We start from the raw sequence: 277,313 nt of genomic DNA, 5'->3' as shown, positions 1-277,313 counted from the left end.
TCTCACCACGCATGCTGCGATGGACTGTTTTCCTGGCTGCCTACCACTACCGGCTCATCCATCGCCCGGGGAAATCGATGGGCCATGCCGACGCCCTCAGCCGTTGCCCTCTTCCAGCATTTGTGGAAGACCCGGCTCCAGCTTCATCGCTCCTTCTGATTGAGGATCTTCCGGCAGCGCCTGTATCGGCTGCCACTGTGGCCTCCGCATCTGCCCAGGATCGCACCATCAGCCGGGTGCTCAACTGGGTGTGGAGGGGGTGGCCACAAGGGCCTTTTGCATCGGAGTTCCAGCCCTTCGCAACCAGACAACATGAACTCTCAGCTCATCGCGGCTGCCTGCTGTGGGGAGACCGCGTCGTGATTCCCCAGGGACTCCGTCAGCGCATCCTGGAGGCTCTGCACGTTGGCCACCCGGGAATTGTCAAAATGAAGGCGTTGGCTCGGTGTTACGTCTGGTGGCCTAATATGGACGATGCCATCACTGCCTGGGTGTCCGCCTGTCAAGCGTGCCAGGAGTCGAGACCTGCACCACCGGCAGCTAAGGGACACACCTGGGAGACGCCAAAGACACCCTGGTCGAGGGTGCACATCGATCTGGCTGGCCCCTTTCACGGCCGGACCTTTATGGTAGTGGTGGACGCCTATTCCAAATGGCTGGAGGTCGCCCTGATGCCCTCCACCACTACCGAAGCTGTCATCTGGGTGCTGCGAGGCCTGTTTGCAACGCATGGATGTCCTGATGTCCTGGTCTCTGACAACGGACCGCAGTTCACGTCAGGCACGTTTGAGCGGTATCTTTTGGGACTGGGCATCCGCCATGCCCTAACGGCACCCTTTCATCCATCCAGCAACGGGCAAGCGGAAAGAATGGTGCGCTCGACAAAAGAGGCACTGGCGCGCCTGGACCGGGGAGACTGGCATGAGCGGGTCGCCGAATACTTGTTCGTGCAACACATCACCCCTCATGCGGCCACAGGGAGGAGTCCTGCTGAACTGCTTATGGGCCGCCGCCTCAGGTCACCGCTCGACCGGCTACACCCAGACTTTGCCGTGGCTGAACCCCCAGGCTGTGCCAACGCACCACGGTCATTTGTCCCAGGAAACCAGGTCTTTGCCCGGAACTATGTGGGGGACATCCCTTGGGTGCCAGCCACAGTAGTGGGAGTCACTGGTCCTCGCTCGTACCAGGTGGCACTCGAAGATGGACGCTTGTGGCGACGGCACATAGACCAGCTTAGGCGCAGGGTTGGGGACTTGGACACTACCGAGGTGCCCCCAACTGCGCTTGCGGCTCCAGAAGAGACACGTACAGATGGTGAGGCCCCACCTACACCTCCCTCGCAAACTGCCAGCGTGGAGCCGAACCAAGCCGTTTCAGAACAGACTCAGACCACTCCACTTGCGGAGGCTCCACCCACAGCAGCGGATCCAGGGGAGTTGGTTCCAACGCCACCTAGGGTCGCACCACAGCCTCAGCGAGAACTGTGTGGCCCTCCGGACTTGGCTACCAGTCCCCGGCGGTCTGGCAGAGTTTCCAAGCGCCCAACTTATTTAAAGGACTATGTTGTTGGACAGGTATCACTGTTGGTCTAAGTATGGGAAATGTAACCGATATGCTTTTGTGCTTAATTGAACCATTACGCGTAGTGCTGTATATAAGGAAACCATTACGATTGTAACTAACGCCTTATCTCGGTGGGGAGGGGTGTTATGTAGTGTAGTTTCACCCTGGGCCAACAGGGGGATACTGTATATAGTTTTCACTCAGGTCTGTAGATAGTTTTCACTCAGGTCCGCGGCAGTTATTTTAGGCGGGAACTCTGGGCTGTTGTGGTTACAATGTTGACAGCCGGCTGCCTATAAATACAGGCCGGCTGAGCTGTTCGCAGTTAGTTCTATTCCAGCTTACCATAATAAAGAGCTACTTGAAGAAATCGCTGTGCCGGCTGCTATGTCAACCCACGACTTAACAGGGATGACAGAGGATGAGATGGTTGGACAGTGTTCTCGAAGCGACCAGTATGAGTTTGACCAAACTGCAGGAGGCAGTGGAAGACAGGAGTGCCTGGCGTGCTCTGGTCCATGGGGTCACGAATAGTCAGACACAACTAAACGACTAAACAACAACAGCCAGCTTTTAAAAATACAGTTCTTGATTTTCAATGCACACAGAGTCCTATGTACTGCTCAGGACCATCAGGGACATTGGCAAGGGAGGAGGGTAAGACCAACAGGCCCTCTTTTCTGTGAGGATTCAGACTCAGTGGTCTGAGGGAAGAATGGTGTGGAGCAGGAGCTGACGACCTCCTGGCCTTGCCACCAGCTCTGTTCCTGGTCTGAGGGGAAGAGTGCGTTGAGGGAGAGACCTCTCAATGTCAAGGACAAGGCAGCTGGAACCACCGTTGTCCTTGGATGCTCCTTTAAGAACTGGCGCTTGAACTTGTTCTCTCCTCCTCCCTCCCCTTGCCTTTTTCCTTGTGTGCCATGCCCTTTTGGATTGTGAGCCTGAAGGCAGGGGCAACTTTAGAACTTGTTTTTCCAAGGCAATCTGAGAGACTTTTGGGCAGGAGGACAGGGCATAAATGCCTCACCTCTGATGCAGAATATAATTTGAATCCAATGGCAAACGTGTAGTGCAGTGGTTAGAGCGTGGAAACAAAGTCCCGGGAGACCAGGCCCAGCTCACAGAATGACCCTGAGGACACGCACTGCCTATCAGCCAAACCCCACAGGGTTGTTGTGGGGATTAGAAAGAGGTGGGATATCGATGCCGTAAGTGAACCCATAAAAATAAAATATCTGTATGTTCTTATCAGCCCTCAGCTAGATTCTTCTTGCTATGGCTCTCAACCCTCCCATTCCAGTTGGCACATCTCTTTTGCCTGCCCAGTCCATTCAGCTACCATCTGCAACACATTTCCTACTGACGATATACAGTGGTACCTCAGGTTACATACGCTTCAGATTACATACGCTTCAGGTTACACACTCCACTAATCCAGAAATAGTGCTTCAGGTTAAGAACTTTGCTTCAGGATAAGAACAGAAATCGGGCTCCGGCGGCTCAGTGGCAGCAGGAGGCCCCATTAGCTATAGTGGTGCTTCAGGTTAAGAACAGTTTCAGGTTAAGAACGGACCTCTGGAATGAATTAAGTACTTAACCCGGGGTACCACTGTATTGGAAATTGTGCTGCCTCTATAAGGGCAGCGATCGAAATGGAAGTGCACAGCTGCAGACATTATTATTATTATTATTATTATTATTATTATTATTATTATTACCCCACCCATCTGAATTGGTTTCCCCAGCCACTCTGGGTGGCTCCCAACAGAATATTAAAAACACAATAAAACATCAAACATTAAAACTTCCCTGTACAGGGCTGCCTTCAGATGTCTCCTGAAAGTCAGATAGTTGTCTATTTCCTTGGCATCTGATGGGAGGGCATTCCATAGGACAGGCACCACCACCGAGAAGGCCTTCTGCCTGGTTCCCTGTAACTTTGTTTCTTGCAGTGAGGGAACCGCCAGAAGGCCCTCGGCGCTGGACCTCAGTATCCAGGCTGGATTATGGGGGTGGAGATGCTCCTTCAGGTCTACTGGGCAGAGGCCATTTAGGGCTTTAAAGGTCAGCACCGGAAATGTACTGGGAGCCAATGTAGGTCTTTCAGGACCGGTGTTATATGCTCTTGGCGGTTGCTCCCAGTCACCAGTCTAGCTGCTGCTAGACAGCACCCATAACTGGTTTCTTTCTCATTCCAGCTCAGGTCAGTGACAAGGTCACCTCACTCACACCCAGATCTCAGGAGATACGGTGAAGAAATGTTCCCCCTTCTTCTTCCCCATCTATAGGAACAACATAACTGGATGGGGCAGGCCTGACGGAAGAACAAAGACTCGAAGACAGATTCTTTGCAAAAAGGCTTTGATGTTGCACTACTGTTGGCAGAAGGCAATATGCAGAGTTAATCCTAAATTCAGCTGCAACAAAGGCAGGCACTCTAACTGCCACACCTTTAGATGTTACACTGTCACACACACACACACCCCTTGCTACCAAATATATAGGACAGGTGGGATCATCTTAGGGCACTGAGTGTTTCTGCAATCTCTCGCTATGCCTAGTAGGGGGAAACCTCTGTTCCCTTCTCTTTTGGCTCCTCCTGAACCCAGGGGCAGGGGGAGTGTCTCTGCCTCCTGAGAGGTTGCCACGACCAGTGAGAAACCTCCCTTTGGATAGAGCTATGTCGAGTATCTGATGGTGCGGGGGGGGGAGCATATCCATGGGGACAGATGAGATGAAAGAGCAGGTAAATGGAGCCCCTACACCCTCCCCTAGCAGACTACCACTGGATTTGACCCTCTTCTGGGTCCTTGGCCAGTCCTTTATTGGTAACATCCAGACTCAGCCAGCCTGTCACATCAACGTGCAAGACCTGGGCCTAGCGATAGGGCTGTGGCAACTTTGCAGTGTGGAAAGTCATTGATTGGTCCCAATTATTTCTTGACCAGAGTCTGCAGGGGTTTACCCAACTGGAAGAATCATTTCTATATACAGTCATACTGTCAGGGAACTGCCATTGACTCAGAGGCAAGAGGAAAGCAGCACTTCCTCAGCGGAGGAAGGAAGCCCTGCCTCTAGTGGGGAAGAGCTGCAGGGCTCGGAGGATGCAAGGCAGTGCCAGGACACCTTGCCTGAGCAAAGCAGGGAGGAGGGAGGTCCCCCTTTACCCAAGCCTTCCTTGCGCAGTAGGCTTTCACGCAGAGAGGGGAGGCGTCGGCTGGGGGTCAAGAGACTACTCTGCTGGGGAAAGTTTAAGGACCGCCCACTCTCAGATTCTGCTAGTGAGTGAGCAAGACATGGAATAGAGGCGTTCTGCATTGTAAAGGTTTTGCACCAATAATAAAGCTTTTGAAAAGACCAGTGAGGGATCTTGCCTGATCGCTCTCGAGCAACCACCCGCTAGCCCTAACACATACCTTGGATCCCAAACGCCTTGGTACTCGGAACGTTTTGGCTCCCGAACGCCGCAAACCCAGAAGTGAGTGTTCCGGTTTGTGAACATCCTTTGGAAGCCAAATGTCCGACTGGGCTTCCTGCAGCCAATCAGAAGCCACGCTTTTGTTTCTGAACGTTTTGGAAGTCGAACAGACTTCCGGATCGGTTTCCGTTCGTCTTCCAAGGTACGACTGTACTTGATTGTCATTTTTATAGTAGCACTTCCTCCCACATGACAGTAGTATGTGGGGTCCAGGGCACAGGGGGAGTGAGGCACATATTTTCTGTTCCTAGGTTTCTGACACCCTGTTTTCTCTCTTTCCACTTCTGACACCCTCTTTTCTCTCTCCCACTAGCCTTGGACAGGGCATTGCAAATGGCCCTGGGTAGCAGCAGCTGCATTCTCTGTAAGAGAGAAATGCATGGTGTTAAATTCCCCATGCTGTGATCTTAAAAAAAGAAAAGCCAAGTGATTGAGCTACATAGAAAGCAACATAAAGTGACAGGTGTTGTTGTTGTTGTTGTTGTTTTTAAAGGAAGGAGAGGAAGAGGGCATGGCAGCTGAATGATCTGGCAGAAGTTTTAATTCCCAAGACTAGCAATTGCTAAAGACAAAACACAATTTAAGGATTTGTTTTCACTTTAATCCAAAGATGGAAGAAAAAGCATGCAGTGGAAAAAGCCAGGTGTCTTGCTTGCCTTGTTGTAGAAAGAGGTCTCCGTGCTTTCAAATAAGAACTGCAGACTGCCCAAGGGCGCAGCTCCTGGCCGGCTGGCAGATTATCTCCTTATTTTCAGTAGTTTTATTTCCCTGCCACACACCCCACTTTTTTTAAAGAGTGTGGTTTGTTTGGAAATATAGTTTTTAAAAAAGCCCTGTGCAATGATATATAAGGGACAGGCCCCAACATGTCCAGGGAAGCTCTTACCAGCTATCTCTTTCCACAGTGAGGACTTTGAGCAGGAGCTAAAATGACAGGCGAATCCTCAGTAAAATAAGCAGCAATATCGATACGCCTCCAATAATCATAACTGTGGTTAAAAAAGTATTGAAAACAGGAGATTAAAACCTTTCCCCTGTTCATAGCTAAGTCCAAATAGGAACAAGATATTCTCTATCACTGGCAACAGAAACTAGCTGTTTACCAGAGCAGATCTCGAATGCAGGAGCTTTTCAAAGTTCCCTTTTCACAGCTATCGCTAAATATGAGCAATATATTCTCCTGCTATGACTGGCAGTGGAAACCAGCTGGTCACAGGACTAGAGTGGAATGTGCAACTTTTTTCTTGAGAGCTGAACATGAGGAGATCCTTCTATCACTCTGGCAAAGTGACCACGAAGCAGAAGTCTTTCGAGCATGCAGCCTCTCGCATGGGCGCCACACTTCTCCAGGCCTTGCCACATTCCTCGGGTCTCTTGAGGTTGGCTTGAGAGAAGGAGGCTGCATTTGCATCATACCGATTCCTCACATTCCATGTGAGCAAAGTCTCGGATACATGTCCTCTAAAATCTTTACAAACTGGCACAGATCCCAGAAGCTTCCATTAAAATAAACCTTTTGAATCATTGAGTCTTTTCTTTGTATTGTAACTGTACTGTGTTTTCACGTTATAATTGAATTGAAACATGTCAGGACAAGCTCATGTAAGATAGGGAAGGATGAATCAGTGGTTTTTTCCTGGCTCACGCCAGTTTCACATGTGTTCAGTCAGATGTCTGTTTCATCCACTTTCCTGCATATTAAACAACAGCAACAATACACATGAAAAATTGCATATAGGGAGTGTGTCAGGGGAGGAAGAGAGCAAGGATCAGGTTAGCTGGTATCCCACAGGGATGCGGGTGGCGCTGTGGATTAAACCACAGAGCCTAGGGCTTGCCGATCAGAAGCTCAGTGGTTCGAATTCCCGTGACGGTCCCAGCTCCTGTCAACCTTCCTAACAAGGTATTTATGACTAAATGACTATGTTGTTGTTGTTTAGTTGTTTAGTCATGTCTGACTTTGTGACCCCCTGGACCAGAGCATGCCAGGCACTCCTGTCTTCCACTGCCTCCCGCAGTTTGGTCAAACTCATGCTGGTAGCTTCGCGAACACTGTCCAACCATCTCGTCCTCTGTTGTCCCCTTCTCCTTGTGCCCTCCATCTTCCCCAACATCAGGGTCTTGTCCAGGGAGTCTTCTCTTCTCATGAGGTGGCCAAAGTATTGGAGCCTCAGCTTCAGGATCTGTCCTTCCAGTGAGCACTCAGGGCTGATTTCCTTAAGAATGGATAGGTTTGATGTTTTTGCAGTCCATGGGACTCTCAAGAGTCTCCTCCAGCACCATAATTCAAAAGCATCAATTCTTTGGCGATCAGCCTTCTTCATGATTCAGCTCTCACTTCCATACATCACTACTGGGAAAACCATAGCTTTAACTATACGGACCTTTGTTGGCAAGGTGATGCTGCAAATGACTATAGACATCTTTAATTAAAATTTGGATTTAGAACAACCATTTGGCGAAGACGGAGTTTAAAAAGGAAGTTGAATTCCGGCTTTTGGGGAATGGATACTGCAGCGCAGATTCGTGAATGGAGTTAAAGACTCTTTGATAATCCATCAGACCTTGTTACAAGTTAACCTGCATTAGGCAAAAGAGTAACAGATCCACTTTTTTTCTTTACTTTTTTTGGATACAAAGAATTTGACCTTATGAACTATTCTCCTATGAACAAAAGGCAGTTGATAGAAGAAGAGCATCAGCACAGGAAGATATAGAAAAATTAACAAATCCAGAGAAAGCAGAGAAAGCAGACTTTTCAGAACTTATGGCCCTGCACTTTGCAGAATTTAGAAAAAGTATGGAGGAATCTATGAATAAGCAATTTCTGGAAGTGAGGGCAGATATAGAGAACAGTAAAGGTAAAGGTAAAGGTAAAGGTAAAGGGACCCCTGACCATCAGGTCCAGTCGTGACCAAATCTGGGGTTGCGGCGCTCATTTCGCTTTATTGGCTGAGGGAGCCAGCATACAGCTTCCGGGTCATGTGGCCAGCATGACTAAGCCGCTTCTGGCGAACCAGAGCAGCGCACGGAAACACCGTTTGTCTTCCCGCCAGAGTGGTGCCTATTTATCTACTTGCACTTTGACGTGCTTTCTAACTGCTAGGTTGGCAGGAGCAGGGACCGAGCAACGGGAGCTCACCCCATCGCAGGGATTAGAACCGCCGACCTTCTGATCGGCAAGTCCTAGGCTCTGTGGTTTAACCCACAGCACCACCCACGTCCCTATAGAGAACAGAAAGAGGTATTATCACAGAAGTTTGACAAACTTGATGAAAAAGTTAATGCTCTGGAAGTGAAAGTTGCAAAACTGGAAAAATCAGCAGGAGAGGTTGAAGGTTTAAAGGGGGATCATGGAGCACTGGTGGGGGCAATAGGGGGCCTTAATGAAAGACAAAATGACCTGGAGGATCAGAATTTGCTTCTCCAATTAAAATTAAATGCAAATACAGTAAGATTAAGGGGAGTACCTGAAAATGAAAAACAACAAGGCCTTGCTAGCTACGTGGGAAAGATATTGGGGGAATGGCTGGGAAAGGCTCAAAAAGGATTAGAGGAATTTATAGAGAATGTTTATATATTCAGAACAAGAACGTCTAGAGAGAAAAGACAGCCAGCAGACAACCTTTGTAACTAAGAAAGTGAAAGATGCAATTTTACAAAAAAGTTATGAAGTGGGTCTGTTGCTGGAGGGACGGAAAAATTGAGATTTATAAAGAAATATCCTTTAAATTGAGAATTAGGAGAAAGAAATATGGAAATTTAACAACAACTTTGAGAGGAGCTGGAATAAACTACAAATGGGAATTTCCAGAAGGGGTTAGTTTACTTAAAGGAATTGCAAAAGTGTTAAGGTATACTGGGAAATGATATACAACGAAGTAAAAAATATATATGTTTAAAATAACATTTGTTAAGCAGCCAGAAGACTTCCTGTTGGGTATCTTAGGACAAGATCTGCTGAAAGAGAAAAGGACATTATTCATGTATGCTATGGCAGCGGCAAGAATATTGATAGCACAGAACTGGAAGACTAGAGAAATTCCAACAAAAGAACAATGGCAAGAAAAACTAATGAACTATGTGGAGTTGGCAAAGCTGACAGACAGACTTCAGGAAAAGGACAATAGGGATTTTGAAAAAGAGTGGGAACCCTTTATATTATATTTGCAGAAACAAAGAAAGAATATTGACTCGATGGCAGGATTTAAATAAACATTCACAATTTTATGGATAGGGAACAAATAACGTAATAAAAGGAAATATATGAGGCTTGTAGAAAATAGCAGAATATAATAATGAGGATAATAAATCAGAAATGGAAGTTGAGGGAAGTCCAAAGGGAGGGAGGGCGAGACGTTATGTAAACTGTATGTTATATTTGTAATGAGAGAAGGAGGAGGAGGAGGAGGAGGAGGAGGAGGAGGAGGTCGGTGGTTCAAATCCCTTGTAAATAAGTCACAGAAAGTGACTCTCACTTCTGTCACCTCCTTTTGGGCTAGACTGTTTTCTGCACTCCCTTGAAAAGCTCTGCTGGATGGCATAATGAGGATGCAATGGAGCCTTCACCAGGTAGGCTGGATGACGAGCCCTCGCCCCATTGTGTAAATAATGTATATAAAGCAGACATCCTGGGGGAACTTCCATTCCTCCTCACCACTATGAGCTGAATAAAGAGCATGAAATCCACTCTCGACTCCGAGTATACAGTGGTACCTCGGGTTAAGTACTTAATTCATTCCAGAGGTCCGTTCTTAACCTGAAACTGTTCTTAACCTGGAGCACCGCTTTAGCTAATGGGGCCTCCTGCTGCCGCCGCACCGCCAGAGTGTGATTTCTGTTCTCACCCTGAAGCAAAGTTCTTAACCCAAGGTAATATTTCTGGGTTAGTGGAGTCTGTAACCTGAAGTGTATGTAACCTGAAGCGTATGTAACCCAAGGTACCACCGTATTTCACTAATCCCACCTTCGTCGCCAGTGAAATATACTCGGAGTCGAGAGTGGATTTCATGCTCTTTATTCAGCTCATAGTGGTGAGGAGGAATGGAAGTTCCCACAGGATGTCTGCTTTATATACATTATTTACACAATGGGCCCCACGTGATTGGCTAATTCTGGGATTCACCTGTAGGCCAATCAGGATTCACTTCCACCGGGAGCTGGATTGGGTGGCTCCTGTGGACCAATCAGACTGCTGCATTTTGGATCCTATTCCACTCAGTACATAACAGGGCCTCCCGCTGCCACCACTACGCAATTTCTGTCCTCATCCTGAAGCAAAGTTCTTAACCCGAGGTACTATTTCTGGGTTAGCAGAGTCTGTAACCTGAAGCTTAAGTATCCAACTTGTTTCCTCGCCTAAGCTCTGGAGTATACCAGGGAGCCTAACAGCCTCCATGAAGCAGAAGAGGGTGGTTTCTATCAAGTAGACAGTCTCACCAATGTTCCTTCTCCCATTAGCCAAGCGCATTGGGAAATAAGATCCTGATTTCAATGCGATTGCCATCTTCCAGCCCACTCCCATGCACCTTCACTTTGCAGAAAGTCCCATGCGCTTGTCGTCTTTTAATCGCCAGCCCTTCTTTCTTGACCACGCTATGAGAGAGTTTCTGTGGACTAATACTTCACAGCACTTTAATTTTAGTAAGCTCGGGGGAAAGGTTATTGGCACATCTATGTGCGGCTGAGTCTGCTGTGGGTTGTATGTTAAGGAAATGTCGTAGTCAGAAAAACAAAGAATGGTGCTTTACATTCTTGGAGGCTGACATAAACTCTGGGAGGCCGCTGCTCTCTGGTGAGTCAGTGGTCACAGAACAATCGTACGAGCCGTGATACCCAATCGTAAGATCCCTCTTGCCCAGTCACATGGGACGTCAGCATCATCCCAGCCATGCTAATTCATATATCATTATTCCTTAAGGACGCTGCAACCCATTTGCTTCTTAAACTGGGACCCTGGGTGGATGGGTGGGTTAAGAGAGCAGAAAAGGTCTGAGTCAATTCTCACCTAGCCATTTCCACTCTGTAGGAATGATTGTTTTTTCAAATCCCAATGTCTGCCAGCTAGCCCACATTTTATCATAAGTACAGGTTCCACTGGCTTCAAGGCAGGCAGCTTCACTGTATACTTTCTGGTGCCTGCAAAAGCATTTTTGTTAAGACAAGCCTACCCAGGTGTTTGGAAAACTGACACATCTTTTAATCTGCTTTTTAGCCTATTGTTCTTTGAACTCTCCAGAAGTCTTACATTAAGGTTGTTAGTTTCTCATACTGATGATTTTATTGTTGTAGCTTTTGATGTAAACCACTTGGAGGGCTTTAAAAATAAAAATAAAAATGAGGTGTGTAATTTTATGAAACAGAGCCAATGATAGGCGGAGCTTGAGACAAAAGTATCCTGTATTAACTAATGCAGTAGAAAGACTGCTCTGCTTCACTTTTCATCGCCCTGAACAAACTACAGTCCCCAGTATTCTAATAATAATAATAATAATAATAATAATAATAATAATAATAATAATAATAATTTTTTATTTATACCCCACCCTCCCCGGCCAGAGGCGGGCTCAGGGCAGCTAATGCCAGTAAAATTACAGTAAAACCATAATAGGGGAAAAACCAATTTAAAATACATGTTAAAATGCAATTTAAAATGCAGCCTCATTTTAAAAGTAGCCCATAGATCAAAACCATAAGGGAAAGGAAACATAAGGGTCAGACTGAGTCCAAACCAAAGGCCAGGAGAAAAGCTCTGTCTTGCAGGCCCTGTGGAAAGATGTCAAATCCTGCAGGGCCCTGGTCTCTTGTAACAGAGCGTTCCACCAAGTCGGGGCCAGTACTGAAAAGGCCCTGGCCCTAGTTGAGACCAATCTAACCACCTTGCGACCTGGGACCTCCAAAATGTTGTCATTTGTGGACCTTAAGGTCCTCCACGGGGCATACCAGGGGAGGCGGTCCCATAGGTACGTGGGTCCTAGGCCACACAGGGCTTTAAAGGTCAAAACCAGCACCTTAAACCTGTACACCACTGAGAGCCAGTGCAGCTGGCAAAGCACTGGATGAATGTGATCCTGCGGCAAGGACCCTGTAAGGAGCCTCACCGCGGCATTCTGCACCCGCTGGAGTTTCTGGGTCAGCTTCAAGGGCAGCCCTGTGTAGACCAATTACAATAATCAAGCCTGGAGGTGACCATCACACGGATCACTGTGGCCAGATCAGGGTGGGAAAGGTAAGGGACCAACTGCTTAATATGGCAGAGGTGGGAAAATGCCACCTTTGCTGTGGCTGCAACCTGCGCCTCCATGGAAAGGGAGGTGTCAAAGGTTACACCAAAACTCTTGAGGAAGGTGCTGGCACTAGCTGAGCCCCTGCAAGAGAAGGGAGTTGGCCCTCCAACCCTATGTTCCTAGTCTAAGGCAGTCCCCCTGCTCAAATCTGGGGATGTTAGGGGCTGAACCTGGAACCTTTGGCCCATAAAGTGTGTGCTCTGCCATGAGCTGTGGTCTTTGCCAGAAGAATACATCATAATTTCAGTTTCTCACCCACAGAAACCATTCAAAGTCATAACGGCCAATCAGTTGTCTGCCAAAAAAGATAAGCACGGAAACTAAGATGCCTTGTGTGCATTATGTCACCAGGCTTTTCCTGGTTAGATTAAAGTTGTTTATTTCTCAGGTGTTGTGATGGCCTGGGATTCAGACTCAGAGGCTGAACCTGAGGAATCCCAGCCTGCACAGGATTCCCCACCTCCAGAACCAGCTGAGCCAGGGCTGGGGCCTGAGCCTGAAGGGTCCTCAGCTGTGCTGGATCCTCAGATGCAGGCACCAACTGAGTCTGCTCTGGCTTCTGAGGTGATGGAGGACCCATTGCCTGCAGATGCTCCACTCTCAGCCCCGTCAGAGGAAGCTGAGGTTGTCTCTGGGTCCGGTAACCCTCCAGCCTCTCCTAAGCTGCAGAGGCTCAGGCCAGAGAGGCAGAGGGAACTAAGTTCCCGCAGGAGGAGTGTTCGCCTCCAGGCCAGGAGAGGCGAGTCACCTGTGGACCGGGGCCGCCCTATGCCCCGGGGCAGATAAAAGCCAGCCAGCCCCAGTCCCAGGTTGCGGGAGCAACATTGTTGGTAGCCTGTTCCTGCCTGAACCCTGTCCTGCTCTTCTGCCAGAGTTCCTGACCTCGCCCGACTCCCTGCCTTGGACCCAGCTTCAGCTTTGATGGACAGTCTCCATACTGCTCCCTCAACCTCAGACTGGACTTGGACCTCGCCTCATGGAAACCCATGGGACCAGCACAGGTGTGAGTGGGGAAGTCATATTCCGACATTCTTGATGCATCCTTTTTTCATGTGCTCTTCCTAACAGGAAAGCTGCTCAAAGAACCTCCCTGGTTACTTCTTCCCACCCCTCCCTGAACAGATGAATTCTGAGTTGTCATTTGCAACTAGGGTCACCAGTCAGTGCCCTTCCTCCTTGTTCTGACATGTTGAATCTGTGCTGCTTAAGGTCCTACTCTCTTCCACCTACAGCGTGTAACATGAACAGCAACAGAGCAAGGAAAGTTCTGCTAATTTCCCTGAAACTTATATTGATAAAGGTAAGGTAAAGGTAAAGGTAAAGGACCCCAGATGGTGAAGTTCAGTCAAAGGCGACTATGGGGTTGCAGCGCTCATCTCGCTTTCAGGCTGAGGGAGCCAGAGTTTGTCCACAGACAGCTTTCCGGGACATGTGGCCAGCAGGACTAAACCACTTCTGGTGCAACGGAACACTGTGATGGAAACCAGAGCGCATGGAAACGCCATTTACCTTCCCGCCGGAGCAGTACCTATTTATCTACTTGTACTGGTGTGCTTTCGATCTGCTAGGTTGGCAGAAGCTGGGACAGAACAATGGGAGCTCACCCAGTCACGGGGATTTGAACCACCGACCTTCTGATCGGCAAGTCCTAGGCTCTGTGGTTTAGACCACAGTGCCACCTGCGTTTTACCTTGTCTTGATACCCACTAGGGCACTGCAGTCTGTGAAGAGCTCATCTGCAAGTTGCGGAGTTCTCAGACGCATGCTCTGCAGCACCTTGCACCAGGGCTTTGGGTGTGACTGCTCCTGTTCTGTGGAGTAGGATTCCTATCAAGATAAAAGAGTCACCCATTGTCTGCACTTTCAGGAAACCAGTGCTATGTGTGTCAACTTTACATTGTTTTGAAATTTATCTGCTGTTATCTTCTTTGTTGTTTTTAACTGCTGTTCAGCTGTTTTTATTGTATCTTGTGGATCACCTTGAAATCTGTGTGTGGAAGGTGATTTATTAATTAATTTGTTACTATTATTATTATTATTATTATTATTATTATTATTATTATTATTATTATTTCCTGGTAACCTTCTGGATAGGATCTGTGAGGTGGGTACATTATGAGGGAATTTCTGTAAGTTGTGCTGGGAGGCTACCACTTGGCCCCATGACATTTTTGCTATGAGGAACCTGCAGAATTATTATTTATTCTTTTTTTCAAATTGCACTTTCTTGTTGTTATGTGTGATGTATGGAAGTGAGAGCTGGACCATAAAGAAGGCTGATCACCGAAGAATTGATGCTTTTGAATTATGGTCTGGAGGAGACTCTTGAGAGTCCCATGGACTGCAAGAAGATCCAACCTCTCCATTCTTAAGGAAATCAGCCCTGAGTGCTCACTGGAAGGACAGATCCTCAAGCTGAGGCTCCAATACTTTGGCCACCTCATGAGAAAAGAAGACTCTGTGGAAAAGACCCTGATGTTGGGAAAGATGGAGGGCACAAGGAGAAGGGGATGACAGAGGACAAGATGGTTGGACAGTGTTCTCGAAGCTACCAACATGAGTCTGACCAAATTGCGGGAGGCAGTGGAAGACAGGAGTGCCTGGCATGCTCTGGTCCATGGGGTCACGAAGAGTCGGACACGACTAAACGACTAAACAACAACTATACACACACACACACACACACACACACACACACACACACTCTTAAGCGACTTAACAACTAAACAAAATACAAAATCAGTTAAAAACCAGGTAAAAGAAAAGGAAGAAAACAATGTATGGCACATTTCCTAAAGTGCTCATCCAACAATACAACGAATAGGACCAGAATCTTCCCCATCCCACTAAAAGATGAGCTCTACAGTAGAGGCTGAAATCACACACAAGTATGATCTCAAAGATTCAAAAGCCTGGGTACATAAAATGGTCTCAGAGCCTCTGCAGTTGTCCTTTTGTGCTCATGATGCTGTTTCAGGGAAGTCATATGCAGTCCCGTTTTCAATACTATAAACACCTGGAAAAGTTTGCTACTGGTCAGACTGCTTCATTTCCAATACAATAGCAGGTTTTTTTTAAAACCCACTTGTAATATTAAGGACAATGTTTAAAATTGGAAACAATTAAGGATAAGGAAATTATAGATATGTACCATATAAGAAAATACAAAAAAGCCAGGGGAGCTAAATCAAGAGATCTGAGTAATCCCAAAATATGGATTTAATAAGGTGTGAAAATGTTTGATTTTCTAATTTCTATTTTTATTTTAACTGTATTTGTTTGTTATGGTTTATGCGATGATAATGTTTAAATGTGCAAAGTAATTTTTTTTATAAAAACAAAACAAAAAAGTTATCTTCTGTGCCATGAAAATAAATAAAAACAGAATTAAAAATAAAAAAATAAAAATAAAAGCCAGTTTAAAGGAAAGCTGAAAAATAAAAAGAAGGTGTGTCTTCCTGCAAACATATGACTTATGGACTCATTTAGCTCCTAGTTACCTTGCACAGCCTTTCCAGACAGAGAACATATCATGAACCTGTTTCCTTATGTAGAGGCAAATATTTGCCATGAGTTCCTATTTCCTGATTAAGCTGTTCTTCTGTCCTGTTTAGGTGGCAAATGCACAGGGTTCTCACATGGAGACAAAAGGCAGTGCCGTTACGAAGGGACTTTTTTGTGTGACATATTGAATTAAGGCGACCTTGATAAACATGTTTGCTTTGCTGGGTGTCACCACTACAAAACCCAGTTGCTGGAGTTTTTCAAACATGAACTCACGATGTGTATCACCTAAGGCTGGAGGTCAGTGGAATGACAACATTGGGAAGAATATTTCATTATGTATCGGGTGTGGGGATCCTTTAGCCCTCTGTGTGTTGCTACAGCTTCAGCCAACCCTGGCCACTGGTCATATTTGAGAGGTCAGATGGAATTTGTAGTTTAGCAAACATCTGGAGGGCCAAAGGTTCTTCACACCTGCTGTATATTATTTGAACATCTCCAGGACTTGTCAGATTTCTATAGGTGGAGGTAATTTGGAAATAGCTACTGTCTGGCCAAGGGAGACGGGTGGCACTGTGGGTTAAACCACAGAGCTTAGGACTTGCTGATCAGAAGGTCGGCGGTTTGAATCCCCGCGACGGGGTGAGCTCCCGTTGCTCGGTCCCTGCTCCTGCCAACCTAGCAGTTCGAAAGGACGTCAAAGTGCATGTAGATAAATAGGTACCGCTCTGGCGGGAAGGTAAACGGTGTTTCCGTGCGCTGCTCTGGTTCGCCAGAAGTGGCTTAGTCATGCTGGCCACATGACCTGGAAGCTGTACACCAGCTCCTTCGGCCAATAAAGTGAGATGAACGCTGCAACCCCAGAGTCGTCCGCGACTGGACCTAATGGTCAGGGGTCCCTTTACTCTTTACCTTTACCTTACTGTCTGGCCACAACTCCATGCCTTGGCCATAATGCCAGGAGTTGACTTGCCACATGACAATCTTTGGAGTAGGGCTGGTGCCAGGGACAAGATTAGAAGAGCAATGCCCCTGTGTCTCTGGACGCATAGAAACAACAGAGCATGTGCTTCTGCAGTGACTGTATTACAGAGACATTTGTACTAGCTTCATCTTACCATCACTGCATAAGTACCCAGGGTGCACAGGACAATTCTATAGCTTCTTGCTGCTTTCAGATACCAACCCTGCTACAACATATGACCTTCCCAGATTCTGCACAGCAGAAATTTGTCGGGCGATGACGTGTGCCACAAACTAGATTTAATGAGCACTCATATCAGAGTGCTCTGTAGACTGATAGCTATAGTCAGTGCTGGATTTATGTATAAGCTAAACAAGCTATAGCTTAGGGCCCCACTCTCTTGGGGCCCCCCAAAAAATGTAAAGAAGAAAAACAACACTGGATGTACATTTCCAAAATAAAAGATAAAAAACAAATAAAATAAAACCTACATCCAGCAACCATGTTTTGTGTTGCGTAGGCTCCTATGATGTAAGTCATGGGCCCTGCCTGCTAGCCTGCTCCCTCAAATATTCCTGGTTTGCTCCTTTCTATATATAGGGTGCCTTCATTCTGCATGGACTGGTTGCACGGCAACATGTGCAAATGGCTTGAGATACCTATGAGGTCCATAAATTACCATATAACATATATTCAACACAAGAAACAGTGACAATTTGTTGTTGACGAAGGACAGCTGGACATAGAAAGGGCCCCATTACCTTCAGGAGCTTCGGGCCTCATCAAACCTAAATCTGGCCCTGGCCATAGTCTTATATATACTAACCTCTTACGTTCTGCCACTCCTGTCTAATGTTCCTAACCCTTCCCAGGCATTGCCAAACTTGGCCCTCCAGATGTTTTGGGACTACAATTCCCATCATCCCTGACCACTGGTCCTGTTAGCTAGGGATGATGGGAGTTGTAGTCCCAAAACATCTGGAGGGCCAAGTTTGGCCATGCCTGTTTAGACTTTCCTTGATTCCTTTCGATTTTTATAGACTTTTGATTCTTCTTAGCTTTTCAAATCGTTATTCAGATTTTAAATGACTGTATGCTGGTCTAAGATTTTATTTTATTTGAATAAGAAGAAGGCAGCTGTCAGGGGTTCACTGCTGACCCCCCAAAACCTGGTTCTGCTTCACCCCCCATACTGCTGTTCACTGTTCACATGCCCCTCTGAAACATGAAAGTAGCAGGGGCAGAATCAGGGTTGCGTGAGTGGTTTCTCCGCATTGGGCGCCAAGCCTAGGGGACTTGCAGGGCGCCACAGCTTTGAAGTAGTAAACTGAACAGAACAAGAGTTGAGAGGCTGGGGGTGGGGGCAAATTTTTACCTCCTACAGAGCACCACGGAGGGACGCAGGTGGTTCTGTGGGTTAAACCACAGAGCCTAGGACTTGCCGACCAGAGGGTCGGCAGTTCAAATCCCTGCGATGGGGTGAGCTCCTGTTGCTCAGTCCCTGCTCCTGCCAACCTAACAGTTTGAAAGCACGTCAAAGTGCAAGTAGATAAATAGGTACCACTCCGGTGGGAAGGTAAATGGCGCTTCCGTGCGCTGCTCTGGTTTGCCAGAAGCGGCTTAGTCATGCTGGCCACATGACCCAGAAGCTGTACGCTGGCTCCCTCGGCCAATAAAGCGAGATGAGCGCCGTAATCCCAGAGTCAGCTACGACTGGACCTAATGGTCAGGGGTCCCTTTACCTTTACCTTACAGAGCACCACAGGCATTTGAAAGACCAAAGTATTTCAAGCAAAGACAAGAGGAAAGGGTTGGAGAGTGGTGCTCCCCTCTTTCAACACACCCTCCCTCTGGGTAGTTGCATGGATTGGGGCCCCAAGTGGGATGTTGTGCAAATTATCATCAGTCACATGGACCTATTCAGAGAGCCCCCCCCCCCAATTGATGATATCTTACTCAAGGCCTTCCCCCAACTCTGGAGCCATCACTGTTTGTGGGGAATAATTTTAATGTTAGTAGCACAGCCTACTTCCACCTGTCCTCCCTATTCAGTTTCCTAGCCTTTGGTCATTTTTCCTATGTATGACTCTTGGTTGTGTTCCATTGTTGTGGCACCACCTGCCATCAGCAACAGTGACTATTCTCCCCAGATCCAGTGAAAGGGTTTTGTTATGTACTGAGTTGAATAGGATCCAAAACGCTGCAGTTTGATTGGTCCTAGAACAATAGGATTCAGAATGCAGCAGTCTGATTGGTCCTAAAACAATAGGATCCAGAATGCAGCAGTCTGATTGGTCCACAGGAGCCCCCCAATCCAGTTCGAGGTGGAAGTGAATCTGCAACCTGATTGGCCTACAGGAGAATCCCGGAATTAGCCAATCACGTGGGGCCCATTGTGAATATAATGTATATAAAGCAGACATATATTTCAGGTTTTCTGCCATTGATAGTGATACTTCACTTTCATTCTAGATGCTACACAGTTTGCTAACAGTTCTTGTGGTTGATTAGAATTAGAGTTTTTGGGAACATGCCATGACACAGATTCTAAGGGCAACATTTTGTTTTGATTTGGGTTGAGCTGGAAAAGGTGTGTGTGTGTTTAAGTGTTTAATTTGGTAGATCTTAAGATGAAGCAAATCTCTTCACATTCATCTCTATAATTAGGAAAAATTGTGTGTGTGTATCTATATATCTATATATTGATTGATTGATTGATTGATTGATCTATATTTCCAGGCAGTGCTTTTTTTCTAATATATATATATATATAGGGGTACTCTCATTTTCCTACTCATATTGAAATACTGCCCCTCAATGAGGCCAAATGCAGATTAACAAAATGCTTAGGGGTATGCATAGCCCTGTCCCCCCCCCCCCCAGATAAAAGCACTGTTTCAAGGACTTTTTAAAACTGGAGCTCACTGTCATTGCCATTCTAAGACAACAAGGGAGAAGTTCACGGTGAGCTCCAGCACCTCTTTTTCTAGAAAAATAGCACTGTATATATCTTTACTTACCTCTACCACACAACACGTATAACATTTTGCTCCATACTGTGACTAGAAAGTTTGAGCCAGCCAATTACTTCTCAAGTAGTAATTGCTGTTTAGTCATTTAGTTGTGTCCAACTCTTCGTGACCCCATGGACCAGAGCATGCCAGGCACTCCTGTTTTTCACCGCCTGCCGCAGCTTGGTCAAACTCATGCTGGTAGCTTCTATGACACTGTCCAACCATCTCATCCTCTGTCGTCCCCTTTTCCTTGTGCCCTCCATCTTTCCCAACATCAGGGTCATTTCCAGGGAGTCTTCTCTTCTCATGAGGTAGCTTGGATAACACTGTCCAACCATCTCGTCCTCTGTCGTCCAAGCCACTCCAGTATCCCTGCCAAGGAAACTCCATGGACAAAGACAACAAGCAGTAATTGTTGTTGTTGTTGTTTAGTCGTGTCCGACTCTTCATGACAACATGGACCAGAGCATGCCAGGCACTCCTGTCTTCCACTGCCTCCCGCAGTTTGGTCAAACTCATGTTGGTCACTTCGAGAACACCGTCCAACCATCTCATCCTCCTGTTGTCCCCTTCTCCTTTTGCCCTCCATCTTTCCCAATATCAGGGTCTTTTCCAGGGAGTCTTCTCTTCTCATGAGGTGGCCAAAGTATTGGAGTCTCAGCTTCAGGATCTGTCCTTCCAGTGAGCACTCAGGGCTGATTTCCTTCAGAATGGATAGGTTTGATCTTCTTGCAGTCCATGGGACTCTCAAGAGTCTCTTCCAGCACCAGAATTCAAAAGCATCAATTCTTCGGCGATCAGCCTTCTTTATTGTCCAGCTCTCACTTCCATACATCACTACTGGGAAAACCATAGCTTTAACTATATGGACCTTTGTTGGCAAGGTGATGTTTCTGCTTTTTAAGATGCTGTCTAGGTTTGTCATTGCTTTTCTCCCAAGAAGCAGGCGTCTTTTAATTTCGTGGCTGCTGTCAGCATCTGCAGTGATCATGGAGCCCAAGAAAGTAAAATCTCTCACTGCCTACATTAATTAATTAATTAGTAATTACCAGGAGCTGGGATGCGGGTGGCGCTGTGGGTTAAAACCACAGAGCCTAGGACTTGCCAATCAGAAGGTTGGTGGTTCAAATCCCCGCGACGGGGTGAGCTCCCATTGCTCAGTCCCTGCTCCTGCCCACCTAGCAGTTCGAAAGCATGTCAAAGTGCAAGTAGATAAATAGGTACCGCTCCAGCGGGAAGGTAAATGGCGTTTCTGTGCGCTGCTCTGGTTCACCAGAAGCAGCTTAGTCATGCTGGCCACATGACCCAGAAGCTGTACACCGGCTCCCTCGGCCAGTAAAGCGAGATGAGCGCCGCAACCCCAGAGTTGGCCACGACTGGACCTAATGGTCAGGGGTCCCTTTACCTTTACCTAATTACCAGGATGCAAAAAAAACCCCCCCAACCCACTTCATTTAAAACAGTAATTGTCCTTGGCTTTGCATAGTGTCTTCTTCCCTCCTCCCTGTTCTAAAATACAAAGATATCATCCACCGATGAAAGTCCCTTTTATGGTAAAAAATATAGCCGGTGCATCTGACACAGATGTTCAGTTTGAAGCCTAATTGGTGTTAGATGCTATCTGGAAGGCCAAATTATTTCCTCTTTAATCTCTTGCAAACAAATGGGCTAGAACGTAATGCACTTTGCATCCTGGACATTCCACCACACCCACATAGGCATGGAGGGAAAGAAAGCTGGCCAGCTGGCCTGCTAGTCTCATTGCTGCTGTCTATCATGCTTCCTTTTCTCCTGCAGCTGTTTGGTTATTCCCAGTATATGACATCTAAGCATGATTGATTTTTATTTTTATTTTTAAAGGAAATCTGTAGCATGTGTCAAAATGAAAAGAATTTCCAAAATCCACAGTTAAATTACAGTTCATTGCTGTTTTCTATACTGGCTTTTGGGTTGACGTGTTACTGCCCAGTCACAACTGCACTAAAATCCTGAATTTCTCAATTACATTCTCTGAGAAACAACTGCTTTTTCACCAAAGAGTTCAAAATGAACTCGGGAACCGTTCTCAGTTTTCAAAATAAAGAGAGAGAAAAAGCTGGAGGGCATGTCCATCTTGGGACATGCTTAAGTAAATGCAGGAATTCACCTATACCAGTCTTCCTCAACCTTAGCCCTCCAGATGTTTTGAGACTACAATTCCCATCATCCCTGACCACTGGTCCTGCTAGCTGGGGATCATGGGAGTTGTAGGCCAAAAACATCTGGAGGACCAAGTTTGAGGAAGCCTGACCTAAACATACATTTTAGGTTAGTGACCTCTCTCTGCCCTGTGTTTGGTCTGATATCTGTTAAGGTCTTCTGTCATATTTTTGAATAGTTTTCTTACATTTGTGTTAGAACTGTAAGACATGTTATACAGTGGTACCTCGGGTTAAGTACTTAATTCGTTCCAGAGGTCCGTTCTTAACCTGAAACTGTTCTTAACCTGAAGCACCACTTTAGCTAATGGGGCCTCCTGCTGCTGCCGCGCCGCCGGAGCACAATTTCTGTTCTCATCCTGAAGCAAAGTTCTTAACCAGAAGCACTATTTCTGGGTTAGCGGAGTCTGTAACCTGAAGCATATGTAACCTGAAGCGTATGTAACCCGAGGTACCACTGTATAACTAAGGCTGGGATTTTGATTTTCTCATCAAAAATGCGAAGAAGTAAAATTGCTTTTGAAGTGGGTTTGGGGTATGAAGCATCGATTACAATGGAATGGCTATTGTCAACGGGAAATACTGTCAGGAATGCAGCCCAATAGAGCAACCCTCTTTGCAGATTTTTTAAAGACAGCTTTATTCCTTTGGAATGGAATGTATCATTTCCTCAACACTTGCATGCCTTATCAGACTATTACATTGTGAACCAAGGCTATATATTATTTAGTCTGTTGTTATTCCTCATTTCAAAGAAGAGAAGCACCACATCATTCTTGATCCATTTATGGGTATACACAAAGCTGTTCTGGATTTGGCTGTTGTAACGGACATAGCCAGCAGGATAGACTTCAGTAAGGTGTGTGATGCTGCTGTTGATGCTTCCATCATTTTAGCTTTCTACGGATGTAGGGAGATCTCAGTTGGAGGCAGGAGATGAAATGAAGAACTTAAAGAGAGCTGAGTCTATCTTACCCTTTTTTTTTCCTGTTCAGGTACTTGGGGTAGCACCAGAGGGTTAAGGGGTGTGTGTTGCTGTGGTCCATAAAACTTCTATCTTACTCACCAGGAGTCCTCTCCATTTGGGGACTGGTCCTGAGAGCCTGCAAATGGCGTCAGGCCGAAGAGACAGACTGGGGATATTGCTTGTCCTCTGACCACCCCATAGCTGTCAACTTTTCCCTTTATAAAAGGGAAATTCCCTTATTCCGAATAGGATTCCTCGCAAGAAAAGGGAAAAGTTGACAGCTATGGACCACCCTGTTGCCAGAGGCCTCCTTGACTGAGCTGGCAAATGCCATCTCTGGTATGATGCCTGCCGGCATTTGCTCCCAAAGGAGTTTTAGGCAAAGCCTAATCCCCTGTATCTGCACTGTACACTTCGGAGACAGGCTGGCATTTTAAGGGATGAGTTTGATGCACAGATTTCCATACCACTAGGCACAGCCTGCCGGATACCTGAAGGAGAGTCTCCACCCCCATTGTCCATCCCGGACCCTGAGGTCCACCTCCGAGAGCCTTCTGGAAGTTCTCCCACTGCGAGAAGTGAGGTTACAGGGAACCAGGCAGAGGGCCTTCACTGGTAGCGGCACCCGCCCTGTGGAACGCCCTCCCATCAGATGTCAAGGAAATAAATAACTATCTGACTTTTAGAAGACATCTGAAGGCAACTTAGGGAAGTTTTTAATGTTTGATGTTTTGTTGTGTTTTAATATTCTGTTGGGAGCCACCCAGAGTGGCTAGGGAGACCCAGCAGATGGGTGGGGTATAAAGAAGAAGAAGAAGATTCCATACCCTCCAACATTCCTCTGATGAAATTAGTGGCATTCTGTTCTGCATCAGTATCACTGCTAGTTAGTTGTATTTATTCATTTGGGGTTTTCTTTCCCCTCAGGCTTCCCTAAATGCAATACATAAATCCAAAGTTTTTTGTACTTAGAATTATGCAGTTTTTTGTATTTCCTGGAATAACTTTTGTACTTGACCAGGAGGGAGTGCTCAAGCACTGATACCGATGTAAAATAGAATGTCCCTATTTTCACCTGAGCAATGTTGGAGGGTTCTGAGTCTCCTTCCTTAGAGGTTCTTAAGCAGAGCTTGAGTGGCCATCTGACATGGATGCTTTAGCTGCAGTTCTTGCACGGCAGGGGGTTGGACTAGATGACCCCAGGAATCCCTTCCAATTCTATGATTATGAATGAATGAATGAATGAAATCTTTGTTGCTGAAAGCTATAAGCTGTCACAACTGGCCACAATGCACAGAATACAAATTATTGGTTTTAAACTGAACAGCAACAACAGCAAAACAGACATACAAAAATGCAAAATTGCACCTGCATAAGTTAAGAACTCCACACCTCACACTCCCCATTTTACTTGTCTTGGTGCCCAGCTCTCAACTTACTTGCAGCCAAGGCAAATTTTGAAACCTGTGCAGTAAGAAATATGTTATTTACAGAAGTTTAATGAAGTTGTGGTCTAATTTCAATTCCATATAACGTTGTCAGAGTCTTTATTCCTTCATTAGGATCCCTGGGGGCTGGGGCTGTCGCTGCCTGGTCACGCAATATATATGTTATCTATAGAATAATTACAATTCTAAAATTATATGTGCCTGATTACATTTCTGCTGCTGAAACCATCTGAAAAGTGCGTAAGACCTTTAAAAGCTCAGTTTTGAAAAGTTAGTGTTTCAAGTGGGATCTTAACATAACTCAACCAAAATGATAAGCTCATTCTTGCACATGGTCATCTTAAAAAAAAAAAAGATGGTACTTTACATGCTCTTAAAAATCTAGATACATGCCAGATCTCTCTTAATCAGCTCAGACTGATGAAATTCTAAGTGTCCTTTCCATACCTCAGCTGTGCCAGTTAAAACATTGCTGATGTTTGGGGTGGGGTTAGAAATCTGATGAATGTATAATTCAGGCACCCCTTCCTCATTCTTCGTCCACTCTGCTTATGACTTCTTATTCTTAACTGAAAACAAAGTATCTGATTTCACAATGAAGAGGAAATTAAATAACAGGGTGCTTTTAAAAAATGTGCTTAAAACCTGGACTTAAGAAACAGCTGGTGGTTTTAATGCAGGGGTTTTGATTCATAGAATCATAGAATCATAGAATCATAGAGTTGGAAGAGACCACAAGGGCCATCGAGTCCAACCCCCTGCCAAGCAGGAAACACCATCAGAGCACTCCTGACATATGGTTGCCAAGCCTCTGCTTAAAGACCTCCAAAGAAGGAGACTCCACCACACTCCTTGGCAGCAAATTCCACTGTCGAACAGCTCTTACTGTCATTCATAAAGAGCCAGCCCTGTTTTGAAACAATCAAGAATATGTCAAAAAACCAGACCCTCCAAGTGTCCCTATTTTCCAGGGACAGCCTCACATTTACAGAAGCCGTCCCAGTTTCTGATTTGATCTGAGAATGTCCTGCTTTTCCTTAGGACGTCCCTATTTTCACCAGAGAAATGTTGGAGGGTATGAAGTTATTCGACCCCCCCCCCAAGCCAAGGAGATATGTAACTATACAAACTTTAGAAGACGTCTTGAAGGCAGCCCTGCATAGGGAAGGTTTTTTTTTGGGGGGGTCTTTTAGTTTTTTACTTTTTATATATGTTGGAAGCTGCCTAGGTTGGCTGTGGTAACCCAGTCAGGTGGGCAGGGAATAATAATACAGTGGTACCTCGGGTTACATACGCTTCAGGTTACATACGCTTCAGGTTACAGACTCCGCTAACCCAGAAATATTACCTCGGCTTAAGAACTTTGCTTCAGGATGAGAACAGAAATCGTGCTCTGGCGGCGCGGCAGCAGCGGGAGGCCCCCATTAGGTAAAGTGGTGCTTCAGGTTAAGAACAGTTTCAGGTTAAGTACAGACCTCCGGAACGAATTAAGTACTTAACCCGAGGTACCACTGTAATAATAATAATAATAATAATAATAATAATAATAATAATAATAATAATAATAATATCAGTGCTTTTTTCTGGGAGGGATGCAGGGGTACGCATACCTCTAAACATTTTGTGAATCTACATTTGGCCTCATTGAGGGGCACTATTTCAATATGAGTAGGAAAATGAGAGTACCCATATATATATATATATATATATATATATATATATATATATATGAAAAAAAAAATTTACTAATTTTTTAATTATTTTTTAAATAAAATAATATGTCCTTATTTTTGTCATACACTCCTTAGATTTAACATGACCCGGAAGCTGTACGCCGGCTCCCTCGGCCAATAAAGCGAGATGAGCGCCGCAACCCCAAAGTCAGCCACGACTGGACCTAATGGTCAGGGGTCCCTTTACCTTTACCTTAGATTTAAAGCACATAACTTCCCCCAAAGAATTCTGGGAAGTGTAGTTTACCCCTCAGTGCTGGTCTCGCGAGGTGCTGGGAAGTGCCTGACCTCACCAACTTCCCATGCTGTTCCTAAACCAGACTTCTCTGGGGTTTTTAGCCCCAGAGTCTGTTCCGAACACTCAGGTAATCCTGGGCTGTACATTACATTGCAGGTTCAGGTTCCTATATGCCTGTGCATTTTGTCCCTGACAACTGCCTTGCACACAGGAAAACACAATGGCAAGGACAATGCTAGGTCTTACCCTGGTTTTGAGGGCTCTGCTTCTTTCTGGCAGCATTCCTGCATGCAGCTTTCCCAGGTGCAACTCAAAAAGTACAGGGCACAATAACCCTTTCCCTGGTCATGATGCCAAATGTTAAAATTGGTCCTAACATGTTGAACAATTAAGTCCTGCCACTCAAAGCAGGCTGGGTTCTAAGCCTAGGTGAGCTTTATTTTATGGTGACAGGAAGCCCTGTTAAGCAGTCATTGTTCTGCTGGAATAAAGTGTTTTCATAGCGCCACTGTGATCCGGCAGGGTGACTCAAACCCAAGCCACAAGGGTGGGGAAAGCCTTTCAGTCCAACGACCCTGAAAATCATCACAGGTAACCTCCAAGTGAGGCCAAAGCAGAAAGGTAGAAACAGATTTAGTATATGTACCTTATCTATCTATTGTATAATTAGCAGACAAATGCTTCCTATAAAGACCCCCAGCGGCGTAGCGTGGGTTGTCAGCACCCGGGGGCAAGGCAAGTAATTTGCGCCCCCTAACCTGCTGCCGCTGCCAACTTCTTCTTGCTGCTGCCTGGTCTGGTCTGGTGTGGTTCTCTCCCGCGCTCAGCGCTGCGCTGGGCGGCCGCTGCACTGTCCCTCCTCCAGATAGTCCCTCGCTCTCTCTCCGCACCACACGCCTGGCACCCACCCCCTCCACAGTGGGCGGCGACCCAGCGGCTCGGATCAGATTCGCACAGCCAGCACTGCAGTGAGAGTGAGTGAGTGAGCCAGGTAGGGGCAGAGAGCTGTGAGTGCGAGCGCGCACCCCCCCCCCCCGATGTTGCGCCCGGTGCGGACGGGCCCCCCCCTGCACCCCCCACGCTACGCCACTGAATACCCTGAGTCTGCTCCATGCAGTGGGCAGCGGGCTAGACTTAGAATCATAGAACTGTAGAGTCAAAAGGGACTCCGAAGATCATCTTGTCCAATTGCTGCAAGGCAGGAATCTCAAATGAAGCATCCATGACAGACAGCCATCCAAGATCTGCTTAAAAACCTCCAAGGAAGAAAAAACCACAACCTCCCCAGGGAGTAGAATGCAGTTTCAGTTCCATACAGTTGTAGATACAGTGGTACCTCGGGTTAAGTACTTAATTTGTTCCACAGGTCTGTTCTTAACCTGAAACTGTTCTTAACCTGAAGTACCACTTAGGCTAATGGGGCCTCCTTCTGCCGCCGCGCCGCCAGAGCACGATTTCTATTCTCATCCTGAGGCAAAGTTCTTAACCCAAGGTACTATCTCTGGGTTAACGGAGTCTGTAACCTGAAGCGTCTCTAACCTGAAGGGTATGTAACCTGAAGCGTATGTAACCCAAGGTATCACTGTACAGTCATACCTCGGGTTGAAGTCGCTTTAGGTTGAGCGCTTTCAGGTTGCGCTCCGTGGCTACCTGGAAGTAACGGAACGCGCTACTTTCGGGTTTCTCCACTCGCGCATGAGCAGACGGTCAAAATGATGTCACACGCATGCACGGAAGCGATGAATCGCGACCCGCGCACGCACAGACACGGGTTGCGTTCGCTTCAGGATGCGAACAGGACTCAAGAACGGATCCCGTTCATATCCAGAGGTACCACTGTACAGTTTCCTTACAGCAAATAGACAATGTTCTGGCCAAGGGTGAAGATCAACAGCAAACTTACCTTAAACAAATATTCGATATTTGAGAATCAAGGTAACACTGTACTGCATACACCAGCAGGACTTGCCACCAGGTAGGACAATTAACTTTTTTTTTTTACTAAGACCCCTAGATCCTTTTCGCTTGTACTACTGACAAGCCAGGTGTCTCCACATCTTATATTGGTGTAGCTGGATATTCCTAACTAAATACAGAGCCCCACACTTGCCCCTATTGAAATTCAGGTCTTAGTTTGGGCCCAGTTCTCCAATTAAGGTTTCCTTGAATCCTGAGTCTGTCTTCTGCTGCATTAGCTACCCCTCCCAGTTTGCCATCATCTGCAAATCAGATGAGCATCCCCTCAGTTCCTTCATCCAAGTCATTTATAAAGATGTTGAACAACAACAGCGGACCTGCGACAGAACCTTGCGGCTCTCCCACTTGGACCAAGGCTATTCACCACTGGCTTAATCTCTCAGGGTTTCGGGATGATAAAATAGGATGACCTTATGTTACCCTGAGCTCCCTAGAGAAAACGTGGACTAGAAATGTGATTAAAGTTTGGTTGCTGTCAGAAAATGTTGGTGGGATGAGAAGATCTTATTAAACTGGGTCAGTCCAAGCTGCTTCATATATCTGTGTTTATGGAGAAGACGATCTAAATCAGAGGTTCAGTTTTTTTAAAACAATCCCTTTGCCAAACTACGTCATAAAGGAGCATGTTCACCTCACAGTCTTTAGATCATATTGAAAAATATGATTATGAACCCTGAGTCCACCCACAACGGGCTGTTCTAGGCCTGGCTGCTACATTGTCGAGTGAACTCGTTGGTTTAGTTCTAAACCACAAAAATGCAGGCAGACTTGTAGCTGCACCCTTGGCTGGTCCAAAAGGGCATGTCCCACCTTAAAAAAAATGATAAGACTGCATCTCCTATTGTATTCAGAATAAATGGAACAAAAACAACCACCTGGAGCATAGCTACATTATCCGCAAATTATTTATGGCTTGCCTGTCTAGGTAGATAAAAGGCCTGCAATTCCTTGGGGGCAAAGAAAAAGTGAAGAAGGTGTTAGTAGGTGCAGAATTTTAGCTCCCTGAGAAGCCTAGTTTTCGTTCTTTTAAAAAACCATCCCCAGCTCTTATATCTGAAGTCTGAGAATAAAGGTTCCTGGGCCTGGGGCCTGATCCTATTCCCGAAGTCCGATCTCATCACATACCTGCACAGACACAACTATGGGAAAGTTCTGTCCAGAGCAAGGATGGCTAAGACTTCATGTCATCTATCACTATTTTCTTGAGGCTTTTCATAATGATTGCTTATACTCTACCACTGCGTTTCAATTTATAGATTAGGATCTCTTATCTCTTTAGCTTGGGAGTGTGGATGCAATAGAATCAAATAAGTGCACCTGTGATTTTATGGGTATGCTTCACTGCAATAGTTACTTTGCATTAAAATAATCTTGATATATTATAACTGAATTTTTTAAAAGGAACAATTGTGTGAGTGTTCCTAGGCAAAGGAAAAGTCAAGCACATGTTGAGAGCAGCATGCAATTGTCTCCATCCAAAATATCTCGCCTCTCAGGGAAACGTGTTAGGGGGTCATCTGTGGAATGGACACACATAAGGATTCCCATTTAAATGTCACAGAATCGTAAAACCATCTTGTGATATTGTCTCGATTGTAGCCAACTTAAAAGAAACTGTTTGGAAAAACCTTGTGGGTTTTCATCAGAGAGCAAAACATCTGCGGTACCTTCCTTCTAAGAAATCCTATAACAGAAAGAGGTTTTGAAATTACTCATCCTTTTTGATGTAGATACAGTGGGGGGTGGGGGGAGGGACGTCTGTGGTTCAGCCTTCTAGGAAATCTTATTGCTGGGGGGTGGGGGTGGGGAGATTTCAGGTCTCTCCCTGGCCTTCTATGTGTGCTTTATTAGTCCGTTGAACGGTAACAGAGTAAGGCGCTAGAAAGACATGCAACTTCACTTTGTCCACTGAATAACAGTACTCGGCATTGAATGTGTTGGCCTAGTGTGGGGCTCCGAGGTGAGCTTGGCTGTCTGGCTGGTGTACCGGCCACCTAGCGCACCAGCAGCCACCCTGTCAGGCCTGTTGGAGGCGGTGGCAGGCTGGGCCTTGGAGTTCCCCAACCTATTGGTACTGGGGGACTTCAACATCCATGCTGATGCCACTCCCTCCTCACAGGCTCTGGACCTGGTGTCTTCCATGGCGACACTAGGGCTCTCCCAGTTTGTTTCGGGCCCCACACATCAAGCAGGCCACACGCTGGATTTGATCTTTGGCGCCGGTATAGATGTGATCATGTCTCCCTCGATGAAGGTGCCATGGTCTGATCACTACGCTCTGAAAGCCAGGATTGACTTTCCACCCCCACCCTGCTTAGGTGGCAAGCCGATTTGGGCTCGCCCGCAGAGGCTGATGGACCCTGATAGATTCCGTCAAGCCTTGCGGGACCTTGCTCCTCCTGGCGACTCATTGATTGAGCTTGTTGAGGGCTGGAATACCCAGCTCCTGGCAGCCATCGATGAGATCGCACCTAAGCGCCCTCTGCGACCCCGCAGAAACCGGGCTCCCTGATTTACCGAGGAGCTTCGGAAAATGAAGCGGGACCTCAGACGGCTAGAGCGCGTATGGCGGGGTGCCCGTGACGGAGCCTCAAGAACATCTTATAGGGTTTTTATGAAAACCTATGAGATGGCAGTGAAGGCCGCTAAGAAGTCTTACTTCTCGGCCTCCATTGCATCCGCTAGCTCTCGCCCGGCGCAATTATTTAGTATAATCCGGTCATTAACGTCCCTTGAAGGACAGCCAAATTTAAATAACAATCTGACACACAGCTGTGAGGCATTTGCGAGCTTTTTTGCGGAGAAGGTCCTGTTGCTCCGCCATGACCTCCTTGCCAATTTGGATACAATAAAGGAACTGGAGGCCCCTCGACTGTCCTCGGGTCCAGTATTGGACCACTTTGACCGGATATCTCCAGCCGATGTGGACAGATTCCTCCAAGCTGGAAAGCCCACCACCTGTCCTCTTGACCCGTGCCCGTCATGGCTGATTAGAGCGTGTCCAGACGAGGTGCGGGCCCCCCTGGGGGATATCATCAATTTGTCCCTTGGCACCGGGATATTCCCAGGGGAACTGAAGGAGGCGGTGGTGCGTCCGCTCTTAAAGAAAACATCGTTAGATCCCTTAGATCTATCCAATTACCGCCCGGTCTCGAATCTTCCATTCCTGGGTAAGGTGATTGAGAGAGCGGTTGCTGAACAGCTTGGTAGGTTTCTGGATGAAACATCTGCTTTGGATCCATTCCAGTCCGGCTTCCGTGCTGGTCATGGGACCAAGACGGCTCTGGTTGCCCTAACAGATGATCTCCGCAGGCAGCTGGATCGAGGCGGGTCGGGGCTGCTGATTCTTCTAGATCTGTCAGCAGCCTTTGACATGGTCGATCACGAACTTCTGGACCACCGCCTTGCCGACGTGGGGATCCAGGGCACAGTCCTTCAATGGCTGCGCTCGTTTCTCTCTGATCGGGGACAGAGGGTGGCGCTTGGGGGGAATTGTCATCGCGTCACTCCTTGGTGTGTGGAGTGCCTCAGGGTGCGATTCTCTCCCCGATGCTTTTTAACATCTTTATGCGCCCCCTCGCCCAGCTTGTCCGGAGTTTTGGGCTGGGTTGCCATCAGTATGCTGATGACACCCAACTCTATCTGTTGATGGATGGCCATCCTAACTCGGCCCCAGACACACTGACCAGATGTCTGGAAGCTGTGGCTGGATGGTTACGTGGGAGCCGGTTGAAGTTAAATCCTTCGAAGACAGAGGTCCTCTGGCTGGGGCGGGACGATATGGGATCGAGGGGGCAACTCCCATCTCTTGCGGAGGTGCAATTAGTGCCAGCACCGTCCGTTAAGAGTTTGGGTGTAATCTTCGATACCTCCCTTTCTATGGAGGCGCAGATTACAGCTATAACAAAGGCGGCATTTTTCCATCTCCGCCAAGCTAAGCAGTTGCCCCCTTATCTCTCTCGCCCTGACCTAGCCACTGTGATCCATGCGACGGTCACCTCCAGACTGGATTATTGTAACTCGCTCTACGTGGGGCTGCCCTTGAGACTGACCCAGAAACTCCAGCGGGTGCAGAATGCCGCAGCGAGACTCCTTACGGGGTCTTCGCTGCGGGATCACATTCACCCGGTGCTATACCAGCTGCACTGGCTCCCGGTGGAGTACAGGATCAGGTTTAAGGTGCTGGTTTTAACCTTTAAAGCCCTATACGGCCTAGGACCCTCGTACCTACGGGACCGCCTCTCCTGGTATGCCCCACAGAGAAACCTACGGTCTACAAATAATAACACCCTCAAGGTCCCAGGCCTCAGAGAGGTTAGGCTGGCCTCAACTAGAGCCAGGGCCTTCTCGGCTGCAGCTCCAACCTGGTGGAATGCTCTGTCACAAGAGACTAGGGCCCTGCGGGATCTGACATCTTTCCGCAGGGCCTGCAAGACAGAGTTGTTCCGCCAAGCTTTTGGTCAGGGCGCAGCCTGACTCCCTCCTCTGGCAACCTGCACAGAATTTTGTTTAATCGGTTGCCATCAATTTGATTTTAACTAATTTTTATAATGAAATATTTTTAGAATGTGCTATTATTTGATTGTTATTCGATTGTTGTTAGCCGCCCTGAGCCCGGCTCAGCTGGGGAGGGCGGGATATAAATAAAATTTATTATTATTATTATTATTATTATTATTATTATTATTATTATTACTGTAGACCTCTAAATCAAATTCTCTCTCTCTCTCTCTCTCTCTCACACACACACACACACACCAAGTTGAATTTCATCTTTTACATGGAATCTGCCTTGGCTGCGCTGAATGCCAGACATAAAACCTTTTCCATCTGTATTCAATAAAGTTGTGGCCTGTTTTGACCCCAAATCAGTCTCATTGGTCTCTTCTTATTTGGGTTGGGGTATGGGCGTATAGTTAAAGCTATGGTTTTCCCAGTAGTGATGTATGGAAGTGAGAGCTGGACCATAAAGAAGGCTGATCGCCGAAGAATTGATGCTTTAGAATTCTGGTGCTGGAGGAGACTCTTGAGAGTCCCATGGACTGCAAGAAGATCAAACCTATCCATTCTGAAGGAAATCAGCCCTGAGTGCTCACTGGAAGGACAGATCCTGAAGCTGAGGCTCCAAGACTTTGGCTACCTCATGAGAAGAGAAGACTCCCTGGAAAAGACCCTGATGTTGGGAAAGATGGAGGGCACAAGGAGAAGGGGACGACAGAGGACAAGATGGCTGGACAGTGTTCTTGAAGCTACCAGCATGAGTTTGACCAAACTAGGGGAGGCAGTGGAAGACAGGAGTGCCTGGCGTGCTCTGGTCCATGGGGGTCACAAAGAGTTGGACACAACTAAATGACTAAACAACAAATGGGAAGCCCGATGCCTGGTCCTGCAAGCCTGCTCACCCTTTTCATGTGGCGGCATTGCAGGATGGGAAAGGCTTCAGTGGGCCCCCGACGTGGGAATTCAAACTGGCTGTGCCCTTCCTGATTGGCTGAGGGGGCATAAGCCCCTCCACCTATTAGGAACCATATCCTAGCCTGCACCCTGCTTTGGCGAATGGGGCTGCAGGCTGGGACTTGGGCTGTGCCAGGGGGTGGAGCCGATGGAGCTGACGGTGGGCTTCCCTCAAATCTGCCCCTTGCAGCCTGTGATGGCCTGGGATTTGGACTCGGATGCTGAACCCGAGGAATCCCAGCCTGCACAGGAGTCCCCGCCTCCAGAACCAGCTGAGCTGGGGCTGGGGCATGAGCCTGAAGGGTCCTCACCTGTGCTGGATCCTCAGGTGCAGGCACCAGCTGAGTCTGCTCTGGCTCCCGAGGTGATGGAGGACCCATTGCCTGCAGGTGCTGCACTCTCAGCCCCGTCAGAGGAAGCTGAGGTTGCCGCTGGGTTTGGTAGCCCTCCAGCCTCTCCTGAGCTGCAGAGGCTCAGGGCAGCGAGGCAGAAGGAACTAAGTTCCCACAGGAGGAGTGCTCACCTCCAGGCCAGGAGAGGCGAGGCACCTGTGGACCAGAGCCGCCCTATGCCTGGGGGCAGATAAAAGCCAGCCAGCCCCAGTTCCAGGTTGTGGGAGCAACATTGTTGGTAGCCTGTTCTTGCCTGCACCCTGTCCTGCTCTTCTGCCAGAGTTCCTGACCTCACCCAACTCCCTGCTTTTGACCCGGCTTCAGCTTTGACGGACAGCCTCCATACCGCACCCTTGACCTTGGACTGGACTCGGACCTCGTTGCACGGTTAACCCTCAGGACCAGCACACAGCCAGTGCCTGGGGCTCAGCCTGTTTTTTCCTTTGCCTGGTTCCCCCCCTGCTGATCTGGCTTACTTCCTCCTGCATTTGCTCTTGGTTAGAGTGAAAAAGAGGCTGGGTAGGAAAGATTCTGATTCTTCTTGCAGCCTTTGACCTTAAGCTACCTATGAGTCACCATCTCAACGCAATTTACAGAACGAGGTCCGAAGGGTTCTATATCTAAAGTTTGAGAGTTATCTCCAAGGGTAAGCAAACGATTTTATAGAAATATTGCTAATTTAATAGAAATGTTGCATGTGATAAAAGCAAAATATTTGGCTTAGCTAATTTTTTTGGACGTTGTCAATTACTTGTAAACTTTTAGGTTTGCTTAAGAATGGAACTTCCATTCTGCTGTCTCATATCTTTCCACCTTTCTAGAAGCTTTCCCTGTCTAGTTTATAGTATGGATTTTGTATTTGTCAGTTTTATGTTTTATTAACCAGTTTCTCTGATTTGGTTATGCTGAGCCACTCCATTCTTCCTGTTTTGTGTGTGTTTAAGTGAAGATTTCCTGATTTGTGTTAGAAGTCATAGCTATTTAATAATGATGATGCAAAACGGATACATCCACCCACATACAGCATCTTGTGGTTAGAATTACTCTATTTGCACTGAACGTTTGCATCCTGAAATCCCCTTTTTATCTTTATCTCTGTCACCAGAACTGTAACAGCTTGGCACACAGAATGGGGCATAAATGTGTTCATTACACTGTGTGTGTTTCATAACCCAAGTTGCTGTTCCAAAAAAGTAAAGGAATGTGCCAATTAGCCCATTGCAAATTCTCTTTATTAACCTTGAAGAAATTTATATATTTAAATAAACTGATATCCTGACCTTCTCCCGATGGAGCTTGGGGCGGTAAACACATCTATAAAAATACAATTAAAAAGAAAAGAAAAACTTATTTAAAAACTGTAAAAGCATCTAAAATCAAACCACTTAAAACAGGCACCCCCAAACTCGGCCCTCCAGATGTTTTTGGACTACAACTCCCATCATCCCTAGCTAACAGGACGAATGGTCAGGGATGATGGGAATTGCAGTCCCAAAACATCTGGAGGTGAGAGTTTGGGGATGCCTGACCTAAAGTCCTGCTGGCCTGTAAGCAAGAAGAGCGCCGCACCCCATAGTCACCTTTGTTTTGTTTTTTTAATGCTTTATTAATTATATGAAAGAAAGTCTACAAAGAAAAAACCAAAGGATAATGCAAATTACAAAAAAAAATATTGATTTCTTACAACACAACTTCTGTGATGACTTTCAGTCACACCATCGAGGGCCCCAGGTTTTTCTTTTATGTAGCACACTTTTCGTTATCACTCCAAACTTGTCTCAGATTTTTATTTTTATAATGTTTTCTATGTCTCTACAGGGGTCGTTCTAAGCCTGCCAGAGAATTCACATTTTTACAATGCTCTTTGAGATTTTTTCTGTAAATGTTCCACTCTTTAATAAACATTCCCACCCACTCCCTATATTCATGCATTTGGCATTAGAGTGAAAGGGGGCTTGAGGGTGTGCAGCTGCATAGAGATGATGATGGTGATATTTCCATGCCTAGGACATGGATGGCACTGCCGTCTAAACCACAGAGCCTCTTGGGCTTTCCAATCAGAAGGTCAGCAGTTCAAATCCCCACAACGGGGTGAGCTCCCATTGCTGTGCCAGCTCCTGCCAACCTGTTAGTTCGAAAGCACACCAGTGCAAGTAGATAAATAGATACTGCTGCGGCGGGAAGGTAAATGGCATTTCTGTGTGCTCTGGCACTCGTCACGGTCCTCTGTGTTTAGTCCTGCTGGCCAAATGACCCGGAAAGCTGTCTGTGGACAATTGCCATCTCCCTCGGCCTGAAAGCGAGATGAGTGCCGCAACCCTATAGTCACCTTTGACTGGTCTTAACTGTCCAGGGGTCCTTTACCTTTTCCTTTTTTAAAAAAAATAAGTTTCTATTTCATTTTAATACACCACATACAAAAAGAAAATATGAAGATACACAAAAATCCACACCTCCTAACAATTAATAAAGAAGAAAAGGAAAATAAACACCACCACCAATACATTGAATATTATTCACTATACATTTAACATAAAAATGACTTTTTCCTATATAGCTGAATTCCCATCTACTCCTTACTTCTTCTACTCATCCATTGCTCACTGCCATATTATAGCATATTTTGGCTTAATGTTATTTATTCTATCCTAGGTTTTCCATCAGATTTAAAATTCCTACTGAAGTTATTCAAATGCTGCTAACAGACTTCAAACTGTCATTACTGTTTTTCAAATAAATTTTAAAGACTTCCCATTTTGTGGTAAATACTTCCTTTGATTTATTTTTTATTCTGATAGCTGCTCTAATTTTGCATATTTGGTCATTTTTTGAATCCACTCTGATCTAGAAGGGACTTTATCATTTTTCCAGTTTGTTGCAATGAGTATTCTTGTTGCAACCATAGTGTAGAGAAAAAGTTCTTTTGCTTTTTTAGGGATATCCGAATCTGTGATTCCTAGTAGGTAAGCTTCTGGTTTTTTGCTGAAAGGTATTTTAAACATTTTTTCCAATTCGGATTTTTTTAAAAAAAACATTGTTGCCTATGGCACAAAACATCTGTCTGGCCATGCAGCCACCACTGATACTTGTTTCAGTGCTCATTTTATTGCTTCTATATAAAGATTTTTATTCACTAGGTGGAAATGAAACTCTGCCAACCGAAAGGTTAGTTTCAGGAATGAACTGGGGATCACAAACTCCAGCATCCTAGAATGTTTGCTCATTTTACTGTATCTTATCCAAGGGCTGTTGTTTATTCAGTACAATTCAGGTAACTATGAAATCGTTTTATTGGCTTGCTTATCAGGCATAGGAATATCCCAGTGTTGTTCCAAACACATCATGTGATTCAGGATGAATCATCTGACGAAAGGTCAAGCAAATAAGCATCCCTGTTTTGGCATAACCTTGAACACACTGAAGTCCCATTTCAATTACACTTAGTCTTTTCAACATTGTGTTTTGATTCACCCAACTTCTAGATGAAATTAATATTTTGTATATCGGTTTAATACATTTGAAAATAATCCCAATGCAGACTTGAAGGGTCCTTCAAAGATACAGAGCCACCACAAATAAGGTCCAGTCTGATACATGACAGAGATCTAGCTAGCTAAAAGCTGAACAAGTTAGATTTTCATATTCCCAGGGAGACTGGACATTTCAGCTGTGAGCCAAATGGGAAACAGGAGCCAGAGAGAATAAAGATCCTTCCAGGGCTGCCTTCTGTCTTGGTCAGAGGAAAGGTGTAGCCAGCTCTAAAGTGTGGAGGAAGTTATGATGGAGGAGATGAGATAATAGAGTAGAATTGACTAACTGCGTATTTATATACCAAACTCCTAAGTAGGTGCGTTGGTTCCTCGGGGGGGGGGGGGTGTCAGAAGGCTGATCGCCGAAGAATTGATGCTTTTGAATTCTGGTGCTGGAGGAGACTCTTGAGAGTCCCATGGACTGCAAGAAGATCAAACCGATCCATTCTGAAGGAAATCAGCCCTGAGTGCTCACTGGAAGGACAGATCCTGAAGCTGAGGCTCCAATACTTTGGCCACCTCATGTGAAGAGAAGACTCCCTGGAAAAGACCCTGATGTTGGGAAAGATGGAGGGCACAAGGAGAAGGGGACGACAGAGGACGAGATGGTTGGACAGTGTTCTCGAAGCTACCAGCATGAGTTTGACCAAACTGCGGGAGACAGTGGAAGATAGAAGTGCCTGGCGTGCTCTGGTCCATGGGGTCACAAAGAGTCGGACACGACTAAACAACTAAACAACAACAACCTTCTCCAAAAGGTTACAATGTAGTAAATATAACAACAGCACATTACAATCAAATTATTAAAACCACTGGGTTGTATCCAGTATTAATCATACCCATTGAAGAACAATTGAATTTAACAAACTTGGTTCTATTAATTCCAATGGGTCTGCTTTGAGTAAAACTTAATTGGATGCAAACAACACTGAAGGAACGGATCAAGAGGATTAAAACAACACAAGCACAAAAAATGATTACAAACGCAGCAACACAAAATAATCCAAATGCAGACTTGGAGGGTCCTTCAAAGATACAGGGCCACCACAAATAAGGTCCAGTCTGATACATGACTGAAATCTAGCTAGCTAAAAGCTGAACAAGTTAGATTTTCATATTCCCAGAGAGACTGGACATTTCAGCTGTGAGCCAAATGGGAAACAGGAGCCAGAGATATTAAAGATCCTTCCCAGGGCTGCCTTCTGTCTTGGTCAGAGGAAAGGTGTAGCCAGTTCTAAAGGGTGGAGGAAGTTATGATGGAGGAGATGAGATAATAGAGCAGAATTGACTAACTGCATATTTTTATACCAAACTCCTAAGTAGGTGTGTTGGTTCCTCAATGCGTGTGTGTGTCTGCATCTGTGCCAAAAAGCCACAGTAGGGTAATATAGAAACCATCTGAGATGTCACAGAATAGGGAGCAAGCATTTGAGTTCTCCAAAATAGGTTGGATGTTGAAGGAAGCACAGGAAGTGCTAAGCAAACTGGATTCAATCATTCTCTGCTAAAAGCAAATCAGACTGAAGTTTTGTGCTGTTAAAGTGACCTTGTTAAGGTTAAGCAAGCCAGTTCTAAAAAGATGGAAGAGAAGGTTCATCACAGTGGTTTTTTTGGCCAGAGTTTCTTTTTATTGTTCCATCCTCCCAGCACCTTCTAACTGCTCCCCATTCCCACACATCTGCAATCTAAGGACTGCTACTCTCTGCCAAACAGTAGAACTGACCAATGTGCTCCAGAGTGCTGGAATGGGCCATTGGTCTGATCAGGAGGACTCTTACAATCTCATGATCCTTCTTGATGGGTGTTCCAAACAGCTGTTTTCTTCCTTCCTCTTTCTTGGCTTTCTAATGGACCTTCGGAAGCAGACTAATGGCCATGCTTCGGCATTTCATAGTTCCAGCATTTCCTCCGCCCCCAAACCATGGGGGAATATCACAAAATATTTTGTTAAAATGATTCTGATGGAAAGATCTCTGCACTCTCACAAGAAGTAAAATAACTTGGTTTAACTCTATACAACTGGAGCAATGTACAAAGAAGCAGTTAAGGGAAAACAAGAACTGCAAAGAGTATACAAAATCTGAAAAAAAGATGATTAGAAAGGGGAGATAAAGAAGATAATGCAGTTATAAAAGGGGCAACCAGTGAAATTTTTAAAATTTTAGTAGAAACGGAAGATCAAGAACAATTAAAAGAGGTATGGGAAAAGGAGACAACAGGCCAGATAATCAAAGCTGGGGGAAAATATGGGAGAATCGTACATTGAAAATGTCTATAAGAATAAAAGAAAATTATTATAAATTAGTCTGGAGATGGTATTTAACACCAGTCAGATTAAATCAAATAAACATGGAATAATTAGTGTTATGTTGGAGGGGATGCCAGAAAACTGGGAATTATGCTCACATGTGGTGGGGGTGTAAATATGTACATTTTTTTCTGTTTTGGCAAAGGGTGTTTAAGGAAATAACTGAAATCACTGGGTTAAAGCTGACCGAAAGTCCAGAGGTAGCATTATTATCAATTTACGAGGGGGTGGGAGGTTCACAGACTACGAAGGAAAGATCTCTGCAGAAGAGCAAACATTAACTTCTCATGGATATTTCTTGCAAAATTGATTTTACATCCTGATTACTTTTAATGAGCATTCCTTCAAGAGCAATTTTTGTTTCGTCATGAATCATGCTGGAATCAACCAGAGGTGTAAATATGATGATCTGGATAAAAGACAAAGCGCTAATCTTACTTAAGAAATTGTAAACCTCCAACCAGCTTGCTTTACTTTTAATTTTCTTGGGTGTCAACAAATATATTCATATCACCTGTGGGATCTGCCAGTGGTTGGAGACCAGTGGCTCTCCATGAATATGGCTGGGGAGGATGGTAAATGTGGCAGGAAGACTCAAGGACTGTCAAAGAAACATCTAAACATTTCAGTGTAGTATAGTACAGTATCAAAATAATTGTATTTGCAGAATATGGATATATACCTCTTCAAATTGAGAGAAGATCATCAAGTGATACTGAGGACAAGTTGTTTTCCAATGTATTTCATATATAGTGTGGCACGAGCAAATTTTTATGCTGAAAGTCTGGCCCAGAGAAAAAGTTTGAGGACCACTGCTTCAGACCATGGATGGGGAACCTGAGGGTTTCCTGTTGTCCTCCAGGTTTCTCTGTCCAGCCATACTCCTCAATGGCCCTGCTCTGTTGTCCCTGTGAATAATGTTCTGGCCAAAGCATTTAGAATCCAATGCTTTCCTCTATAGATATAAGAATTTCACTCAGCTCCCTAGGGCTAAATCCAGTCCTGTTCCTTGAACAGAGTATCTAGATTCCACTCACCCCTTGATCATCTCAGGCATGGTTCTTTGTTAAATAGCAAGTGGGTGTTGTTGGCCATCTGTCAAAAGTCTGTGTAGTTGGAATCCAGTAATTAGATTTCTTTAAAAAAAATAAATCTCGCTATTAACCACAGTTGCCTGCCAGCTAAAAAAACCCCACACCATGTGTGAGAAACAGGATACATTCTCGCAGTTCACAAATGGAGCAAAGTTCTCTCACCGGAAGGGTTCTGGAAGGTGAATTTCTCATTATTTCTTAAACCTTGTCCAAGAAGTGTTTACGTCTGCTTGGTTTCGGAGTTTGGCAGGAAGTTTGCAGGCAAAAGCAATGTGCCCTTCCGTCCACGGTGCAGTTAAAAGCTCTCTCCCGGGTGAGTCATCGGAATTCTGTGGCTTGTGTATCCTGAGTAGAGAAAAGACCCTCTGTGATTATTGGACATTGTAATCAGCATGCAGTTTGTATTCTGCTTTATAACCAACTTCCTGACTTTTTTTTTTTTAGGTAGGAAGTTATTTGGCTAGATTAGTTCATTTCTCTTTTACATACCTTTTGTTGATCTCTTGGACATTATTACTGTCTTGCAATAAGCACACCCTCTTCCCTGTTTTTAAGCTTCCCTGTGCACCCCATTACAGTGGTACCTCAGGTTACATACGCTTCAGGTTACAGACTCCGCTAACCCAGAAATAGTACCTCGGGTTAAGAACTTTGCTTCAGGATAAGAACAGAAATCGTGCTCTGGCAGCACGGCAGCAGCAAGAGGCCCCATTAGCTAAAGTGGTGCTTCAGGTTAAGAACAGTTTCAGGTTAAGAACAGACCTCCAGAATGAATTAAGTACTTAACCCGTGGTACCACTGTATTAGAAAAGCAGGGGGTGATGAAGCAATAGTCTCTTGACCAGCGGTGAATTCTGAAGTTCAGGAGTTCATTATGACAGCCTCCAAAGACACCCCCCAAAGGGGCAATACTCAGCACAACATCTATCTTCTTATTGGGGTCAGCTACAAGTCTTGGCTTGGGGGGGGGTGAAGTAAGTTTGTTCCCAATATTGGGAGGAAGTAAAAAAAGGTAAAGGGACCCCGGCCATTAGGTCCAGTCATGGCCCACTCTGGGGTTGCGGCGCTCATCTTGCTTTATTGGCCGAGGGAGCCAGCGTACAGCTGGTCATGTGGCCAGCATGACTAAGCCGCTTCTGGCGAACCAGAGCAGCGCACGGAAATACCGTTTACCTTCCTGCTGGAGTGGTAACTATTTATCTACTTGCACTTTGACGTGCTTTTGAACTGCTAGGTTGGCAGGAGCAGGGACCGAGCAATGGGAACTCACCCCATTGCGGGGATTCGAACTGCCGACCTTCTGATCGGCAAGCCCTAGGCTCTGTGGTTTAACCCACAGCGCCACCTGAGTCCCTATTGAGAGGAAGTACTTCTATGCAAACTGAAGTCCTGGAGAATGTTTTGTTATATAAAGGGCCGCCTTTGTCAGCCAACAGCAGCAGACATTGAGTCATCTGTTAGTGTCTCGTTGTACATTCCTCTATACGGCGCCTTGAAAGGCCAAAGCTCTGCTATCGAAAAGCACCTGCAAGGCTTTATCTAATAGGTCCAGAATGTAGTCTGTAATTTGAAGGGGTGTGGTTAGATTGGTTCATATTTTCACCTTTTGTGGGAAAGTCCAACAGTGGAAATGTTTGGGAAGACAGTTAATAATTACAGTACTCAGGAATTTCTCCATTTGATTGCAGGTAGCTCCCAAAGGTAAAAAAGGTAAAGGGACCCCTGACCAATAGGTCCAGTCGTGACCGACTCTGGGGTTGCGACGCTCATCTCGCTTTATTGGCCGAGGGAGCCAGCGTACAGCTTCCGGGTCATGTGGCCAGCATGACTAAGCCGCTTCTGGCAAACCAGAGCAGTGCATGAAAATGCCGTTTACCTTCCCGCCAGAGTGGTACCTATTTATCTACTTGCACTGGTGTGCTTTCGAACTGCTAGGTTGGCAGGAGCAGGGATCGAGCAACGGGACCTCACCCCGTCATGGGGATTCGAACCACCGACCTTCTGATCGGCAAGTCCTAGGCTCTGTGGTTTAACCCACAGCGCCACCCCTGTCCCAAGCTCCCAAAGGTATGGTCCAGGAAAACAAATTCTTTTTCCACTCAGCTGGAACAACAGTCCATCCAGCTCAGTATCATTGACCCTGACTACCATTGGCTTACCAGGGTTTCAAACAAGATTGTCTTCCAGGGGTTGAACCCAGGGTCTCCGGTGTGCAAATCAGATGCTCTACCACTGAACTTCGGCCCAATTTTATTACTGAGCTTCCTGGATGCAGGCAAGTCCCCACTGATGCACATTTGAGTCACATGCTGCCTCACTGAGAAAACAGAAGTGTCCACGGAAAGGGGAGGAACGAGTTGAAAAGAGTGTGAAAAGGCAGAAATGGCACAGAAACAGGATCCAGGAATCTCAGGAGCTTTTGCAAGCGAAATCCCAGAAGCCGTTGCACTGACCAGTGGAGAGTTGAAGTTTGAGGAAGGAAATTTGGAAGGAATGTTGCTTTTCAAGAGTTTCCAGAGGTTTAGAGGGTGTTTGCAGGCTTTTCCAGTGGTGTTCCCTAGATACGTAATTTCACTTAATTCACAGGGCCTCGGAAAGTCACCCCTGCCTATGCAGAAACTCACACATTCCACCTAATTTATTACCTGCCACTGCATGGTCTATTAATACAGGTGTAGAAGCTGAGACTCCAATACTTTGGCCAACCCATGAGAAGAGAAGACTCCCTGGAAAAGACCCTGATGTTGGGAAAGATGGAGGGCACAAGGAGAAGGGGACGACAGAGGATGAGATGGTTGGACAGTGTTCTCGAAGCTACTAACATGAGTTTGACCAAACTGCGGGAGGCAGTGGAAGACAGGAGTGCCTGGTGTGATCTGGTCCAGGGGGTCATGAAGAGTCAGACACAACTAAACAACAACAACAACAACATTTGCTGAAGTAAAACGTTACCGTTTTTTAAAACTTCATAACTTTCATGCACTGCAGAAAGTGATGTATCAGCAAATTTATAACAGTGTACATTATTTCTGAGCGGGTGCTCTACTGGCACCTAGTGGCAATATCAAATCTCTCACAAAGAGGAAGGGGAGGGAGTGTGGTCAGATAAGGTCATCTGAGAGAACTTTGTTCCGGTGACTGTGTCATGGTGGGACTTTCCATATAATATTTACTCGCCATCTGTGCAGCTGAAATTTTAAAGAAGTCTTTAAAAACAGTGTGTAATACTGAAACTGTGATAACCAAAATACGTTCTGAATACATGCAGGTCCTGATTCCTGAACACAATGCATTCTCTGGAAATTGTGCTTTAGACGAGCTTTACGTATCATGAGCCCAGCAATACAGTGGCGTAGCGTGGGTTGTCAGCACCCGGGGCAAGGCAAGTAATTTGCGCCCCCTAACCCGTGGATTTGCGCCCCCTAACCCTAACCCCCAGATGTTGCGCCCGGTGCGGCCGGCCCCCCCTGCACCCCCCCACACTACGCCACTGCAGCAATATAATGAATTGTTGTATCGGTCTGTAAACATGCATGTATATTTAGGCTTGCATTTACTTAATAAAAGTGTTAGTGTACACATTTTCCCCTTCGGAGAATGTCATATCAATTTTAAAGGCTACTAATGTTTCGGCTCGCATTTTGCTCTTCGGAGTGTGGTTTAGGTTTTGAATTCAAATTAAAATGGAATTAAAATGCAAACCAGACCAAATATTCCCTTCTGTTCTTCCTGTTAATAGCATTTTTCTTGGGTCTGCTAGCTTGCGGGTTTTTTAACATTCTTGGAGATTTTTAAACGGAGGTTGTAAGTCTGTTCCTTGTGGGGAAGGGGGAAAGTCCCTAGGATTCCTTCCTCTTACTTCCCAGTCCCTCGAGTGTGAGATGTGCTGAGTGAAATATTTATTCAGGCGTAGTGATATTTGTGAGTCATAGTGCCTTTGCTAGTTCAGCTGGGTTGTGGGATATTATTTGGGTGATCTCTACATACAATCCCTTTGATCCATGGCTGCTAGCCAGGCCGGCTGTGTTCTGCCTCCTCCACTATGAGGCAATGGGTCTCTGATTTCCAGTGGCTGGGAGTCACAAATGCTGGGAGAATGCTCTCGCATTCCTGTCCTGCCTGTGGGTTTTGCACATCCACATCTAGTTGGCCATAGTGAGGCTGCTGATTTAGGCAGATCTTTGGCTTGATCCTAAGGGACACGGGTGGCGCTGTGGGTTAAACCACAGAGCCTAGGACTTGCCGATCAGAAGGTTGGCGGTTCAAATCTCCACGACGGGGTGAGCTCCCATTGCTCGGTCCCTGCTCCTTCCAACCTAGCAGTTCAAAAGCACGTCAAAAGTGCAAGTAGATAAATAGGTACCGCTCTGGCGGGAAGGTAAACGGCGTTTCCGTGCGCTGCTCTGGTTCGCCAGAAGCAGCTTGGTCATGCTGGCCACATGACCCGGAAGCTGTATGCCTGCTCCCTTGGCCAATAAAGATGAGCGCCGCAATCCCAGTCAGTCACAATGACAATCATCAGTGCAAGTAAGGGAAAAATTATTTTTAATTTTTATCTACAATACTGTCTTATTTATTTTATAGTGCAGGACATTGATTGTTGCTTTCATTTAATGGATCCATGGTCTTGTTAGTTAGTAAAATTCATGTTAAATGTCTGTTTTAAGAGTTGTTTTTAAAAGTCAATCTGTTTTGCATTACTTTCTATGGGAAAGCACGCCTTGGTCTTGGAATGCTTTGGTTTTGGAACGGACTTCTGGAACGGGTTAAGTTTGAGAACCAAGATACCACTGTAGTTCCTACACCCAGTATCTAATGTGCCTGGGTGCAGTATATTGGAACAAGAAGAGTCACCATGAACTATGCATATCATAGCAGCTGTTCAACAGCTACAGCAAGCATTAGATTCCTGATGTTTACATTATTGGATCACCAAACAGCTAGAACCATTTACTGATCTCATTTGAGGCAGTGAATGCAAAGGATGATGCCACTGCTTTTAACAGTGATGACAGTCACTTTGTGTTGCAGAATATAGGAAATTAAGGGATATGAACTAAAAAGGAATAAAATCCAAAATTCACCCCCAAAAGTTTCATATAGCTTCATAGTAAAATAGGGCAAAAAAGACAAAACCTGCAATCATCCTCATGTTCCACATGCCATGTTCCACAACTAATTTTCACCCTTCTGGTACCTTCAGTGTTGTATCGGATCAATGGGCGAATTAATACCTGTGTCAGAGAGTTGCATATTAAAAGCAGATGATAACTTCTCTGCTATTTCCACAATAAAACTTATTCTATTTCAGAGGTGATCTATGTGGGGCTACCTTTGAAGGTGACCCGGAAACTACAACTAATCCAGAACGCGGCAGCCACACTGGTGACTGGGAGCAGCTGCCAAGACCATATAACACCGGTCTTGAAAAACATACATTGGCTCCCAGTACGTTTCCGAGCACAATTCAAAGTGTTGGTGCTGACCTTTAAAGCCCTAAATGGCCTCGGTCCAGTATACCTGAAGGAGTGTCTCCACCCCCATCATTCTACCCAGACACTGAGGTCCAGCTCCGAGGGCCTTCTGGCAGTTCCCTCACTGCAAGAAGCCAAGTTACAGGGAACCAGGCAGAGGGCCTTCTCGGTAGTGGCGCCCTCCCTGTGGAACGCCCTCCCACAGATGTCAAAGAGAACAACAACTACGAGATTTTTAGAAGACATCTGAAGGCAGCCCTGTTTAGGGAAGCTTTTAATGTTTGATGTATCACAGTATTTTAATATTTTTTTGGAAGCCGCCCAGAGTGGCTGGGGAAGCCCAGCCAGATGGGCGGGGTATAAATAATAAATTATTATTTATTATTATTATTATTATTGGTGTATCTAGTCTACATAATAGGTAATCAATGCATCTGAACCTAAAGGCTATGAGCGAAAAGTTCACTCAATGCTGGATGGGAGAGAGACAGCACGAAAACTGGGAATACAGTACTAAACTGAAACACATGGGGGCAGTCGTGTATTTGCATTGCTTAATTTATTGAGTTTATAGCAACACTTACACACTTACACAGGTAATGTGTTCATTTGCACATTTAATAATAATTATTTTTTACTTTTTCAGTTTTCATAAAACATACAGCATGTAAACAACCACAACCAATTAAGGTATTATTGGATACAACATTTTCCTATAGGATGTCCAATTGATTTAATTTTGTGTGTCCCTCCAGAGAAAGCCATGAGTTGAAGGTGGCTCAGTTGGGAGATCTGCTCTATTAACACAACAAATAAAACAAACCATTCTGAAAATGTCAGCATGTCTTCTTGCCTCCTTCATCGGGCTACTTAATTTCTCTGCCAGAACATTTTATCAGACATTGCTTCATTCCATTTCAAGTGATCCAAATGTTTTACCTCATGTCATCCAATTTTCTTAATATTTCGTACATTTGTTGAATGATCAAAACTAAGTTTAAATCTAAAATTTTAATTTTTTTAATCTCATCCCCTTTGTGAGTCATGGGGTTTTGAAATTTTTTTAAATTGACAATTTTGGCCTTGCTGGACTACACAAAAACCTTAAAAGCTCAGCCCAGAATTGACATACATCAAAACTAAATACGCAAATCTCTTCAGAACTTCATGGGCTTTAATATGATATGTCACATGATGGACTTACTTTGAATTTTAAATTTAAGTTACAAAATTGAAAATGTGAAAGTGATTTTAAAAAATTTACGTGATTAAATATTTCCAAAAAAATGTATTTTTAAAAAATTAAGAGCTACCTGCAAAATTTCATCTTGGGATCCCAATTGGATCATATTAAATGTGTGTGTGTGTTGTACATACATGTCTGCCTTATTGGGTTAGGATAAATGGGTCTTCTTGGAGTAAAATGTAAAAGAATAAACAAGACTTCAAACTGTAATATCAGTTACTTCAGACATTTCTTTAGAAAGATATTCAGCTAAAAGGTATCTGAAAAGCTAGCCAGGCTTTTCTTTTAAAAATGTGTTCCCAAGCCGAGTAATAGCTGGCTACTTTTTCATCAACCAGTTTTCTGTTTTCATTAATCTTAATCTATGCGTGTGAGTTTGGGTGCACTAATAAAAAAAAGGCGCCCATTTTAGATTTCCCCCTCCCAGAGTTCTGTGTTTTCAGTGCTGAAAACCGGATAATTGCCACATTTTTGGTTTATAATATCCTGTGTATCACTTCCATGAAGAGTTAGCACTTCAGATGGGAGTCCGCGCTGACAATGTGAGACATTCTGGTTCTTCTTTGAATTGTTGCCAAGATTTTATAATGGTGTTTTGTTTTCAGTAACCAGGCGAGTTCAGTGCATTTTCTGCATGAGGCGCAACTGAACGAAGGCAAAGGAAGCTTTCAGCCCAGCATGGTTCCTTGCCCCTGGAAGACTTTCTCCGTAATCCATCATATGAAAGTGTGAATTATGGGCAAACTATAAATGACAGCAGCTTAGTCAGGAAAGCAGTTGCGGTGAGGGAATAGCCTTTGAGGAACCAGGAGCATTTTTCCAACAGCACAGCAGAGAGTCCTTTAGGCTCTGCTTAAGAGTCTTGGGTCGTCTGGGTCATTGATAAGCCTGTAAGGACTTGAATGTCAGGAAAAGGAAGGAAAAACGACTCGGCTGAGCTGATCATTTGCACAGCAAGAAACAAAAGGCGAGGAATTCAGATATGATGCCCGGTGTGTGTGTGTGTGTGTTTGATTCAGTTTAAAAAACAAAAATCTGTCTAGTGTTGCATTTCAACATGGAAACTATTGACCATGTTTGCAACATTTGCACACCAGGATTCTGTGGCCCAGACGGGTGGCGCTGTGGTCTAAACCACCGAGCCTCTTGGGCTTGCCAATCAGAAGGTCGGCAGTTCGAATTCCCACAGCGGAGTGAGCTCCCGTTGTTCGGTCCCGGCTCCTGCCAACCTAGCAGTTCGAAAGCACACCAGTGCAAGTAGATAAATAGGTACCGCTGCAGCGGGAAGGTAAATGGCATTTCCGTGTGCTCTGGTTTCCATCACAGTGTTCCATTGCGCCAGAAGCAGTTTAGTCCTGCTGGCCACATGACCCAGAAAGCTGGCCGTGGACAAACGCTGGCTCCCTCAGCCTGAAAGCGAGATGAGCACCGCAACCCCATAGTCACCTTTGACTGGACTTAACCGTCCAGGGGTACTTTACCTTTTACCTTTATGCCACACCAGAAGATGCTCGCCTGATGGGGCAGATCCACAACACCATCTTCGTGGCAGCGGCGTCACTACAGCTTACAAGAAGGAGGTACCTCAGGAGTGTGATTGTTGAAAAGTTGGGAATTTGACAGAAAGTACTGGCTTGTTTAAGAACCAAAGTCTTGAGCTGTAACACCTATGCAACAAAGTTAAGGAACTGAGGGGAAATAACTGGAAGTGAGCTGAACATTTACTATTCTGTCTAGAAACCTGTAAAATCTAAAGAGCAATAACTGAAAATAAGTAAATAAGCAACTGAATTTAAAAGAAGCTGTGTGTGTGTTACTGCCTTGTTAGGTGCCTGCAACATCCACTAGTTTTAGTATAATTATTAAGTTAATGGTTTCCTGAAAGAACGTTATCTCCTGACAAATCATTTGCTTTGCCAACCTGGTTCTGTAAAAGAAATCTATTATTTGTTCAACTTCTGCCTGAGTCTCCAAATATCAAAGTTTTACTTTGCAGGAAGAAACATAACATAACCCTTGGTGGTTAGATAGTATAGATGTCTGTGGAGGGTGGCATCTGCCGCAACTGGCATACAGCGGTTGGAATCTGCTTCACAAGTGGATGAAAAACAACAATTTTACTTCCCTAAAGACCTCCGGCGTAATGCAGTTATATGCAGTTGATGACAATTGCAAGAGTTATTTTTAATTTCACAAGCTGGGGAAATACTCTAGAAAATTACTTTCCGGACAAATTTTCGGAGGCACTGCATTCGTGGGAAGTCGGCCAAGCGATAAAACATTACCACTGGCAAAGAGCACTGAATCATTAGATTCCTAATGGATGGAAACTTACAACATGCAAGTATTAAAAGGAGGAGTTTACAGTATTTGATGCTCCTTCGTTATTTTTATTAAACAAAATTGATGCTAATTTTGGAGACAGGGTATTTCTATGCAATTATTCATTCCAGTCATGTTTTCCTTTTTAATGTTATTTTTAAGTTGTCAAATAAACTTAATACTCTGCCAGCTCTGGTTTCCATGTGACTTGAGTTCCTCTGAATTCTCTGCAATCATGAATATCACCCCGATTTGAATCTTTCTTTTGAATTCAAGATCTGCTCCAACATATCCGTCTCCTCCTCTGTCATCTCAGATATTTCCCCACTCCTTCAGTTACACCAGGTGTGCCAGGTATGTAAGTATCAGCAATCATCTACTGGATAGTGTTATGAGTTTGGGGCATTAAGCTGTGAGCTAGACCCTTATAACAAGTGTTAGGATTTAACCAAGGCTTCTGCTTCTTGGAATAGCCAGGCCAGTCTCCTGTTGAGGTGATCGTCTGGGTGATGGGCCATTAAGGGAACAAGATGGCAAATATGTGGGAGTGTTAAGGTTTAGTCTTATTATAAGTTATTGTCAGTTTAAGTCTGCTGCAACTGGATTTCTTATGGACAGTGCGAGTCCTGATTAATAATAATAATAATAATAATAATAATAATAATAATAATAATAATTTATTTTCCCCCCACCCATCTGGCTGGGCTTCCCCAACCACTCTGGGCAGCTTCCAACAAAATATTAAAATACAGTAATGCATCAAACATTAAAATCTTCCCTAAATGTATTGGATTTGTGACCATTATGCTCATTTGCCTTCAGTAGCAGTAAAGCTCTGCTGGGTGAGATACAATTGCCTCTGATCTATTTTTGGGGAATCCTGCAACGTGTTTAGGTTTTACTCTGCTAACTATATGTCTGAATCTACTCTGGATCAATATTGAAATATTAAAAATGTAGTATAAACACTGACAACTGGGAAACACTGGCCTGTGAGCGCTCCAATTGGAGAGCAGCCTTTACCAAAGGTGACATGGGCTTTGAAGACACTCAAACTCAGGACTCAAGGGAGAAATGTGCTTGGCAAATCCACACCGGGATCAACTCCCACCTGGAAACCAATGTCCCCACTGTGGAAGGATGTGTGGATCCAGAATTGGCCTCCACAGTCACTTACAGACTTACTGTTAAAACCGTGTTTATGGAAGACAATCTTACTTGGCTACGAGGGATCGCCAAAGAAAAGAAGAAGGATCAATATTGAGTCAATAGGAGTATAGCATCTAGATCAAGGGAAGTAATAGTGCCACTGTATTCTGCTCTGGTCAGACCTCACCTGGAGTACTGTGTCCAGTTCTGGGCACCACAATTCAAGAAGGACACTGTGATGGGATGATTAGCTGCTTGTGCGTAAAATCGTGCTCCCTCAGAGTTTGTGCGGCTCCACAAACCTCTGTGTGTGACAGAGCTCCTCAAACATGTCTGCTCTAGTCACTCGTAGAGTCTGACAGTGGCTGTCTGCGGAAGCGCTTCCAGCAAAGAAGCTCCTTAACGGAAACGCGTCTCCTGGACTCAAGACGTGGCAGCTTCCGGCGAAGCATGGGTCTCCCTATGGTAGCTTCTGACACCTCCCCGCTGTTCTCGCTGGACGTGTCCCTCATCCCTCCCTCTTCCCTGCTAGTTCCTGCTTTGGCTGCTGCGTCTCTCTCAGCATTCATGAGATCCTCCTCCAGAGTACCCTCTCTCCCCCTGCTGGTCCCTGCTTTAGCTGCTGACTCCCTCCCAGCCTCTGTGAGCATTTCCACCTCCCTTTCCTCTGATGTCAGTTCCCTGACATCCACCTCCCCTCCAGGGCCCCCTTCCCCCCCGCCCATACTCTCTCCTCTGGGCGGTGAGGAGATAAAACCCCGAAAAGAATCCTCTTCATCTTCAGACGTCTCGAACATTTCCCTCCATCGGTCTTCGTTCCGGCTCGCTGAATCCTCCTCCTCCTCAGAATCAGAGAACCCCTCCAACTCTTCTTCTTCGTCGGTGGTGGCAAAGTATTCCCTCCGGAACCTCGCCACTGGCTGAGGTTTACGTGGGAATCTCTGATGAAAAGTTTCTATTAAAACCTCATCATCTACATCCTCTGCCATGACCCAGGTGTTTTCCGACTCCGGCTCCCCTTCCCACATTACCAAATACTCTACTTGATCTCCCTTCCACCTGGAATCGAGAATCTCCGCTACATGGTAGCTGCGTTCCTTCTCCTCCATTGCTGGTCCCCTATTGACCCTCCCTTCTCTGTCCCCTTTATACGGTGACAGCAACGACCTGTGGAAAACTGGGTGCAGCTTCATGTGGTTCGGTAACCGGAGTCTGAAAGCCACTGGGTTGACCTGCTGCGTGACTTCAAATGGGCCCAGCCTTTTGGGTCTTAACTTCTTACAACCCCCTTTGAATGGTAACCCTTGGGTTGACAGCCACACCTGGTCCCCCACCCTAATGCTTTCACCTTCCCTTCTGTTTTTGTCTGCCTGCCTCTTATATTCCTCCTTAGCCCTGTTTAAGTTAAGTTGGAGCTGGCGATGGATCGTTTCCATTTCTTCAACGAACTGTTCTGCAGCTGGAACGCTCCAGTTCTCCCCTTCCCCCCCTGGGAAGGCTCGGGGATGGCACCCGTGATTAGCCAAAAAGGGGCTCATCCCCGTGGACACGTTCTCTGCATTGTTGTAGGCAAATTCTGCCAACGCCAGCTTCTCCACCCAATCATTCTCTCTGTCATTCACATAACACCTCAAATATTGCTGGAGGACACCATTAGCTCTTTCCGCCTGCCCGTTGGTTTCTGGATGACGGGCAGTTGAGAAATTAACCTCTACATGCAGTAAGCTCATGAGCTTCCTCCAGAACCTGGAAGTAAATTGTTTCCCTCGGTCTGAAACCACCCTCAAGGGGGCGCCATGCAACCTAAACACATTTTCTACAAACAATTTAGCGGTTTCTTCTGCTGTGACCGCATGTGAGCAGGCTATAAAGTGGGCCATTTTGGTTAACAGGTCTACCACAACCATGATGGCTGTTTTCCCTCTAGACCTTGGCAGATCAGTCATGAAATCTATTGCCACTGTTTCCCATGGTCTTTCAGGTGTGGGTAGTGGTTCTAATAAACCTGCCGGTGCCCGCCTCTCCCCCTTGGCTCGTTGGCATTGGTCACACCCTCTCACATACTCCCGCACATCTTCCCTGACCTTGGGCCACCAAAATTCCCTGGTAACCAGCCACATGGTTTTGTGTTGCCCAAAATGCCCTGCTGTGGGGCTATCGTGCAGTTGCTTGAGTACCTTCTCCCTCAATTCCCCTTCAGGTATATATAACGCTCCCTTGTAGTACAACGCCCCGTTTCTCTCCTCAAAACCCCCGGGTTTGTCTCCCTCCCTCCTGAGACCCCTGAGTTTGTCCTGGGCATATTCATCATGCACCGTTCCCTCTACCAATTCCCTTTGCCCCACCAATGCCGCCCCACACACCCAGCGGTCCTCTGGAATGACATGGGTCTCTTCGGGTGCTCCCTCCCCCTCCAAATATTCAGGTTTGCGTGAGAGAGCGTCCGCCCTAACGTTCTCTGGGCCTGGCACGTAACAAATCTCAAAGTTAAATTTGGAGAACTCCTGGGCCCATCTCAACTACCGTTGGTTGAGCACTCGCGCAGTTCTCCAATACTCTAGATTCTTATGGTCCGTGCACACTTGCACCTTATGTTGTGCACCAATTAGCAGGTGCCTCCATCTCCGGAAAGCCTCATGAATAGCAAGAAGTTCCCGGTCGTACACCGTGTAGTTCCTCTCGGATTTGTTCAGCTTTCGCGAAAAGAAGGCACATGGTTGCCACTCTGACTCCTCCTTCCCTGGCTGCAGAAGAAGAAGCACCGCCCCTATGGCTCTGTCAGATGCGTCTGTTTCGACCCTCAGCTTTTTTTGTAAATCCACATGCAGAAGTTGTCCTTCAGAGGCGAAGGCCCTTTTCAGTTCCTCAAACGCTCGCTCCGCCTCCGCAGTCCAAACAAACTTCTTTTTACTGCTGAGGCAGTCCGTAATGGGCGCCGTCAGGTGGGCGAAGTTTCGGATGAACTTACGATAAAAGTTTCCAAACCCTAGGAACCTCTGCACATCCTTCTTGGTTTTGGGTGTTTTCCATTCCAGCACTGCCTGAACCTTGCCGGGATCCATGGCCAATCCCTTGTCTGACAGGAGGTACCCCAGGAATTCCACCTCCTTGGTATGAAACTGACACTTCTCCAGTTTCACCCACAGCCTGTTGGCTTGCAGCCTGCTCAACACTTCTCTGACGTCTCTCACATGTTGCTCCTCATTCTCCGAATACACCAACACATCATCTAGGAAGGCCACGCAATTCTTGTAGAGCAAAGGACCCAGTACGTGGTTCATAAACGATTGAAAGCACGCTGAGCCTGCTTGTAATCCAAAAGGCATAACGAGATATTCAAATGCCCCCAAAGGGGTGAACATGGTGGTTTTCCATTCATCCCCTTTCCTTATACGTATCAGGTTGTACGCCCCCCTTAGATCCAGCTTTGTAAAAATCTTTCCCTTCCGCACCCTGGTCAAAATATCATCAATCCTGGGCATGGGGAAAGCCACTGGTTCTGTCACTGCATTTAACCGCCTGAAATCACATACAAGTCTCGGCTTGTCCGTGTGCCTTTTATCCACAAAAAACACTGGGCTACCCCCCGCTGCTTTGGACTCTCTGATGAAGCCTCTCTTCAGGTTCTTGTCAATGAACTCTCGCAACTCCTGCATTTCTCTGTCTGACATGGCATACAACTTGCCTACAGGAAGCTGTGCTCCAGGGAGTAAATTGATCTGGCAATCAAAGGGCCTATGCGGGGGTAGTTGGTCAGCTTCCTTCTCGCTGAACACGTCGCTGAGATCTGCATACTGTGGTGGTACCTTCACCTTCTCCATTACTTCAGTCCCTGCTAGGGTGGCTTGGGCCCCTGCTGAACCCTTTTCCCCTTTGCAGTGTTCTAAGCAATGTGCTGAACCAAAGGAAACCACTCTTTGATGCCAGCCCACCAGCGGATAATGTAGCGCTAGCCAGCTCATTCCCAAAATAATGGGAGTGCCTCCCAAGGTGGCCACATTAAACGCTATCAGTTCTGTGTGCCTTGCCACCCTCATTATCATTGGGACGGTCTGCAAGCTGACTCCTCCTCCCAACAACTCCCTGCCATCGATCGTGGTCACCTGCAGGGGGTTGCTTAAAGGGATCGTCTGTATCTGGTGTTCAGCAGCAAACTCCTTGCTCATAAAATTGCAGGAGCTGCCTGAGTCCAACAGCGCCTTTATTTTTAGGGGGTGTCCATTTTGCAGCTCTAGCGACACTTCAATCACTAGAGCAGGTTGAGGAGCTTCTGGCACGGGCACTTTCACTGCTCTTTGGCCTGGCTGCAGTGCCCCGACTGTGGCAACCAGGCGTTGGCTTTTACCTGCTCCGTTTCTCCCTGCTCTCCTCCCTCAACAGCTCCCACCATCCCTTGCCATTCCTTCCTCTGGGGGCAGACTCTGGCAAAGTGGCCTGGCTGTTGGCAGAGATAGCATTTCCGGGCGCCCTTTCCCTCCTTCTTAGCCCCCTCACTGGGCTTTGAAACTGCGCGCGCGCGCGCTGTTCCGATTTCCATCGGCTCTGCCGGCGGGAAAGCTGGCTCAGGAATGTCTGGAATGCGGAACTCCTTCCAACGTTCCCCTCTCCCTTCCCGCCTCTCCAAGGCTCTTGCCTCCTGGCGCGCTCCTATGGTCAGCGCAGATTTGGTCAGCTGATCCATAGACACCGCCCTGGGGCTCCGGGACAGTTCGTCTTTCACAGCCGAAGAAAGACCTTCTTCAAATAGCATCTGAATGGGTGCCGCCGATAAATCCCACCCCAATCGGTGAACCAGCATGGTAAACTCAGTCCAGTACTCACGGACAGATCGGCTTCCCTGCTTGCAAGCCATTAGCTGTCTGCGCACCACCCCTTCCTCAATATCACTGGAAAACATGATATCCATTGCACGAAAGAACTTCATAGTGTCCTTTAGGACGTCATTGTGCGTTGCCATCAGGGGTCGAACCCAGTCCCGCGCGCCCCTCTCAAGATGCCCAATTACGAAAGCAACTCGCGATTCCTCATCAGGGAACTCATCAAACTGCACATTAAGGGCATATTGCATCTCTGTCCTAAAGGCATGGTAATCCTTGGGGTCCCCCCCAAACTTCTGCACCAATCCTGGTACCTTTCTGGGGAACTGAGTGGCTCTCCCCTTCTTGTCTGCATCCTGAGCCCTTCTCTCCTCAAGCCTCGCCGTCTGCAGCGCAAGTTGGACTTCCAACGCTCGGTATCTTTCTTCCAAGCTTGGACCAGCTCCAACCCCTGCTCCTCCGGTTCCGGCTGGGTCGCTCACGATGCTTTCTCCTGCACAGGCAGCGTACAGAGACTGTCAGACTGCTGTGATGGGATGATTAGCTGCTTGTGCGTAAAATCGTGCTCCCTCAGAGTTTGTGCGGCTCCACAAACCTCTGTGTGTGACAGAGCTCCTCAAACATGTCTGCTCTAGTCACTCGTAGAGTCTGACAGTGGCTGTCTGCGGAAGCGCTTCCAGCAAAGAAGCTCCTTAACGGAAACGCGTCTCCTGGACTCACGACGTGGCAGCTTCCAGCGAAGCATGGGTCTCCCTATGGTAGCTTCTGACACCTCCCCGCTGTTCTCGCTGGACGTGTCCCTCATCTCTCCCTCTTCCCTGCTAGTTCCTGCTTTGGCTGCTGCGTCTCTCTCAGCATTCATGAGATCCTCCTCCAGAGTACCCTCTCTCCCCCTGCTGGTCCCTGCTTTAGCTGCTGACTCCCTCCCAGCCTCTGTGAGCATTTCCACCTCCCTTTCCTCTGATGTCAGTTCCCTGACAGACACTGACAAACTGGAACGTGTCCAGAGGAGGGCAACCATAATGGTCAAAGGCCTGGAAACGATGCCTTATGAGGAACGGCTAAGGGAGCTGGGCATGTTTAGCCTGGAGAAGAGGAGGTTAAGGGGTGATATGATAGCCATGTTCAAATATATAAAAGGATGTCACATAGAGGGGAGAAAGGTTGTTTTCTGCTGCTCCAGAGAAGCGGACACGGAGCAATGGATCCAAACTACAAGAAAGAAGATTCCACCTAAACATTCGGAAGAACTTCCTGACAGTAAGAGCTGTTCGACAGTGGAATTTGCTGCCAAGGAGTGTGGTGGAGTCTCCTTCTTTGGAGGTCTTTAAGCAGAGGCTTGACAACCATATGTCGGGGGTGCTCTGATGGTGTTTCCTGCTTGGCAGGGGGTTGGACTCGATGGCCCTTGTGGTCTCTTCCAACTCTATGATTCTATGATTCTATGATTCTATGAGTAGAATTTCATGACACTGTCATGGAGAGTACTGCCACCTTTTTCTTTTTCTTTAAAACAACACCCAGACAAATGGGGAACTGCAGAATTTGGCAGAATGCAGGCTGGCAAATGTCCTTCAAGCCCTAGAGGTTGCTCACCAGAGACTGGCAGCACAACAGCCATTCGATCACTGAAAAAATATTGTTTTGATAGCCAGTTTGGCCAAATATACTTTATGCAAATATAACAGCGGTTATATTTGCATAAAGTATACTGCACAGGTACAAATGGATTTGGGGATATCATAGCAAATGAAACAAACAATGGATTCTTTCTCATAGTATATTTTGCAGAAAGGTGTGCAGTGATGAAGGCTGATAGTTGAAGAATTGATGCTTTTGAATTCTGGTGCTGTAGGAGACTCTTGAGAGTCCCATGGACTGCAAGAAGATCAAACCTATCCATGCTGAAGGAGTGCTCACTGGAAGGACAGATCCTGAAGCTGAGGCTCCAATACTTTGGCCACCTCATGAGAAGAGAAGACTCCCTGGAAAAGACCCTGATGTTGGGAAAGATGGAGGGCACAAGGAGAAGGGGACGTCAGAGGGCGAGATGGTGGGACATTGTTCTCAAAGCTACCAGCATGAGTTTGACCAAACTGAGGGAGGCAGTGGAAGACAGGAGTGCCTGGTGTGCTCTGGTCCAGGGGGTCACGAAGAGTCGGACACGACTAAACGACTAAACAACAACAACGTGCAGTGACTATGGATTATGCGGAGGTGGCAAGGCTGACCGGGAAGATCAGGTACCAAGAAGACAATAAATTTAATAGAGAATGGCATAACTTTATAGGATATATGAAAGAGCACTGTAAAAGTCTAAGAACATTAGCAGGATTTACATAACACTTGTAACTTAAAATTAACAAAGGATAAACATGAAGTATAATAATCTGGATAAATGTAATTATATGCAGATAAAAAGGAAAATGAACCTTGGAAACCAAGGGAGGGGTGGAGGGAAGTTGGGGGGTTCAGGGAACCCCATTAAGGTATTGATATGGCCATGGTTTATGAAAGAGTATGTGTGTGGGGGGGGTGTAAAACTGTTTTTTTATTTTTGAAACTTTGAAAATAAAAGGTAAAAAACGAAGCCAATATCTAGACTTCCCATCAAGAGTTATAAAAGTAATTCCCTATATCTGCAGGCCACTGTAACTTAGCTATACAGAGAGGGACATTTTGTGGGGGGTTTTGGAGACCTCTTTTCCAAATACCTGAAAAACATCAAGACGTTTCTAAAATTTCTTGCCTAGCACTGATCCCGGGCACCGAGAGTGGAAATTAGATTCCAACATCAAAACGAAACACGTTGGCAACACAGCTGGAACATAATCCAGAGCTGAGAAAGTAGCAATTCAAGGCAACTCTTCCTGCTAAATAAGGACACCATCTCCTTTTACGTTTAAGAATGACTTGCAAGGTAAACCTACTGAAGTCAGCAGTGCCTTCTGCTTGAATTGCATGATTTAATACTGCAGCTGGCTACCAGCTGAACAATTCTGGTCTCCTTACAGAACTTCTGCCAGCTTGGGGTATGCCTGCACTGCAGATAAAAGATGTAGTTCCTGCTTTGTGCAGCATTGGCTAATAGGGATTGCTGTGTGATGATCCACTGCCTCCTTGTATGGCACTTGAGCTGACTCTGGCTGGGGCCAGTGCCGGATTGGCATACAGTGGTACCTCGGGTTAAGTACTTAATTCATTCCCGAGGTCCGTACTTAACCTGAAATTGTTCTTAACCTGAAGCACCACTTTAGCTAATGGTGCCTCCCGCTGCTGCTGCGCTGCCGGAGCACGATTTCTGTTCTCATCCTGAAGCAAAGTTCTTAACCTGAAGCACTATTTCTGGGTTAGCGGAGTCAGTAACCTGAAGCGTATGTAACCCGAAGTACCACTGTATAAGTTAAACAAGCTACAGTCATACCTCATGTTATGTTTGCTTCAGGTTACGTGTTTTCGGGTTGTGGACTGCGGAAAACCCAGAAGTACTGGAATGGGTTACTTCCGGGGTTCACTGCTCACACATGTGCAGGAGTGCCAAACCGCGCTATGTGCATGCGCCGATGCGGCGCTTCAGCTTGTGAATGCTGCAGGTTGTGGATGTGCCTCCACAGATTATGTCCGCAACCCGAGGTTCTACTGTATAGCTTAGGTCCCCACTCTCTTGGGGGCCCCCCCAAAAAATGAAAGGAAAAAATAACCTGGATGTACATTTCCAAAAGAGAAGATAAAAAACAAATAAAATATAACCTACATACGGCAACAGTGTTTTGTGTTGTGTTGGCTCGGCTCCTATGATGTAAGTCATGGGCCCAGCCTGCTCGCCTGCTCCCTAAAATATCCCTGGTTTGCTCCTTTCTATATATAGGGTGCCTACATTCTGCATGGACTGGCTGCATGTGCAAATGGCTTTAGAGACCTATTAGGTCCATAAATTACCATATAGCATATATTCAACGCAAAAAACAGTGACAATTTGTTGTTGACAAAGGACAGTTGGACATATAAAGGGCCCCATTACCTTCAGAAGAAAAAGAAGAAGAAGAAGAAGAAGAAGAAGAAGAAGAAGAAGAAGAAGAAGAATAGTAGTAGTAGTAGTAGTAGTAGTAGTAGTAGTAGTAGTAGTAGTAGTTTGGATTTGATATCCCACTTTATCACTACCCTAAGGAGTCTCAAAGTGGCTAACGTTCTCCTTTTCCCTTCCTCCCCCACAACAAACACTCTGTGAGGTGAGTGAGGCTGAGAGACTTCAGAGAAGTGTGACTGGCCCAAGGTCACCCAGCAGCTGCATGTGGAGGAGCGGGGAATTGATCCCGGTTCACCAGATTACGAGTCCACTGCTCTTAACCACTACACCACACTGGCTTAGGGCCTCATCGAACCTAAATCCGGCCCTGGCTGGGGCTCAACTTAGATTTCTCCAGATGATTTGTGTTGATCTAGAGCAGGGATGGGGAACCTGCGGCCTTCCAAATGATGCTGGTATACAGCTCTCACCGGCCTTGACCATTGGTTATGCTGACTGGCGCTGATGGGAATCCTCCCTTTTGAGGCATGTGGGAGAACACTAAGACCCAGGAGGTGGATGCTGTCTGGCAGTGCTTCCCCATGAACTGGTTGTAAGTAAAAGGGCAGCAGGTAGCGGGTTGGATGAATGCAAACTTGCATTCATTTGAAATAAAAAATAAAATAAAAAATTATTCAGTAGCACCTTATAGACCAACTAAGTTTGTTCTGGTATAGACTTAGTTGGTCTATAAGGTGCTAGTGGACAATTTTTAATTCCTTTTTTATTTTGACTGCATCAGAGCAACACGCCTACCTACCTGAATCTGGTATTCATTTGGTAGGGCAGTTCCCCATTTGCCCTAGTAGACCTGCCAACACTGCTAATAGCTGAAGCAAGCAGTCTTGGCTCCCTCATTGCCCTGTGAGGATATGAGCCACTACAGATCAGCAACTGCAGATCTAAGATCTGTTTCATATTTTACACAGTAGCTGATTTCCATGGGTATCTCATCAATGATTCTCATGGTAAATGCATGGATTGACCCCCTGAATATCCAGGAACAACTGTTGGGGAGCTCCAATTGGCTGCAGTGGCTAATGGGGCATGAAAATAATAAAAATAAGGCAAGTTCCATACATATTAATTATTGTGCAAACTTTGAAGCCCAAGGTTAAGTGTAAAACATCACAAAAACATGACAGGTTTTTGCATTCTTCAGGGTTCTTCGCCAGAACACAGGGAAAGAAGGGTCAGACCTGAGATCGCGATTGCCCCGTTGTGGTAAAACAAAATGAAATTAGCTGAGAGCAATGATGTGGACCTTTGTTGAGCTGAACAGTTTTATGTTGGTTCGTTTTTTTAAAAAAAATAATTTAAGGATCTTATAAAAAGCAATATTTCTACCCATTATTTGATGCACTTAAAGAGTAGTGATGTATGGAAGTGAGAGCTGGACCATAAAGAAGGCTGATCGCAGAAGAATTGATGCTTTTGAATTCTGGTGCTGGAGGAGACTCTTGAGAGTCCCATGGACTGCAAGAAGATCAGACCGATCCATTCTTAAGGAAATCAGCCCTTGAGTGCTCACTGGAAGGACAGATCGTGAAGCTGAGGCTCCACTACTTTGGCCACCTCATGAGAAGAGAAGACACCCTGGAAAAGAAGTTAGGACACAAGGAGAAGGGGACGACAGAGGACAAGATGGTTGGACAGTGTTCTTGAAGCTACCAGCATGAGTTTGACCAAACTGTGGGAGGCAGTGGAAGACAGGAGTGCCTGCCGTGCTCTGGTCCATGGGGTCACGAAGAGTCGGACACGACTAAATGACTAAACAACAACAACAAAAGAATGTGCAACTGTGTGATAACAGTGAGAGCAACTCTGTCACTACATCTATGCATTTGAATTGAATGCAAAGACCGTTTTCCTTTTTCCTTTTTCAGAATTCAAGCTCCTGCTCCAGTTTCCAAGATTAAGAGCTTGCCAACAAGTTTGACCTGACAGCAGATTATTGGCACCAACACTTCCTCACAGGGTGAGCCTTCATTGAACCAGCCGCTGCCCTGGACGCAGAAGCAGGAGGGTAGATTGGGCTTCTTCTTTTTCCCCAGAGACCTGGCTGTGGGAGCAATACTGTTGTTATGTACTGAGTTGAATGGGATCCAAAATGCAGCAGTCTGATTGGCCCTAGAACAATAGGATTCAGAATGCAGCAGTCTGATTGGTCCTAGAACAATGCAGCAGTATGATTGGTCTGCAGGAGCCACCCAATCCAGCTCCAGATGGAAGTGAATCCACAACCTGATTGGCCTACAGGAGAATTCCAGAATTAGCCAATCACATGCAGCCCATTGTGTAAATAATGTATATACAGCAGATACTTTGGGGGAACTTCCATTCCTCCTCCCACTATGAGCAGAATAAAGAGCATGAAACCCACTCTCGACTCTGAGTATATTTCAACTGTTGAACTGTAGGAGTTGACAGTGCCGAGTTTTAGTTATGCTACCCATAATATTCCCTGCGCTGAATCCTTCCTTCTCACTGGTCCAGGGCTGCACTCCAGGTGATGTTCCCTGGCATTTCCACGGACTGTCTAACTGTTGAACTGTTGTTGAGTTGCATTCGGTTGCCTTTTCTGCTGCTTACCTGTCTGTTGCAGGTTTCTGGTTGTACACCTATTAATCAAGTATTTTCTCAAAGGGCTGTCCAACCTTCATCCACAAGGATGGAAACGATGGCCTCAGTGGAACGTTCAATTGGTACTGGCACAACTTACGCATCACCCTTCAAACCTCTGGCAGTGTGCCATTCTCCTCTTCCTTTTTGGAACATAACCTCTCTTGTGGCAATGATCGTGCACCAATAGACTGGAAGAAGAGTTCTGTAGAAGTCCATTCTTCCCTGTAATCTCTAGCACTAACCAAACCAGTCCTGGAAACATGGAAATGGCCTAATTCCATTTCATTTTTGTTGTTGGCTCTTGGGGAAACCAGAAGACGATATGAGATGAGAATGCAGATAATGTTATAGTGGGAGGAAGAATGCACTCGTATTTTTATGGGATGCTTCACTCTGCAATATTTACATACGTATTTTTCGCTCTATAAGATTCACCAGACCATAAGACGCACCTAGTTTTTGGAGGAGGAAAACAAGAAAAAAAATATTCTGAATCCCAGAAGCCAAAATAGCAAGAGGGATCACTGCGCAGCGAAAGCAGCAATCCCTCCTGCTGTTCTGGCTTCTGGGATAGCTGCGCAGCCTGCATTTGCTCCATAGACGCACACAAATTTCCCCTTACTTTTTAGGAGGGAAAAAGTGAGTCTTATAGAGCAAAAAATATGGTATATTTAAAGCTAACCTTCCACAAGTTCTGATAACGCCACTGCTAGTAAGAGGAGGACAAAAGAATAAAGGGATTTCAGAACCACAGTTTAGGGGTTACCAAACACAGCCGCACACGTATCAGTCCTGGATGCTTTAAGGTTAGAGTTTCCTGCCTTGGTTCAGGGAATGAAACTAGATGGCTCCGGAGAGAAGCTGCTCTGGTTTAAAGCACTATAAATTCATTAAATTACTTACTTATCTAGCCTCTCGTTTGCTTGCCGCCAGTGTGTCTGTTCTTTCCTCCATCGCAGGTTCTCATTCAACCCTGGGAATCTAGCGTTCCCTACAAGGGCAATGTACATAGAGTCACATTGAAACTTTAATATCAACATTTCCCTACTGATATGAGTTCTGCAAGAGGCTACATCCATTGTGCTGGCTGCGAAGGAAGGTGTATCTTTTTACACCCAGTCTAAAAGAGCACATTTGATATGAAATTGTTGAAACACAACAGATGGGAACAATGTGCCCCTGAGAACAATGAGACCTGGTTGGGGCTCAGAGCCAGGAAATAAAACCAACCTAGAAGCGAAACATTGGGCAGAGGCAGACAAGGGAAATGAGGCTCAGGAGTCCAGACTTGAGTGAGGTACAGGAGGGGTAACCAACATGGTGCTCCCCAGATGTTGTTGGACTACAACTCCCATCAGCCTCAGGTAGTATGGCTAATGGCAAGGGATGATGGGAGTTGTAGTCCAACAACACCAGGGACCACCACACTGGCTAAGGTATAGGGTGGATTCTTCCAGTACCCTCTTAATGAAAAAAAATGTGTGCAACGAACCCTTGCAAGTCAGCTTCTTGCAACAAGCGGAAAGAATGTCTGACAACCAGTCCCAGTTCACCTTTCTGTGGAAGTGGCTCTAGTATTGATCGCTGCCTCTCCTGGCTACCAGAATAAAGCTTTTGTGGCAAAATCCGAGACCTGGGAGAAGAAATGGTGGAGGAAGATTGGAAGAAATTTAAAGACTATCTGCAGAAATACTGTAAAATTAATGAATGTTAAAATGATGTTGGACTGAAAAGAAGTGGTTTTGGTAATAAGGTTAATAAGAATAGGTAAATATAGATAGTTATACGGATGAAAATATATAGTTATAATAGGTTAAGTTATAGAGCAAAGATAAATGAAAGAGGGTAAGGATTTGCTGAAAAGACTTTGAAAACGGGAATACAAAAGGAGAGATGTGAGGAGGTCAAGGAAATAAGCAAATGAGCTTAAAGATGCTGAAAAATGGATTTATTCTTTTTAAAAATATTTTTTCCTTCTTTTTCCTATTTCTTAGTTATCTGTTTTTTGTATTTTGTATCATTTTCTTTTTTCCCCTTCTCCCTAGGTTGCTTTTTTGTTAACTTTCATGCTAGCTTGTGTTTGTTAGTTTTTGTTTGTTTTCTCTCTATGTGTAATTTTTTGCATAATCTCAATAAATATTCTATATATATATATATATATATATATATATATATATATATATATAAAAGAATAAAGCTTTTGGCAGCCAAGGCAAGCAGCACCAGCAGGTGAGAGCTAGTTCCATGCGCTTCCTCATTAAATGGGCACAGGATCAAATTGGGGAGTTGAGACAATGATCAAGTCAGCTTTCTGGTCGCTTCCTAGAAAGAAGCTCAAGGACTAAAGAAGCTGAGCAGCGCTAAGCAATCAAGAAGAAGCCTAGGATGTAGGTTGTGGGCCCTGCCTGCTCGCCTGCTCCCTGAAATATCCTTGGTTTGCTCCTTTCTATATACAGGGTGCCTACATTCTGCATGGACTGGTTGCAGGGCAACATGGGCAAATGGCTTGAGATACCTATTGGGTCCATAAATCACTATATAGCAAATATTCAACACCAAAAACAGCAACAATTTGTTGTTGACAAAGGACAGCTGGACATATCCAGGGCCCCATTACCTTCAGTAGCTGAGGGCCTCATCAAACCTAAATCCGGCCCTGGTCCCACCCCCTCAATATTGGGGGAGGGCTCAGCCCCCTACCCACAAATATTGAGGGGGCCAAAGCCCCTTGCACCCCCTATAGTTGGCGCCCTTGCCCAGTACACAGTGATACTTAGGTCTGTCTAGTTCAGCATTGCTTATGGACCCTTAACCCAAATTTATTTATTATTATAACTCAACTAATTGTTCACCACCAGGGGGAGCAGGAAATAGATTCTTTGCAACAGACCCACAAGCAGGGGTTGAGAGTGCAATGTTCAGGGAATAGGAGAGGCAACCATTTTGTTTTGTTTTGTTTTAATTTATGTGTTTTTATTTTATTCTTTTGAAGTTTATACATTTCACTAATTTTGCAAATTTCATTAATTTTACAATCATTTTCACATTTCAAAACTTGACTTCCTTCCCCCTCTTTCTGTGGTTCCTTAAATTAGCTTTTAATATCTTCTGCATATCCAAATCAACTTGATTTGCTCATTTATTCATTTTCTTTAAGTATATACTCTTATGAAACTGCAGGTTCTTACAATAATCCTGCGAATGTTTTTATCTGTTTATAATTTATCTGCAAATATTCCAGAAACCATTTCCACCCTTTTATTGTGTACACTTGAAAACGCTGGCAGCATTAAGATAAATTCAACAGCGTAAATAAGTTTTGGTGGATGTAATACTGAATGGTTTAGTTTTTGTAAAATATGCAGGGATTTATGATGTGCAAAGTGAGCCATGGAAAAAGAAGGGAAGTCACTGATACTTTAAGGAGGTTCAAATGAGTATTTTAAATTGTGAAACAGAAAATTGAATAAAAATTATAACCAAAAAAAAAGAAAACCCTTTAGTGTCTTGCTCCCAACCCAAAGAGGCAGCAGCAGGGCCCATTATTGGAGGCCCGCATTCTCCGGCACCAGCCAAGACCCATGTTCCCAATGTGGACCCACTGCCAATTCTTGCTGTTTCTCCTCCTCCTTACTAATGTGTTCACTTGCTCTCTCGAAGTGAAGAAGCCATGAGAAGAGCGAGGAGGAGCAGAAATCTCTGCATGTCCCATCCTCTGCGGATCGTCTCAGAGGGAGAGGCAGGTTAAAAGGGCAGTGGCAATAATGGCGAGAAACGATGAGATGGGCACATTCAGCGAAGAGAGCTCACGGACAGCATTTTGCTAACTAAGGTTACCAGATTTTTTTCAATGAATCTGGGGACACTTTCCAACTTCAGTAGAAATGATAGGAATTTTCTTCTGCAGTGTTGGATGGCAGGTTGAGAGGAGTTCGCCACCAGGACAGACTTTGCTCGTGTGCCCAAGACATCGGTTCTATAAAACATATTTTGCTGCTTTGTGCGAAGTACGAGCAAGCCAGTGCTAAACTGATATTACCCTGGCTGGTACCTTTCCTGGGAAAATCAGAAGCTCACTATGTCAGGTTCCTATTGGAAGACCGGCTGAATGCTAGAACATTAGCAGTGGCAAAGTTTTTATCAGTGGTTGCAAGAACCAATGATCCCTATCTTTAAGTCTGAACAAAATGCTTGTTTAACCTGGAGGCAGGCTGTCTGAATTGTGTATTGCTTTGTAACGATTTGTTGGGTCTCTGGACCGTAATAAAGATTGATTGATTGACTGATTGATTGATTGATAGGAATTTGTCAGGGGACTGATTTGTAAATCCAGGGACTGTCCCGGGGGAACGGGGACGTCTGGTAACCTTACCTTAAATGAGGAACCAGCCCTGAACATTGCAAGATCTGGCTAATCAGAATCTAGTCGTGGAGTTGGTGGCAAAACAGCTCTGATGGATATTGGCATTAAAGCACAACTTTGCTGGGTTTCTGTTTTGTGACATCCTTGGTGTAAGTCCTTGGTGTAAGTCGATGCCCGGCTGCTAGCGGTCAATCGTGGGCACGATCACAAAAGCAGAAGCCCGAGTTATTGCTGCAGGGTTTCTTCTTGTTTGCTGAGTGATCTTTTGACCTGCCCCTCCTTTGACTTGCCCCTCTAAAAAAGGCTCAACAACTTTGGTCCATCCCCCCACGCCATCCCAGTTTTTTTTCTGGGAGTAGATCGCAGTCTCTTGGGAATTGGACGTCCCTGGTGTAGCAGATCGTTTACACACACACACACACACACACACACAGTGGTACCTCGTATTAAGTACTTAATTCGTTCCGGAGGTCCGTTCTTAACCTGAAACTGTTCTTAACCTGAAGCACCACTTTAGCTAATGGGGCCTCCTGCTGCTGCCGTGCCACACAATTTCTGTTCTTATCCTGAAGCAAAGTTCTTAACCCGAGGTACTATTTCTGGGTTAGTGGAGTCTGTAACCTGAAGCGTATGTAACCCGAGGTACCACTGTATACTGTGTGTGTGTGTGTGTGTGTGTGTGTGTGTGTGTAATTTTAAAATTATAAACAAACAACAAACAACAATTCAAGATCCAAATATTGAGATTGCTCTGAATCTCTTGACTTCCATGGGTCCTAGTGGTAATATTTACAACAGCATATCAATACTATCCAAGTTTTATCCTTCCAAATTATCCATACTTTCCGTTAGTTTACAAGTGTGATTAAAATCCTGCCAGTGTTTTAACCTGCATACAATGGCCTTGTAAATAGATTGTAGACTTTCCCCATTCTTTTATTAAAGTTCTTGTCTTCTTGATTTCTGAGCTTCCCAGTTAATTTTGCCATTTCAGCATAGTGCATCAACTTAGTTTGCCATTCTTCTCTTCTTGGGTTGTTTCTTCCTTCCATCTCTGGGCTCACAAAATAAAATATTTGAGGGGGCTGGGCTCCCCCCCCCAAAGTTGATGGGCATTCCCATTCAAATGGTGTGTGCGCAATGCATCATGTGATCGATTATTCAGGGAGGGGGGCTTACCTGGGCCCCCACAATATTTTATTCAAGTTGGCGCCCCTGACACAGGGAGTGGTTTGGCTCCCATAATTGGATTAAATTAAGATCATCCCGTGCCCACAAGGACAACTGTGACTTTAAGGAAGAATGGGAATTTTACAAATTACAAATTATCTAAATTACAAATTTCAAATTATCTAAAAAGACAACAAAATGAACTGGACTCCTTGCCATAAACATACACAAATTTATTGGTTGATAACATGATAGATAGACAACGTAAGGATATGTATAATTTTATAACATGCAGAGAATAATATGTATCAGAGAGAGGAGCTGAGGGAAGGTGGGGGGGAGAGGAGGAGGGATGGAAGGGGGGAAAGGGGGGAAATAATGTATGTGATTATATGATTTGATAATTTGTTATGTTGAAATTGAAGCTGTAAAAAGAAGAAATCTGTCACTAAAAGTGGGGGGGGGGTCCTGCTGCCAGAGGTTGGAGGAAGGAGGGGGAAGGAAGAGGGAGCTGATTTCTTTGAAATTAACTACATATTTTTTTCTCTTTGTTTCTTTTAAAAGAGTCGGTTATAGGCAGCCTTGTGCATTTCCTGGGGTGTAGGAATTCAAAGGTGTGCATGTACAGGTACCTAAGCCAGAGGAAGAATGACTGTGTTGTTTAGTCGTTTAGTCGTGTCCGACTCTTCGTTACCCCATGGACCAGAGCACGCCAGGCACTCCTGTCTTCCACTGCCTCCCTCAGTTTGGTCAAACTCATGCTGGGAGCTTTGAGAACACTGTCCAACCATCTCGTCCTCTGTTGTCCCCTTCTCCTTGTGTCCTCCATCTTTCCCAACATCAGGGTCTTTTCCAGGGAGTCTTCTCTTCTCATGAGGTGGCCAAAGTATTGGAGTCTCAGCTTCAGGATCTGTCCTTTCAGTGAGCACTCAGGGCTGATTTCCTTCAGAAGAATGACTGTGGAAGAAAATAAAAAAGAAAGAGAACAAAAAAAAACCCCACCTCTTGAAACATTCTCTAACTCCACTGACTGATGTGGATGGCAATAGCAATGAATATCCACGACTGAACAAACAGGAATGTGTGCAGGCTCATATACCTGGCTGGAATTCCAGAAGTTCCAAAACTTTAATCAACATCACAACAAGCTGAGGTTACGCGTCAAAGGATTCATAAAAGGTGAGTAAAGTAGCAAAGTAAAATCTGTTAAAATTGCAATTACACTCTGTCCGCACATTCTTGGGTGTGAACTGCCTAACAGCAAAGGTATAAACAAGTTGCACAATCCCCACAGTAGCACAGAGGGCAGTCTCTGGTGAAATTGTTCTCCCACTGTTTTCAGACACTAAATTGTTCCTCATTACAAGACTAAAAAGTGCCTCGTTAACCCCCTATCCATTTCTGACTTCTTCAGAGCCGTGCCATTAAAAACCTTGGTCCCAGCCTAGAATGTAACTTTATTAACAAGATGCACATGGTCCAATGTTGTGTGGTAAAGTTAATCAACATGCAATTTCCCCCTTTGTTTTTAGAGAATAGGTGTAGTGAAGCAGTGGAGAAAAATAAGTGCCTGATTAAAAGGTAAAGGTACCCCTGACCATTAGGTCCAGTCGTGTCCGACTCTGGGGTTGCTGTGCTCATCTCGCTTTATTGGCCAAAGGAGCCGGCGTACAGCTTCTGGGGCATGTGGCCAGCGTGACTAAGCCGCTTCTGGCAAACGAGAGCAGCACACAGAAACACCGTTTACCTTCCTGCTGGAGCGGTACCTATTTACCTACTTGTACTTTGATGTGCTTTCGAACTGCTAGGTTGGCAGGAGCAGGGACCGAGCAATGGGAGCTCACCCCGTCGCAGGGATTTGAACCGCCGACCTTCTGATTGGCAAGTCCTAGGCTCTGTGGTTTAACCCACAGTGCCACCCGCGGTGGACCCCCTAAAGTGACTCCCTCTGTGATTGGGCAGGGATATAAGGAGGTAGCTTTTGAGGGCATCCTGGACACAAATTGTTAAACAACTTGTAAATTGGACTAGAACCTAGAACTGGGCCCATAGTCACATGGTCAGCCAGTGTCAGCTTTTAAGCACTGGTGCTAACCTAACCAGAAAGGCTAAATCCAGTTTAAAAGAAGAGAAGAAAATACAGGCTGGTGTTTTGATGCTAATAATGTGTGAATGCTGCAAAAAGAGAGAGAAAAAGTTGGATACGTGGGGAACACCTATCCCAGAACAAACACCTGTTTAGAAGCACCCTAGATGAAAGCCAACAGAAGCCTCTTCAAAGTGGCAGTGCTTTTAACAAAGTTGCTTTGAGAACACTGGTAAACCAAGATTGCTAGATAACATCTAGTAATCTAATGAAGTCTGGGCATGCCTTGGCACTGTGCCTTTTTTTAGCACTGTCCCTCAAGGGATTATGGGAGTATCTTCGGGAATACAAAGAACAAAGATGAAGAGCGAAAGAGGGCAGAACACATTCCAGTTTGTTCCCTCCTCTGTTTGGTTTTGCCGTTTGAACGTTTAGTTTTTATGACTAGCTGTAGGGCCAAAGAGAAAAGAAAACCAATTGTATACCTGGCCAAACAGCATTTGCAGCATCCACATATTTATACGCTATGAGATCTCAATGGAAGAAATTCTGTGCATAAGCTCTGACAACCAGTTTGAGCCACGTGGTTATCTTACTAATTCTGGTAAGTGTCTGTTTACCCCACGGGTCGGCAAACGAAGGTCCACAGGCCAGATTAGGCCCAATTGCCTTCAGGATCCGGCCTGTGGACGGTCCGTGGATCAGCGTGGGGATTCTGTTCATTTTCCCCCCTGTGCCGCCATTTTCCCCCTGTGCCATTTCCCCCCTCTCTGTCACACACCCAGGCACCGCCACCACCTCCCTCCCTCCTCCTGGCTTCTCCCTGCCCTGCCTAGAGGAGGAAGGGAGCTGAGCTGCCTGAGCGCCATTTTAAGCAGCCCCTCTCCGGAGCCAGCCCTTTCGCGCCACTCATCATCTCTCCGCCGCATTGGTGGTGGCAGCCCCTAGGAAGGTAAGCGCACCTCTAAGATTGATCTGTGCGTAATGTATTCCTCCATCAGATATGAACAATCTGAACTCTCAAGGCAAATGAAACTGCAAAACTTTTACAGCCACAAAGTGCCAGCGAGACTTTAGAGGCGTTGGACGCCAAGAGAATATGACTTCCTCGAGGGCAGAGTGCTAAGAAGCTCCAAGATGCAACAACGGTGTTAGTCATTTAAACATTTTTATCCCCTTTCCAGCCAAGAAGGCTCCCAGAGCAGCTTCTGTAAGGTCCATTGAAAGCGCCACATTTCCTGTCTGAAGGCTTTCTTTCTTTAAGAAAATTTCTATACCACTGGATTTTAAGAAAACCCCTGGAGTGGCTTATAATCCGAAGGCTTGCAGTATAAAAGAAACAACACAAAAAGAAAAAGAGGGCACAGAGTGAAAAGGGGAAAAAGCAAAGGCACAAGTTCTGAAAACCGTGTTATAGTTCTTAGAAATACTGGCTAAAATGGAAGCAATTCAGGCAGTAAAGGTAAAGGTAAAGGGACCCCTGACCCTTAGGTCCAGTCGTGGCTGACTCTGGGGTTGCAGCGCTCATCTCGCTTTACTGGCCGAGGGAGCCGGCATACAGCTTCTGGGTCATGTGGCCAGCATGACTAAGCTGCTTCTGGTGAACCAGAGCAGCGCACAGAAACACTGTTTACCTCCCCGCTGGAGCGGTACCTATTTATCTACTTGCACTTTGACGTGCTTTCGAACTGCTAGGTTGGCAGGAGCAGGGACCGAGCAATGGGAGCTCACCCCGTCGCGGGGATTCAAACCGCCGACCTTCTGATCAGCAAGTCCTAGGCCCACAGCACCACCCGCGTCCCTAATTCAGGCAGAGAAGGGGCCAAATGGAATGGCCCATTTTCCCAGCTCCCCTTCTTCTGCAGCCCAATTCAGCAAATGACAGTCAAAGGGAGGAGAGGAGGCTGGTGGAGTCCATTTCTGAGGAATCCTGCTGCTTCTTATTACTTCTAGAACAGGAATGGGGAACCTGTAGCCCTCCAGATGTTGCTGAACTACAGCTGTCATAAGCCCAAGGCAGCATGGCCCAATAGTCAAGGATGTAGTTCAATAACATCTGGAGGGCCACAGGTTCCCCAGCTCTCCTTGAGAAGGAAGCGAAGGGTGGGGTGGGTGCAGTGAGAAAAGGTGTTTTGCAAACAACGAAAAGATCCCTGGGCACCCGTTTTGAGATCAGCAATTTTAGTGTCGCTGAGAAGTTTGTTCCACATTTCAGATACCTTATGCACAGGGCAGGATTTAGGTTTGATGAGGCCCTAAGCTACTGAAGGTAATGGGGCCCTTCATATGTCCAGCTGTCCTTTCTCAACAACAAATTGTCGCTGTTAGAAAGGAGCAAACCAGCGATATTTGAGGGAGCAGGCTAGCAGGCGGGGCCCATGACTTATATCACAGGAGCCTACAGAACACAAAACACTTTTGCTGTATGTAAGTTTTATTTTATTTGTTTTTTTACCTCGGGTTACATACACTTCAGGTTACACACTCCGCTAACCCAGAAATAGTGCTTCAGGTTAAGAACTTTGCTTCAGGATAAGAACAGAAATCGGGCTCCGGCAGCGCAGCGGCAGCAGGAGGCCCATTAGCTAAAGTGGTGCTTCAGGTTAAGAACAGTTTCTGGGTTAAGAACGGACCTCCAGAATGAATTAAGTACTTAACCCGAGGTACCACTGTACATCCAGATTTTTTCCTTTAAATTTTTTTGGGGGGGCCAAGAGAGTGGGGCCCTAAGCTATAGCTTCTTTAGCTTATACGTAAATCTGGCACTGCTCATGAATAATATTATATAATTTGAACCTGCACCCAAGTAAAATTTATTTTTTCATACGTGGAGCCCCTCTTGCACAAGACCCATCGCAGTAAACAAGAGCTGAAGGCAGAGCTTTAAATGCAATGAAACGTGCTGTCAAAGGAGAACATTCTGTCTATAAGACCCTCTCATGGAAAAAGAACATTCTGAAGTCTTCATTAGTTCTTGCATATACTTAACATTCAAGGGGAACCGCAGCCAAATATTTGACAGCAACCTTGCCCTGCTTCTTTTTCAGTTTCAAGTATTAGTAACACACAGGTGAGCAGGCTTTAAGTGATTGTAAGAATAAAAATAAAATACTGTTTGTTTTAGATTCCCAGCATTGACTTGGGTTCTTCATAGTAGGGTTCTTAAATGAACAAACCGAGGGGAACATCTTCAGCCTCCAAAGGGCTTTTAAGCCTCAAAACACACACCAGCTTCCTGAACACTGGAGTACACGGGTGAGATGATAAGGAGCCCGATCTGATGAAAAAGAAAGGCAAATTTGCTATTCAGCTTCTGCTTAATACAGGAAACGAGACATGCAAATTGCAGGGAGGCCTGAACAAGTCTAACAACAATTCTTGTCAGCTTAGGCAACCAATATTGCATGAAGTACATTGCCTACAAGTCTAAAGGCCATTGATTCATTCGTGTCATCCGGCGTTCTCTGGATGTGCACCACATGCTAAATAGCATGGAATGATGCGGTTAAAAAGCCCATTTTTGAACCGCTAGCTATGCTAAAAGACACCATGGTGCCATAGCTGCTAGAGTTTTAGACTGAAAGCCAGGAGCAACTTCCAACTTCTGTGGCCTTGGCAAACTTTTTCTGTCCCGCCGGGATGCTATGAAGATAAAACCCTGCTCCAAGCTCCTTGGAGGAAGACCTGGATGTAAACAGAACAAAAAAATGAATACAGAGGGCATGATGCAAAGTAATCGGCTTATCTTTGGCTGAACGGAGGGATGAGAGAAACCTAGGAGCTTGCCAAGGAGTTGATAAGGTTCATTACAGAGTTATTTGAAGTTCGACAGCTTAATCTCCTTCCCAGGCTGAGAGGGAAATGGCGAAAGCAGGATATTTATTGGGACAGTGTGATTTTTGCAGCTGCTGCTAAAGTTGCAAAACAATGAATCTGGGATGGAGCAATGGAGAATTTCTGAAACTACAATGGGACACTAGCTCCGCCCAAGGCATGATGGAGAACAGCAACAGCTGACAAAAGATAGACATAATATATTACAAGGACAGGAAGAAACATTACGGACAGAATAATCACCATGCTCAGGAAGAACAAGGAGAGAGTTTGAATGCTTCACCTGTAGGTATATAAAGCATTTAATGTGTCATTACAAATGGAAGTTGCTAAAACTGCAGTTGCGATATAAGGGATTGTTATTTTGACTGGAGCCAAAATTTATAAATTGGAATTTATAAGATTCTGGAACACAGAAGTAAAGTAAATCATCAAACCATCAATTCTAGCATGTGGGGTGGGGGGGTGGGCCAGCTAAATTGTATAATTTGGCATCTGAATGATTGGTATTATTAATTGTATCATAATTTGGCATTGTTATAATGAGGTTATTATTGGATTGTTGTAATTGAAAACTAATAAAAATTATTATAAACAAGTATGATTTCACACAGAGAACTCTGAGGAAGAAATAATATCAAATGGGAATACCTAGAACAGTATTAACTTGTATAGCAGCAACAGGCAGGGGAGACCTTTTTCAGTTTGGTGGCTGAATTCACATCTAGATAACTTTTCTGGGTCCACAGGGCACAGGGTCTAAGAAGTGGGCACAGCAACAAATGTAAATTTTACCTTTCTGCAATAGGATAGTGTTAAGTTGTGGGTGAACATATCAGACGACACAGCGATTCTCCAAACAGCTCTTGTTTATTCACAGGTCAGACCAGAACTGAACTGAAGGGTTCAGCCAGCCTGCTTATATAGAGCTCCAGTACAACGTAACTGTAACAACTTTCTGTAACTATCCAATCACTGAACGTCACTTTTGATCCCTTATTTGCATATGTGGACCTGAACTATCTCCAGTATCCCCCTGCTGGCCCAGGGTAAGAGCTTCAGTACATAACAGATAGTTTCTACACACCCTCCTGCATCACTCTCTCACACCCCAGAGACCCCACACTCACCAGCTTGGGGAGAGTCCCAAGGGCCACAATAGGTGGCAAGAATGGGGGAAAGGGCGTGGCAGAGAGAAAAAGCCCCACCCACATTTGGTTCTGGCCCTGCCCCCTATTGGCTCCAACCTCCTATGCCCCCAGCACATTGCCCCCCAGGAATGGTGGCCCTTGACAGAAAAATAATAATCTTGCATAGTACAGTCATACCTCGGGTTACAGATGCTTCAGGTTGCACTTTTTCAGGTTGCGGACCGCTGAAACCTGGAAGTACCAGAACGGGTTACTTCTGGGTTTCGGCGGCTGTGCATGCGCAGAAGCGCCAGATCGCAACCCACGTGTGCACAGACGCGCTGCTGCGGGTTGCGAACGCTGCGGGTTGCGAACATGCATCCTGCACTGATCACGTCCGCAATCCAAGCGTTCACTGTATAATGTGGATTGTCTGTTTCTTGTACTTCAGCAAATTATTGCACAAATACAGTCCTTAGAGCGGCAGCTGCAAATCTCAGTGCTTGCCACTGTAGACAGTGGTGAAGGAAGGCTCTCTGGCATCTGGGGCGGGGTGTCGAGGGGCGGGGCCAGGGGCACCGACTTATAAAAAATATTGGGGGAGCCCGCGAAAGCTCATGAATAATAAATAAGCTCATGAATATGCAGATAAAGTGGCGCCGCCTCCTCGTGAGCGAATAGGGGAGAGCGTGCTGCGCCTATTAATCAGCTCCAAAGGAAATTGGGTGGAGCTTTTGCTCGGGAGGGAGGGCAGGAGGCATGCAGCCCGACCCTGTGCATTTTGGGCTGGGGGAGGGGTGGCGGTGGCGCTCTGCTAGAGGGGCGCCCGAGATTATTGGGGGGGCAGAGCCCCCCCAAACGAATTTTTGAGGGGGCTCGGGCCCCCTCAGGCCCCATGGAGTCGGCGCCTATGGGCGGGGCAAACCGCCTGGCGCTGCATGCACAATGCTGATACAGCAGCACTGGAGCGGCGCTGATACAGACGACGCTTGAGCACCGCCCATAACGACGGTGCACACGTGCCCCCGGCCACTCTACAGTGATGAAGGAAAACTGGAAGATGTTCTCTTGAAAGAGTTGATTCCATAAAATCCAGTCTCTTTCAGAAGCTATAGAGACTTCCTAGTACATTTCTTCTCTATACAGTGGTACCTCAGGTTACATATGCTTCAGGTTACATACGCTTCAGGTTACAGACTCTGCTAACCCAGAAATAGTGCTTCAGGTTAAGAACTTTGCTTCAGGATGAGAACAGAAATCGTGCTCCGGCGGCGTGGCAGCAGCAGGAGGCCTCATTAGCTAAAGCGGTGCTTCAGGTTAAGGACAGTTTCAGGTTAAGTACGGACCTCCGGAACGAATTAAGTACTTAACCTGAGATACCACTGTATATCTATTCACAGCTGCATGTAGTGGAAGTGAGGGGTAAAAGGAATAGTTGAGGCCTAAGAGTGCTAGAAACTGCTAGAGAACCCAGAAGAGAGAAAGTCACGTATGTCTTGTGACACTTAACCAAATTATGTCTTTGGTTGCATCAGTTTTGGTTGCTCTTTTGCATGAGACACATAGCAGAAGTAGCAGTGATGTGAAAATCTGAAATTTTATTAATAATCTCTGATAACATTGCGTTTGGTTAAGCTTTCTTGACAACAAATTAAAATGTCCAAATAAATCTTAGTTCAAGATGATAAACACTGCTTTAAGGGCAAAGGCTCTCTTATTAAATTTACAATTCCCAGTAGTCCTGAGGTTAGAAGAGCACATCAAAACAAACGTAACCTTGTCAAACTCCTTTGAATGCCGAAAACATAGCCATGAAGGCAGAAAGCCAATTTCATTTTCCGTTGCAGGTCAGCTTTGATAATGGCGGAACAGTCTTCATTCAGGTGCTGAGACAGCCTGGAAACGTTCCCTGCGAATGCACTGTGTTCATTGGTTTAACACACACAATCCTCCATTTGAAAATAAGGTGGCATCTTTCCCAGCAGAGACAGTACAAGAAGAATGAGTGGAATTGGCAAGGAGAACAGTCGGTAGAATTGGAATAAGCTGATGTTGCTTTCTTCAAAGGTTGCAGGTCTTTCAGCAGCCTGGAGCGATGCCACCTACATGCTTTTACATTCTTCAAAAACACCAGTTTATGCAGTAGTCTTTGCTCAGGAAAAAGACGTCAAGTTTTGTTTTTTTTAAAAAGTATTTAAAAATATATTTAAAAATGTATTTAAAATATATATTTAAAAATATATTTTAATATATGTATTTAAAAATATATTTTAAAATGTATTTAAAAATATATATACCTCAGTTTTTGAACAGCTTAGTTCCCAAACAACTCAGAACCCAAACACTGCAAACCCAGAAGTGGGTGTTCTGGTTTTCAAACTTTGCCTTGGGAGCTGAACGTGCTCCTGAGCTTCAGTTTTCACTGTTACGCAGCAAATTTGAGTCCCCTGCATAGTAAGTAAAGGCTTATTTGCTCCCGTTTTACCCTTAAGCAGCAAATTTAAGTCCCACCCCATCCTAATTAAAGCCTTCCATTTCTGACTGCAGTGTTCTGAGGTGATATTTGGTGCTTTTCTTTTTGCTATTTTTTGTGTTTTTGTTTGTATGGCTTTTTCATTTTTGTGTCTGTGGCTTACTTTTTAGGAGGGAAAAAGTGTGTCGTATAGAGCAAAAAATACGGTAAATTGGTACAGATTTTTTTATATATAAAAAAGACACAAATATCAAATATAAGGGGAGATTAATCCTGACACAGTACCTTTTCCTATCTTTAAACTACCAAATGGCTGCATAGGAGTCAGACAGTCGGACCGCCATCTCTGCAGGCAGAAGTCTCTCAGGTGCAGCAGTAGAAACCACTGCCACTGTTGCTGTCCCACAGGTGGTGCTCTGAGGGCGGAAGGCCCAGAGATAGGGTCTTCTGGGCAGGTGTTGGAGTGGATTGGGGATGCCTTGCGTCTATAGCAGGGATCAGCAAGGTTTACCTCACCTGGACCAGTTCACTCCAGCGGAGATCCCTCCTTGGGCTGGATTGCGCGTGTGCCCACGATTTCCGGCATCTGTGTCTGCGCAGACACAGCGATTTCAGCACCACGGAAGTGGATCCCTGTGCCGTGCTACGCCGGTTTAGTGCAGCGTGTGGGAACTCACCAACCAGACGGCTCGGTTCAGGGGCAGTTTGTGGACCGGTTAAATGACCCCTGTGGGCCGCTTGTGGCCCATGGGCCTTAGGCTGCCGACCCCTGGTCTGTAGCATCCAAAACTCCCCCCCCCCCAACATGCAACTAGAAAGGGCAAAAAAAAAAGTCTTTCAACTCTGGAAACAGTGTAGGGATTTCTTCTTCCATTAGTGTCATGGGAGGGTTTAAATAATAATAATAATAATAATAATAACTGAAGGAGGGCTGTGAAATCTGCCCCCCTTTGGTACTGCACTTAAAGGTAAAGGGACCCCTGACCATCAGGTCCAGTCGCAAATGACTCTGGAGTTGCGGTGCTCATCTCTTTTTACTGGCCGAGGGAGCCGAGGGAGGTACAGCTTCCGGGTGATGTGGCCAGCATGACTAAGCCACTTCTGGAGAACCAGAGCAGCGCACGGAAATGCCGTTTACCTACCCGCCGGAGTGGTACCTATTTATCTACTTGCACTTTGACGTGCTTTCAAACTGCTAGGTTGGCAGGAGCAGGGACCCAGCAACGGGAGCTCACCCCGTCGCGGGGATTCGAATCGCGACCTTCTGATAGGCAAGCCCAAGAGGCTCTGTGGTTTAGACCACAGCGCCACCCGCGTCCTGGTACTGCACTTAGGAAGTGATTATTTTCATGCTGTGGAATTGCCATGCACACTGTAATAGGTATGAGTTACTTGTGCGTAAACTGGTGCCTTTCTCGGTTAATTTGCCTTGTTAAACCTTTCTGACTGCACAGCCCCTTCTCATCGTGGCTGCCTCAGTCACTGGCAGAATCCGTCAGTGGGCGTTTCTTGAACCTCTTCCAACATAAAAGTTGTTTGACACCCAGTCTCCTCCTCCTCTCACTGCGTGGGAGTCTTCTGCGCAGGGAAGGCGTGGGTAGCGGAGGACCTGGGCTCTCCTCACTGATGTCCAGTGAAGAGTCCTGGAGCCCTCCCTCCGATTCCCCCATCTCCCCCCCTTTATCCCTGGTGTTGCGCTGATTGGCTTCCCCCTCTACTGAGCTGTTTCTCCCCCTGCTGCTGGGTCCTTCGCCAGCATCATCTGGGAGCCTCCCCTTCGCCTCTCACTCCGATGTCAGTTCCCTGACACACACGCAGTTTAGGCTCACATGTGCCCTTGCGTTTTGTTGTGTTAATGGAGCACGGCAAAACAGTGTTTTAAAGGTGATGGGGGGGTCAGTTCTGCAGCGTAGTGTAAGTTTATTCATCCTGTTAAGGTCCCAGTCCCTGACTTTAACATGCACTCGATGATTCCCTGGCAAGGTTTGATGATTTCCCTGCCTCCAGACTTAAAAAAATATCTCAGAGGACTGAAATTGTTCTCAAAATCAATTGCATAAACCAAACAAGCCATAAAAAAACCTGCTTTACAAACCTGGTCAGTTTGACCAATTCATTCCGACCAAAGTATTGAGGGGGGAGCCCTCAATTTTAGCCCCACCCCTTCTAATCTTAAAGTGAAAATCTGGACTCTGCAAAATGGGCTCCTAAATGCTGCAGACCCTAATCAAGTCTCTTTCCCACTGCGACCCACCAGATTCTGTGAAGCAGAATAAAAATATTCCCATGAATATAGCTATCAAATTATAGCTTTGGAAATAACATAGGCAGTGTGACCTGGGGGGGACGGACTCCATCCCTATTAACCTTTTATAGCTCAGGAATTATTATATGTGTTCCAACAGCTATGCAGAGATGCAACTCTGAGTCATGGCTGTAATAACAACTCATTAAAACCATTAAGAGAGGCCGGATCCTGGGGGGGACAGCGTCTTGACAAGGTTTGGCTAAATATAGTAAGGAAGGAGTTACATTCTGTCTAGTAAATTATTTCTGGAATGGCATTCTTGTGCATTCATGCACAAATCGAGCATATTGTTGAGCCATAGATATGCGCAAACCTAATGGTGGGATCTCAGATAAGATCTAGCAGGCAGGCAAGAGTCCCCCAGAGGAGAGAGAAAGCAGATCCTGAAAAGCCAGACACCTTGTGGCTAAGCCCACATTATTTGGCGTATGTTGCCCTTTCAAGTTAGCACAGATGCAAATGTTGAAGACGGTCGCAGGAAGACAGGGCCATGTTTTGTGTTTGTGAAACATGTCCTATAAGTTCCCATTCAGCTTTCTCTTGGCAGATCAAGATGAGCAGGTGACAGCAAAGGTTGAAAGGTTTTTAGCTGGGGCAATTAGAATATGATCCACTATTTGACTATTGATTCAAAACCCTAAAATGTATTTTATATAAGTGGCTTTTTATTTCTATTCTTTGTAACCTCTGGTTACGTACTTAATTCGTTCCGGAGGTCCGTTCTTAACCTGAAACTGTTCTTAACCTGAAGCACCACTTTAGCTAATGGGGCCTCCTGCTGCCGCCGCTCCGCTGCAGTACGATTTCTGTTCTCATCCTGAAGCAAAGTTCTTAACCTGAGGTACTATTTCTGGGTTAGCGGAGTCTGTAACCTGAAGCGTATGTAACCTGAAGCGTATGTAACCCGAGGTACCACTGTATATCGTATTGTTGTTTTCTTGCTATGGTTGATGGCTGAAGCAAATAAAGATTCGTTCATTCATCCATTCCCATTCAGAAACATACACCTTGCAGAGTGCTGCATTGTGGCTAAAAATTAAAAAAAAGAAGGTTAACTGGGCTCCCAGAAGTCACCACTTTCCCTACAAAGCAAAGAGGCCGGATAAATGAAAATGAAACTGACTTGTTAAACTTTCAGAATTGTCACTTCTGGCCATGCAACTAGGCATTTTAGAAACTTTCCTCTTGGTCCTTCAGCACTGTCAAACAACCATTGAATAGTTTGCCATCTCCCTTTTATCCAGAGGTAGAAATGGCTTCACAAGGGACGGCACCATGGAGAGCCAGGTTCTCAGTTCTCTTACAACTGTGTAACGCAGATTTGAAATTAAATTATCGAAGGTTAGTCACCAAAGCCATACTAAACAGCTTTCCTTATGCAGTGTTGGATGGCAGGTTGAGAGGAGTTCCCTACCAGGACAGACTTTGCTCGTGTGCCCAAGACATCGATTCGATAAAACATATTTTGCTGCACTGTGTGAAATATGAGCAAGCCAGGGCTGAACTGATATTACTCTTGCTGGTACCTTTCCCAGGAAAATCAGAGGCTCACTATGACAGGTTCCTATTGGAAGACCAGACAAACGCTAGAACATTAGCAGTGGCAAAGTTTTTATCGGTGGTTGCAAGAACTAATGATCCCTATCTTTAAGTCTGAACAAAATGCTTGTTTAACCTGGAGGTAGGCTATCTGAATTGTGCATTGCTTTGTAACAATTTGTAATGTTTTCCTCATTGCTTTTCCATTTCACCTGCAACCCAGCTCTTGCCAGTTTGACACAGGCCAAGGTGCTTTTTGTTAAAACACCCACAGACCTTGAAATGAGCTTGGATTCCTTGGGTGCGTGGGACACAGCAGCAACTGAATTACTCACTGAGTTACTCACTGGAAGACGAGGACCTCAACAGGAACACCAGCCAAGTCAGCTGGAAAATCTCCTAAATCGCAAAACATGCGGGATCAGAGATTCTCAGAGGACTGGAGTAAAAATATGAATTATTTGAAAAGCAATTGCAATCAACAGATTACGCTAGTAGGATCGCAAGAAGTTTTGTAAGGAGGATTATGCGGAATATTGCAGAGAAAACTATGGTAAGAATTATTAGTGAAGGAGTATTAAATGTAATACTGAAAATAATGAAATGCAGATTAAGTGATCAAGACTGAAAAATCTTCAGATGCATTTGATGGAAGTCCAAAACATTGTATAAGATAAGAAAGTATGTTATATGATTTTTGGAAATTATTTGTAAAAATCAATAAAACTATTTTTAAAAAGAGAGAGGAAAATCACCTAAATCGTTCATAAATCTGCACCATCTTAACTGCCATTGCCTGTCCAAACTTCACCAGGAAGTGGTCTGTCAATAATAATAATAATAATAATAATAATAATAATAATAATAATAATAATTTATTTATACCCCCCTTCCCGATTCTGGAAACCAGGCTCAGGGCGCCTAACAACAAATTTAAAACAATTGATGCTACAAAAAAAAACCCCAACATAAAATACGGTATAAAGCATAAATAGCAATAAAATCAAAAATCAATTTAGGGGGAAAATCTATCCAATAAACATTAGATGATCACCAGGGCTAGCTGGCTAAATTAGTCCCACTTGGGCCAGCATGGAGACCAGGGGAGAACCAGCTGTGGGATCCCAGAGTGGGCGATCTTCACAAAAAGGGGAGGGAAGGAAGGGGAACAAAAGATCAGACCAGATTCAAATTGAAAGCCAGGTGGAATAGCTCTGTCTTACAGGCCCTGCAGAAGGAAGTTAAATCCTGCAGGGCCCTGGTCTCATGGGAAAGAGCATTCCACCAGGTCGGAGCCATCATTGAAAAGGCCCTGGCCCTGGTGGAGGAATGGGCATTCTTGGCCAAGGACATTCTTTTTACACGAAATGCTAGCTAAGCACCACTGGTCCGTTGCCCTAGCTGTCATGGCAGCAGTGTGTAGCAGGGGTTTCATTCTTGTAGCAGGGTTTCTGCCTAATCCTACAGCCCCCACAGCCAGGGGTGTATCTTCCAAATAGAACTGGGCTGAAGTTTTTAAGCAGAGGTTGGACGGCCATCTGTCATGGATGCATCAGCTGAGATTCCTATATTTCAGCAGGTTGGACTAGATGACCCAGGGGTTCTCTTACAGCTCTGAAATTCTATGAATATGTCATTTGATTGTTTGCTTCTTCCCCCAAAATAGGTGAGGAAGTTTTTAAAACTTAGAAAAATAAGGGGGGGGGGGGAGAGAGAGTCAGGTATAAATCAATTTGTTATTGTTCAGCACAATAACAAAGCTGAGCTCCTTCACAAAAGTTCCCCACGAAACGTCCCCCCAGGGCTCTGGTATGATTCTGTCTGCTTCAGGCACGTCACACTGTAATTAGGATGGCATTGTCCCTCTGTCATCGGTAGTCTAATGAATTAATCACACCCAAGCAGTCCATGCTTTCAGCCGTACAATTAAGGGATTGTGGTCTGATTTCTTTTTGTATCGTGAAACAGGTCCTTTTTAAAGGACAGGAAGCGCGAGAAAGGAATCGGTCACAAGCACCAGCCTTGACATGAATCAAGACAGTTGTCTTCTGAGACGATGTTGCCTCTTTGACCCTAGATAAGAACTCTGACTTGAGAGCTGGCTCCATGGATGTTTACTAGACGGATACAGTGCAGGGACTTCAACAACAACACTTGGTTTTAAATGTTTTAAAACAATCATAGCCATCCACCTGATTTGTACTCTCTAATTCAGTAGCGCACCGGGCGCCAGGAGGGGTCATGGGGGGGGCAGCTGGGTGTCGGGGGGGCGGGCCTGCTCTGCCGCTGCTCTATAACAATGCATGATTTATTATAAGAAGTTGTAATAAACAAAACCTGCCCTTATTCCCTTATGGGGGACACAAGAGCCCTTATAGAGTCCTTTGTAGGCTCTCCATCGGTCGGAGAAAATAATAGAGGCCAAGCAGAGAATATTGAGAAGCAAAGCAGCTAGTAAGCCTGATCTTTATTGATCTGTTGCAACAGGGTGCCCCCTTCACACGCAGGAAAGGAGGAGGACCCAGAACAAAGGCGTGCCCACCCTTATATAGACATTTTAAATTGCCTTCCCTGGAACTCAAGACCACCCCTCCATACATCATACCTACATCACAGAAATGTTGTTGTTTTTCCTGTCTGTCAGGTTATCTGATAATGCTTTATCCAATTGCCTTTCCTGGTAGTCTGCCCATTCCTTTGAGATGGTGATTTCCCAGTTCCTGAGACAATGGGAAGGTTCCCTCACCCCCTCCCTCCTTGCAGAGAAAACATTTGGTGAGATGGGGAGTCAAAATGGTTTCAGGAAGGTCTTCCTGTGCTGCTCCAGACATGTGGTCCGCCTATCTATGTACGAGCTTGGTTGGTACATTTATGAACATTTATTTTATATATATATATATATATATATATATATATATATATATATATATGACCTTAAATTTTGTATTTCAAAGCAAAAGACAGGACCGTTGACGGAGATAAGAGGAGGACTGTGTTGAGGAAATATTGAGGGAGGGAGTGAAATGGGGAGATCTAAGAGCCATGGCGTGGTGCCTAAAAGTTTACTGTTGATACAGGCTGGCTTACAGATTAGGCTAAATCAGTCCTTGACACCTGTAATCTGCTATATGCTATTGTGAGCAGCATCCCGTCCCAGGTGGTGAGAAGTTCTAGAGAAGTTCTCTGATTTATTTCCATGAGCACTTGAGATTCACAGTACATTTCTTCCTAACTGCTTTGTTTTGTTGTTGTTTAGTCGTGTCCGACTCTTTGTGACCCCGTGGACCAGAGCATGCCAGGCCCTCCTGTCTTCCACTGCCTCCCGCAGTTTGGTCAAACTCATGTTGGTAGCTTTGAGAACACTGTCCAACTATCTCGTCCTCGGTCATCTCCTTCTCCTTGTGCCCTCCTTCTTTCCCAACATCAGGGTCTTTTCCAGGGAGTCTTCTCTTCTCATGAGGCGGCCAAAGTCTTGGAGCCTCAGCTTCAGGATCTGTCCTTCCAGTGAGCACTCAGAGCTGATTTCCTTCAGAATGGATAGGTTTGATCTTCTTGCAGTCCATGGGACTCTCAAGAGTCTCCTCCAGCACCAGAATTCAAAAGCATCAATTCTTCGGCGATCAGCCTTCTTGATGGTCCAGCTCTCACTTCCATACATCACTACTGGGAAAACCATAGCTTTAACTCTACGGACCTTTGTTGGCAAGGTGATGTCTCTGCTTTTAAAGTTGCTGTCTAGGTTTGTCATTGCTTTTCTCCCAAGAAGCAGGCGTCTTTTAATTTCGTGGCTGCTGTCACCATCTGCAGTGATCATGGAGCCCAAGAAAGTAAAATCTCTCACTGCCTCCATTTCCTCCCTTTCTATTTGCCAGGAGGGGATGGGACCAGTGGCCATGATCTTCGTTTTTTTGATGTTGAGCTTCAGACCATATTTTGCGCTCTCCTCTTTCACCCTCATTAAAAGGTTCTTTAATTCCTCCTCACTTTCTGCCATCAATGTTGTGTCATCTGTATATCTGAGGTTGTTGATATTTCTTCCGGCAATCTTAATTCTGGCTTGGGATTCATCCAGCCCCGCCTTTCACATGATGAATTCTGCATATAAGTTAAATAAGCAGGGAGACAATATACAGCCTTGTCATACTCCTTTCCCAATTTTGAACCAATCAGAATAACCGCTTACTGGTATGAAAGCATCAACAGAGGTAAGGAAGTTGTTCCTACAAGGCTGTGGATCAGATTCCTAGTGGCAGAACCTGCTTTCTAAAGGGCTTCAGTTGGCCATTTCCCACCTCTCTTTCTCTCTCTTTCAAACCCCAAACTCCTGTTTCTCTCACACACGTAATTTCCCAAGCACCTTCCTTTTTGGGAACCATCCACAGCCATGTAAGAACATTAAGAGTCATTTGCACCAATCATCTTTTGCAAATCAGGCAAAACCCATTCTCAGTAGCCAGACAGCAAATTCACAACACTATTTTTGTTCCTAGCACTTAATTCTGGCTCTCACCACTTGTTTATTTAGGAGAGATGCAGCTGTGAAAGGAAAAGCTGCTGCTAACAGCTTTTCCCATTGTTTCCCCTCAATCTTCTGGTCCCAGCAGCCCCCGCTGCCCACCCACCTGCTAGAGCAAAGAGACTGTCCTTTCTGTCAACAAATCCATGGAAAGGGAGGTAGTAGATAGGTAGCCGTGTTGGTCTGCCATAGTCAAAATAAAAAAATTCCTTCCAGTAGCACCTTAAAGACCAACTAAGTTAGTTGTTGGTCTTTAAGGTGCTACTGGGAGGAATTTTTTTATATGGAAAGGGAGGGTGAGAGATTGGACTAGGAAGGAACAAAGTAGGAGATGCTACTGTTGAGTCTTCTTCCCTAATGGCTCAGCTGGGACCAGTTTGCTTAACCAAATATAGCCTTAAAAGGTAAAGGGACTCCCGACAATTAAGTTCAGTCGCGGACAACTCTGGGGTTGCTGCGCTCATCTCGCTTTACTGGCCAAGGGAGCTGATGTCTGTCCACCAACAGTTTTTCCAGGTCATGTGCCAGCAGGACTAAGCTGCTTCTGGTGAACCAGAGAACACCGTTTACTTTCCCGCCGGAGTGGTGCCTACCTATTTATCTACTTGCACTTTGATGTGCTTTCGAACTGCTAGCTTGCCAGGAGCAGGGACCGAACAAAGGGAGCTCACCCCGTCACAGGGATTTGAACTGCTGACCTTCTGATTGGCAAGCCCAAGAGGCTCAGTGGTTTAGATCACAGTGCCACCTGGGTCAAATTACCCCATAATTTATCTGGAATTGGGCGGGGGGCCGGTGCAGCCTACTCAATCCATATTTATAATGGGCCAATGCAGAACCCAGAACATGTCCCACTGATCATCTGACTACTTCACTCTCAACTTGACTTTTATTTCCAGTTAACTCGGTTTTAGCAGACTTGGGACCACCCAATTTTATCATTAACTATTTCTTACATTTCTATAATAAAAAAATTCCTTCCAGTAGCACCTTAAAGACCAACTAAGTTAGTTCTTGGTATGAGCTTTCGTGTGCATGCACACTTCTTCAGATACACTGAAACAGAAGTTGCCAGATCCTTCTATATAGTGAGAAGGTGGGGAGGGGTATTACTCAGAAGGGTGGTGAGAATGGGAGATTGGCAGATAGCTGAGATGAGCTACCTGAAGAAGTGTGCATGCACAGGAAAGCTCATACCAAGAACTAACTTAGTTGGTCTTTAAGGTGCTACTGGAAGGAATTTTTTTATTTTGACTATGGCAGACCAACACGGCTACCTATCTGCAACTTACATTTCTATATCACATTTTCCGCCAAGGAACTAAAGGTGATGTACATGGTTCACAACAACCGTGTGAGGTAGGTTAGACCAAGAGGCTGTGACTGGCTCAAGCTTACCCAGTGAGCTTCATGACTGCATATGATCTGGCTTCCCAGATCACAGTCCAGCTCATATCAAACTCTGGAGGGCTCCACATAGTCTATATCAGGCATAGGCAAATTCCGGCCCTCCAGGTGTTTAGGACTACAATTCCCATCATCCCTAGCTAACAGGACCAGTGGTCAGGGATGATGAGAATTGTAGTCCCAAACATCTGGAGGGCCGGAGTTTGCCTATGCTTTTCAGACGCTCCAAGTGTCCCTATTTTCCAGGGACCGTCCCAGATGTACAGAAACTGTCCTGGTTTCTGATTTGATCTTGGCAACTCCTGCTTTTCCTTAGGATGTCTCTATTTTCATTGGAGAAATGCTGGAAGGTATGGAGTTATTCAACCCCTGAGCCAAGGAGATATGTAACTAGACAACCTTTAGAAGATCATATCTGAAGGCAGCTTTGTATAGGGAAGCATTTTAGTGTTTAATGTTTTATTATGTTTTTATATACCGGTATATGTTAGAAGACTCCCAGAGTGGCTGGGGCATAATTTTAAATACAGTCATACCTTGGAAGTCAAACGTCTTGTGACTCAAATGTTTTGGCTCCTGAACACTGCAAACCTGGGAGTGTTCCGATTTGTGAGCGTTCTTTGCAACCCAACACGGGTTTCCACTGGTTACGATTCCGTTCGACTTCTAAGGTATGTCTGTACAGTGGTACCTCTGGTTGTGAACGGGATCGTTCCAGGACATGATTCGCCACTTCTGCGCATGCATGTGACATCATTTTGAGCATCCGCACATGCTAGAGCGGCAAAACCCAGAAGTAACCCTTTCCGGTACTTCCAGGTCGTAGTGGGACGCAACCTGAAGAGATTTAACCTGAAGCAAACATAACAAGAGGTATGACTGTATTTTATTATTATTATTACAGTGGTACCTCGGGTTACATACGCTTCAGGTTATATACGCTTCAGGTTACAGACTCCGCTAACCCAGAAATAGTGCTTCAGGTTAAGAACTTTGCTTCAGGATAAGAACAGAAATCGTGCTCCGGCGGCATGGCAGCAGCAGGAGGCCTCATTAGCTAAAGTGGTGCTTCAGGTTAAGAACAGTTTCAGGTTAAGAACGGATCTCCGGAATGAATTCTGGTAAGTACTTAACCCGAGGTACCACTGTATTATATAAGATGTCCCTATTTTAATCAGAGAAATGTTGGAGCGTATGTAGATTCTGAACATGCTATAGAGGGGTTGTGTGAGTTGACTTATAGTTTCGAACGCTGTATTTGGGATTGATACGCAGACCCTATATTGCCCATCATGTCAGGAACTCCTCTGTACCACAGAGGCTGCCACTCAGGCCAGGCCCATTGTTCAGCGGCAGAATGCTCGCCTGCCTGCCGAAGGGTCTATATCCAATCCCAGAACTGTTAAAAGACTATTGATCTCTGGGAGCCAGTTGAAGCAGGCAGTGCTGTGGTCTAGTTGCATCACAGTCTTGTGCCTGCCTAATACTGCTTGCTTGTGTTCTGCAGTGAAACATCCCTCTGTTGTTGTGTGTATTTCTTGGCTCACGACGGACAGCAAAACTGAACACCCTTCCTATCTCTGGGACATCTAATCCTGCTTGTCTCCAAACCCCGAAGCTTTTATGCAGGGAAGATTACCATTGATTTCCTTTTCAGTTGTATCCACTGGAACTGTCACTGGTTGGAAGCTTTTGAATGAGTCAAAAAAAGAAAGAAAGAGGGTGCTTTGTTTGCCTTGCTTGGCTCTTTATGATGTCCTAAGTTCATCTGTTTATTAGTCTCGGGACCTGACCTTTGAGCGGATACTCACATAGGCAGCCCTTATTCAAGGGGGCAGCTGCAGCGGCGGGCTTTGTGTGGTACAACACCCACTCCTCTAAGCACAACTACAGAGGAGTCCCATGCAAATGTATTTGGAAGTAAGACACAATGAGTTTTACTGGGATCAGGGCCGGATTTGGGTTGGATGAGGCCCTCAGCTGAAGGTAATGGGGCCCTTTCTATGTCCAGCTGTTCTTTGTCCACAACAAATTGTGACTGTTTTTTTGTGTTGGATATATGCTATATGGTAACTTATGGACCTAATAGGTATCTCAAGCCATTTGCACATAACAAAATATCCATTTTATCAAAGTAATTGTTGAACTGAAATACAATTAAGGAGAAGTATATTAACAGTGAAATACAATTAAGAAGTATATTAATAGTAAAATAATTATTAAGCTTTAAGTTAAAATGATGTATTAATCCATAACAAACTTAATAATGCAAACACACTGGCATTTGGCAAGAACAAAAGTTCCATTAGAAACACAATTTACAAAGACTCATAATCTAGTCTCTAGAAACTTGCTGTAACATGAAATAATAATAGGTGCAAATATATGATGCAAACTACTAATAATTATAAATAGCAGAATGGAGGCACCCTATATACAGAAATGAGCAAACCAGTGATATTTTAGGGAGCAGGCTAGCAGGCAGGGCCCATGACTTACATCACAGGAGCCTACACAACACAAAACACTGTTGCTGCTTGTAGGTTTTATTTTGTTTGTTTTGTTATCTTATATTTTGGAAATGTACATCCAGGTTTTCCCCCTTTAATTTTTTTGGGGGTCCCCAAGAGAGTAGGGCCCTAAGCTATAGCTTGTTTAGCTTATACATAAATCTGGCACTGACTGTGATTTATTATTCCTCCTATAATTACTTAGGGTTCTTCACAGTGGCGTAGCGTGGGGGATGCAGGGGGGGCCGGCCGCACTGGGCACAACATCGGGGGGGGGGGCGCGCTCGCACTCGCAGCTCTCTGCCCCTACCTGGCTCACTCACTCACTCTCACTGCAGTGCTGGCTGTGCGAATCCGATCCGAGCCGCTGGGTCGCCGCCCACTGTGGAGGGGGTGGGTGCCAGGCGTGCGGTGCGAAGAGAGAGCGAGGGACTATCTGGGGGAGGGACAGTGCAGCGGCCGCCCAGCGTAGCGCTGAGCGCGGGAGAGAACCACACCAGACCAGCCCAGGCAGCAGCAAGAAGAAGCTGGCAGCGGCGGCAGGTTAGGGGTTAGGGGACACAAATTACTTGCCTTGCCCCGGGTTAGGGGGCACAAATTACTTGCCTTGCCCCGGGTGCTGACAACCCACGCTACGCCGCTGGTTCTTCATCTCAGAAGTAAGCTTGCTTAGACGTAGCGGGGCTCATGCTCAAGAAAATGCATTTAGAATTGAGAGTGGAGTTTGTCGTTTGCATATACAGTACAGAAAGAGAATTGTAGCATGCTCATCAAGCTGAACAGCCTCCCTGTTGCTCTGACTACGTTTGTAAGAGGGATGACGCATCCTTTTCTCAGCAGTTGAAAACCCAGGCATAAAATATTAACGCGTTTTCTTAAATACACCACGGTAAGTGCTAATAATTACTTGGGTAAGCAAGAGTTGCAGCATGGAGGTGTTTCTAAAAATACAATTTTTTAAATGTATTTCCTGCGATATTTTTAGTTTCTAAATAAAAGCTATCCACGCACGTAATGGGGCATTGGCTTGCCGCTTGAAGTGGTTATAGAAATAGCTTTTCCTGCAACTGAATCATAAGTGCTCAGCTTAAAGATGTAATAATGGAGTGGAATTTCCTGGGTGATGTTTTTCAGACTTTGAAATGAGGATGGAAACTTTGCATTCCTTAGGGCTTGGGAACCCTCCATTTTAATAATAATAATAATATAATGGTGTAGTGGTTAAGAGCGGTAGTCTCGTAATCTGGGGAACCGGGTTCGCGTCTCCGCTCCTCCACATGCAGCTGCTGGGTGACCTTGGGCTAGTCACACTTCTCTGAAGTCTCTCAGCCCCACTCACCTCACAGAGTGTTTGTTGTGGGGAAGGAAGGGAAAGGAGAATGTTAGCCGCTTTGAGACTCCTTAAAGGGAGTGAAAGGCGGGATATCAAATCCAAACTCTTCTTCTTCTTCTTCTAATAAAAACCCCAGGAACTAAAATGTGCCAATCCCATAAAAAATTAATCTCCACTAACCTTAAACTGGTCACACTGGGTTAAAAACACCATTCTCTCCCCCTGTTTTAGAACGTTCTTATATTTCATTTCATAAAATCGAAATAGCTTGATTTGTGCTATGACTTCTGAACTGGCAAAACAGATATGTGTGGGTTTTTCTTTAGTTTATTGCAGCTGTAGAAAAAGTTGGACAATGGCATTTGCAAGAGAAGCCTCCAGTGGCCAAGGAAATAAAAGAGAGAAACAAGGAACAGCTAGAGAAGAAAGTCACAAGACGCCAGTGACTGACAGCGGAATAGAGAAAGGAACAGGGAGATGAGAGGCCCAATATTTAACAGCTGAGACTTTGTCAGCGATGGAACAACTACCTTGCCTGATCAACCAGCAACATTGTGCCTCTAAATCGGAAAAGAAAGACCAGGACTCTTCACAATGCAGGCAGTTGTTGAGTCCATTGTGAGCCACTTAGAATCGTAGAATCATAGAGTTGGAAGAGACCACAAGGGCCATCAAGTCCAACCCCCTGCCAAGCAGGAAACACCATCAGAGCACTCCTGACATATGGTTGTCAAGCCTCTGCTTAAAGACCTCCAAAAAAGGAGACTCCACCACACTCCTTGGCAGCAAATTCCACTGTCGAACAGCTCTTACTGTCAGGAAGTTCTTCCTAATGTTTAGGTGGAATCTTCTTTCTTGTAGTTTGGATCCATTGCTCCGTGTCCGCTTCTCTGGAGCAGCAGAAAACAACCTTTCTCCCTCCTCTATGTGACATCCTTTTATATATTTGACCATGGCTATCATATCACCCCTTAACCTCCTCTTCTCCAGGCTAAACATGCCCAGCTCCCTTAGCCGTTCCTCATAAGGCATCGTTTCCAGGCCTTTGACCATTTTGGTTGCCCTCCTCTGGACACGTTCCAGTTTGTCAGTGTCCTTCTTGAACTGTGGTGCCCAGAACTGGACACAGTACTCCAGGTGAGGTCTGACCAGAGCAGAATACAGTGGCACTATTACTTCCCTTGATCTAGATGCTATACTCCTATTGATGCAGCCCACTTGTTCTGGTCCATGAATTCGCTTGCTAACCTCTTCCTAATGCAAGTATACAAGGAGTTTGTAGAATTGAAATGGTAAAGTCAGGACTTTTAGCCAGCACACTCAGGTCCTGAAGTAACTATGTTTGCGAGACCTAAGGAATTCAGAGCAGCAGCGCTTAGATAAACAGGGCACAGGAGCACTTCTCATTTAGATGCCACAAAGGACTATCTATCTGCATGTAAGGTAGATTCCCAAAATCCCGTATTTTTCACTCTATAGGAAGCACTTTTCCCCCTCCAAAAATTAAGGGGAAATGTGTGTGTGTGTCCTATGGAGCGAATGCAGGCTCCTTGGCTTCAGCGATAGCAACGCGAAGCCTCCGAAGCGCAAAGGGAGCGCTTCGCAGAAGGGGTGCTGAGCAGAGATTTTTTTTCTTGTTCTCCCCCTCTAAAACAAGGTGCGTCCTATGGTCGGGTGCGTACTATAGAGCGAAAAATACGGTACCTCTTTCCCACAATGCTCTCCTCTGTTTTGATGGCCCAACTTGGGACCCTGGAACCTCAGGCTTAGGGGCCAAATGTGGCTCTGCGGGCCTCTATTCGGCCCTTGGGACTCACCAGGGGCCGCACCCCTCACTGCTCCTGGGTGAGGTGGTGCAATGGGCTGGTATGGAGAAACAAGCCTGGTGTGCAAAGGGGGAAAGCCAGGTTTGTTGTGTTCGCTGTTGCTTGCGGGACCAACCAGCTGTGTGTGGCCCCTGGAAGGCTCTCCAACAGGGAACACGGCCCTTAGGCTGAAAGAGAGTCTCCACCCATGGGAATATAACTCAGGAGTGTGGAAAGGGATCTGACAGGGGATAGTTCAGTCGGCTAGAGCATGGTGCTGAGGACGCGAAGGTTGCAGGTTCGATCTCTTTATAGAGCAGCTGTATATTCCTGCATTGCAGGGGGTTGGAATAGATGACCCCCAGGGTCCCTTCCAACTCCACAATTCTATTATTCTTATCTCCCCTACCCCTCACACCCAACTGTCAATCTCCTGACATCAGGGGATCATTGTCAGGGCTGCAGAACACCATTACAAAGTATGTTTCCGAGCACAATTCAAAGTGTTGGTGCTGACCTGTAAAGCCCTAAACGGCCTCGGTCCAGTATACCTGAAGGAGCATCTCCACCCCCATCATTCTGCCCAGACACTGAGGGCCTTATGGCAGTTCCCTCACTGCCAGAAGCCAAGTTCCAGGGAACCAAGCAGAGGGCCTTCTTGGTAGTGGCACCCGCCCTGTGAAACGCCCTCCCACCAGATGTCAAAGGGAAAAATAACTACCAAACTTTTAGAAGACATCTAAAGGCAGCCCTGTTTAGGGAAGCTTTTAATGTTTAATAAGTTATTGTATTTTAGTGTTTTGTTGGAAGCCGCCCAGAGCGGCTGGGGGGGATCCAGCCAGATGGGCGGGGTATAAATAATAAATTATTATTATTATATTACAAAGAGTCCTTGCGTGGTGCTTCACGGAATCATAGAATTGTAGAGCTCAAAAGGACCCTGGGACTCATCTAGTCCACAATGCAGGCAGTGGCGTAGCAAGGTCAGGTGGTACCCAGGGTGAAATTTTTTTTGTCAGTAGGTAAGGTCTGAAGCTGGGTCTATTCTGGCCCAAAATGTTGTAGTGCTCTCTTTTTTTTGGATGATGATGATAGCCTGTCCAGCTGGCTGGGTTTCCCCATCCAGTCTGGGTGGCTCCCAACCAAATATTAAAAACATAATAAAACATTAAACATTAAAAACTTCCAGAGCCAGTGTGGTGTTGTGGTTAAGAGTGGTGGACTCGTAATCTGGTGAACCGGGTTTGCTTCTCCGTTCCTCCACATGCAGCTGCTGGGTGACCTTGGGCCAGTCACACTTCTCTGAAGTCTCTCAGCCCCACTCACCTCACAGAGTGTTTGTTGTGGGGGAGGAAGAGAAAGGAGAATGTTAGCCGCTTTGAGACTCCTTCGGGTAGTGATAAAGCAGGGTAACAAATCCAAACTCCTCCTCTTCTTCTTCTTCCGATGTCTTCTAAAAGTTGTGTCAATGGGAGGGCGCCACCACCGAGAAGGCCCTCTGCCTGGTTTGATATTTTGATATGCAAGGAAAATGAATCTTTATAGCAATTGAGTGGCAGAGGCTTTTACCAGTGGGCCAAGGGGCAAATATTTAGAGACCGGAATTGGGGACCAAAACTTGACACAGGTGCAACAAAACGCAAGGCAGACAATCTCCGCTGAGCTAAATGTGTGCTGCTTTTTTAAAGTTTCAGGAAAGCAGCAGCCAGGGGAGCAGCATTGCTTACACCAATCAATTATAGAGACAGTTGGAAAACACAGACATCTGTAGTGTCCTATGGAAACGGGAACATGGTGTTGATGTTGTCACAGAAACGCAGCAACCTTCTATCGAGGTCAGGGCCAGTCAGAGACACAGGAGCAAGGAAAGGGATGCAAAGCAAAGGGAGTTTTCCCCTTGGAAAAACAGGCTTCCTTTTCTGTTCAACACACACAACAACAAAAAACTACCTTAGCGGCGGAATATGAGCGACTTTACCTTTTCTCCTGTGCTAAAACAGTGTGAGTGTGTTTTTGTATATATGCATAATCACAGCCAGGGGGAGGCAGCTGCCTCCCTAAATCAAGTAAATAAATAAAAACACTTAACTAAATAATCAATTGAGTCACAGATAACTTGGTTCTGCCCCCCAAACATAAAGCCTGCCCCCCAACTAAATCCTGGCTCCACCCATGTATGTACGTTGCTTCAAAGTGTGTGTGTACTGTACAAACTTTGATGCCATATTTAATAGTATTTAATTCATCGGCGTAGAATGCTGAAAATAATTTTCTCCAAAGACTGGAGATGCCTCCACAAGGCAGATTATTGGGAACTTTGTGCTCACCTAAAGGATGCAAGCTTTGCACGCAAGGCAAAGCGTTTCTTAGGTCTCATCCCTTTCTTATGTTTCTTAGGTCCCATCCACACAGGGTGGACGAGGTTTGACAAGGCCCTAAGCTCCTGAAGGTAATGGGGCCCTTTCTATGTCCAGCTGTCCTTTGTCAACAAATTGTTGTTGTTTTTTGTGTTGAATATATGCTATATGGCAATTTATGAACCTCATAGGTATCTAAAGCCATTTGCACATGTGGCCATGCGACCAGTCCATGCAGAACGTAGGCACCCTATATATATATAGGTAAAGGGACCCCGGACCATTAGGTCCGGTCGTGGCTGACTCTGGGGTTGCGGCGCTCATCTCGCTTTATTGGCCGAGGGAGCTGCCATACAGCTTCCAGGTCATGTGGCCAGAATGACTAAGCTGCTTCTGGCAAACCAGAGCAGCTCACGGAAACGCCGTTTACCTTCCCGCTGGAGCGGTACCTATTAATCTACTTGCACTTTGACGTGCTTTCGAACTTCTAGGTTGGCAGGAGCAGGGACCAAGCAACGGGAGCTCATCCTGTTGGGGGATTCAAACCTCCAACCTTCTGATCAGCAAGTCCTAGGCTCTGTGGTTTAACCCACAGCGCCACCCGCATCCCACCCTATATATATATAGAAATGAGCAAACCAGTGATATTTTAGGGAGCAGGCTAGCAGGCGGGTCCCATGACTTACATCATAGGAGCCTACACAACACAAAACACTGTTGCTGTATGTAGGTCTTAATATATTTGTTTTTTATCTTCTATTTTGTAAAAGTACATCCAGTTTTTCCCCCTTTAATTTTTTTTTGCCCCCCCCAAGAGATTGGGGCCCTAAACTAGATCCGGCACTGAATCCCTGCGTTTCTTAGGTCCCATCCACACTGTATGCACGCGCTTTCCTCCGAAGAATCCTTTCCAGCTGGGAAGGAGGCGAGGACGCTTCCCGGGGGGCGACCTTTGCGCAAAAGAGCGCGCGCGCGCGCCGGCTTCGGAGCCCCACAGAGCTCTTCGTCCCAGCAGAAGGCGCAGCTCCTCGCCGGCCGGCTGCCTCCCCCCCACCAGATCCCCAACTTGGCGCCCGCCACCCCGTCCCCCGCTGCCTCCCCCTTTGCTCCGCGCCAAGCCCCCTCTCCGGCCGAAGGGCCACGTGACTGGAACCTCCTCGCCCGTGGAATCCGTGACGTTACGGGGGCGGGGGATTTCTCCTTCCAGCTGCTCCTCCCTTTGCGGGGGGGGGGTGGAGAGCCTGGCATCGGAGCGCAGGCGCACTCGCCTCCCAGCCGGTGCGCTTGCAGCTGCTTCCAAGAGGAGTTTTTGCAGCGCCAAAGTCCCGAGTCGCGGAGGTGGCGGCGGCGGCTTCTGCTCCCCCCGCAGCTCCCGGGGTCGGGGGGCTCCGTCTGTGCGGAGCAGCCGGTCCCCGGCCCGTCCCCCACCGCCTCCGGGAGACCCCTCGCCCGCCTCCCCGCCCGCGTGCGCTCGGACTTGCGCCGGAGTCCCTCCTCCTTCTGCTTCCCAGCAGGTTCAGGAACTCCGAGGTGAGTCTTTCTTCCCACCTCTCCAGGAGGGTTTGGGGGGGTTGCAAGAAAGGGGGCCCGGTTGCGCTTTCGCCCCCATGCAAATTCCGGGGGGGGGCGGGTTCCTCTCGAAAGGAAAGTTTGTGCAACTCTGTCGTGGGAAACACAGCATGGGAACACCCCCCCCCCGCTCCTTCCCCATCGAGTGTGGCCACCTTTGTTCAGGCAAAATGCAGGACAGGGGAGGGGGCGACTTTTTTGTTGCTGCACCTTCAAAGCGATCTCTCGCAGCCTAACAAGACGCGCGGGGGCGCGCGCATGCATTTGTAACTCTTGCCTGCGCTTGGCAACCCAGAGTTTCAATGCGTGGCCTTTTGCGCACCCTTGGGCTGGAGAGAGGGTCCCTAACTTGGCACAGAGGGGGACCCGGGATCTCTCCGTACGGGACGTAGCATTTTGCAGGTGGCAACTCTCTCCACCTTGGAGTGGGGGTGGGGAGGCAGGACAGCTCTCTCCACCTTCCGACTGGCGCCCTCTTGCCTCCCCCCCACGCCCCCTTTCCTTTCTCTTGGGTGCCTTATCTCCTGCGCGGGGGGGCTGCCAGGGGCTCCCTCTGCGCGAGTCTCTGCCTCGCTGTCCTGTCTCTGCCTGCAAAGCCTGGAGCTGCAGCAACGCGCCGCGCTCTTGTATATTTTTTTTGCAAAGAACTTCGGGCTCCCCTTCACTTGACATTGCAATGGCCCGGGCCTTGGGGGGGGAGGGGGTGTGCTCGGAGGGGTTTGCTGCTTCTCTTTCCTCTGCCCTTCTCTCTTTCTCTTCCCCTCCCCATTCCTCCTTTTGCTGGTTCACCTCTCCCTCCGTTCTTTGGAACAGCAGGAAAGAGGGAAGCTTTTGTTCTGGAAACATCAAAGGTATTTGAGGTGCGGGGTGGAGGGAGGTCGAAGGGAACGCAACATTTTGGAGGCGAGAAAGATGGTGCCTATCAGCGCTTCATTGTGGGTCCCCCCCTTCTCCCTCTCTCTCCCCCTCTCTTTGCTGAAGGGAGAAAAAGAATTCAACTTTCTTTCCCTCCCTCTTGGCTGCCGGGCACGTGAATTAGCTAATGAAGCTGCATTTTATGCAGACCTGGAAGTTTATTGATCTGCTGCTCAGTCTTATTACTTAAGCAGTCTGTTGGGAGACTGTAGGAAAATCGAAAATCCGCCCCCCCCCCTCGCGTAGCCTGGCTGCTTTTAATAATGTTGAATTTAAACTTGGATTCTTCTGCCCATCTTTTCAAAACCAGCAGTTTTTACCTTGCTGTGCAAATAGCTGTGTGTAAATGTGAACGTTTATGTGGATGAAAAGTTTGGACCACTAAAAGGCTTCCTTAGGTATGGTGATTGTTGCATCTAGGAAACAGGGACAAAACAATGAGATTAATAGTTGAATATGAAATTGTCTTAGTGCGTGTGTGTACAGACAAGGCTTGAACTTCACATGGTCTTTTCTGAACGCTTTTCTAAGCCTAGGTTTGTTATAAGGGTGCACCCAGCCATTCATTCATTTCCTTTGAGGAGAAAACACTTCTTGGTCTACTGTGATAACTTCCATGGTTACCACTTAAACTTTGCTTGTGTGCAGTCGCTGTTAGAATAGTAGCAGGATTACGGTCCATTCGTTTATGGTCCTGCTTGCCTCCTGAAAACAACAACAAAAACAACATATTTATATACTGCCCATCTGTCTGGGTTCCCCCAGCCACTCTGGGCATATTCCAACGAATCAAAATACAACATGACACCAAACATTAAAAACTTCCCTGAGCAGGACTGCCTACAGATGTCTTCTGAAAGTCAGGTCGCTTTTTATTTCCTCTACTTACCTCTGTGGATAAGGGACGCGGGTGGTGCTGTGGGTTATACCACAGAGCCTAGGACTTGCTGATCAGAAGGTTGGTGGTTTGAATCCCCGCGACGGGGTGAGCTCCCGTTGCTCGGTCCCTGCTCCTGCCAACCTAGCAGTTCAAAAGCACGTCAAAGTGCAAGTAGATAAATAGGTAAACTGGCGGGAAGGTAAACGACGTTTCCGTGCGCTGCTCTGATTTGCCAGAAGCGGCTTAGTCATGCTGGCCATATGACCCGGAAGTTGTACGCCGGCTTTCTTGGCCAATAAAGCGAGATGAGCACTGCAATCCCAGAGTCGGACACGACTGGACCTAATGGTCAGGGGTCCTTTTACCTTTACCTTTACCTCTGTGGCTATATATAACATGGCAATTGCGCCCCTTTCCAGGAGAGACATACTGAGTGCATTCTTGAGGGGGAGATGCAGGAGGGCTTGCAGAAAGGAGACCCCCGCCAGGCAGCTTTGCCTGTTCTGAAGGAGCATCTCCTCCCCCATCGTTCTGCCCGGACACTGAGGTCCAGTGCCGAGGGCCTTCTGGCAGTTCCCTCATTGCGAGAACCCAAGTTACAGGGAACCAGGCAGGGGGCCTTCTCAGTAGTGGCACCCGCCCTGTGGAACGCCCTCCCACCAGATGTCAAAGAAAACAACAACTACCAGACTTTTAGAAGACCTCTGAAGGCAGCCCTGTTTAGGGAAGCTTTTAATGTTTGATGCATTACTGTATTTTAATATTTTGTTGGAAGCCACCCAGAGTGGCTGGGGAAGCCCAGCCAGATGGGCGGGGTATAAATAATAAATTATTTTTATTTTTATTATTCCTTGCTGTGCCACCTGCGGACTTAATTATGGAGCCAATTATCTGATTTTGGGTTGATCACGCTCCCATTTCTTCCCTGGAAGAGCTCCTGATACAAACCGGGAGCTTCTTAAAAGTGCAGTGGTACCTCGGGTTTAAGTACTTAATTCGTTCCAGGGGTCCATTCTTAACCTGAAACTGTTCTTATCCTGAAGCACCACTTTAGCTAATGGGGCCTCCTGCTGCCGCTGCATCGCCGCTGCATGATTTCTGTTCTCATCCTGAAGCAAAGTTCTTAACCCGAGGTAATATTTCTGGGTTAGCAGAGTCTGTAACCTGAAGCGTATGTATCCTGAAGCGTATGTAACCCGAGGTACCACTGTATGTAAGACTTGTATTCTGCATACCTGCACTGAACGTGTTGGTGTTCTTTTAAGTCAGGTGCAGTGTCAGAAACTCAGATATATAAAGCTGGGTGACAAATAGGGGTGACCTATTCAGGTGCAATGGCACCTTAAATCTTGGTTAGTTCACTCCCTATTCGTCAGGGGGTTGGGCTAGTTGATCCCTGGGGTGCCTTCCAAAGATCTATGGATTTTATGATCTCAACTACATTGCTTGACTTGCTTTTCATACAATTCACTTGTCCCAGCATGCAAGAAGGAGAAACACAGTGGACATGGTATTAACTGTGGACTAAGGCAGGGGTTTTTAAACTGTGGTTGCCAACCCAGCGCCCACAAATCTCCACGTAGTTGCAATTGGATCCGCTCGCTCCAGTAGCAAAATGCGCCTGGCTAATTTCTAGCCCTGGCCAGGTGGTATATGAGGACATGAGGAGAGCTTGCGGGATCAGGCCAGTGGCTCTCACAGTCTAGCATCCTTGTTTCACAGTGGCCGACCAGGTGCCTGAAAGTTGCAGCTGCTTTTAAATTGCTTTTAATTTTTATCTGTGTTGTTTTAAATGAGACCATCTGGGCTGTGAGCCCTGGAAGACCTGCCCCCTGCCTTGCTGGCCCTTTCCCATCTAGTCTGGAAGAGTGGAGTGCTGACTGACTCCAGCTACAAAAGCTGAAGCTGTTGAACAGATTCTTGGGCCGGAGTATTGTTCATGGGGGTTTGAGAGAGCTGTTGCTGTTATTGATATTACTGTTGTATCTTTTGTTTTAGATCTTACGATTTACCTGGAAATTGTTTCCATTTGGTTGTGTACTTTTTCATGTGTTTTATTTATTGTTTATGACTTATTATGCTATGTTTGTAATTATGTAAACCTTGTCATGTTGTAAGCCACCTTGAGCATAGTTTACCAGGGATCAGCAAACCTTTTCAGCAGGGGGCTGGTCCACTGCCCTCAGACCTTGTGGGGGGTTGGACTATATTTTTTTTTGGGGGGGGGGGAATGAACAAATTCCTATGCCCCACAAATAACCCAGAAATGCATTTTAAATAAAAGCACACATTGTATTCATGTAAAAACATGCTGATTCCCGGACCATCCGCGAGCCGGATTTAGAAGGCGATTTGGCCGGATCAGGCCCCCGGGGCCTTAGTTTGCCTGCCCATGGTCCTAAACATGGACTTGAAGTGGTGGGTGCCAACGACTGACTTTTACAGGCTTTACACTACTGAGAGGGCCTTCTCGGTAGTGGCGCCCTCCCTGTGGAACACCCTCCCACCAGATGTCAAAGAGAGCAACAACTACCAGGCTTTTAGAAGACATCTGAAGGCAGCCCTGTTTCGGGAAGCTTTTAATGTTTGATGTATTATAGTATTTTAATATTCTTTTGGAAGCCGCCCAGAGTGGCTGGGGAAGCCCAGCCAGATGGGCGGGATATAAATAATAAATTATTATTATTATTATTATTATTATTATTATTATTATTATTATTATTATTATTATTATTATACAGATGGGCATCTGCGGAAGTGGCTTCTTGTGAGGGTACCTGTGTTGCTGGAACTCAGAGTGCTAAGCCATTTTTGTATGAATAGGCTTGGATTTGTAGCAGTGTCTTGCAGCTCCATGTTTTTGGAAAAAGTGCTGGAAACAGGGCTGGATTTAGGTTTGATGAGGCCCTAAGCTACTGAAGGTAATGGGGCTCTTTGTCAACAAAAAATTGTTGTTGTTTTTTGTGTTGAATATATGCTATATGGTAATTTATGGACCTCATGGGTATCTCAAGCCATTTGCACATGTTGCCCTTCAACCAGTCCATGCAGAACGTAGGCACCCTATATATAGAAAGGAGCAAACCAGGGATATTTTAGGGAGCAGGCGGGGCCCATGACTTACATGATAGGAGCCTACACAACACAAAACACTGTTGCTGTATGTAGGTTTTATTTTATTGGTTTTTATCTTACATTTTGGGACGCGGATGGCGCTGTGGGTTAAACCACAGAGCCTAGGACTTGCCGATCAGAAGGTCGGTGGTTCAAATCCCCACAACGGGGTGAGCTCCCGTTGCTCGGTCCCAGCTCCTGCCAACCTAGCAGTTCGAAAGCACATTAAAGTGCAAGTAGATAAATAGGTACCGTTCTGGCGAGAAGGTAAACGGCGTTTCCGTGCGCTGCTCTGGTTCGCCAGAAGCGGCTTAGTCATGCTGGCCACATGACCTGGAAGCTGTACACCGGCTCCCTCGGCCAGCAAAGCGAGATGAGCGCCGCAACCTCAGAGTCAGCCACGACTGGACCTAATGGTCAGGGGTCTTACATTTTTGAAATGTACATCCAGTTCCCCCCTTTAAATTTCATTGGGGGCACCACTCCCTTGGGGCCCTAACCTATAACTTGTTTAGCTTGTACGTAAATCCGGCACTGGCTGGAAACGTTTAAAGATTCACCTAGTCCATATGGGAACAGCCTCAAAGAAACCAGTTGCCATTTGGGGCTCTGGATTTGTGGCTGCTCTGCAAGAAACTTAACAGATCGTGGCTCAGACCCTCCGAGTGCCTCTTTTTCCCAGGGACAGTTTCTGGTTTGATCCTGGAATGTCCCGCTTTTCCTTATTTAATAATAATAATAATAATAATAATAATAATAATAATAATAATAATAATGGAATAGGATGTTCCTATTTTCATTGGAGAAATGTTGGAGGGTATGGTATGTGTAAGAAGCAGAAGCTAGTTTTTTTAATTGATCTGAATAGAAGAATTGACTTAATTCCTTCCACATCTCCATCTTATGACAGATAGATGGCTTGGTCAAAACGGAAAACGAAGGATGAGTGTGTTTGTCAGCAGCTGGCATGAAGGAAAGTATGAGTTCTTTGCATACTGTAGAACTTGGGTATGCAAATTAAAAAGCAACAACACTCTTCCTTGGAATATGAAATAGCTTTTCAGTATTGATCCGTAGCCATGATTATTACTCCTTCGGCCACAAAGTTTTGGCACAATAAGTAGAATATAAATTAACAAATAACCACAACGATAGTAATAATTAAGAGGAGTTGCTGGGTATTCACAATCCCCTGTTGCGCCTGGGTAGATATACCTAATTACTCTTAAAGCTGAAGATACAGTGGTACCTCGGGATAAGTACTTAATTCATTCCGGAGGTCCATACTTAACCTGAAACTGTTCTTAACCTGAAGCACCACTTTAGCTAATGGGGCCTCCTGCTGCTGCTGCCACACCGCCGGAGCACAATTTCTGTTCTCATCCTGAAGCAAAGTTCTTAACCTGAAGCACTATTTCTCAGTTAGCGGAGTCTGTAACCTGAAGAGTATGTAACCCAAGGTACCACTGTCTTGTTTCTCTTAATGCTTGGAGCGCTGCTGTCAACTTGGCATTGCAGGATCAGTTCAGATGTTTTTGCTCTGGATGGAAACTGAAGATGTGCCTCTTCTGTGTTGTATTTACGAATGCCCTCTGAATCAAACTATGCCGTCAGCTTTCCTTTCTTTCTGCTTTCTAAACTCCTGCCTATTGGCCTTTCCATTCTTGCAGGGCATGTATGGCCCATCTTAAATAATAGATGTAGGAAGTGAAATGAAATCTCTCTAATGAAGGACTTGCTTAGTAACTGATGCAAGCAATTTCCCCCCTCTTTCTTTTTGCTTTTTTCCACTGCTTATAGGGTAGGTGGAGCTGTCACAAACGGGCAGCCCTCCATACTGCCGGGTTTTATAGAAGCACAATCACTTAATTGGGAACTGCTGTAAATGTATACTGCCAGCACCACTCACTGGACTTTAGTAATTTAGTTAATGGAATTAAGTAGTGGCATTTAACGAGAGCTTGCACACATACTTCGATATCAGCCATTTGTACTTGCTCATATTTTTTTAAAGGTTGGGTGGAGAAACACAGTGCCTTCTGAAGCTGTCATGTAAGGTCCAGGAAAGTGTGTCGTTTTCAAAATCTCTTTGTTATTTCAGCACCTTATCGGTTAATCACTCTTGCATGTTCTTTCCAATAAAGAACAAACATTGGGCTGGGTGTATATTTTTCTTAGATGGAATAATAGAAAAACTAAGCAGGATATGAACAAGTTCCAACTTTTGGCATGGAACTTTCCCCCCCATAATCCATCATCTTGCAGAGTGCACTGTAAACCAAGGGCAGTATGTTGCCAGACTGGCTTGCTGTTTGTTGTGTGTCCCTGAAAATGATGTGCAAATTGTAAATGTTAGGCAGCTAATTAAGCAAAACAGTCACGGCATTTTGACTCATCGTACATTCCAGGTCTTGTCCTTACTGCTCTCCTCAAGCCCTACCTGTGAGCGTTTCCTTGGTAGCGTTCAGGATTGAGGTTCCACTTGGTGAAGTGTATTTATCTCCCTCGAAAACAGCCGAGCCTTTGCTTCTCTTTCTGTGATGGAGTTGCATTTCAAAACCACAAGCAATTAGCTCTTTAAACAAAGACCCAGGGAAAAAACAACCTAACTGGTAGAGAGGATTCTCGCCCCTCAGTCTCAGAAATAGCATTGCGTCTAGAAAGCACTAGAAAACTCATTTACCTTGTGGAAGGCTCTGTACTCGACTATGTCTTCTAACCCAACAAAGACTGTAATAAACAGGGAGGTGCACTCAGGAGGGGGGGGGATGCACCCAGTGCTGTAGCGTGGGTTGCTGGTGCCCAGGGCAGACAAGCTGCTGATGCTGCCAGAGTGTCCCCCTCGCCAAGTGAGACACCGTCCATTAAGAGTTTGGGTGTAATCTTTGACACCTCCCTTTCCATGGAGGCGCAGATTGCAGCTATAACAAAGGCGGCATTTTTTCATCTCCGCCAAGCTAAGCTAAGCGGTTGGCTCCTGACCTCTCTCGCCCTGGCCTAGGCACTGTGATCCATGCGATGGTCACCTCCAGGCTTGATTATTATAACTCACACTACGTGGGGCTGCCCTTGAAGCTGACCCAGAAACTCCAGTGGGCGCAGAATGCCGCGGCGAGACTCCTTACAGGGTCCTCGCTGTGGGAACACATTCACCCGGTGCTATACCAGCTGCATTGGCTCCTGGTGGAGTATAGCATCAGGTTTAAGGTGCTGGTTTTAACTTTTAAAGCCGTATAGGGCCTAGGACCCTCGTACCTATGGGACCGCCTCTCCTGGTATGTCCCACGGAGGAGCTTACGGTCTTCAAATAAATACATATTGGAGATCCCGGGCCACAGGGAGGTTAGGCTGGCCTCAACCAGAGCCAGGGCTTTTTTGGCTGTGGCTCCGATCTGGTGGAACGCTCTGTCACAAGAGACTAGGGCCCTGCGGGACTTGACATCTTTCCGCAGGGCCTGCAAGACAGAGCTGTTCCACCAGGCCTTTGGCCAAGGCACAGCCTGACCCCCTCCTTTGGTAATCCTCACAGAACTCTAGCCCAATGGTTGCCATGAATTTGATTTTGAATTGATTTTAGAATGAATTGATTTCAGAATGCTGTGTTACTTTTATTGCTGTTGGCTGCTCTGAGCCTGGCTTCAGCTACGAAGGGTGGGATAAAAAGAAAATTTATTCTTATTCTTATTCTTATTCTTATTCTTATTCTTAACTTGCCATGGCCTCCCCCCTCCCCACGATACGCTTTTATTTTCTGAGATGAGAGGTAGCAAGCCAGGGGTGTGGCCCTCCCAGTCTTGTTGGACTCCAATTCCCATCAGCCCAGTTGTGGTTCCTCAGACTTGGTGGTACCTCGGCTTTCGAATGCAATCCATTCCGGAAGACCGTTCGACTTCCAAAACGTTTGAAAACCAAAGCATTTACTTCTGGAAGCATTTAGTTATGGAAAACTCAATATGGAAGCTGCGTGGCATGTTCAACTTCCGAAAAGCGTTCAAAAACCAAAGCAGTTCTGGGTTTTCGGTGCTTGAAAACCAAAATGATCGACTTCTGAGACGTTCGAAAACCAAATACCACTGTCTTCTGAAGCTTACTGCCTCCTGAACAGTGGGGGTAGAAAATAGCCGTTGAATACAGAAAGTTAGCTGCATTGCAAAGGTCTGAGTAAATGAAAGGTTTTTTTTCACCTTGTGCCCAAACGAAGCCAACGTGGGAGAGCCAAGTGCCTTTCAGGAGAGACTTCCCATTAGGTAGCCGCCATCATTGGAGTCTCACATTTGCAGGATGACCATTTCTAAGGCCCTGAGAGGTACCGTGGCTGGCTGGCTGCCAGCTACTAAGTGGTTCTGCTCTCAGGCCAAATTTCCTGAGCTGCCTTCCTGGCCCAGTTCACCGTGACAGAAACCAGAGTGCACGGAAATGCCATTTACCTTCCCGCCACAACGGTACCTATTTATCTACTTGTGCTGGTGTGCTTTCGAACTGCTAGGTTGGCAGGAGCTGGGACAGAGTAACAGGAGCTCATTCTGTCGCGGGGATTCAAACCACCAACCTTCCAATTGGCAAGCCCAAGAGTCTCAGTGGTTTAGACCACAGCGCCACCCGTGTCCCTATCTAGTAACTATGGTCCATGCTTAAGGCATCACACTTTATTATAAGTGTGTAACTATGAGAGAGTGAGGGCTCAGAGGCAAGATTTCATTATATTCATGTTGCTACTTATTTTAACAGGGACGCGGGTGGCGCTGTGGGTAAAAGCCTCAGCGCCTAGGGCTTGCCGATCGAAAGGTCGGCGGTTCGAATCCCCGCGGCGGGGTGCGCTCCCGCTGCTCGGTCCCAGCGCCTGCCAACCTAGCAGTTCGAAAGCACCCCCGGGTGCAAGTAGATAAATAGGTACCGCTTACCAGCGGGAAGGTAAACGGCATTCCGTGTGCTGCGCTGGCTCGCCAGATGCAGCTTTGTCACGCTGGCCACGTAACCCGGAAGTGTCTCCGGACAGCGCTGGCCCCCGGCCTATAGATGTGAGATGGGCGCACAAACCCCAGAGTCTGTCAAGACTGGCCCGTTCGGGCAGGGGTACCTTTACCTTTACCTTACTTATTTTAACATCTCCCAGGGTCATTTACCGGCCTCTCCTCTCCCCTCCTCTGAGTATTCCTGTTTGGCCTTATGTTTTCTTCTATAACTGACGTGATATCCACAGAAGTGTTTGCTCTGGAGTTGCAAAAAACTCTTCTTTAATTAGAAATGGCTCTATGCAAACAAAGACAGCGCTCATGGGAGTGAGGAATGTTGTTTTCCGCCACCCACAACAAGGGGAGTTTAGGAGAATACCGTGAACAGAGGCTTTGCTCCCGCAAAGCTCACGGATCCTTCTGTTGGTGTTAATTAAAAGTCTTCTGACTTTGCCTTTTAACACACACACACACACACACACACACACACACACATATATCTCCAAGAAACCTTGACCACCAGTCCCGTCCTCCCAAACCACAGGCTCAAGTAGGGATGGCCATTGGGGACTGTGAAGGCTGCTTTCTTTGTTACCTGCCAGAATAGCAGTAATGCTGTTAAGAGCAGTTTCTTACCTTATTTTTCTGCACCGGCTCCCACCTTCTAAATTATGAATATCAAAACAGTAGCTGCTACAAGGGGAAGGAAAGGAAAACAGCTTTCATTCCTCTCTGGGGTGAGAGAGAAGGGGGGACCAGGGAAGGAGAGGAGAAGAAGGAGACCACACTTCCTTTGCCTCTTGGCCCCTTCCCCATATATTCCTTATGTCTTTTTACAGTGTCTGTTTAAGCCCATGGTTCCCAGCATGGGAGGGGGGGAATTAGATTTCCAAGGGGGGCAGTTCAAGAATGAGTTATTAACAGTTAATGGCCCTTTAGGCTTCCTCCACATGAATAGGAGTTTGTTGTTGTTCAGTCGTTTAGTCGTGTCCGACTCTTCGTGACCCCATGGACCAGAGCACACCAGGCACTCCTGTCTTCCATTGCCTCCCGCAGTTTGGTCAGACTCATGCTGGTAGCTTCGAGGACACTGTCCAACCATCCCGTCTTCTGTCGTCCCCTTCTCCTTGTGCCCTCCATCTTTCCCAACATCAGGGTCTTTTCCAGGGAGTCTTCTCTTCTCACGAGGTGGCCAAAGTCTTGGAGCCTCAGCTTCAGGATCTGTCCTTCCAGTGAGCACTCAGGGCTGATTTCCTTCAGAATGGATCGGTTTGATCTTCTTGCAGTCCATGGGACCCTCAAGAGTCTCCTCCAGAACCAGAATTCAAAAGCATCAATTCTTCGGCGATCAGCCTTCTTTATGGTCCAGCTCTCACTTCCATACATCACTACTGGGAAAACCATGGCTTTAACTATACGGACCTTTGTTGGCAAGGTGATTTCTCTGCTTTTTAAGATGCTGTCTAGGTTTGTCATTGCTTTTCTCGCAAGAAGCAGGCGTCTTTTAATAGGAGTTTACTTTTTGAATAATAAGATTTATGTGACGGGGGGGGTGCATCAGGATTTTGGAGATGCTTAGGTGGGGCATGGCCAAAAAAAAGGTTGGGAACCACTGATTTAAGCTCCTAATATTTCCCTGAGCTTCTGTATCTTATAAGGAATAGGTAGTTCTTTGAAGGATTTCAGAATGCGCCTTTACCCAGTGTTAACTCAAAGAGCAAATCTTGTGGTTTTATGTTTTGATTTTGTTCTGTGAAGCACCCTGAGACCTTCGGGTATAGAGTGATATATAAATTCAAATAATAATAATAATAATAATAATAATAATAATAATAATTTATGTATTTATGTCTGTGAGTGCTGCAGCAAGATCATTAAATGCCCCCAAACTGGTGTACCTGTGAAAGAGGAGTGGCGGTTGAAATGGATGGACTGTGCGGAAATAACAAGTTTCAACTAGTAAAACCAGAGAACAAAATGGAAGTTTTCAAGGAGGAGTGGAAAATGTTTGTAGATTATTATTTTCAATTATTAATTGTGAATAGGTTAGCATGCTGGCGGGTTTGGAGAAAGTCCAGCAGTAAAGTTTGCTTTGAGAATAAAGTTGATAAAAGAAGGGCATGGATTAGTTACAATATGCAGCGGCAAAAGATAATTTTTTACGTGTTGTAAGCCACCCAGACTGGCTGGGGAAACCCAGCCAGATGGGTTGGATATAAATAATACAGTTGCTTTTGTTGTTGTTGAATTATTGTAAACATTTCTGAGGAGGTGGGTGGCGCTGTGGTCTAAACCACTGAGCCTCTTGGGCTTGCCAGTCAGAAGGTTGGTGGTTCAAATTCCTGTGATCAGGTGAGCTCCCGTTGCTCTGTCCCAGCTTCTGCCAACCTAGCAGTTTGAAAGCACACCAGTGCAAGTAGATAAATAGGTACAACGGCAGCCGGAAGGTAAACAGCGTTTCCATGTGCTCTGGTTTCTGTCACGGTGTTCTCTTGCGCCAGAAGCAGTTTAGTCATGCTGGCCACATGACCCGGAAAGCTGTCTGTTGAAAACGCCGGCTCCCTCGGCCTGAAAGCGAGATAAGTGTCGCAACCCCATAGTCAAATTCGTTTTGACTTAACCATCCAGGGATCCTTTAAAAAAACAACTACCCATTTCTGGAATGCTGCCTGTAACTCTTGGAGGAGGAGAAAACATTAACCAATTTCCTCTGAAACCTGTATCCCATATCACCATCAGAAGGATGCAGAGAGAGAGAGAGAGAGAGAGAGAGAGAGAGAGAGAGAGAGAGAGAGATGTCTGCGCTTTCCATTTTTGGAAAGAAACAAATGGTTTGCTCCCGTTTTGGCCGTCCTGCTTGCAAGGTGAGTGGACTCAGCCTCTTTTCACTTTCTGTTTTCCCTTTGGCCACCTGGTGCCAATTCCCAGGGCAACCGTGACAGCTGGTCGGTGTCCAAAGTCCTTGCCTGTTGTTTAAACTTGCATCAGGAAATGATTTGTCAGGAGATCAAAGCCCTGGTGGGGCAAATGAACCATTTTGCCATACCGCAAGTTTGGCCTGGATGTAAACATCGCCTGACATATTTACGAGGCCCGTCAAAGCTCTTGACACATGAACGATCTCTGTCTTTCGCACAAATCTGACGTGTCTAATTTCATATGGTGCCCATAGGGCTAATCAGGCTTGCACTTGAGGGAGGAGGTGAAGCGTGCAATGGCAGGAGACGGATGGCTTATTTAAGAAGTGAAGCCCCGTTCTAGGGGTGTGGACTTTCTTCATATGATTATTTACTCTTTTAGGTCCCCTTCCAGTCCTCTGGAAGAAAGTGAACAGCGCAATGCACATGTTGGTAGTCATAGTGTTAGATGAGGCAGGGGTTTATCAAAATAAATGATTTGGAAGCCATCGTAATTTAGACACTCAACAAATCATAGAATCAGTGAGCTGGAAGGGACCCCCTGCAATCTGGGGGCTTTTACCCAATGCTGGACTCAAACCCACAACCCTGAGATTAAGAGTCTTCTTCTTCTATGCTTGCCTTCTTCCTGTGTTACAGATGCAAATAATTTTGTTTAATTTTTTTTGCCTTTGCTTATAGAGAGAAAGGGATGCAGATGATGCTGTGGGTTAAACCACAGAGCCTAGGACTTGCCGATCAGAAGGTCGGCGGTTCGAATCCCCGCGACGGGGTGAGCTCCCGTTGTTCGGTCCCTGCTCCTGCCAACCTAGCAGTTCGAAAGCACATCAAAGTGCAAGTAGATAAATAGGTACTGCTCCGGCGGAAAGGTAAATGGCATTTCTATGTGCTGCTCTGGTTTGCCAGAAGTGGCTTATTCATGCTGGCCACATGACCCGGAAGCTGTACGCTGGCTCCCTCGGCCAGTAAAGCGAGATGAGCGCCGCAACCCCAGAGTTGGCCACGACTGGACCTTATGGTCAGGGGTCCCTTTACCTTTATAGAGAGAAAAGAGGCACATTATTTTTCACTCTATAAGATGCACCAGACCATAAGACGCACCTAGTTTTTGGAGGAGGAAAACAAGAAAAAAAATATTCTGAATCTCAGAAGCCAGAACAGCAAGAGGGATCGCTGTGCAGCGAAAGCAGCGATCCCTTTTGCTGTTCTGGCTTCTGGGATAGCTGCATAGCAGCCTGCATTCGCTCCATAAGACACCCACACATTTCCCCTTACTTTTTAGGAGGGAAAAAGTGAGTCTTATAGAGCAAAAAATACGGTATTTCTTATGTGTACTATTAGCTAAACCAACCTCCCAAGTCTGTACTGCTGATACCATTTCATATCACTAAAATGCATTGCACCTTTAACTCACTAATAGCCCTGGTAACTGTGGGATAAAGGCCTGGTACAAAGCCATCCAGATACCAGTACTATTTTTAACAAAGATATTAATGCTTATTGATTACAAGATTATGTAGGACACAAGCTTATGCGATTCCTTTAATGGAATACTGTCTCCATAAATGGGGGTATACTTTGCTAACTTGTCAAATAAATGCAGCTTATGTTACACTACTATTACTTTGCCCAAACTGCTTTGATGAAACTTAGAATCGTAGAGCTGGAAGGGACCCCAGGGGTCATGTAATCTGACCCCCTGCAATGCGGGAATCTCAGCTAACCTTTTGCACACAAAAACAAGGCGGACATATGTAGGTTAAAGCAAAAAAAAAAAAAAAAAGCTTGCACGAAAAGGCTGCTTTGAAAATTCAGTTTATGTGAATAGTAGTGTATTCAGCATCCCATGCTAACAAGCAAAAACAGATGGAATAGCTAGCATGAAGCTCCCGCTACCAAATGCACCCCCATTTACAAATACATTGTTCATCAGTTTATATATGCATATATTGCAATCGTATGATCATCAAGCCAGTCATGGATTGTATGGAACAATGCTAAGCCAGGGATAGTGGTTTGTTGTTCCTGCTTGATGATGATACACATCTGGCTGGGTTTCCCCATGGTGGTTTACACCACATAAAAAAATGTAAAACGTTAAACATAAAAAGCTTATACAAGGCTGCTTTCAGATGTCTTCTAAAAGTTGCATAGTTCTTTATCTCCTTGACATCTGAAGGGAGGGCGTTCCACAGGCTCTCTGCCTGGTCCCCTGTAACTTTGCTTCTCTCAGTGAGGGAACCAGTAGAAGACCCTTGGAGCTGGACCTCAGTGTCTGGGCAGAACAATGGGGGTGGAGACACTCCTTCAGGTATAATAATAATAATAATAATAATAATAATAATAATAATAATAATTTGTATCCTGCCCTCCCCGGCCAAAGCCGATGCCGTTAAAGGTCAGCACCAACACTTTAAAGGTCAGCACCAACACTTTGAATTATGCTTGGAAACGTCCTGGGAGCCAATGTAGATCTCCCAGGACTGGTGTTATACGGTCTTGGCGGCCACTCCCAGTCTGATAAGGGGAACAAATGAAGTGGGTGCCTGTTCCACCTTCAGAGTAAACCAATTGAATGAAAAATGGGTTGTGAAGACAGCCTTTGGGGTTTACTTTTTAAAGCTGCTTTTTCAATACAAAGGGGTTTTTTTGGGGGGGGGGTTGCTGCTAAATCAGTGTTTCAGGACAAGCAGAAGTTTCTAGACCAGTGGTGGCCAAACTTGGCCCTCAAGCTGTTTTGGGACTACAACTCCCATCATCCCTAGCTAACAAGACCCAGTGTTCAGGGATGATGGGAATTGTAGTCTAAAACAGCTGGAGGGCAGGTTTGGCCACCACTGTTCTAGACAAATCACCCCATGAAATTTGACCAGCCTAAGAGAGTCCCAGGACGCGGGTGGCACTGTGGGTTAAACCACAGAGCCTAGGACTTGCCGATCAGAAGGTTGGCGGTTCGAATCCCTGAGACGGGGTGAGCTCCCGTTGCTCGGTCCCTGCTCCTGCCAACCTAGCAGTTCGAAAGCACGTCAAAGTGCAAGTAGAGAAATGGGTACCGCTCCGGCGGGAAGGTAAACGGCGTTTCCGTGCGCTGCTCTGGTTCTCCAGAAGCGGCTTATTCATGCTGGCCACATGACCCGGAAGCTGTATGCCGGCTCCCTTGGCCAATAAAGCGAGATGAGCGCCGCAACCCCAGAGTCAGTCACGACTGGACCTAATGGTCAGGGGTCCCTTTACCTTTACCTAAGAGAGTCCCATAAAAGAGAAGGAGTTGTGAAGAATGTTGCACTTGAATCTGGGAGGGTGGGAAATGTTTTCCGCAAGATGCCCAGGGTAGATTTCTGGTGGGAACTCTGCAACAGTGGAGAGCAAGGAGTGGCTTATAAGGCTCGTATGATACATGCCAGCAATTAGCTTGAGGGTGTAGGAAGGTTGAACATGCAAGGTGGGAAATGTTTGTGTTTCCCATTAAACTTAATTGCCATTCTTAACACATTTATGGCGTTGAGAAGTCTTAACCTGAGAACGTGCTGGTGCCATCATGGTACCACCTGTTTTGGCTTGTGTCTCCGCCACTTTCCACCAGCGAGTGATGTTATAAAACAAGGACTGAGGGTGTAACTGCTCAGACTGGTGCTTCTGCAGCTCCAGTGTATGGCAGATGTTAATATGACATTGCCTAGGCTTGCACTGGAAGACAGAATATTTCTACAAGCCCCAAGGCGCCATGCAAGGAAAGCGTTAGGTATTTCTCTGAAGAACAACAACAGCAAAAGGAAAGGAATTCCATTCAGAAGCTGAGAGATTAGCATTCTTTGTTTCATGCAAAGGCAGCTACAGGCCACAGAGGACTTCAGCCTTGCAGTTTTTTACATAGTTTTGATCCATTCCTTAACATTTATACATTTATTTCTGTACTCTAAGCTGGCAACTCCGCTTCTGATCAATGTGATAGTAAATGGATGATTTTTACTGGAGAATTTGATTTTCTTTTTACGATTCAGTTACATATTGCATGCTGTGTCTATTGCTAAAAGATTGCAAAAAACTTTTCCCCCCTCATTAATGCCCCCCAAATTGTAAAAAGTGTTGCAAATAGTCTCATTACAGATCTACTTTATTTATTTTAGAAGAGTTACATATTACCCTTCGGCAATGCTTCCAGGACACGGTCTCATGCAACACAACAACTTTAAAAAGATTGCAGAAGCACGGCAGGTGTGTTAAAATAGGTGCAGCCTTCCAGATTTTGAAATCTATTTGAGTGTTGCTTACCATTACTTCTCGGGAAAATGTCAAGTATGAAACATCTTCTGAAAGGAACACTCATTTTCATTTGACTTTTGAAAGCGCAGCTTTAAACATCTGAGTAACTTTCTGTTCAGACTTTAATTATACTTTGTCTGTGGATCAAAGGACATAGGAAATGTCAACTCATTAGAAGTTGACTTTCTACTGTTTCAGTCTATAAAATGCCACCCGTTTTCCCAGAGAGGTCAAGTTCCAGGGAACACAATACAGTAAAGCAGTGTGTGTTGCGTGTTAGAGGCAGAGACTGTATTTTGCAGCACAGCTCATGCAGTTTTGGGGCTCAATTCCTCCAAAGCATAAGATGGGCGGGGTATAAATAATAAATTACTACTACTACTACTACTACTACTACTACTACTACTACAATGTGGGACACAGGTGGCGCTGTGGGTTAAACCACAGAGCCTAGGACTTGCCAATCACAAGGTCAGTGGTTCAAATCCCCGCGACGGGGTGTGCTCCCGTTCTTCAGTCCCTGCTCCTGCCAACCTAGCAGTTCAAAAGCACGTCAAAGTGCAAGTAGATAAATAGGTACCAGCGGGAAGGTAAACGGCATTTCCATGCACTGCTCTGGTTTGCCAGAAGCGGCTTAGTCATGCTGGCCACATGACCTGGAAGCTATCCCAGTCAGCCATGACTGGACCTAATGGTCAGGGGTCCCTAAACCTTTACCTTTACTACTACTACTTCTTAATGTAGCAGGTCCCTCTAAAGCCATGAACCACGTCCAACATGGCAATTACTGTGCTTCTGCGACACACGCGGCGCGATAGAGCGCTTCTGCGCATGTGCGCACGGCGAAACCCAGAAGTATACACTTCCGGGTTTGCCACGTTCATAACTCGTAATTACGTTACCCGAAGGTAACGTAACCCGAGGTACCACTGTATTTTTAAATGCATAGTTACATATACATGTACTATTCTCCCACACATTGAAGGTCCAGTGAAAACTGGTGGAATGAAGACTGTTTTACATTCATGCTAATGAAATGGCTGGTTTCATGAATGTTCCCCATGCCTTAAGCGACTTGAACAATTCTGTTTTTATCTTCAGTGCTAAATGCAACCACACTCCCAACTTTGCACGTTGTTTTGAGCTCTTGTCTTGTGTGTCTGTGGTTGGTAGCTAATGTGGGGTTAGGTAAGGCTTTTCTAGATGTCTGCCAGTGTGGAATTGACTTTAAGCCAGAGGAACATGCATTTGTTTTTTAAGAGAGAATATATTATACATTACTCACCCTGAGCCTTGAGGGATCAGACTGGTTAAAAATGAATAAATCTGTGCTGCTGAGTGACTAATGCATGCTGCTGTAGTTTTATTACGGGGCGTTTGGTAACAGGGGTAGCGGGTAAGAAATGCACGTTCAAATGTTTCTCCTGGTTGTGCTTGGTGTTTTTAATGGTAGTTCATCTTGTTTATAAACCATTGTTGGCTTTCATCCAGGGAGCTCTGGGAAGCAAAACAGGCTGGATGATGGCCTAGAGCAGGCATCCCCGAACTTGGCCCTCCAGATGTTTTGGGACTACCACTCCCATCATCCCTAGCTAACAGGACCAGTGGTCAGGGATGATGGGAATTGTAGTCCCAAAACATCTGGAGGGCCGAGTTTAAGGATGCCTGGCCTAGAGCATTTTATGATCTCAACTGAGCACATCATTGTGCCTCGCAGTGTGACGGTGTGAGCCCTGAAAAAGACCTTTGGTTCCTCCATTGGATTCTCAAGTAGCCATCTGCCAGAACCTGCCAGAGTGGGCTGTTTTCTGCTGACCCAGCTGCACCAGATTCTGAGAAGGACCCACTCAGGACTTGAATGGCCACCAACTTGGATGGCTTTAGCAGAGGATTAGATAAATTCATGAAGGATGAGGCTATCAACAGCTACTTGCCATGGTGGCCATGTTCCACGGGGGTAGAGCAAACACAAGGGCTGGGACAGAGCAGCGTTTGAAATTCGCCAGGTGCATTTTGCACCTGTCTACTGGGTGGCACTGTGGGTTAAACCACAGAGCCTAGGACTTGCCGATCAGAAGGTCAGCAGTTTGAATCCCCGCAACGGCGTGAGCTCCTGTTGCTCGGTCCCTGCTCCTGCCAACCTAGCAGTTCAAAAACACGTCAAAGTGCAAGTAGATAAATAGGTACCACTACGGCGGGAAGGTTAACGGTGTTTCCCTGCGCTGCTCTGGTTCGCCAGAAGCGGCTTAGTCATGCTGGCCACATGACCCGTAAGCTGTACACCGGCTCCCTCGGCCAGTAAAGCGAGATGAGTGCCGCAACCCCAGAGTCGGTCACGACTGGACCTAATGGTCAGGGGTCCCTTTACTTTTACCTTTACCGGCCGCTAACGACCAAGTGAAGATGCCCAGGAGCCAGGATGGTGCCTGAAATCTCCACCATCTGGAGGTGCCTGCCTGGCGGTCCTTGGATCTGGACTGTTTTTACACATTAGCAACACATCCTGTAGAATTCTATCCATTATATTTTATCTGCACAATCAGAATGAGTTTCAGCGACCAAAAGGTCTTACTGAAAAATACGACTTTTGAGCCGTCTGGCGCCAAAGTGGCACCTAGGCATTCCATTTTGGCAACCATAACCCTGGTTTAAGGAGCTGTTTGGCACCTAGGTTATATATTGGAGTTTCTAACACCTGGACAGGGTAGAGAGAGACAAATTAAGCTTTTACTCTGAGGAAGCTTAAGACTTCAAAATACTATGCAGCTCCTCTAGGTTCTAAGGAAACTCCACAGGTCTCAAGTGAGATGGAATACTATTGTCATTACATCTTGGAAGCGTTCTGAAATTGACTTCGGATATTTTAAGCAATTGGCAGAGGAAGACTATAATTCACATTTTGTTGCCTCACACAGCCTGTGTACAGTGTGAAATGCAAATTATCACGCCCTCTGTTACTAATGCTTCATTTGTCGTTATTTGTTTGTGGTGTCTGACCTGTGCTCAATTTACATAATTTACACCATTATTAACAGGCTGATCTTAATTACCCTGCAACTTATTTTAAGCAAATGGTAAGTTGAGTCGTGGTTGGGATGAGCCAGCTATCTCGTTTCTCCGCTCACAAAAAGAGGGTGTTACCAAGGCGATGGTCATCAGTGATACATGATCATGACAACATACTTGTAAAGCAGACGTTCTTGCTTGGGTGATCCACAGAATGGTGAGCTACAACCCTATTTTATTGTTCAAACAAAACGAGTTTCGTCCTCTGCTTATCCCAATAAGACACCCAATGGATATGGTGTCTTTTTAAGGCGGGTGGCTGGTACGTCCAGTCAAATGAGTTGCATCAGGTGGTGGTTGGGATAAAAGACTGGAGGTGGTTTGTTTTTTGATAGTGCTAATGTGGCCTCTCATTTATATTGGAAATGCCTGCCAAGTGTGAGTGTGTTTGTGTTGAAAAAAACCACACGATTTTTCACTGCTAAGAACAAGAAATTACAATGAGATGTGTCAACTTGTGCATAAGCCACGGCCAAATTTTGAACCTCAGACTTCTGAGTTGTGTTCCCCCACCCCATTGTAGTCATCCAGTTTGCCCCACCCCCTGATTTAATTAAACAGCGTGATTTGCATTTTGTGATATGCTAAATTCTACTCATCCCCCTTTTCAGAAGAGGCTGCTTCTTGTGATTTATTCAGTTTGTGTTTAAAGTATAAGGACCATTTCTAAGTCATGTTTGAACAATAAATTGTTGTTGTTGTTTAGTTGTTTAGTCGTGTCCGACTCTTTGTGACCCCATGGACCAGAGCACGCCAGGCCCTCCTGTCTTCCACTGCCTCCCGCAGTTTGGTCAAACTCATGTTGGTAGCTTCGAGAACACTGTCCAACCATCTCATCCTCTGTCATCCCCTTCTCCTTGTGCTCTCCATCTTTTCCAACATCAGGGTCTTTTCCAGGGAGTCTTCTCTTCTCATGAGGTGGCCAAAGTATTGGAGCCTCAGCTTCAGGATCTGTCCTTCCAGTGAGCACTCAGGGCTGATTTCCTTCAGAATGGATAGGTTTGATCTTCTTGCAGTCCATGGGACTCTCAAGAGTCTCCTCCAGCACCAGAATTCAAAAGCATCAATTCTTCGGCGATCCGCCTTCTTTATGGTCCAGCTCTCACTTCCATACATCACTACCGGGAAAACCATAGCTTTGACTATATGGACCTTTGTAATAAATTATACAGAGAGAAAACTACTCTCTGGTGATGTGGGCCCTTATTTTCTCTCTTCTGGGTGTTGGTTGGGTTCAGGGTCCCGAAAGCATTACTTGAGAATCAGGCCTTGAGCAGTTTAGCTTGTCTTTAGCTGTGCTATAAGAGAGATCTTCTGCCTCTTACAGCTTTTTTCACATCCTGATAGGATACTACTTTTTCTGTATGACAAGCTTTTGATAGAACCCAGCACTGCATTTTACCATTCCATGATATTTTCCAAGATATCAGATGTACAATTCAAAAATTCCTTCTAAAAAGGTGAGGTTATTTGAGAGACAGGCTAAATGTACTAATTAACAGATTGCATGTTTACAAAGGAATATTGGTTTCATATCAAGGTCCGTATAGTTAAAGCTATGGTTTTCCCAGTAGTGATGTATGGAAGTGAGAGTTGGACCATAAAAAAGGCTGATCACCGAAGAATTGATGCTTTTGAATTATGGTGCTGGAGGAGACTCTTGAGAGTCCCATGGACTGCAAGAAGATCAAACCTATCCATTCTGAAAGAAATCAGCCCTGAGTGCTCACTGGAAGGACAGATCCTGAAGCTGAGGCTCCAATACTTTGGCCACCTCATGAGAAGAGAAGACTCCCTGGAAAAGACTCTGGTGTTGGGAAAGAAGGAGGGCACAAGGAGAAGGGGACGACAGAGGGTGAGATGGTTGGACAGTGTTCTCGAAGCTACCAACTTGAGTTTGACCAAACTGCGGGAGGCAGTGGAAGACAGGCGTGCCTGGCGTGCTCTGGTCCATGGGGTCACAAAGAGTCGGACATGACTAAACAACAACAACAACAACAATCATTGATGCTAAATGTCCTCTAATAACTGTTCCAACTTCGAAAAGTACTGAAGCTTCCTCTTGCGAAATCTTGAATTATTTGTCTTTTGTTCCACTGCCTCCTGACTCTGCAGAGGAATTCCTTGCCCCCCACACACTTCAAATATGCCCACATTTCTCTGGATGTTTACAAAAGGAAGAAAAATTCACACACCATGCATTTAGCTTGCCATCTCTTTAGAGGCTGGATATACATGAAGCGTTGCAGAATTAGACTAAAACAGGAGCTTAGCAGCAAGATAAGGACAGCAATTGGGAGCACCAGAATGTGGCTTAATTTCAGTGTCCGCTGGCTTGTTAAGAATTTTAATCTTGCTTGCATTCCATTATTGCTAGGTCACGTCCCTTTGTTACACTAGTTAATGGCAACTGTTTAGAAAGATTCTGCAGTAGATTATTACCGATTAAATTAATTGGTTGATCAGACGTTCTTAAACCTTCTTTCTTCATAATTTGTATTCTAATGATTTGAATTCAAAACTCCCCTTCTTTGTTTTGTTTCCTCTCTTCTTTGCTATGAACACAACACATCCTGCTAAAAGACTCCCCTGGCTGAGTGGAAAAAGGGCTTTGCAGAATACCTTTCCACCAGGAGAACGGGGAATCTTATTATATTACCCTGGCTGTTCTAACTTTGAACATTTAAATGTCAATGAATTACTGTTAGAGTAAAGGCATTTTGTTGCCCACACAGAGCAACACCGAAAATATAGAAGTGAATATTTAGATCATTTTCAGAATTCAACAGATAAATGGGAACCATGACCATTTAAATCAGGGGTCAGCAAACTTTTTCAGCAGGGGGCCAGTCCACTGTCCCTCAGACCTTGTGGGGGGCCAGTCTATATTTTTTTGGAGGGTGGGGGAATGAATGAATTCCTGTGCCCCACAAATAACCCAGAGATGCATTTTAAATAAAAGGACACATTCTACTCGTGTAAAAACACCAGGCAGGCCCCACAAATAACCCAGAGATGCGTTTTAAATAAAAACACACATTCTACTCATGTAAAAACACACTGATTCCTGGACCGTCCGCGGGCCGGATTGAGAAGGCGATTGAGCCGGATTCGGCCCCCGGGCCTTAGTTTACCTACCCATGCTCTAGATGTTGTGGGATTAGATCTCCCATAGCCAGTGGAAAATGATGTAGTTCAGTAACATCTGGAAGTCCAGGGAACCCAGCCCAAGCTGTTACTCTTGGCTCTGGATATTTTTAATTTGACAAACTAAGGCCCGGAGTCCGGATGTGGCCCAATAACCTTCTAAATCCGGTCCGCGGACAGTCCGGGAATCAGTGTGTTTTTGCATGAGTAGAATGTGTCCTTTTATTTAAAATGCATCTCTGGGTTATTTGTGGGGCATAGGAATTCGTTCATACTTTTTTTCCAAAATATAGTCCGGCTCCCCCACAAGGTCTGAGGGGCAGTGGACCGGCCCCCTGCTGAAAAAGTTTGCTGACTCCTGTTTAAATCCATAACATCCATGAGTATTTGTGTGTCTTAGTCAAAGTACTCACTGGAAACATTTTCAATTGAACAGGAATCTGCTAAGTATCTATAACAAATGTTCATATTGGCAACAAAATGGCAAATACGTTTCAACGTAAGTACTTGCAAACAAGTTGACAAATGCAATTCCGTGTTTGATCCGATGTGAAAAGAACCTGATTCCGTGGCAATTGTGCTCCATTCACAAGTCCACCAAAACAGCAAAACCGAAGTACAGAATTTTCCCTTAACATTTTAACTAAATCGCAAAAGGGATTGTATCTACTTCTGCTTAAATACATTAAGCATGTTTTCAAATTACCTTGAATAATCCGTTTTGAAGATGGTTTTAAAGTTTTTGGGTCCCCCCCCCCAAAATCATGATGTAGTAGCACATTTTGGAGAGATGCATTCCAGGTCAACAAAGGAGAAATTGAATTTAAGTTAATTTTCTGACTGTAGATGCATTTTAATGGTTCCTTTAACAAGTTGGGGGGCCGGCTGGCAGGTTTAGGGGGGAGGGCGAGCACATTAAAGTGCTAAAAAATAGGCATTCGCTCAAAGGCTGCCTTTCCCCTACTTATTGCTTGCATGTTAGTTACCAACAATTATAACACCATGGAGTTAGCATGACAAATCAAACTATCAATGTAACAACAATGTTTGAAGTTGCAGCCTTCTGTTCACAAGTGTGTGTAAGACCTCACATGAAAGCTTGATAACAAGTTTTCTCAGTGTTTAAGGAATGAATAAGTTGGAACTTAACTGAATGGCAACAAATCATACCCTGCTCGCTACAATTAAAATTTAATTATAGTAATGTAGTATCGCTAGAGACATGCCCTCTGGGTAAAGAAATCATGTAGGGAAAATGGTTTGTTTCATTAATCATTATCCTTCTGAAATACACTTGCTCGTTTTACAGATAAGCTGTGGATTCTGGAAGTCCTAACATAGCCTTGCTGTGGGTTTACAAAAGAGTTTAGCATATGTGGGAATACACACACACACACACACACACACACACACACAATGGTACCTCTGGTTACATACGCTTCAGGTTACATATGCTTCAGGGTTACAGAGTCTGCTAACCAAGAAATAGTGCTTCAGGTTAAGAACTTTGCTTCGGGATGAGAACAGAAATCGTGCTCCGGTGGCACGGCAGCAGCAGGAGGCCCCATTAGCTAAAGTGGTGCTTCAGGTTAAGAACAGTTTCAGGTTAAGTACGGACCTCCAGAACGAATTAAGTACGTAACCCGAGGTACCACTGTATATATTTTCTCAGTGGAAAAGAAAAATCTGTAGAACACAGTTAAAATAGGGAGGCTTGTTGTTGTTGTTGTTTTTAAAAATCATTATTAATTTAGACAGTAGGAAACCTTAAAAAATAAAGTTTTGTCAAGGCAGTATTTTTATGCCTCAACCATTTTACTGCATTGGACCTATTTTTGCAGCCATAGCCCAAGAAGGTGCAGGGCTTCTAGGTTTATTCTGCTGGAGTAAGCCTCTACTTTGTCGCCTGCATGTAATTTCAGTTGCTAAACACGATTGGTGGGGGGAAGGCAGGCAGGCAGAATATCGGATTGTTTTCTTTTTCTCTGTTCGGTGGTAGTGGATGAATGCTCTTTTTAAAGATAAAAAAATACATACCCAATTAGCTGTGTGTCTCAAGATACCAATAAAACCAAAAGGGCTTTTAAAATGTTAATTTCAAAGTGCTTTTCCCAGTTAACAGTAGCTGTGTGGGTGGACTGTCCTTGAATTTTGTGGACTTAATTTAGCGCCGCACAGAACCCAGTGATGGAAAACAGCTATAAATTGTCTGTGTGCAGCCATGCATTATTGATAAAGGGTAGTATAAAACTCCACAATTTCTTTATTTCATGTTGTCAGCACAACAGCTGGCTGACTATTTGCCCCCCCCAAACCTTTTCTTGCTCTTCACGTCACTCCCCCTCCTCCCCAAGTTGGTAAGCATAAAGGATCCCAGTTGCACATTTTGTTCCTGGTTCGTTTCAAAAATAAAAATAGTAAACGTCACTTAAAAAAAGGAGAGAGCAAATCCTTTTCCCACTCCCTGAATGAATACTGGAGCTTTAGGAGTGATTGTGCTATTGCCTGAAGTGTTTCTACAGAAGTCAATAGAGCCCTAGCTCAGCATCACACCTAGAAAGATCTCTGAAGTTTCTGAGTTATGCAAAGTGACTTGTGTCAGTGGTGGCCAAATCATAGATACAGTGGTACCTCGGGTTACATACTTTCAGGTTACATACGCTTCAGGTTACAGACTCTGCTAACTCAGAAATAGTGCTTCAGGTTAAGAACCTTGCTTCAGGATGAGAACAGAAATCGTGCTCAAGTGGCGTGGCAGCAGCAGGAGGCCCCATTAGCTAAAGTGGTATCTCAGGTTAAGAACAGTTTCAGGTTAAGAACAGACCTCCGGAACGAATTAAATACTTAACCCGAGGTACCACTGTACTAGGGCTGGGCAATGTTCAGTTTTCAGCATCGTGATGTATCGCCAGCCAAACATCATGATCTCACACACCAAAGAAAACCCCATGTTGCAAAACAGAACACTCTGAACAACAACAAGCGACAAGTCGGCTAATAGTATACTGACAATGTTTTTATAGCACTTTAACACTGTTTCAGAATTCATAAGCAGAAGATATACAAGATCTGCATGGAGTCACAAACGTAAAACACATCAAATAAACGCTCCATGAACAGGAATGGTAGGAGTAGTAAGTCACTGTCAAAGATCACTGAAATGGAGGCAGAAGGCCTTTCCACAGTCGATACCCTACAAACGTGAGATGTCGCAATATGGTGTTCTTAGCACATATGTCGCAATAGGGTGTTCTTAGCACAGCAGCAAACAGAGCTTCTGGGATAATGGACTGTTTCCATGATAATTCTCCATCAGCTGGCAATAATATGAAATGAAATCCATTACATTCAAATACAATACAGAGATTGAAATGACAGGCCTGCATATAAACAACCAATCATAAATACATCCCAAATTAATTGTCCCCAAAGGTACATCAAATTGGCCATGGATCAGCACTCACTTAAAAGTGTAGTAAGCTGATACAGTGGACCCTCGAGTTACGTGCCGCTCTGGATAAGTAACTTTTGAGTTGCAAATGCAGCAAACCTGGAAGTTTCCGGGTTATACTTCTAGGTTTCACCATGCGCACATGCACAGAAGCGCTCTGCGCACCGTGCACAACAGTGGCAGCTCCAGTTACGGACTTTTCCGGTTAAGTACGGCCCCCCGGAACAAATTTAATTCATATCCGGAGGGTCCACTGTACTGTTGGCAGAACCTTAGTAGCGTCATACAGGCTACTCACAGGTGCAATGGATCACATAAAATTTCAGGAAATTAAAAGATGCAGTATCCAAAATCTAGCAAAGAGAATACAAACAGTAGTCGTCATGATCTGGCGATGCATTGCAATGTGGAAAGGGAGGACCAAGCTCGGAGCGGAGGTGGTTTCAGCCTGGCATCTCATGGTTCCGGAGACGAGGCACTTTGGTCTTCCTGCACATCCCTCATTGGAGAAGTTTAAAGGGGGCAGCTGAGAGAGGAACAAGCTACTGTATGTTTCCGTGTATAAGACTGTTTTTTTCTTTAAAATATCATGCTAAAAAGTGGGGGTCATCTTATACATGGGTAGCGAATAGGGTAGACGTTTGACTGGTTGTTGCCAAGGCTGTCAGCGGGTGTTGTGGGTGTTATTGGATGCTGCGTCAATGTGTGGGTGTTGATTGGCTGATGCTCTGGCAGTTGGGTGTGCGATTGGCAGCTTCTGCCACCGGGGGGGGGGGGCAGATGGGAGGCGGATCTAGCGACGCGAGCGGCTGAGCGATTTACAACCCTTGTTAATCCCCACCAGGGCAGCTGTCTACCATCTGGTACGCAGGACGAGACCCTACCTGCCTGTAGACTGTCTGGCCAGAGTGGTGCATGCTCTGGTTATCTCCCGCTTGGACTACTGCCATGCACTCTACGTGGGGATACCTTTGAAGGTGACCTGGAAACTACAACTAATCCAGAATGCGGCAGCTAGACTGGGGACTGGGAGCGGCCGCCGAGACCACATAACACTGGTCTTGAAAGACCTGCATTGGCTCCCATTACGTTTCCAAGCACAATTAAAAGTGTTGGTGCTGACCTTTAAAGCCCTAAACGGCCTCGGCCCAGTAGACCTGAAGGAGCATCTCCACCCCCATCGTTCAGCCCGGAGGTCCAGCTCTGAGGGCCTTCTGGCAGTTCCTTCACTGTGAGAAGTGAGGTTACAGGGAACCAGGCAGAGGGCCTTCTTGGTGGTGGCACCTGCCTCCCGTCAGATGTCAAGGAGCTTCACAATATCCCAATATCCCTGAAGGAGTGTCTCCACCCCCATCATTCAGCCTGGACATGGAGGTCCGGCTCCGAGGGCCTTCTGGCAGTTCCCTCACTGCGAGAAGCCAAGTTACAGGGAACCAGGCAGAGGTCCTTCTCGGTGGTGGCACCTGCCCTGTGGAATGCCCTCCCATCAGATGTCAAGGAAATAAACAACTATATGACATTTAGAAGACATCTGAAGGCAGCCCTGTTTAGGGAAGTTTTTAATGTGTGATGTTTTATTATGCTTTTATCTATGTTGGAAGCCTCCCAGAGTGGCTGGGGAAGCCCAGTCACATGGACTGGGCAGAAATAATAAAATGTTGCTGTTGCTGCTGCTGCTGCTGCTGCTGTTATTATGAACAAGGGCTTCTGCTTGTGCAGTGGGGCTTTCCTCCCAAGCCTCCTGAAATTGGTTCAGGTTTTTTTTTTGGGGGGGGGGGGAGAACCCCCAGCACAGTGTTCAGGCAAAGGGGGGTCTAGTTGGTTCTGTCCTTCATGCTGATTTGTGCAGACTATAAACATTCAGCATAGTGTGATGTTGAATTCCACCCACTGAAATGTATGGGCCTGCCTTAGTCGCATTCATTAATTTCAGTAGGTCTACTCTGAGTAAATCACATTAACTACCATCTAATCTATGCATTTAAAAACAACAACACATTTTATTAATTTTTCAACAGAGCTACCTAATAACAACCATGGGCATTTTAAAACTTACATTGGTGTGGTTCTGTGTTGATAACTATCCTGGAACACTCAGAAAGCATGAAGTCCTCAAACAACTAAGTTCTGATCACTACATTAAATCTGGATTGTGTATTTCTGGTCAGTTTGTATTGGAAATCGCAAATACAGTGGTGCCCCGCAAGACAAATGCCTCGCAAGATGGAAAACTCGCTAGACGAAAGAGTTTTCCATTTTGGAGGTGCTTCGCAAAATGAATTTCCTATGGGCTTGCTTCGCAAGATGACAATGTCTTGCGAGTTTCTGCTGATTTTTTTCCCTCCCCCCTTTTTCTAAGCCGCTAAGCCGCTTATCAGCTGATCCGATCAGCAGATAAGCCGCTAAAAGCCGCTAATAGCACTAATCCGCTAATCCGTCAATGGGCTTGCTTCGCAAGACCAAAAAACCGCTAGACGAAGAGAATCACAGAACGGATTCTTTTCATCTTGCGAGGCACCATTGTACTGGATTCCTCAAGTGTTCCTACTTTCAAGTAAGCATTCTCCACTGATCATTCAGGTGGAGTGGGGATAATCTTTTAGGCTATTAACAAACTGGGGTCTGTTTAGGCAAGAAGTTAGCCATTTTATTTGCATGAGCAAAATACCACAACTGGACATCATCTTTGGCTTGGTATTTCAAAGAACTGGATTTCATGAGGGAGCAATTGTAACTCTGTTTCCTTTTACCATTTCAATAGCAGCCAATTTATCCATTATTTTGGTGGTCTCTCCCCCCCCCCTCCAAAAGGGACCCCAAAAAATCAATTCTTTCCATTAATTTTTAAAATGTTTGTATGAAAAACAGTTTCTTCTTAGCATTTTTTACCTGATATGCATAAATGCAAGGGGCGGTGGTGGTGGTCTCCATCGTGGAATTTTTTCTTCTGCCCTGGCTGAAGGACCTACAAGGAGGAAGCAATTCTTAGCATTCCATATCTTGCTGACTTTTAATATAAGTCACAAAGCAATTAAACTGGCTGTGTAGTTTCTGTCAGGAATAGCTCTTTCCTCAGTTAGCTAATATGATTGACAGAGGCTTGCTGGAGATTTACATTAAGAATAACTCATTCTTCAGACTTTTTTCTTCCATTTTCAAGTGGGAGTTGTGAGGGTAAATCAAATATACTGGCTATGTATGATTAAAATGCAGAAGTTATGATTTCTTATTGACTTTGTAAATCTCTTACCAGGTTTACCTTTACCTTATGATATATAATCCTTAAGGTACAGGGGGTTAGATAAAGTATTAAATTATTTGAAGTTCACTTCTTTAAACAAAGACTCTGAATCTAGTAGAAATGTAGAAGGAGAAAGTTAAGAAAAATTGGAACAAATGAAGCTTGTGAGCGTTATCTACTCCTTTCCCTACCTCCTTCCACAAACTCTATTCTTTTAATTTGGTGCAGGTAACTTTATTTAGAGGGCAAAATGTAGAATAAATCTGTCCCTGCTTCTGCACAGGCCAAAATTACTGAGAGACCTGTCTTTGCCCTTAGGAGTTATGAAACTTCATGAGAGCTTTTTAATGTCTGAAAAATAAACCCCATATTCTTTTATGCAGTTCTTGACTGGCCCCAGTTTGGCCAGTTCTTATATAGCCTGTAAGTAGGGTTAGATGTTTCCTGAAACAAATATTACAGTACTACTTTAAAAAAAGCTTGTTTTTGCACCAGATAAAAGTTTTGTGTGTGTGTGGTGGTGGAAATGAGATATGTGAAAAGGGCATTGAGAACTAAAACTTTGCTCCGAAAAATAGATTGGGGTGTTGGTCTCGATAGCTTTCCTTCTACTTCTTTATGGAGAATGTAGTGGATGATGGACCACGACTGAACCATTAGACAATTGCATCCTTTTCTAAAAAATAATAGTTTTTATTGGTTTTTACATTTTTATCTTCATCACAATCGCACCATCTCATATATGAACACAAACCCAATTAACCCCCTCCCCCCATGACTTCCCTCAACTTCCTCTTCTGGTTTGTTGTATGATAGTTTTCCTGCTTTTTGGTTATACCTTAATACTGTATATTCTAAGTTGAACCCTGTCAGGGAACTGCCATCAGTGCCGGAGGGAGAGAGCAAACTCCAGAGGGATTCCAGAGAGCGTCCCGGGAGTGGGAGAGGCAGCCCATCTTCTGGGGAAGAGAATCAGCGTAGCACCAGTGGAGAAGGGGGGCAGATGGGGGAATCGGCGAGGCGGTCCCATGACTCCTTGCCGGGGACCAGCGGGGAGAGTAGAGGTCCTCCGCTGCCTACGCCCTCCTTGCGCAGAAGGCTTTCGCGCAGAGAGAGTAGGAGGAGACTAGGCGTCAAAGAGCTTCTTTGCTGGAAGAAGTTTAAGAAACGCCCACTGACGGATTCTGCCAGCAATTGAGACAGCCACGGGAGAGTGGCTGTCCGGACAGAAAAGGTTCACTCAGGCAACCCAGCCAGGTGTTTGCACCGGCTTACGCACGAGCAACCCCTAGAACCATTACAAACCCTTTATAAGTGTTCAGTCAAATCCTGCTAGTGAGTTCATTTTTATTTATTTTTTTACAATATTTCCGTAAATACATCATAAATGGTTCCCATTCTTTTTAAAAAAGTCTCTCTTGTCCTTGTCTCTTAGTCTCTCAGTCAATTTGGCCATTTCTGCATAGTCCATAAGTTTGTCTTGCCATTCTTCTTTGGTTGGTATCTCGTCGCTTTTCTACTTTGGAGCTAGCAATATTCTAGCCGCCGTTGTCGCTTACGTGAAAATTTTCTTCTTCTCTTTGGGCAGGTCTTGACCTATAATGCCTAGTAAGAAAGCTTCCGGGCTTTTAACAAAAGTTATTTTAAACATCTTTTGACAATTGCATCCTTTTAAAGCACCAGGGAATCTGGAAGTCATAGCGCAGCTTGATTCTGTGGCGCTTGTAAAGGCAAGATTTGGAATCCAGTGCTTGACACCAGAAACCAAGTAGAATGATAGTCCCGGGCAGAGGCTCCTCTTTCCCACTACAGTGGTACCTCAGGTTAAGAACTTAATTCGTTCTGGAGGTCCGTTCTTAACCTGAAACTGTTCTTAACCTGAAGCACCACTTTAGCTAATGGGGCCTCCTGCTGCTACCGCGCCGCCGGAGCATGATTTCTGTTCTCATCCTGAAGCAAAGTTCTTAACCTGAAGCACTATTTCTGAGTTAGCGGAGTCTGTAACCTGAAGCGTATGTAACCTGAAGCATATGTAACCCGAGGTACGACTGTACTGTGTTTACGTACTTTAAAGACAAAGTTACAACAACAAAAATGTGGTTTTGAAACTTTGTGAAAAATGGGTGAGAGGCTAATTGGCATTCTGTGAATGGTGTAAAATCAACATTTATACAGTCATACCTCGTGTTACGTTTGCTTCATGATACGTTTTTTCAGATACCGGAAAGAGTTACTTTCGGTTTTCGCCCTTCACGCATGCGCAGACATGCAAAATGACATCATGCGCAGAAGCAGCAGCTGCAGGTTGCGTTCTATTCATGTTGAGAACGGGCCTCTGGAACGGATCCCGTTCGCAACGAGAGGTACCACTGTAGTTCTTACTCATGACAAAAATGCAGTTTTAAAGTGTCTTAATGCCCATCTCTTGCCATATAAAGCTGGCTGGTTCTCCTGCCTTCCTGATCTACAATGTATTCCTAATGCTAATCAGGGCTGGGCGATAAGCAGTTTTCAACATCACGATATATCACCAGCTAAACATTGCGATATACAATGAAGCTATGGAGAGTCATTGGCCGGCTTCACGGTTTCCCCCGCATTGTGATTTTTGCTGGCGCCAGGCTCTTATGATTCTCTGCAGGGAAAAGTTAAGCCGACAGAGTTAAAACAGGGGCTGCAGGAATTGAGAAAAGCATGTGTAAAAAATAATAATAATTTCAAAATAGTACAACAGGTACAGTTGGAAGGTTCTTTTTTATTGTAAATAAAACCACCTTCTATCTTTTTTCCTATTTCTTTTATTTCCTTTTCTTCTTCTATTTTCTTTTGTATATTTAGAATTTGTAATGTCTGAAATGTTTTATATTGTACAGTGATACCTCTGGTTGTGAATGGGATCCGTTCTGGAGGCCCGTTCGCAACCTGAAAAGAGGGTAACCTGAAGCACCGTATCTGCGCAGGTGCGCGGTGCAATTTGGTGTTTGTGCGCATGCGCGAAGCACAATTTAGTGCGTCTGCGCAAGCGGTGAAACCCGGAAGTAACCCTTTCCAGTACTTCTGGGTCGCCGCAGGACACAGTCTGAAAAAATGTAACCTGAAGCATCAGTAACATGAGGTATGACTGTATGTATTTTAAGTTTTCTGTATAATAAAGGTTGGGTTTTTTAAAAAAAAAATCAGCAGCATTGGCTGACTTCATGGTTTCCCCCACACTGTGATTTTTGCATAGCGCGCACACACACACACATCATGATTCACGATACCTTGCCAGGTCAAAAATTAGGAAACCGATATCACGATACAGACTTCAAACCAGTTTCAGACAATATATTGATAGATATATTGCCCAGCCCTTGCGCTGATAGTCACTGTTGTCGGTAAGGAACATATTCATGTGTACCTTTGCGGGGCTTACAATTTGTGGGGTGGGAAATGGGATTGCTTCATCCATAATCTTGCTGTTGCAGCTTTCCCCCAAATTCTGTGGTACTCGTGGGTTATTCACATCGACTTCTTCACTCTATAACACTGAACTAAGAATATCTATTTAATAAATCAGATAACAGTTGGGTACTTTGCCAGTCTTTGTAGCGTTTGACTGTGTGTCTGTGATGACAGAAGATAATGAGATGCTTCCCTCAAGGCTGTGTCAGGAATTGAGATATTTGAACAGGGAGAGTAGAGTCTATGTTAGGATGTGAAATAAGAGGAAGCAAACTTTCAAGCTCTGGAATCTAAGGTTCAATCTCTAGGCAGTCTGTCCTTGTTGAGGTGAATCTGGAAAGCACAGATTCAAATTTGTTTTCTAATTGACAAGATTCTTTCAAAAACGATAATGCTGGTTGATTTTTGGCATGCATTTGGGTTCTCTACCTTTAACATAAAACAACTAAAGGCACTCTGTGTGTGGACTTTTAAACAAGATAATACCTTTTTCATTGGCTTTTATAATTAAACAATATATATTTCTAAAAATCAAGTAGAATGGACACAGTAATATAAAAGTTTGACTTCGTTCTTGGCCTTTAGTCAACTGGCTGTAGGTCTGAGATGATTAAAATGTTCAAGGTGAATGGATTTCTGCAGCGTTAGTTTCAGAGTTATGGCACACCTCACTAATATAAGAAAACAAATAGCTCGCTTCCAGCTTATCTGTATTTTTCACAAATAAGTCCACAAAGAAGTAATTTATTCGTTTTAGGGGGAGGAAAGTGAGATTATGGAAGGGAGAAGCAGTTTAGAAGAACAAAGTCTGGGAAAATTTGGGTTATCTTGGGTGTGTCACAGAATCCTCACTGTTGTCCTTGGCAAAAACTTCGCTGGTTTTATCTTCAATAGAATCGTTTTTAATGAACTACCTGAAAGACATGACAATTTTCATAGCACTGTAAGTAGTGATAGGCATCAAAATTGTTGCAGCAACGAAGAATACGGTTGACACATTCTAAGTATCTTCCTTATATTGTTATTCTCTCTCCCCGCTTCGTCCATACTGTATATTTTTTAGTTTAGAAAAGTGTGGATATGATGAAAGTTTACAAAGTGTGTCGATATCGGAAATAGCCTCCCTTCCTTACCCAGTGAAATGGATTGGGCTAATTGGTTAGGACTAATCTTGGATAAGTTCACCTCAGCGGAAATTCAAATTAATTTATTAAGTGAGGAATCCCATGTTACAAATTCAAATGAAAGTTCTGTTTCAGGTTCTCATAATGTATACATTTTTGCTTTTTTTGGAATAACTTTTTTTGGGGTTTTATAAATGAGGATCATAGGAACAACAAACGATACAAATAAACAGACCCGAGTCTTCCCATATTGTTTGTAAATCACAGAACTAGCACGATGAATTTGTGGTGATGTTGACAACTACGGCGCATTATCAGTGATCGGTGTGTAAGCGATGGGTTTATGAGTTGGCTTCCAGGGGTGCCCAAACTTTTTTCAAAGAGGGCCAGATTTGATGAAGTGAACATGCATGAGGGCCAACCTGTTTTTTACCATTTTACCCCAAAGTTGTTGAGTTTTTTAGGGTTGAAGTTGAGGTTTCTTTAGGATTTGACCCCAATAAATAAACTGCCACAGGGGCTTACACCAAACAAAGGGGAAACAGGATAGAACAGATAACATTCAACATCACATAGCTAAATATCTAATCAGGAGCCTTGTGATTATTCTCAGATTAAAATAGATTAAGATTGCAGAATCACAGAATTGTGATCTCTTCCAACTCTACAATTCTGTGATTCTATAAGTATGAGTAATAGTCATTTATCTTATGTTATCCATTGTTGGCATCTCTCTTGTCTCGGGAGGCAATGAAAGAATGCGCCTTCTGGGATAAAGTCAAACCATGGTAGAGTTACAACACATGATATGGGTGTGGGGGGTTTTTTTGGGGGGGGATAACATTTTCTTAATTTTCCAGAAATAACAACAACAAAAATCAACAAATTTTTAAACCACAATTTTTGCTTGACTTCCCTCTACTCCCCCTCTTGGTTCCATTGTTTAATACTCATTCACGCACGTCCTTAAAGGCTTGTATTCTTAATAATCCAATTTTAAACCTTCTTCATTTTATTACAAGTGACTTTGAAAAGTTACACAGTGGTACCTCTGGATCATAGCTGCCAATGTTTTGCTTTTTTAAAAAGGGAAATTCCCTTATTCCGAATAGGATTCCTTGCAAGAAATGGGAAAAGTTGACAGCTATGCTCTGGATGCGAACGGGATCCGTTCCGGAGCCCTGTTCGCATCCAGAGCAGAACACAACCCGCGTCTGTGCGGGTCGCGATTTGCCACTTCTTCACATGCAAGTGATGTCATTTTGAGCATCTGCACATGTGCAAGCCGCGAAACCCAGAAGTAACGCATTCCATTACTTCCAGGTTGCCAAAAACACTCAACCTGAAGCAACTTTAACCCGAGGTATGGCTGTTGTCTTTGTCCATGGAGTTTTCTTCGCAGGGATACTTGAGTGGCTTGCCGGTTCCTGCTCCAGGTGGATCACGTTTGGTCAAAACTCTCCACTATGACCTGTCCATCTTGGGTGGCTCTGCAAGGCGTAGCTCATAGCTTCTCTGAGTTATTCAAGCCCCTTCACCACGGCAAGGCAGTGATCCATGAAGGGATGGATCCAACCTCTCCATTCTGAAGGAAATCAGCCCTGAGTGCTCACTGGAAGGACAGATCCTGAAGCTGAGGCTCCAATACTTTGGCCACCTCATGAGAAGAGAAGACTCCCTGGAAAAGACCCTGATGTTGGGAAAGATGCAGGGCACAAGGAGAAGGGGACAACAGAGGACGAGATGGTTGGACAGTGTTCTCGAAGCTACCAGCATGAGTTTGACCAAACTGTGGGAGGCAGTGGAAGACAGGAGTGCCTGACGTGCTCTGGTCCATGGGATCACGAAGAGTCGGACACAACTAAACAACAACAACAAATGACTGTACTAATGTAAAAGTCTATACACAAAGCTGAAAAGAGATGCATTAAACATTTGCCCCCTTTTAAAAAAAAATCACGGTCCTCTTTCTTTCCTGGGTTTCGAGTTAACTGATTTGTCCTGCATAGTTCAATAGTTCACAGTGGTACCTCAGGTTAAGTACTTAATTCGTTCCGGAGGTCCGTACTTAACCTGAAACTGTTCTTCACCTGAAGGACCACTTTAGCTAATGGGGCCTCCCACTGCCGCCGCGCCGCCGGAGCCCGATTTGTGTTCTTATCCTGAAGCAAAGTTCTTAACCTGAAGGACTATTTCTGGGTTCTGTAAGATGAAGCGTATGTAACCTTAAGCGTATGTAACTAGAGGAACCACTGTATTTTGGCAATCTTCTTTATCTTTGGCAGAGGCTTCTTCCTTCTGTAGGGGCTGGCTGCTCTTGGCCTGGCGTCCACTCTTAAGTACAGGAACAAAGTCTTTCAAGGTTATAACACCTGATATGGAGAGAGACAAGATTTATTGCAGGTGGGGAAGACAAAGGAGTGTTTCTATTCTCTGCAGCCCTCCCAAGAGTTATTCTTCTGCTGGGGATAAACAACCTGACTGGCATTTATTCTGGGTCTTTTGTAGGAAAAAAAATACATGAATGAATTAATTAATCCCCCCCCTTCTACTTTTGTATATGGTTGAGGGCGATCCAAATTGAGATGGATTGGAATGGACACAACTACGTTGGAAGGAGAATGATTTTTACCATCGCTAATCTATCGGGGAGGGTAAAATGGGTTTTGCTCCATTTTGTCCCCAAATTTTGTAGAACCATCTGCTCTACAGGGGGGTAGTTTTGTGAATAGGGTTTGCTCAGGTTTCTTGTTATAATTATTCCTACATCTCTAAGCTTCTTGGATACTGGGAGGTATGTTGAGGAACCTGCAGGTCTGATAATATTGCGAAGTTGTTAAGCTCTCAAAGTTCTGCTGCTCCCATGTTCAGGGTGCCAGGTGTCACAAACATTATCACTTTATTATTATTATTATTATTAATAATAATATTCTGTTGGGAGCCTCCCAGAGTGGCTCGGGAAACCCAGCCAGATTGGGGGGGTGCTATAAATAAATTATTATTATTATTATTATTAAATCATATAGTTTAGTTTTCCAGCATGGGACTCCCTTGATGTCTGAGTGCTGCTTGGCTGGAATGCTGTGAACTGCCCCAAGATCTTATGATTATCTATCTGATAAATAAAATAAATAATGAGTTTAGGCTTAAGAGTGATGTAAAGTAAGCTCCATACTTGAGTGTAGGTTTGAAGATGGGTTTTTCACTTTCAAATCTATATTTCTTTCTTCTTCTTTGGCGATCACTCATGGCAGAGTAAGATTGTCTTCCATAAACACGGTTTTAACAATGAGTCCATACTTGACTGTGGAGGCCAATTCTGGATCCACACATCCTTCCACAGTGGGGACATTGGTTCCCGGGTGGGAGTTGATCACGGTGAAGGTTTGCCAAGCGTGCCTTCCTCTTAGCACGTTTCTCCCTTGCATCCTGAGTTTGAGTGTCTTCAAAGCCCAGGACACCTATGGTAAAGGCTGTTCTCCAACTGGAGACCTTGCAGGCAAGTCTTTCCCAGTTTCTGGTGTTTATACTACATTTTTTTTAGATTTGCCTTGAGACACTCTTTAAATCTCTTTTGTTGACCACCAGCATTACACTTTCCATTTTTAAATTCAGAATAGAGTAGTTGCTTTGGAGGACAATAATCAGGCATCCGTACAACACGACCAGTCCAACGAAGTTGATGTTGAAGAATCATCGCTTCAACACTGGTGATCTTTGCTTCTTCCAGTACACTGGCATTAGTTCGCCTGTCTTCCCAAGTGATGTGTAAAATTTTTCAGAGAAACAGGATATCAAATCTACATGGGAAGGAGATGTTTGAAGGAATTGTAGAATGTGTTTGCTTGAAAGATTCACTGTTTCCTCCCTTTCCTCCCTCCCTCTGGAATCACTAGCTTTATGATCACTCAATTCTAAGATGTCCAGGACTACCTTACACATTGTTTTTGAATAAATATTCTATGTTTGTTATGGGGGCATGCTGTGCAGAAATCATGATTTATCATGACTTTCCCCCCAAGCCTTTTTTGATACAGAATGTGCCAAGTGCCCCTTATTGCAAACTGTGTTGTTCAAAGTAACTACAAAACAATAGGTCCAGTTGGCATTGCAGAAGTTTGGCATATTCTAAAGAGCAGCTGTATACATCACACAGTGCAAAACAGGGCTTAGCGCTAACGATAAAGGAAGGCAGAAAAAGTGCAACTGGCCAGACTGGTTAAGCTTTCTTTGGAAATTTTTTCCTGTCTTTGGTAAACGTTTTTGGATATACCATATTTTTCGTCCCATAGGACGCTCCGTCCCATAGGACGCACCTAGTTTTTTTTGGGGGGGAATAAAGGAATTCCCCCCCTTTATTTCCCCCCCAAAAGCAGGTCGGGGAAACCGAACCAGGTCGGGGAACAGCGGGATGGTGGCGCTGCGCCTCCCTGCTGTCCCCCTGAGCTTGTGGGGCTGGCCCATGTCTGCCCGGCGTGAGGGGCGCTCTGTTTCAGGGTGTCCTGCCCGCCGGGCGGCAGGCTGCTATCCGCAGCGTGGGGAGCCCTGCGGGGAACTCCTGCAGGGCTCCAACACGCTGCAGATGTCTGCCGGGCGCGGGGGGTGCTCTGCTTCAGGGCGCCCCTCGCGCTGGGCAGCAGGCTGCTATCCGCAGCATGGGGAGCCTTGCGGGGAACTCCTGCAAGGCTCCCCACGCTGTGGATGTCTGCCGGGCGCGGGGGGCGTTCTGCTTCAGGGCGCCCCTCGCGCTGGGCAGCAGGCTGCTATCCGCAGCATGGGGAGCCTTGCGGGGAACTCCTGCAAGGCTCCCCACGCTGTGGATGTCTGCCGGGCGCGGGGGGCGTTCTGCTTCAGGGCGCCCCTCGCGCTGGGCGGCAGGCTGATATCCGCAGCGTGGGGAGGCTTGCGGGGAACTCCCACAGGGCTGCCTAGGCTGCAGATGTCTTCCTGAAGCCTGGAGAGTGAGAGGGGTCGGTGCGCACCGACCCCTCTCGCTCTCCAAGCTTCAGCAAAAGCCTGCATTCGCCCCATAGGACGCACCCAGATTTCCGCTTCATTTTTGGAGGGGGAAAAGTGCGTCCTATAGGGCAAAAAATACGGTAATCTGCAATACTCTATGCAGCAAATTGAGAAGTTTGTCTTGTAGATGGCTGTAGCCTATTTAGGCTGTAGGATCCTCTAATTTTGTAGAATCTAGTGGTGGTTAATGAAGTAGTTTCACCACTCCCTTCAAGGGATCAGAGAATGGCTCAGCTGACATTTATTAGTTAAGGGTACAAGACTGTTCATCAGAGAGTGTGCCTTAGTTTCAACGTATGATGCTGTTTCAGAAAATAAATAAAGGTATGTAAGTCAAAAATAGAAAGAAAATGAGGTAATAAGGAATTAAGAAGGAAACAGTTTACCAAAAATGAAAAAAGAACCGTGTTGAGGATGAAGGAAGTCAATTGGAAGAGAAGAAGAAATGAAGTGTGGTACAGTGGTACCTCGGGTTAAGTACTTAATTCGTTCCGGAGGTCCGTTCTTAACATGAAACTGTTCTTAACCTGAAGCACCACTTTAGCTAATGGGGCCTCCTGCTGCTGCTGCGCCGCCGGAGCATGATTTCTGTTCTTATCCTGAAGCAAAGTTCTTAACCTGAAGCACTATTTCTGGGTTAGCGGAGTCTGTAACCTGAAGTGTATATAACCTGAAGCGCATGTAACCCGAGGTACCACTGTATATATATATTGATGTTCATTTGTTTGTATAATTTTTGTAAGTAGCAATCTTTTAGTTGTATTTCTCTGTTTTTTGTCCTTTTTTTGGGTAGGTTTTAGTGTTGTTGTTGTTGATGATGATGATGTTTAATGTGTGTATGTGTCGTAAAATAAATTCAAATAAATATATAATTAAAAAAAAAGGAATGGGAGGTGCTCAGCCCTGCTGTAAATGGAAGAGTCAGGGCCAAGAGTAGCAAAGTGTGTCTGCCTGGATCTTGGATTGTGGCTTCCTTACAAGTTCTGCTGAGCGTCTGGCATGCGCTGACTTTTACTCAGAATGCCTACAAGCGATCTAACTGGAACTACCTTCTGTCAATCAAGGCAGAGATGGATTTGAAAAATGCAAAAGTGAAGCCTTGTTTGTTCATTCATGTTGTGCCTTAAATAGAAAAGAGAAGCATCATTTTTAATAACGTGCGGTGATTCTTCAGAGATGGAATTCCACACTACGAGGCAGGTGTGATCGGGGTCTAATTCAGACATGTTTGTTTTGCCTGGAGGCGCGTTGTGGTGCTATTGTGTGTGTGTGTGCTTTGGAGAAAGAGATGCAAGAACATCGTCATGGTATTGTATATCAAAGGGAGATGGGAGTGGGGGCGGGGGAGGGAATTTGCGTAAACTTGATCAGCCTTCTTAACACGGAAATATAATTTATCCAGAAGAACTATGGCAAAACTTAACTGGCAGCTGAAAAGGTGGAAAAAAGCTGGGAGCAGAACGATATGGTATTGTGCTATGGTATCCAAAATCTCAGAGACGAAAAGTGGGAACAGTTAACGCCGCTGAGGCAGAGAATCAGGCTTCTTATGGTAATGCTTTTTACATTTTAAGCTCATGTTTTTATTTTGGATGGGACAGCTTTTGAAAATTACTGCTCAGCAGGATTTTTCAGCACCATACAGTGTCTTTGACGAAGTACTTGAAATCAATGACCGTTTGCAAAACTGTGATAAGCACATGATTTATACATTGGGTTTAGGTGTAGTTGAACTTTGCAAGTTTTAACAGCTTTTTAACTGCTGGGGGGGTGGGGAAGAAGAGAATGCTATTTCCATGAAAAGACTTGGCAAGATTCCTTGCGCTTGACCTAGCTTAACAAACAGGATATTTCCTGACGGTGAAAGATACTGAAACGAGTCACCCGCGGTCTGAAATAATGTAATCTAGGAAACACTTTATCATGTGAATGAAAGATATAAGGAATTAGTTAAATTAATGCAATGTTTTGGTAGATTCTCTTTTTTATGTATAGAATTTTTATTTATTTTCCATTTAATATTATGCATTCACATCATCATTATTCACTTTACTGCCCTGGCTCTTTAGAGCCTATCAACTTCCTCACGGCTTTCAAAATTGACCTTTATATCATTGCAATTTATGTTTTCCAGTTCTAATTACACTCATTACAGAAAGGCTCAAAATGTAAATAAATATAGAAAGATACAAAATTTCTCATTACGAGTCTTCAGACAACTCTGCTAGTGGTGTTAATCGCTTACAATGATCTTTCAGATATTGTATGAATTTACTCCAGTCTTTTTGGAATACTTGATCTTGCTGGTTTCGGATTTTTCCCATCAGCTTTGCCAGTTCTGCAAAGTCCATCATCTTCATCTGCCACTCTTCTTTCATTGGTACTTCTTGCTGTTTCCATTTTGGTGCTAAAAGAATTATTGCCACAATGTTTTGGTAAATTCTCTTTGCCATTTGTGGTAGCAGAATTGCACTACCACTGCTACCCTAGAATTTTGTGTCCGAAAGCTGGTTTCTAGCTGACCTTCAACTTCTTAAGTAACTTGTCTTGGCTTTTTGTTTTTCCCTTATGTACCAACATCAGCACGATGGCTTTGCGAAAGATGCCAGCACTCCTGCACCTGGAATAGCTGTGTGGAAGAGGGAATTTCAGCAAATTCAGAAGCGACATCTATATAAATCCCTCTTCTACACAACTATTCAGTTGCAGAAATCCTAGCCCCCTTTCCCTAGTGATGCAGCTGTGATTATTGGGTCCAAGTTCCTGGCCTCTGCCCTGTCCTAATCCAAATATGACAAGTATTTTTGTGAAAATATTAATTAAGTTAGCTTCAGCTTTTAAAGTATGGGAAGTTATGAGGCATACCCTCTGTGCCAGTGGGCAGGCAAGTAAAACATGTGTGTCCGTCCCCCCTTTGTTTGTTCCACACGCACAGGTATTTGGCTCATTATATATACGCTGCTACACCCAATGCGGCTAATTAGTGAATTTCCCCTTAAGCTGTTCCATGCACACCTCAATTTTCTTGTCATAATTTATCTAACATCCTCCTCGCTTCTTGGGTGGAGTGTCACCTGTCTATAAAAATTCCAAACACGTATGAAATTGAGATGTTTACTACATAAGTCGAGTCTTTTAAAGCTGGGTGGAGTCTTCTGGAATTCTGACAGCTCTTCTTAGACTAAGGCTACCATCCTAAATTTTAAGATAAGTTCCTTGAAAACACAGAGAGCTCCCAAGCTAATCTGTCTTGTGAGATAGCATCAAGGCTAGCTTGGGAGACATTTGGATGCAGACTGAATAGTGGATTTGCTTTTTGGTGACTCGTTCTATAAGATTCCTCACAACAGGCACTAAAAGGAAACCTTTAAGCCTCTCTCATTTTGTTTAGTACTATGAAGTATGTGCAGGAATATTTTTATGTCATCCCATGGCCTAGAAGGAGGGTTAGTATTGCAGCATCTAGGCTCTTGGGTATTGTCTCAGAGATCTTGACTTGATGGCCAGCAGTTAGCATAGTGTAGATAATATGAAGAATTATTGTAAACAGGTTAAATCACTAGTAGGTTCAGAGTAAATCCAGCAGTAAGCTGAAGGTAAAGGACCACTGGACGGTTAAGCCCAGTCAAAGGCGAATATGGGGTTGCGGCGCTCATCTCACTTTCAGGCCAAGGGAGCCGGCATTTGTCCACAAACAGTTTTCGGGGTCATGTGGCCAACATGACTACACCGCTTCAGCGCAATGCGACAACGTGTCGGAAACCAGAGTGCATGGAAATGCCATTTAGCTTTCCATCGGAGCAGTACCTATTTATCTACTTGCACTGGCATGCTTTCCAACTGCTAGGTTGGCAGGAGCTGGGACAGAGCAACGGGAGCTCACTCCATCATGGGGATTCGAACTGCCGACCTTCCGATTGGCAAGCCCAAGTTGCTCAGTGGTTTAGACCCCAGCGCCACCAGCATTAAAAGTTACACTGAGAGCGAAATGAGCAAAAGAATGTGTGGTACAATTATAGCAGGCATGTCCAAAGTCAGTTTTGGGGGCCTAAGCTAGCCTGCCAGTTGGTTTAATCTGGCCCTTGTGGCAGTTTATTTCCTGGGGTAAATCCTAAAAAAAAACACCTCAACAACTTTGGGGTAAAATCCTAAAAAGAGCTCAACAACTTCAATCCTGAAAAAAGGTTAACAACTTTGGTTGGCCCTCACGGCCCTTCACTTCGTCAAATCTGGCCCTCTTTGGAAAAAGTTTGGACACCACTGAATTATAGTATGCAGCAGAAATTTATATTTGAAGGAAACCATGGGAAGATGGAAGGGAAGTCAATGTTCAATGTTTAAAGGTAAAGTGACCCCTGACCATTAGGTCCAGTCGCGAACGACTCTGGGGTTGCGGCGCTCATCTCGCATTACTGGCCGAGGGAGCCGGCATACAGCTTCTGGGTCATGTGGCCAGCCAGGTCATCTGGCGAACCAGAGCAGCGCACGGAAACTCCGTTTACCTTCCCACCGGAGCAAGACCAATTTATTTACTTGCACTTCGGCATGCTTTCGAACTGCTAGGTTGGCAGGAGCAGGGACCAAGCAACGGGAGCTCATCCCGTCGCGGGGATTCGAATCGCCGACCTTCTGATTGGCAAGTCCTAGGCTCAGCAGTTTAATCCACAGCGTCACCCGCATCAGTGTTTAATGTATTGTTGTTATCAATGCGTGAATAAATGTATTGTTGGGAAACTTAATTTTTAAAAAAGCGGTTAGCATAGTGTTAACCCTCAAAGCCATGCTATTGGTTCCCACCTCCCCAATGAAACTATTTAGAAAGACACCAGCCTTTTTCACAGTTCCCCGAAATATGTGTTTATCTGTTTTGCCCATCAGCTACATTCCATTTAAGTGTGTGCGTATTCTTTTCTTGGCATGCAATGTTTTTATAAGTCATACAAATAACTGGTTGGTGAGTCTTGTCACTACCCCCCCCCCTTAATATATAAACAGGATATTTGCTTCATAATGCATTAATCTTCAGGTTTTGTTCAGGATTGCTCAAGACACGTTTGTCTCATTTTGGGCATTTTGCCATCCACGAAATTACTCAGGTGCAGAAGCACGTTTCTCTCTAAACTCCAGCATCATCTTGGGGCCCCACCCCAAATGGGTGGGAGGTCTGCATCTCCAGCTCATCATATTTAGTCAGCGCTATAGGATTTTGTAGTGGTTGGGAGTTACTCGTGCGTAATCCTGCACCGTTTGAGCATTAGATTGCCTGGTTAAACCCTCCGGACTGCACAGCCCATCTCAGCGTGGCTGCCCTTAGTCACTCGTAGAATCTGTCTGTGGGCGTTTCTTAAAGCGCTGCAAACATAAGAGCTGTTTGACGCCCAATCGTCTCCGCCTCTCACTGCGCGGGAGTCTCCTGCGCAGGGTGGGCGTGGGCAGCGGGGTGCCTGGGCTCTCCTCACTAATTTCCAACGAAGAGTCCTGGAGCCCCTGCACCTCCCTGTCCCGTTGCTCTCCTGGATCCCTGGTGTTACACTTATTCCCTTCCCCTTCTTCCCAGCTGAGTCTCCCCCTAGCGCTAGACCTTCTCCTGCAGAATCAGAGACCCTCTCCTTCTCCCGTGCCTCTGATGTCAGTTCCCTGACAGATTTACTTAAGCAAGTTGTGTGCAGCAGGGACTATCTGATAGCCACTGCTATTTCCAAATCTGTTAGTGCAGGAGTGCCCAAACTTTTTCCAAAGAGGGCCAGATTTGATGAAGTGAACATGCAGGAGTTGTTTACCTCCTGGTCAATCGTTCGGGAGCTTCATAAGCTTTCTTCAGCCTGAACATCACAGCAACCGATGCCAACTGACACTGGCACACTTAGGGATCCACAGAGTTTGCGCAACATGCGGGTGACAGACCTCAGCAACTCAGCATTTTGGCTAATCTACTTTATTTACATATAAACACACACGGAGCACTGCCACATGGCTCCCTCCCTCTCTAGCATCAGACAGCAAAGAGAAAAAAACGAAGCACAATAGTCCCACTTCACAGAACACAGTAACACAAACATCCTGTCTCCGTCACTTCCCACTCTGTGGAGTCAAAACAGATATTGTCATGTGATAGACAAAAATCCCATGACTGCAATCAAGGAGCAGGAATTCTAACACTGCCACGGGAGCCAGATTAATTCAACCAGCAGGCCGGATTAGGCCCCCAAATCAGACTTTGGACATGCCTGTGTTAGTGTGTAAGTCAAATCAAGATCCATAGGGTTTTGAGTGCACATCACTGTCCACCTGTAGAATTGCTGCCAGAGATTGTATGGCTCATTTCAAACAAATTCAAACAATAAGTGCACCCACAAGAGGGCACAACTGAGACACATCATTCAAGCTGCCAGCGTATTTTATTTACATACCTGTGGAACGTGACATTTGGGCTGTGAACAGTTCCCAGTGCACTCTTGTATGTGTCTACTCAGAAGTAAGCCCTGTTACGTGGGGCTTATTCCCATATAAATTAGCATAACCTCAAACCAGTTAGGTTACATGTAATCCTACTTAAAAGAGAACATAATACAGTGGTACCTCGGGTTACATACACTTCAGGTTACACACTCTGTTAACCCAGAAATAGTGCTTCAGATTAAGAACTTTGCTTCAGGATAAGAACAGAAATCGGGCTCCGGCGGTGTGGCAGCAGCAGGAAGGCCCATTAGCTAAAGTGGTGCTTCAGGTTAAGAACAGTTTCAGGTTAAGAATGGACCTCTGGAACGAATTAAGTACTTAACCCGAGGTACCACTGTATGGGCAATAGTAAATTAATTTAGCGAAAGTCAGAATTCGTGCACCAAATTGATTCTGTTTGGGGGAATAGCACTTAAAGCTCATAGCATGACTTGAGCAAAACATTTTTTGAAAATAATTAAAATGGTGTGAAGGCCTTTACTTCCTCCTAATGTTCTCTTATTTTAATCTTGATGCTATCACAATAGTCATGCTCTTAGATTAGACTCAAACATGACATTATTTCCTCATACTTGGCAGAGCTGACTGCTTATAGGGTTGCTTTTATTGTCTTCATAGGTACAAGCTAGATGTGTTCCCCTCTTCTTATTTGTACAGTGGGCCCTCTAGTTATGTACCGCTCTGGATACATATACTTCCGGGTTTCACTGCATGTGCAGAAGCACTCAATTGTGCTGTGTACGTGCGCAGAAGTGGCACCTCTGCCTACAGACTTTTGGGTTGCGGACGGACCCCCGGAACAAATTTAATTTGTATCTGGAGGGTCCACTGTATAAACTTCCCCTGACCAGGCCTCCCCAGCCTGGTGAATCCTGTGCGACACTAGGAGGGCACTTCTGATGTGCTTTCTCCCTTCATGCGCTACTGCTGCTCACTACTTATTATGAAAATGCAAGTAGTACAACATTTTAACCTGTCCTACTTGAAAACTTTTAAAAACTAAACCGGAATTTAAGTGTGTTGTTGTTGTTGTTTAGTCGTGTCCGACTCTTCGTGACCCCATGGACCAGAGCACGCCAGGCACTCCTGTCTTCCACTGCCTCCCGCAGTTTGGTCAAACTCATGTTGGTAGCTTCGAGAACACTATCCAACCATCTCATCCTCTGTCATCCCCTTCTCCTTGTGCCCTCCATCTTTCCCAACATCAGGGTCTTTTCCAGGGAGTCTTCTCTTCTCATGAGGTGGCCAAAGTCTTGGAGCCTCAGCTTCAGGATCTGTCCTTCCAGTGAGCACTCCGGGCTGATTTCCTTCAGAATAGATAGGTTTGTTGGATTTAAGTGTGTACTCCCCTTCAAAGTGTAACTGGGACTTTGAAGATCAGATCAGAAGAATCTTTATTTGCATCAGACACTAGCCATAACAATAAAACAAAATAAAATGTACTGAAGATAGAGGTAAAAAAACTTAACTATACAAAATACATTTTTGAGGTTTACGTCAATAATCAAATAATAGATCTTATTCTAATTGCCCCCGCTAAAAACCTTTGCAAACCTTTCAAGGGACCTTGAAGATTGAAATATTAATAGGACACCCGAGTGCAAGTGAGATAACACACCAATCCATTGTTAGCAAAGCTTAGCCTGGTATTGTACGATATCTAAATCTGACAAGCCAGTAGATGAAATAATGGTTTGCAAGCCAACGGCTTGTGTTGACAAACCATTGTATCTACAGTTGCTCCATCTCCATAGGGCTTTGCCAGAAGAGAGAGAATTGGTGAGCAGACAGAATGTGAAAGCAGGCGCATTGCTCCCAAGCCATGGTTTGCTTGCACATCTGGGAGCTGAAGCTTCAGCTAGCACAAATCCTTATTCGTTGTGAGTGCTGGAAGTGAGCCACAAAACTACCAATATTTGTTATGCTACAAAGCTGTCTGTTAAGTACTGAAGTTCTCACCCTGGGCCAGCAGGGGGATACTGTAGATAGTTATGCAAATGAAGGATCGAAAGTGACGTTCAGTGATTGGATAGTTTTAGCAAGTTGTTACAGTAACGTGGTACTGGAGCTCTATACAGTGGTGCCCCGCAAGACGAATGCCTCGCAAGACGGAAAACTCGCTAGACGAAAGAGTTTTCCGTTTTGGAGGTGCTTCGCAAAACGAATCTCCTATGGGCTTGCTTTGCAAGACGACAATGTCTTGCGAGTTCCTGCTGGTTTTTTTCCCTCCCGCCCCTTTTCTAAGCCACTAAGCCGCTTATCAGCTGATCCGATCAGCAGATAAGCCGCTAATAGCGCTAATCCGCTAATCCGTCAATGGGCTTGCTTCGCAAGACGAAAAAACCGCTAGACGAAGAGAATCACAGAACGGATTCTTTTCTTCTTGTGAGGCACCACTGTATAAGCAGGCTGACTGAGCCCTTCAGTTCTGTCCTGGCCTGTGAATAAACAAGAGCTGTTTGAAGAATCGCTGTGTCGTCTGATATGTTTACCCACAACTTAACACTCTCTGTCCTTTCCTCATGCACCGAACTTGTCTAACTGTCTGCACATGCTTATGTTTGCTTTATCTCTGCAGCAATCCCTGCCAGGGGTACTCTGCCTTCAGAATAATCATAATTACTGATGTAATACATAATAATAGTTTGAACTTTGCATTTACAGCCCTGCAAGGGTGAGGCTCCTTGTTTTTCCTGTATGTTTTGAAGAGCTTTGTTTTGTTCCCAGACACACCTTTTTCTCCATTCTAATTAGAGCATATAAAAAAGGGGGGCTTTGTAGTTTTTAAGATGAAAAAGGTTGCTCTTGGGCTTCCCCCCACTCAGTTTCCCCAAATATTTATATAACTACTAATGCAAATTTTGCATAGGCTGGGGAAGGGGCAGAATTCCATGGCAAGAGCTTGTAAATGGGAACTTCATCTTTTTTTTTTAATGTTGTGGGTTGTACAGTGCACTTTTTAAAAGAACAATTTTATTCACTAGATGGCAGTATGGATATTTAAACATCATCTTAAAATAAGAATAAAAGCTGACTGCTGTCCCAAAGAATACTAAGCAAATAAGGTTCCTAAATTCTCTTCTGAATTAGAACCGGGTCTCTTGCCCTCTATATTCCGAGCACAATTCAAAGTGTTGGTGCTGACCTTTAAAGCCCTAAACGGCCTCGGTCCTGTATACCTGAAGGAGCGTCTCCACCTCCATCGTTCAGCCCGGACACTGAGATCCAGCGTTGAAGGCCTTCTGGCGATTCCCTCATTGCGAGAAGTGAGGCTACAGGGAACCAGACAGAGGGCCTTCTCGGTAGTGGCGCCCGCCCTGTGGAACACCCTCCCTTCAGATGTGAAGGAAATAAGCAGCTATCCTATCTTTAAAAGACATCTGAAGGCAGCCCTGTTCAGGGAAGTTTTTAATATTTAACGCTGTACTGTTTTTAACACTTGATTGGGAGCCGCCCAGAGTGGCTGGGGAAACTCAGCCAGATAGGCAGGGTATAAATAAATAAATATTTATTTATTTAAAACAAAAAACAAAAAACACCCACGTGCAGGGTGTGCTTAAGACCATTTCACATGTTGCAAATGAGAATTGTAATGAAACTCTTGACTATAAACACACACTCTGGCAATGTGAATGGACCTGGGAACCGCAGGTCCTATGAGCAGAAGGCCCAGTTCATGGAAATCAAGAAAACTTGTAGACCTTTATTTATGTCTGCCACCACAGCGGCGAGAATTTTGATAGCCAAAAATTGAAAAAGTAACAATAACCCCACAATATAAAAAAATTCCTTCCAGTAGCACCTTAAAGACCAACTAAGTTAGTTCTTGGTATGAGCTTTCGTGTGCATGCACACGAAAGCTCATACCAAGAACTTAGTTGGTCTTTAAGGTGCTACTGGAAGGAATTTTTTTATATTGACTATGGCAGACCAACACGGCTACCTATCTGTAACAATAACCCCACAAAATCTGGTTGCTTAGCAAAAATGATTGAATATTTACATCTTGCAAAATTAACAGGGAGAACAAAAGGAAATACCATTCAAAAAGTTAATAAAGAATGGTCAGTCTTCAAAGAATATCTTAAAAATTATACGAGCGACGCAAGATACAGACTAAATCTTGAAAATAGAGGGGAGGAATAGTAAATCTGATGACATAAACATAAAGGAAAAGTGGAATAACTAATATGGGATGTGTATAGAGTTAAGTTTGGAAACAAAGTGTAAAGAGTAGAGTTGGAAGTCAAATATCTGTGGTGTATACGTTGGATATGTAGGGTATGTGTTATATGTAATGTATTTGTATTGTATTTGTTCTATGTAAATTGATGTATAATAACAATAAAGATCATTAAAAAAGAAGAAGGCCCAGTTCAAATGGAAAAAACCCCAGTCTTGATAGGCATGGCATAGGTCCGAAATGGGCTCTCTCGCTTCTCCCTTTCATATACTTGGCTTTGGCAAAGATTTCTTAAGCCACACTTTCCAGTGACGTCCTAACCCAGGTCCCTGTGGTATAAGGCAGTCCTTCAAAACAGGAGGATAGGAAACTAGGATTGGATTCTGGTCTGATTTCCTGGTTTGCAGGGATCCCTTGAGCCACAGTTGCCATGAAAGACTGTGGTTTTAAGAAAGAAAGCTTTGCTGAAGCTTGGCATCCTGGTGGGAGGAGAGGAGGGAATATGTAGATCACATAGCTTGTTCTTAGATCAATAAACCATGGTTTATCATGCAGGGATCATTACAGAGGGAGCGAAATTCTTCCCTTTGTCAGTTCCTGTCCTAGAATGTTTTATTCAGTCACTGTCTAGGGAGAATGTGTTATTCTTCCTATGCTGTGAGATGCAAAATCTGACCAGGTTCGGTGTTAGATTTATCTCCATGCATAAAATGCTGAATGTGATTTATCCACAGACTTCATGTTAATTCCTATATGGAAGCTGCCCTGAGTGGTGATGGTTTAATTTACTTTATGACCATTTAAACCAGACAGTACTGCACCTTTTCCAGCTACGAACTTGTCATTTCACTTCAGTTCCTTTTTCTTGTTTGAGCTGGGGCGGGGGGGGGGGATGAATATTCACTTTGGAGTTGCTTCACCCCCCCCCCCCAAAAAAGTGTGTGTTTCCATGTGCATCTCCTGTGGCAAATAGCAAATGAGGTTTGGGGGAAAATGGTTATTCTTTAAGATTAGGACCTGAGAGACCAGGTTTCAAGTCTATACTCAGCCATGAACCTTCGTGGGTGACCGTGGACCAGTCTCTGTTTTGCGACCTAATCTACTTTATAGGGTTGTTGTGAGGTTAAGAAAAGGGGGGGGGGCAGAGAGAACCACATATTCTGCCTTGAGCTCATTTGAGAAAAGGCAGAATGTAAATAAAAAATAAAAATACATTATTTGCCCAGGTTGGTAGCAGGGGGTGGGGGTGGGAATGGTTTGTCTGTACAGTGGTGCCCCGCAAGACGAATGCCTCGCAAGACGGAAAACCCGCTAGATGAAAGGGTTTTCCGTTTTTGAGCTGCTTCGCAAGACGAATTTCCCTATGGGCTTGCTTTGCAAGACGAAAATGTCTTGTGAGTGTTCCGATTTTTTTTCGCTCCCCCCCTTTTTCTAAGCCGCTAAGCCGCTAATAGCCTTTTAGCCGCTAAGCCGCTAAGCCTTTAATAGCCGCTAATAATAATAATAATAATAATAATAATAATAATAATAACAATAACAATTTATTATTTATACCCCGCCCATCTGGCTGGGCCTCCCCAGCCACTCTGGGCGGCTTCCATAAAAACCAAAAATACAGTAAAATATCACACGTTAAAAACTTCCCTGAACAGGGCTGCCTTAAGATGTCTTCTGAATGTCAGGTAGTTGTTTATCGCTTTGACATCTGCTGGAAGGGCGTTCCACAGGGCGGGCGCCACTACCGAGAAGGCCCTCTGCCTGGTTCCCTGTAGCTTTGCTTCTCGCAATGAGGGAACCGCCAGAAGGCCCTCGGCGCTGGACCTCAGCGTCCGGGCAGAATGATGGGGGTGGAGACGCTCCTTCAGGTATACTGGACCGAGGCCATTTAGGACCGAGGCTAAACCGCTAATAGCGCTAATCCGCTAAGCCGCTAATAGGGTTGCTTCGCAAGACGAAAAAACCGCTAGACGAAGAGACTCGCGGAACGGATTATTTTCGTCTTGCGAGGCACCACTGTACCTCATAATATAGAAGGCCCTCCGCTTTTGACTTTCAGAAGGCCTGTGTGAGAAGTGAACTCACAAGCGTAGTAGCCCTGTTCCAAGAGGGAGCCCTGCGAAGGTGGCAGGTGAGATCTGGGATACTGGCTCCCTTCTCACCTCTTCTTTAGCAGGGCCAAGAAGGAAGCCCCGTTCACCTTCCTAAAAACGTTTTCCAGCTTGCTTCCAAGAAGCACAATGGCTAAGAAACCACTGCATGCGCTCACTGATTCTCTTGACACTCCATCCTACAGGTGCAACCTGAACGCCTTGTGCATGTTGCTGCTTGTAGACCAGAAAGCTGCTCTTTCAAAATGACTTGTCATTCAGCAGCAACAAAACCCTGGGTATTCCTTTCCAAATTGGAAAAGTTACAAACTTAGATAAGGCGTATAGAAATTTGTACTTAATTAGTTGTTACAGAGCTTTGGGGAGGAGGGAATCTTACTAGAGAGTAACACTTGCTTAACACTGAGGACTTAGATCACACATAGGCAAACTCGGCCCTGCAGCTGTTATGGGACTACAATTCCCATCATCCCTAGCTAACAGGACCAGTGGTCAGGGATAGTGGGAGTTGTAGTCCCAAACATCTGGAGGTCCGGAGTTTGCCTATGCCTGACTTAGAGAGTATAAAGCAGCAATAATTACTAAATAATTTGAACTCGGTTGCTTGCAGATAAGTTTTATTTTGTCCCGTTTGCACCCGTGCCACATTACTGCACCTGAACATGGCATGGCCCAGGAGTTTGTGCCATGTTTTATAGGCGCTGGAGTATTACATTAAGGTATTTTTAATCATTCTAATGGTGGTTTTTGGTTTTGTTATAATGTTCCTGTATAGGGTTTTCCTTTTGTTTTCCTTTATAAGTTGCTTTGAGATGCCTTTGCCAAGAAAAAGTGGCCAATAAATTTACCGTATTTTTTGCTCTATAGGACTTTCCCTCCAAAAATTAAGGGGAAATGTTTGTGTGTCCTATGGAGCGAATGCAGGCTCCTTGGCTTCAGCAAAAGCAATGCGAAGCCTTCAAAGCACAGAGAGAGCGCTCCCTCCGCGCTCCGGAAGCTACACGTTTTCTGGCCATGACTTTAGTCAGGATTTCATTCCTGCTTTCCTCTCCAACGCAGAACAGTTGCGTTATCTTCCTGGCTCAGGACACAAGAGGCTGCAGTTGTGCATTGGATTTATTGCTTTCACTTTCCTTCTATAATAAAGCCCCTGGGAGTTGGATATAATTAATCTGCAGTACAATCCTATACATCTCTCCTCAGAAGTAAACTCTGAGGGCTTCAGTGGGACTCACTGAGATATGTACTACCTGGGACTACGGGACAGCACCTTTGATGAACTTTTAGAGAGTATACATCTTTCCTTTAGAAAATGACACACATGTATGGACAAATCTTGAGGAGGAAACAAGTTTCAGGGCTCTGACTCATTTCAGTGGAGCAGAGAATTTAAACCACAAGACTGCTTCTTAGACAATAAAATGAGAACCAGCTCCTTGGTTAGCTTTAAAAGTAGCAGTCCCCAATGTGTATATTTTGATCCTGCACTTTCACACTTCAAATATTGTGTGGCCCAAATAAATTAAACCTGCAGCTGCTCATTTAATGTAGTAGGCTTTTAAAATTCTGTTATCTTTTCCCTTAGGGATTTTGTTTTGTTTTTAATTGGAATCAGAAAGGATATCTACAGGTAAGAACAGTTGCCTTTCTGATACTTGAAACTAGAATCGGTTGCTGTCGTGACAAAAGAAATTATTGATGAAAGTTCTGTATCCACGGTCGAGCATCCTGGCTTTCTCCACGTCAGCAAAGTTTAGTCAAGTACATATGAAAAGGGCAGCTTTCAACTTCATCATTATTCGAACTGGCATCATTTCATTCTGGAAGTGTCGATATCTGTGCGTTGGAGTATGTGTGTAAATTTATATTTCATACCCACCACCCAGAATCACATCCATATCTTTCCTCTTAAAGCCAAAAAGCTGAAGTTTATGTTACTTGAGAGTAACATAACCTCAGGGTCTACTGCAGGCATAGGCAAACTCTGGCCCTCCAGATGATTTGAGACTACAATTCCCATCATTCCTGACCGCTGGTCCTGTTAGCTAGGGATGATGGGAATTGTAGTTCAAAAACATCTGGAGGGCCAGAGTTTGCCTATGCCTGGTCTACTGTATATGTAAAACTAATACAAATTATTATTTTTTTAAAATAGAGGCTCCTCTGGGTTCCTTCCAATTCTACACTTCTATGCTTCTTCCTATGTGAAGTCCCATAGATGATTCTCAGGGCGCCAGGAACAAAGTGGCGTAGTGCGATCCCTTCTCTTACACTTGTGCAGCCAAGGAAAAATTAACGCATGCTATTCCACCTCCGGGACGCGGGTAGCGCTGTGGGTTAAACCACAGAGCCTAGGACTTGCCGATCAGAAGGTCGGCAGTTCGAATCCCCGTGACGGGGTGAGCTCCCGTTGCTCGGTCCCTGCTCCTGCCAACCTAGCAGTTCGAAAGCATGTGAAAGTGCAAGTAGATAAATAGGTACCACTCTGGCGGGAAGGTAAACGGTGTTTCCGTGTGCTGCTCTGGTTCACCAGAAGCGGCTTAGTCATGCTGGCCACATGACCTGGAAGCTGTACGCCGGCTCCCTCGGCCAATAAAGCGAGATGAGCGCCGCAACCCCAGAGCTGGCCACAACTGGACCTAATGGTCAGGAGTCCCTTTACCTTTATTCCACCTCCACTCTGCTATTTCCTTGATTCCATAATTGAAACGAAAATCATGAAATCGAAAGGCAGGGTTATTATCATCAAGAGACTGTGCTTAAGTCCCAAGAGGAAAAATATTTCCACTTCCTTTCACTGCAAATTGATTACCATTTCCCAAAGAGTACGTTGAGGAGACACTAATAATGTGTAACCTTTTATCTGCAAAAGGTAAAAGAGCAGAAACTGTGTTTGCTTAGATAATGGAAAGATGTCGGCCGTGCCCCAGTTCTGAACAGCTGAACATTGTGCTCCATGCGTACGTGTGTGAAAAAGCAATTTCCTGAGCATTGCTTATCAGCTGGCAGGTGTTGGTGTTTTGATTTTCACTGTTAAGCCGCAGGAAACCAGGGTGTTCCTACATCCGGAACTTGCCTGGTATTAAATATAGTCTCTGAAAAATATTTCTTTGGTGTTAATATCTGGGCATTTTGAGCTGGCATTTTCCTGCTGAGGTTTGGGAAAGAGAATGGACTTGCCAAGCTGATACATATTTCTTTGTTTGAAGAAAGTCTGTTACATAGATACCTCTGGCTTTCAGACTAGGAATTAGAATTTCATTCCAGCAGACTACAGTGGTACCTCAGGTTACATACGCTTCAGGTTACAGACACTTCAGGTTACAGACTCCCCTAACTCAGAAATAGTACCTCGGGTTAAAAACTTTGCTTCAGGATGAGAACAGAAATTGTGCAGCAGCGGGGCAGCGGCAGTAGGAGGCCCCGTTAGCTAAAGTGGTGCTTCAGGTTAAGAACAGTTTCAGGTTAAGAACAGACCTCCGGAATGAATTAAGTTCTTAACCCGAGGTACCACTGTACTTATGAACTTAGTTTATTTTTTAATGTGGGGGACAGCCTTAAACACAGAATTTAATTTTTTTATTTTTTTGCAATACAAGTTTTCATCATATGCAAGACGTGTGAAGCCTAGTGGAGGGAAAATGCAGGATGCAACAGAAGATAAGGGGACACATTTCAACCATGATTCATAGACTCATGAAGTTGAAAGGGACCCTGGGGGTCATCTAGTCGATCCCTCTGCCATTCAGGAATCCTGCCCACATCTGTCCCTGCGTGGGCTCGAACCACCAACCTTCTGGTTAACGGCCAGATTCACAGAGCCATTGTTCCACCTGACACTTTCGATCAGTTGTCCCACCAGAGGAATTACTTTCTTTTGAAGGTGGTTCCATGGAGATGTGGTAAGGTGGTTTTGTAAGGTGGTTCCATGGAGATGTTTGGTTGCTTGTGAAAGGCAATAACCCAAATATAGTTGTTTTAGTGACTTGGTGCTGATTTTTCTTTTTCTGGTAAAAAACAACAACTTCACTTCTAACAAACAAACAAAAAACAGTAATGGACATACCTACTCCATAAAGTTTATTTATGTATGCATGTGTTTCTAATCCACACTTTCGTAAAAAACTTACCGTATTTTTCGCCCTATAGGATGCACTGGCCCATAGGACACACCTAATTTTTGGGGGGGGGGGGGAATAAAGGGGGGGAAATTATTTTTCCCCCAGCCCTAGCTTCCCCTGATCCCAGCCCCCAGAACATGCAGCTCTCCGCAAGTGTGGGAGCCCAGCGCCGGGCTGGCGACAGGGAGAAGCACGCGTCTCCCCGCCGTCAGCTTCCAAACCACGTCGGGAGACAGCGGGATGGCGCGCTGCGCCTCCCCGCTGTCCCCCGAGCTTGTGGGGCTGGCGGTGGGGCTCTCCTGAAGCCTGGAGAGCGAGAGCGGTGCGCACCGACCCCTCTTGCTCTCCAGGCTTCAGCGAAAGCCTGCATTTGCCCCATAGGACGCACACACATTTCCCCTCCATTTTTGGAGGGGGAAAAGTGCGTCCTATAGGGCGAAAAATACGGTAAATTCAAGGCGCTATACAACATTTTGAGAGTAAAATCGACAAAGGCATCCATAAAACAATCCCATGCATCTGGGCTCATTCTCCTGTTCATGATATTTCAGTTTCCTCGATTCAGCTTATTAAAATCTAAGGCTGTACAAATTGCTTGGTATGCTATAGCAATGCCGTCAAAGTCTAGTGCATTTGTCCTCCATTGTTTCCCTGAGAGAACTGTGTGAGGAACTAATGGAGGAAGCAATTGACATGGGAAGATTTAAACAATATTAATCCTACTGTGGAATGACAACTGAATAGGCAAAGGTTTTGCCATGCCTTCAATTAAGATGCGTTGACAGGAAGCAATTAATCAACAGATTTGGGACTACTTCTGGCTTGTAGAGCCCAACCCTTCATTGTATTGTAATTCTGCAATGGACTTTAATTGGAGGGTGGCTTTAGTAGAAAACAACTGAGTGCCCACTTCCAGTTTTACCAAAAGGCCTCTAGCTACACACCTGAGAAGATTATGACGTTTTGCTACGTCTCAGAGGTCAGAATTGCCTTAATATTCAAGCTGTTGTTAAGTCAGTGGAAGGAGTTTCATGGAAACCAAGTTGCCCTTCTCCCCTTCCCAAAAGTTGCCTGTTACCCCTGAAAACTCCTTCTGAAAGTTAAGGAGACCCTCCTGAGCAATGTGATATGAGGAGCGAAGGGTCTGCTGGGGAAGAGGAGACCACCAAAACCCCAGCCAGATTTTGAGCAATTTCCCAATTCCTTTAGTAGTCCTGCCATCCTGCATGTTTTAGGTTATCTCCTCACTCTTCAGAGAGTCTTGGGGCTGTCTTGGGCAGAAAGATGGGACAGGGAACTCAGAGCAGTGGCGTAGCAAGGTCAGGTGGTACCCGGCATGGAAAATTTCTTGTCACCCCTCCACACTTTGAAGTTATTATTTTTTGCCTGCAAAAATGGTTTGACTTCATTTTTTATTTTTTTGCGGAGCCAAGGTTGTTGAGCAATTTTTGCGCAGCCAGAACTATTTTAGCAGAGATTGTGTGCCTTGCAAGGAGGAGTCTTAACAACCGGCCATCATCTGAGAGAGAGCCAGCGGGTGGACCGTTTCGGCAGCGGGAAGCCTGCGCATGCCAAAGCCACAGCGTCTCCCACAGACGTTGAGTGCCGCACAACATTTTGTCACCCCCCTCAGAGGTGACACCCGGGGCGACCGCACCCACCTTGCTACGCCTCTGACTCAGCGGTTATAAAATGACATTGATTCAGTTAACTGACATTATAATTCTTGAATGCAGCAGAAAAGAAAGCAGATTGCTGGCAGTAAGGACCTACATTAAACAAAGGTGGTTGATTAACTACTAAAATAAAACAATTTTATAATTTAAAACACTCTTACAAAAAACACACCTAGCGAATTTCAAACGCTGCCTCTGAGGTCCTTTTTCACATGCTTCCTCTGTGTGAGGTCTGGAGGGTGGCAACGCAAGAACGGGGCCTTTTCTGCAGTGGCTCCCCATTTGTGAAATTCTTCCCCCAGTCAGGTTCTCCTGGCACCTTCATTGTGTATTCTTAGTTGGCAGGCAAAAACATTCCTCTTTAACCAGGCCTTTGGCAGATTTAGATCTAAAGCCCTTTTAAAATGTGTTGTGGTTTTGTTTTTATTGTGTGTTTTGTGGGGGTTTTTTAGTGTAATTTTATGTTGTGAACTGCCCTGAGATCTATGGGTGTAGGGCGGTATAGAAATTTAATAAATAATGATAATAATTAGGTGTGGTGACATCTGAAACTATATCCTCCTTTGGGTGGGAGCTGTTTTCTGTCTTCTAGAAGTGGATTAAAGCTCAACTTTCAGCAAGCTATCTGACCTGCTGCTTCACTTTTGGTCTCCATTTTAGCAACGTAGTTATTCCTATAGAAGAGCCAGACTATAATTCCCTTTAAAGCCAGCAAAATGGCTGAAATACTTGGCTCCTGCATCTCTTTCCTTCTTGACCACGTTTTCTGGAGTGCTTTGCATATGAAAGAACCTCTTTGTGAGTTGTATGTATCAACAGCTTTTAATTTTAAGTTTTAAACCTCTTGTGTAAAAGGTACAGCTACTTGCATAACACAGCTAAAATGCCAATAAAGTAAGAAAAAACTAATAGGAAAATAAGAAGGCCTATTTTTAAGATGGGGGAAACCTTTCACAGGAAGTGAGCATAAATAATTATCAGCAGTAATTGTGAGAGGTTGTAAGCAAAGTGACTTTTTAACGAATTTAAGCTTGAACTTAACATACATGGCACATACTGGCATATGAAAATGTCTAAACAGCATGACTAGAACTGGGACTAAGAGAGACTTCTCTTTTTAATCATAGAACTGTAGAATTGACAGGGACCTTGAGGGTCATCCAGTCTACCCCCTGCAATACAGGAATCTCAGCTACACCATCCATGACAAATGGCCATCCAGCCACCAAGGAAGGAGAGTCCACAGTCTCTTGAGGGAGATGGTTCCACTTGCATGTTATATTCCAATATTTGTATTATTTACAATGGATTCTTGATCTCCAAACCTTTATTGATGACCAGAAAATGATTGCTGAAAGTCTGGGAAGTTAGTCAAATTAACCACATGTTGCTTCTAATGTTTTCCATCAAGTGTGGCTTTAGTGACATCACTTGCTTTGTCCTTGTTAACAGCAGTCGCCTTCCAACTTCATCAGTAAAACCGTTGCTGGAAGTGGTGCAAAACCTAATGTGGTCATAGGGGTGGGATCCAGCTGAGTGGGGCGGAACAGTATGGTAAAAGATAAAGGACCCCTGGACGGTTAAGTCCAATCAAAGGGGACTATTGGGTTGCGGTGCTCATCTCGCTTTCAGGCCGCGGGAGCCGGCGTTTGTCCACAGACAGCTTTCTGGGTCATGTGGCCAACAGGACTAAACTGCTTCTGGCACAACGGGACACTGTGATGGAAAGCAGAGTGCATGGAAACGCCATTTACCTTCCTGCCGCAGCGGTACCTATTTATCTACTTGCACTGGTGTGCTTTTGAACTGCTAGGTTGGCAGAAGGTGGGACAGAGCAATGGGAGCTCACTCTGTTGTGGGAATTCGAACCGCCGACCTTCCAATCGGCAAGCCCAAGAGGCAGTGGTTTAGACCACAGTGCCACCCACGTCCCCTGAAAGGGATGGAGACGGGAGGAATGGGAGGATGGACTGACAGAGATTTGCAGGATTCTGTGTTTTATAAGCCGCCTCCATCCTATTTAAATACCCCAGCCCCTGGCATGTTTCTTCTCAGGCCAGAGGAAGTAGTGGCTATTCTAAACTTGTTTCTTATAGCACAGGTCGATCACGATCTACTGGTAGATTCCGGGGAGGTTTTGGTAGATTGCGGTCGATCGCTGGGTCCCTTTCCTTAGCGTTGGTTAAATTGAATCCGGCCCCTCTTCCCACCCTCCATTCTCGCACGATCTGCAGAATGGAAGACGGAAGGCTGTTTGTTTCCCCAGTGATTTGTTGGTGGGTGGCTGTTCCTTTTTCTCCCCAAGAACCCCAAAAAACGGGGCTTTCCTCCCTAAAAAAGCTCAAAAACTTGGACCTTAACCCCCCAAAAACGGGGTAGATCACTGCCAGTTTTTAATTCTGTAAGTAGATCGCAGTCTCTTGGGAGTTGGCCACCCCTGTCTTATAGGAAACACAACACCCATTCCGCTGCTTGGAGACCCTGTGCACCCAGTGGCGTAGCGTGGGTTGTCAGCACCCGGGGCAAGGCAAGTAATTTGCGCCCCCTAACCCGTGGATTTGCGCCCCCTAACCCCCAGAAGTTGCGTCCGGTGCGGCCGGCCCCCCCTGCATCCCCCACGCTACGCCACTGTGTGCACCAGGGATAACACAGAACGGAAAGGTGAGGATTCAGGCTCATTGCAATGAACTTGTCCTTCCGGCATAATGCCAGGAAGTTCTGACAACTACAGCTCAGTGGCGTAGCGTGGGGGGGTGCAGGGGGGGTGGCCGCACTGGGTGCAACATCTGGGGGTTAGGGTTAGGGGGCGCAAATCCACAGGTTAAGGGGCGCAAATCCACGGGTTAGGGGGCACAAATTACTTGCCTTGCCCCGGGTGCTTACAACCCACGCTACGCCACTGCTACAGCTTATATGTATTTGGGATATAATTAGCATTGTGCCTTCAAATTTTGTGTTTCTGGAAGACCAATGTTACAAACCTGATGCCCTGCATCCATTTCGGACTGCAACTGGCCTGCTGTCTTGAACTGCTTGAACTGTCATATGTTTGTTGTCCAAAACATATGAAAGGCACCAGGTTGTTGGAGGCTGCTATAGGAGGTGTGATTTGCTTTTCACTTAATGTTGTTCCAAAAAGAATTATTAAAACTTTATGTAGAATTTTCCATTACACAGTGAATGGTCTAGGCATAGCCCAATTTAAAAAAAAAAGAGAAAGCAAACCCAATCACACAAAATGTTTTTTACTCTAAACACAACACTTTAGTTGCAGTGCATAGCATGCAGAATCACAAAACCTTCAGCCTGTATTTATCATCTCTTGATGGGTCAGAAAGGTCTTAGAAAGATCCTGGGAGTGGTGAGGTTGAGATCTGGGATGTACGGTTGGCATACCTCAGGAATGCTTGCCACATTGGAGAGAGAACATCTTGGATTTTGCACGACCTCTTCATGTGGTGGGTGAGCTTATCTATAAATAAATAGACTCAAAGCCTGAACCAAGCCCTTGTACGTTCCCTTCTACAATTTCTGTTCTGCAGTTTGGAAGGCAAGTACCAGGTCCCGCAACTTGCACAATAGCATTGCAAAATCTCCTGCAGTCTTGTTGTTTTAATACTGTGCTATTTCTACAGTTGCATTCTGCCAGCTGTACGTATTCAGACACATGTGTTTCCTATTTTGACTGTGGAACTGCACTTTGTTATGCGAGGTGCCTCAGTGATTGTTTTAAGATAAAACTGGAGCATGTTGGATGAAAAAACAGTTTATAAACTTTTAACAGGCTCTGGTCTTTGCAGAGCTGAAAACCCCAATTTGGGCCAGAGCTGTGTATATGGGCGTGATAACTTTTGTTGAACCAGTCAGTAGGAGGAATTCAATGTTGTGCTAGGTTGATCTTTCCATCAGTGCAAGCTTTTTCTTCCTCAAATAAATTTTTATTAGTTTTCCAATATTGCCCCATTAATAGCCCAATTATAACAATACCAATTAATTCCCTATTAATACACTTTAGTTAAAGTGGTCCCCATGTGCATTCATTTGATGCATTCATAATCTTACATTACTGGATTCCATGCTGTTATTCAGGCATAGGCAAACTTGGCCCTCCAGATGTTTTGGGACTACAACTCCCATAATCCCTAGCTAACAGGACCAGTGGTCAGGGAAGATGGGAGTTCTAGTCCCAAGACATCTGGAGGGCTGAGTTTGCCTATGCCTGAATAAGTGCATGGTACTATTTCTGGCTTAGAGGAGTCTGTTACCTGAAGCGTATGTAACCCGAGGTACCACTGTAGTTGCTTTGGAAGACGATCATCAGGCATCCGCACAACATGACCAGTCCAATGAAGTTGATGTTGAAGAATCATTGCAAACACTAAGTGGCCAGAAATCTTTTACCAGCCTTACTTGGACAGAACCCACAAAGCAGTTGCTCCACCATGGAGCCTTTCCCCCAAAGCCGACAGCAAGAACTTACCCCACGTGCATTTATGCTCACATCTACATGTCGCAGCCATGTCTAAATTATAATTTAAGCCCTACATGTTCCAAGCTAAAGTTAGAGCCCACTTAACTTCTACTGACAAGGAGAACGAGGCGTGTTTAAATAGCGGTGATCTTTTCCCAATGCCATCTGCTGCTTGAAACTTGGTTTCTCATGAGGTAAATGAATTCTGAGCACCTCATGGAAATAGCTCTCGGTGGTGCCTCCGAATAGGTCAGCTTGCTTTAGCTCTCCTAGGGTAACTTTTATCTATACTTAGAAGAGAGTTAGGGCTCCCAATCTCAACATTTGAGAGTGTCATTTTAGTGTGTTAACCTGCTGTCCTTTCTTTCCTAGCATTTTTTTTAAATTTATTTTTTTTTAATAAAAAAAACAAGTTTGAGTGTGATGGCAGCAGGTAAGAACCTTCTGAACATGGCTGAATACTGTTAAAATCTGCAGCAACTATATGATGTTTTTTATAAAAATGCACTCTTTCTGTATAGACTTCCGTAAGTAAAGATTTAAAATTACAAGCTACTGTTTTTAGTGCCAAGGAAGAGACTGCTTTAAACTGCACATAGATTACCTGGAGGTATTAAAAACCTGTTCCCCATTTTCTTTCCCTTTATAAAGAAATAGAATTAAGAGGTACAGAATTAGAAAGGGTTGCTTCTGTTAGTTTGAGGTACTAGCATGCCTGACTTGCCTAGGGTGTATATGAATAGCCACCCTGTGGATTTTTATATATTAAAAAGCACTCCAAGGGAATGAATTAGTTCTCAGCAAATAAAAATCTGTTCCTCATTGCTACCTTAAAAAAAAAAAAAAGAATAATTCTGCTATACTGAAAATGGTAGTCCTCTGACTTGGTTGGACTTCTGTAGAATGTCTTCATTGTATCGCAATTTAATAATAATAATAATAATAATAATAATAATAATAATAATAATAATATCTTTATTGTCATTGCCCCCTTCGGGGACAACGAAATTACTTATAGGGTCCCCAGATGTCTGTCAGACCCATGCCTTTTGTAACTGGAATTAGCATTTTGGGTTTTAATACAATTTTGCAAAATGAGTTCGCAAAAACTAGCCCATGTGCCCTTGCCTAGGTGTGCATTTGTCACCTGAAAGAGGAAAGGCGCCATTTTTACAAAGCTTTCTCTATCTGGAATGCCTGGAGGCTGTCTGTAGTCCCCGCAGCTGATTAGGCTAGTAGGTAGGTAGAGTTAGTTTTAAATACAAAAAAATCAGAGCATCAACAAAATTACTCAGTTGTGGAAATTGACTTACAGATTGCCAAAAATGAAGTGATAAAATGTTGTGTATGTGCCAAACCTCGGACGTTATGTAAATATTATGTAGGGAACTAGGATAATTTCTTGCCAAATCGGATACTAGTCAACAGCCCACCAGATCTGCATCCATGGTACCAATGGGCCGCCCACAGCTCTCTCTCTCTCTCTCTCTCTCTCTCTCTCTCCTCCCCTCATCCCGTTCCACTCCTCCCCCCATCTGTTAATCTAAGGTTATTCCCTTCATTGTTCTTGTTCCGTTTACCTCTGGCATCCTGTTGGATTTTCATTAAGGCTTCTTCCATTTAGCATCAACCAAGAACACTTGGTACACGTGTTTCACTCAGTATGATTAGAGAAAGCATGATTTTGAATTCATGTATCCGATGAATTACTGCTTTGGGGGAATTGCTCTATTCCGAACTTAAAAATGGAAAGTGTAATGCAGGTGGTCAACAAAAGGGGTTTGTCTCAAGGCAAATTTTTAAAAATGTAGTATAAACACCAACAATTGGGAAACACTTGCCTGTGAGTGCTCCAATTGGAAAACAGCCTTTACCAAAGGTGTCATGGGCTTTGAAGACACATGAATTCAGGACGCAAGGGAGAAACGTGCTAAGAGGAAGGCATGCTTGGCAAATCCAGACCATGATCAACCCCACTCAGAAATCAGTGTCCCCACAGTGGAAGGACGTGTGGATCCAGAATTGGCCTCCACAGTCACTTATGGACTCATTGTTAAAACTGTGTTTATGGAAGACAAATCTTACTCTGCTACAAGGGATCTCCAAAGAAGTTTGTTTTGGGAGAGATCAGAGCTCTTTTGGGGTGAAGCAAGTCTTCCCTGAGGCACATTAAACTGAACTAAGGTCTCCTGAAGCCTCAGGGACCAGAGAGCTCAGACTGTTTTTAAAGTTATTTCATCTCTCCAAACAGTCGACAAAAGGATGGAAAAGGAAGAGATTGTGTGTGTTGTGCGTGATATCTTGAATGTCCAGCCAGGGAATAAGTTTGCCAGGGCTGTCGTTCTCTTTCTAGACAAGGTGCTTTTGAGCAAGTGGATAGCTGACGGTTAAGGATGCTAAGTTTAAAAACAATAAAATAATGTAATGCAAGGTCAGTTTTAAGGAATGGAATGTGAACTAGAAGCAACCAGGAAAATAAAGCAGCAACAAGAGGAAACTTTGGACGCGCCAAGAAGGGAGTGCGAGAAAGCAGTGATTGGAAAAGGTGTGTCAGGTTTGTCTTAATTTGTGGCTGATTTGGTAAAATTTGGAAAGTCAATGAAAACAATTTGGCCAACAAACAACAACAAAAGACAAGGTGCTTTTGGAAAGGATGTAGATCAGCTGAGCAGAAGACAGCAAGAAAAGCCTGGAACTGTTTTTCATTCATAATAGCTCCCTAACACACATCTCTTATTCTTTGAGACAAGACAGGCAGTTCAAAACAATGTAAATCAGTTTATGAAATACTGAATCTTGTCTTTGGTGGGCATCCAATATGCTGTCTTATTTTACCGTTGTTAGCCGCTCTGAGCCTGGTTTCGGCTGGGTAGGGGGGGATATAAATAAATTATTATTATTATTATTATCATCATCATCCCCATCATCCCCCCTAATAGAGACTTCTAGGCTAGTTGTAAAAACTGTGCTGGGTGGAGTTTTTTTCTAAAGCATCCGGTCTACTTGGTAAGTTAGCAATACATTGGTACCTCGGGTTACATACGCTTCAGGTTACAGACTCCACTAACCCAGAAATAGTGCTTCAGGTTAAGAACTTTGCTTCAGGATGAGAACAGAAATCGTGCTCTGGCGGCACAGCAGCAGCAGGAGGCCCCATTAGCTAAAGTGGTGCTTCAGGTTAAGAACAGTTTCAGGTTAAGAACGGACCTCCAGAACGAATTAAGTTCTTAACCCGAGGTACCACTGTACTTATGAATTTAGGAGACGCAGAGGTTTTGGGTGAGGGAGTAGAAAATTTTCTGCCCAACATCTCTGGGTAGAAGTGAGGAAGCTGAGCTGATGGACTGAAATTTAACGACTGGCTTTTTACCAACTAAGAGCTGTTGGACTACACAAGTATAAAGCACATATAGATACTTCATAGAGTAAATTGATACTTCATTTTTTTGTGAACAATTTCATGAAAGCTATTGCTGTCTTCGTGGGTAGTTGCACCTGTGAAGTAAAGATGTGAACCATGGGGGGGGGGGGAACCCCAAGAAGAATCCATGAAATCTTAGTTTCAATGTTTTTACATAGAAAGCATGAATTTGTTTGGGTGTAAAACCACACACACTTTGAACCCCTTTTCTGCTGAGTAATTAGCTGCGCAACAAAAATATTCCATCTTTATTCCCCGAACTGTGCTAAGAACAATGAGCTTTTGTTAAAAGGTTTTTCTAGCTATCAAATATTGGAAGTAGCAGTGTATCCAGACTAAGAAAGTTTGCTAGTCTTGTGGATTGGGCTTGGCGAGTGTCGCATTGCAGTTAAATCTGCCCTTTCGAGCTGAACTTTTGTTAGGAATAGGTGTCTGATTATAGCTTGGAATGTACACAAATATACAGGGTGCTCTCTGAATAGTGTGTTAGCTAATATCAGCACAGAGCTGTAGCCTTAGCTCTTAAATAGTTTTGCCAAATGTAATTTGCTGGAGCTTCCTGTGTGGCTGAAAAGACAGGACACTTTGTCCTGACTCAGAGATTTATCATTGCCGTCTTCAGAGCCGTAGTGTTGCCTCTTTCTACAAGTAACTTTTTGAAAAATGATGCACACTGACAGTGGTGTAAAGAGTAATAAGCAGTTTGCCCAGTACCAAGTGTCACAAGTGTTGTGACCTAGGTCAGAGGTCGCATTCAGCCTGCACAATATAACTACATATTATGGAGCTGACAGATGCCAAGCCACATTTAGCAGAACTGTATATTTTCCAGTACTCTTAACCTTGAAATGTAGAAAATTCCAGCTTGGCACTTGATAAGAGGATGGTGGCAGTGGAATCATACATAATGGTTATACGTATCATAACTTGAATAGCACACTTTAATGCAGGTCACTTATTACTGAGCTGCAAGTTGATATTTGCGGCAGAGGGGAGGGAGTGTAACAGCAATTGCTATTCTACTTTATTCTCACGGTGAACAGATACCAAAATCGCAGTGGTCTTCAGGCTCTTCAGTTGCATTTCATGAGCTAAAATGGGGATGATGCCTTAAGAGTTGGTGTTTGGGTTAAAAAAACAACCTTTCATTTCTAAAAGAATGTAAACAGTGCTTTTTACCGTTTGTTTCTGTGATGCCTTTTGCTGTTATTCTGCAAGCATTTTCCTGTGCTATAAGTCTGTTCTCATAGCTAATGAAAGTTTGTCGAGATACTTCATTTATTGACACAATAAATGAAGAATGCAAATAAATAAAAAGTTTTGAGTATATGCAGGGTCTATGAGACCATAGCAATCGCTGCTTAAAAATTGCAATCCATAATTACAGTGTAACCACTAGTTCATATCATCACAAGTCTTGTAACACTGCATATTGTTGAAGCTCTGTAAATGTGAGTCTGCCATCTAAACTCTACGAACGAATCTCAGCTCAGTTTAAAATGCCTCACTCCTAAGCTCCCGAACCCAGAAGGGAACACCTGGGCCACAGGGATGTCATCATCAGCTGCATGTAATTCTAACTATATTCTTATGCAGTAAAGTCAAGGGCAGGCACCCCCAAACTCGGCCCTCCAGCTGTTTTGGGACTACAACTCCCATCGTCCCTAGCTAACAGGACCAGTGGTCAGGGATGATGGGAATTGTAGTCCTAAAACATCTGGAGGGCCGAGTTTGGGGGTGCCTGGTCAAGGGATTTGAACTAGACATAGCCCTGCATTGAGTAAACCCACTAAACTCAGCGGATCTACTCTAAACATGGTGAAGTCTTGAATTAAGCCATAGTGGTACCTTGATGTGGTTTGGGTAAGCTATTCCTGACCTGACTGCCCACTTTCCTGCAAGCCATGTCTGAAGGAGTCCCTTTCATGCCCTACTGTGGGAGGTTCCAGGGACTGGTGTGTCTTGTTTTTGTCGTCACTCAGGGTTACATTTTAAACACTGTACTCTGGCCAAGTGCCCAGAAAAACATCTTCATGCAGCGACTGGCAACTTGGGGAGGCTGAAATTGCAGATTAACTAAAAGTTCCCACTGATGAATGAACGGCCCACGTTAGAGCCATTTCAGTTCTCAGGCTTTGGCAAATTTATATAATCTTAACATTTCACTTACCCAGTGGCGTAGCGTGGGTTGTCAGCACCCGGGGCAAGGCAAGTAATTTGCGCCCCCTAACCCGTGGATTTGCGCCCCCTAACCCGTGGATTTGCGCCCCCTAACCCTAACCCCCAGATGTTGTGCCCGGTGCGGCCGGCCCCCCCTGCACCCCCCACGATACGCCACTGCACTTACCTTAATGCTAACTCTTCAGAAAAAGCTATTGCATGTGGTGTCTGCCTACCCCTGGCATTTGCTCAGCTTTTCTAAAGCATGTCACATATTACCCTGTCAAAATTAATTAAGAAAATTGTCCAGTAGCACCTTAGAGGCCAACTAAGTTTGTTCTGGGTATAAGCTTTCATGTGCATGCACACTTCTTCAATCAGCCATCTCCTACTACTCTTCTGGGAAAAACCCCACCCCACCCTCCCACTATATATAAGGGTCAGTGTATCTGAAGAAGTATACATGCACACGAAAGCTTATACCCAGAACAAACTTAGCTGGTCTCTAAGGTGCTACTGGACAATTTCCTTATTTTTTTATTTATTTCAACTGTGTCAGATCAACACTGCTACCTACCTTGAACGTATTGCCCTGGTTATCATCAGATCATTTCTTTAATCCTCATATTGCAGATCAAATATTGAGGTGAAGGAAGTCTGTTGGCTTGCTAAAGGCTATCTAGTGAAACTGAATTTTGTACTGGACTCACAGAGTAGTGGTTAAATTGAGCAAGTACCATACATGTCCATAGCGCACCCTGCACAATGCATGGTGGATACATGCATTATATATTTTTGTTTCTGTAGTTTGTGCATTATAAGGAGGGCTTTCCTACGCTTAGAATTAGACATATAACACATTTTTTGCTCTATAAGACTCGCTTTTTCCCTCCTAAAAAGTAAGGGGAAATGTGTGTGCATCTTATGGAGCGAATGCAGGCCGCACAGCTATCCCAGAAGCCAGAACAGCAAGAGGGATTGCTTCTTTCACTGCACAGCAATCCCTCTTGCTGTTCTGGCTTCTGAGATTCAGAATATTTTTTTTCTTGTTTTCTTCCTCCAAAAACTAGGTGGGTCTTGTGGTCTGGTGCGTCTTATAGAGCGAAAAATACGGTACATTTATACTAATTGCACAGGATGCAGTACAGTCAGCAGCCTAAGTCAAGATGAAGAGGCCCCAAGTCTAGTCAATGGCAGCTTCTGAATGTGTGGTTTAGGCACAGGCTTAAATAGCAATAGGTGGACAAAGGACCTAGTGAGTCCCCTGATTTTTTATTTTCCCTTTTTCCTTTTCTCAAGACTTTCATCAGCTACGTGCGTTGATGAATAAGCTTTTGCCTGTATGCGGAAAAGAAATTTGTTCCAATTTTTGACAGTCCTGCCAAGCCATGTCAGTACCGAGACTCTTGGCACATTGACTATTCAGTGTTTGAATACGGAATAAAGAATGCCTTCTCCCGCCTTGAAAGTAGCATCTAACTTCTATTAGCAAATAGTACTTCTAACCAGTCGTTACTTGTTTTTGCATTTGCCCTGAAGTATTCAGAGCACAGTAATCTCAGGCAGGTATGAAACAAGCATGTAGGAACACAGGATTGGTAAGGGCAGAAAGCCTAATTTTCTGAGAAACAAACTTCCTTCTAATATGCACGTTCTGTGTGACACCTTCTAAACTTCAATATACACAAATATATATATATATTGTGTGTGTGTGATATTCAGTACAGTGGTACCTCGGGTTACATACGCTTCAGGTTACATACGCTTCAGATTACAGAGTCTGCTAACCCAGAAATAGTGCTTCAGGTTAAGCACTTTGCTTCAGGATGAGAACAGAAATCGGGCTCCGGCAGCGCGGCGGCAACAGGAGGCCCCATTAGCTAAAGTGGTGCTTCAGGTTAAGAACAGTTTCAGGTTAAGTACAGACCTCCGGAACGAATTAAGTAGTTAACCTGAGGTATACATACACAAGGCTGAACACTGCCTGCAAATTGCAAAGTTATATTTTTTGCAGATCAGTTTTCCTTCTTGGTTTAAATTCCCCTTGATTGGTTTAAATTACAGCCACCTATTGCTGGCTAGATAAATGATGCTGAATGACAAAACAAGCCCCACATGGTTTAATCATTGATGTGAGAATGAAAGCGCCATGCAGCTCGCTGCTTCTGAAACTGCACTGTGAACATAGTGCTAGTGTGCAGTTCAGTTGTATTGGTCCTGTGACATGAATACAGTTGTGCCCAGAAGCTGATTTGGATTTCCCAATCCATTTTTCGCACTTTGGAACTATTGTGGCATAACATCATGCTCTCTCACAAACAGTATTGGCAAAGTACATTTCTCATGCTACTGTCTAGGTCCTTCGGGCCTGTCTGTAATTTTCCAGTCTATAATTTAGCTCCCCTTTGCTTTTATATTTCAAATAACACATTTCAGTCAGATTCTAGTCTGGACTCTAATGCCTTTCAAGCAACCTAGAGGCAAATAAAAGTGATGTTTGTTAGTCCAAATTGAAGTTCTTTGCTCCTTTATGTTTATGTAGATTCTTTGTATTTCAGGGCTTCGTTGTTACAATCACTGCCTTATTGATTGCCCCTCTAATCAAAGCCAAAGCCCTGCTTGTGTTACTTCATATTTGCTGTAGAAGATTTGTGGTCTGTGGTGTTTACCAACATCTGTGTTCAGTTTGCTCAGATATTTTCATCTTTCCGCATAGCTGTCAAGCGTCCCTTATTTGGCAGGACAGTCCCTTATCCCAGCGCCATGTCCCGCTGCTGTCCCTTATTGATGATGTCCCTTAAATAAGCTACTGAAGGTAATGGGACCCTTTCTATGTCCAGCTGTCCTTTGTCAACAACAAATTGTTGCTGGTTTTTTTGTGTTGAATATATGCTATATGGTAATTTATGGACCTAATAGGTATCTAAAGCCATTTGCACGCAACAAAATATGTATTTTAACAAAGTAATTATTGATCCCTTATTTTGGCTGCTGATCTGATCCCTTATTTTCGAGGCTGCTGGTCCCTTATTTTCAAATCTGTAAATTGACAGCTATGTCTTTCTGTTAATGGTGTGCCTGACAGTAATGCTTTAAGTCACTTGACTTTTGAAACTCACACTCTTCTGTATTATTATTTTTAAAATGCATCAGCCTATCACATTTTCTATGCTTAAACTTGAGGACAAGCCCCTATACCTGGTGATCTTTATAATGAAAGTCAACTAGTTTTGGAATTGCAATATTTTGATGACCTTTTTTCCCCTCTTGCAGGTTGCATGCCTGATTGGATTTGATGCTTGATTTGCATGACTCCTAACAGTCAGTTTCTGGATTTGTCACTCAGCAAGCATGGCCCAGCCAGCAAATATTAACGGCAGCTCCACAGGTAACTTTTTGCCTTATGAGAAGTAACCTCCCTAGTATAGCAAAACTATACTAAGCCTATTGTTCAGGGCATTTTTTTTAAAAAAAATGTAATGTTCTTAAAATGCTGTGTACATGTTTATTCCCCCAAGTATTGAAATAGCGTCATGAAATATCTCCCTACCATGTGGTTATTTCTGTGTCAGTTTTGTCATGTCTGAATGGCTCGTGCATGATGTCTGCATCCAAGTTATCCGGTGTATAAGTTGCATAACTGATAGCAGCAAGCTGGCTTCTGTTTTTAACAAGAAGCAACAAATGACCTGGAATCGTTAAGAGAACTGCAAGTAGGGATACTTATGGCACCATTATAAAGACTTGCATAACCAGAGTTAAACAGAGCATTCCTGGTTTTGTTTTTTCCTTGCCAGGAACAGAACATTTCTGTCAAAGGAAGTCCTGTAAAGCTCTATCAGGCTTGGAATCTTTTCATTGTCATGATTCCCTCCCACTTGTGACATTATCCTTTTGCAGAGGGCGCAACCTCTAGGGTCTGAATGCATTTACTGGGCTAGAAGGAGGAGTCTGTACAGGCTATGTACAAATGTGTTGTTGTTGATTACAACATTTCTATCCTGCTTACTATCTTAAAAATATCTCTTAAGAAAACTGAAGCATCAATGGACAACGTAAACAACAAACATATTAGAAAAACACACAGTTGCACATAAAAATGTTATTTTAATACAAAGTTAGAAGTGAATTACCAATTCGTTTTCTTTCTGATATACCCTTCCCCTCAGCCTTTGGGTTCTCACCCAGGGTCCAAACAAACATTGCCTTTCAAATGCCCAGGGGTCATTTTTTCGTTTGTGCATAGCAGTTTGCAGTTGCACAACACTTTTGCATGAAAACTGCATTGTCTATGCACACAGGTCAACGTGTTTTCAAACTAGTGTGCAACTGTGTCCTCTGTTCCCCTTCCCTCCATTAGGCTTTCCACAGATACACATTCTCATATTCACAGTCTTTTGGAAGAGAGGGGCTGGGAGATGACGTGTTAATATGCTTCTATGCAGCGAATATATATCTCAGTGGTACCTTGGTTTAAGAACAGCTTAGTGTATGAACAACTTGGATCAAGAACGCTGCAAACCTGAAAGTAGGTGTTTTGGTTTGTGAACTTTGCCTTGGAAAAGAACATGTTCCGCTTCCTGTTGAGTGTGTTCCATTTGTAAATTGAGTCGCCCCCCCCCCCGCTGCTATGGGAAAGCATGCCTTGGTTTAAGGATGCTTTGGTTTAAGAATGGGAAAGGGATTTAGTTCATAAACCAAGGTACCACTGTCTATAGAGGCAGCTAAGATACTACCGTACCGCTTCCTATTTTGCTTCATTCAAAGACAAGTTGGACCTGGTGCTGGGGCGTGGCGCAGTCCTGTCCCAGCAGAAGGTGGCCCTTGAAAACGCCCCTGTGCTTGAGAAGTGCATTCTTGGCACAAAATGGATTCTAACCGTTCCAGCAGAATGAGCTTTAGATTGACAAATGATGTGTGACATGGGGATGATGTCTATACAGCACCCCATCAAGGCGCCTGCATCTAGCACTGAACACAAAACTGTCATGCAGTGTGTACACGCCAGTAGTTCGTGTGCCCCTCCTGTTGCAAAACTGGTTTATGCAGCAGCTTCCTTGTGCACCTCATTGACGACTCTGAAGCCATGCATCTATGCTTTTTTTCTTCTGTCTGGGTGCACCAAATCTGAGAGAAAATTAAGCACCGCTCGCTGAATTACCTGATTTTATTATATTATGTGTCCAACCAGAAAATATGATTCTAGACCCTCCTTCCTTCAGTTTGGATTTGGATTTGATATCCCGTTTTATCACTACCCGAAGGAGTCTCAAAGCGGCTAACATTCTCCTTTCCCTTCCTCCCCCACAACAAATACTCTGTGAGGTGAGTGGGGCTGAGAGACTTCAGAGAAGTGTGACTAGCCCAAGGTCACTCAGCAGCTGCATGTGGAGGAGCGGGGATGCGAACCTGGTTCACCAGATTACGAGTCTACCACTCTTAACCACTACACCACACTGGCTCCCAGTTGCTGCAGGAAAACTTACTAGGGTAGGATTAGGCAATCACGATGTTCAAGAAGCCCTTCAACAAATATCCTACTATAATGTAGTTTGAACTTTCCCCCCTCCTTTCTCTAAAAATGGATGTGTAGGATGTAATTTATAATTAGTAAACAAACATACCAGTTTTAGTTGTGGTATCTCAGCCACTCAGGAAAGATACCGAACTGCAATGCATTTTGGGTGAGAATCTACTAACAAATCATGGCAAGTTGAAGTTCAGTGGAAGGGCTTCTGCAATGAGGCATCCTCTCTTTTCCTCCCTCTGCAGCCTCCCTCCCCAAATAATTGACTTTTGGGGGGGTGCAGTTGGGAGAATCCTCAGAACACATAGCAGAATGGGAGGATCAGTCTTCTGCCAAGCGTAGTATGCTTGCCCAGGCAGAGAATTTGTAATAATGTGATAGTGAATTGCACTTACGGTGTCTTTCCTGGCTATTTTGAATATGAAAGATAGGCTTCAACTGATATTTGAACGTATGGGTCGTGGGTGGCGCTGTGGTCTAAACCACTGAGCCTAGGGCTTGCCGATCAGAAGGTCGGCAGTTCGAATCCCTGTGACGGGGTGAGCTCCCGTTGCTCAGTTCCAGTTCCTGCCAACCTAGCAGTTTGAAAGCACGTCAAAGTGCAAGTAGAGAAATAGGTACCGCTCTGGCGGGAAGGTAAACGGTGCTTCCGTGTGCTGCTCTGGTTCGCCAGAAGCGGCTTAGCCATGCTGGCGACATGACCCGGAAGCTGTATGCCGGCTCCCTCGGCCAGTAAAGCGAGATGAGCGCCGCAACCCCAGAGTCTGCCACAACTGGACCTAATGGTCAGGGGTCCTTTACCTTTACCTTTAAGTATAGATTTCCACACACGCACCCCAAATATATATAACAAGTTCATCTAGCTGTGTCAGTGTTTTGGCGGTATAAGGTTAAAACATATAAAACCAAATGGAAAAGGCCAAATTGATTTTAACCCTACGGTCTCCTTTCAGTTAACCAATCATGTCAGCCATAGAACTTCAGTACAGGGCACCAGGTTGTGTCAGAGGAGGTGTTTGAAAAGGAACTGGAAACCCTTTAGGGCTATTAGCTTGGCAGAAGTTGCTTTCAATTTTGGCATTCTGTTCAGAAGGCCGAGAAACTATTTTTTTACGTAATACAGAAGGAATTTTTCCCTTTGGGAGATAATGATTATGCATGGAATTTGTGGGGATGGATTTGTAGTGCAGCCGGAGTGTTGTCTGCAATGTGTTTCTTTATTGGTCAGGGACATATGAAACCGGATCTCTCTGCTTTGAATAATTCACACACCAGTAAGGCTGTTCCACTGTTTTAAGTGGTAAACAATATTGCTGCATGTGCAGCCACGTTACATACGCTGATATTTCTTACAACAAATGCATAAAAGAAATAAAATTGCCCCCCTGTATCTCATTATGAGTGACTTCTTTTTTAAAAAGCACAGCACCCAAACCAAAGGCTAACTAGGGTTTTGCTCTTCTGACACTGTCGGGACTTGCTTTGCATTATACACCCTTCAGCTCTCCGTTCCAACGTGTCATTCTTGGTTTTTTGTGTGTGTGTTTGTTCAGATCATGAGCGTTTCATAATAGCGTTGGACTCCCCGGCACGTCTGGTATTGGTTCTCTGCTGTGCCGGGTGAGGGAGTCTGGTCTCGTAATCCACAACTGGGCGTTGAGAGCATCGGAACAGGTTTCTTAATTGCCCTGTATTCAAAGAGCAGAAAGTCAAGCTAAACAGGCGGAGGGTTTTTCCTCTCCATGCTCTGAATCTATCGGGACGAAGACCAGAACGTTGGCTTACCGATTCCGTTGTCAAGAGTGTCTGCTCATGGAGACGGTTGTAGCCCTTCGAACGGTAGGTTCTAGAGGGGTTGCAGATGTTTGGAAACTAATTTCATATGGTGGTGAGCAATGAGTCGTCGATTACACGTTTGGGGAGTAGACTTTTTCATTATGTGTGATCTTCTATTTTAGCCGGCAAGACTATATGCAGGCAGGTTTTTAATTTTTTATTCTGGCACTTGTGTTCCCTGTGCTTTGCACGTTGTGTGTTTGTGTTGTGTGTTTGTGTCGCCGTTGCTTTGGGGCAGGATTAACGGCAGTCGCTTTATTAGGCAGGTAAGCTAAACAAGAACATGCTGTTAATAAGTCAGTTTTATAAGATTTGCAATGATTTCGGACACATCTCATGCATACACTTAAAAGTTTCCTTAAATTTTGTAAGTTGAATTTGAGTAGATGGTGCAGCAGTAATCTGTTTAAAGATCTGAATGCGTGATGCAATTTTGATTTATTTTGATTTATTTCAATTAATCCTGACAGTGTCACATGTAATGTGGTCTACAATGGACCATCTATTCAGAATTCAGCTGGAACCTTCATGGATGCCCTAAATAAAGGGGCAAGAATCTCCAAAGTGGACTTATTTGGGGTAGGGAGGAGGGGACCTGTTTACTTGGACTACTTATGGCATGTGCTTGGAATATCTGATATCACTTCTTGCTGTGTGTGATATGATCCTAATTGAATTTTGGATGTGTTCTAAAGTGGAGTTAAATCTAAATATAAATGTTTTAGTATCTTGTGGCCAGTTAAGCTTTCTTTTGCTTATTCGGATTGCTCCTGAAAACTCGTGTACACCTCTCCTCAAATCAATTTTGATGCTGCAAAGGTCTTTAGTTACCTCTTGGACTGGCTCCATCTTGTGGTATACCACATTAAAGAAAGTGAAAATGTTTCTCCATAACCAGGCATTTGGCTGTTAAAGGCTTTATAGGTTAAAACCAGCACTTTGAATTGGTCCCGGAAACTAGCCAGCAGCCACTTCAGCCAGGACAGAATTGGTGTAATATACTCAAACCATCTTGCCCCAGTGACAAACCTGGCTGTTGAATTCTGCACCGGCTGGAGTTTTCGAACTGTCTCCAGAGACAGCTCCACATATAACACATTGCAGTAATCTAAGCTAGAGTTTACCAGAGCATAGATGACAGAACTTAGGCTATCACTTCCCAAATAGGGGTGCAGGTACATCACCAACCAAAGCTGATGGAAGGCATCAAAATTGTTGTTGTTGTTATATTATATTTTCCCAACCACTCTGGGTGGCTTCCAGCAAAATATTAAAAATAATAAAACGCCAAACATAAATGTTTGCGATACAGGGCTGCCTTCAGGTGTCTTCTAAAAGTTGCATAGTTCTTTATTTACTTGACATCTGCTGGGAAGGCTTTCCACAGGGTGGGCGCCACCACTGAGAAGGCCCTCTGCCTGGTTCCCGCCTCACTTCTTGTAGTGAGGGAGCCACCAGAAGGCGCTGGACCTCGGTGTCCAGGCTGAACGATGGGGGTGGAGACGCTCCTTCAGGTATACCAGACCGAGGCCATTTAGGGCTTTAAACACCGACACTTTGAGGGAACCGCCAGAAGACCTTCGGAGCCTGACCTCAGTGTCCAGGAGGCTGAATTGTGGTGCACCGAATTTTGGACTCAAGTGGTACAGTCTAGATTTATGCCACCACATTCTGCATCATAGGGTATCTTTCTGAGGGACTAGGTTAAAGGGTTTTTCATGAAATAACCTTGAGGATACAGGGGAAGCAGGAGCAAGCAGCTCTTCCATGAGCTCATGGTAGAAGAAACAGTGCCCTAGGTCATGATACTGCAGTTGGAAGATGTCTGTAGACAAGGTGGGAGGTGAAGACGACGATGGGGACCTAGCTGAAACCATCTATGGTTGTGACAGGCTGGGAAGGAGCAATTTAGGAGTGGAGCTTTTACACTGCCTTGCAGCAATATGTGGCTTGCAGAAATTATGGTTTTGTTTTATGAGGTGCAGGTTTATAGAGAAGCTCCCAGTGGCATGCACACTTGAGACTACAGAAGTGCTGGGCCTAGGCATTATTTTCTGTCACTTCTAGCTGTGTCTCCTGGTCAGTTAGGTTTCTTTTTCCTTCCAAGAAAACTGAACAGTTTGTTCCCTGTTTGAAAAGCTTGCCATTCCCTGAGGAGGAGGAGACATATGGGCAAGTTGGGGCAAGGTGCTGTTCGTATTGGGGAGAGGCCTTGGAACGGGGCATTTAGAAATCACCTTTATAAATACAAATTGGTGGTTGTTGTTTTTAAAAAAGGTAACTTGGGTTCTTAAACCTAGAAGCATTACCATATTTTTCGCTCCAAAAGATGCACCAGACCATAAGGCGCACCTAGTTTGGGGAGGAGGAAAACAGGAAAAAGTTATTCTGAATCCCAGAAGCCAGAACAGCAAGAGGGATCTGGCTTCTGGGATACCGTGTGGCTGTTCTGGCTTCTGAGATAACCGCACCAAGCCTCTTCAGGGCAGCGGGATGAAGGCTCCCCCTGCCCGAAGAGGCTGCGCGTGGCTAAGGCAGAAGAAGCCTCTTGAGAGGGAGAACTGCGCAGCGCCCCTTCAATGAAGCTGGAGAAGGAACAGAAGGAGTCCCTTCTGTTCCTCCTCCGGCTTTGCATGACAGGCACATCGCTGAAGGGGTGCTGCACAGTTCTGCGCAGAGAGGGAGAACGGCGCAGCGCCCCTTCAGCGAAGCTGGAGAAGGAACAGAAAGAGACCCTTCTGTTCCTCCTCCGGCTTTGCATGACAGGCGCATCGCTGAAGGGGTGCTGCACAGTTCTGCGCAGAGAGGCAGAACTGCATAGCGCCCCTTCAGCGAAGCTGGAGAAGGAACAGAAAGAGACCCTTCTGTTCCTCCTCCGGCTTTGCATGACAGGCGCATCGCTGAAGGGGTGCTGCACAGTTCTGCGCAGAGAGGCAGAACTGCGCAGCGCCCCCTCAGCGAAGCTGGAGAAGGAACAGAAAGAGACCCTTCTGTTCCTCCTCCAGCTTCGAGGACAGAAGGGGCTCCGTTCCTCCTTCTGCTTCGCTGAAGGGGCGCTGCGCAGCTCTACCTCTCTGCGCAGCGCCATTCGCTCCATAAGACGTACTCAACATTTCCGCTTACTTTTTAGGAGGAAAAAAGTGCGTCTTATGGAGCGAAAAATACGGTATATAAAAGTCTGCATAGGGCACAGAGGGGCACATTTCAAGATGAAGAAAATGCTAAAGAATGTAAAAGCCATTGTCTTCCCACTTCATTCTTCCATAGTTATGTTTACAGCTTCACACTTATTTTAATAACTCCCCCCGGTTGTCTTTCCTCCTCATATCTTTCCCTCTTTCTTGCTTCTCTTCATTCTCTGGGAACCTGGGAAAGATGCTGAAAAGCAGCTGTAGAGGACACACCCTCCTGCTTGCAAGAATTTCAAAAGCATGTAGGTGTATTAATTAACTTGATAGCATCATTTGCCAAATGGAGCTGAGAAGGCACCTTTTGAAAATAGTTTGGGGCCTCTTTCGTGAAAACTCAGCAACAAAGAAGAAAGTGATCCACGCTTTTAGTTTGTTGTCTCCATATAGAACTTGTTCGAAAGATGGTCTGAAGTGGCTGTCAAATTGTTTGAAGATACCATATACTATAATATCTAGTGCTGTTCACCATCATCAGAAAACTGTAGGTACACAGTGGATTTTTTTTTAACCAGCTAAGGAATGAGAGTGCTCTATAAGCACAAAGGCAATATTCGTACTCATGTGAGAGAGCCCCATTTGTGTGGAGACACAACGTTATACAACTAGTTTTCAGCCTTCAGATTTAACTTTGCAGTCTTGGTTGCATTTTAACTCCGCTTTCCCAATGGTTGCAAGCATCTTGCTTTGTAGCTCACTGTGAACCTGATCAATATACAGCTGATCTTATCTTTTTAAGCCACAGAGGCTGGAAATGTCCAGCTTGTTTAGAAAGCTATCAGACTTTTAAAGAGCACGATCAATTCCCATCAAGATTCTGATTACCTAATTAAGGTGTAGTATTAATCTTAAATTTGGGGAGGTGAATTGTGATGATGATGACGATTTTATTATTTGCACCCCGCCCAACTGACTGGGTTGCCCCATCTATTCTGGGTGGCTTCCAACATACAGTCGTACCTTGGAAGTCAAACGGAATCCATTCCGGAAGGCCGTTTGACTTCAAAAACGTTCGGAAACCAAAGCGCGGCTTCTGATTGGCTGCAGGAAGCTCCTGCAGCCAATCGGATGTCCCGTCAGACATTGGGCTTCCAAAAATAGTTCGCAAACCAGAACAGTCACTTCTGGGTTTGCGGCATTCGGGAGCCAAAACGTTGGAGAACTAAGCTGTTCGAAAACCAAGGTACGACTGCATATAGAAGCACAATAAGACTTTACATGTTAAAAAGCTTCCCTATACGGGGCTGCCTTCAGATGTCTTCTAAAAGTTATATACTATAGTTACTTGTCTTTTTGACATCTGACAGGAGGGCGTTCCACAAGTTGGGTGCTACTACCGAAAAGGCCCTCTGCCTGGTTCCCTGTAGCTCCACTTCTTGTGGTGACGAATTACATGAAGAAAATGAGGACTAAGTGAAGGTTGTTCTACAGCATAGTTCTGCAAAAGAATGTTGGCCCGTGAAACTTCAAAATACCCTTGTTCAAAGCACCTGGGAAAATTCAAGCATCCCCCAAATTTTAATGCTGTAGAATCTTCCCACTTTCTTTGTACTCTCGGCTCTCTAGTAAAAAGAATTGACTCATGCACTGAGTGAGTTTTCTGTGGGCTGGAATGACGACTGTAAACTTTCCCAGGCAGCTTCCACTGGTGTTTCCAAGCACTGAGCATTCAATGTTGCTCTACTTGTTTAGAGATTAAGCAGAAGCGGAGGCTCCCGATTTCTTATTGCAGCCGTGCGGGAGAGAAGAGGCCAGGCTTGTTGACCTCTCACTAAAACAATAGTTCAGAATGGAACATATGAATGCAGCCCGTGAATTATCGAAATCCTGTGGAAATTCTTTGGAACAAGCAGAAGAGTCATACCCCAACCGAGTCCATTGAGACTGCTCCCAAGTAAATGTGTACAGGATGGCAATGGAACTAAGAGTAGGCACCTGGCTGCTGACGGAACTTCTTCATTGTACAGTAGACTCTCAGGTTACGTTACTCTCAAGTAATGTAAACATCAGGTTGCGAAAGCGGCAAACCTGGAAGTATTTTTCCGGGTTTTGCCGCATGTGCAGAAGTACTTTATCGTGCTGCGCATGTGCACAGAAGTGGCACCTCTGGATACGGATTTTTCAGGGTGCGCACGGACCCCTGGAATGAATTACATTTGTATCCAGAGGGTCCACTGTACAGTGATGTTATGAGCTGCATCCCAGCCCCAGAGCCAGAGGAAAGGTCCTAGGAGTTTGAGATCTGCGCGGTGCCAGCCCAGGAGGTGAAAGATGTGAGAATAGTCAGTTCTAATGCTTTATTAAAGATCAGTATAGACTTACAGCCGAAACAGCCCGTTGGTTCTCCTTGCTCCTACAGGCGCAAGCCTGCTGCAAGCAGGTACCGCAGCAAGGAGGTGGTTTGTCCGCACCCATCCCCAAATTTATGATTTTTTCGTACAGTGGAGCAGACTATGTCCCATTGCCCTAACTAGATGGGAGCACAAGTGGCCGGTGCCCAACACATCACAGCTGTTTTCCCCTCTCTGGGCTCAGAGCCCAGTATCTCAGACCCACAGATAAGGGTACCTTCAAACCAAACCAATTAAGTTGCATCAAAGCAAACATATGAGCTCATTGCTATAGCAACTAGCAATTAATTGTGGAGTTATCTTGACTACCAACAGGTCACCTTTGGATCCACGCAAGTGACTTTGTGGGGTGCAAACGTAGAGAATTGAAGCTTTCATTTGGCAGTGTTTTAGGTGCAAATACTTCTGGGTGGGGCTGTGGGTTAAACCACAGAGCCTAGGACTTGCTGATCAGAAGGTCGGCGGTTCAAATCCCCGTGACGGGGTGAGCTCCCGTTGCTCGGTCCCTGCTCCTGCCAACCTAGCAGTTCGAAAGCACGTCAAAGTGCAAGTAGATGAATAGGTACCGCTCTGGTGGGAAGGTAAGCGGCTTTTCCGTGCGCTACTCTGGTTTGCCAGAAGCGGCTTAGTCATGCTGGCCACATGACCTGGAAGCTGTACGCCGGCTCCCTTGGCCAATAAAGCGAGATGAGCGCCGCAACCCCGTGACTGGACCTAACAGTCAGGGGTCCCTTTACCTTTACTTCTTAGAAGTAACATAGGTCTTAAGCAACTGGGGGCTCAGCTCAACTGTACAGTAAACACTGAAACAAGATGTGGAATATTGTCTTAGATGGGTATGCTATTTTAAAGCTGCCTTCTCTATCCCTGGAAAGTCTCCATAAGCTCAGTAACATATAAACTTTAGGATGTTATGTTTTGAACCCAGCAGTTGAGTTGAGTTGCGTTTTAATCCAGTATCATCTCACAAAATAAAATTAACAGACCAAAGATCCTAGCTGAGCTAATGTAATTATTTGCTTCCTTACCACTTTCTACTTGAAGTTCATGTGCATTTAGATTATATTTTAAAAGTTCCTCCCATAAGCAAAGTTGTTCTTAGCTTTCACAGTTGTTCTCATGCTGATGTTTCAGAAATCTCTGTGCCTTCAAATGCAGTTCTCCTGTTTATTTGACACTTAGGTTTGCAATGTAGGCTTTCATATACCACATTCCCCCACAAACCTACATGAGTCATTATGACTGATGAATACCCTAAAAGGAATTTTTATTTTTTTAAAAAAAATCCCTCATCTTAGTAGTCATCTGGGTGTCTTATCTGCAGCAGAGATTTATGTGAGTGGATATTTGCAAGCCTTTTCTGATTCCTTCAAAGTAATATTTATTTTTTACTTATCTATTATCTATTTTTCCTTTTCCTTTTAAGTATTTTAACTTGAAGATGCACAACACATTTGCTATGGGAAATGTACATTGTCACAAAACCCAATCCATCTCACAGATCAGCCTGGTTGTAAAATGGAATTGTTATCATCCTGCAAGGAAGGTCTGTGTCCTCAGTCATAGTTAGGACAACACTGGGCGTGAATCGCAGCAGTGTGACCTGTTAGAATATTCCGTTCCACCTTAAAAGGAACAGGCATGATTGTTGTGTGTCACATGCCTGTTTACATTCCAGCACAGCACAGCTTGCTGGGAACTTCCATTTGTGTATAGCTTTTGGTTATGCCTTTTGCTTGGACCCGAAGGGGAGAAGACATGTTTTTCCCTTCATCCTGATGCTGAATAAAATGCCTGTAAATACGCTTTACACCGCCTCTACCCGCCACTTGTGTTGCGTGTTATTCACTCTGCTGATTAGAGCATGCTCAAGCTTCTGAAGGCTTCTGAAGCTGTGAGTCGCTGTTTGATGCTGAGCCAAGGACCAGAGATTGCCCGGCTGCCGGCGAGTGTGCTGGAGCCAGCTGGGGGCTTGCGAATTGCCCCCTTTCCCTTGGACGCATCTCAGCATGACCCCTCTCTCTTGCTTGTGCAAATTTGGCAGGTGGGTGTCACAATGACACCTGGGGTAAGGTGCTTTGAAGGCCCGGAGTCAGGACTCCAGCGTGCTTTGTGAGGTGCTGCAAAAGGGAAGGATGGATACACAGGAAGAGGCAGAGGCAGGGGAGGCAGAGAGACAGGAGTAGAAATAGGAATTCAGGCTGGCGCGGGAAGCACAGAGCAGCTGTGAATGGGGACGTGATTGGTCCAGAAGAGATGGATGGCAGATGGGGGGACGACGACGACAAGGCTTCCCGCCCTCTTACAAACACACTTACGCATTCCCTCTCTGCAGGCAACACTTTGCTCTCGCCTCCCTGCTTACTGTTCCCTGGCTGAATAAAGCGGGCTTTGTCATGGGCAGTCCCAAATTACACCAGGAGGAAAAAAGGGAGGCACTTAAGGTACTAGAGCCATTGTATCAAAGGCAACGGAGGTGCAGCACACCTGGAAACTTCCAGGTACCTCCTGTCCTTGCATATGGTGATGCCCATCCTGCTCAATCCCTCTTTTTCATGGCTGTAGCTATTGCTGCAGGGAATGGAAATTTTACCAGAGTCCCAACTCCTGAAGAGCTGGTTTTCTGTGGAGTCCCCTGGTAAAAATCTTCCATTTTAGCACACTTCCTTCTTTGGTTTCAACTTGGCCCTTTGCAGGGTCCATTCCCTCCTCTGTTTCACCTGCCTGCCCATTCCTCTCAGGAGTCTGTTAGTCTTTTATTAACACCCCATTGTAGGCTGTTCTGGTTGTGAAAACTCTTGCCGTATTTTTCACTCTATAATACACACTTTTTACCTCCTAAAAAGTAAGGGGAAATGTGTGTGTGCGTCTTATGGAGTGAATGCAGGCTGCGCAGCTATCCCAGAAGCCAGCATAGCAAGAGGGATCGCTGCTTTCGCTGCACAGCGATCCCTCTTGCTGTATTGGCTTCTGGGGTTCAGAATAATTTTTTACTTGTTTTCCTCCTCCCAAAACTAGGTGCATCTTATCGTCTGGTGCGTCTTATAGAACAAAAAGTATGGTTGATGTCCATATTCCTGTGTGCGGGGGAGACTGAAATACATTTACCAGGACTCTTGGGGGAGGAATGTACCATTGAACTTCTGGTTGTATCCAATGCTGTCCTTTCATTCAGAGATGGCTCTTGGATCCTCCAGAAACTTACAAGACTGGAAGGGGGAGGGGGCATATTTTTTGCTGATTCCCACCCCAGCAATCCTCATTGTCCCTGTGATCTGCTCCAGAGGGTAGGCTCTCCAGAGTACCATGGGATGCAGCATGCAGGACTGCAGAAGACAGAGGGTGGGGATTTGCAAAAATTGCCTCCATCCTTCCTGCATATAGAAGTCTGCAGAATCAAAGAGCCTTTGGTGTAGGGTAGGGCATAGAACAGGGATGCGGATGGCGCTGTGGTCTAAACCACAGAGCCTAAGACTTGCCGATCAGAAGGTCGGCGGTTCGAATCCCCGTGACGGGTGAGCTCCCGTTGCTTGGCCCCTGCTCCTGCCAACCTAGCAGTTCGAAAACACATCAAAGTGCAAGTAGAAGGTAAACGGCGGGAAGGTAAACGGCATTTCCGTGCGCTGCTCTGGTTTGCCAGAAGCGGCTTAGTCATGTTGGCCACATGACCCGGAAGCTGTACGCCGGCTCCCTTGGCCAATAAAGCGAGATGAACGCCGCAACCCCAGAGTCGGCCACGACAGACCTAACAGTCAGGGGTCCCTTTACCTTTACCTAGGACATACAACCTGTGTCCTTCCTCCTTTCCTTTATGTTTCTCTGCATTGCATCATTTGTTCCCATTTTAGGAGGTCATTTAAAAATTAACCTGAGGATGAGATTGACCCAATATTGACGTTTTGCAGATAAAGCAGGATGGAAACGGTGACTAGGTGCATTTCAGGGAATGCTGTAACGGGGCACATTCTCTCTTGTTCCTCCCAGCATATGACATATGTTGCAAAATTAATTGCGGCGTCTGAGGCTGTCCATTGGAGGAGCAGAACAAAGCCTGGTCTCTGTTCCTTTTGCTGCAATAAGCATGAACTCATTGCCCCACAAATTGTCTAGAGGTTCCTCACTGATGATATCAGCTCTGTGAATATGCACTATATTCAAAGCAAGCTTCTCCTACTTGGAGATCACCATCGTAATTATTTATTACATTTGGATACCACCCTAAACCCCCAGGACTCAGAGATGTGATAGCCTGGGGGGGGGGGAATCCAAATTCCCCCTCCCAAAAAAACTGAAAAATGTTGGACTATGAAATCGGAAAAGGTAGAGAAGTTTGTTTCAATTCGGGCAAACCTTCAGTTTTTAGAAAGCCATGATAAATATGATGATAAATATGAAGATGTAGAAGAAGCGGAAACAGATAGCACATGGCATTTAACGAGTCTTACTTTCTGAAATATTAATTGAGTTTTGGCTCTCTGCCCTCTTCTTTTCACAGCTCTTTTTATGGAAATGAATGTTTTACGTCTACTTGACTGGAGGACTGAGGGAGACACTGGGTGGGAGTCAACACAAGTCCTACTCAGACCAGCTGAAGTTAATAGACATGACTAATTTGACTTCATTAATTTCAATGGGTCTGGTCTAAGTAGGACTTAGTTTTCCACAATCCATACAGAATGCATAGCAATTTTCATTTTTTGCTACAAAGGTCATGGTTTCTCCCGTTTTTGTAATTGTTTGCCTACTCCTCAAAAACCTGCAAAACAGTTCAGTGCCTTATAGCTCCATTTGTAACATTTAAAATAACAAATAAAAGGAAACTGAAATTGTAATTATTTACTGAATAAATAAACCAAACATGGTGATTTAATGGCAAACCAGATTATACACCCATTCTATGTTACCCGAGTAACAGTGACTTTTGAGCTGTAGAGGGAGCTAAACAAACATTGCATGCTTTTCATTCCCTTCCCCCCAATTTATGGGTTTTTCCTGAAACCCCCCAAAAAGCCTGTTTTCCCCATGACATCAGAATTTCAGGAAATTTTGCATTTCTCTTCCAGCTGCCTTGACCTCTATATCGTACAAAGTTCCATGGACGTTCTCCTTGCCTCACACTCTTCTATAAGCAACCTGTCTTGTTTCTCTGCTCCCTTCAATGGGTAGCCCTTGAGTTCTTGGTCTCTCCTTTTCTAGGTCTCTAGATCATCAGGAGAAATTGATGATCAGTAGATGTTGTGTGGGAGAGGAAGATTAAGTGTGGAAATCAATTGCCCATTTATGAAATCTTCTCATGTACATTTTGCATATTAAGTGCATTTGCTTCTTGGCACCTATTGCTTGTTGGCACCTATTCTTACAGGGAGTGGATTCAGGAATAACCTGCTCACCTGTGCTTTTAAATATACAGCTTTTGTGTGAGATCATGGTTCTGTGATGTGTGAACTGCACAACTGAATCATGCTAGCACCTCTCTATTCTCACGTTTTTTGTCACAGCCTAGTTATCTGTACAGTGGAACCTCGGTTGTCGAACATAATTCATTTCGGAAGACCGACTTCCGAAACATTTGACAACCGAGGCGCAATTGCCGGCCGGCAAAATCCATTGAAAAAATGGAGAAGCCGTTTGACTTCCAAGGTGCATTTGAAAATGGAAGCATTTACTTACAGTTTTCGACGTTCAAAAGCCGAAACGTTCGACTTCTGAAGCGTTCGACAACCCAGGCTCCACTGTACTTTTTTGTGTGTTAAGGTATGCATCAGTTTGGACGCAGGTGGCGCTGTGGGTTAAACCACAGAGCCTAGGACTTGCCTATCAGAAGGTCGGTGGTTTGAATCCCTGCGACGGGGTGAGCTCCCGTTGCTCAGTCCCTGCTCCTGCCAACCTAGCAGTTCGAAAGCACATCAAAGTGCAAATAGATGAATAGGTACCGCTCCGGCGGGAAGGTAAACGGCGTTTCCGTGTGCTGCTCTGGTTCGCCAGAAGCGGCTTAGTCATGCTGGCCACATGACCTGGGAATTGTACGCCGGCTCCCTCAGTCAATAAAGTGAGATGAGCGCCGCAACCCCAGAGTCGGCCACGACTGGACCTAATGGTCAGGGGTCCCTTTACTTTACTTATGCATCGGTTGTTCAGGCTGTGAATGAATTGTGAGATGGCACTTTGTTGTGAAACCCCTTTAGGGCTGCAGATTTTCAGGAGAACTTTGAACTGGGTTCCTTTGCATAACATGATTTGCATTGGAACATTTCCTGATGAGAGATATCATTTAACACATTTATTTTACTTGTCTGTAGTAAACCAGGCTAGAAAAACTGCCCACCGTTAATGTTTTTGTCTCGGTACACCATAGATGTTTGACCTGAAATATGCTTCTCTCGTATATCTGCTGGAGATAATCCCCTGAAAAACATTAATTAAAGCTTTGAAACCGCCAGCCTTGCCTAATACCGCACTTGCAATCGGCAATTGTTAATAATGCACTTATGGGATGGAAAATTTTCCGTGGGAAAGGAAAACACTGAACATTTTTCAGTGAGATAATTGGTCTAAAAAAACCAATAATTATTTAAAAAGCACAGTGCCTAGAGTGCAGTGCCTAGAGTATTATATGTAGGCTGCAGGCACCCTCTACCTTAAAAGCCAAAGCCCCCTACCCCTCAGAGGATTCTGGGAACTGTAGTTTACCCCTCACAGAGTTACAGTTCCCAGCAACCCCTTGAGCTACTATGGTGGCCAAGATTTGAGAGAACACGCTTTGGGTGTAACATGTGGACACCGCCTATTCCCTATATTCCAGCCTCCACAATTTCACAGGGTTGTCTTAAGGATTAATGGGAAGGGCAGGTCATAAATGCTGCCCTGATCTCCTTAGAGGAAAGGTGGAGTAAACAGGTAACAAGCTAGTACTGCCTTATTACGTAACTACTTCTGCCCAACTCAGCGGCTGCTACCTGGTGGCTCTGAGGCAGACCTGGAGGCTTCCGGTGGTTTTGTTTGGCATGGACATTCCACCTGTGGGTGTCAAGGTGGAAGATTTTGTGACTGCAGAGTTTACCTTTGTGGAGGAGAATGAGAGAGGTAGGGATTTTGAAGGTGCCTGTGAAATGAAAGTACAGTGGTCCCTTGGTTCTCAAACTTAATCCGTTCCCAACGTCTGTTCCAAAACCAAAGCGTTCCAAAACCAAGGCGGGCTTTCCCATAGAAAGTAATGCAGAATGGATTAATCCGTTCCAGACTTTTAAAAAGAACCCCCAAAACAGCCATTTAACATGGATTTTACTATCTAACGAGACCACTGATCCATAAAATGAAAGCAATGATCAATGTACTGTACTATAAAATAAATAAGACAGTATTGTAGATGACTAAAAAAATTTTTTTTAAAAAATTCTTACCTGCACTGATGATAGTCATTGTTTGGCTGGGGGTCTTCTATCCATTTCCACAGTCGCACAATCAGTCAATAAGTAGCTGAACTGGGTTCCACAAAGTCACAAAAACAAATGAACCGAAAAGGCCTCAAAAACAAAAACGCAAAATAAATAGCAAAAACAAAAGGACCAAACTTAATCTGACTTAATCTGTTCCGGAAGTTCATTTGATTTCTGAAATGTTCGAAAAGCAAGGCGCAGCTTCTGATTGGTGCAGGCGCCCCAGAAACAATAGCCGATCAGCTTCTGAAAAACGTTCAGAAACCAAAAACACTTCTGGGTTTTTGGCATTTGGGAACCGAGGCGTTTGAGAACCAAGGTACCACTGTATTTCACTTGAAAGACCCTTCGCCATATATGCAGGTTTAGGGTTCTGTTCTAAGAGCCATGAGTGGGCAAAAAAAGAAATCTCACTCAAAGTGTGCTGTGAATCTCTCTCTCAACAGTTTCCCAGTGGGCATGTTCCCAGAAATGTGTCCCTTATTAGACTTTATGGAAGATGGCAAAGAGAGTGTTTTTGCTGCTGTGTTTGTCTTTGGCAGAATTGACAGGGTCCGCTCTGTTTATTGCAAACAAATTAGATTTTCTGTCCTAAAGAACTATTTGCTCCCCTTGCTTTTGTTTTGAATGGTAGCAGGGTTTGGTGACCTGGCTGCCTAGTGCTCACTCCTAAAGGCTGAAAGCAACACCAGGACCCCAGAAGACTGAAAATAAAAAGACGTGATCTGTATGAATTGAGTTTAATAATCATCTGGCTAAGAAATGATCTGATTTCCTCCCCAACTTTATATAAAATATAGTTGTTACTCTCATTCTATCAACAAAACTGCAACAACACTCCTCTTTTCCCCCAGATTAGGACTCAAGGTGGTTTACACAAATTAAAACAACACAGATAAAATACAGAAGGCTAAACAGATGATTGGGAGCAATGCGGTGGATATTTTTTGAATATTTTTGTTTTAGTACAGGAACTGCTTTGGTTGTCCAGCCAGCTGGCCAATACAGAGAAAAAGATTCTTGGTTCTTTCAGTACCATCAACCATTTAGTACCATTTTCAGGCTACAGTATTGTACCATTGTGGCCTTTTCTGAGAAGCAGTTTTCAACAGTTTGGTCTCCCAAGCTTTTAAATGTAGATATTGTATGAATTTTGAAGTATCTTTTATTTCAGTAAATATTTCTGGAAAAATAATTTTATCTGGCCTCTTCTAATATTTTCACTGCCTTGTGTGTGATTCATAAATATTTGAAATGAGAAAATACTTGCCTTAACAAAGGCGGCATTTTTTCATCTCCGCCAAGCTAAGCAGTTGGCTCCTTACCTCTCTCGCCCTGACCTAGCCACTGTGATCCACGCGACGGTCACCTCCAGACTGGATTATTGTAACTCGCTCTACGTGGGGCTGCCCTTGAGACTGACCCAGAAACTCCAGCGGGTGCAGAATGCCGCAGCGAGACTCCTTACAGGGTCCTCGCTGCGAGATCACATTCACCCGGTGCTATACCAGCTGCACTGGCTCCCAGTGGAGTACAGGATCAGGTTTAAGGTGCTGGTTTTAACCTTTAAAGCCCTATACGGCCTAGGACCCTCGTACCTACGGGACCGCCTCTCCTGGTATGTCCCACAGAGGAACTTACAATCTTCAAACAAAAACATCTTGGAGGTCGCAGGCCACAGGGAGGTTAGGCTGGCCTCAACTAGAGCCAGGGCTTTTTCGGCTGTGGCTCCGATCTGGTGGAACGCTCTGCCACAAGAGACTAGGGTCCTGCAGGACTTGACATCTTTCCGCAGGGCCTGCAAGACAGAGCTGTTCCACCAAGCCTTTGGCCAGGGCACAGCCTGACTCCCTCCTTTGGCAATCTTCACAGAACTCTAGCCCAATGGTTGCCATCAATTTGATTTGAATTAATTTTATAATGAAATGGTTTTAGAATGCTGTATTATTTTATTGTTGTTAGCCGCCCTGAGCCCGGCTGCGGCTTGGGAGGGCGGGATATAAATAAAAAAATATTATTATTATTAAAAAGGACTGGGACCTGCAGTCTAGGAGCATGGAGTTTACTGGTGACGCTAGTGCTTTTTCTCCTTGTCATCAGATCCAAGTGGAGCAGCAACATTTTTGAAGAACTATTTGAAATGAATTATGGAGAGCAACGGGGGAAATGAGCTTAAACCAGATAAGAAACAGGTGACTAGGGCAGGAAACACAGCAGACGGGTTGGCCAGGAATATGGCGGTTCTGGGTGCGATTGTTCACTCCCTGAAGGACCAGATTTGTGCCCTGAGGGACCCCAGTTTGCTCCTCTAGTCACAGATTGTAGCCTGGGGGGCTTATTACCAGCGTCAGCTGGTTTGCCAGCTACACCATTGATTCAGGATTGAGGTTGAATCCTGACAAGACAGAAGCACTGTTTCTGGGGGACAGGGGGCAGGTGGGTGTGGGGGACTCCCTGGTCCTGAATGGGGTAACTGTGCCCCTGAAGGATCAGGTGTGCAGCCTGGGAGTCCTTTTGGACTCACAGCTGTCCATGGAGGCACAGGTCAGTTCTGTGTCCAGGGCAGCTGTTTACCAGCTCCATCTGGTATGCAGGGTGAGACCCTACCTGCCCTCAGACTGTCTTGCCAGAGTGGTGCATGCTCTGGTTATCTCCCACTTGGAATAATGCCATGCGCTCTACGTGGGGCTAACTTTGAAGGTGACCCGGAAACTACAACTAATCCAGAATGCGGCAGCTAGACTGGTGACTGGGGGCGGCCACTGAGACCATATAACACCAGTCCTGAAAGACCCACATTGGCTCCCAATATGTTTCCGAGCACAATTCAAAGTGTTGGTGCTGACCTTTAAAGCCCTAAATGTCCTCGGTCCTGTATAGCTGAAGGGACGTCTCCACCCCCATAGTTTAGCCCTGACACTGAGGTCCAGCACCGAGCGCCTTCTGGCATTGGTTCCCTCCCTGCAAGAAGTACAGGGAAGCAGGCAGAGGGCCTTCTTGGTGGTGGCACCCTCCCTGTGGAATACCCTCCCATCAGATGTCAAGAATTGCACAACTTTTAGAAGACATCTGAAGGCAGCCCTGTTTAGGGAAGCTTTTAATATTTGATGAATCATTGTGTTTTAATATTTTGTTGGAAGCTGCCCAGAGTGGGAGTTGATTCAGACGGAGGGACGTGAATGCTGTTGGTCATGCCAACATGCCAACGCCGTTGGTCATTTCCACTTTAAACCCTTGGGGTTTGTGCAGAAATGTGCTGCTGTTGCTGCAGAGCTCTTGGCAGATCATTTGGAAACGGTTGGGGGGGCTTGATCTTGTGAAACTGTGGTGCACCCCTGAACCCTCTTTCTGACTGCGGGAGTTTGGTGTAGAGCACAATGTTCCTTTGCAAACAGTTCAAACCAAAGTCACTAAAATGTATTTCCAAATTCTGATACTTTCCTCGAGATAAGGGTATCTCTCGAAGCCCCTACACTTTGGACTCTCTCAACAGCTGACCTACACTGGAAATTATCTACTAAAAACAAAACAAATCAGTTAATATTTTCCTAATCTGCAATATCGGCAAAAAGATGGAAGAGATTTAGTTGATATTTCCCAGTAATTGATTTGTTACGGTGCTGTGAATGTCGGATATCTGGGCCTGGGCACACGGTTAGATTGATAACGTAATGTTTGAAAACTAAAAAAAAAAATGCATGTTCAGGGAAGCCTTTTTGATATAGTAGCTCTGGGAAGGTTGTCTTTTTATTTCGGACAAATTTCCCTCCCCCCTTTAGAAAGCGCACTTGTCAAATTTCTGGCCACATCCTCCAGCAAAATATTTTTGCCTGCCTCCCAGGCGGAATGAAGCTTTTATTTTTAGCCTCCAAATTGCAAGCTGGGCTGGACAAAAGCGAGCAAAAACAGACTGCATGTGGCAAAGGAAACCAGGAATATTTGAAAGCAGCCTGTGGTACGGTTACAAGGGAGACAATTATCCTGACCGTATTATTTCCGCGAACCTTTCTTTGCCTGCGATGGGAGGTGGGGTCAAAAGGGGAAGGAATGAGGAGGGCGAGAGGAGTCCTGCTGCCTTTTCTTTCCCTCTTGTCTGATTTGGCTTGTTCGACATGATCAGAGGAGTGCAACTTTTCGTGGTTCACATGATGCGACCTCCTGCCATAGAGCTGTTTGTCTGAAATCCAGCTCCTCCTGAACAGCGGCCGTCTACGTTTTGACGGTGCAGCGAATGATGTTGCACAAGCCGGGAGAGGTTGCGCCGTGGAGCTCCATTAGCCGAGCCTGGCAGGCAGGGGAGAATTTTGTCAGGAAATTCCAAATGAGTATAAATAAATTCTCCACAGCGAGTCTTGGGCTCCTTGCCTGCTTATGTGTCAGAAGCACATATTCCCTGCAAAGCTAAGGAAAGTCTGCCTCAAGCCAAACTTCCTGCAAGGAAAACACACGGCAACTTTCTGCTCTTCACGGAATAAGTAAGTAACACTGGCAGATTGGGGGTGGGGGATGAACGACTTAAATTTTAGGGAATGTAACTTCGTAACTTCTGTTGTTTCATTGCCCCACCCCCACCCCCAAGAATTATTTGCTTCTACCTATGCTGGCTGCTTGCTTTTCTCAGTGCAACTTTTAACATAAAGATAGCACTGTTCTCTCGGACAAAGTAACTCTGTTAGACTAATGGCCATAGGAGAGTGACTATTTCCAATTTACCTCTGCAACAGCCGAGTGTGTCTCTGTTTTTAGCCTGTTTCCCCCTTGCTTAACACAACTTCCATCCTCTAAGTGAATGTTTGCGTGTACTTTTTTTAAAAAAAGAGTTAATTCTCAGCTTTAATGTGCCGTTTCTTCTTGGACATAGCAAGGTACGTGAGACATGGTGGGTATCTCTAAGCGAAACATCTCAGTGCTTCTGTTCTGAGGCATTCTTGAAGAGTTTATATTTTCTTTGCCTGTGGCATTATAGTGTGTTAGGAGATAGTATGTTCTTTAAATCAAGTTTAACTGAGCAGAGTGAGCTATCTTAACCTAGGGAACAAGCTGGATATATTTTCTTTTTCTTTCTTTTGAAAAAAAAAGTAAGTTGTTTTCAGGCAATTGCTTCGATAATGAATAGCTTGTGTTGTAAATTACCAAGCATTTTCGGCATAGCTAAACCTGAGCTGGGAGTGTTTGTTCACCTTAAGGGGGAAAGGGGATGGGAGAGGAGTATTTTCTGAAATTATAAAATTACTGACCTTGTTATTGGCATAAGGAGGTGCTCAAATGCAGCAGCCCAGGACTCTGAACACTCAACAGGAATGCAATTGTGATTGTATGTCTGGAACACCTTGGTGCCCCTTATCATTTGTGAGCACATTGCAAACTTACTGCCTGTTCATACAAACCTTTTTCCTCTCTCTTTGGAATACTTCTCTTTTTAAAAAATCCAGCACAGAACTCCCAACAGAATGTCTTTGAGTGAAGTCTTTGACACATCCACGTTTCCCAGGAAGAAGTTGTTGTCGTCTCAGGAATGTTTGGTTTTCTGGAAGGCTTATATTCCCTTGCCATGCCTGCTCCATTCCTGTGGTTTGTTTCCATGAGGGAGGAAGGTGATGGTTTTAAGGTCTCCTTCAGAGCTGCTCTTGTACACTGGTTGAATTTACTCACTGTCAAGGTTTCCCTCAAGGTATACAATGAATCTTGGTTCACTCATCCGGAGCAAGCCGTTTTCAATTCTTGATGGCCCAGCCAAAGCGAGAGTTTTGAGAACTTTGAAGAGTTGGTACTGACCAGATTTCTGTCTTCTGCAAGCAAAGAAGGCAAATTTGTCTGAGTCAGAGTGGCTAGCCAGGTCTCAAGGCTTCAGCAATGCAGAACTGTGAGAACAATGTGTGTTTCTTTTCATTAATCCTCTCCGAAATAGTGCCTCTAGACCAGGGATTGCCAACCCAGTGCCCAGGGGCATTGTGGAGCCTGCAGAGCATTTTGGTGGTGTTCCCCTGGGCAGGTGCCCAAGGCTCCGAGCTTGCTTTCTTCTTTTTTAAAAGCAAGTGTGTGGCCCTCCTAGAAAGAATGTTGTCGGGCGAAATGTGAAGGAACCTTGTAAGCAACTGATGAGAGTCACTGTGGAGTGTCTACCTTTGCATATTTTTCCTGGCACTGAGGAATGTTCTCTGTTGCTAATAGACAGCAGTAGCGTGTGTGTGTGTAAGATCAGTATTGTGTGTTCTCCACAAACAAGACAAGCAGGAGATAGCGGACTTCCTACAGAAAGCATAAGGCTATCTTAGGAATGGCTCTCTTTGCATTACGCCACACGGCTCGTTTTATTTATTTATTGAAAGGATTTGTACCCCTCTCTTCAGCCAAAAAGGCTCCCAGAACATAGTTATTACACACACACACACAAAATTATTTTGCGACTGGCACTCCTGAAGCACTCTCAGATAAGAATGCATCAATGTCAAACATCTAACTAAGGAGACCTACCCATTTTCTTTGAGATTTTTGCACACTCAAGGGCCGTGCTTTGTTTGAATATGCAAAAAAGTTAGAGAAGTGGTGATTGTTATTACCTCAGATATACTAACCAAATTAGCTTGATTTTTACATATGCCTTATTTGATTGGGCACCTTTTTTAAAAACAAAAGTTACAATTTATTCAAAAGTTACAATACAGCTTTTTCCGCTGCCATAATACCACAGAAGGATCACTCCAATATCTGCCTGTGACTGTTTGGTTTTGCCAAGCGGAGGAAGTTCTGTACTGGCTATTTCACACCTTCCCTTGCCTACATGTAAGCAATAGATTTTTCTTGTTTGGGGAAGGGGGAAAGTGAGTATTAATGTCATAAATTTGTTTTGTGCTGCCTTCAGACCCCCCAAGATGGCACTCAGGGGATAAAACAATTCTTAAAAGAAAAAGAAAAAACAGGCAGCACAAAAATACAATTTAAGGTAAATTTAGAAACAGCAAGATCTCTCATCTACTTAAAACTAAAAATCAAAAACCCAAATTACATCCTACCCCAAAGTTCTACAGAATAAATATGTGAGAAATCTCCATACACTGCAGGGGGAAACCAACCTTTAATGACATCTCACTTAATCTTTATCACGAATACTTTTTGGACTTTTTTGCAAATATCTCAGAGAACAATTTTACATATTAAGAACTGAGAGGAGCCCTGTCAGAGCTGCAATAATCTATTCCTCTCTCCCTCCCTCCATCCCATAATGTTGGTATACTGCTTATTATGCCTGCATTCAGCACAACTCTTTGCTCTCAGTACCTACGGTCACAGTTTCAGCACTTGAAATCTCTGAGCCCATGTTTGTATCCTTCCAAGAAAATAACAAGTACAGCTAATCCTAATATGGTAGAAGCTAAAAATAACCCCTTAAGTAGGAGGGAAAGAGGCCGTTTTATGGTCTTTTAAGTGCTTAAGCAAAGCAAAGCAAACAGTGAAATAGAACTTGACAATCATTGCACCAAAATTCCTCCAGGTCAGGAGAAGTTGCCAGCAGTTCAAGCATAAAGGAAGGTTGTTCGATAACCTAAAATACTTTGCCAAAGAAATTCTCTTCTGGACCTCGGAAGAAAAGTGCCCAGGAGTCCCAGAACTGGAATAATATTGCAGGAGTATCTGCTTTTTGTATAGCATATGTGACAGAGTTATAAATTGTATAAATTTAAAATTAAATTAAAAATTTGCCAATCTTAATTATACAGTATGGTTCTTTCCTTAAGATTAGATCTTTTGAAATGTAACCGTTGATTAACCTCCTCTAGAAATTCACATTGCATTATTTGCGATCTGACAGCGCATGTCCCTTAAGAGACCAAAGCATTGGGGGGGTCATGTCAAGATGACACAATGGGGGGCCCCCAAGTGCTTTGATCTCTTCATCACCTTTGATGGAAAAGCATGCACTTAAGAGCTACTTTGGAGCCCCCAGGTGGGTCTCTGTTAATTAAAAGCGGGGCTTCTTAGGCTGAAGAAAGGAAGCCATTTGGAAAGAAACGAAGTTGTCCCCCTTTTCCGTGTCTCTTCTGTTCCCCTCCGTACCCACAGGGTTGCGTTTGCGGACGTTGACACTTGACAGTCCCACGAGGCACAATTTTGCAAGGTGCGTTGGGGACATTGTCCTCTAGTCAAGCCACCTAGCCAAGGCCAGAGTCCAAACCTGTTAGGTTTCCAAGGGGTTGCTTGAGAGCAAGCAGGCAAATACCTCCCTGCTCAGCTGTGAAGCCTTGCTTTTGGTGCAAAATAAACTTTCTCTGTCCAGAGCGCCACTCTCCCGTGACTGGCTCATTCACTGGCAGACTCCGTGAGTGGGCGGGGCTTAAACTTTCCCCAGCAAAGTAATTTCTTGACGCCCAGTCTGCGCCTCCCCTCTCGGCGTGGAAGCTTACTGCGCAAGGAGGGTGTGGGTAACGGGAGGGAGACCTCTCCCCTCCCTGCTTTGCCCAGGCAAGGTGTCCTGGCGCCGCCTCGCCTCCTCCGAACCCTGCAGCTCCTCTCCACTGGAGGCGTGGTTACTCTCCCCCGCAGAGGATGAGCTGCTTTCTACAATCTTTGGGGGCTCTCTGTAATCCATCCGGCTTTTCCTCTCTCCCTCCTGAACTGATGGCAGTTCCCTGACAAAACCTCTCTAGCTTGGTCAAGTAACTGCCGGGTGCCAGGGGACTGCCATCGGAACAGGGGAGGGAGGCAGGGACACTGTTGTGATACAGGGAGCCTCCGAAACTCCTGAGGAGCAGATCCTAGAATCATAGAATCATAGAATCATAGAGTTGGAAGAGACCACAAGGGCCATCGAGTCCAACCCCCTGCCAAGCAGGAAACACCATCAGAGCACTCCTGACATATGGTTGTCAAGCCTCTGCTTAAAGACCTCCAAAGGAGGAGACTCCACCACACTCCTTGGCAGCTAATTCCACTGTCAAACAGCTCTTACTGTCAGGAAGTTCTTCCTAATGTTTAGGTGGAATCTTCTTTCTTGTAGTTTGGATCCATTGCTCCGTGTCCGCTTCTCTGGAGCAGCAGAAAACAGCCTTTCTCCCTCCTCTATGTGACATCCTTTTATATATTTGAACATGGCTATCATATCACCCCTTAACCTCCTCTTCTCCAGGCTAAACATGCCCAGCTCCCTTAGCCGTTCCTCATAAGGCATCGTTTCCAGGCCTTTGACCATTTTTGTTGCCCTCCTCTGGACACGTTCCAGTTTGTCAGTGTCCTTCTTGAATTGTGGTGCCCACCTCTTCCAGTGGTGGGGAAAGCCACACCTCCAGCAGAGAAGAGAGGGAAGGGGCCAGCCAAGCTCAAGGATGCTGCTGAGAGCAACAGTGCCTCACCTAGCCAGGCTGGCCAGGAGGGACGCACGCCACTTCCGTCGCCCAGCTTGCGCAGAGGGGTGAAATGCAAGGAGGTGGAGGTTTGGGGTGTCAAAGTTCTTAGGTTGGGGGAGAAGCCGGAAGGGGCCACTCCCGGATTCTGCAAGTGACTAAGACAGAAATGAACTTTGTGGATCTGCACTGTAAATAGTTTGCACAATTAAAACCTGTAAAAGCCAGGTCGGAGTCCTGCCTGGTTGCTCACGAGCAACCACCACCACCATCTGACACCTGCTATCTTCTTGTGGGCAATCCTTGGGCACTGCGGTGGTGGGCAACAAGGCTGAGGGTGGAGGCGATTGGATTAAGTGGCAACTCAGCCCAGGGAGCATATCTTTTTAATACTGAGCAAGTGACTTGAGTTCAAATTCTTAGCTCCTCCGCTAACATCTTTAAGGGGTGGATTTGGAAGGATGAGGTGGTGATTTTCTGGCGGTTGTTTTCTTTTAATACGCTTTCATCACAGGGCCTTCTTGGTGGTGGCTCCCTCCCTTTGGAATGCCCTCCCAGGAAATAAACAACTATCTGACTTTTAGAAAACATCTGAAGACAACCCTGTTTAGGGAAGTTTTTAATGTTTGATGTTTTATCGTGTTTTTAATATTCTGTTGGGAGCTGTCCAGAGTGACTGGGGAAACCCAGCCAGATAGATGGGGTAATAATAATAATAATAATAATAATAATAATAATAATAATAATAATAATAATAATAATAATAGTCATCCTTCACCCACCCCTTGTGAGGCCACAGGTTCTCCATCAGGTGCTAGTATGGTAGGGAGGAGCTGATGGCCTTGTATCCAGAGACCGACAAAAACTTGGAAGCAGATGAAGCTGCTTTGGGAATATTTTCTGGGTGTGCAGGTCCCGGTTACTGGCCAGAATGCAGTTTTGCTGGTTAGACCAACAAAGAAACAGCTGGTTGGGCAACTGTTTGACCCTCTTCAGAATGCAAATAAATCTATTTGCGTAAGCTGGCCAGCCGGCTTTGCTTTACTGTGATATTCACGAAACATTTCCGCTTTTATAGAAACATTATTGTGTTTTATCTCGTAAGTCACAGGTGAGCATGTCTAGATTTATTATTTAATTCCCCCGTACTTCTGCACACCTGTGTGTTCCCCTCTGCGTACCAATCTCTCTCTCTCTCTCTCTCTCTCTCTCTCTCTCTCATTTTTATCAGCCAGTCCCCTTTTGGGCTCCATTTTGGTTGACACCCACCACCTGACTTCCAATATTAGAAGGTGATTATTAGATGGATATTTTGATTATGTATTTATTTGTGAGTATTCCCCCCCACCCCACCCGCCTTTCTTAATGTTTTAAATTGTTCAAGTTTTGGGTTTTTTTGCTGGTGGGGGGGGGGGAGACAAACTTGTATGAAATCAGGCTGTGTTATTATTTCTTACTTCTTTAGACACCTTGCTCTCAAAATTCCTGCTTGGCCCTTGTGCCTCACACAGAAACCGCTGCTTTAAAACCTGTCTTAAAAACAAACAAACAGACAAAAACAGCATTAAGGATATGTATGTGTTCCATGAGCTGCTATCTGCAAGTACTCTTTCTACATGAGGACACATAGTGTGTGTGCCAGGGATGGGCAATGTACACTGTTGTGCTACCTGTGGACATGTATGGAAACCCAGCATTATTTTTATGCAGCTCTGCATATATTGTGTAGGAATTATTATTGTTGTTGTTGTTGTTATTCTCTTCTTCTTCTTCTTTGGATATTCCTCGTAGCCGAGTAAGATTGTCTTCCTTAAACACAGTTTTAACAATGAGTCCATAAGTGATTGTGGAGGCCAATTCTGGATCCACACGTCCTTCTACAGTGGGGACATAGATTTCCGGGCGGGAGTTGATCACGGTGTGGATTTGTCAAGCGTGCCTTCCTCTTAGCACGTTTTTCCCTTGCGTCCTGAGTTCGAGTGTCTTCAAAGCCCATGACACCTTTGGTAAAGACTGTTCTCCAACTAGAGCTCTTGCAGGCCAGTGTTTCCCAGTTGTTGTTTATACTACCTTTTTAAAGATTTACCTTGAGAGAGTCTTTAAACCTCTTTTGTTGACCACCAGCATTACACTTTCCATTCATAAGTTAGGAATAGAATAGTTGCTTTGGAAGACAATAATCAGGCATCCGCACAACATGACCACTCATGTTGTGTTGAAGTTGATGTTGAAGAATCATTGCTTTGACACTGGTGATCTTTGCTTTTTCCAGGACACTGACCTTAGTTCGCCTGTCTTCCCAAGTGATGTGTAAAATAATAAAAATGATGATGATGATGATGATATTACCCTGCCCATCTGTCTGGGTTTCTCCAGCCACTCTGGGCAGCTTACAGCATATCTAAAAACAGAATGAAAATATCAAGCATTAAAAACCTCCCTTTAACAGGGCTGCCTTCTAAAAGTTCTGTATAAACTAGCTTTCCCTACACACAAACACACACAGGAGAAATGTCATATGATGCAGCCACTTTTGTGTCTTTTTTAAAGGATCATTGATGTGCAGAGTCATTTTTGTTTTTTACAACAGCTCGCATTAAGATATCAAAGAATGGCTCATGTATTTCATGATTTCAGAGGGCTTAGTATACACTTAGCTTCCTAAACATTATGAATGCAAACTATTTCTTAAGGAGAAGCTGAAAAAACGCAACAGCAAAACCTCAAATCTGAAGAAATGTTAATGAAAAGAGTGGGACTTGTGAGCCTTTTTAAGAGGTGTCTGCTGCAATAAAGAGAGAGAGATCTGTGCTGGAAAGGAGTAGAGAAATGAAAAGCTTCTCCCCCCATCGAGATCTGAGCTGATGAGCTCATTGGAGGAGTCTCAGCCTATGAAACATTTGTGCTCTGTTTTGCTGTATTTATATAAATGCCGAGTACTTTTTCCCTTTAAGGGCTGAAGAATGAGAAAGTTGGGAGGCAGGGATTTCGCAGGCAAAATAGCTTGCGTGACGTACGGAGCTGCGATTGCAGGAAATAGAGCGAGGCCGGTTTAGACTTTGAACAGAAGCGTGGAGGGACGGAAAGAGAAACTTCAAGCTGATGTAAATGAAGGCTTTGCTCTGAAGTTCTTGCTGCGTTTCTGTGTTTGAGAGTGGGAAGCAGGTTGCAGAGCCACCCTAGGCATAAATATCCTTCCTGCAGAAGCTCGGCAGATCTGCTGCAGTTTTATTTAGATTGCTTTGGTGCGACATGCCTCTCCCGTGTCTCCAGGAAGCTGGGCTGTCCTGACATCTGAGCTGACAGTTTCTCTTTCATCTGAGATATTTTAGACTGCTCTGGAAATGGTCTGCCTGCATAGTTCTCAGTGTGTTGACTCTGCACCGTATAGGAATATAAAATAGGTTGCATGAACAATCAGAGATGAATGTGCTAGGGAGCTCCTCCTCCTTTGGACTGTCTTGTTTTGAAATCCAAATAACTTTGTCTGTTTTTAGCATTTGTAAACCAAGAGAGGTTTGGGGGGGGGGGTTGGGAAGTAGCCCTTAGGAAGAGCTCTGAGATGTATTGAATTCCCTTGCACAACACCACAGCATATCAAATAGTTGAACTTCACGTGGAAACTATACTGGGGATGTTGTAGAAATACAGAATTCCTTTTAAAGTATTGGTATTAATAGGGTCTTGCTGTTTCTTTTTTAAAAATACAGCTTTATGTAAAGCCTATGAGAAATGTACCCACCTGCTTTGTGGTTTAAAATTCTGCTGACGCAGTCTTAAAAGGAAAATGTGTGCATGCTAAAAATTTAATCAAGAGACATGCAATAGATTTTCCAGTGTGGAACACTGATTCTGCTGTCTGAGTAGAGTGCTTATAACTTACCAAATTATAGAGTGCTTATAATTTAGCAAAACAAACAAACAAACCCTTTTATGTAGGATTTTATACTTAATGTGTGTGTGTTTCCTTCTTTTAGAAAAAGATGAAAATGCTCTGAATGGGGAGGATGACAGAAATCGGAAGGACCCCTATTTTGTGGAAACACCTTACGGTTACCAGCTTGATTTGGATTTTCTCAAGTATGTGGAGGATATACAGAAGGGAAATACTATTAAGAAACTGAACATTCAGAAAAAGCAGAAAGTGACGCCACCTTTTGCAGCCGGCAGAAACACCTCTGGCCAATACAGCGGATGGACATCCAATGAATCTCTGTCTTCGTCCAACAGTGATGAAAACAAACATTCGTCTTCGCTCTTTGCAGCACGAAGCCCAGCAGCCGCTGCCCCAAGACCGTCCTTGTCCTTTGAAGCCTCTCCAAGCTTCCTAACTATCCCTGAAAGCAAACAGCTCCGGCCTCCTTCGCCACAGCCACCTCGCCACAACCTCCGCGTTACGAAAACTCTCATGGAAACACGGAGGAGATTGGAGCAGGAGAAGATGGCGATGCAGGCAGTTCCAGGAGAATCTCGGAGGCCGAGGCTTTCCAGTTTTGGAGCTATGGGCTCCACAAGTTCCCTCCCTTCCTTTGTGGGGTCCAGCGGCCACAACCAGATGTCTCAGCAGTTTCAGAACGGATACCAGGGCAATGGGGAATATAATCTTTATCTTGCATCCTCTCTAGGGAGCTCCATCCGCCACAGCCCCTTGAGCTCAGGGATATCGACACCGGTGACTAACGTCAGCCCGGTGCACCTGCAACACATCAGGGAACAAATGGCCATTGCCCTCAAGCGCCTCAAGGAGCTTGAGGAGCAAGTCAAGACTATCCCTGTGCTCCAGGTTAAGATTTCAGTCTTGCAGGAGGAGAAAAGGCAGATGGTAGAGAAGCTCAAAAGCCAAAGGGTCGTCAACCAGAACGACGCAGGCCATTTCAGAAAGCGATCTTATAGCGCAGGAAATGCGGAGCAGTGGAAGCCCCTCTCTCCGGCCAGAGGGGGTGGCGAACTCTATATAGACTGTGAGGAAGACATGGGGAGCGTGGAACATAGCTCAGAGAGGGTGGAAGAGTTCAGGCAGTTGACTGCTGAAATGCAAGCCTTGGAGAAGAAGATCCAGGACAGCAGCTACGACGTTCCATCTAACCTGCGAGTGAACCGAGCGAGTGCAGCGAAAGAGAGCAGATCGGTTGCCGTGGGCACAGAGGAGAATATGAACGACGTTGTTGTGTACAACAGAGCTTTGATAAAGTGCAGGGATGTAGCAGTAGGAACAGAGCAGAAGACTAAAGATTCAAGCGTCGGGGTGACGGAGGGGATGCTTGGCTTGCCTACAGAGGCCGAGAGGGAATTAGAGCTCCAGCATCAGACCATCGAAGCCCTCAAAGATAAGATCTACCGGCTGGAAGTTCAGCTGAGGGAAACGACTCACGACAGAGAGATGACCAAATTAAAGCATGAGCTGCAGGCAGCTGGATCAAGGAAGAAAATGGACAAGGCGATGATGGCGCAGCCCCTTGTCTTCAGCAGAGCGGTGGAAGCAGTCGTACAAACAAAAGACCAAATGGTGGGAGGTCACGTGGATGTGGTTGATTCATGCGTGGGGAGCCATCTGCAGATGAGCAGCGTTGGAGTATTGTGCAGGCCTCAATCGCACAGTTCAGCTGCGGGCCCAGATGTGCCTATGAATTGGTGGATTGTGAAGGAGAGAAAAGAAATGTGTGATCGGTGCACTGGGAGCTCTCTTGAGAAGTGCGACAAGGGTGTGGGCACGGAAAGGTCCGTTTGTGAAACGGGGGTCAATACGGAGGAATCCGTGGACAGATTAAGCCTGCGCAAGACGGAGCTGAAAATCAAGGAAGTTCGGTCCATAGGCTGCGGAGACTCTCCCGTCCAAACAGTCTGCCCAGCAAGCAAGGCCGTTTCCCGCAGCACCAACACGGAACCTGCTTGCAAGGCAGATACTGGAGTCATGGCGGTGCCTCGTACGGCGACCCAGGGAACCAACACAGTGTTAGAACAAGCTGACCAGTTCACCAACACGGACGTAGCTCCCTTGACGGATTCTGGCACCAACACTTTCCTGAGCACTTGCGATAAGCAGACAAACACTGTGATTGTTGAGATGAGGACAGTCGCTATAGGAGATGGAAGGGTCAAGGATGTAAATACGGCGGCTAAAACTCGCTCCATTGGCGTGGGGACACTGCTTTCTAGCACGGCCAGCTTTGACAAACCCTCCCTAACAAAGACCAAAGACTGTGGCGTGGGGCAGATCAGTATTAACGAGAACTATCTAGTGGGCCTGAAAATGAGAAACATTGCCTGTGGTCCTCCTCCGGTGTCTGTAGCGCCGTCCGGCACGAGAAGCATTGGTGTTGGAGATGACTCTGTTTCTGACTGGGGGAACCTTGGGCTGGACAGCCCGTTCTCTCAGCCTGAGATGAAGACCGGCTTGGATCATTACATCGAACGGGTCCAGAAGCTCGTTCAAGAGCAGCAGATGCTACTTGCTGAAAACTATTCTGAGTTAGCTGATGCGTTTGGACAGCCCCACTCACAGATCGGCTCTATTAATTCTCAGCTCATCAGCACTCTGTCCTCCATCAACAGCGTCATGAAGTATGCAAGCACCGAGGAACTGCGCAACTTGGATATGTCGAAGCAGTGCGCGGAGAGAACTTCGGCAGCAGGTATGCTGGAGGGGGCTTTCTCGTTTGCTTAAAGGTTGCTGGTGCCTTAAAAGGAGGGGCACGAGTCGCTCTCACCAAACTGCTTATGTCATGACTTGCCTTTCCAGGACTGAAAGGATTGGGGAGGAGATGCCAGTCTTAGATTGCAGTGAATAGATAAAAGTGGTGTCAGTGCTTGAATACCTAAAATGCCTAAAAATACCCAGTGACTGGATAATCGTCTGTCCTGTTTCCTGGGAATTTAACCTTTATATAGTTCAAGATCTTAAGAGCTCAGACCCCTCTTAATGGCAGGAAGTGCTTCTAAAATTACGGCCAGAGGTATTTTATAGAGTAGAACAGCTATTACCACAGTTGTCTCATTTCTGTGAACTTTTTGCAGACTAGGGACGTTTGCTCCCACTGCCTTTATACTTTTGATTCGTCATAACTAATTCTGTTTCTCAGTGTTGCTTACCTGCAGATAAAGGCAGGTCTGTCATTACACTGCTTCTCCTGTCCTCTGTACTATGGGCAGATGTCCTAGGGATGCTGGCTATTACGCACACAATTATCTGTGTGACCTGTAATTATTAGTGTCTTAATGGGACGTATCCAGATTTTGTACCTCCCTATGGTGGTCTGGTCTTTTTAAAGTGATTTCTCTGAACAGCCATCATACGCTGACCATTATCCCAGCCCTCCATTATTTAACAATGAATTTGCACCATTGCACCTAATCCCCTAGTCTTATGTTCTCTGTAAGGCCCGGGCCTTACAGCTTCAGGCTGCAGGTAGGGGCTCACTTAGCTCAAATGCTTTTCCATTCAGAAAATCCCCATCACAGGTACAATCTTCTCTTTGTCCAATTTGCAGGAATCTTTTTTTTTAAAGAAAATAAAAGTTTTAAGTGGCTGTTTATGATAGATGTAGGTTTCCCACTTTAGAGAGAACTAGGTCCTAGACACTTGCATGAAATTAAGCCTTTATTTTAGCAGAAGCTAAACCTGCTGGGTGTTAGCCAACAAATTTATACTCCACGTAGATCCGTTGAAATTAATAAACATGAGTGACACGAGGCTCATTGCTCTCGCTGGTTCTACCATAATTTAATTTAATTTAATTTAATTTAATTAATAGTATAATTTAATTTGCTGACTTTTCCCACTGCTTTTGATTTTAGAAGCCCTTAATTGATTTACAAAAGGGATTTGATCATTTTACTTACACAAAGTAACTTTTAAAATTGGTGTGGGAAGTCACACAAGTTTCCACTATTTGTTTTTATTCAAGCGTGCCATATAGTGGCTATTGAGGGCTACATTGCTACTTGTTTTTTTAAAGAAAATATTTTCCGCACAGACCTCCAGCTTAAAATATTTAGAGGCCTTAAAATGAATGGCAGCCCAGTCTCTTAATGCGTTAAGTAATAGTAGTTCCATGTGTCAGACCAAGTCTCATGCAGCCTTTGAGAGTTGGCCTTGTTTTGCAACAACAGTCCTGTATCTTTCAAAACGTTTCCCCCCCCCCCTTTCCTTCTTGGAAACCACCACAATGGAAACATCTTGTTAAATATTTGCAGTTGTTTAATGTGTGTATAGGAGATGTACCAGGATAATAATAAGAAAAACAAAAACATCACGGTTTCCCAGAAGGAAAAGCACATTTTGAAAGACGCTGGATTTTACTGGGCCATTTCTTGGGGGTGAGGGAGAACAACAAGGCAGAAGTCCATTCCAGCTTCTCCCAGCTGCCTACAGCATCTTCCAGGAAGAGCTCTTAAAACTTGGAATTTGTATCCTTCCACATTTCATTGGATGCATTTTGCTGTCATGAATCAGTCGGCTTTCAAAGCTTAGCTTTTAATGGTGTTCCACAAAGACTCCACATTTATTGGAAGAAACTAGAAATAATTTATTCTCAATATGCTGAAGGGCCATTGTCTCTTTAAAAAGAAATGCTACATTTTATGTCTCGCTTTGTAAGCACTCTGAGTCATGACTAATAAATGTTTTAAATAAAATAAATGAATACTCCAAGCCCTATTTTGGCAGCTACCTTGTTGCAGAAAGTCCAAGAGCATCTTTTTCTCTGGAGGATAGAAGTGTGAGATATAGAAGTAACCAGCTTCATTTCCAGGTGTTAGATTTACCCCATGGGAGGGACTGTTTATTATTACCTTTTTGTGTGTGGTCATTGAACAGCAGTGCCTTTTTATACAAGTAAAAACTGATGTCCTTGAATTCTGAAAAGCAAAGCAAAATGGTAATTTTTTTAAAAAATTAAATAAGTCCAGTGAAATAACTTCAGATGTTATCTGTTCAAATTGTTTTACAGATAACATTTGAAGTTATTTCACTGGACTTATTTACAGGGAACCAGGCAGAGGGCCTTCTTGGTAGTGGCGCCCACCCTGTGGAACGCCCTCCCATCAGATGTCAAGGAGATAAAGAATTGCACAGCTTTTAGAAGACATCTAAAGACAGCCCTGTATTGGGAAGTCTTTAATGTCTGATGTTTTATTATGTTTCAATATATGCTGTAAGCAGCCCAGAGTGGCTGGGGAAACCCAGCCAGATGGGCAGGGTAGAAATAATAAAATTATTATTATTATTACTACTACAGTGGTGCCTCGCAAGATGAAATTAATTCGTTCTGCGAATTTTTTCGTCTTGCGAATTTTTTCGTCTTGCGAATTTTTCGTCTTGCGAAGCACGGTTTCCCATGGGAATGCATTGAAACGGTTTCCCATAGGAAAAAGGAAACAAACTTGCAAGACGTTTTCGAAGCAAGCCCATAGGGAAATTCGTCTTGTGAAGCAACTCAAAAAACGAAAAACTCTTTCGTCTTGCGAGTTTTTCGTCTTGCGAGGTACCACTGTACTGCCACAGCCTCTGTGACCAGGATGCAAGAGGGGGAGGTGTCTATTCCTGGCATCCAGTGAAATGTGAGCATGTTTAAGAAGTTGGTTTCAATGTAGAAGAGGCCAAGCGAGCACAAACAGGAGAAAACTGTTGTGCATTGTGGATATTTGAGGTATTTCCATTTATAACAAAATACTAGAAATTGAGTACAGTGGTCCCTTGGTTCTCAAACTTAATCCGTTCTGGAGGTCCGTTCCAAAACCAAAGTGTTCCAATATCAAGGCGCGCTTTCCCATAGAAAGTAATGCAAAGTGGATTAATCCGTTCCAGACTTTTAAAAACAAACCCCAAAACAGCAATTTAACATGAATTTTACTATTTAATGAGACCATTGATCCATAAAATGAAAGCAATAAACAATGTACTGCAGTCTCACAATCCCATCAGTAGCTGAAATGGGTTCCACACAGTCACATAAACAAAACCAAAAAGGAGCCACAAAAATGAAAAATAAATAGCAAAAACAGACAGACCTCAGCGTAACACTCAAAACGGAAGTGTGTCACTCAAAACGGAGCACGTTCGGCTTCCAAAAAAGGTTTGCAAACTGGAACACTTCCTTCCGGGTTTGCAGTGTTTGGGTTCCAAGTTGTTTGAGTACCAAGGCGTTTGAGAACCAAGGGACCACTGTATAACAGAAACATTAAGCCAGAAGCTTTCATGGTTCAGTAATCCACTCCTTTCTTTGCTAACAGCGGACAATTTGTTGCACGTTCCTCGTGGCCACCCTGGTAGTTCTCATTTAGTTTCAAGCTCCCAAGTGCTGAAACTGGGTCAGGAGATGGGGACAATAAGCAAGGAGAAGACCACCCTAGTGGGAGCAGGACCGGACCGGACAGCCTCACCCTCCCAAGACAGCACCATGTCTCCAATTAATCTTACAGATGACCAGCTGGCCTCTGGGCTTTATGGTAATTTATTTATTATTGCTTTATTTCTTTTTTGCTTTGTTGTTATTTGTGCTCTTGTTTGTTTGTAAATAAACATATCTGGCCATTATGGCTTCTTCGTGCACCACTCTCAAGTGGAACTCTTTTAGGGAAAATGTCATTAATTCAAGCAGGAGAAATGTAATTCATAATAGAATTATACCCTTGCTCCATGCCCATTTGGTTAGAGGATGACGCTGATACTGGAAAGTTTGGGGCAGCTGCATATTCCACAAAGTCCCTTACAACTCTGCGATTCTATTGTTGCAGACAATATAAATATCTCAGCAACCCAAATATAATGACACCTGTCTCTTACAACACGAAGGAAATGTATACAGTTGTACCTTGGATCTCGAATGGCTTAGTTGCTGAACGTTTTGGCTCCCGAACGATGGAAAACTGGAAGTTGAGTGTTCCGGTTTCTGAACGTTTTTTGGGAAGCCGAATGTCTGACGGTGCTTCCGATTAGCTGCAGGAGCTTCTTGCAGCCAATCAGAAGCCGTGCTTTGGTTTCCAAACGTTTTGGAAGTCGAATGGACTTCTGGAACGGACTTCCAAGGCACAACTGTATTTCAAAGTAAACTCTAAAAACACTTGTGTCTCATACTTCTAAATCCCTTTTGAATCCCCTTTTACATGTTTGCCGCCAGGCGTATGCAAACAGTTCAGAAAAATGTTTTAGGTAATAACTAGCTGGTGGTCTGTTTCAATTTTTGTTTGGTGTTTGTTGTATTATAAATGTTTCAAACCTCTTTGCTTTCTTAATTTTTTTATTTTTGGGTGAAATTACAGTATACGGATATTTTTTTAAAATAAATAATCCAAAGGCTGGGAGAGGAGGCAGCTGGCCATGGGGAAGAGGAGTCAGGGGAGGGCTAATTTCCAGTGCATTATTCATTGGGACACAACTTTATGTGCTTATAACCATACCAGTGGGACGCGAGTGGCGCTGTGGGTTAAACCACAGAGCCTAGGGCTTGGCGATCGGAAGGTCAGCTGTTCGAATCCCCGCAACGGGGTAAGCTCCCATTGCTCGGTCCCTGCTCCTGCCAACCTAGCAGTTTGAAAGCACATCAAAGTGCAAGTAGATAAATAAGTACCACTCCGGCGGGAAGGTAAACGGCGTTTCCGTGCGCTGCTCTGGTTCGCCAGAAGCGGCTTAGTCATGCTGGCCACATGACCCAGAAGCTGTATGCCGGCTCCCTCGGCCAATAAAGCGAGATGAGCACCGCAACCCCAGAGTTGGCCACGACTGGACCTAATGGTCAGGGGTCCCTTTACCTTTTAACCACACCAGTACATCTTAAATCTGTAGGTGAACCAGAGCAGCTTGGCTTTAAGATCTGAAACAGCAGCACACATAGGGATGTGAAAGCTTTACTTAAATGAGTTCTTGTGGCTCTCTCTGTCTCTCTCTCCCAGTATGTGCAAATGAGGGCATGTTGAAGTCCATCATGAAGAAAAAGGATGGGAAAAAGGAAGAGAATGGGAAGAAGAACCTGCAGTTTGTCGGTATTAATGGAGGGTAAGGAGTTCCAGGTCTGAAATAAGCTGCTTCCTTTTCAAAGTCATATCAGCAAAACTGACTACGGTCGTACCTCGGAAGTCGAACAACGTTTCGGCTCCCAAACGCTGCAAACCCAGAAGAGAGTGTTCCGGTTTGTGAATGTTTTTTGGAACCCGAACATCCAACGTAGGTTCTGCAGTTTCCGATTGGCTGCAGGAGCTTCCTGCAGCCAATCGGAAGTGGCGCCTTGGTTTCCAAACATTTTGGAAGTCAAATGGGCTTCCAGAACAAATTCCATTCGACTTCTGAGGTACGACTGTAATGTCCATTATAAAAACAAAAGGAGACTTCACGATATGACAGCCTAAGGATTAGCTTTCCGTGCAATAGTTCCACTTTGTTTTGTGGGTTCCATGTGTTTCTCTGCTGTGTACAGTTTCCTCTGCATGCAAATCCCCATTTTTCTAGCCCTCAAACAACAACATGCTTTCCACAACTAGCTTTTTATGATGTCGGGAATGAGAGCTGCCTAGAATGTGGCTGCACTTTGCTCCTTTTCCCCATTGCGACATTTGTGCCCCACACCCTATGGTCAGGAAGAAGTAAATCCTGTTCCTTTTTAGCAATTCCACACCATTTCATAAGCCTTCTCTCTTTTTCCTTTTAAAAATAAAATAAAATAATAAAATTCAACTCTTTCAAGGCTGTCAGGGAACTGCCATCGGAGCTAGAGGCGGAGGGAAGGCTCCAGAGGGATGCCAGAGAGGGTCCCAGTAGGGAGAGAGGCAGCCCATCTGCTGGGGAAGGAAATCAGCGTAACACCAGTGGAGAAGGGGGGCAGATGGGGGAATCGGAGAGGAGGCTCCAAGACTCCTCGCCGGAGACCAGCGGAGAGAGTATGAGTACTCCACGGCCCACACCCTCCCTGCGCAGAAGACTTCCGCGCAGGGAGAGTAGGAGGAGACTTGGCGTCAAAGAACTTCTTTGCTGGAAGAAGTTCAAGAAACGCCCACTGACGGATTCTGCCAGCAACTGAAACAGCCACGAAGCTAGAGGCTGCCCAGACAGAAAGGGTTCAACCAGGTAACCTAGCCAGGAGTGGCGGCAACTTACGCACGAGCAAGCCCTAGAACCATTACAATGGCTTTGTGCTTCTCCTCTTCAGGGGAGAGGAGCCTGAATCTTGCATTGTGTATTTTAAGGCATTAAAAAATATTATATTCTCTTGTAGCAAAACTTCTCTAATGTATTAAGTGGACAACATAATATTGTGCTACTGATAGTAGATCACAGCTAGTGCAAACTTAAGGATGTACCAGGGGAGAAAATTCCTTTCATAGCCTTACGCTAAAGTGTGCCGCCCAGCGAGTACCCACTCAGCGACCTCATATTTGGCCTGGTCACTTCCTGGTCTGCAGGGTTCTCATTGGCTAATGCCTTTTACACTAAATGCCCATGAATTTTCCACTTTTATGGTCTTTCAGATTAACTGAACACAGCTGTCAATTTGCCATGTGTCTAGTAGACTTGCCCACTTTCAGCGTGTCTTCCTTTTCATAAAAACAAATTGGATTTTCTGCAACGTTTCTGCCTTCTGACAAGACCAATTCGCAACAACAATTGGAAATGGCACTGTATACAAAACAGCTATTATTGCTGAAATGTTGTAATCTTCATGGGGTCACACGGTATTTGCATGAACCAGTCAGGTTTTTAGAAAGTTAGATTTGTTGTTGTACTGTAGTTTTGTTAGCATTGACTAACATCTGTTTGCCCCTACCATTCTGGTGCTTGATTTCTCCTCTACTAGACAGTGCTTTACTACAAATCTTCACTTTTGAACCTTTTGGAGAGAAGCCACCAGACTTTTCTGGACATAGTTTATTCCTCCTCCATAAATGCAATCTGTGAACAACTGGAATCTTGCAGCTACTTAAGTGAAATGAAATAAGCGACATTTTTAATAAGCTGCTTATTAAATGAAATGAATTTATACGCAGCATCGATAGACAACTGAATTTTGTCATGTGTAGGTATGAAACAACATCGAGTGATGATTCCAGTTCAGAAGAGAGTTCTTCATCTGAGTCGGATGATGAGTGTGTCGGGAACGAATACGCTCAAATTGAAGAGAATGGGAGTTTGCTTGCGGTGCAAGGACAGCAGCAGGAGATAAACACTGGAGATGTTAAGTCTGCCAGGGTGGAAGAAATGGTGGAGGTTCCAGAGGCAGAGATGGAGAAAGTGGAAATCCGTGAGAGGTACCATTGTCATTTACGCATTCTAAAATGTTATGTGTCTAGGGAAACTAGACCCCAATTCTGACCATTGGTAGTTGTCTACAGCCTAAGCTTTGGGGGCCAAGTTGAATGTGAGACTTATTTTCGGAACCCAGAAGCTAATTCCTGCTTTGTGTATTGCTTAATATTCAGAGCAGCAGTCACTGCAATCTCTTTATATATTTCTGAGGACCCCAAATTTTCAAAGCATTATTTTCACTTCTCTGTACTTTCAAGTTGCTGTATCTGGAATTTATACCAGTTGTACCTCTCTTATTTCCCCCTCCCCATAAGACCTGTTCCCCAGTACAATAAAAAAAGGGTGAACCAGGGATACCTCAAGCCCCCTTGTAAGTCCTTCAAATTTCTTTTATAGACCTGTTAAAAGCATGTAATTTTTAAGGATATTTAATCTACCTGGTCATTGGACAAAGGGCAGATAGGAGGACTACACAGCTGCCTCCATCCAAAACTGTGTTCCTAGCCGCAAGATTCTTCCTCTTCTAACGCTGGCTCCTTGGTTTCCTGTGTAATTCCTCCTTCTGAAGTCTGGATATGTCTATTATTCTTTCTAGGCTGAGAAATATGCTGAGTGTGGTCTATTAAACCCAAACTCTATGAATGTTAGGGATGTGGGTGGCGCTGTGGGTTAAACCACAGAGCCTAGGGCTTGCCGATCAGAAGGTCAGTGGTTCGAATCCCCGTGACGGGGTGAGCTCCCATTGCTCGGTCTCTGCTCCTGCCAACCTAGCAGTTCGAAAGCACGTCAAAGTGCAAGTAGATAAATAGGTACCGCTCTGGCGGGAAGGTAAACAACATTTTCGTGCGCTGCTCTGGTTCGCCAGAAGTGGCTTAGTCATGTTGGCCACATGACCCGGAAGCTGTACGCCGGCTCCCTCGGCCAATAAAGCGAGATGAGCGCCGCAACCCCAGAGTCGGTCACAACTGGACCTAATGGTCAGGGTTCCCTTTACCTTTATATGAATGTTAAGTTGCTGTCCCACAATTTGTTTGCACCTCTAATAAATAGGATTAAAACACATTCTGTTCTTTGCATTGTAGGCAGTACTGTATGTGTTTTTATTATTTCTTACATAATGAATATACTAAAGCTAGAAATATGGTTTGCGAATGAGAGCCAAAATGAAACACCCATTGAGTTGGGGGAGAAACATTGCTGACACGTAGAGTTAAGAGTGTGTCAAGAGACTTAAATAAATGGCAGAAATGGTAGCACAATAATGGCAGAAATCAAACTTGGAAGCTCCTCATTGATATTTCAGTAACCATCAAACAATGCATATTTATTTAGTGATGAGTGCCGTTTAATCAGATGCCACTCAATAATGTTTGCATCATTACTATTAATTAAACATCCACCGCTTGATTAGATGGCATAATTCAAATGTATTGCACAGTTTAGAATCATAAAGCTGGAAATAATAGATGATTGCTCCAGGATAATTGACAATCCTGTCCTTCGTGACACAAACATCCTTTGCAAATTAGTCTCTGGCACGATTGTACAATGGCGACCTGAATGACTTCAAGTGCATCTTGCCAGAGATGCTTGCAATGTAACATAATATGTCATGGCGTGACCGTGGCTCTAGGGTAGAGCAGCTGTTTTCCATTCAGAAGGTCGCAGGTTTGATCCCTGGTGTCTCCAAGTAGAGCTGTCTCAGTTCCTGGAGAGCTGTTGACAGTCAGCGAAGACAATATTGAAGTAGATTAATTAAAGGTCTGACTCAGTACAGTGGAACCTTGGTTCTCGAACTTAATCCGATCCAGGAGTCCGTTCGACTCCCGAAACAGTTTGAAAACCAAGGCATGGCTTCCGATTGGCTGCATGAGCTTCCTGCACTCAAGTCGCGTCGGACATTTGGCCTTGGAAAAACATTCTCAAACCGGAACACTTACTTCCGGGTTTGCAGCGTTCGGGAGCCGATTTGTTCAGCAATTAAGCCGTTCGGGAACCGAGGTTCCAGTGTGCAAGGCAGCTTCCCATGTTCTTAAGTAACATACATTGGAGCAAGCCATCCATAGATTCAGGCAGCCAGATTTCTTGTTGCATTGAAGGGGTCTTCACACGTATTGCACGATAGCTCCTGTATCTACCTGCTTGCTTTCAGTCCTCTAAACAGTGACGCTGCATAAGGGCTTTCAAGTACGAAGGCTTTGTACACAACTGCTGATTTTTTCTGGGGGGACGCAGGGGGACGCATACCCCTAAACCTTTTGTGAATCTAAGTTTTGCCTCATTGAGGGGCAGTATTTCAATATGAGTAGGAAAATGAGAGTATATCTCTCTCTCTCTCTCTCTCTCTCTCTCTCTCTCTCTCTATATATATATATGGAAAAAAGCCCTGGCCTTTAGACTAATTGGAGGGGCTTTAAGAGGGTGGGGAGATATTTTAGGCATTGATCTTTGAGGATACTTTTTCAGAAGTTTATAATAAAATGCGTAAGGCATCTTACCACCTTCCTTGGTATAAAGTCAGTTCATGCCACTGTTCTTCTTTCTCAAAGTAGCTCCACTGTCTTCTGCTGCCCTAAAAAATTCCAAATTGCAGCGGTTGATAAAGAGCACCCTATTTTTTCATCCCCCCCCCTGCCCCAAACATGAATGTCAGAAAGTGTGTTGTCTAAACATAACCTCTTTTTTCCCCTCCTTCAGATATGAATTGAGTGAAAAGATGCTGTCTGCCTGCCATCTTCTTAAAGGCAGCATCGATGATCCAAAGGCTATGCTCAGCAAAGAGATAGTAAGTCCAGTGATATTTGAAAATCATATATGCTCTCATTACGTGCCACATTAAAATCTGAGTTGCCTAAGAGAAGTGGTTAGCTACTTATTTCATGGAGCTGTCTATATGCCAAGACATCACTGCCTTGATTGCTGCAGCTTGCCGGATCCTGCTTAGATGAAGCAAAAATTTAAAAGGCCCATAAAAGGGAAATTTCCCTGGAAATAGCAGGTTGCATTTCCTGCTTCCTGCAGCAAAGTTATCCGTGTAGACCTGTTTACAGGTAGGTAGCTGCGTTGGTCTGCCGTAGTCTAAGCAACATAAAAAAAATCCTTCCAGTAGCACCTTAGAGACCAACTAAGTTTGTTATTGGTATGAGCTTTCATGTGCATGCACACTTCTTCAGATACAGTGGTACCTCGGGTTAAGTACTTAATTCGTTCCGGAGGTCCGTTCTTAACCTGAAACTGTTCTTAACCTGAAGCACCACGTTAGCTAATGGGGCCTCCGGCTGCTGCCGCACTGCCGGGGCACGATTTCTGTTCTCATCCTGAAGCAAAGTTCTTAACTTGAAGCACTATTTCTGGGTTAGCGGTGTCTGTAACCTGAAGCGTATGTAACCTGAAGCGTATGTAACCCGAGGTACCACTGTACTGAAGAAGTAGACCTGCTTAATCTACTGTGGACACTCAAGGGACCATGGTAGGATGAAGGTAGCCACATTTGTGTGCCAAAATGACCCCAAGCATTCCTTCCCTTCAATAAGAGTGATGGAGGCTTGAATCTAATTTCAGTCCCATCCAAAAAGACTTCAGCCCACTTACCTTCCCAAACATCATTGTGATGCTAGTTAATGCAGCTATTAATAGAAGGAAAGCATTTTTTTAAAGGCTTGGTTTAAAGCCCCATGAAGCATCCTCAAGCTGCTGAAAGCAGAACTACCATTCACTTAGTCATGCTTCTGATTTTGGCAGCCCTAACATGTTTGGGAAAGTACTCAGGATAGGAAGTTTGCATTCCTCTTGATTATGAAAGTATAAAGTTTGTGTTCCAATGTGGAATGTACTCCAGCTCTAGCCAAACACAGGAAGAAATTCTTTCCATCTCTCCATTTTTGAAGTTGGGCTGAAGTATATGCTCTGGGCCACGCAGACGAGTAGATCAAAGCTGATGGGCCCTTCAGCCTCAGGTGTCCACAAATACCGTATTTTTCGCTCTATTAGATGCACTGGACCATAATACGCACCTAGTTTTTAGAGGAGGAAAACAAGAAATAAGAAAGCAACACAAAGCATCCTGAGCTAAGAGGGAATGCTCCTCCATCTTTGCTCAGGAGGCTTTGCGGGGCTACCCCTGAAGCCAGGAGAGCAAGTGGGATTGGTGCACACCGATCCCTCTTGCCCTCCTGGCTTCAGCGAAAGCAAACCTCCTGGCTTCCCCCCACCTCCTGCAAGAGCCGCTCGCTCTTTAAAGGGAGTGCGGCTCTTGGGGGCTTTTCTGGGAGGTGGGGGAAGGGACAGAGTTGCACGCTCTGTCCCTTCCCCCACCTCCTGCAAACGCCAGGGATAGCTGAGCAAAGCCTCTGCAGGGCAGCAGATGAAAGCTCCCTCTTGCTGTTCTGGCTTCTGGGGTAGCCCCGCGCAGCCTCTCCCGGGCTGGGGAGGCTGCATGCGGCTAAACAAGAAGCCAGGACAGCCAGTGGGAACTCTGTGATCCTGCTGGCTGTCCTGGCTTCCTGCTTGGCTGCGCGCAGCCTTTCCCGGGCATCCCCTGCTCAGGAGAGGCTGTGCGCAGCTAAGGTTCGCCCAAGAGCCACGCTCCCTTTAAAGAGCGTGCAGAGTGTGTGTGCGTCTCTTGGGGGCTTTTCCCCGAGGAGGGAGAAGGGCAGCCCTTTTCCCTCCTCGTGGAAAAGCCCCCAAGAGACGCACACACGCTCCCTGCAGCTCTTTAAAGGGAGCACTGAGCGGAGCCTCCCACCTGTATTCGCTTCATAAGACGCACACACATTTCCCCTTACTTTTTAGGAGGGGGAAAGTGCGTCTTATAGAGTGAAAAATAACCTGCATTATCTCTGAGCTTTCCGGCAGGCTTTCCTTCACACTGTTTATGGCAGGGGTCAGCAAAATTTTTAACAACGGGCCAGTCCACTGTACCTCAGACCTTGTGGCAGTCCAGAGAAGAGACACCGGGGGGGGGGGAGCTGGAAGAAGAGGCGAGGGGGGCAAGTAGTCCTCCCCCAACCCCAGCCGCTGTGTTTACCTACCCACGGGCTGCCGCCACTGCCGCCGCTGCTGCTTCTTGTGCGTAGGCAGAGCGAGCTCTGCTCTCTGGCCCAGGGCGGCGGTGGAGGGAAGATGAGCGGCGTGAAAGGGCTGGCTCCAGAGAGGGGCTGCTTAAAATGGCACTCAGCCAGCTCAGCCCAGCCCCCTTCCTCCTCTAGGCAGGGCGGGGAGAAGCCAGGAGTAATAATATAATAATATTATAATAATAATAATTTATTAGTTATACCCCGCCCATCTGGCTGGGTTTCCCCAGCCACTCCGGGCGGCTTCCAACAAAATATTAAAATACCGTAATGCATCAAACATTAAAAGCTTCCCTAAAGAGGGCTTCCTTCAGATGTCTTCTAAAAGTCTGGTAGTTGTTCTCTTTGACATCTGAAGGGAGGGTGTTCCACAGGGCGGGCACCACCACCGAGAAGGCCCTCTGCCTGGTTCCCTGTAACCTCACTTCTCGCAGGGAGGGAACTGCCAGAAGGCCCTCGGAGCTAGACCTCAGTGTCCAGGCAGAACAATGGGGATGGAGACGCTCCTTCAGATATACCAGGAGGGAGGGAGGAGGTGCTGCCGCAGTGTGGGGGGGGGAATGGAATAGCGCAGCCTGAACCAACATAATCCCCACGCCGATCCACGGACAGTCCGCGGGCCGGATCCTGAAGGCAATTGGGCCTGATCTGGCCTGTGGGCCTTCGTTTGCCGACTCCTGGTTTTTGGCATCATTTTAGTGAAAAACTATGTTGAGTGTATACACACAGATGAACATGTATGCAAATGCCACCTTAGAGATAATTAGTATTTCTGGAGGGCTCGTAGCCAATAAAGCTCAATTTATGTCAATCCTGACTCAAGAGCCAGATTTTCTGGGTTAAAGGACTTTCCAGTCGCACATCTGCCCTGCTGGCTACCTTTCTTCTGTGTCACACAGTATTACTTCGTATTGCATACTATAGCTTCTGCTCCATCCTATGTTAAAAGTATGGCTTTTGTCCATGGGCACCAGATTCTGCTGAAGCAGTTGAGCACTCCCTAGAGATATATTGTCTGTGGTTGTCTATTGCCCTGGTCCTGCTTTTAGCACCAATAAAAGCAATGCAGTGTTAAAAAAAGAAAAGCAAACCCAAGTATCCTCACAATAATTTCAAAGCTGCAGAAACAATGTCTTTCAACCACCCAATGCCTGGGCAAATGGGGCTGTTCTCAAATGCTGCATAAATGTTAATGATCAGGGGGAGATGAATCTCACCATGGATGGTTCCCTTTTCTTGGCAAGAGAAGAGGAGGCTCCTTGCATGCTTTCTCTCCCATGTGCAAATGCACTATTTTGTCAACCACCAAAACACTCTATTTATCCTCCGAATGTCCATGAACATAGTTATTTCAAAATTGTTGCAGGAGGCAGGTAAAAGTCAAGCCCTGTTAAAGCAGACACTTACACTTTGTGCTTTGTGTGGCTAAAATACTACAGAAGCCAGAAAAATAGTTAATAATAATAATAATAATAATAATAATAATAATAATAATAATAATGATGTGGTGGCCTAGGAATTTTTGACAACTTTTGATTTAAAGGAGAAGGCTACTTTCCCTGTAATTTCAGTACTGGACAGAAACAGCTTGCAAATATAGCCATCCCTTTGAAAAACTTTTTTGTGTCTCTTTGGCAGAGATTTTGTTTAAACACCATCCAGCACGAGTGGTTCCGTGTATCCAGCCAAAAGTCAGCTGTTCCTGCAATGGTTGGAGACTACATCGCTGCTTTTCTGGAGGTTTCTCCTGCAGTCCTCAGATATATCATCAACATGGCGGATGGCAATGGCAACACAGCTCTCCATTACAGCGTCTCCCACTCGAACTTTGAAATTGTGAAGCTGCTTTTAGATGCAAGTAAGTTGGCTGTTCTGAAATGTTTGTGTGATCTCCGTGCAGAGCACTGGGTCCCTCTCCAGCAGAATGTCAGATAAAAGTCCTGGCACGCGACGGGTGCAACACAACATCAGCATTTAATATTTCTATAATTTGTGCCACCACTCCTTAAGCACCGACTGATCTCTAGCATCTTAATTCCCAGCAAGCAGCTGCAGATAACCACCTCCTGAAGCCACCTGTCCCTTCTTTCCAGTTCAGACCTAGGTTACTAGAGCTCTCATTAGTGGATGAATGTTGCTTCAATAAGGGCTGCAATTGAAAACTGCCTTTCATCATTCTGCATACAGTTAAATGAGCTTTTAATGATATGGACAACTCAGACCCTTCTGTTACCAGGTTGGCTTATAAGACAACTTGCCAGAACTGGATGCTGATGAACACCTGGTGTCTTAGTTGGGAAGTTCTGAAATCAAAAGTTTTTACAACACTCTTTGAGGGATAATTTCCCATATTTGAATCTTTGAGGGATAATTTCCCATAATTGAATCTGTGGAGTCCTGGACGCTTCAGAGGCAAGAGGCCTATTGAATTAAAATTTGGATTGCTTTAATATATAGTGTATGCTTATTTTGTAACCTCAAGGTTAATTAGATTTTTTATTTTTAACTGTTTGCATATGAATGTTTCCATTTAAATGTTTATTGAAAACTGCACCTTTTAAAGAATATTCTCTGCAGTGGAAACTGGCTTAAAACTGTAGTTTACAGTTCTCTACAAATAATTATTGGCTTAATCTGCTGCTATGACTTCAGAGAATGCATGCTTTTTGCTTCAGTGTCTATTCTTGTCCCAATGTCACATGTGGATATTTATCTTGGAAACAGCAGCCAATAAATTGGAAGTTTGTGTAACTAGTCATCTTATAGAAATATGTGCAATCTGTCTGTCCACATTTTCAGTGGCGTAGCGTGGGGGGTGCAGGGGGGGCCGGCCGCACCGGGCGCAACATCTGGGGGTTAGGGTTAGGGGGCGCAAATCCACGGGTTAGGGGGCGCAAATCCACGGGTTAGGGGGCGCAAATTACTTGCCTTGCCCCGGGTGCTGACAACCCACGCTACGCCACTGCACATTTTTTAAAAAAAATTGAATCAGCACATCCAAGACTTCCTAGCTAGCAAGTTTGAAGGCCTTCAGAGCTCCTTTTAGAGACTCTTGGACAAAGATAATAAACTGGTGTGCTAGGCCTGAACAAAAGCAGTAGCTTCCTTGGTGCTAGGAATTTTCTTCCTTGCTTTTGGCAGTTCCTCAGGGGACCTGAATGCATTTGAAGCCACACAAATGCTGTTCAGTGAAGAAAGCCATTTAACCGGCAAGTCATGTCTGAAAGCTTTGGAAATGTAAAAAGTGTTCCTTAATGGCTATACTGCGGTGTAAAGTTGCGGGGGGAACAGTGCAGACACTTCTATATATTTCGGCCACTATTTCACTGTTTTGTGTGATGTTTCCTGTCGTAAATCCGAAGCTTTATCCCTGCATACCTGAAACTCTGGCAGAAGCTGGTACTGTCCGCCTGCAGTTCTGTTCATAGAATTTTTGAACAATTGCCTTCAAGCTAACTGCCTTAGCAGTCACATGAAATGTGGCTTTGTGCCCTCTCTCTCCTATAATGCATACAATAACGAGAGTTGTTTGCTTTCCTTGGCTCAAGAACCACGCTTGCCTCCTTTGGAAGTCCTTCTGAATCATCTTCATTATGTAAGCAATTGCTGAACTTCCAGAAGGGCTGCTCTAGTAACAGACGATTCAGTTCTTTTGCACAATTGCATCCAACTTTCTCAAGAGACGGTCTCTTCTTCCCCTCTGCAGATGTCTGCAATGTAAATCACCAGAACAAGGCTGGCTACACCCCCATTATGCTGGCTGCTCTTGCAGCTGTAGACGCGGAGAAAGAAATGAGAATAGTGGAAGAGCTCTTTGCCTGTGGGGATGTGAACGCTAAAGCAAGCCAGGTTTGTGCCGCTGAATTCAGCCTTCATTGCGCAGCGATAGACGTTCAGGCTCAATCCGCCTCTTAGTGTTTCTTTCCATGTCACTTCACTAGATCACTTAAAACAAGCTACCGCTTCTTATTTTTGCTTTGCTACCCCATGCAAACTGCAATTTCCTGGCATATTTTGTTGGCCAGGCACTAGAGTCTGCCTGCCTGCCTGCCTGGGCAACAGATTTCTGCCCCTACAGTAGGACTTTCCTCTCCTCCCTCTTGATTTGATTCGCTTCGATAATCTTTATTGTCATTGTGCCATACAGAACAACGAAATTGAAAAATCTACATCAGACATTCAAAACCCAACAAGCCTGCTATCCCAATCTGCTTAGCCCCCTAAAAACTCTGATACCCCATTTTTAAATACAATATACTCCCATACAGACTCCTTACAATGTGTTTAAAACCCAAATCGCATTTGGATAGAAACTGTTTCTCAGGCGGCTAGTCCTAGTCTTTATAACCCTGTACCTTCTTCCAGAAGGCAGAAGCTGAAAGAGATCATTTCCGGGGTGTGCACTATCCTGCGCTATCTCTGCAGCTTTCTTATGGCACCTGGAAGCATAGATTTGATCCAAGGTGCGAAGAGTGCACCCAATTATTTTTGTAGCCCCACAGCAGATTTTGGTGGGTGCAAAGGGGGGGGAGGGGAAATCCCACTGTGGGAGTGGGAGTCCCCTTGTGCAATGCTGGTTGCTGCCCATTCTAACCCATTACTAGTAAATTCTGTGAGTAATGCAAAATGCCAGAACCCAACCAGACCCTCTTTTGATCTATGCATTTGCATTTTAATAGGATTTTGGTAAAAGGTGTAAGCATTAAATGCAAATTACTACCCTGCAAACATAAGTAAATTACTTCATGCTTGTGTGTTGTGCTTCGCATTTTTGTGTTTCTACTATTGAAGTTGAGCCTACATGGATGTTTTTATATCTGCAATTGTATTAACTGTTTTTATATGTGTGCAATAGTTTTATATACGTTTTGATCGTATTGTGAAGTCACTTTGAGTTGCCTCATAGGACACAGGTCCTAAATAAATACCGTATTTTTTGCACCATAACACTCACTTTTTTCCTCCTAGAAAGTAAGGGGAAATGTCTGTGCGTGTTATGGAAGGAATGCCTACGGGTGGCATGCCTACGGATTTTCCTCCTCTAAAAACTACGTGCGTGTTATGGTCGGGTGCGTGTTATAGAGCGAAAAATATGGCAAATAATATACACATACACAGTCAACATTTTCCCCTAGACCTGAATCTATTACAGTAACTTAGAATGAAGAAAGCTGTAATATCATCTGCAGTGGGGCGAAGCCAGCTTTCAATCAGTTTGCACATATAAAAACAGTTAAAACAATTACACATCTAATACAGATACCAACTGGGATAAAAAATATTCCCTTGTTGAAAAAGGAACATCTTCAGCAGGTGCTGAAACGCTGAGCTCAGCGCCCCCCAGGCTTCTGGGTGCAGGCAGCTCTCCGCAAGCAGTGGGAGAGCTTCCTGAAGCCTGGAGAGCGAGAGGGGTAGGTGCGCACCGACCCCTCTCGCTCCCCAGGCTTCAGCGAAAGCCTGCATTCGCCCCATAGGACGCACACACATTTCCCCTTCATTTTTGGAGGGGAAAAGTGCGTCCTATAGGGCGAAAAATACGGTAGGTTTCCAGGCAGGGGTTGATCACGGTGTGGATTTGCCATGCATGCCTTCCACTTAGTGTGTTTCTCCCTTTCATCCCGAGTTTGAGCGTCTTCAAAGCCCATGACACCTTTGGTAAAGGCTGTTCTCCAGTTGGAGCACTCGCAGGCCAGTGTTTCCCAATTGTTGGTGTTCATACTACATTTTTTTAAAATTTGCCTTGAGAGAGTCTTTAAACCTCCTTTGTTGACCACCAGCATTATGCTTTCCATTTTTAAGTTCGGAATAGAATAGTTGCTTTGGAAGACGATCATCAGGCATCCTCACAACATGACCAGTCCAACAAAGTTGATGTTGAATAATCATTCCTTCGACACTGGTGATCTTTGCTTCTTCCAGTACACTGGCATTAGTTCGCCTTTCTTCCCAAGTGGTGTGTAAAATGTTTCGGAGACACTGTTGATGGAATCTTTCGAGGAGTTGGACAGAGTTTGATCTGGGTATGACTCCACTATGCTAATCTGTGCTCCAGGAAACATGTATCATTTTTGTTCTCCTGCATGCAGGCTGGCCAAACTGCTCTCATGCTTGCTGTGAGCCATGGGCGAATAGATATGGTGAAAGCTCTGCTGGCTTGTGGCGCAGATGTCAACATCCAGGATGACGAGGGCTCCACGGCTTTGATGTGCGCTAGCGAACACGGACACGTGGAAATAGTCAAACTTCTGCTGGCTCAGCCGGGATGCAATGGCACGCTGGAGGATAATGTGAGTTGCCATCAGAGGCCTGCTGCGGAAGGGGAGGAGGGTCAAATCAGCCCCCAGCTGGTGGCGGCTGGAAGAGGAGGAGCCACCGGCCATCGAAGCCGCATTGCCACCATGTTCAGCTCCACCCCCAACGCCCTGAAGTCGACCCCCCTCCATCGCCTTTGCAAGCTGGCACCTCTGGCTGTGTCATTATATCTTGAAGTCTTTATAAGGCAATATAGCACCCTGTGATTCTGACAATGGTGGGGTTTTTTGTTTTTGTGTCAAGATTACACATGTAGGAAAGTCGTAAAGAGAAACCTGCCCTCTGGGAGTGTCTGAAATTTAAGAATGTGGTTAATTTAACTGGAACTGTCACAGCCAATTCTAAGATTTGATGAACATTTTATCACCCCATTTCTCTTCCTCTGGGCAATATAATGTTCAGCTTCCTAAAATGGTCACCAAATTACTTGGTGTTCTTGTGGTCCCAGTGTTCTTATAATAATCCTGCTCCCTCGTTGAGAAGACCCCCTGACCATTGCATTGCCTCACAAAACAGAAGCACAAATCTTGCCAATTATAATAAGTGTTTTTGAAACTTACTCTATATGGTTTTGGCTGGCTGAATGACAGGACTTGCATTTTGCTCTCTTTCAACATTCAAAGGCTGTTGCACTTTTAAGAAAGTTCTAGATGGACATATGCACATTATTTCTCTCTCTCTCTCTCTCTCTCTCTCTCTCTCTTTTAAGGATGGCAGTACGGCACTTTCGATAGCCCTGGAGGCAGGGCACAAGGATATAGCTGTTCTTCTCTATGCTCACGTGAACTTTTCCAAAACACAGTCCCCGGTGAGTTACATGGTTACATTCCACACATAATTCTTTGGTTTATGTGGTCAGGGTTGGCAAAAGGATTTTTGAGTCTTCGTCCAAGTCAGTGCCGACTCTCAAAGTTTAGAAACTTAACCAGTAGTGATCTTGGTATGTCTCTCCCACTTTAGCCTTCTGCTTGGTGTCACTGTAGCTGCTATTCTTAATTTCAGTATTTTTTTCTTCTTGTGATGGTTGGAATTTTTCTGCCATGGTTGCTGGAACAAGATCTTTATTAAAAGATACACTGATGAGAAAGGTGTGCCCCATTGCAGGTACTAATATATGGTGCAGTTTGAAGCAACTGGAAGCCTAAGAACTGACTCCTTTTGGAAGAAACCATTGTCCAGGCCCATTAGATATTATTCCAACTTTTACTTGCAGAACTTTCTTCAAAGCACAAAAACTTCAAATGATACATCCAAAATATCCATACAGTGTCTTGTTCTGTCCAGCACAGGCTCAGCATCTTAGAAAATGTGAAATAATCCAAACAGATCTAGAAGCAGCGGTCTGTCTCTCCCTGCAGCCTGCCTTAGGCTTTTTATATGCAGAGCTTCATTTACATCCTCACTCCACAGAGTTTGAGAGAAAGAAAATGGCCACCACTCTTACAAGATGGCGAGTTTGCAACTCAGTACCTTTGTCACCTGATCAAATGTTACATTCAGTTTAGAGCAAGCAGAAAACAACAGTTAGCTAATTATCAACCCATTAAGAAGCCCAGGAACCACTTAGAAAGCCAATGTTGCCAATACGCATTTAGCCATTTTACTTTTTAAACCTTCATTAATACTCAGACATTTTCCCATTTCTGAGTGAATTAAACCAATTATACTTAACATGCCCACACCCACCTCCAGTGTTGGATAGTCTGGTCTCCAGGGTGGAGGTTGTGTCACTTTCCCGATCCAGGGTACTCATACTCCCTTTTTTGCTATAAAAATCCACCACTGTTCCTGTTTCTTGCTGTTTTTCTTTCTATCTGCTATGATGGCTTCAATCGAAAAATGATGTCCTGTGGCCACTGTCTCATGAAAGCCGTGTTCTTTCACTGCTTCATGTGGGAATGTTCAGGGAGACAGGAGAGGATATATTGTTTATTAATATCCTTCCTAACTTGCACTAGCAAGTTCCTTTACTTAGCAGAGTTGTACATTTCCCTTTTAAACGCACAGTGAATAGCTGGTTGCAGGCTTGTGTAAGCCTCTCACTATTAGGTTTCTGGTAAGTTCCCTTATTTCCCTCTTAAAAGAATAAACACGCCACAATCTTGTATAAAGTATATAAAAGAAGTTTACTCACATTCAGTTCACAGTTGGATCCCTGAAGGCAGACTTAGTTGCAAAGTATATGCATGTGGATCAATCACATATGGAGATAATCTCTAGCTAAAAAGCTGCTCCAATGACGGAGGAAGTCAAGGAGAGAGAGAGAGTGCTGTGTGCCTTGTCCTTTTTGTTACCTGGACAGGTAAGGTCACACCCACCTCTAGTCACATGCAAAGGAAGTGTGTCCCAGCCAGGAGGAAACAGGAAGTTTTCTACTGGCTGGACCAAATATTCCCCTACACGTCCACTCTAGGAAAACAAGGAATGTTGTACTTGACTGCTACTTAGGTATCACATCCCACACTTCAGAACTGTACTGAAGTTGATGGAGCTGCACCTATCTTTGCACCAATAAAAGTATTCGGTAAGCTTTAAACTAGGGTCAGTTGCTTTCTACGGCCACCTTAATTATTTCCCGTCTTTAACAGCCGTCTCCTTTTTCTTTTCTAGGGCACCCCGAGGCTTGGAAGAAAGCCATCTCCTGGTCCTACACATAGAGGCACATTTGATTGCTAATGCACATGTATCTGTAAACTCTCATGTCACCTCTCCCAAGCTGCTAGCGGTTACTGTTTTACAGTGACAGATATTGAATGTAATCGTCTTGTGCCTGAACTCACCAGCAAACTGAAAGCAAACGCCTAGAGCTAAAGACAAAGAAGGATCAACAGGAAGAAAAGTCGGGATAGCACCTTTCCTAACAAAGTCACCTAGGATCTGTGTACATAGCGTGACCATGGTCATGTGTGTGTGCCTGCTCACCACATGGACTGGGCAGACTTCCCCATGCCAGTGCAGGATCTTACAGGTTTACAGTGAGGTATAGGGAAGTATCTGATGACAGGGCAAGTTGCTGGACACAAAGGACGCTGCTAGCGAGATAATTGCCGTAGCTACCATACTTTTCGGTGTATAAGACAAGCTTTTTTTTTTTTTTATTCAAAAAGTATATTAAAAATTTGGGGGTGTCTTATACACGGATAGTACATCAGGGCGACGTGTGATAGGTTGCTCAAAAACTTTGGGCTACTCCCCCCCCAAAAAACCTTAACAACTATGGGAAATCCTCTCCCAAAAAAAAAAAAGGTCAACAACCATTTTCTTAATTAGGAGTCCCCAAAAATAGGAGGCTTCTTATACAGGGGGGCGTGTTATATCCAGAAAAATACGGTATTTTCATGCAGCCTTTGTGTGGCATCTGTAGCCCTTTGAGTCTTCCTAGAGCCCACATTTTCAGCCTCTAGGAAATGGTATGATGTTTTTGCTGCAGAATATATCTTCTGTTACTTTGCGTACAGTTTTTAAGCTATCTGTTCAGTTATGACTGTACTCCCCCTTAATGCACCTCTGGACAAATCTTGTTAGCTTTTTTTAAGGTATGTTCTTTACAGATATTTATATTTGCTAATGTTGAAATTGTTGGCAAGAACTCTTTTATTATAAATGTCATTCCAAAACGGTTTTGAGTGTGTTCATGCTTATTTTAAAAAAAAGTGGCAATTGATTATGTTGTCAGCTCTTTGGAATCTCAGCTGGTGGGTTGATGGCTTAACAGTGGAAGATGGGTCTGAAACTTGCTAAATAAACTGTTGCTGCCGATTTGTATAGCTTTTATATCAAAGATTAAGTCAGTATTTTTGACACTTTTTATTCCATTGTAATTAAAATAATACATTACACAATTGTTAACTAGATTTTATTAACTGTTATATACATGATCCCTGAGATATATTGGAAGATATGTTCATCTCTAATGAAATCAAAGGTAGTTCTGGGCACATATATATGAAAAGCTATTTCTCTGTCATGTTCACTTCAGTCATGTGCATTTTAATGTTTGAAGTGCCTTAGACTCTTGCCATATTTTCAAAATAAAATTTCCTTATGCTATTTTATTTCTGACTTTTGTTGTTTTATGGAATTGGAAAAGCAATGATTTGGGGCTGCTTTTTACTCGCCCTTTGCTTTTCATGTGTTTTAATAGCACACTAACCTCTTGAGAGCTGGAAACCTGAATTGCAAGGGAACTTGAATGAAATAAAACTTCTAAGAAGTTTCTTGAAGATGTAGCATTGATCTTCTGGAAATAACTGGGCTTATTTAACACCTGATTAAAAATAAAAGTTTGGCTTTGCACTATGTTAAGGTGCATTTAGCAGCCTGAACATATTTTCACAGCTCTGTGAAAATTCAGCACAAAGCAAAGAGGAGCACCACCACTGTGGGCAGGGCAGAAATGGTACTCAAAAGTGATGGCTGTTTTTGTATTACAGTGGTACCTCGGGTTACATACGCTTCAGGTTACATACGCTTCAGGTTACATACGCTTCAGATTACAGACTCCGCTAACCCAGAAATAGTGCTTCAGGTTAAGCACTTTGCTTCAGGATAAGAACAGAAATCGGGTTCCAGTGGTGTGGCAGCAGCAGGAGGCCCCATTAGCTAAAGTGGTGCTTCAGGTTAAGAACGGACCTCCAGAACAAATTAAGTACTTAACCCAAGGTACCACTGTATTTAGGAGTGCCACTGAAGATACAACCTAAAATACTGAAGCAAATAAATAAATATCTGTCAACTAAGGGGTAATGAAAAGAAATAGTCATAAAATGATGATATCCAGCTTAGCTATTTTCCTTGTAATAGAACTGGCCGCTACACTTTTATCCAAAACTTTTCTAGGCAGATATAATAAGTACCATGATTTGGTTGTTTAAAAAGATAATGGCAAAAGGCCTAACAGCAGTTTTTAAAAATACAAGACACAGGACACCAAGCCTACAGTTATGTCAGCAGAACAAGAGAGCCTCGGGGAGAGTATAAAACAGCCCAAAATACTGCCAGGCATATTTGTAAACTGGCTGCTGTGTGACATGCCGGGGGCTGCTTATACCTTCCCTTATTTCTGGTTTGTTTGTTTTTTATTTTTTTTATTTTATTCAGGATTTTCTTGTTTTACAGAAGTGTAGTGCCTCGTATTTTTTTTTTTTATGTAACATTTTTACAAATCCGTTTCATTTGTTGAGGCATTAGGGGGAGAAGAAAAGAAAAAAGAAAAAAGAAAGGGGGGTGGAGAGAGCGAAGATGGATAGGGGTGGGATCGGGTGGCGGTGTTTCTATTATGTTTAATGTATGTAGAGTTTGGTGTCAGCGTTGCTTGTATTGTTCACTTGTGTTCCTTTGGTGGTGAGAGAGGTTGGGGTTGGCCTAGGGTGTGATTGTTTGCTTGTGATTGGCTCTGGTGATCTTTGTTTTCGTGTGTGGGTGAGGTGGGTGGGTGTTTTGGATCAGGTTAGCCATATTGATTTGTATGCTGTTGGTGGATTATTGTCATTGTCCTGTTGGGCTGTGTATGTGATAAAGGGGAGCCATACTGGTTAAAACATTCCTGAACATTGGCTGTAGGAGATGCTGCTACTGGGGAAATGCCACAACAATTGTCGAAAACAAAAATTATGAGCTCAGCCCTTAAGGCAACCGCAGGCAGCAGAAAGACCTGCCTTCTGCAGTAGAAAAACTTCCAGACCATGGGGAACTCTGAAAAATTAATAAATACAATTTGGATTATAATTTGATCTTTTTATTTTAGTTTTTTTATTTTAATTGAAGTGTTATGATTGGATATATTAATTGGATGTTTTTTATTGGAAAAATCAATAAAAATGATTTTTTTAAAAAGAAAAACTTAAGTGTAACATTTTGCACAAAATAGAAATGAGTGAATTCCCAACTAAGTAGCAAAGAAAGAGGAGAGACTTGATCACACAAATCTTACAGGCATTAAGCTATCGAAGCAATTCTGTAATCTTACCGAATGTTTGCAAGAGAAGGCAAAGCAAAATGCTTGCAACTAAGTAGCAGGAAAGAAGGCCAATATCAGCAAGCAAGAATCCCAGAGAAATTCCTTTGTCCAGGAAAGCAGCAAAAGTTTTCTCAGAATGCGGTGAGGGTCATTTTAGCCCTTGGAACCTGTGGCCCTCTGGACATGGTGGGACCCAACTCTCATTGGCCCTAGCTAACATGGCCAATGGTCAGAGATTGTAGGAGTCACAGCTCAGTGACAGCTGGAGGGCATTAAACCCAGTTAGCGGGTTTAGCTGGTTGCTGACATGCCCTGCCAAGTGATAATAATAATAAATATTTTTTTATTTATACCCTGCCCTTCCTGGTTCAGAAAACCAGGCTCAGGGCGGCTAACAACAAATGTAAAGCACTTACCGTATTTTTCACTCTATAAGACACACTTTTCCCCTCCCAAAAAGTAAGGGGAAATGTGTGTGTGTGTTATGGAGCGAATGCAGGCGGGAGGCTCTGCTCAGTGCTCCCTTTAAAGAGCCATGTGGAGCATGTGTGCGGCTCTTCGGGGCTTTTCCCCGAGGAGGGAGACCCCAAGAGTCGCACACACACTCCGCACACTCTTTAAAGGGAGCGTGGCTCTTGGGGGAGCCTTAGCCATGCGCAGCCTCTCCCAGGCAAGAGATGAAGGCTCCCCTTCCCCGGGGGAGGCTACGCGCAGCTAAACAAGAAGCCAGGACAGCCAGCAGGATTGCAGCGATCCCGCTGGCTGTTCTAGCTTCTGGCTTAGCCGCGTGAAGCCTCCGCAGGGCACGGGGAGCCTTCATCCCCGTGCCCTGCGGAGGCTTCACGGGGCTATCCCTGGCTTTTGTGGGAGGTGGGGGAAGGGACAGAGAATGTGACTCTGTCCCTTCCCCCACCTCCCAGGAAAGCCCCCAAGAGCCGCGCTCCCTTTAAAGAGCGCATGGCTCTTGCGGGAGGAAAGCCAGTAGGCTTGCTTTCACTGAAGCCAGGAGGGCAAGAGGGATCAGTGTTCACCAATCCCACTTGCTCTCCTGGCTTCAGGGATAGCCCTGCAAAGCCTCCTGAGTGAAGATGGAAGAGCGTTCCCTCTTAGCTCAGGATGCTTTGTGTTGCTTTCTTATTTCTTGTTTTTCTCCCTTAAAAACTAGGTGTGTCTTATGGTCCGGTGCGTCTAGTAGAGCGGACAAAAAAATAGTATAAAACGTGAATAACAATAAATTCAGAATTCAATAATCAATTTAGAGGGGGAAATCCATCCAGTAAACATTAGATAATCACCAGGGCTAGCTAGCTAAGTTAGTCCTATTTGGGCCAGCAAGGAGACCAGGGGAGAATTAGCTGTGGGATCCCAGAGTGGCTAATCTTCATAAAAAGGGAAGGGGGAGGGAAGGAAGGAAGGAGAATAAAAGATCAGGCTGAGTTCAAGTTGAAAGCCAGGCGGAATAGCTCAGTCTTACAGGCCCTGCAGAAGGAGGTTAAATCCTGCAGGGTCCTGGTCTCATGGGACAGAGCATTCCACCAGGTCAGAATCATCACTGAGAAGGCCCTGGCCCTGGTGGAGGATAATCTGACTTCCTTAGGGCCCGGGACCTCTAAACTATATTCACGATGAGTGTGGCCCCCATGGCTGGGAATGTGAGGAAGTGGTCAGATTCTTCCAGTCATTTTGTCAAGGCAATGGAGAGCTGTTGCATGCACACTGTGGTAGCTATTCTATGGTAAAACACTCGCTGTATCCACCCCACACTTGGAGTCATTGTGTGTTAAGGGAGGAAGAATGTCAAACAAGCCCCTCGAAGCCGGTTCAGATTACTTGAAGGTGTAGCTTTCCTGATTGCCCTCGAGCTAAACAGGTGCAGGAGTATCTGGAACAGAACCAGCTTTCTATTTTCCGTTTTACTGGGAAGAGTAGTTTTATTTAGAATAGGTTTGTGGCCAGAACCCGCTTAGCGGAGCTTCCTGCCATAAGGAAATTGCTAATCATATGGTGGCCTGTTTGCTTATTTAGCATGGCAGCAATTTTCAAGCCCGCTGGCAATATAAAAAGCATGGTGATTGCAGATTATAAGGCAGAGACCTTACTTGACCACAGGCCTGCCTAGTCATCAGATGTAAGAGATACAGCCCACTTGCTGAACTAACAAGGTTTGCCAGATAACTCTTTTAAAATGGAGGGGCACACCCCAGTGTTGCGGTCAGAAAAGCAGTAGGACTCGATTAAAATATAAGCTATCTGACGATCTGATCTGATCTGGAGCAGCTCACATGAATGTACGCATATACCAAAGCTTTCTCCCCGGCCACACACATCCCTCTGATTTTGAAATTCAGAACAATTCTCAGGTCTTGTTGCAATTTTGGTGGTTTCTCTGGAAGTTCACGCAGTAGTGGCGACATTAAGAGGACCTGAAGCCCAGGTGATGGACCACAGATCTCCAGCTTCTCTCACACCCCCATTCTATTTTTACTTTGGGCTGTGGTCACAACAGTCCCCTTGAGAGTCTATAAAGTAGGTATGGATGAACTGCACTTCTTAAGGCCGCCTTCCGAAAGAGGACTTGCAGGAGCAGTCTGTGTTCTTAAAGAAATTTACATTTTAGAAAAGTATCAAATTTTAGAGAGCCAGTGGCGGGGCATAACTCTCTTGGTTATCACAGCAGCATACCCACAGGAGCAGTCAGCAGTATATATATGTACCGTATTTTTCACTCTATAGGACGCACCCGACCATAGGACGCACCTTGTTTTAGAGGGGGAGAACAAGAAAAAAAAATATCTCCCTCTCTGCTCAGTGCTCCTTCAGCGAAGCGGCAGGAGAAACGGAGCCCCTTCCATTTCTCCTGCCGCTTCGCTGAAGGGGCGCTGCGCAGAGAGGGGGAGAATTTTTTTTCCTTGTTCTCCCCCTCTAAAACAAGGTGCGTTCACCCAAAGCCTCCAGAGCGCTGCGGGAGTTTCCGCTGCGCTCTGGAGGCTTCAGGCGGCTACCTTGGTAGCCTGGAAAGCGAGGGGGGTCAGTGCACACTGACCCCTCTCGCTCTCCAGGCTTCAGTGAAGGCAACCCGAAGCCTCTAGAACGTGGCGGGAGTTCCTGCTGGGCTCCGGAGGCTTCGGGTTCCTTTCGACCTGCTCTTTGGGACTGGTGGGGGGAAGCGCTGCTTTCCCCACCGCCAGCCCCAAAGAGCAGGTTGGGGAACAGTGCAAAGGCTGCACACAGCCTTGCTGCTGCCCCCCGAGCTTGTGGGGCTGGCGGTGGGGGGAAGCGCTGCTTTCCCCACCGCCAGCCCCAAAGACCAGGTCGGGGAGCAGTCTTGCTCTCCTGGCTTCAGCAAAAGGAACCCGAAGCCTTTGGAGCGCAGCACGAGTTCCCACTGCGCTCCGGAGGCTTCAGGCGGCTATCCCTGAAGCCTGGAGAGAACGAAAGGGGTCGGTGCGCACTGACCCCTCTCGCTCTCCAGGCTTCAGCAAAAACAACGCTCCCTCTGCACTTTGGAGGCTTCGCGTTGCTATCGCTGAAGCCAAGGAGCCTGCATTCGCTCCATAGGACGCACACACCCTTAATTTTTGGAGGGGAAAAAGTGCATCCTATAGAGCGAAAAATACTGTATTTTTAATTGACCAGTTTGTACAGGCACAAAAAATCTCATGGTAATCTCCAAATATCAGAGCGGAAGACCATGAGAGGATTCAGGAATTTTTCCATTTCCTTACAACATTTAAATGACAAATTGTGTGTGTAGAATTTTACATCTAAAAACTGGGGGGGGGGGGGGCAGGTCACTCTCACATTATTTTAAAGTGTATGCATTGCAATGCACAGGACTGTGAGACTTCGGACACTGACTAACTTAGGAAGCTATTTATCAGTTGCTATTTTTATTGACAGGATCTGTCGATGATTTGAGCATGTTTATGATAAGTTATTATCATCTAACTGTTTTGTTGTTGTTGTTTTTTGCTGTTAGCAGCCCTGAATTTCCTTTTGTGAGAATGGGTGGAATGGTAAAATGACGACTCTATAAATCTTGATTTCCCAACATTCAGCTAATGAATTATTTTAATGGAAGTCCTGCGCAAGGACATCAACTTGTGCAATGGGGCTTTCTACTATCTCCTTCCCCCTGTGTTCCTCAAAACCAGGGTGGATAAAAATCAATGATTTTTAAAAAAACAAAAATAAAAAACGGGGTTTTTTTATTTAAATCGGATTTTTAAAATAAAATGCTTTCAGAGGAAAAAATCTTTCTAAATATAGTTTTCTATTTAAGTTACATTATAGTCCAAAGGCTATTCATCAGGAAATAAGGATTTGTTTTAAGTTTTTCATGTGTGCTAAAACTCAGTCTAAGTTGTTTTAATTAAAAAAAAGAAACATTTAGCCACATCAGTTAACAAACATGGATACATATGCTATAATGCTACTGTTTTAGTTAAATAAATTGTTTAAACTGTTATTAAGGAAATGATTGTTTTTCTCCTTCCAATAAAGTACAGCAGAAAAGTTGTCGAAATATAAACAGTTAACTTATTAAACCTCACCATAATTTTATAATTATGTCAATGTATTTCTAATAGTATAACCAAATCAGCAATTTTTGATATAACTGTAAAAACTACTATGAAAAATTTTTATTCCAAAAATGTAACCTTCATCTGGTTGTAAATATTAAGATTATATCAGCAAGAATGAGTCTTTATGTTAAAAAAAAGAGAGAGATTTAAATCAAGTCTTACTGACTATTGATTAAAATCGTGATTTAAATCGATTTGATTTAAATCAAATCCACCCTGCTCAAAACTGATTTGGGAGAAGAGCATGCATAGGGAGAAGAGAGGGGAATAATTCCACCTGGCAAGTAGAAATGTTTGCCCTGGTGCAATAATCAGGACAGGACACATATGCAAATGTGTGTAATGAGTTTGTTCCTCTGTCCTTTAAGTACAGTGGTGCCCTGCAAGACGAATGCCTCGCAAGATGAAAAACCCGCTAGATGAAAGGGTTTTCCGTTTTTCGATGTGCTTCGCAAGACTAATTTCCTTATGGGCTTGCTTCGCAAGACAAAAACGTCTTGCAAGTCTTGCGATTTTTTTCGCTCCCCCCCCTTTTTCTAAGCCGCTAAGCCGCTAATAGCCTTTTAGCCACTAAGCCGCTAAGCCTTTAATAGCTGCTAAACTGCTAAACCGCTAATAGCGCTAATCCGCTAAACCGCTAATAGCCGTGCTTCGCAAGACGAAAAAACCGCTAGATGAAGAGACTCGCGGAACGGATTATTTTCTTCTTGCGAGGCACCACTGTACCTAGCAATGTCCACTAAGCCACATGTCAAATGCCTGATGCGCTCCCCCAACTGAGTGTCTTCCAGATGTTTTAGACCACAACTCCCATCATCCCATGTCATAGCTGCCAACCATCCCTTATTTGGCGGGAAACTCCCTTATCCCAGCACCATGTCCTGCTGCTGTCCCAGATTGATGATGTCCCTTAAATTTCCCGGGTTTCATGCTTGCCCGGCTCAGGAGGGAAGCAGCAGCTCGGGGTCCTCCGCCGCAAGAGAGAGAGCGCGCACGAGCTGCCGCGTCTCCGTCTCTCCCTTTTCCCCCTCAGGGGCGCGTCGTGAGGAGACAGGTGGCGGTGGGCGGGCAGGCAGCCCCTCTCTTGCAAGACTTCTGCCGCGCTGCCTGGGGAAGCTGGAGGCAGCTGAGGAGGCAGCATGAGAGAGGAGGAAGAGGAGGGGATGGGGAGGGACGCAGAAGGGTGATGCTTCAGCGGCCACTGCGGCGCCACAACCGCCTCATGCCGGGCTTGCGGGCAAGAGTCTCTCTTCCTCCCTCCCTCTCTCTCAGACGGGGAAGGGCCTATGGAACTCCTCGCGCCAGGACGACAGCAGCCCCGACGTGCCTAAACTAAGCAAAGTCCCTTATTTTGGCTGCTGATCCCTTATTTTCAAGGCTGCTGGTCCCTTATTTTCAAATCTGTAAGTTGACAGCTATGTCCCATGTTGGCCGGGAGGTGGTTGTCGTTCAAAACATCTGGAGTTATCCAGGCTGGGGAAAGCTGGTCTAACACTTTTTCTTGGCAGATCTCTGTGTAGGTAGCAATTTAGGCTGCAATCCAAATCCTATCTGCTATCTGGTGGGACATTACCACTTCTGCAGCTTTGCCACACATCCTGGCTATGGCCAATGGTGGGAGAACAGGCAAATTCCTGTACAGTCCTGGTCCTGGCACAACAGTGAAATCAGGATGAACAGTAAAGCCATCAGCTGTTAGCTCTGCGTCTGTTGTTCCAAATATTAATATTATATCAACAAGTTAAATAGGAAGTGAGAATGTTTAGCTATCCAGTTTATTCAGCAAATCCTGTTTTAATGCAAAATCTTGTGTGTATTTCGTTGCCAATGCTCAGTAACATTTCAGCATGGAGTAGTAGTTCTCCCAGTTGTAAATAACTTTCATTCAAATACAGTGGTGCCAAATGATTGAATGATTTTATGTTACAAAAAACATTACAACCATACTACCACAAAATATAATTGAGAAATAAAGATTACATACATCAGCATTTTGTTTGTTATTTGTTATTTACCATCTTATTTCCTCCCAAACATTTTATACAAAACACACACCCGCACACAAACAGAAAATAATAATAATAATAATGAAAATAAATATTTTCCCCCTTTTATCTTACAAAATCTTTTCTTCCATTTCAATTGTGACTTCCTGTCAAGTCCCTTCACATATGTTTTATCTTACAATTGAATGTACACAAAACAATAAACCTTCCTATATAAATTTTCCAATTCATCCAGAAAACATAATAAATCCTTAATTGTTATCCACCTTCTTTTACTTCCTTGTCACTCGAATGCTAGCACAGAGTCAAAACTATTATTGTATTTTTGAACATATCGTCTATAACCATCCCATTTTTCCGCAAATTTTTGCTTTGAGTTTCCTCTGAGTTTGCTAGTCAATTGAAATGGGCTGTGTTTTTGAGACTGCTTTGTTGCAGGGGGTTGAGACTAGATTACCCTTGCGATCCCTTCCAACTCGACAGTTCTGTGAAAGATACTGGATTCATCATTCAGTGGGCAAGCAGTGTCACTCAGTGGACAGAAGAGCTGGCTAGATTCCCTGCTTCAAATCACTGCACAATTACGAGGCTCCCAGGGGGTTAACCTTGTGCAGGACAGCGCATCTGCCTAGCTAGCCTACTTCGAAGGGTTGTTGCAAGGAGATCTGTAGAGAAGAGATTGTGGCGTTCTATATATCCTGAAAAGTGCTGTGGAAAGTATATATTCACACACACTATATAATTATAGATCTCAAACCTGGCTAAAAATTTATCAAGCCACCGAGGGTTTTATACCACATGTCTCTCTTGAATGGCACAGTGCTGAATTTGAGAAAATAGTCCCAGGTTATGCATAGTGTATTGCTAAAAGATTTCCCAAAAGGTTATCACTGAACTTGTATTACTGGAAAACAGGAATGTTCTGGCATATGGTTACCAGATGTCCCCGTTTCCCAGGGACAGTGCCCGGACTTACAAATCTGTCCCAGAACATAATAATAATAATAATAATAATAATAATAATAATTTATTATTTGTACCTTGCCCATATGGCTGGGTTTTCCCAGGCACTCTGGGCAGCTTGCACAAAGACCAAAAATACACTAAGATGTCACACATTTAAAACTTCCCTGAACAGGGCTGCCTTCAGATTTCTTCTGAATGTCAGGTAGTTGTTTATCTCTTTGACATCTGGTGGGAGGGTGTTCCACAGGACGGGTGCCAATACCGAGAAGGCCCTCTGCCTGGTTCCTTGTCTGGTTCTCTGGTTCCCTGCTTCTCGCAATGAGGGAGTCCATCCGCAGAATGTCCCTGGATTTCATTTAATGTCCCCGGATTTATATTCTAAGTGTTGTAGATTTATAAGTAGGGAATGAATGTTGCGTGATTGGTTCAACGGCACAAGACACATCATATGGGGACTTACGGCGAGGCAAAATGGCAGGCGCCACAGCAGTGAACAGCTCCTGAAGCCAGCCAGAGCTAACAGACTGGCTCCGGGCTGCTGAGACTGCCACTGCCAAGGGGGAACCGGGGATGCCCGTCGCATCAACTGGGGGAACCGCTGACCACCACCCCCACGACCCCAATCAAGCCGGTGTGCCAGAGCGCGTGGCCTTCTGCCCAGCGGCACTCCGGGGTCAGGAAAACCCCAGAGCTGACGCAGGGAGAAGGAGGAGAGGAGAAGGAAGAGGAAGAGGAAGGAGAAAAAAGAGGGGAGCCCCGACTTTGCCACGCCACTGCCGCCGCCACTGAGGAAGAGAGGGAGGAGAGGGCTGGGAGGGCAAGGGCACATGGTTGAGACCAGGTCCGACCTGAACCTACTCCATGGCGGTTAGTGCTCCAGGAGAGCAGGCTGGAGCCCATAGGAAGGCCGCGCGACAGAGGAGACCACAGAAGAGAAGATATTACTTCTTAGTATATATTTTTAAATAATTTTTTAAAATAACTTTTTTTCTCTTTTCCAAAAAAAAAAGTGACCTCAGATTCTTTGAAAAACATCTGGTAACCTTATTCTGGCATCACGTGCTGTTCAGCATCTCTTAGGTACAATTTAATAAAATAAGAAAAGGGAAGATTCGGCCATCAAACCAATCATATCCAGCAGCCTTTTCTCACGGCAGCCAAGCAGGTGTCTGTGAGAAACTCACAAGCAGGGATTGTTCTGTCTGTTTATACCTACTAATGTCCTGCAGAAAAAGCAGCAGCCATTTCCCCAAGGAGAAGGGAGACTCCTGCTGGTAGGATCTATCAAAAACAGGGTATTAATGATGCATATAGAAAGCAAAGCATCATTAATTAATAGGAACGTGTTTCACTTACAGCCACATTGTTGCCTAGAGTGAATTACTTGTGAATTGCTACGCCAAGTGTGTGTGTGTGTGTGTGTGTGTGTGTGTGTGTGTGTGTATGAAGTAACTGACGTCCATCTCTCTTATTGGAGTACAATGGTACGAAAAGCACCAAACTAGGTCCTGTCATCCTCACCTTTGACTTTTAGACATCTCTTTTTGTGCCCACAGGCCTTTACAGCTGTTTACTTTTTATTAATTATTGTCTGCCATTTTTTAAAAATGGAATTTTATATGTTAACATTGCAAACTGCCCCGCTCTTTTATGATACGGAGACACAGAAATCCTCCTGTAATAATTATAAATATTTGTGCCTAGTTGCACTTCGGGCCTCTGGCAGCATTGGTTTCAGAAACCAAGTTCAAGGTGAGATATCTGGCAGAAACACCACCATAGGCTGGCTGCTCCTCTCCCTGTGCGATCAGCAAGACAGGAAAGGACCCAAAATTCCTCTTCTTCCAGACCTTTGGCTAATTAAACGATCTCTGTGGGCTTTTGTTTTTGTTATTAGGCTATATATTTTTGTGTTTTTGTATTGCAAACTGCCCTATGATCTAAGGATGGAGGACGGAATAGACATTTAACGAATGATAACCAAACAAACAACAAACCGAAGTCTTTCTTCTTGGGTATCCTCTGAAGTCTTTTAGAGTCACCTTCATGCAATTAGTTGTTAGTGGGCATGAGATGGCTGACACAGATGGCGCTCTGATACATATTTATACAGTGGTACCTCTGGTTGTGAACAGGATCCGTTCTGGAGCCCTGTTTGCAACCTGAGCATAACGCAACCCGCGTCTGCGCATGCGCGAGTTGCGATTTGCCGCTTCTGCACATGCGCGTGATGTCATTTTGAGAGTCTGCGCGTACGCGAGCGGCGAAAACTGGAAGTAACGCACTCCGTTACTTCTGGGTCGCCACGGAACGCAACCCGAAAATATTCATCCCGAAGCAAAAGAGGAGAGTGCAAAATATGGTCTGAAGCTCAACATCAAAAAAACGAAGATCATGGCCACTGGTCCCATCCCCTCCTGGCAAACAGAAGGGGAAGAAATGGAGGCAGTGAGAGATTTTACTTTCTTGGGCTCCATGATCACTGCAGATGGTGACAGCAACCACGAAATTAAAAGACGCCTGCTTCTTGGGAGGAAAGCAATGACAAACCTAGACAGCATCTTAAAAAGCAGAGACATCTCCTTGCTGACAAAGGTCCGTATAGTTCAAGCTATGGTTTTCCCTGTAGTGATGTATGGAAGTGAAAGGTGGACCATAAAGAAGGCTGATCGCCGAAGAATTGATGCTTTTGAATTCTGGTGCTGGAGGAGACTCTTGAGAGTCCCATGGACTGCAAGAAGATCAAACCTCTCCATTCTTAAGGAAATGAGCCCTGAGTGCTCACTGGAAGAACAGATCATGAAGCTGAGGCTCCAAGACTTTGGCCACCTCATGAGAAGAGAGGACTCCCTGGAAAAGACCCTGATGTTGGGAAAGATGGAGGGCACAAGGAGAAGGGGATGACAGAGGACGAGATAGTTGGACAGTGTTCTCTAAGCTACCAGCATGAGTTTGACCAAACTGTGGGAGGCAGTAGAAGACAGGAGTGCCTGGTATGCTCTGGTCCATGGGGTCCCGAAGAGTTGGACACGACTAAATGACTAAACAACAACAACATGATGACTGTCCACACACACACACACACACACACACACACACACACACACACTTTATTAAATTTTCTGTTTTACAATTTAAAATACTCATTTTACATCCTTAATATATCAATGACTTCCCTTCTTCTCTTTCCATGGTTCATTTTACATAACAGAAATCCCTGCATATTTTACAAAAACTAGACCATTCCGTATTCCATTATTGCATCCATCTAAACTTATTTACGCTGTTGGATTTATCTTAATGCTGCCAGCATTTTCAGCTGAACACAGTTATTTCTCAGATATTCAATAAATGTTTTCCAACCTTCTCTAAACGTATGTTCTTCTTGTTCTTATTCTATATGTTAAGTCCACAAGTTGTGCATATTCTGTCAACTTAAGTTGCCATTCTTCTTTAGCTGGGACCTCGCTCGTTTTCCATTTTGGGGCTAACAAAGCACGGGCCGCAGTAGTAACATACATAAATAACCTTTTTTGACACCTGGGAATTTCAGTCTGAATTATCCCCAACAGAAAGGACTCTGGTTGCTCTGAGGGCCAAGTGGCACTTCCATATCTGGAGAAACCTGCCAGGCGACCTGTGAGGCTAATTAAAGACTGCATCCACCTTTTACTATTTTAATGATTATTATTTTTATCTTATGTGAGCTCCTCTGGCTTATCCGTGAGCCGCATTACATCTCCGTGCTATGAAAAGATTATTATTATTATTATTATTATTATTATTATTATTATTATTATTCAACACCCTCCATCAGATATCTCCTTGACAAGTAACTGGACAACCTTTAGAAGACATCTGATGGCAAACCTGTAAAGGGAAGCTTCTTTTTAAATGTTTCATGTTTTATTATGTCTTTAAATATGTTGGAAGCTGCCCAGAGTGGCTGGGGCAACCCAGTTAGATGGATGGGTAAAATTATTATTATTATTATTATTATTATTATTATTATTATTATTATTATTATTAATTTTCTTGTTTTCTGCCTGTTAAAAGAAAGGGGTTTTTTTACAAATTGATCGCTTCACCTGGCTTCTTGATCTCGCTGCATTGTTCTGGCTGCACGAATATCTGGTGCTCCAAGCTGCACATGGAGGGAGTGGAAGGTCGGGTTAAGTCTACCTGTCTTCTTCTTCCTGGCATGAAAAAGCAAATAAATGATGATCAAGTATTCCAAAAAGACTGGAGTAAATTTATACAATATTTGAAAGATCGTTGTAAGCAATTAACAGTACTAGTAGGGTTATCTGGAGCCTTGTAATGAGATATTTTCTACCTTTCTATATTTATTTAAATTTTGAGGTATTTAGGAATGAGTTATATTAGAACTGGAAAATATATAAAATGCTGTGATATGAAGGTTAGTTTTGCTATTTGTTTTTTTAAAAAACCAGAAGCATTTTTACTTGGTATTATAGGTCAGGACATTAATAGGCAAGATGTTAAATTGTTTTTAAATGCAACAACTGCGGCAAGAGTATTGTTAGCCCAGAAATGGAAACAAGAAGAAATTCCGATGAAAGAAGAATGGCAGACGAAATTAATGGACTATGCAGAATTGGACAACATGACAGGAAGGATTTGAAACCTGTGCGACCAGAGATTTACAGAAGATTGGAAGAAGTATATGAATTATTTGAAGAGCAACCGTAATCAACAAATTACGCTAGTAGGACTACAAGAAGTTTTGTAAGGAGAAATATACGAAGTGTCACAAAATAGAAAAAGACAGAGATATTGGTTATGAGTTTGAAATGTAATAGGGAAGATAAGAAATGCATACTGAGAGATTAGATTGGAAAATTTTCAGACAAAATTTGAATAAGATGTAAAAGTATGTTTAATTACTGTTGAAAATGATATGTTAAAAAAACTAATAAAAAATTATATATATATGTGATATGAAGGTTAGTTTTGAAAGCCAAGAGGTGGGAGGGAAGGAAGGCGACAGGCTCTAAAGAACCGAAGAAGTGGACAATAATGATGTGATTTATATATGCTTAAATGGAAAATTAATAAAAAATATTTTTAAAAAAGAAAAAGCAAGGAAATGAAAACACATGAATACAAATAGATTTAATTAGGCAAATGGCATTGCTGGTGGTTCACCTGCACAAGATTTCCGAGGCAGCGATGCTCAGGAGCCAAAAACATAGACCAGGGATATGCCAGGGCAGAAATGAATCACAGACCCTCCAAGTGCCCCTATTTCCCCGGGTTTGATCCCAGAATGCCCTGCTTTCCCCAAGAAAGGACGGTGCCCCCTTCAGTGCAACTGCAGGCTAAACCCCTCCCGGTGGTAATATTCATTGCCTGGTGCCCCAGCGAGGCAGTTGCATTTGGACAAATCCAGTGCTCCTCTTTCCTTCTGACAATTCTCTGCAGAACCATGCACACATGCATAACTGCAAGGGAAGGAGTTCAGCAGGACAAGCAGGGGAGTTAAAAATGTGCTCACCCACTGTATCCAGAAAGGAGACTGGCTGTTACGGGCACAGGCTGAGCTGCTACAGCCAAGGTAAAGGACCCCTGACCATTAGGTCCAGTCGTGGCAGACTCTGGGGTTGCGGGGCTCATCTCGCTTTATTGGCCGAGGGAGCCGGCGTACAGGTCATGTGGCCAGCATGACTAAGCCGCTTCTGGCGAACCAGAGCAGCGCACGGAAACACTGTTTACCTTCCCGCAGGAGCAGTACCTATTTATCTACTTGCACTCTGACATGCTTTCGAACTGCTAGGTTGGCAGGAGCAGGGACCAAGCAATGGGAGCTCACCCTGTTGCGGAGATTCGAACCGCTGACCTTCTGATCGGCAAGTCCTAGGCTCTGTGGTTTAACCCACAGCGCCACCCGCGTCCCACTGCACCAGCCAATAATATGCCCTAATTAGATGGATCACAAATTTTAAAAATGCAGAGAGCAAGGCATTAGCTTAATCACTTGAAACCATCTTCTTATTCCTGACCTTGTCTCACCACGGTGGAAAACCGGCTGTATCTAATAAGGAATTAAATATCATAAATAACAAAGGTAGCAATTAATTGCGTAGCCCTTTTTTTATATAAAGAGACTTCTTTTGTCACACTCTGCCGGTTTATCAAATCGAGCTACATTACGGTTGTCTTCTCTCTCAATTGATGGTGGCAGCCTAATCAGAAGGCCTTCTCTGTACTGGTGCTGGCCCATGATAAAAGAGGACAAACATATAGAGCGCATATAGGATTCTATCAGTCTTGTATTGTGAATTACAAATGTTCAGAATGTCAGTTTAATGAGTCATGCAGCGGCCCTCAATGTTCTAAGTCACTGGTCCAATTAATTTTTTTACTGCACCTAAAATGAATTGGAAGATCACTGTGGAGTAATACAGCGGTTTCTTCTGCCTGCCCTCAACATCTCTGTTATAAATGAGGCTCAGCCAAGCTTTGGAAACATGTTACAATTAGCCAACTTGATTAACTAAGTAATTATTTGGCAGAGGATTCAAAATGTGTCTACTTTGAATTCCAAGCGGGAATGAAAGAATGGACAGGTATAAGACCCTCAAAACAGCCCTTTTCTTTATGATTAATAGGCTAGATGGGCTTGTTATTAAAATAATGAGTTAAAGGACGTAATTAACTGAAACCCACATCATTGCTTGATAGGCCTATCGGAAATTTATTCAAAGCATCTGATTATTGCAGGCAATCCATCTTTTATTGTTTGAAATATAGCAAGATGTGTAACAAGAGAGAGAGAAAAGGCTGGCCATTGGCTCATGGGGTGGTATTCAAATAAGTTTTATTCAGAGTAGCCCCATTGATATTGACCATGACACTGACCAATTAAAGCATGACTACCTAAGGTCCATTAATTTCAGTGGGTCTACTCGGAAGGTGGTGGACTCTCCAAGGGAGGTTTTTAAGCAGAGGGTGGTTGGCCATTTGTCATAGATGCTTTAGTGGGGATCCCCAGGGGGTTGGACTAGATGGCCCTTGGGGTCCCTTCAAACTCCGCAGTGCCACGATTCTTTGCCCACTACCCCATGCAATCACCACACTACTCCTCTGTGTGAAATACGCCACTGTTAAGTACATGCAAATATTACAAAGCAAAAAGATAAAGATCAGTTCATTTGGCTGACACAGAGATTGAAAGTTCCTATTTATATGATCAGTTTATGTTAAGCATATTATTTTGAACTATTCTATACCGAGCCTGAAAGGCTGCAGTTGTGAGCATTTATTGTGCTTCAGTATTCTCTTAAAGCAGGAATGCTGAGCTGGTGCACAGTCTTGGCTGAGCATCAGATCCAATGAGCGCAGCAGCATATTCCCAGTGGGTCATACTGAAAGCCCCTGCCTCCCCCCAGCCCTCTAAGTCCTCTCCTCTCCAGGGCTTTTCCCAACCAGACAGAGACCATGCCTACCTGCGACCAGTTGTTGCTCCACCCATTTCAGCCCTCTTCTGGTTCTGGGAGACAGGGCTGGAGAGGAGCTTGTTGCAGCAGGAGGGGGAGACACCTGTGACTCTTCACCAGCCTGACTCATCTCTCTCTCTTGGCCTAGCCCTCTCCCACTCTCCTGCTTCAGCTTCTGCCTCCGATTCTGGCCTTCTCTCTGCCACAGACTCTCCCAGCTTATAAGCCCTGTCCCGTCTCCAGCTTCTGATGCCTCCTGTTCTCCCTCTGACCTCTCACCATGCTCTCACCCCTGGGCGCTGAGCCTTCTTCCCTTGGTGGTTCCCTGGTCTCTGCCTCCCACCGTTCCTCTGCATTCAACCAGTTCATGACAATGGCCAGGGATCAATGGTGGAAGCTGTGGTTCCAGCAACAGTTGGAGGGCCATAGACCCTGCCCTAAGGTGTAAACTTGCTAGGTCTTGAATCAAACAGGTTCCTGGAACCTTTATAGCGGAGGGGAAGGGAAAACCTTGGCGAGCACCTTTTTCCTACCATCTCCATTACTTTTTTTTTTATAAAAATTTTTATTGGTTTTTCACCTTTTATAAAGACAAATACACACAAAAAAGACAAAAGACAAAAACATGTATAGTTTCAGAAAATCCTACTTTCTTAACCTTGTTCCCTGACTTCCCCCCACCCCCCTTCATGCATCCCACTTCCCAAAATTGTGTCAGCAAATTGGTATTTCTCTTCTTAATCATCTTAAAGTTTATAAATACAAGTAAAATAAGTTTTTCTAAGTTGGACTCAGATTCTCTTCCATTGATTTCCCAATTTGTCTTAAATAAAAGTCATATTAACTAAACCCAAAGGTCTTGAGTGTTTTTAGAATTCTATTCTTCCCTCCCTCCCATCCCCGGTTTTCGTCCCTTCCCAATACATGTCCAAAATATCAGTTCTTAGCCTGGGTTCCTCACGTCCGAGGCTTTCAAATCTCTTTCAGTCCCTCTCCGCCGGTCTTGTTGATAATCCTTTATGTCGGCCATCGAATCTCGAAAAAATTCTGTCACCATCCAACCATTTTCTCCTCCCACAAGGGCATTTGGAAGCAGCTGCTGGAAAATTTCCACAAAGTCTGCATCTTCAGAGTCAAAGTCAAAGTGGAGGACCCCATCATATTTCTTTATTTTAAGTTCCTGTATTCCATAAGCTCCCGGGGCCTCCTCCTTCATCTTTTGCATCTTTCGCAGATTTGTGGTAGATGTAATCCAAAGGTCTCCTTGTTTATATTCCACAAATGCCAACTTCTGGTTGGTGCTTTCCAACTTTACTTTCTCTTTTTATTGTTTAGTCTCTTCCACTTCTTTAGATATCATTTCCAATTCAGCTGTGGATTCTTTCTCATCCAGGTCCTCAATACATTCAGCAGAGCTGCTTGTTCCAGAAGTCAAGGTCATGAGTTGTTTATTCATAGCCAGACTCTGCTCTTGTAAGATTCCCACCAAATGAAACATTCTTTCGATTTCCACCAGTAACTTTCCATCCACAGCCATTGTAATTTCACAGACTTCCCCCTAGAGGGAATCTGGTTACTTGGTAATCTTTCTCCAACAATCCTCCAACTTATTGTTATTACTTTGTTTCCAACAATTTTAACTCAATTGTAACTCATTTTAGTCCAGAGGGATCTTAAATAGCAATTTTTCCACTCAAACTGTCCGTTTGACAGCTTTGACAGCTGTCAAACTCCGCACCTCTTCCACAAGCTCAAGGGCAGGACGCTCCCGGGCCCGGGAGGGGGGGGTTGTTTACAACAGAAAGAAAGCTTTCAACACTCCACTCTCCAGCTCAAAGTTTCTTTTTACCAAATCTTGGAAGTTAATGTCTTTTTCAACTCACCCCACAAAGGATAGGCACTCCAGCTTAGTTCTTATTTCGTTGCTTTAGATCGTCTGCAAGAAGGGGGGGTGCGGACTTCCTTTTAGTACACCCCCCGGTCGTCTCAAATTCACGGGATAATATTCATAAAGTCCAATTTCGTTTTACTCACGGGTTATTCTTTTCAGTCCGAATTTCAAGGAAGGGAATCAGCGCTCTCCAGTCATGGCTCGCGGCTGCGCTCAACCAAGGTAGCGATCGACTCTCAGCACCACGCCGCCCTCCGTATCCTCTCCGCAGCCTTTAAAAAGGCTCTTCGTGAATCGGGGGGGCGCTTAAGGTGCCCGCCGAGTCTTCAGTCCGCAGGCTTCAGCGCCTGCGGTTTTTGAGGGTCCCCGCGTCGCCGGCGCGGCAAGACCCGTCCTCAGTTGAGCCGATTCCCTCCGCAGCTCGGAGGGAATCCGCCATTTGCAGATCGCGCCAACCCGGAAGTCCCCTACCATCTCCATTACTAACATGCTTAGTGGCCGATGTCCAGCTTGGTAGAAATCTGCTTGCTACGCTGAATATGTTTCCTCATATTCAAGCAACGTCTACTCTCTTTTCACAGAAGCCGATTAGATCTAGATTCTAGCCCATTAAATCACCTTCAGGCATCTTCTCCAATCTTCTCTCCCCCAGAATTTTTTTCCATACTGTTGACCATACTTTGCTGCCCTCTCCCAAACACATTTCGTTGTAACTACAGTGGTACCTCGGGTTAAGTACTTAATTCGTTCTGGAAGTCCGTTCTTAACCTGAAACTGTTCTTAACCTGAAGAACCACTTAAGCTAATGGGGCCTCCTGCTGCTGCCACGCCGCCGGAGCACGATTTCTGTTCTCATCCTGAAGCAAAGTTCTTAACCCGAGGTACTATTTCTGGGTTAGTGGAGTCTGTAACCTGAAGCGTATGTAACCCGAGGTACATGGATGTAGCCTACCTTGATTTCAGCAAGGCATTTGACAAGGTGCCCCATGATATTCTTGTAAAGAAGCTGGTAAAATGCGGTCTTGACTATGCTACCACTCAGTGGATTTGTAACTGGCTGACTGACCGAACCCAAAGGGTGCTCATCAATGGTTCCTCTTCATCCTGGAGAAGAGTGACTAGTGGGGTGCCACAGGGTTCTGTCTTGGGCCCGGTCTTATTCAACATCTTTATCAACGACTTGGATGATGGACTCAAGGGCATCCTGATCAAATTTGCAGATGACACCAAACTGGGAGGGGTGGCTAACACTCCAGAGGACAGGATCACACTTCAAAACGACCTTGACAGATTAGAGAACTGGGCCAAAACAAACAAGATGAATTTTAACAGGGAGAAATGTAAAGTATTGCACTTGGGCAAAAAAAATGAGAGGCACAAATACAAGATGGGGGACACCTAGCTTGAGAGCAGTACATGGGAAAAGGATCTAGGAGTCTTGGTTGACCACAAACTTGACATGAGCCAACAGTGTGATGCGGCAGCTAAAAAAGCCAATGCAATTCTGGGCTGCATCAATAGGAGTATAGCATCTAGATCAAGGGAAGTAATAGTGCCACTGTATTCTGCTCTGGTCAGACCTCACCTGGAGTACTGTGTCCAGTTCTGGGCACCACAGTTCAAGAAGGACACTGACAAACTGGAACGTGTCCAGAGGAGGGCAACCAAAATGGTCAAAGGCCTGGAAACGATGCCTTATGAGGAACGGCTAAGGGAGCTGGGCATGTTTAGCCTGGAGAAGAGGAGGTTAAGGGGTGATATGATAGCAATGTTCAAATATATAAAAGGATGTCACATAGAGGAGGGAGAAAGGTTGTTTTCTGCTGCTCCAGAGAAGCGGACACGGAGCAATGGATCCAAACTACAAGAAAGAAGATTCCACCTAAACATTAGGAAGAACTTCCTGACAGTAAGAGCTGTTCGACAGTGGAATTTGCTGCCAAGGAGTGTGGTGGAGTCTCCTTTGGAGGTCTTTAAGCAAAGGCTTGACAACCATATGTCAGGAGTGCTCTGATGGTGTTTCCTGCTTGGCAGGGGGTTGGACTCGATGGCCCTTGTGGTCTCTTCCAACTCTATGATTCTATGATTCTACCACTGTATATTCTTTATGAAGTGCAGCACCCAGTACTAAGTCCAGCAGAAACAAGGGCTATTATTAAGGCACCCTCGAATTGCATTAGCCTTTTCTGCCGCCACAACCCGCTGCTGATTTTAGGCAAACAGACAGAGAGACAGGTAGACACATGGTTGTTGTTTTTACCCCATTATCACTTTTGAAGCAATCAAAAAACTGAACGGCATGCAAACAACAACCCTTTATATCATACGTAGGCCTCTTCAGGCCCCCACAATGTTGTGGGTTGGATTCAAGCACATGCCAGCAAATTAAGGCCACACAATGAGAGGTTTTTGTGCTCTTACCCAGCAAGCCTGCTTGCAAAAAAACACCACCACCACAATCCAGTATTTGTGTGGTGTTATGTGCTGAAGTTCTCACCCTGGGCCAGCAGGGGGATACTGTAGATAGTTTTCACTCAGGTCCACATATGCAAATAAGGGATTGAAAGTGACGTTCAGTGATTGGATAGTTACAGAAAATGGTTAATGTTGCGTTCTAGCGGAGCTCTATATAAGCAGGCTGGCTGAACCCTTCAGTTCAGTTCTGTTCTGGCCTGTGAATAAACAAAAGCTGTTTGAAGAATCGCTGTGTCATCTGATATGTTCACCCACAACTTAACAGTAAGGAAACTGTCAGGAAAACACAATGGGAAATGTGGAATAACAGCTGTTTGATGCAATGCTGTAGGGTGTTCCTACAAACAAATCAGACTAAATGCTAAATAAGCAGCCAATCTCCTATAATATCCTCACAGACTTGGTGCAAACAAATCAGGATGGCTGGAAGTGACCTTACTTTGATTGTCAGGTGGGGCCTCTTATGTCTCTCCAACTTTAAAGAATCCTCACAACTTTTGATTCCCATTTTGACTAAGGATCTGTTTGGGGTTTTTTTAACACAGAACATTTAATTGCATTTTGCACTTGCTGTTATGTATGTAACAATGTCACACACATTATACGATGCTGAAATGCTAACGTTTTTTAAATTCCTTTATCATACACACCATTTTCTAGCGTGGGGGGACACAGCTTCCTCGGAAGGTAGTTTCTTTAACAAGAAGTGACAAGGAGCAATTGATAATGTACATCTTTAATAACCGCCATCTCTTCCCTGGAACAGGAAGCTATGCATCCCTCTGATAATTTGAATTAAAGACCCACATACCTAGGAATTATTATTCAAATTAAAAATGGTTGTTTCTTGCATTCCACGCTACATTAACCATATTCACAAGATGTTCTTCTTTGGGGGGGCGGGGGGAGCTAAGAGTCCAAAAGACATTATTCCTTTCTGAACATTTATTTCACTATGCGGAGAATGTAGCTGATTCATAAGCTGAAGACAGGTAATATTTGTTTTCCCCCAGAGAATTAAAAGGCAATTGAAAAAAGGGTCGCTGATACATCATTCCAATTCTATCTCAGGTAACTGGGCTTTGGTATTTATCAAAAACCTACACCTTGGCCAAAAGCAACAATAGAGATCATAGCAAGGGTGGTGAGACAATGACTCTCCAGATGTTTGTGGATTATTTGATGCCTTCTGGGGATGTCATGTGACCAGTTGTGCTGCCACTAACTGCCCCACTCACCTGGCCCTTTGATGAGTAGGTTTGGAGCTGGGTGGGCAAGCAAGCTTGGCTTCCGGCCACAGTGGCTGCCCACCATCTTAATTCACCCCAACGAAAAGCCCCCAGCTGACAGATTTTGTAAACCTATAGTGTTATGTACAGAAGTTCTCACCCTGGGCCAGCAGGGGGATACTATAGTTAGTTCAGGTCCACATATGCAAATAAGGGATTGAAAGTGACGTTCAGTGATTGGATAGTTACAGAAAATGGTTACTGTTGCATTCTAGTGGAGCTCTATATAAGCAGCCTGGCTGAACCCTTCAGTTCTGTTCTGTTCTGGCCTGTGAATAAACAAGAGCTGTTTGAAGAATTGCTGTGTTGTCTGATATGTTCACCCACAACTTAACATATAGGCCCTGGTGCTTTGCATTTTAGACCAATTAAGATGGTGGCTTGCCACTGCAGGTGGGACTTGCCTGCCATTGCAAAGGTGTGGGGACAAGAGGTATGTTGAATGCTGCTGCGGCTGCAGCCATAGCAACACTAGCAGCAGAAAAATTCAGCGCAGATCGTGCACCGGCGGCTGGAGGGTTTGTGTCACTAGGCGCAAGGATCTCTTTATGCCTGGTGCCCTGAACATGGCCAGTGTGCATGGCCAGTTATGGAAGTTGTAGCCCTACAACCAGGGCCAGATTTAGGTTTGAAGAGGCCCTAAGCTGCTGAGGGTAATGGGGCCCTTTCTATGTCCAGCTGTCTTTTGTCAACAACAAATGGTCACTGTTTTTTGTTGTTGAATATATGCTATATAGGGACGCGGGTGGCGCTGTGGGTTAAGCCTAGGACTTGCCGATCAGAAGCTCGGTGGTTCAAATCCCTGCAACGGGGTGAGCTCCCGTTGCTTGGTCCCTGCTTCAGCCAACCTAGCACTTCGAAGGCACGTCAAAGTGCAAGTAGATAAATAGGTATGGCGGGAAGGTAAACAGCGTTTCCATGCGCTGCTCTGGTTTGCCAGAAGCGGCTTAATCATGCTGGCCACATGACCCGGAAGCTGTATGCCGGCTCCCTCGGCCAATAAAGCAAGATGAGCGCCGCAACCCCAGAGTCGGTCACGACTGGACCTAATGGTCAGGTTTCTTTTACCCTTTACCTTTTTATATGCTATATGGTCATTTATGGACCTCATAGGTATCTAAAGCCATTTGCAAATACCAAAGTATGTATTTTATCAAAGTAACTGTTTAACTGTACAATTAAGAAGAAGTATATTAATAGTGAATTGGGGGGCAAGAGAGTGGGACCCTAAACTATAGCTTGTTTAGCTTATATGTAAATCCGGCACTGCTGCAACAACTGGAGGCCCACCAGTGCATCACCCCTGGACTAAATTTTTCTCTTGGAAAAACCTCCTTAAAATGATTGTCATCATAGTTTGGAAGGGAATGATCTTTAGATCAAGCCATGGTTGCACAGTGCCATTTAAGCCGTTAAATAAAACTATTAAACCACTTTCCAGTCTGTTTTACTGTTATCACCTCAGCAAAGGGAAACGTAGCATAGAAAACGTTTTCATCCTTCCCGGGTGCGGAGCCGGGAATTCGGCTCTGCAAAAGCGGGCGTGGTGAGGTCCCGATCCGGCCACCCTCGCGCCACACTGCAGCCTCCTGTGGTTGAAAAGGCATGTTTCCGTTAAGTTCCATCGAGTTACTTCCAGATAAGCATGTCCAAAGTAGATAAACTGGGTTCTGGAAGTTCCCCGGGAATGAATATATAGCAGACGTGCAAATAATATACCGCCGGTTTGGTGCCTGCAAAATTAGGGGGGTTTAAGGGGCGCAAAATGAGTTGATGAGATCTCCCCACCCCAGTTGAAAAAGTAGCAATGCAATGCTCTCCCTTCCACGAGACTGAGCTTGCATGCTGCAAAGGGTTTTGCAGCAAAAGAGCAGAGGCGCCTGCTTGCTTTTGCAGCAAAGTGCAAAGGGTTCAGGCTGTGCACCAGAAGTGTGCAGAGGAGCCTTGCACGCACCAGCTGCAATCCTGCACGCGCAGCTCCCTCGGAGTATAAGTGCATGCTCCTGGAAGCAACGGGAAGCTGTTGTTGCCCCCCACCCCCCTTGCAAATTTTGCAGGCGTGGGATGCTAAAGCCCCCTACCCTCCCATGCTAGAGTCCCGATCTGCCCATGGCCGAGCGCGTGCACTCTGACCCTCTGGCAGGAGTACTGGCGCCTGCCGAGGAAGCCCCCTCTGCCCTTGCAGGGAGGCGCGGGCTGGGCCTTGCACAGGGCAGCCCCGGGAGCAGGTGGGGGGCGGAGCTGGCGCAGTCGGGTGCCCGCTTCCCTCCTTGCAACGGGCGTCCTTGGCGAAACTCCTGCTCCTTGCGCAAAGCTGCTGCGCTCGGCTCTGCAAGAAAGGTTGCGCGCACCAGAGCAGCCGCCGGGCACCAGGGGCGCCTCCAGGGCCTCGACGCCTCTGTTTAAAACTGGGCATACAGATTAACTGGTCCTTGAGACATAATCCCCGCTGCAGAAAAAGAATAGCAATTGATCCCCACGAGGTCATATCACTCGTCCCCAGAGAAGAGATGCCCAACGAATCTTCCTTCAACAAGCCGTCGGCTCCGTCGGAGCATCCCGGCCAGGGGGGTAAGGTGGGCACCTTCGGGAAATCCTCTGGCCTGGCGGCCGCGGGAGCCACCAGCAATGCCGGGGGTTCGACTCAGAGTCCGGCTGGCGCGGCCGCCCCGTCGGGGAAGAAGTCCCCCCGGCTGCCCAAGTGCGCGCGGTGCAGGAACCACGGCTACTCCTCGCCCCTGAAAGGGCACAAGCGCTTCTGCATGTGGAGAGACTGTCAGTGCAAGAAGTGCAGCCTGATCGCCGAGAGGCAGCGGGTGATGGCCGCCCAGGTGAGCAGAAACCTCCCCGGGGGGGACGAGATGCGGGGAGACCCCCTTCCCGCCCCATAAGGATGCCCGGGCCACTTGCGCGCAGCTCTGGCTTGCAATGCGGCAGGTGGAGTCCCAGGGAAGTGAGCGGGCGAGCCAGCTTAGTCCTTTGCATTTGGAAAGACTCGGGTCCATCCGTGCTCCTCCTTCTCAGGAGTAAGGCCCACGGATAGCACTGGGCCTTTCTCCCTGGTAAGGATTTGCAACTCCAAATACTTTTTTCCTGGATTGCTCAGACACTTTAGGGTGCGTGCGTCATGATTTCTAAAATTAAGGATCCAGTGACAGATCATCTAATGGAAAGGCTGCAGTGGTATGCTGGTTTTCCTGGGAGTAAGCCATACTGAACACAGCCAAGCTTACTTCTGAGTAAGATGGTGCTAAAAAAGCCCACCGTTCATTGCCAAATTTGAAGCTACCTTGATAATATCTGAAAATGCATCACATCCCGTTATATTAAAAGAAAAAATTGTGTTACAGTTGTTAAAACAACAAATGGAGTTTGCTTATTTGTTAGTTAAAATAATATCCATCATGCGATTTCTCTCTGTCGTCTCTGAGTCTTTCTTCCCCGCCCTTGTATATCAGGATTTTGAGCTTGTATTTTGTAGACTGTTATCCACGAAGAACTTATGAATAACAGCTCCATCTTATTTTGCTATATCTACTGATGAAAAATATATATTAGAATTCGTGTATGTGATGTAAAAATAGAGGGGAAAGGGTTGAATGTTGTTAAGGGAAATCTCTAAACTTAAAAATCACATTGGATCTTGGGAAGATTTGTCATTTGCGTTCTAGAAAGGTATATGGCTACACTAAAAAGTGCACATAGAAGGTGTTAAAAGGGTTCTGTTGTGCAAATGGTAGTTCATGTCCTGCAATTCTATATCCATTTACCTGAGAGAAGCTTCCACTGAAGCCCGTGGGACTTGATTCTAAGTAGGCACATGTAGGAATGCGCTGAGAGTCAAGGGGAAACTTCAACTTCCATGATGAAGGCAATTGAAAGAGACAAAAACTCTCAATTTCAAGCTCTGTTTTTATTCAGCAGACATTTTAGGATTTTGGATTCTTGCAAGTAGGTTGGCTTTAATGGTTATATATGAGCAAAAATATTTCAAATTTTTTTCTCTGGTCTTGTGCCATTAACTCATTTAGAATACATCAGGAATGAAAAGCAAAAAAAAAAAAAAAAAAGGGCAAAACAAGCCAAGGTGTTGAGTTGCAGATCAGTGTGTAAATACCACTCAAATCAATACATTGTTGACTTGTTCTTTCTTTTCCCATTATAAGGCTGTTCTCCCTCCATTTAAAATGCTATGTAATAACTAGACCTGATGCAAAATCGGTTGGAAAAGATCTGCTACAAATGTTTTCAAAGTTCCCAGTTTTAGAGCGTTTTGAAAGTTTCAGTCACCAGTCCTTAGATAACAAGTAGCCGACATTCAAATCGCAGTTAAACTAAGATATTTGAATTTCTGTGGGTTTCCCATTAACCTAAATAATAGGCATCATCTCTCTCTTAATAGTTCTTAATACATTTAAAAAATACCAGTGATTATACACACACACAATATTAAACCAGATCTCAGAATAGAGATGTAGGAATAGCCACCTTTTTCGGTTATAATACATTCGGCTATACTTTATTTCTAAGCTGGCTTGTGCTAGGACCTTAGTATGGATTATATTACTGTGATTTCTCTTTGCTCATTTGTTAAGGAGAAAAACAGAGACTATCCCATATTTCCTTGCATTGTGTAATGTATTCTGCCTTTCAAAAAGACACTCTTCCCAACATTTAATTCTGCTCTTCTCCAAAATCAACCATGCCATTTCTTTCAAGCATTCCAGGAGGAAACATCGCTTGATTGTAAAACACACACACCAAAAAAACCTCAAATCAGTTTACAAAGAGCAAAACAAAAAAAAATTATATGTAAAATGATCCTGAGAGAGATTAAAAATCATCAAATCACGTTATTTAGTAATATAACTTTTTAACCTCAGTCCTAAAGCAAGCCCCCCCCCCCCCCCGGATTAGGTTCTTTATTCAAGAAACCTCTACAGTTATGTTTTTCCTGCAGCCGTTCCTTTTCTTCTAGAGCAGTGTTTCCCAACCTTTTTTGGGCAAAGGCACACTTGTTTCATGAAAAAAATCTCGAGGCACACCACCATGCCAGATGGGGAAAGGTCACTTTTTAGTTATGTAAAAAAAAAAAAAATAGTAACAGCATAGAAGGTAATGGTTAGGCTAGCATCCCTCTTCCAAATATGCTAGGTTTTTATTTGCAGGGACTGTTCTACATGGGAAAGCATTCAGCACTGTCATTCTCCCATCTGCCATCTGAATTGGTACTATTCTGGGTCAACTTACTCTGCTGCATGTGTAGATGAAAATGGCACCAAGTGTGGGGGAGGGGGCAGAACAGGTTTCAGATACAGGATATTAAGCATACACGTACTTCAGATTGAACTGGTTGCTTGCTTTGCAAGTTTTCATTTCCCAAATGACTGCCTTGGCAAGCGCAATACCTACCAGGCTCAACGGCGGTCTCGCGCTGCCGCTTCCCGCGCTCTCAAGGACCCGGGAGGAGGAAGGCGTGAAGGGAATCCCGAAGGCGCAAAAACCTCGCGCATGCGCAGGCCTTCCGCCTGCGACAGCCCAGTAGGCCGGCCGAAGCGAGCGGCGATGGGATGTGGGAGGGAGCTCGCTCGCTGCCCCGCGTGTGCCTATGTGGGGCACGTTACAGCCCCGTGACGTCAGCGCCACGCAGGCAACCAGGCAGGCAGACGGCGAGAGCCCCGCGCTGGGCGGCCTCTCCTCGCCGCCGCCGCCCCGCCTCTCGCCGCCCGCCTCGCCCGCCTCCCTCCCACGGCACACCAGGCAACGTCTCACGGCACACTAGTGTGCCACGGAACACCGGTTGGGAAACACTGTTCTAGAGAAACCACGCAGATATCTGAGCAGAATCAGAGAACTCTGGATTTCAGTAGTAGTTTTCACCTTTTATTGGAGTGAATTTGAGTCTCTCCACACACCCGGGCCTGAATTTGCCATAATTCCAGGTGCAATCCAGAATTCACTGAAGCAAAGGAAATCTTTTCCTTGTTGTCTTTGGTCAGGAGTCCTGAGTCCTGATGATGGTGATTTTATTTGTACCCTGCTCGTCTGACTGGGTTGCCCCAGCTCCTCTAGGCAGCTTCCAACATATTCAAAAACATAATTTATGCCCCTTCTCTTGTGGGATGTGAAACACAAGAGCAGTCAAGTACAACATTCCTAGTAAACTTCCTGTTTCCTTCTGGGCTGGGACAGACTTCCTCTGCATGTGACTAGAGGTGGGCGTGGCCTCACCTGTGCAGGTAACGACAAAAACACAGGGCAGGGCAACCATCTCTCTCTTTTTGACTACATGCATTGAAGAAGCAACATCTGCTTAGCCAAAGATGCTCTCTTGGCAAGAGAGGACAAAGGGACTGTCTCCTTCTGAGATAGTTTCCAGGTGTATGTTACTCTTCTAAGCTAAGTCTGCCTTCTGGGATCCGATTGTGAACAGAATGTGAGTAAACTCTTTTTATACTTTCATAGAAGACTGTGTCTTATCTTTTATGAGGGAATAAGGGGAAAATACCAGAACAGTTATTATAGAGGCTTTAGCGAGCCTGAGCAAACGCATCCGCTGCAAGTTTAAAAAGGGGAATGTTACTCTGCTAAGTTGTGAACTTGTTAACACAAGTTGGAAAGGCTATTATCAGACAATATATCCTCTCCTGCAACCTTGAACATTCCCACATCTCTTTCCCAGGTTGCCCTGCGAAGGCAGCAAGCTCAGGAAGAGGAGCTGGGCATCAGCCACCCCATCCCATTGCCCAGCGCCACGGAAATGTACGTGAAGAAAGAGAACAACGCCAGTGGGGGCCCTTCCTGCCTCTTGTTGGAGAGTGCCAGCCCACCACTGCCCACCACGTCAGCTTCCGCGGTGCCAACCTCGTCCACAGGTAAACGCGATGCCAAAGGACCCGGCCCTCACCCCATAATATGGCAGTATTTAGAGGCTCTCCCATGCCAAATAGGAAGCCATTGCCATTTTTATCCCTTTAGCCTTTCATTCAGGAGCATAACCATGTGCTGCCTCACACCAGGTGAGATCATTTGTCCATCTACCCATGGCTGGATTTAGGTTTGATGAGGGAGGCCCTAAGCTCCTGAAGGTGATGGGGCCCTTTCTATGTCCAGCTGTCCTTTGTCAAGAACAAATCGTCACGTTTTTTTGTGATGAATACATGCTATATGGTAATTTCTGGATCGCATCTGAGGGATGCGGGTGGCGCTGTGGTGTAAACCACAGAGCCTCTTGGGCTTGCTGATTGGAAGGTCGGCGGTTCGAATCCCCTCGATGGGATGAGCTCCCGTTGCTCGGTCCCAGCTCCTGCCAACCTAGCAGTTCGAAAGCACATCAAAGACCAAGGTACGGCTCCAGCGGGAAGGTAAACGGTGTTTCTGTGCGCTGCTCTGGTTCGCCAGAAACAGATTAGTCATGCTGGCCACATGACCCGGAAAAACTGCGAACAAACATCGGCTCCCTCAGCCAGTAAAGTGAGATGAGTGCCACAACCCTAGAGTCGTTCACGATTGGACCTAACGGTCAGGGGTCCTTTACCTTTTCCTTTAATAGGTATCTCAAGCCATTTGCACATGTTGCTGTGCAACCAGTCCATGCAGAATGTAGGCACCCTATATATATAGAAAGGACAATCCAGTGATATTTGAGGGAGCAGGCAAGCAGTCGGGGCCCATGACTTATATCACAGGAGCCTACACAACACAAAACATGGTTGCTGTATGTAGGTTTTATTTTATTTGGTTTTTTATCTTATATTTTGGAAATGTACATCCAGGTTTTTTTCTCTTTAAATTTGTTGGGGCCCCCAAGAGAGTGGGGCCCTAAGCTAGAGCTTGTTTAGCTTATACATAAATCCGGCACTGCATCTACCCTGGTATTACAGACTCTGGCCGGCAGCTGCTCTCTGTGTTCCCAGCAGAGAGAGTTCTTTTCCTGCTAGCTGACCATTTTTTAAGAAGAGATGCCAGGGATCTGGGATCTTTCTTCATGTGCAGCATGTGCTCTGCTTATGCCCTGCATCCTGTATCCAAACGAAGTCATCTGCAGTGTGTTTGTGCAGTTTGTGAGAGAGTGTGGCATGCCCACCTCGTATATTTCTCCCGCAGGAGAACGCTCCCGGTTGTTATTAGACAGAAACAACGTTGTTTTTGGGGAAGGGGATAAATACGGTGTGGTCTCCACCATCCGGACCACCAGGACATAGTTGATTTCCCACAGCAAGTATGAAGTGGGGACACACACACACACACACACACGGGGCAGCACTCCTCGCTTTGATTTTGTGCTGCACCGTGCCGTCCGTGTTGTGTTGTGGCATGTTCCCAGGCAGCCATTTTGTGCCTGGAACCCTCAGCGATGTTTGCCAAATTGCGGAATGTGCCATCTGGTCAAAAAGGGTTCAGGAGGCTTACGGGGACTGCAAGGTCCGTGTCGTACTCTCTGCTGTTGCTACACAGATATTGGGGGGCAGCTGCACATTATCCTTCAGGCAGGTGCCTTTTTACAGGTGTGCAGCTCAAATATGTGCATTTTTCCTCGGAAGTGGGCTCCGCTGGGTTCAAGGGAGCCTTGCTTCTGGAGAAATGCGGTAGCATAGCTGTCAACTTTCCCCTTTTCTTGCGAGGAATCCTATTCGGAATAAGGGAATTTCCCTTAAAAAAAGGGAAACGTTGACAGCTATGGTGCTTTAGGCAGCCTGAGAATATTGTGGGATTTGATGGGAAGGGGACTGTCAGCATCGAATTATTCACTGCCGCCGAACAAATATGAGCACCCGCAATTCTTGCTCAGTAGGTCTGTTGATTTCCACGGGGGTCAGAATTCCTTTCTGACATTTCTAGAGTAGCAGCGGCTTCAATTTCACCTTGTCGGGGCCCCCCCCCTTCCTTGCCGCCCTGAGGTCTAGCAGTTTTTCTTGCAAACTTCATCACACCGAACATAGTTTACAGGGAGAGGAATAGGATGTGAAGGAGCCACACAAATCATACAAGGTACCGGGGGAAAAAGTCTTTTTCTCACTGTATCCATTTTATTGGCAGGTCAGAAATATTACAGCGCATTGAGAGGCCAGAGACAATTTTTCTAGGCTCTGGTGACATGCAGTTCTTCAGGAAAATAAAAAATAAAAAAGCAGGCCGGGAAGCCGTGGTGCCTTGCCAGCATGCACATACCTCATTGTAGTCATGGTAACGCTGGTTATTTTAAAAGGAGTTTGCCTGAGTTGGGGGGAAGAATAGGAAAAAGCTGCAGTAGGGCCTGAACTTTAGGTCGGGGGGGAAACGCTCTGGAATTGTGCATCCCTGTTCTCCAGAAACTTGCTCCCAAGCAATTGTGCTTGGAATTGCAGCCTTAACATGTGGGCAGTTTATGATGGTCAAGCGCCAAAATAAGGGCCACCACTTGCAGGAATTCAGGGTAAATCTGTTTAAACAGGTATGGATTAATATCCGTGTTGAATGATGGGGATGGGATGCCCGTGGAAGCCTCTAACCCACTTTCCTAGCTAATGCTAGAGTAAAATTTGAACCAAGCATTTTTGCAGTGGGATAGTCTGCAGGACCTGAGGGTCATATTCGACGTGTGGCATTAATCTGTCACCTGGAAGAAGTGAGCATGTGGGTCCTTTTTTAAGAGCAAAAGTAGTTGAACTGAGATACAGTGGACACTCAGGTTGCGAACGTGATCTGTGCGGGAAGCATGTTCTCAACCCGCAGTGCCACGTCTGCGCATGCACAGATTTGGCACGTCTGTGCATGCACAAAGCGCGATTTAGCACTTCTGCGCAAGTGCCAAAACCCGGAAGTAACCTGTTCCACTACTTTGGGGTTCAGCGGGGTGCGCAACCCAAAATCATGCAACCCAAAGCGTCTGTAACCCGAGGTATGACTGTACTTGACGGAGACGAGGTGTGTGGGTGGCGGGGAATTAATGGTCTTCTTCTCTGGCGATCCCTCGTAGCCAAGTAAGATTGTCTTCCATGAACATGGTTTTAACAGCAAAGTCCGTAAGTGAGTGTGGAGGCCAATTCTGGATTCTCTCGTGGCCTACAAAGAATTGATAAATCACATGTGAAAGGTTTATACTTTCAAACACATCCCAAGTCTTCATTTCCAAGTACGCTTTTTTGATTCGTTTGAATGTATAATTTCATTAATTGGATCTATTTTTATCAATTAGTTGTATAATCTTACATTTCTAGAAACGAAGACTTTTCCATAGGAAAATATAGCAGAGGAGAATTCTTCCTTCCCCATCACTGATAACCTGGGTGTTGTAAGAATCACACTCAAGCCCTGTGGGTGCTCCGATGGCCACAGACAGCTTCCGAAGCAACCATGTTCTATATTAACATTGGGCATTTAAAGGGCACGTGGTTCTAGTCCTCATGGAACTTGGTTGCCCCAGATATAAGGTAAAGGGACCCCTGACCATTAGGTCCAGTCGTGACCGACCCTGGGGTTGCGGCGCTCATCTCGCTTTATTGGCCGAGGGAGCTGGCATACAGCTTCCGGGTCATGTGGGCAGCATGACTAAGCCACTTCTGGCGAACCAGAGCAGCGCACGGAAAAGCCGTTTACCTTCCCACCGGAGCAGTACCCATTTATCTACTTGCACTTTGATGTGCTTTCGAACTGCTAGGTTGGCAGGAGCAGGGACCGAGCAATGGGAGCTCGCCCCGTCGCGGGGATTCGAACCGCTGACCTTCTGATCGGCAAGTCCTAGGCTCTGTGGTTTAACCCACAGCGCCACCCGCATCCCTTGCCCCAGATATGCACATGGGGAATTAGTGGGTTGAAAATCAGACTTTTAACGTGATTATTAAGATGTCATTGAGAAGACTTGTCTCTCAGCCCTTTTCTTTCTTGCCATATTGACTCTGAACATGTGGTCCTCTGTGGATGTTCGGAAGTGGTACGTGTTGTCCCATCCCTCGGTCTTTTAATCAGCTCCTTGAAAACACCGATTCCAGAGTTCCTGGATAAGGAGAATAGATGGAGTCTGCTAGACCTGAGCCTTAAAGCCACCGTACAGTTCCTCCAGGGTACAGTTTGTACAAAATAAATAACAAAAACAGATTGAGTCTCGCCCAGTTTCTCTCCAGTTTTCTTGAAATCCTACTTTGGAATCCAGCCCTGAGTTGCTGTTTTTTTTGAATATCTTATTATGAAAGGTGGGCATAGATAAATCTGAGCAGATCAAGAGACGGGTGACAAAAATGATGTACGGCTTGTAGAAAAAGAGACTGCGGGTTGATATAACAGTCTATAAATATTTGAGAGGTAATAATAGGGAAGAGGGGGAGGGATTATTTACAGTGTTTGAGGCAATAACAAAGAGCAGTGGCTTGAAACTGAAAAAAAACCTAAAAGTGCAAGGAAAATAATTTAATTAAAAGACACTTCCTTTCCTAACTAGAAATGCAATTAGGCAGTTGAATGGCCTGCATGGGGGAAAGGAAGTTCTTCAAGCATCATTGCTGGAGGGATTTAAGATAATTGCCTGGGGTGGTGCTGAAGCCAACTTTTTAGACTTGCAGAGGTTATATATTTCTGCTTACCACCCCGGCCAGAGGTAGCTGATTAGCCATATTCAACTTTGCTGTGCAATAGACCAAACTGGGCTGTGTCCGAATGAGGGTGAATGGATTGTCGGAGGGTCTGGAAGAAAAGCAGGAGCTGTGGGTGCTTGCTCTGGAGAAGATAAGTTGTAGACGATAGCAAACTTATATACGTTAAGGGTTGTCAGAGAAGATGGAGCAGGCATGTTATGCGTTGCTGCAGGAGGAAGAATGAGCAGGGAAACAAATTTCATCTAAACATTGGGGGGGGGGGGAACCAACTTAATGGTATGAGCTGTTCATCCAGTGGAACAGACTGCCTATGAAGATGATGGAGATACTCAAGGCTAGATGGCCACTAGTAAGAGATGCTGTGGTTGCATCCTTTATGGTTCTTCTTTGGCGATCCCTCGTAGCCCAGTGAGATTGTCTTCTATAAACACGGTTTTAACCATGAGTCCGTACTTGACTGTGGAGGCCAATTCTGGAACCACACAGTGGGGGACATTGGTTTCTGGGCGGGAGTTGATCGCGGTGTGGATTTGCCAAGCATGCCTTCCTCTTAGCACGTTTCTCCCTTGTGTCTTGAGTTCGAGTTTCTTCAAAGTCCATGACACCTTTGGTAAAGGCTGTTCTCCAACTGGAGCGCTTACAGGCCAGTGTTTCCCAGTTGTCAGTGTTTATACTACTTTTTTTTAGATTTGCCTTGAGAGTGTCTTTAAACCTCTTTTGTTGACCACCAGCATTGCGCTTTCCATTTTTAAGTTCGGAATAGAGTACGGTAGTTGCTTTGGAAGACGATAATCAGGCATCTGAACAACATGACCAGTCCAACGAAGTTGATGTTGAAGAATCATTGCTTCGACACTGGTGATCTTTGCTTCATCCAGTACACTGACATTAGTTTGCCTGTCTTCCCAAGCGATGTGCAAAAAAATTCGGAGAACCCATTGATGGAATCTTTCAAGGAGTTGGAGATGGCGTTTATACAGTGGTGCCCCGCAAGACGGAAAACTCGCTAGACGAAAGAGTTTTCCGTTTTGGAGGTGCTTCGCAAAACGAATTTCCTATGGGCTTGCTTTGCAAGACGACAATGTCTTGCGAGTTCCTGCTGGTTTTTTCCCCTCCCCCCACTTTTTCTAAGCCGCTTATCAGCTGATCCGATCAGCAGATAAGCCGCTAATAGCGCTAATCCGTCAATGGGCTTGCTTCGCAAGACGAAAAAACCGCTAGACGAAGAGAATCACAGAACGGATTCTTTTCGTCTTGCGAGGCACCACTGTACTATTTGTTCCAAATGTTCTGCATTTGTAAGCAATACTTTGCAATGGGGAAGACTTGGAATGACCTTAGGGCTGTGGGGCACTTTGCACATGCCACATGTCTGAAGCACATTCCCTCCTCCACACAGGGTTTGTTAAGAGTCCTGGGAGTGCTATCTCTACGGATTCCTTGAAGAGAAAGACGCGCTGTAATTGCATGATGCGCACACAATCCACTGACAATGCCAAAGCTAGCTGGAGGTTTCTGCGATTGTAACGTCCAAACGCAATCCCTTTTCAGCAATACTTGGGTGTGAGAAGCAAGTGCAGGGCTTTCCAAACCTGGTTCTCAAGCTAAATATTTTTTTATGGACTACAGTTCCCATAATCCCTGACCACTGGTCCTGCTAGCTAGGGATGATGGGAGTAGTTCAGAAGCAGCTGGAGACCCAAGTATGGAAAGCCCTGGAGTGCTTTGCAGAGCTAAAGGCAATCCCTTACTTGGCCTCTTTGGGCTGGAGTCCGTGCACATTTTCACATTGAACATAGAGGGGCTTACTTCTGAGTAGACATGCCAGAGAAACGAAAAAGGCAACAAGAACAAAGAAAAGGTTTTTCACCAGTTGCTGGAAAGTTTAGTTTCGGCCCTCTACACACTGTTTGTAGAACAGACGAGGTAACTACGTGGAGTAAGAGCTAGTAGCCGTTAATAGTGCCCAATATTTTAATTGGGCCTGAGAATTTTTTAATTGACTACATTGAGCTGATTAGTAGTGAATGTTGCCTCACTCAATCAATCTCAGAGTGCCAGGATCGTCCATATAATAATAATTTATAATGATAATTTATTATTTCTACTGCGTCCATATCACCCGGGACCGCTTTGCAAAAAAAGGAAGAAAGCTGATTCTGTTTTAAATTGGTTGTGATTAATTCTGAGCAAAGGGAAAGCATAGAGAGATAAATGTATTTCTAGGATAGAGCGTAAGTTTGATTGCTGATCACATTTTAAACTATCTTTTGTTTTTAGTGTCGCTTCCAAATGCAAATTCTTTGCATTTGTAACTTGGGTCTCTCATCAGTTTTTGCTTTTTCTCATCAGCGGCTCTGAGCTGCAAAGCTCACCCATTGCCCCCGTCTGCTTTATTTCAGCTTTGAGCGGGATGTTCCCTGCCTTGCCATTTTCTGCTTTTTAGAAACCACCTGGGCTTCTTTCATCATGTTGCTCCTAATGAAGTGGCCTCTTGTGAGTTCCTATCAGTTGCCACCTCCCTTAGTTTATTTTTAGTGTGAGCTATAATGATTTTATCCTAGTCGTATTTTCTCCAAGGCCTTCGCTTGCAGATACTTGAACAGCTCATACTCCCCTCTCAATATTGCCTTTGATATTCCCTTAATGAAATTTGTTCCATTCTGATTGTAACCACGCTGGTTTTGTTTCTCCCCCTGAAGGTTTTTTGGTTGCTGTTGGTTTTTTTGCTTTGGGATTGTAAGAGGCATTATTACTGGGCTTTTCTGCTGCCTTACCTTACAAATCTTAATTTCCAGAATATCCAAATGGTCTTGCACTCGTAGTCTACTTGATGACAACAACACCCTTAGGGTTCAGTTTACGTGTGGCTCTATCACTTATCTTCCCCACCATGTAGCACATCGTGTAACACACGCTAGTCCCCATATGTTTTACTTTTGGGACAGTTTTTGATTTTGAGTGGGAAACTGGCTAGAAAGGAGAAGGCCACACTGGTACTTCTTGCTGGCAGATGACGGAACTAGGCTAGGCATAACGTTTAGTTTTGGCATTGCATGGGCCAAACATCAAGGATTTTCTGTTGCTGCAGCAATGGCAGAAGTAGGTTGAAAAGTACCCTTTCCTATTTCAAGCTTCTTCTTCTTTGGTGATCACTTGTAGCCGAGTAAGATTGTCTTCCATAAACACGGTTTTAACAATGAGTCTGTAAGTGACTGTGGAGGCCAATTCTGGATCCACACGTCCTTCCACAGTGGGGACATTGGTTTCTGGGCGGGAGTTGATCACGGTGTGGATTTGCCAAGCATGCCTCCCTCTTAGCACGTTTCTCCCTTGCGTCCTGAGTTCGAGTGTCTTCAAAGCCCATGACACCTTTGGTAAAGGCTGTTCTCCAATTGGAGCACTCACAGGCCAGTGTTTTCCAGTTGTCAGTGTTCATACTACATTTTTTTTTAGATTTGCCTTGAGAGTGTCTTTAAACCTCTTTTGTTGACCACCAGCATTGCACTTTCCATTTTTAAGTTTGGAATAGAGGAGTCGCTTTGGAAGGTGATAATCAGGCATCTGCACAACATGACTAGTCCAACGAAGTTGAGGTTGAAGAATCATTGCTTCAACACTGGTGGTCTTTGCTTCTTCCAGTACACTGGTATTAGTTCACCTGTCTTCCCAGGCAGGTAGAGCAGAACAGCTGCCAATAATATGGACGTATATTGGATTTGGAAACCCCTCTGATTTCATGCATACCTCTTTTCCCTAGCCCTAGATTTTCATTGGAACCATTGTGGGGAGATTTAGGGAGAACTGGGTCTGTCCAGTGTGCCCAATCTTCCCCACCCCATGTGGACCAAGTTTGTCATACAGACAGGACTATCCACTTGCCATCAACCCAAGATAGCAATGACACCAGGTTTACTTTATTGGGTTTACGAGAGCCATGTGGAAACTGTTTTTAAATTCCCTGATGTGCCGGGGGGGGTGCTAATCTGTGGTGCCTAATTGCTCAGTAGTTAACGTTGTACGGCGATCCCTAATGGGAGAACTCTGACACCTTGATATAATTAGTAGAAGCAATGATATAATGGGAAGCAGCTCATTCCTGGAGACGGTGACTGCAGTCGGCGGAGGTGCCAACTTATCGCTGATGGGCGTGGGGGAAAGGCTCTTCGTTTTTCCACTCTATTTAAAACACAACTGAGCGTTGTTCCCGGCAGAAGGGATAAACCTTGAGAAACACTTGAGCTGAAGCCATTGACGTCTTTCTAGATAAAGCCAGTGTCCGCCCACAGACGGCTCTCTTCTCTCTTGCCAATAGGCCTTGCATGGGTACCTGATAATAGTCACAGAAACAGCACTGCTATGGCCTGAATATCACATATTTTCTTTGGAGTTTCAAAGGAAGTTGTCATTGATTGCTTTGCTTTGTTGGACAATGACCAGGTTGGTCGTGGAGAGAAGAGACCATGATGGAGCAAGAACTAGCAAGTGCAAAAGTGCCTTTTTAAATAGGTACCTGGCCCAGGAAGGAGTGTCATGCTGTTTTATTCCATATAAGGAAAAGGTAAAGGATCCCTGGAGGGACGCGGGTGGCGCTGTGGTCTAAACCACAGAGCCTAGGGCTTGCCAATCAGAAGGTCAGCAGTTCGAATCCCCGCAATGAGCTCCCGTTGCTCAGTCCCTGCTCCTGCCAACCTAGCTGTTCAAAAGCATGAAGTACAAGTAGATAAATTGGTACCACTCCGGCAGGAAGGTAAACGGCGTTTCCGTTCACTGCTCTGGTTTGCCAGAAGCAGCTTAGTCATGCTGGCCACATGACCCGGAAGCTGTATGCTGGCTCCTTTGGCCAGTAAAGCGAGATGAGTGCCGCAACCCCAGAGTCGGCCATGACTGGACCTAACGGTCAGGGGTCCCTTTACCTTTACTTTAAAGGACCCCTGGATGGTTAAGTCCAGTCGAATTTGACTATGTTGTGCACCACCCATCTCTGCTTCAGGCCGAGGGAGCCGTCATTTGTCCACAGACAACTTTCCAGGTCATGTGGCCAGCAGGACTAAAACGCTTCTGTCCCAACGGGTCATCATGATGGAAACCAGAGTGCACAGAAACGCTGATTACCTTCCCGCCGCTGTGGTACCTATTTATCTGCTTGCACTGATATGCTTTTGAACTGCTAGGTTGGCAGGGGCTGGGACAGACCAATGGGAGCTCACCCCGTCACAGGGATTCAAACCGCCAACCTTCTGATCGACAGGCCCAAGAGGCTCAGTGGTTTAGACCCCAGCGCCACCTGCATCCCGGTATATATTCCATGCATATATACCGTAAGCCAAGACACTATATAAAACCAGCAGCTCTTACTTTGCTGCCTACGGGATAGCGAACATTGATTCTATTTTATTTCTCCACTAATGGAATTTTTGTCTTACGGCAACACCATGTCTTCATGTATTCATATTAGGCTACTAAGATTGAACAAGGAATATCTTCTTCTGCATGCGCTTGCAGAATTGCAGATTTTTAACGTGGGACGTGTCTGGAGTGGATAATGTTAAGGTGCAGCCCAGCCTGAGTTGAGCTTGGCAGGGAAAATATATTTTGATCGCCTTGCAGCTGACTTGCTAGCTGGACTGCCAGGTGTTTTGCGGGTGGGAGAGATACTTGGATCCTTTGCCCGTTGCCCATGTGTCATTCTGTGTGCAATTTAAACATTTGAAAAGTCCCTGGCCTTTAGCTTGAGGTGTGACGAAAACACACATTGGACCAGTAGCACAAATGCGGATGTTCGACGTGAACAATTCTGGAAGGTGTCTTGTCCTGCCCCGAACATTTGGCAGTGGGTACAAGTAACATTTCTGACTCCTGAGCAATGCCCCGAGTGGGGCCCCCAGGATAAATCACACGCTTAAACAATTTCCTGCCCACTTTTGTATGTAGGGAGAGTAGAGCTCTTAAAGGTCAAAAAAGCTTCCTTGATAACATAATGCAGTGAGCTGTAACTGCATCAAATCCTGGGGGTTGTAGAGAAGCCCAGGAGAAATAATTATGCCTGGTAATGGGTAATTACAGATAATGGCTCTTTTTGGGGGTGGAAAAAACACACACACACGCACACCCAGCCTTGTCTGGAATGAATATTGCCTAGTACATTAACTTTATGGTAAGCTACAAGTTCAGCACTGAAACAGCACAAGTTGCAAGGAGAATTGGTTTTATTTTGTTTTATTTAAAGGCAGGGCTTATAGGTGGTGGTGGTGGGGAGACACAAGTAGAACGCCAGGCTTCTGTGCGCCCCCCCTTTCTCCCCACGCTGCCGTTGGGAAATGCAGCCTTGATTTTGCCTCCGGAAAATGCTGGCAGCGAGGGGCTCAGCAACAAGAATTGCTCTGTCATGATAGGTCTGGTGGGAGAAACACACATTGTTCCCCCGGTTTCTGATTATGACTTTAGGGAGTTGTTTCACAGCAGCCTCAATTCAAGGCTCTTGTCTGACCTCAGCGGCAGCCGGTTGCTGCAGCCTGAAGTACAGGCAGGTCTGTTATGGAGGGAGGGAGGATGCTTCAAAGCCGGGGGGGGCGGCGGGGGGGGAGCATGCTGGGAAATGGTTGAGTCAAGATCAGTCGTCTTGGTACTCGGTCAGATTGCGGCTTTTTTTCCTTTCTTTTTTTTTTTTGCAACTTTACCAAACAGTCTTAGTGTTGGCAATTCTGAATTCAAAGGCTTCCATCTCAGATCTGGGGTTCTGTGAATTCCCATGCAAACAGTGCCTTAACATTGCCATCCAAATGTCCAGAACAGGAAACCGGCAGGAGCAGACACTCCGTGCCCCTGTCCAGCTTAGCATAAAATTGAAGAGTTGGAAAGGGACCCCAGGGTCATCTAGCCCAACCCCCTGCAGTGCAGGAATCTCAGCTGAAGCATCCATGATAGACGGCCATCCAACCTCTGCTTGGAAACCTCCAAGGGAGGAGAGTCCACCACCTCCCGAGGGAATCTGTTCTACTGCTGGACAGTTATCACCCCCAGAAAGCTCTTCCTCATGTTTTTCCGGAATCTCCTTCCTTGTAACTTGAAGCCATAGGTTCGAGTCTGTTCGACAGCTGTTCGACAGTGGAATTTGCTGCCAAGGAGTGTGGTGGAGTCTCCTTCTTTGGAGGTCTTTAAGCAGAGGCTTGACAACCATATGTCAGGAGTACTCTGATGGTGTTTCCTGCTTGGCAGGGGGTTGGACTCGATGGCCCTTGTGGTCTCTTCCAACTCTATGATTCTATGAGTCCTACCTCCCACAGCAGGAGAAAACAAGCTTGCTCCATCTTCCATGGGATGGTCCTTGAAGTGTTTGAAGATGGCTATCCTGTGTACTCCCAGTCTCCTCGTGTTTGCAATGGTGGCTAGGCAGCTCGGTCATTCATAGAAGCCACACCATTTGGTTGATTACTCTGATTTAGGGATTTCACACAAACATGCTCCACAAACTCGCATGAACTCCATGCTCCATAGCACACACCACAACACACACATAACTAGCTGTAAAGCAACATAATGTGATAAATAATAAAACTGTAATTTTAATCACCATATCAAAAAAGCACAGTTCCTGATGGCAACATATCATATCTTCTGTATATATTAGTATCGTAAAGCCCAAGGATTGTGAAGTCATAATGAGGCAATGACAAACCTAGACAGCATCTTAAAAAGCAGAGACATCACCTTGTCAACAAAGGTCTGTATAGTAAAAGCCATGGTTTTCCCAGTAGCGATGTATGGAAGCGAGAGCTGGACCATAAAGAAGGCTGATCGCCGAAGAATTGATGCTTTTGAATTCTGGTGCTGGAGGAGACTCTTGAGAGTCCCATGGACTGCAAGAAGATCAAACCGATCCATTCAGCCTTGAGTGCTCACTGGAAGGACAGATCGTGAAGCTGAGGCTCCAAGACTTTGGCCACCTCATGAGAAGAGAAGACTCCCTGGAAAAGACCCTGATGCTGGGAAAGATGGAGGGCACAAGGAGAAGGGGACGACAGAGGACGAGATGGTTGGACAGTGTTCTTGAAGCTACAATCATGTGTTTGACCAAACTGCAGAAGGCAGTGGAAGACAGGAGTGCCTGGTGTGCTCTGGTCCAGGGGGTCACGAAGAGGCGGACACAAGTAAATGACTAAACAACAATGAGGCAATAGTGGTGTTTGTTGACCATAGCACACACAGCAGCGATCCATGTGGGATACAGTGGTGCCTCGCAAGATGAAAATAATCCGTTCCGCGAGTCTCTTCGTCTAGCGGTTTTTTCGTCTTGTGAAGCAACCCTATTAGCGGATTAGCGGCTATTAAAGGCTTAGCGGCTAAAAGGCTCTTAGCGGCTTAGAAAGGGGGGGGGCGGAAAAAAATCGGAACACTCGCAATACGTTTTCGTCTTGCGAAGCAAGCCCATAGGGAAATTCGTCTTGCGAAGCAGCTCAAAAACGGAAAACCCTTTCGTCTAGCGGGTTTTCCGTCTTGCGAGGCATTCGTCTTGCGGGGCACCACTGTATAGAGAAAAAACACCATCGCCCTCAGAACTTGATAACCTGTTTAGGGATTATTAAGGTCTCCAGCATCTCCTTTGTTGCCCTGGCCACAACTATTTTGACTCCAGACGATGCTCATAAGAACCCGCAAGTTAACTGTTTCCTCGCATTATTGAGCTACTTGTTTTTAGTTCGTTTTGGTTCTTTGGCGCTAATTGCAAACTCCTCCCTTTCATTCCCTCAAATTCCTGTTTTGGGGTTGATTTGTAATCCGCCTGCTGAGTGAGAGGCAGGATGGTTCTGAATGCCAGTTGCTGGAAACTTCTCCATTGGTTTACTTATTTTATAGCTGACCCCACAGCTAGACTTTCTCTAGGAATACACACTCTCCCCTGAAACGAATTATTGCTCACTGCCGTAAGTTAATATGCCGTATGGCCGAAAGGCTTTTGTAGAACATGGAGGATCAATAATGAGGCATTGACCTGGAATGAAAGAGACAGCTGATTTTCACATGTAGGAATGCAGTGGGGAAGGTATCAAATGTTCTGCCTAAGGATGTTAAAACAGGGAGAACTGAGTCACACTGTTAAAAACAGATTCTTCCCCCGACAGCTGAAATCTTGATTATTATTTTTTTACTTTATTGATAAAATCAACAACACCAAAGACAGGCATAGGCAAACTCGGCCCTCCAGATGTTTTGGGACTACAACTCCCATCATCCTTAGCTAACAGGACCAGTGGTCAGGGATGATGGGAATTGTAGTCTCAAAAAATCTGGAGGGCCGAGTTTGCCTGTGCCTGACCGAAGATCTCCCTTCTCTTACTGTGCAAATTTCATCGCCCAGAACCCCTGAATTTTAAAGCTACATATAAATATATTAAATGAATAAATGAAACTTAAAGCTTCTGTCTGATCTCAGAAGCTTTAATCTCTTTTATGGTTTTCTCCACACCTGTGACATCTGGGACCTGGTTTGTTTTCAGATGTGTTAGCCATTCAGTATATTTCTATGCTGCCTGGGATCATTATTAAAACTACAGTGGTACCTCAGGTTACATACGCTTCAGGTTACATACGCTTCAGGTTACACACTCCACTAACCCAGAAATAGTGCTTCAGGTTAAGAACTTTGTTTCAGGATGAGAACAGAAATCGTGCTCCAGCGGCACGGCAGCAGCAGGAGGCCCCATTAGCTAAAGTGGTGCTTCAGGTTAAGAACAGTTTCAGGTTAAGTACAGACCTCTGGAACGAATTAAGTACTTAACCCGAGGTACCACTGTATAAAAAAGTATAAAGCTCAATAACACGTTGAAACCATGTTGAAACACGTTGAATAACAAGCTAAAAACCATACAAAGCCAACAACAGGAAACAGACCCCATTTCGAATCGGCAATGCCAATTAATGTCCCCAACTCCCTGGGTGAAGAGATGAGTCTTCATGTATCGGCAGCCTGGTGGGAGGGAGTTCCACTGGCAAGGCACCACCACAGGAAAGGCCCTGTCTGAGTTCACTGGCAGGCCCTCCAAAATGGCTTCTCTTGAGAGCTCAGGGCCTGGAATCTCTAGCACATGTATTTAACCTGAGTATTTTGTGAAGCAACAGTTTTTAATCCGTGTTTGTATGCATTTCTGTATTTATCCCTCTATTGTCTATTTCTTTCCCAAACAGAGAGTTCTCCAGCTTTTTTTCTGGAAAGGAAGAAGATTTAGATTGCTCATAATTTATGTTGCCTTGCTATGCACTTTTCAAGCCCTGCGCTAGCCTTGAAATACTATGCTGTCCTCACGCTGCATATAGTATCTTGATTTATGACAAGCGAATTAGCCACAAGTTGCCTGGAGTGATTTGTTTATTGATTGCAGAAGGCCTTTAATTTCAACTGTGGCATTTTTGTTGAAATATTTAATACATTGCAGTATTGACATTTTAGGAGTTAATGCATTACTAATATGGAGCTGCAGTTTGCCTCTAAAGAAGCAGCAAAAAGAAGTTCCTCTCTCCTTCATGTTTTCTCAAAGAGCTTTCATCAAATTATATTAGAGTTTGATGATGCCATGCCTGAACGTATGCAAAAAGAGATCAAACCCAACACAGAATTGCAAAGCAACAACAACCAGCGACACTGGATGTGCGATATTAAAAAAATAGAAAATGGCATATAATCCCAACACCTTACTGAACGTGTTCATATAATTCATTTATAACTGGATCGGGAAACCTTTCTTCTCTTGAAGGCAGTGTTAAGAAACTCAGGATATATAAGCTAGGCACCAAATGGCTCCTTAAACCGGGGTTACAGTCGCCAAAAAAGGAATGCCTAGTTGCCATTTTTGGGACCAATAGGACCAAAAGTCGTATTTTTCCATAGGACTTTTTTGGTTCCTGAAATTCATTCTGGCAGATAAAATAGCACTAATCGCAAGACCGAAGGATGCCCAGCCGTGCACTTCCAGATAGTGGAGACATCAGGCCCCTTCCTGGTACCCGGGCATCTTCACTAGGTCGCCAGCGGCTGATGGCCTGGTGCAAAAAGGGGCCTGGCAAATTTCAAATACTGGAGGTAATCTGTCAGGGGTCGTATTCTGGCACTTGGTGGGACCACTTCCTTTCCTCGCCTTTCTCTCCCTTCCCAGTGGGCTACGGGAGGTCTGAACAGTTTGTTTTGGAGAGAGCTTTGTCTTGCTCCCTGCAAGATTTCCCCAGCTGCATCAGGGTGCAGCAAAATCAATTTTTATTTTTGGGGGGATTTATTATTTTTTATGGGATTATTATTTTCATGGCATTTTAAAAATTCAAATGGGATTTTTTAAAATTTAAATCGGATTTTTAAAGTAAAATACTTTCGGAGGAAAAATCTTTCTAAAGATAGTTTTCTATTTAAGCTTCATTATAGTCCAAAGGCTATTCATCAGGAAAGAATGCTTTTCAAAAAAGTTTTTCATGTGTGCTAAAACTCAGCCTAAGTTTTTTTTTTTGTGTGTGTGTGTGTGTGTGTAGTTTAACCACATCAGTTAACAAACTTGGATACATATGCTATAATGTTATTGTTTTAGTTAAATAAATTGTTTAAATTGTTATTAAAGAAATTATTGTTTTTCTCCTTCCAATAAAGTATTGCAAAAAAGTTGTCCGGATATAAACAGTTAACTTATTAAACCTCACCATAATTTCATACTTACCTGCCAATGTACTCCTAATAGTATAACCAAATCAGTACTTTTTGATATAACTGTAAAAACTACTCTGAAATTTGATTATTCAAAAAATGAAACCTTCATCTGGTTGTAAATATTAAGATTATACCAGCAAGAACGAGTCTTTCTGTAAAAAAATGACTTAAGTCAAGTCTTAGTGACTAGTGATTTAAATCGTGATTTAAATCAAATCCACCCTGACTTGCATGAAACCCCTCAAGGTGTATTTGCCCTAGGTAGGTTTTTGTAAACTTTTGTAAACTGGTATTTGTAAACTAGAATCAGAACCAATATTAAGGCTGCTTGCTGTTTTTATGTGTTCCATGATTCTTTAACTAATTGGGGTTAGTTTTCTGTACCTGAACATATAAACCCCAAAATAAAAAAATTCCTTCCAGTAGCACCTTAAAGACCAACTAAGTTAGTTCTTGGTATGAGCTTTCGTGCGCATGCACACTTCTTCAGATACACTGAAACAGAAGTTGCCAGATCCTTCTATATAGTGAGAAGGTGGGGAGGGGTATTACTCAGAAGGGTGGTGGGAATGGGTGATTGGCAGATAGCTGAGATGAGCGTGTTGACGACTCTTAACGATTCCAATAGGTCTTACAGGAAAAGGCAAGGGGTGAGAAGGTGAAAAATGGCTTAGACATGTATAATGAGATAAGAATCCAATGTCTTTGTTCAGACCAGGTCTCTCCATGGTTTTAAGTTTGGTAATGAGTTGCAATTCAGCAGCTTCTCTTTCCAGTCTATTTCTGAAATTCCTTTGTAGTAAAACAGCTACTTTGAGATCTTGTATAGAATGTCCTGGGAGATTGAAGTGTTCTCCTACTGGTTTCTCTGTTTTGTGATTCTTGATGTCATTAAGTCGTTAAGAGTCGTCAACAGGCTCATCTCAGCTATCTGCCAATCACCCATTCCCACCACCCTTCTGAGTAATACCCCTCCCCACCTTCTCACTATATAGAAGGATCTGGCAACTTCTGTTTCAGTGTATCTGAAGAAGTGTGCATGCGCACGAAAGCTCATACCAAGAACTAACCTAGTTGGTCTTTAAGGTGCTACTGGAAGAATTTTTTTTTATATTTGACTATGGCAGACCAACACGGCTACCTATCTGTAATATAAACCCAAAGAAGTGAACTGTCCACCCAAAGTGCTGATTTCTAGGATTCATGTGTGAGCCTTGTTGTTTTCCCATAGTGCATTTCCTTGTTTGGATCAGATGGTGCCAGTCTTTGGAAATCCAGCTGAAATCAACAGATTTAACCCATCTATATATAAAAAAGCTAACTTTCTTACTGAGAACCATTAGGGTAGAAGAATGATACACAATTTTGAAAAGAGGGGGCAGCAGTATTTTCCATGACATGGCAGCAGGGTTTTTCACCAATGATGCTCATTGAGTGACAAGGAGCCAGACACCGTGTCTCAGCCTGGCCTGCCTCCCAGGGGTGTTTTGAGGATAAAACCGGGCCATTATTATTATTATTATTATTATTATTATTATTATTATTATTATATAACGCCTTATAACTGCAGGTCCCAGGGTGGTTCACAAGACAAAATCACAATATAAAAACACAAAATACTGAATCAAACTAAAAACAGAAACAACCCAATAACCAGCCCCACAACACATTTCAAAAGGGCATCGGATGTCGCATAAGTGCGCCACCTTGAGCTCTTTGCGGTGGAGGCAGGATAAGACCGGAACAATAATAAATAATACTGAGGAGTGCAGAAAGATTGCGAGTGACCATGTTTCTAATGTGTGGGAAGACCTTCCTGCCTTCCTTCCCTCCCTCCTCTTTCCTTCCTTCCTTCCTTCCTTCCTTCCTTCCTTCCTTCCTTCCTTCTTTCTTTCTTTCTTTCTTTCTTTCTTTCTTTCTTTCTTTCCCTCCCTCCTTCCCTCACTCACTCACTCACTCTTCTTTCCTTCCTTCCCTCACTTTTCTTTCTTTCTTTCTTTCTTTCTTTCTTTCCTTCCTTCCTTCCTTCCTTCCTTCCTTCCTTCCTTCCTTCCTTCCTTCCTTCCTCCCTCCCTCCCTCCCTCCCTCCCTCCCTTCACTCACTCTTCTTTCTTTCTTTCCTTCCTTATTCCTTCCCTCCCTCCCTCCACTCACTCACTCTTCTTTCCTTCCTTCCCTCACTCTTCTTTCCTTCCTTCCCTCCCTCCCTCCCTCCACTCTCACTCACTCTTCTTTCTTTCTTTCTTTCTTTCTTTCTTTCTTTCTTTCTTTCTTTCTTTCTTTCTTTCTTTCCTTCCTTCCTTCCTTCCTTTCCTTTCCTTTCCTTTCCTTTCCTTTCCTTTCCTTTCCTTTCCTTTCCTACCTTTCCTTCCTTCCCCCACTCTTCTTTCTTTCTTTCTTTCTTTCTTTCTTTCTTTCTTTCTTTCTTTCTTTCTTTCCTCCCTTCCTCCCTCCCTCCCTCCCTCCCTCCCTCCTTCCCTCCTTTGACATCTGAAGGGGCACGGAGCAGGTCTGTTTCATCGCACCCCTCTGGTTCTGCCCTGTCTTTTGAGTCGCCTTTCCCTCCCATCTGCTCCTGCCAAGCCTTTCTCTCTGCAAATTCGTAATATGTTTCAGAGATCAGAAGTGGTATTTTGCCAGCTGCTCCTGCTGTTTCCTAACGGCTCTCTTTCCCTCCCTGCCCTGTTCTTTGCAGAGGGCCGGATGCTGATCCCGGACCTTCCTTCCCTGGCCAGCAGAGGTCACCTGGAGAGCGGCTCCGACTTGGTCGTGGACTCCACTTACTACAGCAGCTTCTACCAGCCCTCCCTGTATCCTTACTACAACAACCTCTACAACTACTCCCAGTACCAGATGGCTGTGGCCAGCGAAGCCACCCCTGGGGATATGGGGGGCCCACTGGTGGGGTCCCCTGTTAAAAACAGCCTCCGGAGCCTCCCAGCGACCTATATGTCAAGCCAGTCAGGAAACCAGTGGCAGGTATGGTATGGATTGCTTACTTGGAGAAAGATGCATCCTGGCTGATAGGGGAAGAAAACGGAAATTGCAGGCAGTTCTGTTGTTGTTGTTGTTGTTGTTTAGTCATTTAGTCGTATTCGACTCTTCGTGACCCCCTGGACCAGAGCATGCCAGGCACTCTTGTCTTCCACTGCCTCCCGCAGTTTGGTCAAACTCATGCTGGTACCTTCGAGAACACTGTCCAACCATCTCGTCCTCTGTTGTCCCCTTCTCCTTGTGCCCTCCATCTTTCCCAACATCAGGGTCTTTTCCAGGGAGTCTTCTCTTCTCATGAGGTGGCCAAAGTATTGGAGCCTCAGCTTCAGGATCTGTCCTTCCAGTGAGCACTCAGGGCTGATTTCCTTCAGAATGGATCGGTTTGATCTCCTTGCAGTCCATGGGACTCTCAAGAGTCTCCTCCAGCACCACAATTCAGAAGCATCCATTCTTCGGCGATCTGCCTTCTTTATGGTCCAGCAGGCAGTTCTAGGGGTTGCTAAAAAATAAGTCAGAAGCAGGAAAAGTATGTTAAAAGGGGTCGGAAACAACAGCTCTTTAGGATTCCAAATAACTCCCCTGTCAAATCATGGCTCTGGTTTCAGATTGGCTAAAAACAGTGGCAGAGAGCAGCCTGGCTGGCACCTCTCATTTCAGCTGCTCAGAAGGGTGTCTGCACATTTTGCTTCATAACTTTCCTTCTAGGAGGGCAAGAGGCGTACATTTTTAGAAAAATGAAAGCCCAGAATATAGAGCCTTCCACCCAGGGGTGTTGGTAAAGGTCTACATGGGTGTCATGGCACCCATGGGTGCTGGGTTGGTAACCCTCAGTTTATATGATTTCAGATCTGTCTGATAAGCATCCATGGTGACTTTGTATCTCAGGATCCATTTGCTATTTGTTTTTGTTTTTTTAGTTTGCAAATAAATGAAGATTTGTTCAAGGTGTCATTTAAAGAAAACGCAGCATGCCCCATATCCTCAGGGAAGAGGATTCACACGTAAACAATTACTACAAAGTGGCCTATAAATATCTACCATATTTGTTACAATATAAAATAGATAATGTGCATCTAACTCTAACCTATAAATAAGTAAGTAGCAGAGAGACAGGGAGATAGGAGATAATTTGTTGTTTTTTAAAAGAGTCACATTATGTCAAAGTATTAAGTCAGCCGTGATATTATATTTATTGGGCTTGGTAGCTGTTGTCAAATGCCTTTCACCAAAGGCAATGAGCAGTCGCCCTGTGTGTAGGGAAAGTTTTTTTCTTTCTTCTTGGCTTATGGTCTACTAACTTCTCCTGTAGTTACAGGGGTAGGCAACCTAAGGCCCCGGGGGCCGGATCTGGCCCAATCGCCTTCTCAATCCGGCCCGCGGGCGGTCCGGCAATCAGCATGTTTTTACATGAGTAGAATGTGTGCTTTTATTTAAAATGCATCTCTGGGTTATTTGTGGGGCATAGGAATTCATTCATTTCCCCCCAAAAAAATATAGTCCGGCCCCCCACAAAGTCTGAGGGGCAGTGGATCGGCCCCCTGCTGAAAAAGCTTGCTGACCCCTGGGTTAGTTGCCCAGTTTTCAAAAATGGGCTTTCTGCCCATTCAGCTGCTGTCAAAAATAGGCATTGTGGGATAACCTCTGTGCACAGGAATGCAGCCTTAGAGAAAACACGCACCTTTAAAACACATTCAACACATATTTAAAGCACAGAGCTACATTTCCCAGCACCCCAAACAAACTACAGTTCCCAGAATCCTTAAAATGGGGGACACCATATGCTTTCAATGTGTGATGTGTATCTTCACCCAGTTCTGCAGTCAGGAATCCTTTAAGTAAGCTTTAAAAAGCTTACCCAAATAGGAATTCTGGATCCTTCTGCTGAAAGTTTTATGCTTGAGGTTCAACTATCCGGTCTCCCCTGCAGATGACCTTTATTATTGTAAAAGCTTTAATAAGTTTCTCTTCTAGCCAAGGACAGCGGGGAAAGAAAAGGGAGTCCGAAAGGTTCTGACATTAAACCTTGAATTACTAGCTGGCTATGAATTAAGACTCTGAAGCTTTATGTTTTAAATGTAACATGATAAAAAAACACACCAAATATAAATCATCATGTTCCCTTTTGGGTAGCTCTCTTTCAATTTCCTTCCTGCGGCAGTGATTAGGGAGAAGATGCAAAACAACTGCCATGGAAAGCGAAAATGAAAAATTAATTGGCTGTACCGAGAGATATATTACATTGTTAATTACAAGAGGTGTTGAGCTTGTTGACCTAAACAACTTGTGTGTGAAGGATTTTTAAAAAAACACCACCGGCATCCTTTTAAGCGCTTTGGAGTGTGGTCTCTGAAAGTAGTTGCCTCCCCACCGCTCCCCTCCTTAGAGTCCTCCAACAGGAGTCTCCAAAAATGTCTCCATCCTCTGTCCACAATGAGGGCTGCAATGGGTGGAAAGGGATATTCACGTGACCAAAGGGGGCATCTCCATTTCTTGGGGCTCCTCTGGAGACCTCTTTACCAGATTTGTGGAAATCTAGACGGTGACTTATGGGATGCGGGTGGCGCTGTAGATTAAACCACAGGGCCTAGGACTTGCCGATCAGAAGGTCGGCGGTTCGAATGCCTGTGACGGGGTGAGCTCCCGTTGCTCGGTCCCAGCTCCTGCCAACCTAGCAGTTTGAAAGCACGCCAGTGCAAGTAGATAAACAGGTACCGCTCTGGCGGGAAGGTAAATGGCATTTCCGTGCGCTGCTGTGGTTCACCAGAAGCGGCTTAGTCATGCTGGCCACATGACCGGGAAACTACACCGGCTCCCTCGGCCAGTAAAGCGAGATGAGCGCCGCAACCCCAGAGTCGTCCGCGACTAGACCTAATGGTCAGGGGTCCCTTTACCTTTAGACGGTGACTTATTTCCAGAGGTTAGAGTTGCTGTTAAGGCAGACATGTTCAACCGATCGACTGTGGTCAACAGGTGGGACCATAAAGAAGGCTGATCGCCAAAGAATTGATGCTTTTGAATTCTGGTGCTGGAGGAGACTCTTGAGGGTCCCATGGACTGCAAGAAGATCAAACCTATCCATTCTGAAGGAAATCAGCCCTGAGTGCTCACTGGAAGGACAGATCCTGAAGATGAGGAGCTGAGGCTCCAGCACTTTGGCCACCTCATGAGAAGAGAAGACTCCCTGGAAAAGACCCTGATGCTGGGAAAGATGGAGGGCACAAGGAGAAGGGGACGGCAGAGGATGAGATGGTTGGACAGTGTTCTCGAAGGTACCAGCATGAGTTTGACCAAACTGTGGGAGGCAGTGGAAGACAGGAGTGCCTGGCGTGCTCTGGTCCATGGGGTCACGAAGAGTCAGACACAACTAAACGACACAACAACAACAAACTTGCGAACCCTGGTTTGGACACGGTGCAAAGCCAAGGATCGTGGCTTGCTGCTGCTGCTCTTTCCGAGAGGAGGAGTGACGTTTGAATGGATCTCCTCACCCAGGGTCAGCTGTTAACTATGGTTCCCTCCAAAATACGAACCTGGCCCATGTCCTGAAAGGGCTTGCACCTAATTATTATTTTTTTATGAAGTGTGCTTGTGTGTGAATAAAGGGGACAACAGAGAGTGCTTGAAGGCTAATTTGCCATTTGAATGCGAAACAGATTTTGCTTTTTAACCACCCTTGACCAGTCTAGGAAAAAAAAGGCCTGTCCAAATTTAAGAAACTGAGCTATATAAGAAATTCAGCTATTGCAGGATTCTGT

General features: G+C 45.0%; 2 protein-coding genes and 2 long non-coding RNA genes across 10 annotated transcripts in view; 2 read left to right on the top strand and 2 right to left on the bottom strand.

Moving 5' to 3' along the window:
* Nucleotides 1-39,079: 39,079 nt before the first annotated feature.
* Nucleotides 39,080-63,848, bottom strand: LOC310697139. The gene is made up of 3 exons (XR_014520957.1): nucleotides 63,754-63,848; nucleotides 39,805-41,496; nucleotides 39,080-39,722 (listed from the first exon to the last, which is right to left on the bottom strand). It is a non-coding gene; the product is annotated as an uncharacterized lncRNA (long non-coding RNA).
* A 33,044-nt stretch (nucleotides 63,849-96,892) lies between these two features.
* Nucleotides 96,893-224,731, top strand: KANK1 (KN motif and ankyrin repeat domains 1). Of its 7 annotated transcripts, XM_083483299.1 has the most exons (14): nucleotides 151,120-151,164; nucleotides 156,459-156,697; nucleotides 168,100-168,198; nucleotides 168,657-168,771; nucleotides 199,037-201,691; nucleotides 205,290-205,505; nucleotides 206,949-207,051; nucleotides 209,067-209,294; nucleotides 211,990-212,077; nucleotides 216,003-216,222; nucleotides 218,071-218,213; nucleotides 220,451-220,651; nucleotides 221,386-221,484; nucleotides 223,287-224,731. In XM_083483299.1, exons 4-14 carry the CDS (start codon nucleotides 168,735-168,737, stop codon nucleotides 223,350-223,352), a joined length of 4,056 nt encoding a protein of 1,351 aa, XP_083339425.1. In that variant the 5' UTR covers nucleotides 151,120-151,164; nucleotides 156,459-156,697; nucleotides 168,100-168,198; nucleotides 168,657-168,734; the 3' UTR covers nucleotides 223,353-224,731. The 7 variants fall into 7 exon arrangements, with proteins under 7 accessions (XP_083339422.1, XP_083339424.1, XP_083339425.1 ...); XM_083483298.1 differs by lacking the exons at nucleotides 151,120-151,164; nucleotides 156,459-156,697; nucleotides 168,100-168,198 and adding exons at nucleotides 96,928-97,211; nucleotides 109,889-109,975; XM_083483296.1 differs by lacking the exons at nucleotides 151,120-151,164; nucleotides 156,459-156,697; nucleotides 168,100-168,198 and adding an exon at nucleotides 96,893-97,211.
* Nucleotides 172,458-185,834, bottom strand: LOC310697140. Its single transcript, XR_014520958.1, has 3 exons — nucleotides 185,686-185,834; nucleotides 172,696-173,017; nucleotides 172,458-172,598 (listed from the first exon to the last, which is right to left on the bottom strand). It is a non-coding gene; the product is annotated as an uncharacterized lncRNA (long non-coding RNA).
* Nucleotides 224,732-249,157: 24,426 nt separating the features above from the next.
* Nucleotides 249,158-277,313, top strand: part of DMRT1 (doublesex and mab-3 related transcription factor 1) — a 61,149-nt gene continuing 32,993 nt past the window's right edge. The window contains exons 1-3 of the mRNA XM_083483426.1: nucleotides 249,158-250,139; nucleotides 253,991-254,183; nucleotides 273,260-273,543. Coding sequence (XP_083339552.1) covers nucleotides 249,819-250,139; nucleotides 253,991-254,183; nucleotides 273,260-273,543 — 798 coding nt within the window. The 5' untranslated portion in view covers nucleotides 249,158-249,818. The remainder of the gene's footprint in view (nucleotides 250,140-253,990; nucleotides 254,184-273,259; nucleotides 273,544-277,313) is intronic.

The sequence above is a fragment of the Podarcis liolepis genome (assembly GCF_965112155.1).
Source record: "Podarcis liolepis genome assembly, chromosome: 17".
NCBI classification, from domain to species: Eukaryota; Metazoa; Chordata; class Lepidosauria; order Squamata; family Lacertidae; genus Podarcis; species Podarcis liolepis.
The sequence above is the reverse complement of the archived record's forward strand: the minus strand, read 5'-3'. Positions and strand labels throughout refer to the sequence as shown.

Bases quoted from the DNA above. Each gene is read 5' to 3' on its own strand.
- KANK1 (XM_083483296.1), top strand. From the start codon at position 168,735: ATGGCCCAGCCAGCAAATATTAACGGCAGCTCCACAG. The intron at 212,078-216,002 runs GTAAGTCCAGTG...TCTCTTTGGCAG, and splicing joins CTATGCTCAGCAAAGAGATA to AGATTTTGTTTAAACACCAT. The intron at 216,223-218,070 runs GTAAGTTGGCTG...TCCCCTCTGCAG, and splicing joins GAAGCTGCTTTTAGATGCAA to ATGTCTGCAATGTAAATCAC.